This window comes from Pimephales promelas, chromosome 3, assembly GCF_988280905.1.
Source record: "Pimephales promelas chromosome 3, fPimPro1.hap1.1, whole genome shotgun sequence".
NCBI lineage: Eukaryota > Metazoa > Chordata > Actinopteri > Cypriniformes > Leuciscidae > Pimephales > Pimephales promelas.
In genome coordinates, this window is record NC_142771.1 from 36,559,441 (window position 1) to 36,847,798 (window position 288,358).

The 288,358-nt window shown below is 39.4% G+C and overlaps 2 protein-coding genes and 2 long non-coding RNA genes across 6 annotated transcripts; 2 read left to right on the forward strand and 2 right to left on the reverse strand.

Annotated features, from left to right (window-relative positions):
• Positions 1–1,446: 1,446 nt before the first annotated feature.
• On the reverse strand, positions 1,447–80,351 carry helz (helicase with zinc finger). 3 transcript variants are annotated; one of them, XM_089128832.1, is made up of 31 exons: positions 80,243–80,351; positions 75,186–75,392; positions 73,479–73,515; positions 72,989–73,113; positions 71,624–71,680; positions 71,374–71,422; positions 71,166–71,241; positions 69,998–70,196; positions 67,718–67,825; positions 66,496–66,796; positions 63,529–63,796; positions 61,563–61,902; positions 58,778–58,908; positions 55,238–55,417; positions 53,845–53,946; positions 51,193–51,371; positions 48,509–48,627; positions 44,853–44,998; positions 43,433–43,580; positions 43,098–43,281; positions 36,643–36,871; positions 20,858–21,062; positions 14,076–14,127; positions 10,705–10,883; positions 10,355–10,562; positions 10,183–10,265; positions 9,083–9,548; positions 7,703–7,937; positions 5,428–5,938; positions 4,587–4,815; positions 1,447–2,459 (listed from the first exon to the last, which is right to left on the reverse strand). In XM_089128832.1, the coding sequence occupies exons 2-31, from the start codon at positions 75,372–75,374 to the stop codon at positions 2,098–2,100; spliced, it is 5,697 nt and encodes a 1,898-aa protein (XP_088984958.1). In that variant the 5' UTR covers positions 75,375–75,392; positions 80,243–80,351; the 3' UTR covers positions 1,447–2,097. The 3 variants fall into 3 exon arrangements, with proteins under 3 accessions (XP_088984958.1, XP_088984957.1, XP_088984956.1); XM_089128831.1 differs by having other exon boundaries at positions 55,238–55,522; XM_089128830.1 differs by having other exon boundaries at positions 55,238–55,525.
• A 2,525-nt stretch (positions 80,352–82,876) lies between these two features.
• pitpnc1a (phosphatidylinositol transfer protein cytoplasmic 1a) lies at positions 82,877–199,087 on the forward strand. The gene is made up of 9 exons (XM_039686900.2): positions 82,877–83,540; positions 154,215–154,363; positions 164,563–164,651; positions 168,282–168,289; positions 177,248–177,319; positions 189,087–189,182; positions 193,984–194,139; positions 194,505–194,568; positions 197,733–199,087. Exons 1-9 carry the CDS (start codon positions 83,493–83,495, stop codon positions 198,044–198,046), a joined length of 996 nt encoding a protein of 331 aa, XP_039542834.1. The 5' UTR covers positions 82,877–83,492; the 3' UTR covers positions 198,047–199,087.
• Positions 139,048–141,493, reverse strand: LOC120470127 (uncharacterized). The gene is made up of 6 exons (XR_016155195.1): positions 141,278–141,493; positions 140,724–140,778; positions 140,570–140,621; positions 140,424–140,467; positions 140,235–140,295; positions 139,048–140,133 (listed from the first exon to the last, which is right to left on the reverse strand). It is a non-coding gene; the product is annotated as an uncharacterized LOC120470127 (long non-coding RNA).
• A 3,127-nt stretch (positions 199,088–202,214) lies between the features above and the next one.
• On the forward strand, positions 202,215–208,348 carry LOC120489792 (uncharacterized). Its single transcript, XR_005624809.2, has 2 exons — positions 202,215–202,495; positions 207,765–208,348. It is a non-coding gene; the product is annotated as an uncharacterized LOC120489792 (long non-coding RNA).
• Positions 208,349–288,358: the final 80,010 nt, after the last annotated feature.

Here is a 288,358-nt window from a genome sequence, read left to right on the forward strand (position 1 = left end):
CAAGTATTACACTATTGATGCTGATAAATTTCACTCAGAAAATCGAAGATACATCCACACCAACAAGTTGCGTTTCACTGGAAGTTTTACAGCAAGCCTGAATGTAATCAGTTCATAAAGCGGTCGAGTTTAAAAAGAAAATTTTTAAACCGCTCAATTCATACGATCTTGTTTGATATTCATCAAAAAATATCTTAATTTGTGTTCTAAAGATGAAAGAAAGTCTGAGGGGTTTGGATGGAACGACATGAGGGAATGAATAGAATTAGGCCTAACATTTTTTTGGCTGAACTAACCCTTTAATAGCTTGAAAATGACCAGTTTGTTTGATTTCTACATTTTTCAACCAGTTTATTTGCTTACCATTATAATGATTAATTAGTTTAAATATCCTGATCAGGTGAGCAGAAAAAAATTCTCTTTGTTTCTTAAAGTAGTTCACTTAAAAAAAAAAAACTTTTGCTGATAATTTACTCACCCCCATGTCATCCAAGACGTCCATGTCTTTCTTTCTTCAGTCGAAAAGAAATTAAGGATTTTGATGAAAACATTCCAGGATTTTTCTCCATATAATGGACTATAGTGGGAACCAAACGGTTCAAGGTCCAAAAGACAGTTTCAGTGCAAACTGTTCAAAGGGCTTTAAACGATTCCAGACGATGAATAACATCTTTTCAAGCGAAACGATCGCTCATTAAAAAAAATTAAAATAACAAAGTTTAAGTTTTATAAGCTCAAATGCTCACCTTGCTGTTCTGTGATGCGCGCTCATGACTCTCCTGTTCGAACTTTTTTCGAGTCATTTGGTTCATTCAACGAACGAAATGAACGAATTGACTCGTTTCGTCAAATGATTCGTTCATTTTGATGAACGAGTTCGAACAGAAGAGTCAGACAGAACAGAGCAAGGTGACCTTTTGAGCTTATAAAACTTAAACTTTGTTATTTTTTTTTTTTTAATGAGCGATCATTTCGCTTGATAAGACTCTTATTCATCGTCTGGAAACATTTAAAGCCCTTTGAAAAATTTGCACTGAAACTGTCTTTTGGACCTTGAACCGTTTGGTTCCCATTGAAGTCCATTATATGGAGAATAATCCTTGAATGTTTTCATCAAAAACCTTGATTTATTTTAAATAAACTCAAGAAAGAAAGAAATTGACATCTTGTTTGACATGGGGTTGAGTAAATTATCAGCAAAAGTTTTTTTTTTTTTTTTTTTTTAAGTGAACTACTATAATAAAATGAGCATTTTGATTTCCATTGCATCATCCAATAACAAGCAGACTTCTCGAGAAATCAACTTTCTGCTCATTTGGCATCTTTCCTCATATTTGGAGACTTAATAAAAATAAAAGTTCTGATGTCCAATTTTATTTGACAATCAAAAGGTTTGATATCTGATATTTTTTTGTGGATGTGGTGATAAAATAATAAAGCACACAGTTGTCATCTCATGTATTCATTTATTCATATGTACAGGTTTGAGAAAAGTTTGTCTACATCTATACAACTTTTAATAATATTTTTTTATTTTTTTTTAATCTGAGTCAGTTCACCACTCAGCTGCAAGCACAAGAAAACACACCAAGAAACTGAACATCATAAAAAAATGCCAGCTGGGAAAAAAATCACTTCAACAAGTTTTACTTCTGGGAGTGGATGCAAAGAGAGCGGACATAATTACAGGAAAGACAGGCAGCTGAGTGGTCAGCCAATTCATGGTGTTTTTAAAAATCTTTTTTTTCAATAAATCTTTTTTTCTTTTTTTTGTTACTGATTTTTTTTTTTTTTTTTCCCAAATGTTTTGGTGTTTCATGACATATATATATATATATATATATATATATATATATATATATATATATATATATATATATATATATATATATATGCTGATTCGGTTTGTAAAATCACAGATGCCAAACTGTAAAAGAACCAACTAGTACTAAAGCAAGTAAAAAATAATAAAACGCAAAATGTCTAACTATCCCACAAAATCAAAAGACATTTTTATATAATTTTTTTAAGATTGTTATTCTATTTTTTTCAACCGTTTTCCTTTTTAACAGGTGTATATAGTTCATATATATTGACTTACTTAAAATACGTGTAATAGCCATTGCTACTGTTTGAACTGCCTATGCTAAGCTCCTGTAACAGAGAGATGGGGTCACTGTTCTTCTTGACCTGCTCAGGCAGCGGGCGGGGCTTTGGAGGGGCTCGGAGGGCGCTGGCGTAGGACATGGTCGGGGGCTTGGAGTTGCCGGGCCCCTGGGGGCCCCCTGGGCTGGTGTTGCCCCCTCCTCCTCCTCCCGGGTCTGGTGGGGTTTGCTTGCTGGGCATGAGGGGTGGGAACTGTCCGTGATGCTGGAGAGACGTGGTGCTAGCGGGGTGAGGAGACTGCTGGAGACACTCGGCCTTGACGTGCTCATCCGCCGCGCTCATCGCCTTTGAAACTGAGGAACAATTCGTGAAAGTCGTTATTACTTCAACACCACAAGGTCAAGACTCAAGTGTCAATTATAACACTTATTAAGTCCCCCTGTGGTATAAATCAAGCTTTTAAATGTTATTTATGTGTCTATGTAGTGTTTTTAATATGCTTTAAGACACACCATGTGTAAATTCATAAGTCGACAGCATTGCTGAGTATTTTCTGCTTAAAACTGCAGTGAACCAAAGAAAGTCTCATAAACACGGTTTGAAATCGCTGGTGTTTCTGACGTCACAAATGACCTTGTGACCAATCAGATCAATGTGTGATCATCAACCAGTGGATCTCTGAGCTGAGGGAGTGAGCACTACATGGGTACTCGTTACATTCAAGCTATTTTAAGCCATGAAGAACTTTTTTCTCCAAGGACAAATTTAAATATGTAACTTTGGTGAGGAGTTTAAAGGGATAAAATGATTAATTACAGGGGGACTTTAAAACATAAATGCTCATTATTATACATGTTTTCATGCATTTTGTTTGGTATAGACATTTCTCAAGTGACTAAATGTTTTGAAAGTCTGAAAAGCTAAATAAACTGAAAAAGCAAAGGACACTGAAAGCTTCCACGCATTCAAGTTACAAATGGCCGAGTTAAAGGAGCTGTATGTAAGAAATGTATTTCAAATAATCATAAAATGGCCCTGATATGTCACTAGACATAAGGAAATCATGTTCATTTCAAATACTTATATTTCAAATACTATATTAGCTCTGGTTACCACAGCTGCAGATATAAGCTTGTCGGATAACAAAATGTTGGATCTGGATAGTAACTCGTGGCCTCAAGATAGTAACTCGTGGCCTCAAAATAGTAACTCGTGGCCTCAAGATAGTAACTCGTGGCCTCAAGATAGTAAATCGTGGCCTCAAGATAATATCTCGTGGCCTCAAGATAGTAAATCGTGGCCTCAAGATACTATCTCGTGGCCTCAAGATAGTAAATCGTGGCCTCAAGATAGTAACTCGTGGCCTCAAGATAGTAACTCGTGGCCTCAAGATAGTAACTCGTGGCCTCAAGATAGTAACTCGTGGCCTCAAGATAGTAACTCGTGGCCTCAAGATAGTAACTCCTGGCCTCAAGATAGTAACTCCTGGCCTCAAGATACTATCTCGTGGCCTCAAGATAGTAACTCGTGGCCTCAAGATAGTAACTCGTGGCCTCAAGATAGTAACTCGTGGCCTCAAGATACTATCTCGTGGCCTCAAGATAGTAACTCGTGGCCTCAAGATACTAACTCGTGGCCTCAAGATACTAACTCGTTGCCTCAAGTTACTAACTCGTGGCCTCAAGATACTAACTCGTGGCCTCAAGATACTAACTCGTGGCCTCAAGATACTAACTCGTGGCCTCAAGATAGTAAATCGTGGCCTCAAGATAGTAACTCGTGGCCTCAAGATAGTAACTCGTGGCCTCAAGATAGTAACTCGTGGCCTCAAGATACTATCTCGTGGCCTCAAGATACTATCTCGTGGCCTCAAGATACTATCTCGTGGCCTCAAGATACTATCTCGTGGCCTCAAGATACTATCTCGTGGCCTCAAGATACTATCTCGTGGCCTCAAGATACTATCTCGTGGCCTCAAGATACTATCTCGTGGCCTCAAGATACTATCTCGTGGCCTCAAGATACTATCTCGTGGCCTCAAGATACTATCTCGTGGCCTCAAGATACTATCTCGTGGCCTCAAGATACTATCTCGTGGCCTCAAGATACTATCTCGTGGCCTCAAGATACTATCTCGTGGCCTCAAGATACTATCTCGTGGCCTCAAGATACTATCTCGTGGCCTCAAGATACTATCTCGTGGCCTCAAGATACTATCTCGTGGCCTCAAGATACTATCTCGTGGCCTCAAGATACTATCTCGTGGCCTCAAGATATCTTGACTATCTTGAGGCCACGAGATAGTATCTTGAGGCCACAAGATGGTTATAATTATTATTTTTTTGCCAAAGTGTGACTGGGGGGGCTCCGTAGTTTTGTCCACAATCTTATATACGGCTCCTTTAAAAATAAGGATGATGAGAATTTCTTAACACATCACACAAATCTATCCTACACATGCAAAGGTCAATGAAACGCACCTAAAACCTCCCTGTGAGGGACAAGGTGGCTCGCTCCGTTACATGGAATGTTGTGGAGAGGAGCGGGGCTCGGGCCAGGCCCGCCGCTGCCTAGCCATAGGTCTGCCGAGGGGTATCTGTAGGAGGGGGTGGGGTGGTCTTGAGGATCCAGGCTGTCCGGATACGGCTGGGGGGAGCTGGAGGAGATCCTCCTCTGGTACAAAGGCCGCCCAGGGCCCCGTGGTTCATACTGAGAGACAGAAATGAGCGTGAGAATAGGCAGAGACTAATGCAGATTCTCATTTGGATGCATTTCTGTCCAACCCTTTGATTGAAACATCACAAGTACACTTGAATGCCGAGATTTGAATTTTTGCATTTGTTATTCTTTATTCAGCCTATATTTATATGCCAAATCACACAAGTTGCATAAGTCCTAACAAGTCTACCAAAAATGCCAAGGGTAATCAGTAATTTTAAAGCAATATTCTGGGCTTTAATAGCCGACATTATGCATTCATGCTGTGCAATGCATTTCCATGTGTCCTTCAGTGTGTATAAATAGAGCTGCACGGGTCTGGATACATTGAGAATCATGATTCATGAACTAAACACAATAACATGTAATGTACTACAGGTTCTGACAAAATGTTAAATGCTGAAGTATACTTCAAATGACTTAAAATGAACGCATCTTTCCCCCCCCCCCCCCCCCCCCGAGTCAATTCGTTCATTTTGTTCGCGGAATCAACCAAATGACCAGGAGAGCAGGAGAGTCACGAACAGAGTATGTGCCAATGCGAGTATACACACCCAAACAGCAGTGAATGAAGTGCAAGAACAGACCAAAGGCAGCCCTTACCTCTTCTACGCTGTGCAGGGTGCTCTGCGGGGCCTGGAGCTGCTGTTTCTGCTGCTGGTGCTGCAGCTGCGTGAGGGGGCCTTGCTCTTGCCTGTGCGCCATCGCCTGCAGGCCAAAGGGCATGCCGTGGCCCAGCACGTGGCTCTGGGGTAGGCCAGGGTGGGGCCAGTGGGCCTCCTGGAGGAGGTACTTGACCGGAAGAGGCCCCGCTGTGTGCTCGGGTGGCAGGGAGTAGGAGGCCTGACTGAAGGCTTGGTGCTGCTGGAAGGGCTGACCGCCCATGGGCATCTCTCGGCTGGTGTCGGGGTAGGAGGGCGGAACCGGAGCTGGGAAAGGATTGGGCCCGGAAGTGTGATTTGAAGTAGAGGAAGAGGGAGATGGCAGGTCTCCGGGGCTTCTGGGCTGGACTTGACGGTACTGAAGGAGGCGAGACTGAGGAGGAGGCATTTCGGCGGGTTCCCGCTGCTCATACTGCTCTTGAGGGAGCATTTCACGCAACAGACCAGGATATCTGGGTGGAGAGGGAAGAAAAAAACTCATATATTCAGAAAGGAGAACTAGCTTACTACTTACTGCACAGTATATCCTGTCTACTTCCTAATATATTATGAAAAAAGCAAAGAAAATGTCGGAATAGTACGTAATGGTAAACCTTTTAAAACAGAAGAATGCTATTTTGTGAAATGACTTAAGCTAGCTTTAAAATCATCACGCTAAAGTTTCCCATTCCCCTGAGAAAGTGTATTCACTCGTAAAACTTATTTAATAACTCACAAAACTTTGGCCTACAACCAAGAAACCCTGTGTTCATTCACAAACATTTGGCATTCTCTTAAGAAATCTAACGTTCGCTGGTTAAACATTTGTTTTATTGCGAGAAACCTTACGTCCACTAGCAAAACGTTTGTTTGCTCACAAATCTTCTAAAACTCCATCAGGTGACCCAATGGTGTCCTAAAACTCCATCAGGTGACCCAATGGTGTTCTAAAACTCCATCAGGTGACCCAATGGTGTCCTAAAACTCCATCAGGTGACCCAATGGTGTCCTAAAACTCCATCAGGTGACCCAATGGTGTCCTAAAACTCCATCAGGTGACCCAATGGTGTCCTAAAACTCCATCAGGTGATCCAATGGTGTCCTAAAACTCCATCAGGTGACCCAACGGTGTCCTAAAACTCCATCAGGTGACCCAATGGTGTCCTAAAACTCCATCAGGTGACCCAACGGTGTCCTAAAACTCCATCAGGTGACCCAATGGTGTCCTAAAACTCCATCAGGTGACCCAACGGTGTCCTAAAACTCCATCAGGTGACCCAATGGTGTCCTAAAACTCCATCCGGTGACCCAATGGTGTCCTAAAACTCCATCAGGTGACCCAATGGTGTCCTAAAACTCCATCAGGTGACCCAACGGTGTCCTAAAACTCCATCAGGTGACCCAATGGTGTCCTAAAACTCCATCAAGTGACCCAACGGTGTCCTAAAACTCCATCAGGTGACCCAATGGTGTCCTAAAACTCCATCAGGTGACCCAACGGTGTCCTAAAACTCCATCAGGTGACCCAATGGTGTCCTAAAACTCCATCCGGTGACCCAATGGTGTCCTAAAACTCCATCAGGTGACCCAATGGTGTCCTAAAAACTCCATCCGGTGACCCAATGGTGTCTTAAAACTCCATCAGGTGACACAATGGAGAAAAAAAAACCTTGGGAGAACCCAGGCTCAGTCGGGGGCCAGTTCTCTGGTGTTTATGAACTAGACGCCGGATTTACAGTAGCTGTAAGGTAAAATTGTATATGAATGTCTCTAAACAGACTTTAAAGACGAACCTGTGATAAACGCTGATGGCGTTCACATGCGCATTAAGAATTGATTCTATAGTTATGTGCGTTTAAATATATGTACACAGGTATGTAATTCCCTACAAAACCACGCCTGAACAAACTACTTGTCTTGCCTATAAATTTGATACAGAACTTTGTTTTATTTGATCACTTCGGGGTAGGTACGCGAAACGAATTCACAACGCTTTATCTGTAGATTGGGAAATGGATCCTCCATAGGGAGAGGCTAGTTAATACAAAAGCACTGTCAATTTTATCAACGTTGCTACATTTTTCCTCCCATCTCAAATTCTTTTCCATCATTGTGTCCCTTTAGGGGCTTCGAAGCATCCAGTTATCAGTATATATTATGAAATTTTACAGAGTACTGAAACCTAGTTTCGTCTGACTCTTAAAACAACTAAACAGCAGGACAAAGAGTCTTCTAACCTGGGCATGGCAGGCCTGGGATCCTCCTCTGCTGCAGGGCCTAGGCCCCATCCGGCTCGGAGGAGCTGCTGTGGGAGCCGCAGACCCGGCTGCCCGAGATGTGCCAACTGCTGCGCCAGGGGGAAGGGGGCCACACCGGTCTGCAAGAAGGGAGTATGTTCACCCCACTGACCCACACGAGCCTGCTGCTGCTGCTGTTGGCCCAGAGCATCCAGCCCTGAGGAAGCCTGACCATCTGTGACAACACAACAGAGAAAGCCCAGTGACAAGCTGGAAAAACACAAAAGGTCTGTTCACCAAATCTCACCACGACCTTTTCAGCTGAAGTTTTCCAAGGGATTCTGATGACCCAAACCATTAAAGTGGCAAGTCTAAACAACACAAAGTTTAAAATATTTCCAAATATTTTCGATGGAAGGATGGCAGATCTCTATTGGCGCTTTTCCACTACACAGTACCAGCTCGACTCGGCTCGGCTCGCCTTTGTTTGGTTTTCCACTGTGTAAAAGTTGTACCTGTCCCTGCTTTTGGGTACTTTTTTTTTGTACCACCTCCGGCGAGGTTCTGAGTAAGCTAAGGCGAGCTGAGCCGGTATTAAAATGTGACGTGAAAACAATGCCGACTGCTGATTGGTCAGAGAGAATCGTCACCAATCACAGCGTCAACATTAAACACGCCAGATGGAGTATCCAGAATAACCCCGCCATTTTTAAATAGTTTGGCCAGAGATAGTTACTAAACTAAATACTATTATTATGGCAACTCTGAAGAATACGCCGTGGTCAAACGAGGAGGTGCAGACTTTCCTTTGTTTGGTTGCAGAAGAGAGGATCCAGCAAGAGCTTGATGGGGCAACGAGGAACGAAAGGCGTCGCTATGACGACCGGGTACTATTTGTGGCGGTACTGTCTGCTCAACTCGCTTTTCGCTCCGTTTTCCATTGCAGAGTTGAGTTGGTACTGGTAATGGAAAAGCACCATTAGTTGTTGGTCTATGGCTGCCATGACGTCAAGACTGTTTTTATCATGTTGCTGTGGGTTTGAAGGTGTTCTGGGGATTGGTAGGACATTTCTATGTGGTTGATAATGTGTTCAGAGTAGTTCTGAGTGGGTTGCTATTGTGTGCTTCAGACTCTGTTGAAGGAGCTCAGATGGACTAGTTTCTCTTCAAAAAAATTTTGTGAAAAGGCTTTTTACTTGGTAAATTCAAACTCTTGGGGACAGTAATGTGGAAATTATGAGAAGCCTGAAGATGGGAACATGGCTTAACCTTGGCAGAGCAAATTCAAAACTTTCACACAGAAAGCAGTCGGAAAGGACAGTAAAGCACATCAAATCAAAGACCATAATCAAAGGCCTTTTGAAGCATGCTTACACATACCCAAAGTATCGCCCAACAGAGAGTCCAAACTCTCTTCTCCAAAGCTGTTGAGGCGTAGGGGCTGCTGGTGCATCTGTGGGGGCAGGCCTCTCACCACACCCTTCATATCCTCAGCCACCCCACCTGGAACTGCTCCCATCGAGCCGTCCCCACCCTCCATCCCCTCCAGGACTGGAGACTGCAGTCCGCGGTGTGTCATTGGAGGCCCACTGAAGAACGAAGGGGGGAAGGAGGAGGCCTGAGGGTGGATGGGGGCCTGCATTCGGAGGGGCGGTCGGGGGAGCCCGTACTGTTGAGGAAATTGGCTGTTTCCGTGGTGAGGGGGGAAGTTGGGATGTGGGGGGGCCAGGTGGAAGTTGAGGGCCCTCTGTGCCTGGGGGTCTTTGCGAATGAGGCGGCTGCTGGGGAAGCCCCCCATGTTGGACTGGGGCTCTGGACTCTTGTTATGCGCTGATTCTGGGTCCCCCTGTAGAGAGTACATTTACATTTATTCTTTTATCCAAAGCAACTTACAGTTGCTATATATGTCAGAGGTCGCACGCCTCTGGAGCAACTACACTCTTAGAAGAAATGGTTCTATTTAGAACCAGAAATGGTTCCATCCCCCGCTTCATATATGGAACTCCAAAATGGTTCAATATAGAACCATTTTTTTTTTTGGTAAAAGGTTCTATTGGCCAAGTATGGAACCCCAGGGTTCTATATAGAATGCAGAGGAACCCTTTTTTTTAAGAGTGTATAGAACATTTTAGGGGTTCCAAATATGTAGCACTGATAGAACCTTTTAAGGTTCTATATAGAACCTTTTCTTCAAAGAGTGTATGGGTTGAGTGTGTCAGTGTGTTGAGGGTGGGTCTCTCACACCAAAGGCATGTGTCTTATCCACTGCACCACCACCACATGGTGTATAGTCATTACCAATGTGTGACTCCAATAGAGTAGGAGAAGTGAAGTGTTTTGCACATGTAGGGGTTGGGTGAAGATAGACAGTCCATGTTTCAAGTGTTCTTGTGGGAAGGCATAGTGGGTGGCTCTTTGATTTATTTCAGATTAAACTGGGAACGACGTTTGATAAATACGAAAAGGGAACGGGCGGGTACCTGTTTTTCCTTCAGATCGGGGGCTTTCCTCTCAGGCGTCAGCAGCCTACAATGCTCCGTTTTTCCATTAATGTCGATTTTCCCTAAAGAATGGCAACAAATCAGCACAATACAACCATATATGGCATGCATCAATACTGTTAAACTGAAAGACTAGTGTTGTGAGTTTTACCATTCCCACTGGGCTCTTGAAGTAGATCTTTCTCAGAGGTGGGCTGCTGGTTCAGGCCCAAAGGAGAGGGATGACCAAACCCATACAGCACAGGTGAGGCACGACTGGCTGGCGGCCGCAGGTTGAGGTTGTACGCGGCCATGGCAGCCGGGTGACTCATGATCCGAGGATCCACAGCGAAACGACTCTGATAGCCAGGCCAGGGCAACTGGTGAAGAGAAGTTGAGGTTGATACAAGCGTACAGGATGTTCAGTGAGACACATTTACAGCGGATCGATTGAGGACCTTTAAATTCCAACCAATTGTATAAAGAACTAGATCATGGGCTGAAATGTCTGGCAGAACGTACCGGAAGAGGCATGGGCATTACCATATTGCCCCCATAGACAGCGGGCACATAAAGGATGCTGGCCCCGGGGTCGATTCTTTGAACAGGGCTTGGTGATTTCCCGGAGGCCGGGGCTCCCGCTCCAGGTGGAGTAAAGGCCTGAATCGGGTTCCCCATCAACACAGCAGTGCTGGGCTGAACTAAAGATACAAACATCAACCAAAAATGAGACTAAAGGACTCAAAAGCTAAATCATACTTTACAACATTACACTGACACTCTTGGATGGCAAGTCCAACTCATCTCCAACACCACTTTTAACTGATCTATTCTATTGTAACATGATGCAGTTTGTGAACTGGAAACACATCCTAAGCAACCTGGAGACAACTAATGATAAAAATTCTAATGATTTTTCCTCCAATTCACACATTTGCTAAACCCTAAACCCATATTGTAGTGTCACATTCACATTTACCGCTGTTAACAAGCAAGAAAAGTAAAAACCAATTGAGAAAATGGTGATTTTGGTTATGGTTGTTTATCTGTTATCCGAACCAAATTTCTTGGCAAAAAATACTTGTAAATGTGTGCCAACACTGATCAATAATTCTAGCAAAATACATCTCCAAAATGTCATTAGTTCAGTAACAATCTTAGCACTCATTTTTGATACCAGATGAATGTACAGCATTTCCATAAAACATGTATTTTGTGCACTTCCAGAATAGTACGTTTGTAAAGGAATTCTATCCCAGCTATTGGTGAATCACATGAAATTAGTCAAGAACAAGTCCAGGTCAAATTTCACCCCAAAATAAGAAACCAGAGCGGGAGAGGAAAAGAAAAACGAAAAATTAACCTAGTTTTTAGGACAATTTTTAAAAGGCTCCAGGAACACTGTGACCCTACATAGGACAAATGGTTTGAAGAATGGGTGGATGTTCTTGACATGTTTTGTGGAGATTAACCCAACAATGATTTGAGGTCTGATCTAAAATCTCTAGTGTGAAACTTTACGCCCTGATACACCCTAACTGTACCAATTTCAGGGTCATCCCTGCTTCAGATTGAACCAGTGTGTTAAAAGCCCAACTCCTCCAGAATCATTATGCTACAACCACCCCCGAAATTTCCCCATGAGTGATCTGGCTTAAGTCATTTGCCCAGACACACTGCAATCCAAGGGAGTAATTCAGAGAGAATTGGCGCTGCTGCCACACATTATCGATGGGATCGTGTTTTGATTGGGCAAGAAGCGAGGCTGGAAGGAAGCTGGATCCACTTCACTGATCTCGTCTCTCTCCGACGACTCTATTCTCTCTCTCTTGGTCTTCTCTTTCTGCCTCAACAATCACTCAAGCGGCACTCTACAAACTAATAACTTCGATTCATACTGACAACGCTGTCACATCACACCAATAATATCCTCAAACTCTCCAATCAGAGGTCAAAAACCGTGAAAATATTTCCTTCACGAGGGGCCGAAAGCTGATGACCTCTCCATCACATTCTCTAGGAAACTATTACTCAATGTGAATGTTAAAAGGGTAAACTACAGTGGCTTTTACGGTCTCAGAATAATCTTGAGTGGCTACTAATACACTATAGTATGTTAAAAGGCTGTGTAAAAGTAATCCATATGAATTGAGCGGTTTAAACCAAGTCCAAATGAATTTAAGAATGAAAATTATTCTTTATGCTCCCTCCTAAACATTCTTTCTCAGTATAAGTCTGATGAATCTTTATATTGTTATCCTGGAATATGGCCATGATGTGTCTTCCTGCATGGTTGTAGGGCTGGACCCGAATATTCGAATACTCGTTCGGTGGGTTGGTATTCGATTTGAAAATATGACATTAGAATATTAACACTATAAAATCTGGTGAAATATAATGCTTAACATATAACTTCGTTATAACTACTTGACAAATAAATTTTGCTTCTTGGACTACTAAAAGTGTTCCTGCAACGGGAGTATGAAATTTTACTGGGATGTCGCGTCAAAATTGAGTTTCTTTAAATTTCGTTTTTCTATATTTAAGTTATTCGTTTTTTTATCGTTTAAATTTCATTTTTATTAATTTAAATTTCACTTTTTTGTTTCATTTATTTAAATTTCGTTTTAATTTATTTAAATTTCGTTGCCATGTTTTATTTATTTAAGTTTCGTTTTTAATTTAAATTTAGTTTTTATTTATTTAAATTTTGTTTTTATTTATTTAAATTTCAGTTTTTATTTATTTAAATCTACCCAACTTTGTCAGTGAGAAGACTATACCTTATTAAAAATATTGCTTAAGTTAAAAGACCTGTGTGTGTGTGTGTGTGTTTTATATCACTAGAGCAGTGTCTATTCTCGGAGCATATAGCACCTATATACACCAAACTTTCCAGTCTTGTACCTAGTTATATTATGAAGACATTTACCGAGGGATTTGTAAATATATTATTCCTAGCCTGATTTATACACATTTTATTTAAAAAAAACATGCCGTAAATCATTTTTTAAGGCAATTGGCAGTATATTCTGATTTACAGGATAACAAAAGTAGATATCCATAAATCCCTCTGTAATTTTTTTCTCATCTAATATGTGAACACAATGAAAAAAGAATTTTGAACCTGGCTTTATCCAATACTCACATTTAGTTTTTTTTTTTTTAAATGTATGCAAATTAGTGCATATTTAATTAGACAATGCCTCATTTGCATATTTAAACATTAAATTACAGAAAACTTGTAATAGATTTTTTTTCTCAGCGTAATGTAGGTAATCAACTGGGAAAGTTTCATGGTGATATCTGCTAGTTAAACAAATTACCCTATTCACCTGTAGTGTCTCGCCTTGAGAAAAGAAAAGCTACACACTCCATCAATTAGTGTTAGAAAAAGTGTTGCCAAACATAATAAACGCTGCATTAATGATCCAATCATTTGACTCTTGAGCATTTACCAATTTAGATCCAAACAGCAACTTTTTTTAGGCCAGGCAGTGTATATACAAACTCAATTATTATTTTTAAACTAATTAATACTCTAATACTCACTACAACTATTTTATTATAATCGTAACTATTGTATTGAATAGTTGAATAATGTAATTGAGTAGAATCTATCATCTAACAGCACATGTATTATCTTGATAGTTTTTATGTAAAAATGTAGAACAATGCTTGCTTTGTCTCTTTGGCACTGGTTTATTTGTTACCAATAATAAATGTGTTTGCAAAAACAGATTGACGTGTATTGACATGATTATGGTATTGCTGTAGCACTTTAGAGCTAGAGAACATGTAATGGGAACACATTCACCCAATTAAGCAGTGCCTTGAAAATGTGTGAAAATGTTCAAACCTTTAATAACAAGAGCTCAAAGAGAGAGACTTACCAAAGCCTTCAGGGGGGAAGGGTTCGGTGTGATTGGCCAGCTGTCCTTTTGCCTGTGGAGAAGAGGAAGAGGAGGGTTTGAGTTTGACTGTGGGGAAAGTGAGGGGGGAAGAGGTCTTTTCCCATGTGCTTACAGGTCACAGGGTCAGGGGGTCGTCCTTCCCCTTTTGTGCCAACCGTCACCTTGCACACGAGCATCGTCGTGAGGCAGCACTGATTTGCCAAAACGCTTAAAATGGTTTACTTCCACATGGTCAGGGAAATCTCGTCTGAGATGAGTCGGGGGGGAGTTGGCTCTACGTGGGTAGAGTTTCAGTAAAATGAGGGCAGAGGGCGGTTTGAGGGGGCGGATGTTTTCCAAGAAAAACGGCACTAACTGAAAATATAATCAGCGAATGGAGTGGAACGAACTCTTGTTCTTGGTGCCTGAATAACAGCACTGCAATGTACAAGAAAAAAACATTGCTTGTCATTTTTTTTGTGCTGCCAACGACTTCCGAATCAGAGTCCATTGGTGCGATTCGTTGGGAAAGCAAGGCTTTTCAAAGCAGATCAATGTTGTTGAGTGCACACAGACGGCATCAATGGGCGATTCAGACGTTCTGTAGGGCCGAATCATGGCAGCTCTCGGGGTCAGCACGTTAGCAGGAACCGCAAATCACGCTAGTTATCACAATAGCATGTGATGAGCTACTCTCTGTACAAAGCCTGTGAAATTACTGCACAGAAATGGGGACGCACCTGTCAAGAGACTGACGAAATCAATGGCGATGTCTATAATTCAGGGATGCAAACACATGTATGGTCAAAAAAAGAGAGAGGTAATCGAAGCCCTCGCACCGCGGCAAATATTCAGATACGGTTAATTATTTACATTGCCACCAAACCCTGCCTTCTCCGACCCACCCATATCCACAAGTTTCCTACGCCCCATGAGGCCTTGCGTCAAAAGTGGGAGCGACTTCCGGTTGGAAGTAAACAAAGCGCGACTTGACATGCTTGATACTCGTTCATTCAACAGTTGACAGTCATTCAAGTTATAACGATCCAAACTAGCTAACGATGTGGGAACACAACCTCAATGAAATTCAAAAGGGTGAAATAACAGTGCCTTTACCCTCCGCAGTAGTTGATTGGGAGTATTATAATAACATTATTAATAATCAATACTCATCAAGGCATGGTGACAGACAGTTGTGTGAGCTGACAAACAATTAAAATAAAAAAATACACACTTAGTCATTGTGCTTTGGAGTTTATTCAAAATTATAAATGAATGTGCTGCTTGAATACATTAACTGGCACATTTGGTATTCTGTCAACACAGGCTTAGATCCTGAGTTTAGGTGTAACGTCAGTAGCGAACAGCCAATCACATGCTAATAGAGTTTATAGAATATTAAGAATTTAAACAAATGTACACAGGAAGATTCGTCGTCTTTTGGGAGGTGATGGAAACTACAGTCGTTGGCAGGATCAGAAACGGGCTCTGAGAGGATCACTCTGATTTCGTTTTCAGCTTATATTTAAAACAATCCCGTTTAAGCCACTGAACTAGTTTAGTCCGGTTATACATACAACCGCCAACAGCACATGTTGTCCATGAGCTCCGTAACGACATCTCTCATAAAGATTGGCGTCTTTAAATAGTAAAATAATTCTCCGAAAAACAGCTAGCCTCTTCGCTAACTAACACACAAAATACCATTGGAATGCTACTTCCACCGCCTCACCGGAAGTTTCACCCACTTTATTTTTTACATGAGCGCCCCTCGGAAACTTGTGGATAGGCACAGAGAGTAAAATGAAATTCAAATAAAGTGTTGACAAAAAAAAAGGTTTTATAAAAAGATAAACCTCACAAATTTCAGCCTTTAAATCATTTTTATAAAAAGAATGAGTTAAAGATAAATGACTGACATTTACAATCCACATTAGGTCCGATTTTCCTGTGGCGTCTTCGTTGCTAAGCAACCGCGCACTGCGGTCTCCACAACAACAACGAAGTTATACAGTAGCTAATGGACCACCGAAACGCCTTTGCTGTAGATCTGCTACGATATTTATTAACGGATAAGAGAAAAACACCCGGGTGTTTGGGTTGCAGACCCATCCTTCACGTTGGCTGAGCTCTAAATGTTACGAAACGGTGAAGCTGATTGGTTGGTTTGTCACATGACCTGCGGTTGCGCCATTCTGAAAAGTCGAGGGCTGCGTCCGAAATCGCGTACTATGCGAGTAGGTACTATATTTAAATAAGAACGTACTTTGCGACCGTTAAAAAAGTACGTTCTATATAGTATGAATACGGTTAGTATGAATGAGTCCCGACGTACTACATGCGCCTTGTTGTTGTCGCGTGACATACGCCGTCACAACAGTGCGAAAATTTAAAGAGCCCATTCCACTGACTGCACCAACAACTAGTTCTGCTTTCCGTTTTCATCTGCGTTTTTACGTCAGCTGCTCGCAGATCACGTCTTTTGCGGAATTTCTCAAATAACATTTATTTACATAATAAATTGTACCTCATAAAACACCCACAAACCCCTATGAACAATGACAGATGTAGATTTTTGGCAAGAAAAAAGCCATTTATTTGTTTGTGATATTACCATCGATAAATAAACATGAATTAATTAATAGAGATACGGATGTGTGTGTGTTTATCCCCTAACGTTACAGCCGCGTCTCCGGTTTCCGCCACTTTCAAATATAACGACATCTACTCCTCTCCCGTGGCATCATGGGATAGTAAAGTCTCCATTGAATGCGCACTTCATAATCTCGCAGCATGTAGTAGGTCATCCGGGTACTTTTCGCCTACTGTTTTTCGAATTTTATGATTTCAGACATACTATTCTGCTCGCGTACTGTTTTTCGCATACTATATAGTAGGGAAGTTTTCGATTTCAGACGCAGCCGAGGTGTTTTCATCTCGCTCCGCCTGGAAAAAATTAGCGCATCGTTTCAATGATGAGCCCGCTTGCCGCGCGTCTACATTTGAAATAATGAACTTGAGCGTGTAAACGACATGATATGTGAACAGGCCCTTGACGAGCTGCCTCCAATCAGGCCACGAGCGACGTGTTGTAGTAAAAGATATGCAGCAAGAAGAAAAACTAGTGCTTCACGCATGCATTCTGCTGTTATGGTGCGCAGTGTTCCGATTTGCTATTTGCTTGTTTGATGGCGGCAATCCACAATTATTGTTGTTGAAATTATAATCAGACCCCATAAGTCATCCAAACTGACGTGAGAAAAGCAGGAGGCGCTGAAAAGCACGTTGTTTGCATCAAAATGAAAAAATCTTTTTCCGACTCAATTCGTTCATTTCGTTTGTTGAATGAACCAAATGACACGAAAAAAGATTCGTTCATTTTGAGGAATGAGTTTGAACAGGAGAGTCAAAAATGTGGATCACAGAACAGAGCAAGGAACGCATTTAATCTTATAAAACTTAAACTTTGTTTTTTTTTTTATGAGCAATCGCTTGATAAGGCCCTTATTCATCGTCTGGAATCGTTTAAAGCACTTTGAATCTGCACTGAAACTGTCTTTTGGACCTTGAACCGTTTGGTTACCAGTAAAGTCCATTATATGGAGAAAAATCCTGAAATGTTTTCATCAAAAAAAATAATTTCTTTTCGACTGAGGAAAGAAAGACATGGACATCTTGGATGACATGGGGGTGAGGAAATTATCAGCAAAAGTTTTTTTTTTAAAAGTGAACTACTCCTTTAAGTCTCCACCAGCACATCCCAAAGACTTTCAATGAATTTAAAGTCTGGACGATTTAAATGTGCAAATGATTCTTCATGATTCCCAACCATTATTTCACAATTTGAGCCTGATGAATCTTGACATTGGCATCCTGGAATATAGTTATGATGTAGCCTCCTCAGAAAAGGACTCGCTATACACGTAAAATGTAATGAAAATAATAATTAACAGAAATGTATTAATTGTCTTGAAAACTGCTTCATATTCTTTATCCATCCTTTTAATTTTGGGGTTAAATATATCTCATGTTTCGTGAGATTCACCAATTGGACACTTGCGCTTTGAAGCCACCAAGTCGAGCAGCCAATACTCCTCTATAACTAGTCAGGATGACGGAGCAAATGAAATGAAGGGAGTGAGGAGAACCAGATACAAATTTGAGCTACAGAGAGAAAAAAAGGGGGAAGAGGAAGTCTCCTCAATCATCTATTCTGGCATGTTTACCTTCCTTCCCTTGGAGCTGGGGATTGATTGGCATATTATTCGTTTTGAGGGTGCCAGAGCTCACTTGCATTTAGACGGATGCTCTCTGCCGCTCGCCTTTTCTCAAAACCTTTTATTAATGCCAGCGGGGGAGAGTGTGCATGTCTCCACAACACAGCACGTCATATCAAACCCTCCGCAGTGGACGGCACTAGGCCTGTCGCGATAGTCAATAAATCAATTAATCACACGACCAATTTCCATTTGCATGCTTGCTTGTTTGTTCTCTCCCTCTTGTGAACTACAGCTTAGATTCTCTGCCAAACTTGACCTGTCACCTGACCCAACCCACGGGCCGATATTTCCTGACACTATCCTCAGGGCGGGCCCTTGATCTAGAGACGTGCACTCCCAACGCAGTAAGAGTGCGGCGCAGCACTAGATTTGATGGCCGAGCGCAGGCGGTAACACACTCACTATGTGTGTGTGGGTTGCGGGACAAAAAAAATGATTCGCGGGACTCCCCCAAACTAGAAATATCTATGGATAAAACATTTAAAACTAATATATTTTTATTCATCTGTTGCAGAAAAGCAACAAGAACAACTAAAACAAAAGATAGAAATGATTTACAGGCCAGAGTTTCAATTCAAAACATGTTTGCAGCGTTGAGCCATGTAGCCAATCACAGATATATGTGTTGATTTCTTGAACACAATGGCCAATCAGAATCATTTACGATAGACTCCCCTCACTGCTCACCGTCGGGTCGGGTTTTGTTTTCATCCATTTCTTTTCATTGTTTTTGTTATTTATATAAGTGCATTTTTTGTTAACAGAGACATTGCTTTTATTGTTTTTGGTTGTTTTGTTCATTTATTTTGGATATTTAACCCTCTGGGGAACAATGTGTTTTTGGGGTTCTTGAGATGTTTTGATATGCTGTGACATTTGTACTTTTTTCAGTTGCTTTTAAACATTAATGGCACAGGTGAAATTACACTATATTTAGCACAAACAGGGCTACCGTAATATGTGAGCAACATGTATGTACATGTTTGTATTTTTGAGAGAATATTGTTTATGCGTGGTTATTGAAAAAACTAAAAATGAAAGTTTCTGAAATAAGGCCACAAAACACATACAAAATATGCGTCCACAAGACTTTTGACTAATGGATGTTGTGGCCTAGGTTTTTTTCTTCACAATGATCTGAAAATCATCCTCCTAATTGCTCACATAAAAATGTGAATTGGGTTATATTGTGAAAAACATTGTTTGCCAAGGCAATATGCGAATGGGCGTGAACAGGCCAGCCCTCATCATGTATAATTAGGTGATTCTCACCTGAGAGACACAAAGACACGTATAATAATGAGCCTTTCATTCAGGTGAGTCAAACAAGAAAAAATTGAAAGGACAACATACATACATATTTACATTTATATATATATATATATATATATATATATATATATATATATATATATATATAATCAAAATATACATGAAAACAAATCCAGGTCAAATAGGTTATATGGGCCATTGTGTAGAATTGGTTCAAAGTTGGAAACATCTTAAAAATAAAATTATTTTTCCATATAAAGTATTATTTTTAAAGTAGGCCAATACGGTTTATACATATTTCCAAGTTAAGGATTCATTATTTTGATATGTGCATTGCATTAGCTTGCATTGAATAACAGTCGATATATATTTAACTTAACTTATTTGATGTCTATTTTATAGTAAAAACTTTATAATCTATTTCGTCTGCAACAGTAGGCTATGCATCTGTGCGTTCATCCGTTCACACGCCCGATTCATATTTAAACAGTCTTTTTGGTTTTATAGATCAGTACAGAACAATTCTCTGTATAGTCTTACTAATGTAGGAGCATCTGTCTGTCCACGCATTTAATATTTGAAGCTGAAAGCGCACCCTGTTTATTTTATTTATTCTACCAAAACACAAGGTTTTGACATTAATAAGAATGTACACAAAAAAGAAGACCCTTTATAGTTTATAACCATGTATTGATTTTATTTATATGACCATTAATGGTGGAGTATTTTAAGTCTATGTTGCAGCTATGTGGAAAAAACGATCAAAATGCAGGGACGTGTTTTTGGTCCCCAGGGGGTTAAAAAGTTTTCCATTTTCAGTGTTAAATGGTCTTTAGAAATAAAAGTGTATTGATCTTTGAAAATGTGCACCTGTATTATTATGCCAATGGATGTAAACGGTCTCAAAACGACAATATTATCGTTTTTCGCAAAAATTTCTCAGAAAATGTCGTCTAGATTTTTTTTTTTTATGACAGGCCTAGACGGAACGGACCATATCCGAGCAGACGTTGTGACCGTCACATCCTTTTTTTAGTGCACAAGAGAATGGCCCATTTGGCAGGAATTTCTTGTATTGTGAGGAGGCCTGAAATAGCCTTTAAAAGCCCAATTGTGACATCCATTGTGTGAAATTGGAAGAGGAACGAAATAAAATCAAAAGGCAAAACAGCTATGGTTACAAAATGTTAGAATATTTTTTTTCTCGTGAGAGCCTGGATTGTCCCGTACCTTGGGTGGGGAGTGCTGGTGCTTGCCGGGACCCTGGGGATGTTGCGGGCGCAGGGCCCGAGGGATGAATTCTGGGGCCAGCGGGTTGAGCACATAGGTCTTTTTCAGCTCCAGGGCCTCCAGCTGGATCTTAATCTGTTCAAAGGTGATGCCGTGGAGACTGTGGTTCTCATGACAGATGGAGATGAAGGTCTCCCAGAACTTTCTGTGAAGGACCAAACAGATGCAGAGATTTTGAGTGAAGTCAGCACTGCAGCACAAAAAAAATACAGTAAAATGTCATACAATGGCATAAAAGGTCACCTAAAAAATGTAGGGATGCACCGAATATTCGGCCGCCGAAAATTTTCGGCCGAAAATGGCCCAAAAGTGCATTTTCGGTTTTCGGCCGAAAGACTTTTATCACCGAAACAATACGGCCGAAATGTTGTGATGACGCAAACAGAAACCGCGACCTGCACGTGCTTGTCTGAAGCAACATGTTTGCGGTGCGGACGTATTTCAGTGTATCTGAACCTGCGAGGAGACGGAAGCCTTGTTTATCCACCTATATCTGCTCTAAACAACGCGCGCCGCCATGACGACGATTCCGGTTGCGAGCGGGTCAAGAGCGGTGCGCGCGCTGTCTGTGGAGTCGAGTCTCCACAGACAGCGCGCGCACCGCTCCAAACGGTCGAGGCGTTTATACTTGACGCGCTCTTCGTTTTACTATTCCTTGAAACGACAGGGGACGACTCAAGTAACTGTCCTCTAACCATCAGGAATCGGTGAGAAGAAGAAAGATAAACGCATGGCAATGCTTATTTTTTAGTAGGGTATTCCACCACCAATACAAAAATAATCATGTAAAACCCAGTAAACCCTGAGATTATTACTTGTGACATTACAATAAATATGTATATGGGATTGGGAACTATGTATATCTATATGTATGTATAGAACTAAATTAATGCTCTCTTAAATATTTAAATACATTCACTAAACATGTTTCATTAAGTTTCATGTACATTTGTATTAAACATGGACCATTGTTCATTTAAAAAGGCTTTTTATGCTATTGTATGCCAAATTTTTAAAATGTAACTAATTTAGACGTGCAAACTGGGTGCTGGTTTGATGAGAAGTTTGCGCTCGGCTTTGTTTTTGAGAGAACATTTCATTTTAAAATCTTTCTGCAGGCCAGTAGATTATTATTTAATGTACACATGAGTGGGGTCAAGTTAAACATTTTAGTTTGAATTTTATTTTATACTGTGCATTGTGCTAAATAAATATTTGCATAATTTGTCTTTTTTTTTTCTTTGAAAATGTGATATTAATTTATGCAATTGCAATGCCTTGATTTTAGTAAAGTTTGTACACAGTCATAGCCATAAATGCAATGATACTAATAATTCTTTCGGTGTTTCGGTTTTCGGCCTTGGTTTCCTCTTTTTCGGTTTTCGGTTTCGGCCAAGAATTTTCATTTCGGTGCATCCCTAAAAAAATGTATACAAGGTTTATATATTTCATTTTATAAAATAAAGAATATTTTGTTGACCAACGTGAAGGAACATTTAATTTCCACTAATACATTGCCAGTGTTAAACATATTATGTACAAGGCCAATATATTATCTGCACACTGAATTGTGATTGGTAATTTTTTTCACTATTTACCAAATAACTGCATTTACTTAAAGCTAGGGTATACGATTTCAAAGATTGTTCATTATTAATATCCTCGTTTAGATGCTGTTTATGGTTATATAGTATAATCCTAACAATATAAATAGAAAAAAGAACGAAAAAAATCCATTCACTCTATTGGCTGTAAAGCCACATAAAAGTTGACCAATGGAAGCTTTGCGAGCGCAAAGCTACATTGGTCAACTGCTCTCATCCAATCACCAGCTACATTTGAAACTCCGCCTGGAGCTCGCGTCTCCACCCCGACCGCGCCCAACCACGCCCGACCGCGCCCCCCTTCTGCGTCATGAGAATCGCGCACGTTAGCAGGTGACCGCACATGGTAGCTAGCTAAGTAGCACATCAGACAGCAATGGATAACAACGAAAAATACATCAGCAAGCGTCCCCTGCTTGCCCCTACAAGAAAGTTAGGACGGAAGAGAAAGTCGTTTGAGGAAAAAGCAGAGACGAAAAGAAAATGTGAAGAACGCCGAAAGTTGAGTAGGATAAATATAGGGTTCACCATTGACCGATGGAGGAAACTTCAGCGAGATCTGGGACTGAATACCGATGCTGACACTGCTGACTTTTTGTTGAGCAGGTAAACATTTATTTGTACTCTTATATGGTGTGACGTGTTACATAAATAGCTTTTTATCAGTCTGAAAACTTGCTAATGCTGCCGGTCGGCATTGGAATGTTAGCTGTTTAGCATCACCTGTATCACGGTTCAAAGTAAATATATTTCTTGAAGTGCTTGAATATATTGCAGTATGCCTAGCGGGTTTCTGTTCGAGCCGATCGGAATTTCAAAAAGATGCGCTGTATGCTGCTATAACAATTACTCAAAACCTTAGCAATACTATTGATATCATACTTATGGTGGTGGGTAGTGTAGAACATTTCATGTGTTGCTAATCTTGCGTTGGCGTGATCTCAAACGTGTCATTCCGATGATGACAACTTGATTGAGTGACGTTGTTCAATTCGTTTCCCTGTGGGAGGGATCAGGTAGCAGAGGGGAGGGGGGTGTGTGTGGAGAGGCGGGATGAGTTCGACCGATTTGAGTTCGACCGATTTTCAACATCGTATACTACAGCTTTAATGAAGACTGTATTACTTCGTGTTGATTCCCGTGCAAATTAGAGCTGCTCGATATATAGTTACATACTGATCACAAGTCTTGTCAAAAGATCAAAAGTCTTGTGGACGCATATTTCGTATGTGTTTTGTGGCCTTATTTCAGAAACTTTCATTTTTAGTTTTTTCAATAACCACGCATAAACAATATTCTCTCAAAAATACAAACATGTACATACATGTAGCTCATATATTATGGTAGCCCTGTTTGTGCTAAATATAGTGTAATTTCACTATATTTAAGAAACTTAAAGCACAAATGTCAGGGCATGTCGGAACATTTCAAGGATCCCAAATACACTTTGGTCCGCAGGGGGTTAAACATCCAAAGGGATTTTAAACCATTCAAGCACAAGACGACGTGAAAGAAGACAATTCAGACCTTGTGCACTGTTTTCCATACACACACACACACACAGCAACACGAACACTAAATTCCATTCTCACCCGCATCTACAGTATTTGTGCTTGAACGGACACATACACACAAAATGATGTTAAAAATGCCTGTCTAGGCGAGTATTCTCATAAACAGTTGCTTACGTGAACTTAATTGAAAAAGAAAACGGGTGTGTATCATTATATTGGATCTGTGCATTCTGTCTCAAAGTGACAACAGCCTAATATTCCTGCTGCTGTTCGTGTCAATGATAATAAAACAATATACAAAGAGATTTTATGTTTCAGTGTTACTTTACATTTGATTATTCAATTTCTGGGCCAGAACACTTTTCTGAAAAGCACAAAGCACTGTTTATTTCATTCGCATCTTTGTTCTATTGTATTTACCTATGTTTGTGTAATGTTTTTGCCACAAAATCAACCCAATCGTTCTAGAATGATTCATTCTTTCCAAATAGAGCTATTAAAAAGTCACCAGGTGAAATTGTTCTCGTATACACAGTAGATCACAGAAAAACAAAATATCAGTTGTCAGTTTTTTTCCGCAATATCGTGCAAATATAAAAAGAAGATGTGCTAAGTGTCATGACAACGGCAGATCTGCTCCGCTTCTGCATAACCTTTCCACATTATTCGTGACTACTTAGTATAGCACAATAAAAATCTAAATGAAGCCCCATTCACGCTCCAAAACAATACGGCCTGTGACAAATACAGTGAATCAGAAACACTCTTCATGAACATACTACACTTTCTAACACCGACACAGCTGCCCATAACTACATTAGTTATCCTCAATGGTTGAAATGATTATATGAAGTGGGACGGAGAGCAAGAGGGGAAACATGGATATTTTCAGTGGGTTTAATTACAGCATTACCCAAGAGTTTGAGACACTACAAGCTACTCATCATTTAAAGTGATTAAACTGTAGTTTAAAAGTAGTTATCTATACTACAAGCAAAAGTAGTTTGTTACATTGAAGCCATTTAAGAAGGCAATATCTTATGATATAATATATCATTTAATGATTTGTTTTCTAGCAATGAATGAACATCTCAACTAGGGCTGTGAAACGATTAATCGTGATTAATCGCATCCAAAATAAAAGTTTGTGTTTACATGATATATGTGTCTGTAGTGTGTATAATTATTTTGTATATATAAAACACACATATGCATGTATATATTTAAGAAAAATGTGTTATTTATACATCAAATATTTATATTTATATATAATATTAATTTTGTATAAATACATCTAAAGTATATAGATGCAAATATTTCTTATATATATACACATATGAATGCATGTGTGTGTGTATTAATATATACAGAATAATTATACACACTACACACATATATTATGTAAACACAAACTTTTATTTTGGATGCGATTAATCACGATTATAAACCAGGGCCGATTATATCCTGTCAATCAGAAGATAGTGGGTGAAAATGTGTCAGACTGCAAATCATACTGTGTGTGAAGAAAATGTGAGGGTGTCGAATTTAACGCGTCATTAACGTATGAACATTTTAAAAAATAACAATAATTGTATAGTTAAAAGAGACTCTTTGACCCTATGAATCAATCGTAGTTCAAGTCAGGGTTGCCAGGTCCATGGTTTTTCAATACACCAAACATTACTTATAGCGCCTCCCTCCAATAATTGCAAAGAGATTTGTGCTTGTTATCTCTGACAAGAAACAAAGTCGCAGTTCATTTTACAATTTCACCTGCCTTACGTTGCCTATTAGGGACAAGGAAATTGATTATTTGTCAAATTCGAATGACGTTTTAATAATTTGTGACGGTATGAGTGAGTTTAATTTGTTGATTGATCGATCGTTAATCTAGTAAATGATTTAATCCACTGAACACTGCTGTGGTAATATAAAAACACTCTCCCAACAGCATACGGTTTCTTTTTAGCCTTAAAAGTCATTTATTCCAAGTTAAATTAAAATGATTTAGTTGTATATATAACTTGCGATGGTATTTTGTATAGATATGGCCAGATGTGCAGTCTCCCAATAACATTAGAGTGACAGCACTACACACCCACAAGCGACTTCACAGTACAGAGCCGAGCGACAAAGTCGCGGGCGGTGTGAACGGGGCTTCAGCTTTCAAATTCCTACCATTTTATCATAAAACCCAAACAAAAAATACCATTTTCACATTTAGATGTCTCATGTAATCGCTCGATCAGTGTTTCAACCACAGAAAGACGTCAATAGAGAAGGTTGTCAGCTTATGTTCCTTAAAGGAGTAGTTCACTTTAAAAAAAATCTTTTGCTGACAATTTACTCGCCCCCATGTCATCCAAGATGTCCATGTCTTTCTTTCTTCAGTCGAAAAGAAGGTTTTTGATGAGAACATTCCAGGATTTTTCTCCATATAATGGACTTCAATGGTAACCAAACGTTCAAGGTACAAAAGACAGTTCCAGTGCAAACTGTTTGAAGGTCTTTAATCGATTCAAGACGATGAATAAGGGTCTTATCAAGCGAAACGATCACTCATTTAAAAAAAACAAATAACAAAGTTTAAGTTTTATAAGCTCAAATGCTCGCCTTGCTCTGTTCTGTGTGACTCATCAAAATGAACAAATCTTTTCCTGAGTCAATTTGTTAATTTCGTTTGTTGAATGAACCAAATGACTCTGAAAAAAAGATTAGTTCGTTTTGATAAACGAGTTCGAATAGGAGAGTCACGAACGCGCATCACAGAACAGAGCAAGGCGAGCATTTGAGCTTATAAAACTTTTTTTTTTTTTTAAATGAGTGATCGTTTTGCTTGATAAGACCCTTATTCATCATCTGGAATCGTTTCAAGTCCTTTAAACAGTTTGCAGTTTGTACTGAAACTGTCTTTTGGACCTTGAACCATTTGGTTACCATTGAAATCCATTATATGGAGAAAAATCCAGGAATTTTTTCATCAAAAAACTTAATTACTCCTTTAAGAAAAATCAAACTATCAATATCTGCGGAGAAATTTAGTATAAGTGCGTCTCTACTACTAGTAACTCTCTAGTACAGATTTCCGTCCAATCGGAGAGTCGATTCATTATTGATACAGTATGTAAAACCAGGCACACAACTGGAACCCTTGGAAAAACAAAATGAGACATTCACGTTCAGACTGGAGAGTAAGTGACTCGGTCAAGAGTGAAAACAATAGAGTTTGTGCACCACTGCACATCAACTTATTGAGTTACAAATGAATCAAAATCACACAAGCAGGGTAACACACAATGCAAGAAACCAAATCTGATCTCACGGGTGACTGGTAAAGCCACACTGACACATGGAAGGCAGAAATATGACTGATTCTCTCTCTAATAGCCATATTTCAACATCGCTCCAGCTCAGACGGGAGAATTCACAATCCTGACTCCAGCAACATCAAGCTCAAGCAATCTCAGACCTCCACTGTGACTCAGAGCTGAAGAAACTCACCGTGTAATTTAGCGGCTCTGAAAGAGGCAGATGAGGGATGTTGTAACATTTTAAGCTGTAAGAATTTGGTCAGTTTAAGGTTGAAAAGAGATGCTTGGAGATGGTATGCTTGTGTCATGGTAAAGACAGAAAGCGGAGGACCAATTTAAGTTTAAGGCCAAGGTAATTCTAGTATTTATTAAGAGGGAGCTGTGAGCTGTGAATATGATTGAACGTCTAAAATGTGCGTCACGTTTAAGAAAGACGAGGTGGCAAACTTATAAAGCAACTCACCTTCAGGTCTATCTAAACACCATTGGATTTAGCTCTTTCTTCTTTCTTCAGTTGAAAAGAAATTAAGGTTTTTGATGAAAAAATTCTAGGATTTTTCTCCATATAATGGACTTCAATGGGAACCAAACGGTTCAAGGTCCAAAAGACAGTTTCAGTGCAAACTGTTTAAAGGTCTTTAATCAATTCCAGACGATGAATAAGGGTCTTATCAAACGAAACGATCGCTCATTTAATAAAAATAAATAAATAACAAAGTTTCAGTTTTATAAGCTCAAATGCTCGCCTTGCTCTGTTCTGTGATGAGCGTTCGTGACTCTCCTGTTCGAACTCGTTTATCAAAACGAACGAATCTTTTTTCGTGTCATTTGGTTGATTCAACGAACAAAATGAACGAATTGACTCGGAAAGAGATTTGTTCATTTTGATGAACGAGTTTGAACAGGAGAGTCACGAATGCGCATCCCAGAACAGAGCAAGGCGAGCATTTGAGCTTATAAAACTTAAACTTTGTTATTTTATTAAATGAGCGATCGTTTCGCTTGATAAGACCCTTTTTCATCGTCTGGTGTCGTTTAAAGCCCTTTGAACAGTTTGCACAGAAACTGTCTTTTGGACCTTGAACCGTTTGGTTCCCATTGAAGTCCATTATATGGAGAAAAATCCTGGAATGTTTTCATCAAAAACCTTAATTTCTTTTCGACTGAAGAAAGAAAGACATGGACATCTTGGATGACATGGGGGTGAGTAAATTATCAGCAAAAGTTTTTTTTTAAAGTGAACTACTCTTTTAATGACTTTAGAACGATTACAAGGGGAACTAACGATGTCAATCTGCTGACCAATTCCAATATCACAAAAGAGCAATATACTAGCATATTAACAAGCCTAGTCCACTAATCAGATTATTAACAGCAAGCCAAATTTTGAACTCAATACGGCAAATTGAGGAGATTATCTACACTCGACACAATGAATTGGGTCTCGTACGGTCGATGAAGATGAACACGGCTCTGTTTTGTGCTTGGTAAAGAAATCAAAGTAGTAATTCACCAGGTCTGTAGATACTAAGTTGATTAAGATTATTTTACATAATTAAGATTAGCAGTAGGTGTGGGCGATATGGAAAAAAAATTTTTTTTTCAAGGAAAATCTCGATTCACGATTTTATCAATTCTTTTTTTCACGTTAATTTTCCTATTTTATACAGTTGTTCCGCTTCTGATACTAGTATCGGAAATGCCGCAGATACCAATAAAAATTCAGGCATCGGTATCGGCAAGTACTTCTACCCGCGTACCGTTCTTATACCATTTTTTCTAAACAATATCTAGTTATGCACGTTAGCTTTGCGTAACGCTGCAAATCGGAGGTCAATTCTACTGTAGGCTACTGTCGCTTTAAGACGGCACGCATCTAATACATTTTCAAATGTTTGCTTTCTCTTTAGACACAACCAACTGTGTTTATGTAACCCTTGTGTGTATTTGACAGTATAAGACTTGAAAGATAACTTAGTCCAGTAACCAGGCACTGTTTGACAGGCTTTTAGCAACACGATAATATGACATTTCTTCAAAAGCAGATCAAAAATCATATCTCACACCCCTAATTAGCAGGATAACAAACAAAAGCATCATAAACCTGATGACAACCCCGCGTTGGGCGCCACATTTGGTACATTACCTCATCTTTAGGCATTGATGACTAGCATTAATTTGGTATAAAGTTTAACGGTTGATGAATTTGACAAATCTGCTGTCAGTTAATTGCACAAAATCCAAACATAGATGTGTTAGTCCGAATATACTTCATCCCTGAGGTGATCTCAGCACTGCTACACATTTTCACACCTTCCAATGGCAATATCAGCAAAAGCGGAGTTGGTGTTTGCAGTACGTGTCAACTCTGCAAGCAATAGTTAGTGCCCCCGCCTCCACAGAGAGCAGAACTCATTTCAGATCTGATGATGAGGCCTTGAGGAAGCAGAACTGATTGAACTAATCAGAGCTTGATGAGGAGTTGACAAGTTGAACTTACAGTGACAGACTGAATTAGATCCGAATAAGCTTGTAGACAGTGGATTTGTTATACGACTGCGGCAAACACACATTTATCTGACAGGTGTATCAGGGAAACTGTCAAGAAAATGTTTGGGTCCGAAAAAAAAAAGAAGAAGAGGAAACTATACAGTTTTAATAAAAAAAATGCTTTAAAAATCGTCCAATTGTGACATTAAGTATATTTGAATGCTAAATTCTTATTATCGCAAAACATTTCAGAGAAGAAATTGTTTGTTTACAAAAATACTTCTCGTCGCTCCATAACATTAAGGTTGAACCACTTTTTTAACAATGTTTTAACAATGTCTTTACTACATTCCTGGACCTTGAAAGTTGCAATGACGTTGATGCCTATGGCTGTTTCAGAAAGCTCTCGCATTTGACGGGGTGATGAACTGAGAAATCAAATTTTCTAAGAGGTCATCATATTATACGAATATCCTGCAAGTTTCAGAACTAAAAATATCCTTATTAGTCCAATAAAAGCTTTTATTGACACCAGGCTCAGCAAACGACTCGTTTTTCAACGTGGGCAACTGTGACGTCAAAGAGGATAAAACACCACACCCGCAGAAGAAGATCAACGCGGACGGTTTAGCCCCGCCCACCGATTCGCACATTCACGCATCCGGATCCAGCTACCGAGCAATACAAAATATTGTGCAGTGCCTGTTTGTGGAAGAAGACAGTCGCTGCATAAGCTTCCTCTGGATTCCAATAGGACTGCATTGATAAACTTTATTTTTAATGAGGTAAAACATCGTCCGTCTGTTCGCTTCATTTCACTGAGGATTGTTTTGTAAACAAGACTGGATTTGCAGTCCGATTAAGAGTAAAGAACGGTGCTGTGCCGTCTATATTGGATCTGACAGGAATTGTACAACACACGGACTCTGGGTCGAACATGTATGGGCGAATCATTTCGGTTGCCATTTTACAACATTGGACGTTTTCAAAACAATTTCCTTCAAGTGCATCGACGGGTGAGTCGAAACTCATTATAATATGCAAAACTGTTATCCACTCACAGCAGTGGGCGTTTACTTCCAAGTCTTCAGTGCGAAACGCCCGTAAAAACCCAACGTTTTTCAGCTAGGCTCAAAACTAGGGTACAAAATATCCTATTAATTATTCATTTTGATGTTTTTGAATGCAAAAACCAAGCGAACGTCATAAGTTGACCTCAGACAACAATACAATACAATTTAAAAAGACAGTTCATGACCCCTTTAAAGGGATACTCCACTTTTTTTTGGAAATAGGCTCATTTTACAACTCCCTCAGAGTTAAACAGTTGGGTTTTACCGTTTTCGAATCCATTCAGCCGATTTTCTGATATTTAGAAGAATATCAGTAACCAGACAGTTTCTGGTCCCTTTGACTGTTGAACTCTGGGGGAGTTGTAAAATGAGCCTATTTCCTTTTAAGGAAAAATATCTGCATTTGTGTTCTGAAGACAAATGAAAGTCTAACGGGATTAGAACGACACGAAGGGTCGTATACACCAGAACGAATATCGGCGCGTTTTTTGTGTTCACACCCAAGCGATTTCCGCTGACGATGAAGTGAACATGCAAATTCGTTCCCTGACATTAGATGCCGCCCATTTGCTCTGCATTGCAATACCACTCCATATAAGTTCTCTTTTATCGAGATGTTTGTACTTCGCTGTCGCGTTCGTCATGTAGTTATTTATGTTCTAGCACCAGTGAAACCAGCAGCTCTACATTCATCTTACCTCGCATCTTCCTCGTCTTATTTCTTCCTGGCTGTGTCGACGGCGACGCTACTTGGCGTATATCTTCTTTTCCGTTACGCATGTGTGCTCGGCAGGACCGTTTTGTGTTTGAGCGCCCCCAAGTTGTGTTTTACTGTAACTTCAGAGGCTCCAGACACGTGAGCAAAAGCGGCAATCTCATTGGTCGGATAGTTTTTGACGCAGCGGAAATAAGAACCAGAGGCGTTTTAAAAAAAAATTACGTTTTACGCATGGAGTTTTCCACACACTCACATTGGCACCCTTTGTTTAGTCACGAGGCGTTAAACGTTGGCGAATATCGTGTGTGAATCGTGTATCGTGTTTGGCAGGGTGAACTATCCCTTTAACACTGGTTGTATTTTGTAATGCTGATTTTAACTTACAAAAATCCAGTATAATCTGAAAACTATAATTTGATTGTTTTATTGATTCTGGGATAAACATCAACATGTTCTCATGAGATATACTGCACCCATATATTGATCAATGAAAATAAACATTACCAAATAAGGATTCTTTGAAACGATCACAGCACTTTGACCAATCACTGGACTGGTCACCAGAGGTCATGTGACGCTTCGATTATTGAAGTCTGTTAAGTTGTGCTCGGAGCTTGTTGAATGGACAGCACCGAATCTTCCCCACACAGACACACATTTAATTGCTAGGCCCTTCGGCTTGACATTTACTGTGGCCGGTCTCTACCGATTGGTTGATGCGAGTCTGTCTCCATAGCGACAGTGGAGCTGCAACTAGGGAGGATAGAGAGGGTTGCCAGCGAAGTGACAGACAGCTCTCTGAGGGAGTGTCAACACACCCATATAAACACACACCCTGCCTGACAGCAATACACACTGTCATATTCATGTCACAAGAGCCAAAACACAAGAGGTCAGAGGTCAAAGGCACAGGGGATTGTTAAATTCCCACAAGATATATAACATCATTCACTGCTCTCTTGTATTTGTACCTTTGATATTAGGGTTAGGTTTAATAAATGTAATAAAAAATAATAAAAAGCATTTTTGATTAAAGGGATAGTACACATTGATGGACTAAGACACGAAACGAGCGGTTTGTGTGAGAAAACGAACAGTATTTATATCATTTTTTACCCTTTAGTAACCAAGTAAACGCAAGGTTTTTACCCTTTAGTAACGCAAGGTAAAAAACGATATAAATACTGTTGGTTTTCTCACACAAACCGCTCGTTTCGTGTCTTAGGCCATCAATGTGTACTTACATTTGCGAGTCATTAAATCATGTTTAATTTGGACTTCTATATACATGCTCTTTAAGGTGGTGACCATAGACCTTCATTATATGACTGACAGACAAGAACGGTTTGACCTAAAAATATCAAAATTGAAAATACTGCGAAAACAAAGACACATACATCTTGGATGCCCTTGAGGTAAGATAAAACATACCAAACATTAATTTCAAAGTGAACTTTCCCTTTAAGTGTGCTCTTTGATTGGGCAATCTTATACGGATCCCACTATATAAGACTGACCGTTTAATCAATAGCTAGGAAAAAACGAGCATTCTGCACAGCATCCTGCCAACGGGTTTATTAAAGTGGCCATATTATGCTTTTTCAGACATTACCTGTCATGTAGTGTGTAATGTGAATATAAAAAGTCTGCAAGGTTTCAAAAATATCAAGTTATCAGCCCCTTTCACACATGCAGTCTTTACTGGTGTAATACCAGTAAGAGATCATGTGTGAACAGGACCTTTTCAAAAACACAAATAAATTGGTTCCGGCAATTCACCAGTAAGGGAAGTTGTAACATTACCAGTAAATTACCGGTAATGTGCTCTGTGTGAACACTTATGAAGATTACGTACGAGGTCAGAGCGCGCTGACGTAAGAAGTCTGCTTTGGGCCAATCATAAAGTTCTTATGAGATGATGTGATTACTAAATAAGCTTTTAATAGTTTTTCTATGTAAATATGCACAAGATGTTTATCTTTGACCGCTTCGCGGCTTTTTCGAGACCCGGCTTTCTCTTAATTTCTGTGCACGCAGACATAATTAATTGACAATCGAATTCGTTGTTGATTATTATTGATTAATAATCAATAATATTTCAAGTGATCCGGACGGTAAACAGTGCATTAGCTTCACACCGTCCTCCTGAAGAGAGGTGCCAAAAGATTTGATATCCCTTCTGTAGACGCTATGTCTGAAGCGTACGTGCGTGACGAGCGTATTAGTCCAAGCTGACAGCGGTGAAGTGCATGATGGGAAGGCAGAGGGACAGCTCTTCCTCTGACTACACAGGTACTCACCAAAACCAGACAGCAGTGAGCCACTGTCTGCCCTGCTTACACATTCTATTCTATTCTATTCTATTCTATTCTATTCTATTCTATTCTATGATTCTTTCCACCCCCAAAGGTTAGATCGATTAATTTATTGTAGAAAGAAACCCCATCGACAACTCACAAAATGCGCTACTGGTCAAAAGTTTGGAATAATTACTGTTATGAAGTCTCCTAAGCTCACCAAGATTGAACGTATACAATAATAACTGCAATATTGTAAAATATTATTATGAATTAAAATAACTGTTTTCTGTTTTAATATAGCTTAACATTTATTTTATTCCTGTGATCAAAGCTGTATTTTCAGCATCATTACTCCAGTCTTCAGTGTCACATGATCCTTCAGAAATCACTCTAATATGATGATTTGATGTTTAACAAACATTTATGATTATCATCAGTGCCGAAAACAGTTTCTTCAGAAGAAACTTAGTGTTAATTCTTTTATACAGAGAGGAGAGGCTGCATTAAACGGGTCAAAAGTGACAGTGGAGACATTTATAATGTAAAGAAATATTTATATTTTAAATTAATTTCGTTGTTTTGTACTTACTATACATCAAAGCATGAAACAAAATTATTTCCACAAAAATATTGTAACAAGAACCATAATTTTTAATTAAGTAAATCAGTTTATATGAATGATTTCTGAAGGATCATGTGACACTTGAGACTGGAGTCAGACTAGTGATCATAAAACACTTATTTCAAAATTTCAAAAACATAAAAAAAAACAAAAACCGTTCTTGTCTGTCAGTCATATAATGGAGGTCTATGGTCACCACCCCAAAGAGCATGCACAGAGAAGTCCAAATTAAACATGATTTAATGACTCATAAATGTAAGTACACATTGATGGCCTAAGACACGAAACGAGCGGTTTGTGTGAGAAAACCAACAGTATTTATATTGTTTTTACCTCTTGTAACCACAGCCACGTCCAACTGATCTGAAGGCACGAGTGCTTTGTGGCTGTGGTTACAAGAGGTAAAAACTAGGGATGAGCGAGTACAGCATTATCTGTATCTGTATCTGTATAACCATATGAATTATCTGTATCTGTATCTGTACTCGGACTGGGCGGGGCCTAAACCCGGAAGTGGGTCGGGTAGTCTTGAAATGGGCGGGGCTTTAACCGGTATGTTATTTTAAGCATGCAATTGATATGGGTTGATCTGAAATTGTTATATTTATTGCTGATAAGAAAACTATTTACATGACAGCATCAGCATTGAGCTTCAGATCAATGGTTTTGATCACGATAACAACGAACTACAGAACAAGTTTTGCAACAATGAATACAACACATGTGGTTGCAAATATGAAGTAAAATGTAACGAACAAGAGTTTTCATCTGAACTAGGGCTGGGTGATATGGACCAATAGTCATATCCCAATATATTTAGGCTGAATTTCAATATACAAAATATATCCCGATATTTTTTCTGCAAAGTGAGAGCAAATGTTCAGTCAAAGCCAAATATGACATGTCACAAGTAGTTTTATTGAAACATGAACATTTGCAAAATCAAATGAATAAATAATTGACAGGTTTCTTCACCTTAGGGCTGCATGATTATGACAAAAATCTTAATTGCAGATTATTCCCTTGGAATTGTAATTGTGATTTATTAATTGGTTTATTTATTTTGTCAATACAACGTTGGTATGAGCCATTACATTCATTTAAAAAAAATATAAAAAATAACACAAAGAAAAATAGGGGCATTAAGGGGTTAATATAGACATGACAGTTACCTTGGTGAATAGACAATACTGTTAATGAAACAATGAAACTGCTCCTGGTGAATAGAATTAAAATCATACCTGCTTTGTTTTTATTTCGTGTTATTTACAACGCAACAGTGTTGCATGCTCGTTGTTTCTTTTGCACTTTATATACAGTGAGGCGATCCAGCGCGCGCCGCCGCATTTGCGCGTGCAATTGAGTGTGCGCTACGACTAACGTTACAGTATAACGGCTGACAGGACAAAGTCCGTTTTGCTGAGGTGAAAGACTTTATTTCATGTTATAATATAACATGCTTTAATCAAGCACGCAAAGTGGAAAAGGAGTGACTGGGGCGCGGGGAGCAGTGCAGAGAGCTCTGGGTCAGCACTAAGCAGCTTGCTTGGAGCAAGGCGTGCAGCGCAAACTCTAATTACATATCACATTTAAAATATATATTCTTTATATTGATATATCGCTCAGCCCTAATTTCAACATTACTTTTTTTTTTCTTTTTTTTATCCGAGCACAGATATTGACTCGTATTACTCGTATAATATTTGTTTTTGACAAAAGTGCTTTATCCGTACCGGATACTCGTTTCAGCCGAGTATCCGGCTCAACTCTAGTAAAAACGATATAAAAACTGTTCGTTTTCTCACACAAACCGCTCGTTTCGTGTCTTAGGCCATCAATGTGTACTTACATTTACGAGTCATTAAATCATGTTTAATTTAGACTTCTCTGTGCATGCTCTTTGAGGTGGTGACCATAGACCTCCATTATACGACTGACAGACAAGAACGGTTTGACCTAAAAATATCAAAATTGAAAATACTGTGGAAACAAAGACACCTACATCTTGGATGCCCTTGAGGTAAGATAAAACATACCAAAAATTAATTTCAAAGTGAACTATCCCTTTAAGCCATTTAAAAGTGTCCGGTTACCTGCAGCGTCCCACTGAGCAGAGAGCGATGGGGTCTCCCACCACGGCCACCAGGGACTGCGCCCGAGTGATGGCGGTGTTCAGCAGCTTGTAGTTGGAGAGGAAGCCGTAGTCCAGGTCTTCAGTTGAGTCCTCCACCAGCTGCTCCTTCCTCTTGATGGCCGTCTGCTTGTGTTTGCAGGTGTGACGGGTGCGGACGGTGCTCAGGAACAGCACCCGGAACTGCTTACCTGTGGACAGCAGGAGATACGTGTGCTTTAACTGCTGCAGAGACCGTGCTGACACTAGACATTCAATAAAACGTCAACATGGCACCAGTTTTACTTCCATGAATTTACAAGTCATTTTATTCCTTGTTTTTGCTGGATTTCACCACAGCTTCTGTGTGGCTAACTTTTTTGTCATTGATTGTTGTATTGTTCATGTATTGTAATGTGTACGATTTGTCCTTTGTTTAATATTGTATTGTATTGTATATTAGGACCCCTTCGAAAACGAGATGGTTCATCTCAAGGGGTTTATCCTATTCAATAAACTTGAGAGTTGATGTTTCATCATAAATGTTAAATTTTACATTTACTAAATATTTCAAGTCAAAAGTCGTATCTGTTAACATTAGATATGGCACTGTGAATTAACACTGTGTGCATTAATTGTAACATTAACAAAAGCTAAAAAAAAAATGCTGTAAAATATATTACTGAGTGAGTTCGTGATGCATTTAAGTATATGTTACTCACTCTATGTAAGAATAACCACATGTTAATAGTTTTTTATTGCCAGCCTGTGAACTGCGTGAAACGAAGCAGCCCCCGATTGACTTCCTAGGTTGTCTATGCAAACTTGCCGTCTGATTTGTTCGACTTTTTCAAGTATTCCGAACTACTTTTTACTTCTATAAGCGAAGAACGAAAAAAATAACTTCACCGTGAATATAAAACCAGGACTTGGATTCACGTTCAGTCTCGCACGTTTTGTGTGCACAAGTACAAGCAATAAGTTGCTGGCTGCAGTTCACATAACTGCCACCGGTGTCGCTAATAGCAAGAGTTTCTGAATTCTACATAAAGCCTAATCTTAACTAGTGTTAAGAAATTAATAAGACCTTATTTGAACATTGTACTTTTAGAAAAGGACTGTAAAATAAATTAATATTTGATGATTATAATAATAATAATGTTTAAACTAATTTAACCCTAAAACCGTATTCTGGACAAATGTGGGCAAAATAGTTGATTTATTTTTAAAAATTACTTCCCTTGATCTGAGCGGTATAAGACTTGGCTACTTTTTCTAAGTTTGCCTCCTGAACACACACAATTTTTTGACTCAATTCTACAATGTTAAGTGGGTGAAAAATAAACTCCTTAAAGGACAACTCCGGCGCGAAATGAACCTTTGGTCTAATTACACATTGCTACCTAGTCAACCGTTATCTGAGATTTGTTTTCATGATTGCCGAATGTAAATAGTTTTATCTCTAAAAACAGTTTAGCCTATAACGCTAGTATAATGCTAGTATATAGGGCATAGAGTAATGACAAATAAAAATCGCTTGTTATTACCACTAAAAAGGCTCAAAATAGCCCCACACTAACACGACAGCATAATAAGAGTCCCTAAATTCAAACCGAAGCATTGAGAACTTTGTCAGTGTCCAAACAGTTTAATAAGCAGATATTTATACACACAGTAAATTTCGTGAATACAGGAAGAAGCCATCTTGGAAAAATAGTCTCTACCAGTCGATCTACGAACGCTGATCCATGTGCGCTGGTGAGATGTGAATAAGGTGATAATGTGAGCGCGAACAGTAGGCTACGTGTACATATTGAAGAGAAGAAAACGGTTCGTGTTTGTGTTTCTTCTGGAAACAACGGATCATATGAGATTCTGCACAGTTCAGCGCACTTGGATCGGCGTTCGTAGATCGACTGGTAGAGACTATTTTTCAAAGATGGCTTCTTCCTGTATTCGCGAAGTTGACTGTGTGTATACAATATCTTCTTATTAAACTGTATGGACACTGACAAAGTTCTCAATGCTTCGGTTTGTATGTAGGGACCCTTATTATGCTGTCGTGTTAGTGTGGGGCTATTTTGAGCCTTGTTAGTGGTAATAACAAGCGATTTTTATTTGTCATTACTCTATGCCCTATATACTAGCATTATACTAGCGTTATAGGCTAAACTGTTTTTAGAGATAAAACTATTTACATTCGGCAATCATGAAAACAAATCTCAGATAACGGTTGACTAGGTAACAATGTGTAATTAGACCAAAGGTTCATTTTGCGCCGGAGTTGTCCTTTAATCTTGTATTTAGGTCAAAAATGGGCACCCATTGAAATGAATGGGAAAAACTGTAATTTAGAGCATTCTAAAATAAGCCGCAAAGTCACTTCATCTTTAGGTTTTAGCTCTATGAATTTATTGGAATGATATTTTAATGTAGTTAAAAAAATAAATAAATAAATAAAACTACATAGTAATTAATTTACATAGAAATAATTTACATATAAAATACTGTACTTTTTTAAGTAAATAAATTCAAAAATACCCCCAAAATTAAAAAAATAAATAAATGGATAGACAAAACTTTATCGAAGACAGTGCTATAACATTTACAATAAATAAAAATTAGGATCACACCTGAGTCCCCTGTGCCCGCATTAGTCCACAATTACAGGATTAAGGGCTATAAAGTGAATATGGTTTGAGGGATAAAGTTATTTCTGTTCTAAATTATCACTTTCAAATCTTGAGCTTTACACAAAAAATCATCTTTGAGCTTTAATTTGGGCAGAATACTCCTCAAATGCTGCAAACTTCTGTCCACAAAAAAGTTGGAAATTATGTGAATGTGTAAACCTGGTGCGTATTGCGTTCCCAAATAGAGTTTGCTGCATTTACGGTGAACGAAGCATCTCCGAGCCGCTGAATAAAGCAGATTACGTCACAATTACGGTGCAGTTTTACATGACTAACGAATAGCTTTTCATCAACTCACAAACCCCCAGCAATCAGTGTTGCACAAAAAGTCACAATGTCGCTAGATGCGTCAACTGTTCACATCCGTTTTCTCTCCCAATCTGGACACGTACTGTATTTTAATATAATTTATCGCCAAATTGTCCAATAAAGCTGTTCTCATTTCTATATTTTCTTTTAGCGAGTATGATATAGTGAGCGACTACATGACAACCAGCAATTCAAAAAGTCACTAAATTTGTCGCTAGTTGTTTTTTTGGCTAGTCATGAACCCCCATTTGGAAACCCTTTTGTACACCAATAAACAACTTCACAGTAAGACTTGGAAGGTGCTTTCATAAAACAGGGTTTCATGTTGAACATGGAAAGCCATAAACATGTAATGAATGTGACTGTAATAACAGAAGATCTCTCTATGAATTGCGACAAAAGCAGAGCTGACAGTGACTGGGTGCCCAGCTAAAGATTGGCAGCCAGACTGAACATGCCTCGGGTAATGACCACTTAAGATGAATCCCTGGGCCAAACAAGCACCTGAGCTACAGGGATTTCTCTTCCCATTAAAAAGGTGATTTCAATGCAACAGGCTGAACCAAACGCCATCAATTATGCACAAACCAATCTGGCTTTTCAAATGAAACCGGCTCTCCACCAAACACACATTTGGCAGGCCAAATTGCCGTCTTGTAAACTTTCTCTCTCTCTGCCGCCCGTCTGGGGTGACACATGGGGTCTGGTTTAAAACCCAGTCGCATTCACAACACAAATGATGTTCCAATAGTTAGGCATCTTAGGCCCCGTCCACACGGAGACGCGTTTAGCTGTATACGTACAAATTTTTCCTTCACGAGGCTTATGCTTGTACTGCGACTACATCAATGAGCAAACCTTCTTAGGTGACAAACTGTAATAAATCCAAACATGAATCTCGACTATATTGTTTGCGATTGCTAAATAAATCTCTGCATGACAAGTCCATGTAATGATGTTTTGCCCTTGCATTCTTTTGCTCTTCAACATAAATGAAACTCTTCCTGGCCTGACAACTAGGGCTGGGTATTGACACAAACTTCACAATTCGATTTGATTTCGATTCACAAGCTTGCAATTCAATTCGATTTCGATTTGATTCAATATTGATTATTTTGGATATCAGTTACAATAAATGGCAAATTTTCTCAAGGAAATCAAATCTCTTAACTAATGCTGTAAACTATGGGAGTCTAGTTGTAGCCTACTAGGCTTCATTAGCCATTAACTGTTTTGTAGCTATACAAACACTTGAATTACACTTTATTTATTTTTAGAATAAGAAGATTATTTGAAATATAAACATTTAAATGGTGCTGTCATAAAAACTTGCCAGATTTATTCAAATATGCATTAAATATTGAAGAACATTAAGATTATAATGCATATGTAATATGGTGTATATATTTAGCAAAATGCTCCTCTCTAGAGTTATTTTTTCTAGCTGACTACGAGTTTATGTGGTTTTTCTGAGGTAAATATGACGATTGATTACAAGCTGTTTAACTGACGTCTTTCCACGGTTGAAACGCTGATTGAGCGAATCAATGTGACATGATACGGATTTCGATAAGTTGTACTCTATCTTTAACACACTTTCAGATGATCATTCATGTTTATTTGGCGCTGTGACTGGTATTATTAAGCCGGAAGAGAGATCAGCGCTGCTGCTTCTCCAGAGCGATCTCACGCCACAGCGACAAAACACTATTTATGTTTTTGAATTTCTAAAGAAAATGGACGTAATTTGAAAATTGAGACTTTGTTTCATATCAATAGTATCAAAGGACAAAGATTATTGTGATTTTTTGGATGCGATACAATGTCCCATTCATTCAAATGAAACAGGATGACTAATCGATTCTTGAGATTTAAGAATCGATATCGGTTCGTAAAAATGAGAATCGATTAATATCGAGAAATCGATATTTATTACCCAGCCCTACTTACAACTGCTTTTTGTTTGAGGGTGAGCATCAATGTCACAGAGATAACTACCGGTCAACAAACCAGGCGTTTAAGGAAAGTGTTTTCTGTTGGAAAGATCAGCTCTATTTGTGTGAACTTTGAGCTTTATAACTTTGCAGATCGTTTACATGCGCAGAATTATTAATTAAATTAAATAAAAAAAAAAAAACAGAATAGGTGCCCTTTACCAATTCTCATAATGCCCTATCACCCTATAAACTATTAAAGGGTTAGTTCACCCAAAAATGAAAATTAAGTCATTAATTACTCACCCCCATGCTGTACCAACCCCGTAAGACCTTCGTTCGTCTTCGGAGCACAAATGAAGATATTTTTGATTAAATTTGAGAGCTGTATAACTACCACATTGGCTCCTAAGGGACTGGCTCTTGACGGCCCAGAAAGTCAATGAAGAAAATGTTTAAATATCCCAAGTTACTACCGTGGCTCAACTATATGTTTATCAAGCGACGAGAATACTTTTTGTGCGAAAAAACAAACAAAAATAACGTTTTTATTCGACTATTTCTTTTCTTCCTTGTTGGCCTGAAACGAGACTTCCTTAGATTTCCATGACGCATGCGCGAGAATTGCGATCTGCTTACACTACTTCAGTTCAGTTCTCGCGCATGCGTCGTGAAAATCGTATGGAAGTCTCGTTTCAGGCCAACAAGGAAGAAAAGGAATAGTCGAATAAAAACGTTATTTTTGTTTGTTTTTTCGCACAAAAAGTATTCGCGTCGCTTGATAAACTTATAGTTGAGCCGCTGTAGTCACATGGAATATTTAAACATTTTCTTCATTGACTTTCTGGGCCGTCAAGAGCCAGTCCCTTAGGAGCCAATGTGGTAGTTATACAGCTCTCAAATTTAATCAAAAATATCTTCATTTGTGTTCCGAAGACGAACGAAGGTCTTACGGGGTTGGTACAGCATGGGGGTGAGTAATTAATGACTTTATTTTCATTTTTGGGTGAACTAACCCTTTAACACAACATGGAATGGGCTCTATGCACGGCGGTATTTCCGGTGAAGGTGTAAGGATGCTCGATAACTTCCGCCGATCGTAGAGTCCAATGCAATGAATTTTATACTCCATGGTTATACTAAAGAAACGTTAGTCACAAAAACAGATAAAACAGACACCCCTCGTTGTGTTTATGCTTCTTTTTAAAATTATATTAAATAAACATAACTATACATAAAATTACATCTAAACGTATGAAAGTTTCGTTTCAAAGACGGGTGAACAGCAAATTTTGAAGACTCTGCCATAATCCCGTTTTCCTCGGTTTTCCTCCGCTTTAATCTCCCCAACCGTAAACTGACGAGCATCCTTGCGTCAAACGCGGAACTTATGCGTTAGCTAGTTTTAATTTTGCATGATTTTCTGCAAAAAAATATCTAATTTGGGCCATTTGTGCATATTAAAGTACACTTTAGAATTGGTAATAGCTTTTTTCACTCACCCTGGACATTGAGCACTCTCTCCACGCTGACCTCCGGCATCCTCTTTTTGCGGAGTTCGGCTCTGATTCGGAAAACCTGGTCGGCGTATGGCGAGACCACACCGATGCTCCCCTCGTCCAGCTTCCCCCAGGCCACCGGCCACTTCTTCCTCATCTCCTCCACCCGCTCAACTATCTCAAACACCTGACAGAGCATTCCCAATGGGTTCTCAAAGATAACGGTCCAATACACCCATACATCCATTCAATCGGATATCAGGCCTGTTCGCACCAAATCTAGTGCACTAAAAACTAAGTGTAACCGATGAACTTGTGAATGGTAGTGTTGGGGTTACCTCAGCGTTGTTGTAGTAAGCGGTGCTGTTCTTCTCTTGAACGTCTTCTCCGCGGGCAGTGAAGAAGGTCAGAGGGTAGAAGTCCTTATGGGGCGGCTGCTTCCCGCTGGCCATCAGTTTGCCCTCGTAGAAGAGCTCAGACGTATAGCTGCGGTCAGCCAGAACACACAGTCAGCACTGACAACCTTAAAATAACCATTCAGCTCCACTATCAAGACCTCGAAAACAATAGAAGAGATTTCTAACGCTGCCAAATGTATTTATCAACGCAAACACTTTTTGTTTACATTCCACATCGGGTCAATTGGATATTACTCACTCAAACGTTCAATGTATGCAGATTATATGCAAAATGATTCGGGGGGAGAAAAAAATACACTTTTTGAAGACACTCATATCCATTTTAATTAACAATTTCACGCCAACGCCGTCCAATCAAGGACGTTTTAGTCATTATTTCTGACTTCTCAAAAGTGGAGAGCACTGGGAGGCATCGGGAAGAGGCTATGAGCGAATGCCTGAACACATCCGAAACAGACTGCCACTTCATTTTCAAAGAATGAAGGGCTCAAAGAAATTTTGCTGATAATTTACTCACCCCCATGTCATCCAAGATGTCCATGTCTTTCTTTCTTCAGTCGAAAAGAAATTAAGGTTTTTGATGAAAACATTCCAGCATTTTTCTCCATATAATGGACTTCAATGGGAACCAAACGGTTCAAGTCCAAAAGACAGTTTCAGTGCCGCTTTAAAGTGCTTTAAATGACACCAGACGATGAATAAGGGTCTCATCAAGCGAAACGATCGCTCATTAAAAAAAAATTAAAATAACAAAGTTTAAGTTTTATAAGCACAAATGCTTGCCTTCCTCTGTTGTGTGATGTGCGTTTGTGAAGTCACGTAATAACCTTAAAAAAGGTCTCACAGAACAGAACAATGCGAGCATTTCTGCTTATAAAATGTAAACTCTTTCTCATTCATCGTCTGGAATCATTTAAAGCCCTTTGAACAGTTTGCACTGAAACTGTCTTTTGGACCTTGAACCGTTTGGTTCCCATTGAAGTCCATTATATGGAGAAAAATCCTGGAATGTTTATCAAAAACCTTAATGTCTTTTCGACCGAAGAAAGAAAGACATGGACCATTTCGGACGACGGTTTGTTTGCTTTTTATATGAATTTAGCATTTCTTTATACCTGCAGTACATGTACACATATAACCTATTTACACAGAAACCAACGGAGATAGACAGAAGCAGAAATGGAGAAACGGACAGGAAGGAGAGAGACGTAACAGTGAGAGAGAGAGTATGTTGACAGACGTGTGTAATTATGTCGGCAACAACACAGCCCTAGTGTTTTGTGTGTTTGCATGTTGGGTCTCTCCTCAGGAAGAGTGGTGTGAAAAAGTTCACACCTACTTGATGATTGCCTCATGGGAGCGGTAGTTTTCGCACAGCATGATCCTGCAGGGGTACTCGGATGGGTAATGCTCGTACAGCCGGTCCAGAAGAGACACGTGCAGATTCCTCTCCCGCGCAAACTCGCTGTACACAAACGGACTGAGCTGCAAGGGGACAGGAGACCTCCGAGTCACAATTACATGCGTTACACCACACACACACACACACACAATGATGAGTGTAAGAGCAGTAATTGTTTACATACTATTTTATAGTTTGTTTTAAATTATTAAACTTTTTATAATTTCAGTTTTTTGTTTTAATTATATTTTAAGTTTTAGTAATTGTATGTGCTTAGAACTAGAGTTGTCCTTTTAAAAACTTTTTCTTGTTTTAAATACTGCTAAATGGCTTTAATTAAAAATAATTTAATGTAACAAAATATTAAATTTATTAAATAAAATTAAATTAATAAATTAATAAATTAATTTGTTAAATTAAATTAAATAAAGTTTTTTTTAAGTGTTTTCCTTTAATATTTATATTTTATTTTCTACTTTTTGTATTTTTTACATTTTATATTTTTTTACTTCAGCTTTATTTCAATTACTGAAAAATGATTTTTAATAGCTTTAGCTAACAATAACAACACTGCCAATATATTTCTGTTTTTTATTTTTCAAATAGGTTTACATTTAAAAAAAAAACTTTTTCTGTTTTGGTAATCACTAATCAGTCACCATGTTCTCTAGATATCAGCAACACTTATGCTGCGTTTACATGCTCTGGAAAATAGGATATTTTCCACTTGTGAACTGGTGTTTACCAGTGTGTTGCGTTCAAGTGCTTTTGTTGTCGTAATGTGGTAAAAAGAATGAGATCCACACCTTTTATTTAGCTAAAAATATTTTAGATTGCTTAAGTCATCTGCAACAGCAAGAAAATGATTTATCAAAACTCAAAAGGTAAATAATATGCTGTATATTTTCTAGATCATATATATATATTACCATTCACGACTCTCGCGGTGCTCTCCGCCATTTTGAAAAGATCAAAGGTTATCTCATCTCGGCAACTCGTCCATCAAAATATTCTACGAGTTGCCCAGTGGAAAATACCACATGAGGGGGTGTTCTTGTGCATTTTCCACGTCGGCTTTTGGTATTTACCATAGCACATGAACGCAGCATTACTCAGTCCCTCCAGGATTTCACGATTTTTTTTTTGTGATTTTTGCGATCAAAATGACTGATTTTGTGGAGGTAATTTCCAAAAATTTGTGAAAAAATTTGCGATTTATATATAACATTTACCATAATAGTATTCAGTCCTTCCAGAAAAACTCAGAGTTTTTTTGTGATTGTTGCGGGCAAAAATTTTTTTTGATTGATTATGCGGCCCGTTTTCTTTAAAAATGATATGGAATATGCGGGATATTTATGCAATTTTATGCGATGAAATTGCAGGAATTTGCAAAAATTGCGGTTTGATGAAAAAGAGAAAAAAAGTGATTCCCCCAACATCCTGTTCTCACTCGGCTAATGTAAGAGTCATTTCTTATTACTTCCTTTGATAAGCAAGCATACTACATCATAGAAAGTGCTGGGAATGTTTAATTTCTCATCTTGTTTTATTTCAGACTGTAACGAGTGTAAATAAGGCGTGGCCCCTTTAAGAGCTGTGCGCTCCTTGTTGAACTCTCTGCAGTGTTATATGTGCGCCTCGAACGCCCCATGTGTGCTACTTCTTTTATCTTATGTTGTTTATTAAGTAACGATGTGACGGTAGAACGTGTGACGGACAGTTATACGAGTTCGATTTGTGAGATGTCGATCGCCTCCGTGAGTCTGTCTGGCGTCGCGTAATTGCGTCACTTCATAACGTTCCCATGGAAACAGAGGGAAATGGCTGCTATTATGTGAAGCAAACGCAACATTTTTCAACTTTCCGCTAAGATAAATGTGACTTTTTTGCAACGAAAATGCGAGGATTATGAAATTATGCAAACCCCGCATATTTTGCACGGAAATCGGCAATTTATGCGGCGAAAGTGAGGCGTATTTGAAAAAATGCGGCCCCCGCATAAATATGCGGACTTTGGCTGATTTTGCATTGAATTCAGCGATCGCATAATCGCGTTTTTCTGGAGGGACTGATTACTGGTCAACAACTTCTAAAGAAATGATTGTCCATCCCTAAATGATAGATTTGAGGCCCATCTCCACATGAGAGGAAGTACAGGTAGGGCGTGAGATGAATTTTTAATGCAGCAGGAAATGAGTGTAGCTGATGAGGTTTCTATCTAAATGGCACTTAATTAGAAGCCCATTGGTTCCACTGGGTTCTCCACGGCGGAGACGAACTCTGGAGAGAGCGGAGCACAGAGAGACCTGATCTTTTCAGCTTATTCAAAAGCCTTCTTATGCACAAAGACGGCACTCTCAAACTATTTATAAATGGGAGAAAGTGCAACACAACATGGCGGAATAAATCCTGCCTTCTAAATAAATGGTAAAGCCACGGCATCACCGCAGGAAGAAACAGTTCGTGTTTTCAAATGCATTTTTTTGTCATGACTTTGCTTTTAGAAACAAAATTTATGAGACAGTTGATGCCAGATTTCATTGGTGAATTTATTTAATTGTTTGAGAATTTAGAATTTGATGTTTCCCCATTCACTGCATTTGCATGCCTGAATTAGTTGGCCAAAGAGTGACTTGCCTTGAAGGGACTTTGGCTCAGCGTTAATTAGCAGAAATATTTTAATCTAGGCCAAGTTTTTGTGTTGTAGTTACTTTAGTTCAAGTTTTACATTTGTTAATCCTCACTTTTAAGCAAACAAAAGGAAGCAAATGAGTCCAAAATCCTACAGTCTGTTTGGTAAATATAGGGTCCCTAGACTCTTTTGACTTTACGGGTCAAACAGGGGCCATTTTAATTCAATATAGACTTTATTAAAAGGGATAGAAATTAATTTTTGGTATGTTTTATCTTACCTCAAGCGCATCCAAGATGTAGTTGTCTTTGTTTCCACAGTATTTTCAATTTTGATATTTTTAGGTCAAACCGTTCTTGTTTGTCAATCATATAATGCAGGTATATGGTCACCACCTCAAAGAGCATGCACAGAGAAGTCCAGATTAAACATGATTTAATGACTCGTAAATGTAAGTACACATTGATGGCCTAAGACACGAAACGAGCGGTTTGTGTGAGAAAACGAACAGTATTTATATAGTTTTTACCTCTTTTAACCACAGCCATGTCCAAGTGATCTGAGGGCGCGGTCGCTTTGTGGCTGTGATTACAAGAGGTAAAAACGATATAAATATCGTTTTCTCACACAAACCGCTCGTTTCGTGTCTTAGACCATCAATGTGTACTTACGTTACATGTCATTAAATCATGTTTAATTTGGACTTCTCTGTGCATGCTCTTTGAGGTGGTGACCATAGACCTCCATTATATGACTGACAGACAAGAACGGTTTGAACTTAAAATATCAAAATTGAAACTACTGCAGAAACAAAGACACCTACATCTTGGATGCCCTTGAGGTAAGATAAAACATATCAAAGTGAACTATCCCTTTAAACCCAATTCTCTGGTTTCCTGTTTTTAAATCACTTGGCAATCTTGTCATTCCCCGTGAGCTGATGTCATCGCTCAGGTACCTGCATATGGTCTCCGGCCAGCACGACTCGGGTGCTATTAGCGGCCAACGCCAATGGCATGATGGTCTCGCACTCCATGGCTTGGGCGGCCTCGTCCAACAGGATGTGTGTGAAGATCCCTTTGGAAACACGAATACATGGAAATGAAATATTAATTACATGGAGCTTCACAGGAGAAGGCATTAATAATAGATAACACGCATCAGCAGCCATTAACACAACAGAGTCTAGCATCCAGCAGAGGTTGTGAGACGGAGAACTCTCAGATCTGTCGGGATGATGCGTCAAACCTTTACTCTATATTCTTCACGACGATATTAATGCAACTTTTTGGCCATAGTGAGAGTAAATGGGAGTCATCTCTGAAGGACGAACAAACAATGTTTTGGTCATCACATTCAAATATATATTTATTTATATAAAATTTGAGTTTTGAAGTGCTGGGAAACGTACTTGAAAGCATTTCCTTAACTTCCTTGAGGTTATTTAATGGAAAATTAGTAGTTTGAAGTCATTTCGAATCTAACTGGCCTAGTGTTGTCACGGTAACAAAATTTCAGTTTTCGGTACCAATACCAGTTAAAATTCACGGTTCTCGGTACCAATTTCGGTACCAAAGCTTAGTTTAAATTTACATATATTTAAGTGTTTATCACGGTTACAAGTATGGAAACTGTACATTTGTATTAGAAAAAGATTAGATAAAATGACCTAAAAATAAACAATAGTATACACTAACACATTTTTAAAGTTGTTTGTAAAGTTTTAATCCATTATTTATTTAATGCACAATGAATGAAGTGAACAAACATGAACAATCAAGTGCTTGTATTAAATAACATTTACAAACATTAATTAATGTTGTAAAAATATATTGTTCACTCAATGTGTTGATGTGAAGTAGCTAATGTTGATAAATGGTATCTTATTGTAGCATTACCAAACTATAGGCTACAGGAGAAAAAACATGTTTTATTTGATTTGACTGTACTTTTATTTAATCTAAAACTGCATTCATATTTAATTTTAAAAAGGCTTTTTAAACCTGCTGAGTTATAAAGGCAAGAATACGCCTAGAACTGGCACTGACATTAAATGACATAAATAGGGATGCATCGATACTAATACCAGTACTCTGGTGTCGGTTGGATACTACTGTGCTCATGTACTCGTAAAACTACCCCGAAAGCACTTTAGAGGCCGTTCACATGTCGCGTGGTTTTTTTTAATTATATTTTTGCGCTTGCTTATTCTTTCCAAAGCGCTTGCTCTCACGCGTCGTCTGTCGTTGCTATGCAACGAGTTTTTATTATGAGCGCGCTTGCCTCGCGCCTATATTTGAAATTGCGAATTTGCATGTAATCGGCCTCTTATGGCGACGTGACATTAGCCTAATCCAAAATATTTCCATATGTGGCTCTTTCCTCCTTTCGTGTCAAGTGGATTCAGAGAGAGAGAGACATATCAGCGTTATAAAGAGGACGCGACTGTGCACGTTTCAGACAAGCGCGTCTAGAACTGGATTAACCTGGTACTCGGTACCTAGAAAAGCTGGTACCTTAATCTTTTTTATTTTTTAAGTACCAACTTGGTACCGAAGTACCGAGTTTTTTGACCAGTGTTGTAGTCGAGACCACCTCACTCGAGTCCGAGTTGACACCGAGACCAGAGACGGTCGAGTCCGAGTCGAGACTGAGACCAGTGAGGGTTGATTACCTAATTTACTTTTATTTACTTAGAGAAATCCTTTTTTTTTTTTCTCTTAAGAGTTTAAAAAATATGATCAGTTTAGGGTAAAAAGGCCACATAGTAGGTGGTGTTAAAAGTAATTTTATTACAATTTGTCATGCGCAGTTGCGCACTAGAAAATCACCAATCACTGGGCGTGTCAATCAATTTAAAGAAGAATTTTATTAACATACATTAATAATCATGAAAAATATTTTGAATTGAACTCGAATGGACTCGGGAATAAGTCCGAGTCCTAAAAAAAAAATGTTGGAGTACGAGTCAATTCCGAGTCCAAATGGACACGAGTCCATGACAAGACCAAGACCATTAAAATATGGTCTCGAGACCGAGTCCGAGACGAGTCCGAGTCTCGAGTACTACAACACTGTTTCTGACAACACTAAACTGGCCTCAATGGCTGAAATTATGGTTCTCCTCTGAAATCAATCTCCCTATTAAGTCAAACATATACATAGGCTTATTATTAGGACTCTAATATATCCAAACCCAAAATGTTTGTCACTGGAGGGAATAAACTTCAACCTCTCAAAACACATTAGCACAATGCCAGAAATCAGCAGTATGACTTCAAAATGAACAGATAAGAGGAGAGGCTCGAAGAAACAGAAAAAAAAAAGACGACAGCATCGGGTGTTAATGATGCTGAGTGTGTCAGACAGGCGAGTCAGGTCTCTTAGCAACAGATGATCCTGTGCGCCGACACATAGGAGGAAATTAGCCTCTCCTAATAAACTGTTGCGGTCCCCGCTGCCTCGCTCCTGCAGGAGGGCTTTAATGCGGCCACGTCCAGCGGTGACGCACTTCTGTCACGTCTTTCTCTTTTAATCGGATGTGTGCAGATATGAGAACTCGCTGCAAGCAACGTCTTTAGCGTGTCGAGAGTATTAGAGATGAGATTTACAGTGTGTGTGTGTGTGTGTGTGTGTTCAGACCTGGCTCCAGGTCAAGCTGGCAGAGGTACTGGGATGTGCTGAGTGTGACCACAACCACACGGTGGCGCTCTACGTCCTGTCGCGTGGGCATCTGGAAGGTGAAGTACGCTCCGGAGATCAGGCAGTACTGCTGCACCAACGGGTGGACCGTCTTCACCCAGCGGTTCCTGAAGTAAACCCTGAATAAACACAAAGTCCAACATTAAAGAGGCCATTTTATGCTTTTTTTTCTGTTGTAAAGCCTTGCTTCTGTTTCTGGGGCCTTCTAGAATAGGTTTACTCACTCAACAAGGTCCCGCCCCTTTACTTTGCGTATGCCTTGGGCGGGAATTATTCAAATGTGGAATATTGTGACGTTCCCAGACTACAATGGAGGCGTTTCAGGGAGTTTAGAAACAGTGACACTGATATAGAGTAACTCTCGCTGATGGGACTTTGCGGACCTTTTTCATACTCAAAACGCAACGTTACACACTAAAGACAGCTGAACATTCAAAAAGGCAGGATAGGTCCTTTTGAAAAGGGAAAGTTCACCCCAAAATGAACAATTGGTCCATTGAGAGATTTCGGTCCTTACATAGAAAGTCCATTCTACCTAAACTTTCTTGAAAAAGTTCATAAAGAATTCTTTAAGATTAAGATGTGAATCTTAATATTCACATACACGCACATACATAGAGCACGCCAAACGGAAGCTCAAAAAGGGACGCTGGCAACAACCCAAAACACCATAGCAACTGCATAGCAATGCCCTGGCAACCACCCACACAATTTATATGTCCTTTATCAAATTTAAACATCTAGCTGTTGATATTTCCTAACCATGACCATGCAGACCTGCTTACTTCAGCGAAAACAAAAGTTGTTACAGAGGCGAAGATATTACATTTTGATGAAAGATAAAGACATATTTTTATTAAAAAGAAGTATGCACTGAACTGATAAACTGTGCACAATAAGACCAGGGTGATTCATCAACAAATTCATATCTTTTTGTCCATGCAGGCCAACATGCAAGATCCTCAAATCAGAGTCAACGGAGTAACAGACTCGTGTGGGTGGCGTGCCAAAGGAACCTTGAACTGTGAGAAAAACAGCGGATTTTAAAATAATCTGGATGACTAACATCCTCAAAATTGCATAACAAATTTCCTTCGATGACGTGCAGTTTTTTAATCTTTCAAATGAAACCTACATGTGTTGCATTTGTCAAAAAACATAAGTCATAAATAAATGTATCAATAACAATGGATTTTCCTCGTTATTTTAAGTATTTATTAATTTTTTGTATTTGTATTTCTTTAGTTAATTTATTAACCTAAACTAAATAATTTATTTATATATCTTTAATCTAATAAAGATAATTTACCTTTATTAGTTTAATTTATTTATGTTATATGCTTTTTATCATTAAAAAACTATTTTTCTTTATTTTTATTTCAGTTTAAGTAATTTTAGCAAAAAAAAAAAAAAAAAAAAAAAACACTAATATCTATATTTCAGCTTTATTTTAATTAATGGAAAGTTTTGAAAGTTTTATGAAAAATTTTAATATCAGAAACGCGCAACAAAACATTAACAGATTTCCCTAACATTGTAGTTATTTATGAGTTTTAACTAAAATAATATGATGATGCATTTTAAAAAAGCAACTCGATTCTTTTATTGTCACAATAGAAGAACATCAAAATATATTAAAGTTCTGATATTAGTCCCTACATTGCCTTATCAGCGGGTTGCAGGATATGTGGCGCGTTATACACGAGTGTTGCCAACAGGGACGGTGTAGAGCGCCCTCTGGTGGACAAACTATACAACTCCAACACTCATGACATGGTTCAAGCGTGTTTCATCCGATTTTTTATTTTATTTTTGAAATATTCATTTATCGGCCATTATAACTGCCGATACCGATATTTTGGAAAATGCCTAATATCGGCCGATAATACCGGTCTGGCTCTAATTTTCACAAGATATAATACAAGTTTCTGATGTTCCGAGAATATGTCCCACGGATCGTTGATTTTAGCTGGTCAAATTCGCCACTTTTCGGATGAGCGGAACAGTTTTTGTGTGTCCCTTTAAATGCAAATGAGCTGCTACTCCGCCCCCTTTCCAGAAGAGGGCATAGCCTTTACAGCTCGAGCTTTGGCTACTCAAGAGCAGCAAAACTGGAGAATACCACCCAGGCAGAAGCGGTGTTCAGCCTCACATGTTCACCGAACACTGATGGAGAGACTCGCGAAGAAGTTTCTGAATGGCAAGTGGATACATTTATGTAGTTATGTAGTGGAGTTAAGTAGATTCAACTCATTGACTAGCATGTACCGTCATGCTAATCTAAAATGTTTTGACTTTTGCGCAAATCCAGATCGAACTGACCCTCTTTTCTGAAGCAGCCCAGCGTTAAATTATTTGTGTAAATATTTAACACTGAGGCACATTTCCTTCATAAATGAAATACAACCACGGTGTCCTCAACTGCTCAGAGACACTCTTGGTGCATCCAATAACAGAACATTTGAGCCCGAAATAGTGGTGTGTGGCTATTATGAAAATTACACTCTTCAGAAAGACACATTTCAACTATACATAAAATGAGAAGTGGGTATTGTGATAACCTTGCACTACTCCAGATGTGGCCAGTGTTACCTGAGAGGTCGTGCGTGTGGATTCCCAGCCTCCACGTATGGATGAAGGTAATCTTTAATGTACAGATCTGCGGCGCTGTTTGAATGTGTGCAGATCAGGACTCTGGAAGAAAGAGAAAACCACCATCATTAGCCCCTCTTTGAGACACAGAAGCTTTTATCAATACAAAAACCAGCTCAAACCAGTCTTAAGCTCAATTCCCTCGGTGCTACCAGACCATTTTCTCATAATCAGCAAGGAATGTTTCAGGATCAATGCAAGTTAACGCCTATTGACAACATCTGTGTGGTGCAGTTTTCACCACGGGAAATTTCGATTCGTCACTCAAAACACACACAAATGTTTTCCACTTACAATAAAAACCTATGGGGCAAGACATTCTGGAGGAAAGTCGAAAAAGTCCACAGACAAGTTAAAGGAGTAGTTCACTTTTCAAAAAACTTTTGCTCATAATTTACTCACCCCCATGTCATCCAAGACGTCCATGTCTTTCTTTCTTCAGTCGAAAAGAAATTAAGGATTTTGATGAAAACATTCCAGGATTTTTCTCCATATAATCCGAAGTGCATTGGGAACCAAACGGTTCAAGGTCCAAAAGACCGTTTCAGTACAAACTGCAAACTGTTCAAAGGGCTTTAAACGATTCCAGACGATGAATAAGGGTCTTATCAAGCGAAACGATCTCTCATTTAATAAAAATAATAACAAAGTTTAATTTTTATAAGCTCAAATGCTCACCTTGCTCTTTTCTGTGTGACTCTCCTGTTCAAACTCGTTCATCAAAATGAATGAATCTTTTTCCGATTCAATTCGTTTGTTTCGTTCGTTGAATGAACCGAATGACTTGGAAAAAGATTTGTTCATTTTGATAAACGAGTTCGAACAGGAGAGTCACAAACGTGCGTCACTGAACAGAGCAAGGCGACCATTTGAGCTTATAAAACTTAAACTTTGTTGTTTATTAATTAAATGAGCGATCGTTTCGCTTGATAGGACCCTTATTCATCATCTGGAATCGTTTAAAGTCCTTTAAACAGTTTGCATTGAAACTGTCTTTTGGAACTTGACCCGTTTGGTTCCCATTGAAGTCCATTATATGGAGAAAAATCCTGGAATGTTTTCATCAAAAACCTTAATTTCTTTGCGACTGAAGAAAGAATGACATGGACATCTTGGATGACATTGGGGTGAGTAAATTATCAGCAAAAGTTTTTTCAAAAGTGAACTACTCCTTTCAGCAATCAAATCTATCACACCAGACTCAAAGTTTAAGCCTAGTGGCGATAGTTTTTTAAATAATTGTGTTTTTTAAAGTTTATCATGGTGTAATGCCTATGGTTTTGTTGCGGTGTATTTACTAAGGTATCAGGTGAAAGTGTTTAAGGCTGCTCACCGTGTGTCAGGCTGCTTGAGTATGTGTTTGACAGCCTGGGCCAGCGTGAAGGTCTTGCCCGTGCCGTAGGGTCCGATGATGAGCACCGGCGGCAGGTTGATGGAGAGGGGGGTGGTGATGGCCAGTATAGCCTCCTTCTGCTTGGCATTCAGACGGGGATCCAGCTGCTCATCCCACTGCCTGTGGCACCGGAGGAAGAACTTACACGGGCTACAAACGCACGAATGCGTCCTGCCAACGCAGCTGCCACTCACAGAGATAGAGACGTCTGTGAGTGAGCTAGAGCTGCTGGACAAGCAGATATTATTCATGTCCTGTGTCATTTTAGGAACAGAAGACTTTATCTCACAACTCTCTAGCAAATTCTGACAAATGCAACATTTAAACTCACAACTTTAAAATGTTAACAAGAAATTAACTAAATTAATTTCTGAGTTAATTAGTTAATTAAGAAATTAACTCAGAATTGCAAGAAATTAACTCAGAATTTCAAAATGTTAACACGCTATTGCAAAAAAAATCAAGTCAATTTTAAAATGTTAACACACTTTTGCAAAAAACAAACTCAGAACTTCAAAAGTTAACATGCTCAAAAGAAGAAATAAACCCAGAATTCCAAGATCTTATCTGGCCATTGTGAGAAATAAACTCAGAAACGGGAGAAATATCCCCAGAATTCTGGAAAAAAAATTGAATTGGAAAAAATATACGCAGAATTGCAAGAAATAAACTCAGAATTGCGAAATGTTAACTTGCTATGTAAGATATCATCTCAGACTTGGGAAAAACAAAAACTCTGAGAAAAAAGGTTTTCAGAGAAAACGGTTAGAATTGTGAGAAATAAACTCGGAATTACAAGATATAAACTTGGAATTACGAGATACAGACGGAATTAAAAGATATAGACTCAGAAATACAAGATATAGACTCAGAATTATGAGATAAAGACTCAGAATTACGAGATATAAACTCAGAATTACGAGATATAGACTCAGTATTTCAAGAAATAAACTCAGAAATATGAGATATAGACTTGGAATTGTGAGATAAGATGTAGACTTGGAATTACGAGATATAGACTCAAAATTACAAGATATAGACTTGGAATTACGAGATATAGACTCAAAATTACGAGATATAGTCTCAGATATACGAGATATAGTCTCAGAATTACGAGATAGATTTAGAATTACGAGGTATAGACTCAGAATTACGAGGTATAGACTCAGAATTATGAGGTATAGACTCAAAATTACGAGATATAGACTCAGAATTACGAGATATAGACTCAGAATTACGAATTACGAGATATGGACTCAGAATTACGAGATATAGACTCAGTATTTCAAGAAATAAACTCAGAAATATGAGATATAGACTTGGAATTGTGAGATAAGATGTAGACTTGGAATTACGAGATATAGACTCAAAATTACAAGATATAGACTTGGAATTACGAGATATAGACTGAGAATTACGAGATTTAGACTCAAAATTACAAGATATAGTCTCAGAATTACGAGATAGATTTAGAATTACGAGGTATAGACTCAGAATTACGAGGTATAGACTCAGAATTATGAGGTATAGACTCAAAATTACGAGATATAGACTCAGAATTACGAGATATAGACTCAGAATTACGAATTACGAGATATGGACTCAGAATTACGAGATATAGACTCAGTATTTCAAGAAATAAACTCAGAAATATGAGATATAGACTTGGAATTGTGAGATAAGATGTAGACTTGGAATTACGAGATATAGACTCAAAATTACAAGATATAGACTTGGAATTACGAGATATAGACTGAGAATTACGAGATTTAGACTAAAAATTACAAGATATAGTCTCAGAATTACGAGATAGATTTAGAATTACGAGGTATAGACTCAGAATTACGAGGTATAGACTCAGAATTATGAGGTATAGACTCAAAATTACGAGATATAGACTCAGAATTACGAGATATAGACTCAGAATTACGAATTACGAGATATGGACTCAGAATTACGAGATATAGACTCAGTATTTCAAGAAATAAACTCAGAAATATGAGATATAGACTTGGAATTATGAGATAAAGACTCAGAATTACGAGATATAAACTCAGAATTACGAGATATAGACTCAGTATTTCAAGAAATAAACTCAGAAATATGAGATATAGACTTGGAATTGTGAGATAAGATGTAGACTTGGAATTACGAGATATAGACTCAAAATTACAAGATATAGACTTGGAATTACGAGATATAGACTGAGAATTACGAGATTTAGACTCAAAATTACAAGATATAGTCTCAGAATTACGAGGTATAGACTCAGAATTACGAGGTATAGACTCAGAATTATGAGGTATAGACTCAAAATTACGAGATATAGACTCAGAATTACGAGATATAGACTCAGAATTACGAATTACGAGATATGGACTCAGAATTACGAGATATAGACTCAGTATTTCAAGAAATAAACTCAGAAATATGAGATATAGACTTGGAATTGTGAGATAAGATGTAGACTTGGAATTACGAGATATAGACTCAAAATTACAAGATATAGACTTGGAATTACGAGATATAGACTGAGAATTACGAGATTTAGACTAAAAATTACAAGATATAGTCTCAGAATTACGAGATAGATTTAGAATTACGAGGTATAGACTCAGAATTACGAGGTATAGACTCAGAATTATGAGGTATAGACTCAAAATTACGAGATATAGACTCAGAATTACGAGATATAGACTCAGAATTACGAATTACGAGATATGGACTCAGAATTACGAGATATAGACTCAGTATTTCAAGAAATAAACTCAGAAATATGAGATATAGACTTGGAATTATGAGATAAAGACTCAGAATTACGAGATATAAACTCAGAATTACGAGATATAGACTCAGTATTTCAAGAAATAAACTCAGAAATATGAGATATAGACTTGGAATTGTGAGATAAGATGTAGACTTGGAATTACGAGATATAGACTCAAAATTACAAGATATAGACTTGGAATTACGAGATATAGACTGAGAATTACGAGATTTAGACTCAAAATTACAAGATATAGTCTCAGAATTACGAGATAGATTTAGAATTACGAGGTATAGACTCAGAATTACGAGATATAGACTCAGAATTACGAATTACGAGATATGGACTCAGAATTACGAGATATACAAGAATTCTAGGGAAAAAAAATGATTGAGATATAATATCAGAATAAATGGAGCAGATTCAATAGGGTCCTCACACCCTCTGTGCTCGGGCCCTAATTATGGGTAAGAAGTCAGAAATGCAAGAAATAAACTCAGAATTATGAGATAATCAAAATTGCGAGATGTAATATAAGAATGGCAAGATGTGGGAAATAAACTCAGAATTGTGAGATATAAAATGAGGAAAAAAGTCAGAATCGCAAGACGTCAACTCAGAACTACTGAAATGAGACCTCAAGGTGTGTGTGTGTGTGTGTGTGTGTGTGTGTGTGTAAAGTCACTCTTTCTGGTCTTTGCGAGTGCGCGTACCTGTTGGGACTCCAGGGTATTGTGGGAGTGAGGCTGAGATCTGGAAACAGGATGCTGTTATCTCTGATGCGATCCAGAGCGTAGTGCATCTCACACAGAGGAAGTCTGTTCAACTGAAACTGCAGCTCCACCTAGCATCCAAACACACACAAACACACCTGCTGTTCAAACACACACCGCCGAGACTTCACTATTTATTTGAACACTTATTTTTTAGCAGCGCCTGCAATGTGCTAAAGACAACACCAACAGAAATGAACAATCTCTCTAAGATAAAGACAATTTATAGGACTTTATGGCCCATTTACATGTAGAGCAATTAGGATTAATCTATTGTCAACCCACTTGGGTTGTTTCAAAATCCATGTAATGTTCTGGGACAATTTTGCAATCGTTTAAGAAACAGTGTAATATGATCATACATGGCAACAAAAGCCCAGCCCACACAGGGATTCCACCAGACAAAAGGATTCAAGACTAAATACAGTGAGAGAGTGTGTTATGCTGGGGGGGCACCGTGATAAATACAATCCGTCTATCACATGATAACTGACACTAGGGGTGTGCAATACCGACAAAAAAATGATATCTTGACATTTCCTGTGATTTTGTCGATAACGAAAATTAGATGATATTTTGCCGAGTGTGTTTATTGTGTTGGTTCCTTGGCAGGTTTAGGCCTGACGCCTAATGTTTTTTTTATATTTTTTATATTATGTGGTCAGTTCGTTGCATTTCAACCACTGAAAAAAAAATTTTAATCGCAATTAATTGTATGCATCATCTTTTTGTGTCAAATTCTTACATTTAATCAATAAATTGCAAGGGAGTTCTGGCTGGTTGCTAGGCTAGGGTAAATCCAGTTGGTTAATAAGAATTGACAGAGCGTTTTTTTTTCCACTGGTCACTAGGGCGTTGCTAGGTTTGGTGTTATGGCTTGTTGCTAGGCTAGGGTATTCCAGTCGGTTTGTAAGAGTTGATAGAGGTTACTAGGTTGTTTAACTGGTCACTAGGGTGTTGCTAGGTTGAGATGGTCTGGTTGGTTGCTAGGGTGTTCTGGATATTTTTAAAGAGTAGATAGAAGTTGCTAGGGTGTTCTGGCTGGTTGCTAGGCTAGGGTAATTTCAGTCGGTTTGTAATAGTTGATAGAGATTACTAAGGATCTTTTTAACTGGTCACTAGGGCGTTGCTAGGTTGGGATGGTCTGGCTGGTTGCTAGGGTGTTCTGGATATTTTATAAGAGTATAGAAGTTGCTAGGGTGTTCTGGCTGGCTGCTAGGCTAGGGTAATTCCCAACGGTTTGTAATAGTTGATAGGGATTACTAGCAATATTTTAAACTGGTCACTACAGCATTTCTAGGTTGGGATGGTCTGGGTGGTTGCTAGGGGGTTCTGGATATTTTATAAGAGTAGATATTAGTTGCTAGGGTGTTCTGGCTGGTTGCTAGGCTAGGGCAATTCCCATCGGTTTGTAATAGTTGATCGAGATTACTAGGGATCTTTTTAAGTGGTCACTAGGGCGTTGCTAGGTTGGGATGGTCTGGCTGGTTGCTAGGGTGTTCTGGATATTTTATAAGAGTAGATATTAGTTGCTAGGGTGTTCTGGCTGGTTGCTAGGCTAGGCTAATTCCAGTTCGGTTTGTAATAGTTGATAAAGATTACTAAGGATCTTTTTAACTGGTCACTACAACATTTCTAGGTTGGGATGGTCTGGCTGGTTGCTAGGGTGTTCTGGATATTCTATAAGAGTAGATATTAGTTGCTAGGGTGTTCTGGCTGGTTGCTAGGCTAGGCTAATTCCAGTTCGGTTTGTAATAGTTGATAAAGATTACTAAGGATCTTTTTAACTGGTCACTACAACATTTCTAGGTTGGGATGGTCTGGCTGGTTGCTAGGGTGTTCTGGATATTTTATAAGAGTAGATATTAGTTGCTAGGGTGTTCTGGCTGGTTGCTAGGCTAGGCTAATTCCAGTTCGGTTTGTAATAGTTGATAAAGATTACTAAGGATCTTTTTAACTGGTCACTACAACATTTCTAGGTTGGGATGGTCTGACTGGTTGCTAGGGTGTTCTGGGTATTCTATAAGAGTAGATATTAGTTGCTAGGGTGTTCTGGCTGGTTGCTAGGCTAGGCTAATTCCAGTTCAGTTTGTAATAGTTGATAAAGATTACTAAGGATCTTTTTAACTGGTCACTACAACATTTCTAGGTTGGGATGGTCTGGCTGGTTGCTAGGGTGTTCTGGATATTCTATAAGAGTAGATAGAAGTTGCTAGGGTGTTCTGGCTGGTTGCTAGGCAAGGGTAATTCCAGTCGGTTTATTATAAGAGTTGATAGAGATTATTTGTTTGTATATCAACATTTGTAAATGAGTAATTATATATTTCTCATTCGATTATGCTGTTTGCAATGCTTCGTGGGATTGTAGTTCTATCCCTCACTAAAGCTGTTCAGTACACAGTCGTGTACCTTTTTCTTTTGGTCCGATTTTGCATCAAATCAAAGTTTTTTATGTTATGATTCACCTCCTATCTGGTTGGTTTGGTTCACGGCTTATAACGCTTTAACCAAGACTACTTTGAAATGAATGGGAAAAACACCCCCGGAACCAACGCTGCTGGAAAAGTGTGTGGGCACTAATGGACTCTGCTAGTTTTTATGGTGTACTGGCAATTTTAAAGGACTAGATAGAAGTTGCTAGGGTGTTCTGGTTGGTTACCAGGCTTTTCTGGCAAGCCAACACAATTAGCGTATGAGGGTCTAATGGACTGATGTCATAACATACCTGTAGCTCCTGATCCGCCACCAGCCCCAGCTCATCACAGCAGTTCTTACAGACCCGCAGGAAGATGTAGTCTTTCGTCTTTTCCTCGATCAAGGCTTCGTACACGCGCTCCTTGGCTCCAGATGTCTGGTTCTGACCCATCCGCTCCTTGAAGAGGGGCAGCAGCAGCACAGAGTTGACCTTTGTCATGACTAGCCGCCCAGCCAGCGTATCCTCAGACAGCGTCTCGGTCAGCTTGAAGCGAGCAAACAGCTGTCCGTTCTGAGCGTACTTAGCGCCGCCAGAAATGCCAGTCAACATAAAGCTTGTCACCAGCTGCAGGTTAACCTTGATGTTGAACCTATGAAGAAAAACAACAACAACATCGTAACTTGGGATAACGGTTCTCCAGCTACTGTGTATCACTAATAGAGAACATTGTGTAGAAGAATAATTAATCAATAATGATCACAATATTTAAAAGGGTGGCTTAATATACTCCCTTTTACAAACAACTCTCACTTGCTTTTCCAAATAAGACCACCAATGACCTCTAGTGGTAACAACCTGGAATTATTATGAAGACCATTGAATAACATTTCAGAATTCTGCCTTAAAGAAACAATAATGCAATTTGATGCATAATGACCCGAGTTTTACGTAATTACCCAGGAATCAGAGTGCAACGCTTTTATCACCCCTTCAGGAAACAAAGCATTTCCAAATGACAAATGCACTTCTTAACTAGAAAGATCTGAAGGTTTCAGAGGTTTGTTGCATGAAATCTTTAAAATCAAACTATTTTGAATGTGTTAGTATCATGTAAACAAGTTGCCCTTCAGAAGAACTGCATCTACCAATAATTTTCATTACATATCTGGTACTTTTGTGTCTATTCATGTCAAACCACAAAGATGCATGCTGGGCTTTCGCACCGGAGGATCCCTTTCATGGTTTCTAGAACTAAAGGGGGCCTTTCGCACCAAGAAAACATTCCTGGCTAAACAAAAAATAACCTTAAAAAAAATACTAATCCGAGTTTCATTTAATAACTGGTACTTTTGGATGTTTTTGTATCCATGTCAAACCACAAGGACGCATGCTGCTCTATTATTGTGCCATCTTATCAACTTCGTATTTACTAGGGCTGCAACTAACGATTATTTTGATAATCGATTAATCGGACGATTATTTTTTCGAATAATCGGATTAAAAAAAAATTCTATTAAATTTTTTTGTTTATTATAACTAAATAAAACCCTAAATCAGGGTTAGAGATGCGAGGTGCGTCTCACGCCACCGGCCTCGCCACAAGGGTATTTATGTGTAAATGTGTGCTTTAAAAAGTGCAAAAGCCACACATTGAGTTTTACTAATTTCAATGTTTGCATTGTTTTTAATGATAATTGCTGATGGCAAGTTGACAACCATGATTAATGTAAAAAAAAGGAAAAAAAAAGATATCCAACATATTATGTTTCAACACAATTTTTGTTAAAACAAATTTAGACAGCCATGTTTGTTCAGATGTGAAGATATAAACTAAAAACATGTCAAATATATAATTCATTAAATTTTTATTTCAAATTAATCTAATCATAAGGATAAATTGATAAAATAAATCTAGAAAGCGTTTGAACGTAGAGTTGCAGTAGAAGCTTTTGAAACCGTTTTAATTTAACCTATTCCTGCAGGTGGCGCTATTTTAATCCATCACTTATGTTGCGAGCGAACTGATTGCGCAACCTGACGCATTTCAGACAGAGAGCATCATGATAGGCCTGTTTCAACCAATCACCACTAAACAATCCACGTGACGTAATCAGACCAACTAATCGACAATGACATTCATTGACAACGATTTTCATAATCGATTATAATTGATTTTATCGATTAGTTGTTGCAGCCCAACATTTCTCATTATAAATGCGAACTATGACTGGTTGATGTTGACTTTCAGGCGGCTCAGACTAGATGGCCTACTCACTTGCTGACTTCTTTGTATTGAGCGATCTCCTCGATGTAGAGCAGGTCGTGCAGGCGGGGCTGGTAATTGTCTCTGGTGAGGGTTTTGTCCAGCACGGACTGGGTGAACAGCTGGTCGGCGGAGAGGGGGATCTGGTAGCGGGTCAGTAGACTGCGCTCTAGATCCATGTTTTCATTGGGGACAAACTCCATGATGGTTTTACACGACGAGTCCCAGCGCTTCGCCGTCATCAAGAGCTGCTGTCGAGCCTGCATCAGGTGCTCTAGATCTGTGGGATTATAGGTAGTTGATTATGATAAACAGCTGATCTAGGGCCTAACATGACAATATATTGATATGTATGAGGTTAGGATCTTTAGGAAGATGTAAAATTATAAATAAATGTCTACACTGAAGATCAAAAAGTTTGGAGTATAGGAATATTTTGGTTGGTTAGTTAGAAAGCATGAGATGCATTTGTTCAGGAGTCGTCATTTCTTTGCTGTAAAAGGAAGATTTCTGCCTGATATTTTAAAAGAGTAGATATTAGTTGCTAGGGTGTTATGGCTTGTTGCTAGGGTATTCCAGTCGATTTGTAATAGTTGATAGAGGTTACTAGGTTGTTTAACTGGTCACAAGGGCGTTGCTAGGTTGGGATGGTCTGGTTGGTTGCTAGGGTGTTCTGGATATTTTAAAAGAGTAGATATTAGTTGCTAGGGTGTTCTGGTTGGTTGCTAGGCAAGGGTAATTCCCATCGGTTTGTAATAGTTGATAGAGATTGCTAGCAATTTTTTTAACTGGTCACTACAGCGTTACTAGGTTGGGATGGTCTGACTGGTTGCTAGGGTTTTCTGGATATTTTAAAAGAGTAGATAGAAGTTGCTAGGGTGTTCTGGCTGGTTGCTAGGCTAGGGTATTCCAGTCGGTTCGTAATAGTTTATAGAGATTACTAGGGATATTTTTAACTGGTCACTAGGGCGTTGCTAGGTTGGGATGGTCTGGCTGGTTGCTAGGGTGTTCTGGATATTTTATAATTCCAGTCGGTTTATTATAGAGTTGATGGAGATTACTAGGGATCTTTTTAACTGGTCACTACACCATTGCTAAGTTGGGATGGTCTGGCTGGTTGCTAGGGTGTTCTGGATATTCTATAAGAGTAGATAGAAGTTGATGGGGTGTTCTGTCTGGTTGCTAGGCTAGGGCATTCCAGTCGGTTTGTAATAGTTGATAGAGATTACTAGGTTTTTTAACTGGTCACTAGGGCGTTGCTAGGTTGGGATGGTCTGGCTGGTTGCTAGGGTGTTCTGGATATTTTATAAGAGTAGATAGATGTTGCTAGGGTGTTCTGGCTGGTTGCTAGGCTAGGGTATTTCCAGTCGGTATGTAATAGTTGATAGAGATTACAAGGTTTTTTAACTGGTCACTAGGGCGTTGCTTGGTAGGGATGGTCTGGCTGGTTGCTAGGGTGTTCTGGTTATTTTATAAGAGTAGATATTAGTTGCTAAGGTGTTCTATCTGGTTGCTAGGCTAGGGTAATTCCAGTCGGTTTGTAATAGTTGATAGAGATTTTTAAGGATCTTTTTAACTGGTCACTAGGGCGTTGCTAGGATGGGATGGTCTGGCTGGTTGCTAGGGTTTTCTGGATATTTTAAAAAGAGTAGATAGAAGTTGCTAGGGTGTTCTGGCTGGTTGCTAGGCTAGGGTATTCCAGTCGGTTCGTAATAGTTGATAGAGATTACTAGGGATATTTTTAACTGGTCACTAGGGCGTTGCTAGGTTGGGATGGTCTGGCTGGTTGCTAGGGTGTTCTGGATATTTTATAATTCCAGTCGGTTTATTATAGAGTTGATGGAGATTACTAGGGATCTTTTTAACTGGTCACTACAGCATTGCTAAGTTGGGATGGTCTGGCTGGTTGCTAGGGTGTTCTGGATATTCTATAAGAGTAGATAGAAGTTGATGGGGTGTTCTGTCTGGTTGCTAGGCTAGGGCATTCCAGTCGGTTTGTAATAGTTGATAGAGATTACTAGGTTTTTTAACTGGTCACTAGGGCGTTGCTAGGTTGGGATGGTCTGGCTGGTTGCTAGGGTGTTCTGGATATTTTATAAGAGTAGATAGATGTTGCTAGGGTGTTCTGGCTGGTTGCTAGGCTAGGGTATTTCCAGTCGGTATGTAATAGTTGATAGAGATTACAAGGTTTTTTAACTGGTCACTAGGGCGTTGCTTGGTAGGGATGGTCTGGCTGGTTGCTAGGGTGTTCTGGTTATTTTATAAGAGTAGATATTAGTTGCTAAGGTGTTCTATCTCGTTGCTAGGCTAGGGTAATTCCAGTCGGTTTGTAATAGTTGATAGAGATTTTTAAGGATCTTTTTAACTGGTCACTACAACATTTCTAGGTTGGGATGGTCTGGCTGGTTGCTAGAGTGTTCTGGATATTTTATAAGAGTAGATAGAAGTTGCTAGGGTGTTCTGGCTGGTTGCTAGGCAAGGGTAATTCCAGTCGGTTTATTATAGAGTTGATAGAGATTACTAGACAATTAACTTACAATATATTGTTTGTATATCAACATTTGTAAATGAGTAATTATATATTTCTCATTCGATTATGCTGTTTGCAATGCTTCATGTGATTGTAGTTCTATCCCTCACTAAAGCTGTTAAGTACACAGTCGTGTACCTTTTTCTTTTGGTCCGATTTTGCATCAAATAAAAGTTTTTTATGTTATGATTCACCTCGAAGCTGGTTGGTTTGGGTCACGGCTTATAACGCTTTAACCAAGACTACTTTGAAATGGTGTTTTTTTGGGGGGTTATTTTTGAACCACGGCACTAACTTTCACTTATGTAAAAACAAACATCTAAAATCTCTCTCAAACTTCCTTTTGTTTCCACCGTAAAGTCCTACACGCGTGGAACCACATGAGATTACAGTAAAACCATTTCCAATTCTTAAACAAGTCATTTTGAAGCATTTTCCCACTGTCATACCTTCGATGGAGGCGGCGTCCACCATCACTCGCTGCATGAGCACGGGCTCGGAGCCAAAATCAAAAACCACAGTTTGTCTGAAGGTCCCGAAGATCTCCGTACTAAAGGAGACCACCACAGTGTAAAGGCAGTGGTCCATGCCGTTCTGCACCAGGCCGGTTGTGCTCCACTCCTGGCAGCCGCCCTCACACACCTCCTGAGGGACCTGGGCCGACGCGTCCCCGGCCGAGACCGCCGTGACCGAGAAATGTGGCCGGTTGGCATCGTAAAGCAGAGCGATTCGGTGTAGCGTGCGGGCCGGCTGTTTGGGACAAAACAAAGTCAAAACAAAGAGATTCAAATCCTTTTTCAAGAACACTCACCCATTTTGAGGCATTAAATGCATCTGTTTTAATGACATATGCAGGAAATTCCACAACAAAGGAAAAATAGTGGAACAATAACACTATTTAGTAACATTGTTTGCCATTATCAGGGTATCTGCAGGGTTTTTTGTTAACATAACAAAAAATTGATACCAAATGTGTGTGTGGGGTGGGATATGTGTAGTTCAATGTTCATGATAACACCCCAAACCATAAAATGACTAAAATTATTTAAACATGAAAAACTCAAATATATTTAAAGACCTCCTGTTGTGAAAATCAAGTTTTTAATGTTGTTTATGTGTTTATGTGGTGTTTTTAATATGCTTTAAGACACACCATGTGTAAATTCATAAGTCGACAGCATTGCTGAGTATTTTCTGCATAAAACTGCAGTGAACCAAAGACAGTCTCAAAAACACGGTTTGAAATCGCTGGTGTTTCTGACGTCACAAACGACCAATCAGATCAACATGTGATCGTCAACCAGTGGATCTCTGAGCTGAGCGAGTGAGTAGGGGCGGGGCTCATTTGCATATTCATAGAACCATGCACTACATGAGTACTCAAGTTATATTCAAGCTATTTTAAGCCATGGAGAACTTTTGGTGATCAAAGATGAGTTTTAAGGGATTCAATTATTGAATACAGGGGGACTTTAAATGATAGCCTTTCCATATCATGATTCCTGGTTTTCCTTTTGAAATGATAAGACTATTATTACACCACTGATATTTAAGATTTTTACGACCTTAAATTTGAAACCTTTATAACATTAACAAGCATTTTTAAACATTATCAGATATGCATACTAATTTGACTCTTCACACTCTGTGAAAGCGCTTGATTGTCCAAACCTTGCAGAAGAGCGTGAATGTCCAGGAGTGAGAGGATTTCTTGCTGTTGACGGTAATCAAGAGATCCGAGTTGTGCTCCAGCGTAACACCCTCCACACAGTCATTCATCTGCACAACAACACAAACCAGCAAATCAACAGACAAGCAGGAACATCAGGGCTTGTGACTGTATAGGGCAACTGTTCTACAAATATAAACTACGCTCCAGCGTCGTGGAAGGGACTTCTGTAACTTCTGAGCAGTGATACGCCAAAATAATTTTTTTTTTTTTACAAAAACAACAAAACCGGAATGCAAGTTATTTACCAAGAGCCGAAAGCAAAAATACATTTTATTTAATAATAAATGAATTAAATTAGGGGTGGGCGATATGGAAAAAATATCATATCACATTTTTTTTTAGGAAAATCACAATCACGATTTTTTTTATCACGATTCTTTTTCAAGTTGGTTTTAATATTTTGCAAGTGGCTGTTCATTACAGCCAAACTGATGTTAAAAACAAATCCTTAGGTAACAAAAGAAAAAAGAAAGGCATACATTTAGGCCAGTGGCGAAGATAAAAATCTTTGTCATCATTTTCTTTGTTATTAAAAAAATAAGACAAGATAAACATTACACAAATTAATATTCAAATTAAATAAATAGTGCTTTATTTTTTCAGATGCAGTAGGTGTATTTAGCAGCAGTAGCATTGAAGAAAGTAATTAAATTAACAAATATGAAATTAAAACACTACATAGACTTCACTGAATAAATTATTGATTCTTATTAAAGCTACTATTAAAGTTCTCAGTCAGTGAGTGATTTTCTCCTTGTGTTTTTTGGTTTTATTAACACTAAATGGATAGTTCCCTCAAAAATGAAAATGGTCTTAATTTACTCTCTCGAGATGTTTTAAACCCGAATAAGTTTATTTCTTCTGTTGAAAATAAAAGTTATTTTGAATAATGTGGGTAACCGAACAGTTGTTGGTCCCCCTATAGTTTTTTATAGGTTCTCTCCTGGAAGTTAATGGGGACCAGCAACTGTTTGGTTACCCACATTAAAAAAAAAATGTCTTTTGTGTTCAGCACAAGAAAGAAATTAATACAGGTTTGGAACAACATTAAAGTGAGTAAATAATGACAGACTTTTTTTTTTTTTTTGTGAACTATCCCTTTAAGGACAAGCGGCAGTAGGCTACTATTTACTCCCGTTGCTTTAAGACCAGCACGCGACGCGTTTAATATAGACACATATTACACCAGATATTCTCTCAAATGTTTGCTTTCACTTTAGACATAGCCTGTTTATGTAAATATTGTGTGTATTTAACAGTATTAGCATAATAAGACTCGAAAGATAACTTTGTTTTGACAGGCTTCTAGTGCCTGTGAGTGTCGTGGGTATGCGGTCAGGAAAGCGCACGTTAGAACAGCGCATCAGCGCGTGAATTAAATGTTTAACCGGCAAGGCTTATGCAAATAATGAACTTTTGTGAATTGCAGTGTCCCGTGTTATGGGACACTCATTAACGTGTGATCATGTGTAGGCTACGTCGCGTTGTACAGTTGAGAGACGGAGGAGCCAGAACTGAACTAATAGAATGCACTGTAACACAATACTATGATATTTCTTCAAAAGCAGATCGTGGAGACATTTTAATCGTCCACGGTCAAAAATCGTCATATCGCACACCCCTAAATCAAATCACAGCAACTTTTTAATGATATTTGATGACGATCACGACAGATTTATTCAAACATACTCGAAATAAAGTAGACAACAGGCCAAGTAAAACGGAATATGTAATATAGTGCATTTATAGAGTAAAATGCACCTCTTTATAGTTATTTTCTAGCTGACTACTGAGTTTATGGACATTGAATGGCTTTCCAGAGGTAAACGTGATGCGTGTAACAACGTAATGAAAGTTAATGTAACATGACATTGTTTACAAGCTGTTTTTGGACGTCTTTCTACGGTTGAAACCTTGATTACATGAGATATAATACATTTCAGTCATACTTGTGATTACTGGATGTTATGAAAAACGTTTACTCAAGTTCTGTTCAGGCATCAACAGAAAACATAGACCGAGAGATTTTGATTCATCTATGAAAAAAATAACACACTGACGGTCATCGGAGGACCGATAATTAACCGTCACAGTTTCAGTCAATGATTTCAGCTCCTCAAACCTTCATTCAAATATTCATGTGCATCACTACTTCAGAGTACTGGTTTACTAAAGGGAAACAAGCGAACTGTTAAGATAATGGGTCACGAGGACCGTACCACTCTCTCCGGCGTGAGGGAGTTGATCCATTTCTCGATGAGCGCCTCCATGTAGTTCTCGGTGAAGTGTTTGCCTTCCTGCTGCTGCTTGAGGCGGATGAGTCGCGAGGCGTAGCGCTGTTGCCATTCTGTCAGCTCCTCCTGAGAGTGAGCCGAGGTGCACTGAGCTCCGTACCGACACAGACCCTGCTCTAAAAACCTGAGCAAACACAGACAATGATTAGAATCAGGCCTCCAAATTAACTTGGTTCACTCACCGGACAATTTGGCTACTACTTTTTTTTAAGTTAACGGCTATTCAGAACTTCCACTCGCTAAAAAAAATAATAATTTAAACAGATAAATATATAATATATTTACATTATAAAATTTAGATTTCATACATTCATTCCTTATTCACACAATACCCTGTCATTAAGCATCTCCTCCCTTCCTCTTTCATCCTCATCACCAAAAACACGTTTTATGTTGGAAAATAACTTTTCTGTTCACCAAATGCTTTGTAATCGTCGCTATTGCTTTAATGCAAATGAACAAGTGTGCTGTTATTTGTTGCATAGTGACGTGTATGTTCAAGCAAGCCAGATATGCGCAGATTCATGATCATGATGACTCACGAGTTGAGTATTAGCGCAGATTTGGCTTACACGAACTTCTTCACCAAAGTTTTGTTTTCGTTTTTATTAGGATCCCCATTAGCGGCCCATTTAATGGCAGCTAATCTTCCTGGGGTCCTCTTTAAAATATTCACAACATATAATTATACAAAGCAATAACAACAAAAATTACAATAATAAAAAAAAAAAAAAAAAAAAAAAAATCAAACATCGCTATTAAAAAATATTACAAGGAAAAAGAACATGCCACTTTCCAACTTTCAAAGTGAGTAAACATAATAAGTAACCCGCCATATTGGCTGGTGATTTGACAGCGTTACACGCCACAGGTGAGTTTTCAGGGTTTTTAATTTCAAACCCTGATTATAATCAATAATAGAGAACAACAACACATGATCTGATCACCTGGACAAGGAAGCGGTGTAGAAAATCTAAAGTTTTGACAAAGTGACATACAATAAATCACACAAATTATGCTAGTATTACAATTCGGTTTTTTTGGGTGTCATCCACACTAAAATCAGTACTATTTGCTGACAGGACTAGCGTACCTTTTACACAATGTATATTCCTCACTACTAGTGACCCCACGAGGAGGAGGACGGAACTGCCAGCCTTCCTGAACATCTGTCCGGAGAACGAAAGAGAGCAAAAGAAAGAGAGAAAGCATGTCAGTGCAAACACCAAGCTCACAGAAGAGCTCGAACATCAGAGGTGAAAAAGGATCCCGATGCATTGTGAAGAGGAAGAGCAACTCACCCTCCTCATTGTCTTCAACCACCTCTGACGATACTTTAGTCCTCACAGCCTGCAATCGAGACAAAGCTTGTGGTTCATGCGCAAAAACACACACCATCGACTAACACGCCTCTTAGACACGCACAAAAGCTGTGGTAAGAGGAACTAGTTCTTTCAAGGGTGAGCCATGTGCTTTTCACAGAGAAACTGCACATCATTTCTTTCATATGGGAAATATAAGACAATCATAGCAACAAAAAAAACAACTGACCTCTATTTCTGAGAGGAGCCTCTTCAGTCTTGTCATGTCTTTCGTCATGATCCCATTCTGTGACAACCAAAATGGTTTAGTAAATTTTAGCCATTTAAAAGTAAAACGTTTACAATCAACTGTAAAACTTCAAGCCGACAGAGCTCTTAAGTTTAGAGAGGAAATTGAAGTTTACGGTGCAACTGTACATATTAGAGCAAAACTGTACATCTTTACAGAGTACCAAAAGGGAGACCAAAGTTGAAGTTTACAGTGCACTTGTAAACTTTATAAAGCAACTGTAAAGTTGAGAGCAACATTGTGAATGATTACAGTACAAGACTGTAAAGTTCACAGAACACCTAAAATTGAAAACAAAATTTTAGTTCATAGCAAAATAGTGAAGATTATATTTGTAAAGTCTGACTATAACTGTCAAAATTGAAGTTTACAGTGCAACTGTAAATTTTAGAGCAAACCTTTAAAAGTTACAGAGCACCTAAAGTTGAGCAAAATTGTAGTTTACAGTGCAATTGTTAAGTTTACAACTGTAAAATTGAGAGCTACATTGTGAATGTTTACAGTGCGATTGTACAAGACTGTAAAGTTCACAGAACACCTAAAATTGAGAACAAAATTTTAGTTTATAGCAAAATAGTGACGTTTATATTTGTAAAGTTTGACTATAACTGTCAAAATTGAAGTTTACAGTGCAACTGTACATTATAGAGCAAACCTGTAAAGGTTACAGAACACCTAAAGTTGAGCAAAATTGTAGTTTACAGTGCAATTGTAAAGTTTACAACTGTAAAGTTGAGAGCTACATTGTGAATGTTTACAGTTCGATTGTACAAGACTGTAAAGTTCACAGAACCTAAAGTTGAGCAAAATTGTAGTTTACAGTGCAATTGTTAAGTTTACAACTGTAAAATTGAGAGCTACATTGTGAATGTTTACAGTGTGATTGTACAAGACTGTAAAGTTCACAGAACACCTAAAACTGAGAACAAAATTTTAGTTTATAGCAAAACAGTGAAGTTTATATTTGTAAAGTCTGACTATAACTGTCAAAATTGAAGTTTACAGTGCAACTGTACATTTTAGAGCAAACCTGTAAAGTTTACAGAGCACCTAAAGTTGAGCAAAATTGACGTTTACAGTGCAATTGTAAAGTTTACAACTGTAAAGTTGAGAGCAAAATTGTGAATTTCACAGTGCAGTTTACAAATAAATATTTTTTACAATTCCACACATTCGAATTAACTCATGTCCAAAGATTAAAGACAATACAAGCATGATTTAAATCTGAAATAAATTTCACTACGTCAATTTGCAGCACAATACTTTAAGCCGACTCATTTGGAGAGGAATTCTGGGTTAGTTTACCAGTGGTTCTCCATAGAGGGCTTTAGAGAGAACGCCACACACTTCCTGTAAGCTCCCGTCCAATAGCATACTCTGAAGCCCTGCCATGAAACTGCCGTCTCCCTTCCCCAGTTCCTCAGCAAACACTGCGTGAACAAACACACTCGAATCATCAGACCAGCTCACACACAAACCAGGCGTCCCATAATCCTGAGCGCTCTGGTGAGAGGAATGGTTCAACATCAAATTGCACAGGTACCATAATTTTGATACTAAATATTATTTTATGGTTTTGTATTGTTTTTTTTTTTTAAATACATTATTTACACTTCTACAACAAGGCAAAATACAGTAGTCGACATATGAAGTGGATCAAAACCTTCCATCAAAGTTATACATAAATTTTTAACAATACCCGTTCTTGTCTGAACTGTTTTGATCCACTTCAAATGTCGACTTCAAACTGTAGTTCAATACGTTTTTAGAGAAGAGCTCTTTTTTGGTATCTTACTGTTCTTGCAGTCTTCATCAGCCTGATCGTAGTCTTTCTGTTGGATTAAATCACACACAAATGCCAATCAAAACATGCTAAAAACTAATATAAACGAAAATAAGAAATTATAGTGAAAATATGGGTACTGTGAGAGCTCCGCATTAACTTATACAACTTTTAAAAGTTTTGAAATTAGCAGATAAAATCAATAGACATGGACGATTTTCTTGAACTAACTTGTGTAATGACAATTTTACAGATGATTTGAGTATGTAGATCTTAGTTTAAAACACACTAAATGTCAAACTGAAACATTCATCACACACCCGTTTTATAGTTGTTGGACACTTGAGTCTAGTTGTTGACAGACTAAAAACGGTGTTCGCACTCAAGTCGAGCTAATCTTAAAAAGACGGGGTTATCTTTTCAGAAACATTGCAGGTCAAAGATACAGGGCAGGATATCAACACACATCACCAGCCAAACAGGGATAAATCTAAAGTAGAGCCCGACCGATAAAGGATTTTGAAGGCCGATACCGATACAAATATTTGTTGGTTTTAAAATCCAATATTCCGATATATCAGCCGATATTTCTCAGAAACGCGAAACAAAACATTAACAGATTTCCCTAACATAGTTATTTGTGGTTATTTATGAGTTTTAACTAAAATAATATGATAAAGCATTTTAACAAGAAACTTGTTTCTTTTCTCACAACAGAACAGAGGAACATCAAAATATATTAAAGTTCTGATAAATAAATTAATAATTAGTCCCTACATGGCCTTATAAGCTACCTTATAATTACAATGTCAGCTTGCTTATCCCTTTACCTGCACTTTTTAAATTTATTCCATCAAGCTTCATCAAACCATTTTCAATCATCAGTTGCTGCCTGCCTTCTAAAACCTACTATTTATCAATTCTAAATCCATTATAGATGGACAGTATGCAACGCACACTTGGAGTCGTTGGATTTCACATACACGTGTAAAAGAAAAGCTGACTTTTCTGCACAAGATACGTTTGATACTTTTTCTCTATGCCTAAATGTTCACTCCTCGCAAGTATAACTTACGTTTTACAATGCAGGGACTGTAACTAGAGATATGCTAGTTATAAATACAGTAATCATTACTTTATTTAGGCAGACAAAGTTCATTGTGGTTTCCAAGCTCATTAATGTTAACGTTAGCGGTCTTCCACTGATGATAGTGGCATTAGCTAGCTTTGTGGTTAGCTAGTCTATGATGAGCCATAATTTAGCAATGATAACGTTTTATTTTATTTTTTAAATATTAATTTATCGGCCATTTATAACTGCCGATACCGATAATATCGATACCGATATTATGGAAAATGCCTAATATCGGCCGATAATATCGGTCGGCTGATATATAATCGGTCAGGCTCTAATTTAAAGTGTGTGTTTTTGTTGTTGTAAAGTAATAATGATGCAAGATGGATGTCTGTTTTGGTGGTATGTCCTGATCTTCAGTGCTGCTATGTCACTTACACACTCTGCCTTAAAACATACAAAGGTAGGATTTTTTCCCCTTAGTTTTGTTTCTAACACGTCAGTATATGTTATACAGTGTATATGCCAGTATAGATCCAAACCAAATTCAAAAAATGATAAATAACACATTCCCATACAAAGCTGAGCCCATTGTCATAAAGACACATTCGAAAACAACATGCTTGTGTGTGGCGCGGTCTCACCAGCTGGAGGCGTGCTGCTATACGGTAGAGCAGGGCACGCTTTCGGAGGAGGGCCGTGTTGGGGGTCGGGGTTCGGGGCCCCATGGCCAGCAGGGCCTCTGTGCTGTGGGCCACTGCCGCCTCATACTCCTGCCTCACTAATGATCCAATGGCCTCGTCACATGACTTCTGTGGCCTCCTGTCCTCCATGACTCTGGGACAGAGTTTCTGTCATGGGAGATACAAGGGGTTAAACACTTCAAAATTGCCTGGACATTTGCTTAAATTGCAGTTATACAAAGAGCAGTCATACTTAAGACATTATGCTCTTATTTTTTAGGGAATATTGCAGTGATTTATACATCCTGAATCAATCTCAATCAATTAATTAATCTAAATATCTTCCCTCCCTCTTGCAGCTCTTCTCTTCTCTGATGATGCGTTTACTGGCGTGAGAACCTGTCACTCACATGAGATCAGCCAATAGCAAACCACAACCATCCAATCAATTGACCTATGGATAAGCCACGCCCCCTCCACTCACTCGGACACATTCAACATTCAGGGACAGGCGCTATGGCAGCCGTCACAGTAGGAGACATTTCACAGGAGGAAATTGGTGATTTTGGAGATTATGCATCATCTTGAAGTCCCCTAAAGGGCATTAACTGTGCATTGGAGGGTTATATTAATAATTTTATTGTTGAGAAGGCCGATGAAAAGCTTCAGCTCCAGGCAAAAATGTACAGGTCACAGTGAAAACGTGATAACCCGCATATCGTTGCCATCACCGTTTGCTACTACAGTATTTACATGAACCATTCATTGTTAACGTTTGTTATCTCGGTTATTTACAGATACGTTAATGAAGCTAAGTGACATGTTGTACAGCGTAGAGCAGCTAACTTTAATGTTTTCTAATGTTAGGCTAACGTTACGTTAGAGATTTTAAAGATAACGTTCAAATACGTTGTTGACTTAACCTCAGATCAGATGTAGACATTGTTTAATTTATCCACGTTTAGTTGGTGTTGTGGTCTACCCTACCGCATAACTTAATCCAGAGCAGACACTTATCTCGGTTGAGATGTGGCTTGGGAAAGGGGAAAAAAATACACACCGTCGGGAAACTAGTGTCGGAGTTGCATGTACCCCATGCACACCATTTGACCATTTCAAACTCAAAATGACAAGAAAAAACGAATGAAAACTGACTAACTGCAATGCATTTCAATGGAAGTGGAAGCAGAGAATGTCCGAGTGTATTGGGTTAGCTGCGCACTGTGATTGGCTCATCGTGTTTCAGGGCGTGGCTTAGCCATAGTTCAATTCCACATGGACAAAATCAAGCCCCGCCCTACATCTATTCTTGTTTGAGAAGCCGTTTCACGCTGATATACGTCATAATAGGGAAGAAAAGACATTAAAACTGTCTAAATCTGCATTTTTAGTTCACTTGGAAGTTCACTTGGAACTTTTGGTGATAAATACTGGATGTATGAAGTTCACACAGGCGTAGAAAAGCACATTCCCACAAATCAACAACATGATCCAATAACGCTTGACAACCACAAAGTTTCACAGCGTTTTAGCGCTTGACAACCACAAAGTTTTAGATTGATCAGTTGAGATTTTCAAAGTTATGATTACTACTAGCCTATTCAAGGCAGAAACGACTATAAAAACAGTTGAACGTCTATCTGAAAAACTGAAACCTGAGGAATGTACCGACTCGAGACAGACACAATTGCACTCAAATACACATTTTCACACCGGTTGCGCTGGTTTGTGCAAATACTATTGTAGTGTGTGTAGTCATTTTTCCTTTTCTGTAATATTTGGGTCACAGCTGTAACGTCCATCTGGGCTGAGTTAGCAGAGGCTGCTGGGAATGCTTTTTCCATATTGTTTTTTGTTTTTTTTATATATTTTTCAAAAAAGTATATTCTAAGCAACTCATGAAGCGACACATGTCCTGGATCAACTGATGACCATCATCTGAGCAGACGCCAGCAATAGATCAGCCACAACAATACTTTGGTAAATACAATAAAGGTACTAGTGCCTTAGTATTTTGAACATTTCCTGTTTTCCCTTATATGTACAACGGTAGGATCTTTGAATCATTCAAATATAAAGTGTACCAGTGGAAATGATTTCATAATCAATCTGCACCATAGTATTTATCAAAGTACAATAAGCACTACCATCTGATAGCATCATTGTACAACGATGCCAGATAAGGGTGCTCCGATCCCTGGACGTAGCATTAGCCGAAATGATCGCTGAAATAAATTAACAATAAATTAAGTTAATTTTTTTATACACAGCTACGAAAAGATTTACAGTAAGTGCAAGAATCGGGCTTCAGTCAATGGGGTCGCTCTGTCCATTTGTTTTACTGTCTATGGTACGACCCTGCAATTGATACAGCCCTAAAATGGCCGACTCCCTGATGAGTGCCCTGACTAGTGAACATAAAGCTGATTGAGACAGACCCGAGGTCTGTTTTAGCGCGCCACACATACATATTTAATGTGCACTTTCGTAAAACAAATTACTGGAAAGTTATTTATTTTCTGTTTATTTTTATCTGCCGTCATTTACATTTATTCATTTAGCTGCTGACGTTTTTATCCAAGGCGACTTACAATTGCTATACATGTCAGAGGTCGCACGCCCCTGGAGCAACTAGGGGTTAAGCGTCTTGCTCAGGGACACATTGGTGTCTCACAGTGGATTCGAACCCGGGTCTCTCACACCAAAGGCGTGTGTCTTATCCACTGCGCCATCACCACCCCAATATCCAATATCTTTATTACTTGCTCGGACTTTACTGACAAGTAAAATACAAGAAGTTTATAAAATAAGAAGTTTATATCAGCAGTCACATTATCTTATTCTTAATTGTGACGTGACCATACAGTCCGTTTACAACTTCTACCATTGTGACTGATTTTTACACATACAAATGTCTTTACACAGTGCCTGTGTGAGTGTATATAGACAGATAGATAGATAGATAGATAGATAGATAGATAGATAGATAGATAGATAATCATATCAGAGTGATTTCTAAAGGATCATGTGACACTGAAGACTGGAGTAATGATGCTGAAAACAGCTTTTGATCACAGGAATAAATTACATTTTATATTATATTAAAATAGAAAACCTTTATTAAAAAATTTTAATTAATTTTTACAATATTACTGTTTTTCTGTGTTTTGATCAAATAAATGCAGGCTTGATGAGCAGAAGATACTTTAAAAATGGTCATGTTTCCAAACTTTCCTGTATATCCTAGGCATATAAATGTTACTGTAATTGTTAAATAGGAATTGATGTCAGATGGCACTTTTTTTCTCTTTTTGGATTGATTTTAATAACTTTAATGTACCTGAATTGTGTACCAAACAACACAAAATGCAAGTATCGGATCGGGGCTCGGTATCGACAGATACTCAATATCCAGTTCAACTCTGACTGAAGGCACAAAAAACTTGATCAGGACATCCCTAGTGACAAACATTATTTATTATGAGTATATCATATCCTGTAATAGTGTACACTGTACAGTACACTAAAATAACTAATGTCACCTCACCCGCTGCTTTGCAAATCTATTATTGAAACTATAGTCTCCAACAAAATATCATAGTTATTGTTATATTGTCTAATTACACACACACACACACATTTATATATATATATATATATATATATATATATATATATATATATATATATATATATATGTGTGTGTAAAATGTGGCCTGGGGACTCAAGAATGTGTAATAAACACAGGACTTAAATTGTATATATTTAACCATGATAATATATAATATATGCTATATAAAAAATAATGAAATCACTTATATGTTATACATTATATAATTTATTTTTAAAATATTTTATGTAGCGTAAATGTCTTCAAAAGTCATGGGATCCTGCAAGTTGTAAATAAAGTTTGTGGGAATGTCAAAAATATTAATAATGTTCAATATAACATGATATACTGCACTGTTGTTGATATTTGAATAACGTAAAATGTTAATGTAGAACACACCTCGTCCGTGCTGACAGAGTCGTCCACTACTACACACACACACTCACATTATGGGACTGTCAGATATCACACATAATAACACACAGTCTTAGCAAACCAACATCTAATTAACCACGAGCGCACCAAACAAGGCAACAGAGCCTCAGTAAAATATATAAACACTCTATATTTGGATTCCGGGTCAGTTAATAATAGATGTCCCGTCTGAGTGTGAGTGTGTGGCCGCGTCTCAAAAGCCATCGCGCTGCCTACCAAGACAACATTATTGAGGAGACACCGTCACAGACACGTTCCGCACGTAAAGTTCCACCGTTCGACTCGTACGTTTCACCCGGTTCATTAGAACGCGCCATTCGAACGTTCAAAACCCGGTTCCGAACTCTAAAACGTGATGTCTAGGAAGGCAGCCCGCTAGGTTTTGAAACACAGCCCCTGTGTCCGTTCAGAAAGAACAACAACAACTGCGTGTGTTCCGCCACATCAACGCGAATACTCACAATCAGCCGAAGCGTGCAGCGATATTTAAAATGCGATTATATGACGTCGACGATAATTATCGATCACTTCTATATAAAAGAGAAAGATCATAAAACGCGTATGCCTTCTGCGATGTTCGCTGCTCTCATGGCCTTGAGTCCCAGCCGCCCCCGGACACAGACATTAAAATCATCCTGCAACATTTACAAAACTATCTTTCCTGAATCTCACTCATATACACTCTGACTCCTCACTGATGTGTGTGTCCATGTGATGATCAACGCGGATGTATAGTGAATATCGCAGTTACACGCGAGCATCTTTAGCTGCTAGTCAGAGTAGCGCAGCTGCGATCAGGCCTTTTCATCATCACATTAGCTACTCGTGCTAACGCGCGCCGCGATACCTCGCGTTCCGACGCGCGTGTTACACGAGCTGACAGCCGCGTGTTGATGGCGGGATCGACGGAGGAGAGAGCCGAGGAGGGCGAACGGCGCGCGGCAGGAAGGTGTTGGAGGAAGTCTGCACTTACCTAGCTTTACTTTCTACGCCATCTTGGATCCACTTGTCAGCTGTCGCAGTGCATTATGGGTCAAATATTTCTGCGCACCGCTTCCTGCCAGCACTCGCTCAGAACCAACACACACACACACACACACACACACACTGCAGAAGCTTCGTTCTGTAGACCAGATTCACTTCTTAACTGCTATTTTGTATTCACAAAAACTTTTCCTTTTAAGTTCTTATCTTTTTATGGTCGTTCTAAGGCAAAATGATTTGGTTACACTTTATAAGGTAACTTTATTTTACAGTGTCCTTGTTACATATGTCACATGTAGGCTACTTGCCATAGTAATAGCACTATTGTGCTTCATTACATGATGTGAGTGATTGTGATAATTTACTGTTATGGTAAGTATGCAACTAACCATCAACCAAACCCTAACCATAACTCTATAGTAAATACGTGCTTCATATTAGTCAGTCAGTCAGTACTTAAATATATTACACTGTAACAATGACACCTTAAAATAAAGTGTAACCCATTGTTACTCTAATAAGTACTGAGTAATTTAATTAAAATGTTACGGTTCAGGTTTGGTTTAGTTACTTGTAATTTACTGTTAAGCACGTTACCACATCACCTTAAAATATAGTGTTACCCAAAAGTTAACAATAATTCATATTCCAGAAAATAATCTTCTTAAAAATCATCGTAAATAACTTCAGGATAACCTCCAACCGGTCTTAAATCCCCAAAGGAACATTCTCACTAACTTTACTTTAAAGTTGGAATTTACCTACGAATTTTCTCAACCTCTTTCTTGAGAAGATTTGAGTGAATCCGGCCCTATAGGGGGTTCCAACGTTTTTATACCGAGGACCCGATACGATGATTATGATTCTTTCTTTTTTTTTTATTGTTAAAAATATTTATGTTATGTACATTTGTATGATTCTAAGGTCATTTTACAGGGAAAAGTATGTACTTTAACACTCAGCAGATCTATCTATCCATCCATCCATCCACACTAAAAAATATTTTCATGATTTGTAATCACAACATTTTTTCTTTTGTCTAATCAACTTAGATAATTGATGTAGTTCAGATAACATAATATTTTGGGTTTCTGATGATTAAATCAACCTCCTTCATTGTATCAACTCAATTTTTCCATTTCAATAAACTTAAAATTTTAAGGCAACCAGGTTACTTATTTTTAAAGTTAAACCAATAATATTGTAAATCTATCTATCTATCTATCTATCTATCTATCTGTCTGTCTGTCTGTCTGTCTGTCTGTCTGTCTGTCTGTCTGTCTGTCAGTCAGTCAGTCTGTCAGTCCGTCCGTCCGTCCGTCCGTCCGTCCGTGTCTATCTATCAAATTGGGATAAATAAAATAATTCGCAGAGATCTACAGATTTAAATGTTTATACTATTATCAGAAGCAAGGCATACATTTTCAGAACTCTTAGTGCTAATAAACATTTCAGCCCGTTTCAGTACAATACACAAAATCACAAAGTATGTTTTTCACAACACAAAATAACGGTTTCATACAGTCACTTCATTCACAGTAGGCTAACACATGCCTTCCATAATTACTTTCAAAATTTGAGTAGCACCTCTTCACGTTCAGTTTAATGCATTTTTCTATTATTTAATCCATTAATTTATAATTTTGTTCATCTGTAGATTTAGATATTGATTCTATATTTTTTGGTTTTTTCCCCTGATATGTATAACCAATAGTAATTAATTTGTTTCACGTAGGCACGTAGGCTAAGTGATTAAAAGATTATTACTACCACTATGCACGCATGTGTATGTGTGTGTGTGTGAGACAGATACATTGCCATTTGTGAACAGAGCATGCAGGATTCAGATTGATCAGAGATTCATCAGTAGAAGGGAGAAAGATGTCATCAAATACACCATTTTACATAACACTGTGTGTGTGTGATACTGTAAACAGATTACCATGATAGAGACTGACTGTAACTACTGTAACTCACCCTACAGGATAAGTTTCAGTCATATGTGAGGACATGTAGCCTACTGTGTTGACAGCAAACTCATGACAGTTTCAGATAATGTCATCACACCTTTTGATGACATATGTAGCCTATAACGTTATGAGTTAGGTAATGTGTGTGTGTGTTTTCTAAACTGTAGCCTGTTACTGTAATTATTTCGGAAAAAGGCTGATTCGAAACATGTTTCTTGCATTGTTTACTGTTGAATGAAAAGTACTAAACCGAAATAAGATAACACTTTTTTTTCGTTTTTTTCTGTGATTAAACCAATATAAATACAATAATCCTGTGTTTGAAACAATTATTGTGTGGACTGAAATGTGAAAGAGGTCAGGGTTAGATTTGTGCACTAAGAGTTTAGAAAATGCACAGCTTGTTCAAAAATACCAAAGCGAATAAAAAAAACATTTTGTATTACTAAATACTGATATTCATTTTATTTAATGTATTTGTCACAGTATCTTGCATGTTATATCACCAGACTCAGATTGTTCAGATTGTTAGACTCAGATAACCATCCACAAACTTAAACGCAAGCAAACAAAACAAACCAACTCTTTTTCGCAGTGTTTATTGCAGCAGCTGGTGTGTGGCGTTTACAGTCACTAGCGCCGCCTGTCGGTTCAAGGCGTTATTGACCGATGAAAACATTGTGATGCGTTGCGCCACACACACTCCCACATTGAGTGTGTCTTTCTCCTTGCAAACTTACCATCCCGCGTTAACGCAGCGGAGTAAACGACAGCTGCACAATATCTCTCACTAGATTAGAAGAGGAAAACAATGCAATAACTCCAGGTGCGCCGTTTTTACTTTGACATTCACGCAGATCAACGCTATCGTCTGTGTGGAGCGGGACGGGACAGGTGCACGGGAAGCAGCGGCACATTAAAGAAGACGAGAGCACACATCCGCTTCATTTTAAAGTAGAAAATCAGCATAAACACCGGGACGCGTTGACAATCGTCTTCTCAGCTGGATTTGTGGCGTGTTTCCCCGCGCGTAAAAACGCACGAGCATCTGCAAATTCCAAGAGTGAATTCATTACAACATCACAAACAGCGCGCGCGCGCGCGTTCACCACCGCAAACACAAACGGCGAAAGCGTTTTCCACAGAAGTGCACTGATATTTTCCATTTTTCTATGTGACAACTCGTGATTGCATGCATCACCAGATGGCTCGATTGATTTAGATGATCACTGGCACCCGATCTAGCGTGGGAATCGTAAGGAGAGGACGATGTTGGTGAAGGAGTACCGAATATGTATGCCACTAACTGTGGAAGAGGTAAGTGCACTAAGTTTATAGCTATTTAATTGATCACTGTTATGGTGAAATGGTGAAATCTTGAAACAGTTAATTCAATATATCCAGTGACTCATTGGTAAATGCACCCCTATGACCTTTATTGTGATTAATTTGTCTCAAAATGGTATTGTCGTTTATTTGACGGCAGTTTACACCAGTTTTTCTTGTTTGCAACTTTTCCCTCTCTCCCGGAGACACAGTGCGGCGATTCATAGTTCTCCACATGGTGGCGCTGTGGAGCTTTCCATCGCCATCACTCTTTGTCCGGGATTGGAGTTGTTGTTGCTCATTTAGCGTGGTTTTGACATTGTTTCGATGTACTTTTTAATTGGAAAACAAGATGATTACTTTGATAAACTGTCATTTGAGTGGTTGCGTTTTTTATAACGAGTCATTTACACAGTCACAGACCAGTATCATTTCTGAAATTGAAAACCCTGCAGCTGACTGACTTTTATTTTATAACGTAAATGAACGATTTGGACTGCATTACATTGTTTTTTTGGGGAGGCATCCACGGTAGCTGTATCCTAATGCATCATAACCATTAACGACTTGTATTTTTCTACACAATCAATCAATCAATTTGAAATTGGACTTTGGGAATGGCTGAAATAACAAATTAAATCAAACGTAGAGCTTTGTGTTATTAGTCTGTTAAAACTGAGGTCATATGCTAGTGACCTCCTAAAAGTTGACGGTTAACTAACTGGCAATAAAAAAGCCATTTCCCAGATAGCACAAGTCTGATGTGATTTACATCTGGAAGACGTATTTTTAAGAGTGTTTGCTCATCTGGAATACGTCTATAGGACTAGACGTTTAGAAGATGTCTTTAAGATGTAATGATTTAGAATGTATGTTAAACTGACATCTTATAAACGTCTATTTGACATCTGACAGGAAACATCCTATAGACGTATTGCAGATGAGCTAACACTCTTAAAAATACGTCTTCCAGATGTAAACATCACATCAAATACACTTGTGCTATCTGGGTTGACATGTCTAAACCCCCTGATAGCACACGTACATCACAGAGATGTGTGTTTACATCTAGTAGACATATTTTTTAGAGTGTTTGCTCGTCTGCAATTTACGTCTATAAGACGTTTCCTGTCAGATGTCGAATAAACCTTTAGGAGATGTCTTTAAGATGTAATGATTAGAATGTGTGTTAATCAGATGTTAGTAAACAGCAGATGCTTTCCAGATGAAGTGATCTTTAACGGACATCTTGCAGACGTACGTGTGCTATCTGGGTCCTGTTTCAGTAGGATATACGTAAACTGAAAGTCCCCATGAAATCAAAATGTATGGCTTTTAGTATGTTAGCCTTATAGCTAAGCTAGTTTGCTCCAAAACAATGACAAAGTTCGTATTCAGAAGTTCAGCGTTCAAAACTTATAGTCACTTCCGCCAATATGGATCAGACATCACTCCCCAGATAGCACAAGTCTATTTGATGTGATGTTTACATCTAGAAGACGTATTTTTAAGAGTGTTTGCTCATCTACAATACGTCTATAAGATGTTTCCTGTCAGATGTCAAATAGATGTTTAGAAGATGTCTTTAAGATGTAATGATTTAGAATACATGTTAAACTGACATCTTCTAAACGTCTATTAAACGTCATCATATCTGTCCAATTAAATGCTTTCTCTGAAGCTCCGCCTCCTACACTATAAATAGATGCCGAAGCTGCGTTGAAATTGGTCATTTGTTTGCATATTTTTCTACATGGTGAATGTCACATAGTGTGCACTATATAGGGGATAGGGAATGATTCAGACATGTTTTCCATTGGGGAGAATGAAGTCTGGTTTCATGTTTATGTCACACAAACAGCGCAGCGTGAACACAGTCCAGAGACACGATACACAGAGCGGATTGTATGATCGAGTCACACAATTGATCCTTTGCTAAGCCCCGCCCTCCCTAGTTACTGTTGCTATGCCTGTCAAGCTTTCGCGGCTGGCTCATCTATTACAGTGTGTATGACATTCCCAATGAGATAATTAGTAATTTTTGGCGAACATGTGAAATATCTGAGAGAGCAAGACAAAAGGGACTGCATCATTTCTCCCCGCGGCTTTTAGATTTTCGTGAAGGAAAAAAAATCCACTTCCCCGTCCAAACTTTTAGGATACCGGGTATCAGATTTGCACAATGCTTCAGCATGTTTCCCTCGCTCGAAAGCTTACCAGACCTCCCGCTCCTAGTTACGGTCGCTAAGACACGATTGGCCAGTGGCGGTTTTCAGGCGTGGCTTAGCGAAGGGTCAATTAATTCTACACAGAATGCTATATTTTAAAGCGATATGGAGAGTAAAACTGCGCTTTACAGAGTTTAGATGTGCTGTAAACGGAACGCTATTGGCTATTTTAAAAAAGGGGGAGGAGCTTTTCAATATGTCACTTGGTTTTTACATTCAAAAACATCAAAATGAATAAGTAATAGGATATTTTGTACCCTAGTTTTGAGCCTAGCTCAAAAACGCTGGGTTTTTATGGGCGTCTCGCACTGAAGACTTGGAAGTAAACGCCCACTGCTGTGAGTGGATAACAGTTTTGCATGTTATAATGAGTTTCGACTCACCCGTCGATGCACTTGGGGGAAATTGTTTTGAAAACGTCCAATGTTGTAAATTGGCAACCGAAATGATTTGTCCATACATGTTCGACCCAGAGTCCGTGTGTTGCACAATTCCTGTCAGATCCAATATAGACGGCACAGCACCGTTCTTTACTCTTAATCGGTCTGCAAATCCAGTCTTGTTTACAAAACAATCCTCAGTGAAATGAAGCGAACAGATGGACAATGTTTTACCTCATCAGCTGGAACGTCATTAGCTCCATCTGGTTTGTCATCACGAGGTAGGCATGTATGTTATTTAGCTATGCGTGTAATACGTAAATCGGTGGGCGGGGCTAAACCGTCCGCGTTGATCTTCTTCTGCGGGGGTGGTGTTTTATCCTCTTTGACGTCATAGTTCTCCACTTTGAAAAACGAGTCGTTTGCTGAGCCTGGTGTCAATAAAAGCTTTTATTGGACTAACAAGGACGTTTTCAGTTCTGAAACTTACAGGATATTCTTATAATATGATGACCTCTTAGATGCCAAAAGCTCAAGGAAAATTTTGAATAATTAAATAATTCTGCGAATTTAATGAAGTAAATCTTCTTATACCATGGTCTGGGTGAATACTCGATTCTGATTGGCTGCAGGGTGTCCGTTAAAAAGTGATAGAGGACACCTAGTAAAGTAGTTCTGGTAAAACTGCCTGTTTACCATTCGAAATGAAGAAATAAATGCGCTGCCCACAACTGCTGTGAGTAACCATAGCAACAGGCAGTCAAAGTATCCGTTAACAATTTGCTCTATCAAAACAAACATCTAACGTTAGTTAGATACATAGCCTACTAATACAACAATGAGCGGCGACTTCGTTATTTCTTTTAACATTTATGGAGAATATGACAACTTTGACGACTGGGATGCTGCTGAAGAAAGAAAAAATGTAAATAAAACGGAGAAACGTCGCAAAGAAAATTACAACTCTGCTGCTCTGAATGAGACCCTGCGGGAGTTTTACGCAGCAGTGCGGACAACCAAGGCAGGAGAGTACAGCGTTTCAAGAAGCCTGTTTGATTAATTGTTTTATGTGTAATTTAAAAAAAAAATAACTATGCCCACCTTTGTGTTTCATGAAAAAAAAATGCATTTTTGAACCTGAAGGGATCTACAAGCTGAGCGGACTATAAATATCTCCGGTTGCTAAATAAACCAGGCGAGTTATTATTTGTAAAAACTAGATTTAGCCTAATTAAAATATAAAATAGCAGCTAATGTTTTAAAAATGTGTTATTTGGCAAGTGACCATGGTATAAGCGGGTTAATGCTCTTCGAGGTGTCCATTGTCAGGTTTTAATGGACTTCGGCGGAGGCAACCGTCCTCCGCTGCGCGTTGGCCGGTTCACGCCTCGCCGTCGTCCATTAAAACCTGACAATGGACACCTCGTCGGGCATTAACCCTTACATAAACTATATCCTGAAATTTTCGCCCTTGATTTGTTTAGATAATAGAAAACATCATTAGCTCAGTCAGTACAAACATCTCCACCGTGAACGGTGCGTATTAAAGTGTGCGTCATCATGGGGAAATATTAGAAGCATGATCTCAATGATTGCAGTGTGATCTAAGCATTTCAGAACTAATATCAAGACAATTTCTGTTCCCGCTGACTATAGCAGCCAATAAAGCAGATGCTTATGCGCATAAATCTGCATCTCAAACGGACGGACGGACTGAATGTAACTGAATGAGCAGAGGATATCTGCACTGGATGTGGCGTTGTGCTTTTGCAGGCCATCTGCTGACTGACACCACAGATGTGTGTTGTGTTCATGTTAAACATCATCATTAATATCAGCGCTTAATAAATCGAGGTCCTTTTGCATATCGTAAACAGAGTAAGCTAAACCCCAAATGATATCCCTGAGGGTGAGGTATAATATAATTTAAAAACAATTTGATGTGTGTGTGTGTGTGTGTTCATAAGAGGGAAAGTCATCTGCAAGCGTTATGGATGATTGATTTACATGGCAACGGCTGAGACCGCTATAGTTAAAATCTGTTTGATCAATTAAACGTCTTCTGAGGGGTTATTGAGCGGAGAGCATGATCACAGGTCAAATGACTCTTACATCATCACATTTTCTTGGCTCTTGGAAACAAGAGTGAGTCGTATTATTAATGTATGCGTGCAGAGAGCGAACATTTAGAGGTCCTTGAGCGATAAAAACCTCGAAGTCAGACTTGATTAATTATTGATATATAATCATTTCTGGTGGCATGTGGGAAAAATGACTTGCATGAGTGAATCCCAGTGTTAAATTTGATCATCCTAGCTCTTTATATACTTTTTTCATATACTAAGTTTTTAGTTGAAAATAATACATCCATTTGTAAATGACTTTTCATGCTATTAATTTAATTTGAAAGTGGATTTCTTCAAAAAGTATGAAGTGTGTGAGGTAAAATGAAATAATGAGATGAATGATATTATGAAATAAAAATGGTAACATCTTAATTAGGTGAGAAATTGAGCCGTGACCAGCTGAAGCCCAGGAGCTTTTCATAGGTGAAGGCAAACACGCTTATTCTTCGCATTAATTGGATATTTTCAGCTGAATCTCAAGGCCGTCTTGATAATGGATTGTTTCACCAGAGACCCTGAACAGATGAATCTTTACTTATCTAAGGCATAAAAGGAACTTAAAGGTTTGACTTTACTTGGGAAAAGGTTGTCTATGTTGTATCTCGTGGTACTCATGTGATTTTTCACATGAAATAAAAATCAACCCATCCATAAATGCGTATCATTGATCTTATGGTGACCTAATCATCCATCCACATGTTTGTAATTTTCTTATTTGTCAGATTTTCCTGTGAAAATGACAAGTCTTTCTCGGGTGACGGATACAGGACCTCTCCAATCATTTTGCCTGCTTAAAGTCGTCAATCATTTCATGCCTTAAAGGGATAGTTCATTTTTGATATGTTTTAACTTACCTCAAGGGATATGTTTTAACTTACCTCATTTTTCGGTCAAACCGTTCTTGTCTGTCAGTCATATAATGGTAGTCAAAAACGCAGACCGAAGCGCCCGGGCCCTCAGATCAGTTGGACGTGGCTGTGGTTACAAGAGGTAAAAACGATATAAATGCTGTTCGTTTTCTCACACAAACCGCTCGTTTCGTGTCTTAGGCCATCAATGTGTACTTACATTTGCGAGTCATTAAATCATGTTTAATTTGGACTTCTCTGTGCATGCTCTTTGAGGTGGACCCCCTAAACCTGCATTATATGACTGACTGACAAGAACGGTTTGACCTTAAAATATCAAAATTGAAAATACTGAAAATACTCAAAGTGAACTATCCCTTTAAAACTCTTCTTTGACCACCAAAATGACATATTTCAACCTTTAATGCCTTAAAACAGCTTGAATGTAACTCGACACCCTGCGTTTCTATATGAATACGCAAATGAGCCCCGCCTCCACTCACTCACTCAGCTTAGAGATTCACTGGTTGACGATCTGATTGGTTACAGGGTAGTTTGTGACGTCAGAAACACCAGCGATTTCAAACTGTGTTTTTGAGACGGGTTTTCTTTGGTTTTAAAATACTCAGCAATGCTGTCGACTTATGAATTCACACATGGCTTGTCTTCAGTCACACATTCACTTATCCAATCAACAACTGACGCATAGAATCAAGTCCCCAACCAAAACTTTAAAGCCTCTATAGATATAATTTTTGATTGAGAAGGCTTGTAAACGTTTAGGGCAAAATCAAAAGGTAAACAAAATGGGACATGGTGTCTGTGTTTAGTATTTTCTGTATTTTTGGTGGGTTTTAGTTAGTGTGTCAAGTAAATCTGCCAGTGTTCTCCTGGAAATGTACACAGTTCTCTTTGGAAAAGATTGGATATAACTCAAAGATTGGATATAACTTACTTTTCTTCAGTGGAACACAAAAGGAGAAATTGATTCATGTATGTGATCAAAATAAAGTCACGCAGGTTTGGAACGTCACGACAGAGAGGAAATATGGATTTGTTTTGGTAAATCCACTTCAGCAGCATTTTATTTGTGCACTTATTCTTGGCCACAAGCGTCTGTCTGGCTGTCAGCGATGTTGCTTCTTCCTGCGTTACTCGAGTCTTATGAAGTCTTCTGAGCTGCATTGCTAGTCACCAGCATGTGTTGTGTTGGAAACCAGCTTAGGATACTAATGCCACCAATAAGCTAAACTCCCGCCAGTGTTTTAAAAAAAAGTTGCCAATCATTTCCAGTCTTTATTATGTAATTCTGAGATAAGATCCACAAATATATGTTAGGAGGTTAGTAGAGCCCGACCGATAAAGGATTTTGAAGGCCGATACCGATACAAATATTTTTTTTGGTTTTAAAATCCGATATTCCGATATATCGGCCGATATTTTTTAAATTTTTTTATTTCAGAAAGGCGCAACAAAACATTAACCGATTTCCCTAACATTAGTTATTTGTAGTTATTTATGAGTTTTAACCAAAATAATATGATAATGCATTTTAAAAAGAAACTTTCTAAAAGTTTCCTTTATTGTCACAACAGAACAGACTGATGATAGTGGCATTAGCTAGCTTCATGGTTAGCTAGTCTATGATGAACCATAATTTAGCAATGGATTACGTCATACTGCTAATTGTAAAACATACGTTTTCAATATAACTGGCCAAGGAAACTTCTGCCGGCCACAAATTTTGTCATGCTTATTTGAGTTAAGAGAACTGATGGGGATGTTCTTTTAATTGTTATTCAACAATGTATGTGTCGTGACCAACTCAACGAGTGTTGCCAACAGGGACGGTGTAGAGTGCCCTCTGGTGGACAAACTATACAACTCCAACACTCATGACATGGTTCAAGTGATACAAATATTTACAAATATTTTACCGATACAAATATTTTTTTGATTTTAAAATCCGATATTCCGATATATCGGCCGATAATTTTTTAATTTTTAATTTCACAAACTACACAACACTCATGACATGGTTCAAGTGTGTTTCGTCCGTTTTTATTTTATTTTTGAAATATTCATTTATCGGCCATTATAACTGCCGATACCGATAGTTTGGAAAATGCCTTATATCGACCGATGATATCGGTCTGACGATATATCGGTCTGGCTCTAGAGGTTAGCAAAAGTTAATTACGTTCACCAGTAAATAAAATGAGATCTGCCAATTAACAAAAAATGTCATAAACACAAGTGATTTGTGAATCACTTCACCTCATTTTGAAACATTTCTGGCGGTGAGATGCGAGACTCCACCCACCGTCTACTCGAGCCAATTAGATAACAGGTTGTGGAGATTAATCGCGTTCTTTCTCCAACCAATCACGTTGAATCAGTTTTGTGAAACCCCTACGATATATTTGTGGATCTCATTCTGTCCATTTCGTGAATCTCTACATTTGGTCTGTGTATCGTATTTGGACAAATGAAACATTTCTAATCCTATATTAAAATACTTCTTTTGTGTTCAGGTTCTTTTCATTGAAACGTCTTTTCCAGAATATGTTCTTTTGTAGCGTATCACAGCTTCAGCTCACAGTAAATGTATTATAGCTCAGAGGTCGAGCCGGAAACATCTAAAGTGATTACTCTGGTCTAAATCCATTACTGCAAGTTCAAAGAAGACACTTTTCTGTACTCACTGTGTGTGAAGATATGTTAATGTTGTGTTGAACACGTGTAATGGACTGCTCTTGTCAGATGTAAGAGGATGGACTGAAAGGGTTAGATGGCTCCCCTTTTCATGGCTTGTTAAAAATCTGTGTAAAAATGGCAACTGTGGTTGCCAGAACTTTACAGTAAAAAATATATCGTAGGAACCTTTTAAGTTTTACAGACTGAAGCTAAATTTACACTATTTCAATTACTGATATAATTGTAGTATATCACATTACTAAAAACAAAGAGACAAAAAGGTGGATATGAAAATGTGAAATGAACAGACGGAGAACTTTATCTTATTAGATCAAATATATGTGGACAAACCTTTCCTTTGGAGACTTTTGCTGTTGAAAAAAGGCAATCCTCGCAATATTAAAATTCAAAAATTGCAATAATGTAGTATCGTAGCTTAAGTATTGTGATAATTAGAGCTGGGCCGTTTGACCAAAAATGTATAATACTTTTTTTTTCTCTCGGTTTTTCGCTTTATGATGTTTTTTTTTTCATGCATAATCAGTTGTTCAAAGCGTTTAATAAAATGTAAATTTCTTAACATTCGATTAACATTCTTCGAACCAGGAAATAACGTTAAAATCCAACGTTTATATAACGGGAGAATTGAACGTTCTAATGACGTTTGAATGATGTTCTTATTATAGCCAAGCAAGAACATTAATACAACGTTTATATAACGTTCTTATAATGTTATGAAAACGTTTTTATAACCTAAAATTGGTATCTGGGGAAGAGGAGAGATTACCGATTGCACTGAACACATGTGCTGGATTGTGTCTGAGAGTGCGCGTGGCACATTATATTCTGCGCGCGAGCAGAGAGATTTGCGCTCGCGCATTATATTAAAGGGTTAGTTCACCCAAAAATGAAAATTCTGTCAGTATTTACTCGCCCTCATGTTGTTGCAACCTCGTAAGACCTTCGTTCATCTTCGCAACACAAATTAAGATATTTAAGATATAAAGATCACTCCTGCATACTAGTCCGTAGGCTTCTTGAGGGAATGACTTGCTGTCCTCAAAAAGTCATTAAAGACATCGTTAAAATAGTCCAAGTGACTACAGTGGCTCAATTTTAACTTTATCAAATGACGAAAATACTTTTTGTGCGCAAAAAAACAACAAAAATAACGACTTTATTTCAACTATTCGTTTATTTCTCTCTCTGCCTCGAGTCAGGTTACTAGTTTAATAGCGTAAGCTTCTGTTATTGTTCGTCACACGCATCACACACACATGACCAGCGTCGGCCAATAGTGAGCCTACGTGTGACGTAGCTCTACGCAATCACACTACGTTAACTGACTACAGGCCCATGGAGAAGGAAGTGAATAGTTGAAATAAAGTCGTTATTTTTGTTTGTTTTTGCGCACAAAAGTGTTCTCGTCGTTTGATAAACTTAAGATTGAGCCCCTGTAGTCACTTGGACTATTTTAACGATGTCTTTGATGACTTTTCGATGCCAGCAAGAGTCATTCCCTCAAGAAGCCTATGGACTAGTATGCAGGAGCGATTTTAATATCTTAAATATCTTAATTCGTGTTCCGAAGATGAACGAAGGTCTTACGGGGTTGGAACAACATGAGGGTGAGTAAATACTGACAGAATTTTCATTTTTGGGTGAACTAACTCTCTAATGTACTTTCACGTTACAATAGTGCGCTCTCGACATTTGACAGGAAAATAACGCCACCTTCCCTGTACCGTAACACCAGAGCACTGCTGTTTACCCTCGGCCTCGCAGTCGCTGCTTTGAAGTGCTACATTGTAAAGGGTCTGTCTGAAACCGTATCGCACAGCGAATGAAATACATCGGTATGGCTGTATATTAAAAATTAATATCATAACAAAAATATACACTGGTTTTTGGTATGGACCGGTATACCGCCCAGCCCCACTAGTGATGATGTATTTTGGGGCCCAACCCTACTGACAATTGTAAGATACTTAAAGGGTTAGTTCACCCAAAAATGAAAATTCTGTCAGTATTTACTCACCCTCATGTTGTTCCAAACCTCTATGTGTTTATTTGTTCAAAGGAAGTTATTTGGAAGAATGTTTTAATCAAACAGATCTCATTCCCCATTGACTATCATTGTCAATGGGGAATGAGATCTGTTTGATTAAAACATTCTTCCAAATATCTTCCTTTGTGTTCAGCAGAACAAATAAACACATAGAGGTTTGGAACAACTTGAGGGTGAGTAAATACTGACAGAATTTTAATTTTTGGCTGAACTAACCCTTTAAGTATCTTAAAAACACAGGTGGTAAAGAGAAAGCCACACGATGACTCAAAGTTCATCACAATTATGACTTGACTAGATGCTAATATATAGAAATGAACTACTAAATATACAGAAGGTGCACTGTGTCATATACAAATAACATTGTGGTAACACACAGGACAGTAAAATAATGCAATAAACATTAAAAGACACGCTCTTTAACCTTTGACCCTCTAGTGGTTAAAGAAAATGAAGAACTTCGTTTTAGTTGTGCTTCAGCTCTGCGTGACTGTGGATGAATAGAGCGAGAGAGAGATTATCCCACTGCTTATAAATCACTAGGGATTACCGTAGTTCATTTTTGACTGTTTACAATCCATATTTAGGATTTATCTATATGACCCCAGCCTAAAAATAAGGGTCTTCTCTTGCGAAACACTGGTTACAAGAGGTAAAAACGATATAAATACTGTTAGTTTTCTCACACAAACTGCTCGTTTCGTGTCAGGGTGATCCAGTCCAATGTTGCTTTGAAAAACATAAAGTGACGGATTACATAATCCTGGATAGGAAAAAATGTGATTTCCAAATAGGGATCATTTTGATCCAGATTAAATGTTTTGAACAACTGGTCCGTAATGTTTTCCTTTTAAAACCAAAATTTGTCTTCGGCCGAAGAAAGAAAGTAGATACATCTTGGAAAGTAGGTAAATAATCAGGAAATTTTCATTTTTGAACTATTCCTTTAATAAATTGTGTTTTCACTTTTTTATTTGCGGCATTTGCTCTTTATTAGAATTAAGCGAATCGGGAAAGTATTGAGAGATGGGGTTAATTGAGGAAATGGCACCAGATTTAAATCACCATCTTCCGAACTGATTTGACCTTTTTACCTAACTGTATCTATATTATTTGTTTTGAACTGGCCGTGGCCCTTGAGCCTGCTGTAAATTGAAGGTCAGAGAGGTAGACAGCTGGCTTTTGTTGTATTATGAAAGAGCTCTTGCAGACCTTAGTGTTGAGGCTTTTTTGAGGTCCCACAAACCTTGCTGGTGATCACGTGGCTAATGGATCGGATCACAGTCCAGCGTTTCATGTTCGTCCCCATACGTCACGTTCTTTCAACAGTAAAGTTTCCATCGGTTGGCAAGCCAAGATCATTTCTCAGTGGTTTTCTCAAAGTATTTGACCCTAAAGCCCGTTTGAGGTCTGCCCACTGGCACCCTGACAGGAGCACAAAGGTTACAGATGAAAGTGGGAAACATTAGTGGCAGTGCAAAGGCAAATATAGCCTGGCACACAGGGCATGTGGAGAAGAAAGCGTATGAACAATCCCTGATGCTTAAAACACGATTGTACTTCAACAACGCATAGATAACATTCACCTGACAACACCAAAGATAGCAAGCAGGCAGATGATCATGTACTGTGTTTTATACAGAGCATAAAAACATCATGTCGTGATGTTTAGCAATAAAAGGTTGTCTACTTGCCAATATTTCAACTTGTTTGTCAATTTCGCACATTTTAGTTTGGCAGTAGTTCAACTAGTCAAATGTTTGTGTAACAATAGCATGTTACCTTGCTCAGAAATCCCAGACAGCCACATGGTGGCCACATCTAGTACAAGTGGACTCGACGCGTGCCGGATCTGGGCCGGGATCATGCTGCTGTCTGGGATTATATCCTCCGCTGGATCAGTCGCGTTCTTCTTCTGAGGTAAATTAAAGGCTTATTCCTCACAGCGTCGTCTTCCAAACTCGATGAAAAGTAGATGAACCTGACCAAGCTTGATGCTTTGTTCAAAGCTTTGAATGGTCTTGCTCCACAATATTTGTTTGACCTACTCCACCCTTACCGTCCGACACGGTCTCTCAGATCAGCTGAACTTGGTTTACTGTCCGCTACCTCTTACACTACGTAATACCTCATCTGTGGCAACATGACATCATGACTTTTGCGAAAACATGCGCGCCACTTTCGAGTCAAGTGGCGTGTTATCTCTACGCATTTTGAGCTATCCGCGTGTATCCACGTGTATGCGTGTTTGTCTACGCCATTAACGTCCGAGTGATTCCGCGTGTCTGTACATGCCGTCAAATGTCCGCGCGAAACGGGGGTTTAGGGATGGGGTTGAGGTAACTCATATATTTATATATACAGCAATAACGTTAAGTTCATAAACACGCTGAAAAGCGATTATGCGTCTTGATAGCACGCCAAAAATGGAAATACGAATTGGCGTGTCATACACTCGCTACTTCATGAGATCAGTCTGTCTGTGGCTACATTCAAGACCCAGTTAAAAACATATCTTTTTAATATGCGTTTTGGATAATGTGACTGTACATACATGTACATTTAGACACCCACATATACATTACAATGTAAAGCGAACTTGAGCTTCTGGAAAGGCGCTATAAACAAAACTTCTTCTGCTTATCGAGGTGTTAGGGGTAGGGGTCGACCGATTATCGGCGCCGATATTAAGCATTTTTATGGTTATCGGTATCGGCCATTTTCAAAACCGATTTGCAGATAAAATAATTTTATTTTGAAATGCGCCCTTTGTTATTCTTAATTTTGACTTTAATTTACAGTTTTACACCAGACATAGGCTATTATATATATATATATATATATATATATAGCTTCAAAATATCGGTTATCTGTCTATTTGATCTGTAATAATAATCGGTATCGGCATCGGCCCTGAAAATCACATATCGGTCGACACCTAGTTTGGGGTTTTACACACTTTTAAAGAGACATATCATGCCAAATCCACTTTTTTAGCCCTTAAATGCATTTTGTTGTATATTTGGAGTGTTTATAAGTACAGAAAAGATGAAATTATTCTCTTCGGGTGCTTCGTTTATATCTTTATTTTCTGTTTTGGTCATATTTTTCAACCTGTTCAGATTTTTCTGTTCTCTATGACATATTTTGAACACGTCACAGTATTTGCAGCGTAACTGACAAATACGGACATTGACTACCGGCCCAACACTTCGAGCAATCCGCCATTATTATTTCTCGCTCCGATTTTGTAGTCCGAGCTCAATGATGCAGAAATTACGAGAGGGCAAATTAAAAATGTTCGGTTGTTGGATGTACGTTAGTGACCTGAAGGTTCTGCAGGTTCGTCGTCGTCTTTTTCAACTCGCTCGTTCTGGCTCGAACATGTAAGGCTTGATAGACAAATCTTCCATTGTTGACATTTTGTTAACGTGTGAATACAAATGTTCTTTGACGCTATATAATCATATATCTCTAATCAAACTACAAAAATGGCCGAACGTGGTGGAGTTGAACTGAGTGTGAACTCGGCGACCTGGAGAGCGGGCGGGTTATGACACATCACCTTTTTATTTAAAGGGGCCGCTTCAAAACGAGTTGCTCACAGACGCACATCAGAAAAGGGGTAGAAAAGGGGCCTGTGGAGCTATAATAATGAGGAATTCAGACCCAAACATTGCAGTTTCGCTTTATATAGACCACAAATGTAAAAAGGAATGATTTAAAAGCATGATATGTACCCTTTAAAGTAGACACTTAAAGCTTTCTAAAGAAGGTATTTTTAATTATTTTTGCCGTTATCAGGATTTTTTTTCTTTTTAATTCTGGCTCACTTTCAATGTTCCCAATTTTAAGACCCTATTCAGATGTAATCGCTGCATGTATTCAGATATATTGACGGCCTCTGTGAACTCACATTTTCCAAGAAGATTCCTTCACCATCTGCCATGGATTCAGATTCGCGTCACAAACCAGAGCTGGAGCTGAGATTGGACACTAGCAGCCTGAGGCGCAGACTGAATTTATGAGGTGTGAAGGATTGAGGGCCAAACTGATGTCATTGGCAGTGATAGAAAAGCACCATTGAGGGCTTGAAGATGATGCTTGTGTAAAGAATGGCACTGGTAATGAGGTGCTGTTTGTTTAATGGAGAAACGCCTACAGCACAGAATACAAAGCATTTGTAACGCGTGTATGGTTTGCCACAAAACTTTGCGTGCTACTGCTAATGCAGTTCAAAATATAGGGACGCAATATTGGAGGTCATATCAATGAAACAAACGCCGTTCATCTTTTTTTAGTATTTGATTGGAAAGGATCCTCTGTCCTTGGCTATGGTCAGAGTACTACCGCAATACTTCGGCTGTATGCAGTATGTTTTAGAAATCCATTTTCTGCATAAATGGAATTCATTTTCTGTTTGGATGACTTGCCACCTCTACCGAATTGAGCAAAATACAAAATCGCACAATGCAGTGCAGTCGACTTGACCTTTTAATTTCCATTGTGATGAAAAAAATTAGCCGTACTTCATATTGTAACTGTTGAACTGGTCAACCAATCAAATATTTAGTTGACTATACGTTTTTGCTTGTGAAATGCTACTTATTATTATCCCAAAAGTTTTATGATCGTATTTTTATCGCTAACTATTAAAGGTTTTTACCTTTTGAAACCCCGCTAGCGGTCAAAACGTTCAAGAACATTGCCTGCTAACCACATTATATTTCAGCATGGCTTTGCATATTTTCAAATCGTTCTCTGATGTAAATGAAGACCAGGATGGAGAAGTATTCCCTTGTCTCTTGGCCTTTCACTGAACCTGAACTCTTTACCGTATTTTAGCGGAAACGCTGTCAAATGACAGTCGCTGTTTCCGAAACACAAAGGTTGTATCGAGGTGTTTGTGAGCATGCAGCTGAAGGTTATCACCCAGGTTTAAGATGTTGGCTGTAGCTGGTGAGTCAGCCGGCACTCAATCGCTTGTGTTCTCCTACACACGGCCAGCTAATGAAGTCATCCAATCAGGAAGCCCCCGGACTCTAGGACACACTCCTCAAATCAAAGCCGGTCTATCTGCTAGAGAGCTTGCCTTTGTGATTGGCTCTCTTGCCACCACTTTAATGTGTTGTTAAGAGTGGCCGACTCCCTTCAAGGGGATTCCTGGTGTCTGCCGGCTGATGCCACCTTCATTTAAGGCTTTAATTAGGACAAGACTGATTAAGGGCATGACAACAGTACGCTTAAAGGATTAGTTCACTTTAAAAAAAAAAAAAAACTTTTGCTGATAATTTACTCACCCCCTTGTCATCCAAGATGTCCATGTCTTTCTTTCTTCAGTCGAAAAGAAATTAAGGTTTTTGATGAAAACATTCCAGGATTTTTCTCTATATAATGGACTTCAATGGGGTCCAAACATTAATTTCTTTTCGACTGAAGAAAGAAAGACATGGACATCTTGGATTCGATGGGGGTGAGTAAATTATCAGCAAAAGTTTTTTTTTAAAAGTGAACTACTCCTTTAAAACAGAAAACCTACACTTAAGTTAAAACACTTGTAACGTTTTTCCTTTTGAGTTTTCCATGTACAGACGACACCATTGTCAAAACGATCCACATTCACATGGTTCCACGAAAACGCCTAAAAACCCTGTATTCTGCTGCCAGGCCATTAGATGGCGATGATACACTGTAGTCTGAACACGTAATACGCATGGCTTCATCAGAGATTTGCGTTTTTATTGTTTACAAAGAAACGGTTTTCAAAAACTTGCACCGCTTTCTTGAAACCTGTTTCCGAAGTTTGTGTTTTCAGGCACCCAAAACGCTGTTGTCGTGATAACGGAAGGCAGAAGTCTTACGTTTTTTAGTTGAAAATGGTGTTTTGTAAAGGAGGCAGGAACCAGTGAAAGTTCAACAGAACTGTAATTACAAAATAAACGTAAACTGCAAAACGAAAGTAAAGCAGCAGCCCCTAATGGACAAATTCTGCATGAAATAAAATAAAACAAAACAATAAAATAAAAAAATTCTCGTCCTTCACTGTCATCCTTCCTTCTTTTATCCTTCCGGAGAGAGACTCGAGACCGGTGTTACTCGCAGGTTTTGCTCTTTAACACTAAGGGCTGAAATACAAATAATGTTAATCAGAGCAACATGGAAACAGGTGAAACTAAATCAGAAACCATGGAAACGAACGACAAACTAGAACTCGGGCAAAACAGCAACGGGAAAAAAACATGACAGCAACTACTTTTACCTAAAACAAGTATTAAAAAAAAATCTTAATCTAAATGGAAACAAGATTATTTTTCTTACCCCATGTGCAGATAATTTGCAAAATAAGAAAAAATGCTCTTAAATTAGTTTTCACGTAAATGTGGTTGGATGCATTGACTTGCCCATCATCGCTCCTTCCGAAAATGAAAGCGATTACTGTATGGAGTTAAAGGACGCGAGATGGAAGGATAGTCCGAGATATATGACGTAAGCACCACCACAGATGTTAAATAAACACAAATAACCTTTTCCTGTTGGATTTACATTTTCTTCCAATAATTGGTGCAGGTCCTCCCCCTATTTTCTTGCTGTCGGCCGAGTTGAAGTCAAATATTGATGTCATTACCCTAATTAAGAAATGACATTTGGATTTGAGGACGTTTAATTATGTGAAAAGAGCATAAGACTGTGGAAAATGCTGCTGCACATTGAAATAGACTCTAAATGATATTTATTTAATATGTCAAATGTTAGTAAAGTCATGTATCCTGCACCCATTACCCTTTCATGCTCAAAGCTTTAGGCTTCCTGATTTAATTGTTTTTCAAACTGATCTCATGAAGTAGCGTGTGTATGACACGCCAATTCGTATTTCCATTTTTGGCGTGCTATCAACACGCATAATCGCTTTTCAGCGTGTTTATGAACGCCGTTGACTTAACGTTATATAAATATATGACTTACCTCAACCCCGTCCCTAAACCTAACTGTCACTGGGGTTAATGGGATTTATGACTGTTCCCTTACCATCCTAGGAAAGAAAAAGATCGCTCCCCAGATGTAGATGTACATTTTGCTTCGTTTCGCGCGGACATTTGACGGCGTGTACAGACACGCGGAATCACTCGGACGTTAATGGCGTAGACGTACACGCATACACGTGGATACACGCGGATAGCTCAAAATGCGTAGAGATGACACGCCACTTGACTCGAAAGTGGCGTGTATGTTTACGCCAAAGTCATGATGTCATGTTGGTTTTTAGCTTCTTTCACGTTCTTTAACAGTAACAGGGAAAACTAAACAGAATAAGACATGCTTGTGACCACATATAATATTGAGACTCACAACAACATTGGGTCTCATTCGCTAAGCATGCGTACACACAAATGTGCCCGTGAACGATTTTAAGAACAAACCACGACTCGCCAAAAATTTCTTAATAAAATGTATTGAAGAACTGAAACCACACGTATTCAAAAAGCAGTTACTCTGTACAGTCGTTAAAGGAGAACTCCGGCGAACAATGAACCTTTGGTCTAATAAAACATCGGTACACAGTCAACCGTTCTCTGAGATTTGTTTTCATGATAATCGAATGTAAAGAGTTTTATCTCTAAAACTGTTTAGCGTATAGTGCTAGTAATGGGGGCATTGACGAAGTAAAAAGAAATCGCTAGTTTATACCACTAACAAGGCTCAAAATAGCTCCACACTAACGCAGTAACATAATGAGGCTCCATACATGCAAAACGAAGCATTGAGAACTTTGTAAGTGTACAGACCGTTTAATAAGAAGATACTTTATGAAGACAGTTTACTTCGTGTATACAGACAGGAGCCATCTTAAAACATAGTCTCGATAAGTCAAACCACGAACGTCGTGCTGAGTGATCTGAACTCTATGAAGTTCAGCGAACTTCTGACGGCGTTCGTGGATCGACTTATCGAGACTATTTTTTAAGATGGCTCCTGTCTGTATACACGAAGTGAACTGTCTTTATAAAGTATCTTCTTATTAAACGGTCTGGACACTTACAAAGTTCTCAATGCTTCGTTTTGCATGTAGGGACCCTCATTATGTTACTGTGTTAGTGTGGGGCTATTTTGAGCCTTGTTAGTGGTATAAACTAGTGATTTCTTTTTACTTACTCAATGCCCCCATTACTAGCATTATACGCTAAACAGTTTTTAGAGATAAAACTCTTTACATTCGATTATCATGAAAACAAATCTCAGAGAACGATTGACTAGGTACCGATGTTTTATTAGACCAAAGGTTCATTGTTCGCCAGAGTTCTCCTTTAAGATTGTAAAAATATCGAATAAAGTAAAATTTAATTTACGAAATTTTAAACAAATTGCACCCATTACCAATTTTAAACAAATAAATTGTCGAGTTCACGTGCGCAATCATTGGTAACTAGATAACTAAGGATCGCGCACGCAAACTCGATAATTGACTACTGGGGACTTTGACCAGAAACAGGAAGAAAATGGACAAAAACTGCGATAAAACCTGCTGGAAAGCATATTTTGCAGCAATTTTTGTGTGATCATATCAGTGAACACCCCAGACCACTCGGTGAGTTTTACGTCTTTGTAAACTAAAGTTTTATGCGTTTTTATGAATGATTGTTCGAGTGCACCTATGCTAACACAGAATCCAAAAATTCTCGTGACAGGAGCATCTGTCTAAAAAACAATCTTAACCATTCTATTTTATCAGGGACGATCTTAAAACAGGGCTTTAATTGTAAAATACCGAACTTGTCCTTTAACCCCATTCCTGTCAGGGAATGTTCCACATTTCCTATATTCAAAACCAGACTCAAAGTGTGGCTTATAGCAAACCAGTCTTGTGAACACTAAGTGTTTTCTGTGTTTTTTGTTGTTGATTCTGCTTGTAATTTTTATTCGGTTTTTATGTTTATTTTGTTTTTGTTGTTATTTTGTTTGTTGTAATCTTTGTATTTTTTGTTATTTGTCTAGGGACTACGGATGTAAATTAGCCCTGTGGCTATAATCCGGCATGTTTACGTCTGTTTTGTTGTCTCAATTCAGAAGTTCATGAATGTGCATTGTCCCTATCAAATAAATAAATAAATTGTATTATCCAATTATATAAAATAATGAAAATACATACATTTCAGAAAGGAGATTCCTCATTCTTGTGAGTTTTTGGCTTCAGACTAACTGAAAATGGTAACTTGTATTTCTTTAAAGGGACCATCTGCGAAAGTTCTTCCAATTTTAAGTCCTTGTTTCTTAAGAAAGAACCCAAACGAAGATCATACATCTTTTGTATGTGTGATGTACTCAATCTAAGTCTTCTGAAAAGACATAATCACTTTTTATGATGAACGGATTCCTTTTATGCTTTTCACATATAAACATTAATCAACATGCACATCTCAAGCATCAAGCACTCGCATTCACATTTGAGCTTGCATATTTGATTCATATGGATTAGCCTACTTTTATGTCGTCTTAGAAGCACAGACTTTAACGAGAGACTATTCGAAATCTCTTCATTCGTGTACCAAAGAAGAACAAAAGACGTATGGATTTGGAGCGGGTAATGCCATACTCGGAACAACCATTTACAGGATTTATTCCAGCAAATAAATGTGCTTTTCATTCCCGGCCCTTTGCAGTGTACACAAGGCCTTTTGTTTACTCGCCAAATGGGTCATTAAAACGCATTACCGTCTCGGGCTAACTTCAGTTGAAAAGGCAGTTCATGGAAATGCGGTTTGTTTGTTTATTCGAGCGCTGTTTTGACCCGAAGTCGCTCGCAGAGCTCCATCAGTCCGGTAGGTCTCTCAGCACAAGGTCAAATAGGCACTTCATTTATTGCAGTTTTGTCAGTATTGGCAGAGCTTACCCGTGGACAAAAGCAGCAGATGTCAGAGCAGGCAGGGTTGTGGTGACAACGCCATGCTGACAGCACCACCTGTGCGAGGCCTGTCCTTCAGGAGTCAGTGGGAATGTTGAGTCAGGCCTGAGCCATCAGTCCAACAGCTCAGATGGGAGGCAGCACGCCAAATACAACAGTGTTTTGCAAGCCTAGCGTTCACACAACTTAAATATCTTGGTAAGGGTGTGTTCACGCTAGTTCGGTTTTCTTGGTTCTTTTGGTCTGGACCTAAAACAAATATGATGCATTTAGTCCTGGTACACTAGCCGTGTTTTCAATACCCTTAAAGGAGAGCTCCGGTCAATTTTAACATTGAGCTCATTTTTTTGTACATTTGGAGTCAGTACAGACAAACCATTATCGTCTTTTTAAAATTGGCACCCTTTTGACTTCAATGGGGCATGTTCTAATCCTGCTTTTAGCCTCTTAACCAGTGGTGGAGGAAGTACTGAATCTAGGTACTTAAAGGGGTAGTTAACTTTTGAAAAAACTTTTGCTGATAAATTACTCACCCCCATGTCATCCAAGATGTCCATGTCTTTCTTTCCTCAGTCGAAAAGCAATTAAGGTTTTTGATGAAAACATTCCAGGATTTTTCTCCTTATAATGGACTTACATGGGAACCAGGTCCAACCGAGGTCCAAACGACAGTTATAACAGTTACAGATGCAGCTTCAAATGTCTTTAAACGACACCAGACGATGAATAAGGGTCTTATCATGCGAAACGATCGGTTATTTCAAAGCTTATTCCAAAAATGTAACTTTTCTAAGGACAAATGCTAGCCTTGCTCTATTCTGTGAGGCGCGTTTGCAACGTCACGTAATACGTAATTACGTTCAAAAGGTCACGGGCGACGTAGCCAGAAGTACAGAGTCAGAGTGTTTACAAGTTGAACGCATAGGTTGAACGTGAAAACAAACTCAAACGCCGTTTACAAAAAAGGAATTAAAAGGTAAAACAACGATGTCGGACGATTTTGATTCTGTACTTCCGGCTACGTCGCCCGTGACCTTTTGAGCATAATTACATATTACGTGACGTTACAAACGCGCCTTTTCAACGTTTTTTCAAAAGTGAACTAATCCTTTAAGTAAAAGTACAAATAACCAGATAAATATTTACTTTAGTAAAAGTAGAAGTAACACAATGACAACCATACTTAAGTAAAAAGTAAAAAGTACCTGATTTTAAATGTACTTTAAGTATTAAAAGTAAAAGTACTTGCATAACAATTGATTCTCTTAATGTCTATTTTCTAATGATTAATAAAACATTTAATTCTAACTCATTCAACCTAATACTCCAATAATGATGGAAAAAAATAGTTGTCACCATTTCTGAAACAAGCTTGCAATTAGGCAACATACACATCATACTTATCCTTACTATATGTTAATAACTATGGCAGTAAACGCAATTAATTTATGGTGTAATTCTGAACCTCTTGGCTTGCCATAATCCTAACCAAACGTATATTACACACGGTGCGTTTTCTATGCACGTAAAAACTAATTTTCGCGTATAAATTGCACGATAAACGCACTGCGTGCGAGACGCATTTAGTGTGATATATTTATGGCACCCAAACGTCACTGGTGAGACAAACGTGCAGCGGACGGACGGTCAGATTACGTTTTGGCAGGGGAAAAACTGATCAATGTAATGAAAATGTAAAAGAAAATGTAGAAATGTAGTGGAGTAGAAAGTATAATAATTGCTGAAAAATGTAACGAAGTAAAAGTAAAAAGTAGGCACTATTTATTCTACTTAAGTAAAGTAAAGATACGTGAAAAATGTACTTAAGTAAAGTAACAAAGTATTTGTACTTCGTTACATTTCACCACTGCTCTTAACAATCTTGATTTGTCATTACGAGTGCACAGCCATGTGAGTGGTGTTATTATATTAAGAGTAACCACGGTCAATCTGACTGCAGAAGATGTGAAAGATATTAATAAAATTGGTGTTAATTCAGCCAGCGCACATACCTGTATTTGCTTCCTGTTTTCGGTCGAAGCCCACAGTAGTCGATTGTCGAGTTCACGCGCGCGATCATTAGTGAATATCATCTCTGTCACTGTGTGGTGTTCTCAGAATATCACCTCAAATGGATAGTTCATCCGTGGTTACACAAGGTAAAAACGATATAAATACTGTTCGTTTTCACACACAAACCGCTCGTTTCGTGTCTTAGGCCATCAATGTGTACTTACGTTTACAAGTCATTAAATCATGTTTAATCTGGACTTCTCTGTGCATGCTCTTTGAGGTGGTGACCATAGACCTCCATTATATGACTGACAGAGAAGAACGGTTTGACCTAAAAATATCAAAATTGAAAATACTGCGGAAACAAAGACACCTACATCTTGGATGCCCTTGAGGTAAGATAAAACATATCAAAAATTAATTATCCCTTTGGCAGTGTCTATAAAAACCTAGTGAATTGACGAATGACATGGAAACTTTGGTGTACCTTGGAACCTCCCGAGAACCGAAATACCGGTTATTCACAAGCTTCCGACCTTTGACCGTTTGTTTATTTTAGCTAATTTGACTGCTACCAGGAAAAGAGCAGTACTTTGTAGACATGCATTTTCTGTAAAGCTGCTCTGAAACGATATGTATTGTGAAAATTCATGTATATAGAAATAAATGTGTGTACAATTTTTATTTTTTTAAATGCTCAATTTCTACCTCACATAACTTGGCATAACTATTAAAAAAATCATAAAATGTATAAAAAAAATAGGTTTTAAGTAATTTACATGACATTCCCAGATCTAGAGATCACACTTTTATAATAGTAAGAATATATATATATATATATATATATATATATATATCTTTAAATATATATCTTTTAATAGTCTTTATTTTAAGGCATTGAAAACCAAGAACCAGCTTGTTCAAATCAATCTAATTTGAATTAAAATGAGCAGTATGTAGAAAGCAAGAGCACAGATGCCCAGCAACCCCCTGCCATTGAACAACGCTGGTGGTCAATACTGGAGCCGTTCGACACTTCATCTGTTATACAGCGGTGTGGTGTGATGATGTGTGACGAGGAGATAATTGAAATGGATTCATCGGTTGTTCAGAGGCTGTAACTCTGCCGACAGGCTACAGACATTCCTATCAGAGCACTTGTGTCAGTCAAGGGTAGAGGAGCCGCCGCACAATCCGTGACCCGCTGCACCAATTCCTTTGTGTAGCAGATCAGTAAGGCATTGCTTTCCTTTCTGAAGTGTTTTTCACACTCATGTATATTGGTGACAAAAAAAAAAAAAACATGCAAGTTTCGTTCAAGGCTTTTCTTTTCACTGTATTTGTATATTATGTGGCCTTGGTTATTCAAAAGTAACTGCACTGAAAAACATCTGAGCTGTGTCCCAATTCATAGGCTGCATCCTTCGGACTGAACATCGTTAAATGCATAGCTTTTGTTACATTTTTGTATTGTTAGATATTTGGGATGAATTTGAAACCCAAATTACCCAATACTTACATTCAGGGCTTGACATGATCTTTTTTTGTGGTTTTCCAAAGTTACTAGCCACTCTGCATTTTCACTGGACACCATTTTGACATTGATACCATGGGGAAAAATGTATCATATAGATATTTGTAATAATATCTCATAATTTGGCAGCAGGTTTATTAGGCTGCTGTCACTTTAAGATCTGACGCACATATCCATTACATTGTTACATATGCGTTTTCCTTCTCAACTGTTTACGTTCACTTAAAACAACTGACTCCGTTTACATGATTACTCGCCAAGACCGGCATTTTGACATTTTATGCGTATTTGACAACAAGCAGCGAAAAATAACACTATTTTACAAAAGCACAAAATCTGCGTGGATGAGTAATTATGTGCAATACACACAATCCCACACTGAGTTTCTTACTTACAATCAACAATATTCATCCGGAGCAAATGAAACGAGTGAGTGAGGAGAGGCGGGTTTGTGTGTAACTCTCTGTCGGAGAGATGGTATCGTGTGTCTATTCTCCGGAAAATTAGTAATGGAAGCGTTTTAGATATTTCAGTATCTCTATTGAAAAATCTGAAATTCTGGTAACGCTTTAGATTACAGCCCGGAAAGAAAGGTGATGACATCTTTGTTTCACAAAATATACGGATTGGCCGTACGCACGAAAATGCAAGGGTGTCGTTTTCAGATTTATCCACCCTGGGACCTGGTTTCAAAAAATAGAGGTTTCAGGCCACGTTTACACAAAGCCGGGTATTTAGCGAAACGAATAATTTCCCTCTCTACGTTTTCAAAAATAACATCGTTCACACACCCGTATAAATACGCCGTCGAACGCCATCATAACTATGCCAAACCTATTGGCGGCAGTGTAGGGGTTAAGGATAAAGCCATGCAAGCCAATCAGAATCCTCAGAATTGACAAGAGAGAACCCTAAAACGCCGTTTCTCCCAGTTCACACGACAACACATAACCGGCGTCTTCAGAAATCTCCTTTTGGCCGGAATTTTTAGAAATAATCGTTTTCTGTGATTAAAAACGGCGTTTTCGTGTAAACGAGAGGCCAAACCACAGGGACATATCTGCCTTTTCCCTTCGTGTAAACGGGGCCTCGCTCTCCCAAAACGCAGGATCCGTCTGGACGAAACGCCAATACGATACAAAATTTATACGTATACAGCGAAACGCGTAAATTTACGTTTTTTTTTTATATAAATCAACCCACAAAAGTGACTGCGTTACATGCCACTGCTGAAATATTCCTGCATTTGGCAAGTTGGGCGGGTGTCGATGTCATGCCGTGCTTATATTAAAGTGTAATCGCTTATTTTCTCTCAGAAAGATCCAGTCGTCACTGGCACACAATGAGACTTGCGATAGGCTAGGCTGCGGAGGATCCATCTGTTGTACTCTTCATTGCCCAAGAAGTGAAGGACGCTTTTTTAGACCGCATTCGAAGGAGCCTTCAAATTAGGACAGCCTTTGTCATTCTGCTGTGACACATCTGGCCTTCAAAAGAAAGCAGCCTCTGAACTGGGACGAGAAACAATTTCCCTTCACATTGCTAGTAAATTTCTCAAACAATTACAAAGAAATGGCAAGTAACACAATGAATGAAATGTGAAAAGTAGAAAAACAACTTGACTCATTTTCAAGTAATTTTTTTTAACGTTGTAAACTGATGCAATCTCAGTTTGTTCAAAACGGGTATGCATCTTATTTTCTTTTACAATGTAAAAAAATATTTTTAAGATTTATTATCACAACATATTATTTTCTTTTGTCAAATCAACTTAAATAATTAATTTAGTTGAGTTAACTTATTATTTTGAGTTTCTGATGGTTAAATTAATCTCCTTTTCACTTTTTCCAGTTCAATCAACTTAAAATTTTAAGTCAACCAGGTTACTTACTTTTTTAAGTTAAACCAACAATATTTTTACAGTGTAGTATTTTTCTTGTTTTCCAGCACAATTATCTTTCTTACTTTCTTAACTTTTTAACTTTCTTAAACCAAGATATGTTTACTTAAGCAAAATTACATATTAAGTCTTGTTTTCTTAAAAAATGAAGTGAATATGCTTTAGAAAATCTGCCAATGCTGTAAGAAAAATAATAATCCCACTTTCCCTTTGATTTAAAGTTTTTCAGAAATCAAGACTTAATATCTTTTGCTATATGTCACTTTTATGACGCATTTTCTCATAAAATAGTCCTGTGACAAATATAACACCAATAGCATTTCACATTTCAATCTCATAGTCTTAATTATTTCAAAATTGTTCTGCTTTAATGTTAAATGTTAAAAGTAAATGTCAAACACCCACATTCAAGCTCAGTGGTATCCTTCCAAGCCATATCAATGACATATTTTTACATTTTTAAAGACATTCAGTGAGTCTGCCCACATGGAAACTCGGATGATAAACAGCTCTCTGAAGGATACCAATTTAAGATGCGTTTCGTGTTGATTTCTCTATTTAGCTTAAAGCATATTTTATTTGAGCTTTTTCTGAAATGTAGGCCTAAGTGGTACAAATAACCACCACCACAATGCTATGTTATTGTATATGGTTGCCAGGGTGTTACTGCATGTGTGAATGTTGTTGCTAGGGTATTTTGGTTGTTGCTAGGTGGTTGCGTACTGGCATAAGTTAGAAGTTTAGAAACTCTTTTTCGGCACATTAGAAACAAAATCATGCTTCAGTAAGTCAAAATGATTTCATTCTAAGTCACAATTATGTGATTAAAAATGAAATTATGGCAAACATTATAACTTTTAATGTCATAATTTTGACTCCTCTCTATTTTGAATCACCAAAATCAATGTAGCTGCTAAATCTGAACAGATTTTAACCATTGTAAATGGTTACAAAGACAAACTGAGAATGTGATATGGCATCAAATTGCAACGGTTGTAATGTAATTCTAGGCTTATGCGCTGCATGTTTCAGAGTAAAGCACAGCACTGTTCATTTACAGTTTCGATTCGCAGTAAATGCTACTCTGCAAGTGCTCTATGTGTGTTTAAATCGCTTATAATTTGGATTTGGGAATGCAACAAGTGCCAATCGTCTTCTCAAACTTGTAATGGGAATCTGTTGTCAACAAAGAGTAGCGTTAAGGTCTTCCTGTGGTTTCCCGCCAAAATAGAAGTTTAATGTTTGAAAGCAAAGGCATTAAGAAAACCTTGCAAGTTTAATATTGTAATTTTACTCTTACTCTGTAAAATAAAATAGATTGGCTCTGACTTCACACAACAGATTTTTGCACCAATTTGCAGTCTGGATGAGTCTAGTTGCTGAATGTAATCCAGCTTTCACAGAGAATTAGATGTTGATATCAGCTGGTATATAGACTGATAGATTTGACGAGAAAAAATGATATTACTACTGCTTAATTCGACTGAATATGAAATGTAAAGTGGTAAATTAGTTTGGGTGGAGAGCTGAGCATCTACTTTGTTCAGTGATGCTTCATGTCACACTGTATTTGTGAGGCTTCAGGGGAAGATTTGTCACTTAACCGCATCTACATTCACATTCACCGCTCGGTAACACCACAAAATGACTGTTCGGATTAGTGTTGAGTGGCTACCAGAGCACATACAAAATTATTCTGTGATTTGTTAACCGCCCCAATATGCGTGTGCGTAGTCAGTGTGAGACAAAGGGCTCGTTGAAACTTTCACATTAACCAGCTTGTCATTTACATCTAAATTATCTGACATCATAATAATTGAATATATTTTCAACACTATGAGTGAAAAGAAAATGGTTTAGTGGAATAACAATAAAAATGTGATTTGTCCCAAAAACTGAAGCTAAATTCTTACTGTTATTGTGGAGTACAGAATGATTTATTATTGTTTTTTCAAACTAGGCTGGATGGTCTGATTTAGTATATTAGACTGACTTCTGATTATCATTGTGTTCTTTGAAAGGAACCAGCCATTTTGGGCCAATCCCAATTCTACCCCTTACCCCTTTCCTTTCCCCTAGCCCTACCCCTTCGCCTTCCCCTTGACCCTTCAAACAGAGTGGCAATGCGTAGGGGTGAAAATATTCCCCTAAGAAATGGGACACCACTACGCCTCCGTTAAACGTCATTATAAGTCGTCGCTAGCGCCTACGTCACAGGATATGCGCCGATGTTTATCACAACTTCCAAGATCCCGTCGACAGCTGCAGTTATCTGTCGCGTGGGTTACAGCTATTTTCTTGCATCTTGTGAAGTTTGCAGGAAACAACGGAGACGACGAAAATATGTTGCGGGACTATCGTTAGCAAACTACAGTTATTTTAGCGATTTTTTACAAACGTTTCTGTGAAGAAACTGACCGTAAATATGAACACAATATTGAATGTAACATAAAGCAAATCATTATTTGTCGTTATAATACTTATTAAAGCCACAAATACTTAAATTTATGGGTCTCCTTTGTCGCTTGGGCAGCCAGGCTGGGTTAGCAGTGACGCTTCTCATACCCCTTCGTTTGAAGTGTGCTCCCGAAAAATCTTCGTTTGAAGGGCTATCTGGCCCTTCACCCTAGCCCTCCCCCTCCAACCAAAAGAGAATTGGGACAGCCCTACCCCTTCATGTGGACGCGCAAAACGGAGGGGAAGGGGAAAGTGAAGGGGTAAGGGGTAGAATTGGGATTGGCCCTTAGTCAGAAAGAGGGTGTTTGATTGACATGTGAAACAACCAACCACAGTTCGCTTTTGGCATTTGACATTTGGGGGCGGGTAAGTCTGAATAAATGACACCACTGTAATAAACCAGTATACTGAAAATAATCGTGCAGCTGTCTATGTGAAGCCTCAAACAAAATATGAATATATTGAAGATATTTCAAAGATTCTATACCATGAGCTACGCAAACCTTGCCAATTTGGCTTCGTGTTTGACATGGACTACAAAACGATGAACGACGTGTCTCCACTTCCTTCCACTGTAGAAAAATTAAGCCAAAATATCCACCAATTACGCAGTTCGGAGCCACGGGATCAAGGTCCCGCACATACTCGTGCTCTTAAGCTGTTAATCATGACGTTACACCCTGTTTTTAGAACATCAAGTAACTAACGAACACCAAACCTATTGGAAAGATGTACCTGTGCGTGAAAAGAACTACTAAAAATGACAAACATGTTTGGAGAAAAATTATTTGAAGTGCATTTGGATTTTTTTTAGTTTGGCTCACGTCGCATTTGATTACATGGAGAGGGCGGGGCTTATGAGCTATACTGCAGCCAGCCACTAGGGGCTGATTTAATATTTTGGCTCCACCTTTCAGGACGTTTGCGGCACACTTGGTGTGTCATCATAAGCAGATAGACACTGGTATGTATGGAAGTTTGTTTCTGCCACAGTATAAAAAATGCTAATTGCGACTATTTATCTCACAATTACGACTTTTTTTTCTCGCAATCGTGAGTTTACATCTCACAATTCCGACTTTTTCCTCAGACTGCGTAATGTAAACTTGCAATTGTGAGTTAAATAGTCAGAATTGCAGGATATAAGCTCTCAATTGAGGGTTAATAGACAGATTTGCAAGATATAAACTCGCAATTGTGAGGCAAAAGTCAGAATTGTGAGTCACAATTACATCATTTTAAATCGTTTTTTTTTTTTCCGTGGCGGAAACGGCCCTCCATAGGTTTGTGATGTTGGGCCCTAACGATCTAAGTGCGTGGTCTAAAGCGCAGGGTGCAAGTCAGAATCCACTTTTGCTTGTTTAAAAACGAGAAAATGATAATTGCGTCGGGCTGAAACGATCAAAAAAACTCTTGCATTGCGTTTGGCGCTGTATTGCGCCGGGTTGAAGTTAAAAAAAATATTAAAAAAGAAAAAATCCTGAAAATACAATACAATGCAATCTAAAACTATTTACTACCATTTCACATTAGCCTGATGATTATTTCACATGGGGAAATTAAAACCAAAATGCAAAACAAAGTTCGAAAACTATAATAAACTACAATCATGTAGGGGTAAGAATCATTTCTTACTTTACTCAGTATATCCAGTATTTTCGAGAACACTTCTGTCAAATACATCTGCAAGGATTTCAGTAATGCGGACAGGGATGAATGGGCATATTGTCCCATATGAATGGGACATACATTGACAGAGCGATTTGTTCCGTAAGGGCTGGGGCCAGATGAAGGTCGTCACCAAAAGAAAGTGGGTCAAAGCAGACCCAAAATAGCTAATCCAAATATTTCATACAGTCACACGCTGATAATGCCCCATTGGAGGAATGAAAATGACCCTTATGGCTTACGGGCCTCTCTTAGTGACGTTTGCTCTGGGTTCATGGCTTAAGTTAGATCAGATCGATTGAGAAGCAGAGGACACTTTTGTGGCTGCTGTTACACCAGTAATGGATTTGCTTCAGGAAGCTTACCGATTAACAGTAGACGAGTGTAATGGATTCAGAACCGGCTGTCGGTTACAATAGAAAAGAAATGCAACTCTGTATTTGTCCAAATAAAAAAGCCAAAAAAGAGATAGTGAGTTTACTGTAATTACATATTTAAACGTTTTTTTTTCCTTTAAAAATGTCTTCATGTCTTAAAATAGCTAGCTTGAATGCAACTTTACACCCTTGCCTCATTTATTATACACAGTTCTATATGAATATGCAAATGAGCCCCGCCTCTACTCACTCACACCTGCTCCACTGGTTGACTGGTTGATCTGATTGGTTACAAGGTCGTTTGTGACGTCAGAAACACCAGCGATTTCTTTGGTTCACTGCAGTTTTAAGCAGAAAATACTCTGTCGACTTACTGTATGAATTTACACGTGGTGTGTCTTAAAGCATATTAAAAACACCACATAGACAAACAACATTTAAAAGCTTGATTTTCACCACAGGGGGACTTTAAATAAACTCTGCCTATATTGTCCTTTTAGTGGTGGGTCATCCACACTGTACGTGGTCCATAGCGTGCCGTACACTCAAAAAGCAAAGTATGTCTTGTGGTTGTACTTGAGAGATTATTTAAAATGATTGTCTGTGGTAATGCCGAACATATTGTCAATAGAGCTTGAAGGGATAGTTCACTTTGAAATTAATTTTTGGTATGTTTTATCTTACCTCAAGGGCATCCAAGATGTAAGTGTCTTTGTTTCCACAGTAGTTTAAATTTTGATATTTTTAGGTCAAACCGTTCGTGTCTATCAGTCATATAATGGAGGTCTATGGTCACCACCTCAAAGAGCATGCACAGAGAAGTCCAGATTAAACATGATTTAATGACTCGTAAATGTAAGTACACATTGATGGCCTAAGACACGAAATGAGCAGTTTGTGTGAGAAAACGAACAGTATTTATATCGTTTTTACCTCTTGTAATCACAGCCACGTCCAAGTGATCTGAGGTCGCGGGCGCTTCAGTCTGCACAAGCGCCGGAAGTGATCTCTCGCACGTGTACGTCACTCATTGTTTACACAGAGATTTCGGAAGTGTTACCTTTCGCTATGAAGATCTAAACATTTTTAGAGATACAGGAAATCACAACGGAAGACGATTTCGATATATCAACAGACAGCGTTGTTTTTTTTCGCAACCACACGAGAGATCACTTCCGGTGTTTGCGCAGACCGATGCGCCTGTGCCCTCAGATCACTTGGGCGTGGCTGTGGTTACAAAAGGTAAAACGATATAAATACTGTTCGTTTTCACACACAAACCGCTCGTTTCGTGTCTTAGGCCATCAATGTTACATTAGTCATGAGTCATGCTCTTTGAGGTGGTGACCATAGACCTCCATTATATGACTGACAGACAAGAACGGTTTGACCTAAAAATATCAAAATTGAAAATACTGCGGAAACAAAGACACCTACATCTTGGATGCCCTTGAGGTAAGATAAAATATACCAAAAACCCAAACATTCCTTGTAAAGACTGCGTCGCTAGTGTTAGCATGTGAATAGGTCGCTAACATGACTATAAAACAGACGAGGGACTTCCCCTTTCCACAGTGACGCATCCTTCCCGTATGATTCCTTTGCCATCCGCTGTTCCTCACCTGTCTCTGGGTTTTCCACACATAGTTTCCATCAGGAGCAAGCAGCTTCCATTGTTTCGCTAAATCGAGCTGGAATGTGTAACGGGTGAAGGTGACATGAAGAAATAAGGCGGTCCGTTCACCTCTCACTCCCGCCAGAAACAAAATGGAAACGATGCTTGTTATAGCGACCCAGAGCTATATATACACTGTCCCACTGGCTTCCTGACCCGCATGCCAATCTGTCACAGTTTGTGGTTGCTTGGTTATTAAATATATTGATGGGTTGACAGTGCCATTCAGAATAAAAGCACATGCTCGTGTATGTGTGTGTTTGTGTGGGGTCAGCTGTAATCTTTTCTAATGCAGCTCAGATCATTATAGCATCAGCTTTTCACCACATTACTTCCCCACATCTCTTTCATCTCTCCGTCACTCATCGTCACGCTCGGAGATTTTCTCGACTCGCCCGGTCGGATTATTTTTTCCCGTGTGAAGGAAACTGAACATGTTGACAGAGAAATCTTTTGCTCTGAACCAGGGATCAATATAAATAGCTGCTCCCTCAGGAGCCTGTCATAAACACAGGCTTAAAGATTTACATAGGCAACTGACACACTGTTCTTTAAATTATGTTTGCAGTTGACATGATTAATGGCCAATTATAACATTAAAACATTAAAACTTATAAATATGAATATCTGAATTATCGCAATTTTAAATTATGCTTTACTATTATGACTTTATATCTCAGTTACGACTCAACTTCATATGTTGCATGTATATATTTATATCTCATAATCGGAAAGTGGTTTTGTTTTTCAAAATTGCTACATAATTACAATGTGACATTACACGGTATCTCGCAATTTTTTTTTTTTTTTTTTTTTTACAATTTTTACTATATCATTCAATTGTGATTCTGTTTTTCATAAAAGTGACTATTTTAAAAGTAGTAGTTCACTTTAAAAAAAAAAAAACTTTTGCTGAAAATTTACTCACCCCCATGTCATCCGAGATGTCCATGTCTTTCTTTCTTCAGTCGAAAATAAATTAAGGTTTTTGATGAAAACATTCCAGGATTTTTCTCCATATAATGGACTTCAATGGGAACCAAACGGTTCAAGGTCCAAAAGACAGTTTCAGTGCAAACTGTTCAAAGGGCTTTAAATGATTTCAGACGATGAATAAAAACAAATCTTTTCCCGAGTCAACTCGTTCATTTCGTTCGTTGAATGAATCAAATGACATGAAAAAAGATTCGTTCATTTTGATAAACGAGTTCGAACAGGAGAGTCACGAACGCGCATCACAAAACAGAGCAAGGCGAGCATTTAAGCTTATAAATTTTTATTTTTTTTTATTAAATGAGCGATCGTTTCGCTTGATAAGACCCTTATTCATCGTCTGGAATCGTTTAAAGTCTTTTGAACAGTTTGCATTGAAACTATCTTTTGGACCTCAAACCGTTTGGTTCCCATTGAAGTCCATTATATGGAGAAAAATCCTGGAATGTTTTCATCAAAAACCTTAATTTGTTTTCGACTGAATAAAGAAAGACATGGACATCCTTTAATACGCTTTAAGACACACCATGTGCATAAGTCGACAGCATTGCTGAGTATTTTCTCGTTAAAACTGAACAAAAACACGGTTTGAAATCGCTGGTGTTTCTGACGTCACAAACGACCTTGTGACCAATCAGATCAACATGTGATCGTCAACCAGTGGATCTCTGAGCTGATATTCATAGAACCGCGTATAAATGACGCAGTTACATTCAAGCTATTTTAAGGCATTTAAATGTAATTTTAGTGAATGGTGATCAAAGATAAATTAGTTTTAAGTTATTAAATGATTGACTACAGGGGAACTTTAAACAATTCACATTCACAACATCTTGGCTTAACCGTTGCTACGTTAATAACAAAATGTCGCACCGGGATTATGAAACGGACCGTCCAAATGAATCGATTTACTAAAACGTATTCGATTTCCCAACACTGCTTAGTGACGCATGATATCAGCCATGTTCTCTGCATCGACTATTTCTAAGCACTCGAATCAGTTGGCTGTTAATTGACAGCAAGATTACTGAAGCCAAGCTGCAGACTTTTTAATTTGTGTGAATGCCAACACAACCACAATCTCTTGAAAGAATGCAGCTCTACACTGCTGGGAAGTTTATCTCACCCTGTGCAGCAATGAAGAATCTCCATTGGCCATGAGAGTTCATCTGGCACGGCTTATTAACTCACACAGGAAGGGGTTTATGGGAGAGACAAGACTCCGTAGACCAGGGTTTTAACTTTGGATATCACTCTCTCTCTCTCACACACACACTCTTTCATGATTTATTCAGAGGAAACATCTCCTCTTGAGTCTCTAGTGGACTAGACTGGTCTCCATCTCTCCATCACTGAAGGAGTGCAACAGCCACACGGATGCAAGAATTGTGTGGAACGAACGATACCCGGTGATAACTTTGAGTTTGGCATTGCAAACCTAAATGAAATGAGTAGACGACGCTGTAATGGGTGCGATTGCATCATTGAGAGTCTCACATTTCAGCTCGAGTCATCCCTGTAAACACCTTTATTTAAGCACAGTGACATTTCCCAGCAGGCACCAGTCCACATTTAGCACATGCATCAAGCTCTGGCTGATGGGGGTGAGGGGTGACGCATGAGCTCGGGCCAGGGGTCATGGGTCATGTGTAAATGGAGGTTTGGTATGCCTGCTCGTTTTTAGTTAGACATCAGTAAAACAATTTTCCCTCACCCCTGGGACTGTTATTCGTTCGCAAACAATTTTTAATTTATCCACAATAACGAATGCAGTTTTAACCTTATATGCCACGTTTATGACGTTATAGATCACGATTAACAGAGCGTCAAAAAAAATTGCACATTTATATCTTAAAGTGTGATGTATTTTGTGATAATTGCAACATGACTATATTTCGTAATATCCTGCAAATTGCGAGTTAAAACTTTCAATGTGAAAATTGCTTCTCTGTCTAATAATTGCTAATTCATATCATACAATATGACTTTGACATGTTTTGTGATTGCAATTGCCACTATACATTGCAATTGCAAGTCAGTTTTTTATAATTGCAAATTCATATCTTACAATGTGAGACATGTCGCATGATGTTGTTTCTCATAATTGCCACAATTACAACATTTATATTTCATAATATTCCACGACTATGATTTAGTTTCTTGCAATTTCATATGGCAAATCTTGCTCTGTTTCTCAATCTTACAATATGATTTTATCCCACATGGTGTTTTCTTATAATTGCATTTTACATATTTCTTAATCTCGCAATTATGACTTAATGTCTCATAAATGCGAGTTAAATCTTGCACCGTAACTTTATATCTTGCAATTGCGACTCAGTTTTTCACAATTGCATCTTCATATTTTACAATATGACATCTCACATGATGTTGTTTCTCAGAAGTGCAAAACAATTTCAATTTTACTATATATATTTATATCCCAATTATCACTTCTTATGTTTAAAACTTTTGGACCTGTGACTTAGGCCGCGTGTCCACCAAAGCGTTTTTAGCCAGCTGAAAACGCCAGACGCCGTGCTTTGGGCGCTTGAGAGCGTTTTGGCATCGCAGTGTTTTTTCCGTTGAGGCGTTTCGTTGCTATGATACTGAATATTCGCTGCAGTTTGAATGTTGTGACAGTTGGTCGGTGTGGTATTAGTCCCGCCCCTCCTCCTCTGTGATTGGACGGCTGGGTAAAAAGTGACAGTGATGAGCGCTGCGTTTTATCCAAAGTTGAACATTTTTCAACTCCCAGCGCCAGTGTCCAGTAAAAATGCTGGGCGCTCTGCGCTTCAGCGTGAAAAAAAAACAAAAAACGCTCATGTCGTTTAAAAAACGCGGCGCTCCCATCGTAAACAATTGAAAACATACGCCAGGCGCGTGGAAAAACGCTTTGGTGGACACACGGCCTTAGTTTCTCATAATTGTGATTTTTAAATTAGCATTGTGACTAGAGCCAGACCGACAGGGGCGGCTCGCCTATAGAGGGCGCTGGGGCGCCGCCCTCCCTCCGACCTGTCTGTCTGTTTTTTTAATATATATTATAATTTATCATTTTGAAAAATAATCTGTGTTAATTATATGCTAATAATGGTTTTACTTTGAAAAGTGTTTTGAACTCACCAGAATGATATTTGCATTCACTTTCGTTACTTTTATCATGTTGGTGTAGTAGTATAGCCAATAGGCTGTCTTCTCAGGGCGCCAGTTCGCTCAGCCCCACAGTGCTGGAATTTAAGCCAATGGTTCCCCGGTTGCTATGCAAAAAAGTTTATATTTCGCCAATCAGCGTCGTCAAATTTTATGGTTTGGGGGCGCTGAAAATATCGCCCACAGTATCAGATTAGGGGAGTGCACCGTGCACGCGCACCACGGGACATTTTTTTACCTCAGATGAGAGAAGAATGGCAGCGCCAGTGACGTCGAGTGGAAATAATGTAAAGTTAGTCGTGGGAATTGACCTGTCTGTCTCTGTCACTCACACACACATAAACACTGTTTCACACACGTTTGATAATAAAATAGTTATAGGAATATTAATACCTGTGTGTTTGCTTTGTTTTTTGATGTTTTTAAGTTCTGAGCTAGATTACTTTGTTTCATACTAGTTAAAATCAACTTTCTTCTCATACTTGGGTGTCACCCTCAAGAATGTTGTCCCATCCTCTCTTTCAGAGCCTTTTCTCTCTCTCTTTCTCTAGTATCAACACATTGTTATCCATTATCCAATTGTCAATTTGTCAAAAATATGTAATCTACAGCTGGGGATTGATTAAACTAGATTGTTGTATTACCTATTATTTTTTGTATTACCTATATTATAATTTATCAATATTAAGCGTTTGCACTTTTTCTGTCAGCACACAGAGCATAATAAACATGCAACTTGTTCATTATCATTAAGTGTCAACCTGTTATTATTATTATTGTATTATTTGACCATTGTTATTGAGTGGTTTAAGTTATTTTATTGGTATAGGTAAGGGCATGGCCTAAGGCCTAAAATGCACCAGAATGCAGGAAATCACATCTACTAAATTCAAAATTTTCTGGCGGGGGACCCCCAGACCCCCCTGTTATTCAGCCCCCCCTCCAATATTTTTCACCAGCCGCCACTGCAGACCGATATATCGGCAGGCCGATATTATCGGCCGATATTAGCCATTTTCCAAACTATCGGTATTGGCAGTTATAATGGCAGATAAATTAATATTTCAAAAATAAAATAAAAACAGACGAAACAGGCTTGAACCATGTCATGAATGTTGGAGTCCACCAGAGGGCACTCTACACCGTCCATGTTGGCAACACTCGTTGAGTTGGTCACGAGACGTATGTTGCTTGAATAACAATTAAAAGAACATCTCCATCAGTTCTCTTAACTCAAATAAGCATGACAAAATTTGTGACTATTATGTCCAGTTTTACTGTTGTTAAATAAGCCGAGAGTGAGGCGGAATTAGCTAGTAATAATTAAGTTACGTTGTTACAGTGTAGTTGACTGACTGTCCATTAAAACTTTTGACAATGTGACTGAAGTATTTCTTTAATAGCGCGTGACAGTTATAGCAATGAGACGCATCATCTCTCCTGTTATATTGAAAATGTATGTTTTACAATTTGCAGTATGACATTATCCATTCCTAAATTATGGCTCATCATAGACTAGCTAACCACAAAGCTTGTGACTAAAAGAGACAAGTTTCTTTTTTAAAATGCTTTATCATATTATTTTACTTAAAGCTCATAAATAACTACAAATAACTATTGTTAGGGAAATCAGTTAATGTTTTGATGTGCGTTTCTGAAAAAAAAAATATATCGGCCGATATATCGGATTTTAAAACCAACAAATATTTGTATCGTTACCGGCCTACAAAATCCTTTATCGATCGGGCTCTAATTGTGACTCTATATTTTGTGATTGTAACTCAGTTTCTTGTAATTCCAAATTCTTGAAATGTGACGTTATATCTCAAGTGATGTTGTTTCTCATAATTGTGACGAATACAATGCCACTTTACGTTCGTGACTCTGGTTCTTAAAATGGTTACTTTATATCTTACAATGTCACTTTGAATCTCACGTGAATTTATATCTCACAGTGTGACTTTTCTTTTTATTTACAACTTCATCTAACAATTTTGAGGCGGAACAGATGAGCAGATTAAGCCAATTAAGGGGGTCAACTGGCTTTTTAAAAAATTGTATATTGTTGTCTGAGGTCAACTTATGACATTCGCTTGCTGTTTACATTAAAAAATATCCAAAATGAATAAGTAATAGGCTATTTTCTACCCTAGTTTTGAGCCTAGCTCAAAAACGCTTGGATTTTATGGGCGTCTCGCACTGAAGACCTGGAAGTAAACGCCCACTGCTGTGAGTGGATAACAGTTTTGCATATTATAATGAGTTTCACTCTTGATCCGGTTTGTCATCACGAGGTAGGCATCTATGTTATTTAGCTGTGCGTGTAATGCGCGAATCAGTGGGCGGGGCTAAATCGGCCGTGTTGAAGTAGGCGTTGATCTTCTTCTGCGGGGGTGGTGTTTTATCCTCTATGACATCATAGTTTCCCACTTTGAAAAAAACGAGTCGTTTGCTGAGTCTGGTGTCAATAAAAGCTTTTATTGGACTAACAAGGACGTTTTCACTTCTGAAACTTACAGGATATTCTTATAATATGATGACCTCCTTAAGGCCTGTTCACATTGGGACGAATTTCGTGCACGTTATTTGCAGACGGTTAACGCCTCATGAATAAACAAAAGGCGCCAATGTGAGTGTGCACACCACGTGTAAAAGCGTTTAGTGGCATTGCTTCACTGCTATGTTAATCCCTGCTTTGTAATGCAAGCTCAAGCCCTAAAGATGACCAGCCTGGATGATTTTTAACAGGTACTGATCATTTGGCTATCAGGGTGGTTGAACTGGTTTAGCTGTTCTGGGTTATTTGGGGTTTAGTGAAAATTCATATACATTCAGTGCAAAAAAAACAAAAAACAAACCCACACTCATTCATTCACTCCAGGGGTTTCTATCAAAGAGCCATCATCCACCCACACTAGCCTTTCATAGTCACACATTCTGCTGTTTATCTGTCCTGTCTTTCTGTCTCAGTTTTTCTCATCCATTTAATGAGCCAATTTTGAATCAAATTAGCCTCGCAAAGGAGGTCTATACCCCAAGTACAACTAATGGACTGAATGCATGTATGAAATATGTGCGTCAAGTAGCACACATGAATTTGCTCAATGCGGAGAGGGAGAGAGTTATGGCGAGGCTACATTAGTGAGCGTTCAGTTATTTTACCCCTGCTGAAGTCAGAGTATTTTTGAGGGCTTTTTTCGAAGCAGGGGTTGTGTAATTCAGTGTAATGCAGTACATTAGGTGCCCCCCCCCACCACCACCACCCTCCACCTTGCTCATACGCTTGGCTTAGTTCATTGAGCTGTGTGATTGAATAAGGTTATGATATGTGGAAAATGGATGTCGGTAGAGGGTAATTCCTTCCTCAGAATCTATCATTGGTATATTTGAGCTCACGGATTATATTTAGGTTCAAACCGTACTTGCTTGACGCGTGAGAACAAAGAGTGAGAGAAAGTGGTTCTTGTTGAAGATCAAACGTGTAATATCTTTCAGGGTTAACCTTTGCAAGAAGAAAACAAATGTGGTGCATAATACACGTCATGTTTAAGCTTTTCCCCCAGGAATAACATGCGCTGGTGGTGGCTATGAATCTCTCTATCTCTGAACCCTATTAAAGGTGTGAGAGTGTAGGACCCTCCTAAGTGCTCCTGGCTGTGAGAGTCCAGAGGGAGAGCAGCGACGAGCACCTTCACTGCCTGTCTGTCACAGCTGATAGTCCTGAGTCTGACTGATGTTTTGTGTCTGACAACAGTCGCAACGACACTTTTCGAAACCTCAATGGCTCTTAAAGGAATAGTTCACCCAAAAATGAAAATTAGCTCATGATTTACTCACCCTCAAGTCATCCTAGGTGTATATGACATTCTTCTTTCAGATGAATACAGTCTGTGTTTTATTCAAATGTCCTGGCTCTTCCAAGCTTTATAATGACAGTGAATGGCCGTTTCTGTTTTGAAGTCTATTAAAGTGCATCTATCCATTATAAAAGTGCATCTATCCACGATAAAAGTCCATCTATCCATGAAAAAATGCATCTATCCATGAAAAAGTGCTTCTATCCACGATAAAAGTGCATCTCTCCATGATAAAAGTGCATCTATCCATGATAAAAGTGCATCTCTCCATGATAAAAGTGCATCTATCCATGATAAAAGTCAATCTATCCACGATAAAAGTCTGTCTATCCATGAAAAAATGCATCTATCCATGAAAAAGTGCATCTATCCACGATAAAAGTGCATCTCTCCATGATAAAAGTGCATCTATCCATGATGAAAGTCCATCTATCCACGATAAAAGTATGTCTATCCACGATAAAAGTCCATCTATCCATGAAAAAATGCATCTATCCATGATAAAGTGCATCTCTCCATGATAAAAGTGCATCTATCCATGATAAAGTGCATCTCTCCATGATAAAAGTGCATCTATCCATGATAAAGTGCATCTATCCACGATAAAAGTGCATCTATCCATGATAAAAGTGCATCTATCCATGATAAAAGTCCATCTATCCACGATAAAAGTCTGTCTATCCACGATAAAAGTCCATCTATCCATGAAAAAATGCATCTATCCATGATAAAGTGCATCTCTCCATGATAAAAGTGCATCTAGCCATGATAAAGTGCATCTATCCACGATAAAAGTGCATCTCTCCATGATAAAAGTGCATCCATCCATGATAAAAGTCCATCTATCCACGATAAAAGTCCGTCTATCCACGATAAAAGTCCATCTATCCATGAAAAAATGCTTCTATCCATGATTAAATTCCATCTATCCATGATAAAAGTCCATCTATCCATGATAAAGTGCATCTATCCACGATAAAAGTCCATCTCTCCATGATAAAAGTGCATCTATCCATGATCAAAGTCCATCTATCCACGATAAAAGTCCATCTATCTATGATAAAAGTCCATCTATCCACGATAAAAGTCCGTCTATCCACGATAAAAGTCCACGATAAAAGTCCGTCTATCCACAATAAAAGTCCATCTATCCACGATAAAAGTCCATCTATCCATGAAAAAATGCATCTATCCATGATTAAATTCCATCTATCCACGATAAAAGTGCGTCTATCCACGATAAAAGTCCGTCTATCCACGATAAAAGTGCATCTATCCACGATAAAAGTCCATCTATCCACAATAAAAGTCTATCTATCCACGATAAAAGTCCGTCTATCCACAATAAAAGTCCATCTATCCATGAAAAAATGCATCTATCCATGATTAAATTCCATCTATCCACGATAAAAGTGCGTCTATCCACGATAAAAGTCCGTCTATCCACGGTAAAAGTCCGTCTATCCACGATAAAAGTCCGTCTATCCACGATAAAAGTCCGTCTATCGACAATAAAAGTCCGTCTATCCACGATAAAAGTCCATCTATCCATGAAAAAAATGCATCTATCCATGATTAAATTCCATCTATCCACGATAAAAGTCCATCTATCCATAATAAAGTGCATCTATCCACGATAAAAGTCCATCTATCCATGAAAAAATGCATCTATCCATGATTAAATTCCATCTATCCACGATAAAAGTCCATCTATCCATAATAAAGTGCATCTATCCACGATAAAAGTCCATCTATCCATAATAAAGTGCATCTATCCACGATAAAAGTGCATCTATCCACGATAAAAGTCCATCTATCCACGATTAAAGTCCGTCTATCCACGATAAAAGTCCGTCTATCCACGATAAAAGTCCGTCTATCCACGATAAAAGTCCATCTATCCATGATAAAGTGCATCTATCCACGATTAAAGTCCGTCTATCCATGAGTATATCCCTTTAATCCATAAATGTTTTAGACATAAAAGCACTTGTACAAGAGCAACAAGAGTATCACGACAGACTTTCACCGTGGCTTTGAGCCATTGGCCACCTTTATGGTTGAGCCCTGGTTGCAACTTTTCTTACACTGTAAACTTACTATCAATGCTTGTCATTTAAAGGTCATTTGAGACCCTCCATGTAGAAGTTTTTGGACTAATGTAATAGAAAACAGTCATTTCTCATTTCATTCCCACACCCGTGGAGAGTAGTGGATTACAGTGAAATTACGGCAATCTAAGTGGTGTTTTCCGCCGAGAGTGAAAGTCAATGAATTCAATCTGACGTTTTAAAATAAACATGCTCCCCGCTGGGCGACGGGCTGATTCGAGTGCGTTGGGCATGCATGCTGTTTGCTGTCGGAGTTAATGACTTCATTAAAGTCTGTGTGCAGGGCCACTGAGAGCAGAGGGCGACCCCTCGATCTCTGAACCACTACTAAAACATCATCTGAATGCATGTGCGTTGCAGTGGAGATCCCTGTTTTTGAATGCTTTACTTCACACAATTATGTGAACACAAACCCTTCAAGCTACACAAACTCGGTGTATCACAGTGTAATTCATAAGGTAACGCATGCATGCATTGTATTCTCAGTGTGGCTGTCAACCATCTTCTTCGTTGCTCATTTTTGTCTTTCGTGTAATGATCTTTCACTGATAATATTCCCCTCCACTGAGCTGTTAACAGTTGCGCTTGAATCATTAACTGATGTGGTTCTCAAATCAATAAGCGGTTTATGATTTATGAACGGTTTATGCAAGAACTGCTTGATTGAATCCTTAATTTGTCAATTCGTTTGCCCTTTTTGTTCTGTTTTTTTCTAAAGACCCGGATAAGTAATAATAATTGCCGAAAACATTCATGCATTTAAGGATTAACAAGGATACAAAAAATGTATTAAAGGACACAATAAAGACAAATAATGTTACAAAATCTTTCTATTTAAATAAGTGGTTTGAAATATTTTTGAAGACACTGAAGCCTGGATTAATGATGCTGAAAATTCAGCTTTGCCATTGCAGGAATAAATTACATATTATAATTAGGGCTGTCAAACGATTAATCGCTTCCAAAATAAAAGTTTGTGTTTACATAATATATGTGGGTGCACTGTGCATAATTATTTTATATATATATAAATACACATACATGCTTTTATATATTTAAGAAATATTTTCATGTATAAACTGTATATAGATTTATATTAGTGCTGTCAAACGATTAAAATATTTAATCGTGATTAATCGCATTAATGTCACAGTTAACTCGCGGTTAATCGCACATTTTTATCTATTCTAAATGTCTTGATTTCTTTTTGTTACATTATTTTTTTCTCATTTTAATGTTCTTATCAACATGGAAAAGTGGATTGGCTTGTTTAGTGCAAATGTTTTTTTTTATTATTATTAGGCCTATTGAAAGTAACATTGGAATAGTGCTCAATTTCACAGTAACATAAATAAATAATCTCTCACACAATGTAACACTGTCTATCAATAAAAGGGTGAAAGAAATACTGACGAGGTCCTGATATTGATGAGGGGGCGGAGAATTTGCATCATCTGTGTGTGTGTGTGTGTGTGTGTTTGCTTGGCCATCATCAAGTGGTGTTTCAGACTGGACGTGCTGCGATGATGATAGCTCAGTTCACAGCGACAAAACACACAAATCAACTTTTAAAAAGTAAACTGTCCATTCAGAATCTTAGGGCATCCATTTCGGCGTCTCGCGCTCGTCATCCACTCAAAACGTAATGTTACTATTTGGCCGGCTCGCAAGCCGAAACAAGTGTGTGTGGCACAAAACGTCCTCGCGATGCGCTGAAACCCTTTCATTTCAATGGCTTGCGCTGCGCGAGGACGTTTTGTTGCTTCTTCGACCAAAGCGCAAGCGGATCTAGACCATAAACAAAACAACAGGCAAACACACGTTTCGGCTTGCGAGCCGACTTTGAGTGGATGACGAGCGCGAGACGCCGAAATGGATCAGGACGCATGCCGCGTCCTGTTGCAAAAGCATGTGAAAAAACTACAAAGTTTGCTAGGACAAAAAGACCGTTAATCGCGCGATAAAAAAATTAATGGCGTACAATATATTCAAATACAAAAAAAAGGTTCTTTTAAATTGTAGTAATATTTCACAATATTGCAATTTTTACTGTATTTTTTTTTTAATATTGCCGTCTTGGTGAGCAGAAGAGAAATGAATAAAAACATCTTACCGACTTTTGAACAATAGTGTATTTCAAAAATACATTTTCCAGTTCACATCTGCTTAAAACAGTGAAATTATTAAAGTCCCCCCTGTGGTGAAAATCAAGTTTTTATTGTTGTTTATGTGTCTATGTGGTGTTTTTAATATGCTTTAAGACACACCATGTGTAAATTCATAAGTCGACAGCATTGCTGAGTATTTTCTGCTTAAAACTGCAGTGAACCAAAGACAGTCTCATAAACACGGTTTGAAATCGCTGGTGTTTCTGACGTCACAAACAACCTTGTAACCAATCAAATCAACGTGTGATCATCAACCAGTGGATCTCTGAGCTCAGTAAGTGAGTGGAGGTGGGGCTCATTTGCATATTAACATAATGCAAAGTGTAATTAAAATTACAGCTAAAACACTTCAAGTCTCCAATAAGGAAATTCTTTCATATTAACACTGTACACCGACCGAATGTACGGCTTAGTGTTGAATGATCCACCTTATGTAACACACTCCTGTCAGATTCAGAGGCTGTAATGTACGAGGCGTCTTGCGCACTCATTGATATGCATAAATGTGCGCGTGTCAGAGGGGGAATGAAAGGAAAGCATGTCTGTCGTTTTTGTTCTGTGACGCTGACAGACTCTTCTGCAGCGCAAACCTCACACACTCCCTCGTCGTTTCACTGAGATGAGAGCAGATACGAGACGACTCTCTTTTAAACAGACAGCAGCAGACGATCACGTACTCATACATCTACTGCATGCCCTGTAGGGTTGGGTATCGTTTGAATTTGAACGATTCTGATTCCGATTCCTTGTTTCGATTCCGGTTCCTAACGATTCTCGATTCCGATTCTTTTAAGAGGCAGGGTCAAAAAAGTTTAGCTAACCTTGCTAACCAACAGTCTTTCTGAAGGAAATACTCCTTCTGTCACAAATACTCCTTTAGTCACAAATTTTGCATTTTGCCGAGATTTCGTTATTTTTAGAAAAGTGAAGCCACACTTTGGACCGCCGACGTAAGCTACTCATGTTCGACTCGCGCGGTTATGCCAACACTTCCGGTAGACGCTTCTTCGTTGGTGTTGTTCAGCGGTTTCTTCTTCCGGTCGGCGGACTGTGAATATTGAAACTAGGAATCGAAATTTTATCTTTTGAACGATTCCGGGAAAAACGAAAAGTTAGTCCCGGTTCCAATCGATACTCGATTCTCGATACCCAACCCTAATGCCCTGCCAACAGAGAATCTGCACCTGGATCAGTGCTCCTCCATATTCAGCACAAATCATGCAAATCAATAATACATAATCATTACCGATTTGTCGGCTGTTTACGTTCATTATCGATTTAGTGAAAACTAGTGCTGTCAAACGATTAAAATATTTAATCGCAATTAATCGCATTAATGTCACAATTAACTCGCGATTAATCACAATTAATCGCACATTTTTATCTATTCTAAATTTCTCTTGATTTCTTTTTGTCCCATTATTATTATTTTTTCCTCATTTTAATGCTCTTATCAATATGGAAAAGTGGATCGGCTTGCTTTGTGCAAATGTTTTTTTTATTGAAAACAGCATTGCCATATACTGTGTTCAATTTCACACTAACACTCTCACTTGGAGCAAATAATCTCTCACACAATGTAACACTGTCCATCAATAAAAGGGTGAAAGAAATACTGACGAGGTCCTGATATCGACGAGGGGGCGGAGAATTCGCATCAGCTGCGTGTGTGTGTGTGCTTGGCCATCATCAAGTGGTGTTTCAGACTGGACGTGCTGCGATGATGATAGCTCAGTTCACAACGACAAAACACACACCATTCAGAATCTTATTGGCATCCATTTCGACGTCTCGCGCTCGTCATCCACTCAAAACGTAACGTTAACCAACTATTTGGCCAGCTCGCAAGCCCAAACAAGTGTCTGTGGTGTGCCTGTTGTTTTGTTTCCGGTCTAGCTAGATCCACTTGCGCTTTGGTCGACGAAGCAACAAAATGTCATCAAAAAGCCATCGAAATGACTGGGTTTAATAGCGCAGCGCCGCGCATGCCGTGTCTTGTTGCAAAGCATGTGAAAAAACTACACAATTTTCTAGCCCAAAAAAAACAAACTGTTAATCGCGCGATAAAAAATTGACTCTGTTAAAATGGGTTTGCCTTAAAGGAGTAGTTCACTTTTAAAAGAACTTTTGCTGATAATGTCATCCAAGATGTCCATGTTTTTCTTTCTTCAGTCGAAAAGAAATTACGTTTTTTGATGAAAAAATTCCAGGATTTTGTCCATATAATGGACTTTACTGGTAACCAAAAGGTTCAAGGTCCAAAAGACAGTTTCAGTGCAAACTGTTCAAAGGGCTTTAAACGATTCCAGATGACAAATAAGCATCTTATCAAGCGAAACGATCGTTCATTTAAAAATAAACAAAATTTTATTTTATAAGCTCAAATGGTCGCCTTGCTCTTGTTCTGTGATGTATGTTCCTGTTCAAACTCGTTCATCAAAATGAATGAATCTTTTTCCGAGTCAATTCGTTCATTTCGTTCGTTGAATGAAAAACGAGTTCAAACAGGAGAGTCATGAACGCGCATCCCAGAACAGAGCAAGGCGAGCATTTGAGCTTATAAAACTTAAACTTTGTTGTTATTTTTTTTTAAATGAGCGATCGTTTCGCTTGATAAGACCCTTATTCATCGTCTGGAATCATTTAAAGCCCTTTGAACAGTTTGGGGGCCAGTAAAAAGTGCATTATGGAGAAAAATCCTGGAATGTTTTCATCAAAAACCTTAATTTCTTTTCGACTGAAGATAGAATGACATTTCTCTCAACCTTTTTGTTTAGCTTTCGATGCCAGCGATACTGGAGCCAGAGCTGTTCTCCTACAGAGAAGTCAGGATAAAATAAAATACTCCCTCAAAAACAAACTCTCAAAAATCCCGGACGAGCCCCCATTTTTATGTTACGGCTGGCTCATATACCACAACATAAAAGAGGCAAACAACAAATGCTTTAACAATAAACCAATTTATTGTCAAACCAAGCAAATTACTAAATAAACAATATATGGCACTAAATTAAATATGGGAAAACAAAGAAATGTGAGCGAGAAGTGAGCGCTCTCACACCAAGTCACAGGTCTTTATACTAAACCCCTATGATGAGTTAATTAGGGATTGAATACACTTGTTGCCCAAATAACGTCTGCACTGTGTAGCAGAGGCAGTAGGGGTACAACAACATTGATAACAATCAGAAATGTTTCTTGGGCAGCAATGATTTCTGAATGATCATGTGACAGTGGAGTAATGATGCTAAAAAATCAGCTTTGTTCACAGGAATAGGAATTTTATTTAGGAATTTCACATGATTGGAGGGTGAATCTGATAACTAGAGAACAAACGAAAACTGCAGGGGAGGTCAAGGATGTGGAAAAGATTGATAAACAAACTGCCTTTTTTCCCATTTTGTCCGCTGATGGTGAGGGCTGATATTATAGAGCTTTCTGGGAAAATAGACGCATAAACGTGTAAAACAAGAATCTGTGTGCTAAGGTCCGCAGTGTGTGAAGTGATCGTACAGATCACATGCTAAACATCCCTCAGAGCGTCTACCTGGGCTCTTGACAGTTGCTATGTATAGTTGCCATGCAACTAGCGTTTAGAATGTAATTGTGCAAGTTATGGTTCTCTTTAGTATTCATCGCAGTCAAAGGATGTTCTATAGCAATATTTCCTGACCCCCCCCCCCCCCCCCCCCATGCTGATAAGAACAGCAGTTGTTTTGGTGCGCTAGCTACTTTATGTGGCATGAAGAGTTCACCCAACAATGAAAATGATATAATCTTCACCCCCAATGTTGTACCAAATCCATATGATGTTCATCTTCTGTAGAACACAAAAGGAGATTTTTAATACAACGACAAAAACAACATGAACATAATCTAAGGATGGTCCAACTGGTAATATGACAAAGCCACATGATAGCTTTGTGTGGGGAAACATGCTGAAATGTATTTAAATCATCACAAACAAAGGTCATGTGACTTCAGAAGACTTATTGTGCGCACTACGTCTGATGCTTTTTTTGTCTATTTTTATTAGAGCGTTACAGGTTGCGTCCCAATTGACTCTCATGGAAAACAGCTGCTAAGCTTCCCCCTTTGTGTTTTTAACAGAAGAACGTAAGTCACGTGTGTATTTTAGCGCAAATCCATCTGTCATTAGGGTGTCAACATGGACAGGTCCTCATCCTTACACAAGCTAATGGCAGATACAACCCAAATGCCATACTGGTTGACCTGCAATGAAGATAAACAGGGTTGTAATTTAGATTTTATGACGCCTAAGTTTATTTTTCTGTTATAATAAGCAAAACCAGTTGAGAACCACTTTGATAGATGGGTTTCTTTGTCTTATGGACACACTGTGGTCATGAAAGCACATGTATGTGAGAAACAAGCATGCTGTTACTTGTGTAATTTTGTCTCGCTCTCAGAAACGTTCATTAACACGTTTGCTTGCGTCACATTCATGTGCGAACACTAATATCTTGTGCGACATTCACACCCTTAGCCTTCCACACACACACACACACACACACACACACACACGGGTCTTGTTTCAGCTTTGGGCACTAATATGTCCCAGGAATTAATTATTTTTTAATTAAAACTAACATATTCACAACTTTTTGTTATGTGAAGGTCACAATAAGATTGTTTTGGAATTTAATTTATTTTTGCTAATTTCAACAACTTTCTTTTATTCATAGATATTGTGCTAGCTTTGTCCCAGACTTTCATTCTTAAAATATGAAAATGTATCATATGAAATATGAATTAAGTAATCGTAAAACATTTCAATATTTATTGTCAAAATTAATTGGGTTACAATATAATATAAATGCAGTAAAATTACTAACCTCTGTTGGTGTGATTTAAGATAAAATATCAGATGGGATGTATAAATAAGTTAAATACTCTGTGAACAGATTGTATTTGTGCATAATGTCTCAATCAATCTGTTGTTTGTTTTTTGCAAAGAGAGTGAAAATATTATTTGATTGTTCAAATTTGTGATGCATAAAATGTCAGCTATGAAATGTGCTTTAAAAGGAAAGTTCACCCAAAAATTGTAATTGTGATTAATTATTCACCATCATGTCATTACAAACCTAAGTCTACAAACCTAAGTCTATTGTTCATATTTGGAACACAAATGAAGATCTTTTTAATATAATATGAGCAATTTCTGTCCCTCCATTGACAGTCTATGCAACTATCACTTCGATGCTTCAAAAAGTTCATAAAGAGATCGGAAAATTATTCCATGTGAATTGAGCGGTTTAGTCCACATTTTCTGAAGAGGCATGTTCACTTTAAACAATAAACAGATTTAATTAGGCTTTTATATAAATATTCATCAACCAATGAGGTTCATTCTTGTGTTACGACGCACTTTTGAGTTTTAGCAAGAGCCAATGAGGTTCATTCTTGTGTTACGATGCACTTTTGAGTTTCAGCAAGAGCCAATGAGGTTCATTCTCGTGTTACGCTACACTTTTGAGTTTCAGCAAGAGCCAATGAGGTTTATTCTCGTGTTACGCTACACTTTTGAGTTTCAGCAAGAGCCAATGAGGTTCATTCTCGTGTTACGCTGCACTTTTGAGTTTTAGCAAGAGCCAATGAGGTTCGTTCTCGTGTTACGCTACACTTTTGAGTTTCAGCAAGAGCCAATGAGGTTTATTCTCGTGTTACGCTACACTTTTGAGCTTTAGCAAGAGCCAATGAGGTTCATTCTCGTGTTACGCTACACTTTTGAGTTTCAGCAAGAGCCAATGAGGTTCATTCTCGTGTTACGCAGCACTTTTGAGTTTCAGCAAGAACCAATGAGGTTCATTCTCGTGTTACGCAGCACTTTTGAGTTTCAGCAAGAACCAATGAGGTTCATTCTCGTGTTACGCAGCACTTTTGAGTTTCAGCAAGAACCAATGAGGTTCATTCTCATGTTACGCTACACTTTTGAGCTTTAGCAAGAGCCAATGAGGTTCATTCTTGGTGTTAACGCTGCACTTTTGAGTTTCAGCAAGAACCAATGAGGTTTGTTCTCGCGCGTCAAAGCAAGTACGTTCAAGCTTCTGTTTATGTTCTCTAATGTCAATGTTTATATGCGAGTAAAAGCTTAAATTCAATCTGTGCCTCATATAAAGTGATCGTCTATTTAAGAAAATCTGGACTAAACTATTTGATTCATATGGATTAGTTTTACGATCACTTTATGAACTTTTTGAAGCATTAAAAGTAGTGGTTGTATAATAGGAAGGGACCGAAATCTCCGAGATATTCATGTGTTCCGAAGATGACTGAAAGTTCCGGAGACGGAAGTTTTTTTCATATAGTCATATTTATATATACAGTAATAACGTTAAGTCAACAGCGTTCATAAACACGCTGAAAAGCAATTATGCATCTTGATAGCACGCCAAAAATGGAAATACGAATTGCCGTGTCATACACACGCTACCTCATGAGATCAGTCTGGAAACGGACGTTTTTTTTCCGGAAAATATTCCCATCACCATTATTTCCGTTACAAAATGCAAATAAACACAATACGTTGATTGAGATGCGCTGTAAATGACATTTTCTGCTTCAGAAAAATGCGACCATATTCTCATGCGATGAATGTATATGTCCACTGGCGGACACATTTAAAAAAAACAGTAAGAGTGGCAAAAGTCTTTTCCTCCCTATTATGACGTATTTCAGCGTGAAACGGCTGCTCAAACAAGAACAGATGTAGGGTGTGGCTTGATTTTGTCCATGTGGAATTGATTGGATGGTTGTGGTTTGCTATTGGCTGATCTCATGTGAGTGACAGGTTCTCGCGCCAGTGAGATGAGGGAAGATATTTTGATTATAGATTACGTTGATTGCATTGTGTCTTTAACAAGTACGTTTTAAACGTTTTCTAAAGTGCCAAGTCCGCAGGGCCGAAAGTGCCCATAGCTGAAGAAACGCCCATAAACACACACTCTCATTCTCCCATATATTCCGCTGACACTCCATTGACCCGTGTTATATGCTGCGCTAGCGCTGAGGCTGCACTCTCTCCAGCAGTGATGGATGAGGTGGAGATAACAGCAGCCGATGTTCGCAGAACCTCCAATCATTTACCTGACAGTCACTCCACTAGTCCTGGAAAAAGGGCACCTTGCCAGGGTCTCCTCTCTCAGCTCCTCCCTTCCCCGTGTTCCTGTATCATCCAGCGTCGTTCTTTCACCCTGCCATCACCACGGACGCTAATGTTGAATAGCGTTAAGAACACATTGCTCACCCCAGGCTCACGGCAACACTATCAATCACACACTTGCAAACAGCGGATGCTGTCTCATAAATACAGCCCCCAATGCTTCCTCTGTCAAACTCCACCGGCGGGCTTGAATTTGATCTAATCAACACTGAGGTGGCTAGGATATCCTAAATAATCACTGCTGTCGAATTCATTATTTTATTTTTTTTACCCAGAATGCTTTGGGCTAACAACACCATTTTAAGTGGTTATTAGACCTTGAAACCTCTTGCTTTGACACTTCTACAGAGATGAGGATTCTTGTAATAAATGAATGGGGATTAAACCCAATTTTCTTTCTTCATACACATTTTCATATTATTTGCCGTTTTTTAAATATGCGTTATGTTTTGAGTGTGTTTTCCTTCTTTGATATCAACTTTAAAACCTTCGGTCTCTTCTGTGGACTTATGGAAGGGTCCTTGGTAAAGGTGTTTATGATGTCCACTTCCTTCAGTGGCTCAAAAACACTGTTTGGAATTTGCCCTTTGTTTCTTCTGTGAAACCGAAAAGAATGTATTTGGAAGAACATATCTACTGTTTATGTTCATTCAATGAAAGTCAATGCGGTCCAAAAGTCAAAATATATTTTGTTCTACTGAAGAAAAAGGTTTGGAACAACATGAGACCGATCGTTTTTTGGTGAACTATCCCTCTAAAGGTCTACCAGAAATATATATATTTATAGGACATTATTGGTTGATGTTATATTATATATATTATTAGGATACAAAACTGTTTTATTCATACGATTCATACGATTTTTAGATCCACCCCTACACCCTCAAAATTAGCAAATTAGATTTTACGAACTCATTTGAATTCGAAAGCAAAACTTAATATAGTTACAAATTTCTACGAGGGTGTGTTTTGAGGCATTACGTCTGTTCAATAGACAACAGATAAGATTTCCATGTTAAAAAAGTACAATGACATTAGGGCTGCAACAAACAATTATGACAATCGATTACTCTAACAATTTTTGGAACGATTAATCGACTAATCGTCGATTATTTTCACCGACTAATCAGAAGGTTTGGAACGATTATGTTTCAATTAGTTAAAACATTGAGTTCTACATATTCTTACTATAATTTAAAAAACTAAAATCAGTTCAGCTTTTGAAATAGTTGTTTTTATAAACTTTGAGCCAACTAAACAAGTCATTCTCTATAAGTTTTCAGATTTCGGTTCAACTCAAATCACACACAAATGCTCTCTGAGCATTGTTTAATAGGACCACTGCTTTTCTTACAACTATAAAAGAAAAAGGGTCATTTAATTCAGGACACAAAGAATGGTAAAATATTAATCTGCAAACCATTATTATAAGTATAAAATTACAATCTTTTTTTAGATGAAAATTGAGCTGGCAGAGACATTCTCATTCACTTTTTGATTTACAGTATGAAAAAGAACAAGTAACTGCCACGATATTCTCCTTTTGTAACTTAAGTCTTCATGATTATGGAACAAAAAATACAGGCAAGTGATAAGACTATACCTAGTAGTGTTACAATATTAAAAACAGCCCTGACTCCTAAGCTCGATCAAGCTTTATTCTATGCAAAATAAATCATCACATTACTCTAATTATATTATTATTGATAATATTGTACTATTATTAGTAGTATTGCATTATCTAATAAAGAGATTTACGTCACCACTAGTTAGTTACACTCAATTCTCACTGGCTCCTCTTTTGCCTGGATGTTTCCTCTTTAAGTGTGTGAAAAGCAAGTTCCTCCTTGCATGTATTGCACACGACAGCATTGTTGGTTTGAAGTTTTGTGAAACTTTCCCAAACCTTGCTAGTTCGGATTCGTTTGCACTCGGTCATAATTCGCGCAGGTATTTTCTTTTACCGCAAAAGCATTTGTAAAGGGCTGCATTACACTCTAGCGCCACAGCGCCGTAGTGGTCACATTGTGATATTGCACGCACTTACATTAGGTCACGTGAGCTCAAACGACTACTCGACAACAAAGATATTTGTCGACAATTTCTTATTGTCTATATGCCCTAAATGGCATCATGAAAATAGCATGTCCCCCCCCCCCCCCAGATATGTAGCATAGTAATAGCATGGTAAAGAACCTTGCGTTGCTATGTACATACCATGTTTAGGGCTACTAAGAAGGGAGGGATGGTGTTAGACTGGAACAATTACACACACTTGCTTACAGTGTCTCTGACCATGGTACAGGAATATGATATTCATTATGTATTCTATATATATCTAATGTCATGGTACCTCTACAGTATAACATAGAACTTATTTTGGCACGTATACAGCATGTACCTTGCGTGGGTTGATAAGAAACTGTTTTGCTCTTTGTTCTGATTGAGCTTTCTAGAAGAACAGTTGCTGTTTGATTAGCCCCCCTTCATCTGATAGAGGCTGCTTAGCATTGTTAAATAAGCGGCTCACATCTCTCTGGGTGGTTAAGTGTGAGGTATTGGTTTAAAATCAAAGTGTTATCTTTCCTCGGAAAGGAGAGCACAATTATCACCCAGGCAGCAATGGCTCTGGTAAACAGTGTTTGTTTCTTCTTTAATAACAGAGCCTGAGGTTTTTTTTTTGTGAAAAGCTTGTCAATGTCAGCTAAACTCTTGGGACTGGTGCTGTCTTAATGAGTAGTTGGCAAAAATGTTACAATTCTGTATTTTTTTCCACCATCGTGTCTCTCCAAACTCACTCTGCTTCGTTTCCATTGAGATGTCAGGCAGAACTTCTAGAGTGCTTTTTTCCTTCATGGGAACTGAGACTGTCATGTTTCCAAAAATACAAAAAAGTAACATGAAAGTGGTCCATACCAGTTATGTACTAAATTTCACATCTTCAGAGAGGAACAGAATCTGGAAAGAATCAAACTTTGGTTGCCCTAAGTGTTATTGCAGCACATGACGGGGAAAAAAATACAGTTTAATGGTTTATCACAGGTTAATGATATAGTGGAGTCTAAGGAGTATTGTGTAGATAATGGCTCCACAGTCATCTGTTATCATTGCTCGCCTACTCTCAACAGCCGGTTGTCCGAGATACAGTCATTCACTTTGTCTTCTCAATAGCACTTTCTTTGACAATACATTAAGGAGGGGGTGGGTGGGGGCTTTTCTAAAGTGTTTGTGTTCAAGTGCCTCTGCACTTTGTCTGTGTTTTCTGGCAATCAGACGGGCAACCAAGAGAAAGTTCTTGTTACTAAGGTTGCAGCTATTCAAACTGTTGTTCTGAAATGACAGTGGTTGACCTAAAAGATAAACCATAGAAAAAATGACTTTGTTGCAATGCTGAGAATACAATGTACACTTGCATTATGAATTGACATATTTCAGAATGGTATAAAAAATGAAATTTATATCTCAAATCATGCAGTATCAAGACATCCAAAGCACCCTTTCAATGCTTTATCAACAAATCTGCATACCCTAACTATGCCTCAGCACCCATACAAATAGGGTTGGGTATCGTTTGAATTTGAACGATTCTGATTCCGATTCCGATTCCTTGTTTCGATTCCAGTTCCTAACGATTCTCGATTCCGATTCTTTTAAGAGGCAGGGTCAAAAAAGTTTAGCTAACCTTGCAAACCAACGGTCTTTCACTGCATGAAAAGTGGGGTTTTCGTCCCCGTAAACTGCCGGAAATCTCCCTAATTTTCGGCAGTTAACGACAATTTACAGACTGTGAACGTCGCGTTCGTCTGTGCCACATATTGACGGAAACGAACCATGACGTATACATGGAGCGCTCGCGGAGGTGTGAATGGCCCTAATTAGCATATGAATAGCAGCACTGCGCGCGCCTTGCCAGAGAATGGCTTGAATTTCCTCACTCAGTATTGGTTGAAATTCACTACATTTAAACAAGAAAATCACTCGTGATTGGTTGGCAGATCTGTTACTATTGGTCAGCCGACATAAAATTATAATAATATATATATATATTCATATGATATGCTATTATGTTGTATATTCATGTCATTGTTATCCTATGGACTAAATTATTATTACCATCAAGGACATGAATTTATTGAGGAAAGGAACATTTGCCACATACTGTTTATTCAAAGAAATAGCTTTATTAGAACAAACACACAACTATGTACAAAGCATAGGAGAACATCTTCAAAGCACAGAAAACATGTCCTCCACCCTCTGGAAACATGGGACAACATACATACAGCACTACAGTTATATAAATAAATCAATAATATATTGCATCTTTATTCAAAAATAAATTGCCCTGAATGGCATCAGAATTGGGCACCAGATATATCAAACACAGAAGGCAGAATTATGAACGAATAATAAGGATGTAATTTAAAGGGATTGTTCACTTTGAAATTAATTTTTGATATGTTTTAGCTTACCTCAAGGGCATCCAAGATGCAGGGGTCTTTGTTTCCACAGTATTTTCAATTTTGATATTTTTAGGTCAAACCGTTGTTGTCTGTCAGTCATATAATGCAGGTCTATGGTCACCACCTCAAAGAGCATGCACAAAGAAGACCAAATTAAACATGATTTAATGACTCATAAATTAAGTACACATTGATGGACTAAGACACGAAATGAGCGTTTTGTGAGAGAAAACAAACAGTATTTATATTGTTATTGTATAAATGTGTATATATATATATTTAGATATACACAAAAATGCAATATATCTTAATATGTTTAGATCTTCACAGTAAAACTTCTGAAATCTGTGTAAACAATGAGTGACGTACCAGTGCAAGATCGCTTCTGGCACTTTCCGCCGCATGCGCAGATCATATATATATATACACACACAAACACACACACTGTTCATTTTCTCACACAAACCGCTCGTCTCATATCTTAAGCCATCAACGTGTACTTACAGTTATGATTCATTAAATCATGTTTAATTTGTACTTCTCTGTGCATGCTCTTTTAAGAGATCCCCATAGACTTCCATTATATGACTGATGCCCTTGATGTAAGCCAAAACATTTCAAAAAAATAATTTCAAGTAAACTATTCCTTTAAAACTCTTAATTCAAGTCCTGTAGGCTTGGCTCATCAGGGCGAAGTGAATCCAAGTCTTTGCGATGCGTGCTTGAGGTTCACCTTGATGTACATACACCTCAGTGGCTGTGGAACCGAATTTCATGACCCCTTCTGCAAAGTTGAAAAAGACAATGATTTAGATGTATGCAAAGGCAATCTGCCCCAAGTCCCCACATTTGTAAGCAAAAATATGTTTCTTCTGCATCCACTACCTGGTTTCCTTCAGGCGATGGCGGATGTCGACCAGTAGTTTCAGGACCTTTTTCTGGAACACTGAAATAAACAAACACATTTGGTGATGTTTACAATACTCTAATTAGAATAACAAAGTTTGCTAGCTCACAAGAGAGAAAGGTGTCTATTAAAAGTGTCTTCTCCACTGCCAATAGATCAATACTTACCACCAGGTTTCAGTCACTGCATCTCCCAGTCTCAGTCACTGCATCTATACCACAAAAAAATGTGTTATAAAGTTATTATCAAATGATGAAACTGAACAGATTTATAAGATATTTAATAACTTGGTCAAACATTTATAACTGAATGCCATGTTCCAGTTCTCTTTGGCGTTTTCACCACTGTCTCACGCTCAAAGTCATCTATAAACACAAACGTAAATACAAATTAGTTTAGTTTTACTTTTTATTTGACTGGGGCCTGTTGAAAAGAAAAGAGGATGAGATCACAACACGTAACGTTACCTTGTTTAGGTTATTTTTCTCCTATCAGCGAAGGACACCTCACTCCTTACAGCCCCTGAGAGACAAAACAAATCACAAACACCTGAAGATTTCACTCCATCATCACACAAAGTGATGCAATTTTACAAACAAGGATAACCTACACTAGAGCATACAAGCACATTACGGGCTTTATGTTTTATGACCCTGGCACTTTTTCATAATTTCTGACGATATTCACAGTAAACGCATTGGGAAAAGCCAATTGAACACTCAGTACGAGTTAGTTTGATTACTAGCAAAGAATGGTAACTTAGCTAGCTTGCAGCCAGATAACAAAGTGCAACCTAACACGTACAGTTTAGTGTCCCAAATTGTTCAAATTGAAACGAAACTAAAAAAGAATTAAGAGCAGCAAGCTAACGCAAAACAAAAAACTGTTCCGTTAGGTTAACACCCTTGGACATTCGCGGCAGTAATCACAGCCGATTTGTGAAGTTTAAGACAAAAACGCTAAACTACCAAACACTATAAGTACACATGGGCATAGAATTCACTAAGTTGGACGAACTTACCTTCAATTTAGAGGAAAAGATGGGTTCACCAGCGATCATGACGGCGAAGCAGGCTGAATATCTGTGCCGTTATTTCTGCTTGAATAACACGCCACATGCCTGGCACGTTGCCTCAGCCAATCAGAGTGGCTGACGTTACAGGTTGGATTATGATGATATGCTGCCTCAGCCAATCAGAGTTACGTTCACTGGTTTTTGACTCAGGTTGAAAGGCTGTCGTCGGCTGTCTTGACTTTTCTGCTGCTGTTCATTTTAAATTAGGAATAAGGTGGATATACCCAAATAGGCTACCATGAAATGTAAAAATACATATATGCATAAATAAATAACTTTATTAGGCTACTTAAAATAAATAAACCAGTAAAAAAAATTGTAAAAAAACAAAAACAAAAAACATCTGTTTATAACTGTGAATTAACATCCAAAGATGTTATCATATATTTTGAAAACTACTTCTGTAAATGTTATGATGAATCTTGTAATTGTATTAGGAAAATTTCATATTCATAAGAGTAAAATGAATATTTCTAAACCTTGTTTGAAGTTTTTTTTTTTTTTTTGAGTCTGATTTTCAGTTTTCAGTATATTGAGTCTCTCAAATGTATCGATAAAAATGTAGTGATACAATTGTATTTGCTAAAGAATATTGAAGCTAATTGAAAAGTGAATTTATGTGTATGCTATTTTCTTTCTTTAAATAGTACAAATTACTGGTTTCTAACTTTCTCTTAAATCATAATATTATACACAATAGAGATAGTCCCTTTCCTGTTTTTATTTCATTTGTTCAATTCTGTCCTAGTTTTATTTGTTTCTTATTTATTGTGAAATTATTATTTGTTGATTGTTATCTTTTTGGATGTCATGTTGCAATGTTAAAAAAAAACGCGGTAATTAGGTTATACTGAGCCTGATCTATTTCTACCAGAGATTGTCTTAGAATGAAGTTCCTTTCAGAAAAATGTTACCTGGGTGAAACTCCCCTACCCTTATTTGCATGTGTATAGCTCACAGCATTTTCATTTACATGTCAAAGCCTCCTCTAGATTTAGGAGAAGGGGGGACAATGGGGGGACAACTGCCAAGCAAGGCCCACGTCAATTTCCGGCAATTCACGGCAGTTTTGAGTGTTACCTGTAAATTGCCGTGTGCAGTCGTAAACCTGAACTTCCACGACAATCTACAGTGCCGCTTACTGACGAAAATCCCACTTTTCATGCAGTGTTTCTGAAGGAAATAATCCTTTCTGAAGGAAATACTCCTTCTGTCACAAATACTCCTTTTGTCACAAATTTTGCATTTTGCCGAGATTTCGTTATTTTTAGAAAAGTGAAGCCACACTTTGGACCGCCGACGTAAGCTACTCATGTTCGACTCGGGCGGTTATGCCAACACTTCCGGTAGACGCTTCTTCGTTGGTGTTGTTCAGCGGGTTCTTCTTCCGCTCAGCGTACTGTGAATATCGAAACTAGGAATCGAAATTTTAACTTTTGAACGATTCCGGGAAAAACTAAAAGTTAGTCCCGATTCCAATCGATACTCGATTCTCGATACCCAACCCTACATACAAATCACCCTATCAATGCCCTTGCAACAGCCCAGAACACCCAATGCGTGGTCAACAACCAGGAACACTCCCGTAACCCTAAGCACCCACTCAAAACACAATACCAGTGCTCTGGCACAGGGATGGACAATGTCGGTCCTAGACAGCTGCTGTCCTGCTGAGTTTTTTCGGGGTTGGAGCTAAACCTTTCAAGACAGTGGCCCTCCAGGACTCCTTAAGCAACAACCAAGAACACGTTAGCAATGCCTTATCAAAAAGCTAGAGTACCCCAGTAATGCCTTAGGACCCACCCAAAACACCCTATCAGTGCCCTATCAACAACCTAGAGTACCCCAGTAATGCCTTAGCACCCACCCAAAACACCCTATGAGTGCTCTATCAACAACCCAGAGTACCCCAGTAATGCCTTAGCACCCACCCAAAACACTAAATGCCCGTGCAACAACCAAGAACACCTTAGCAATGCCTTATCAACAACCTAGTGTACCCCAGTAATGCCTTAGCACCCACCCAAAACACCCTATCAGTGCCCTATCAACAACCCAGAGTACCCCAGTAATGCCTTAGCACCCACCCAAAACACGCAATGCCCGTGCAACAACCAAGAACACCTTAGCAATGCCTTATCAACAACCTAGAGTACCCCAGTAATGCCTTAGGCCCCACCCAAAACACCCTATCAGTGCCCTATCAACAACCCAGAGTGCCCCAGTAATGCCTTAGCACCCACCCAAAACACTCAATGCCCGTGCAACAACCAAGAACACCTTAGCAATGCCTTATCAACAACCCAGAGTACCCCAGTAATGCCTTAGGCCCCACCCAAAACACCCTATCAGTGCCCTATCAACAACCCAGAGTACCCCAGTAATGCTTTAGCACCCACCCAAAACACTCAATGCCCATGCAACAACCAAGAACACCTTAGCAATGCCTTATCAACAACCCAGAGTACCCCAGTAATGCCTTAGCACCCACCCAAAACACGCAATGCCCATGCAACAACCAAGAACACCTTAGCAATGCCTTATCAACAACCTAGAGTACCCCAGTAATGCCTTAGGCCCCACCCAAAACACCCTATCAGTGCCCTATCAACAACCCAGAGTGCCCCAGTAATGCCTTAGCACCCACCCAAAACACTCAATGCCCGTGCAACAACCAAGAACACCTTAGCAATGCCTTATCAACAACCCAGAGTACCCCAGTAATGCCTTAGCACCCACCCAAAACACTCAATGCCCATGCAACAACCAAGAACACCTTAGCAATGCCTCAACAACCCAGGGTACCCCAGTAATGCTTTAGCACCCACCCAAAACACTCAATGCCCATGCAACAACCAAGAAAACCTTAGCAATGCCTTATCAACAACCCAGAGTACCCCAGTAATGCCTTAGGACCCACCCAAAACACTCAATGCCCATGCAACAACCAAGAACACCTTAGCAATGCCTTATCAACAACCCAGGGTACCCCAGTAATGCCTTAGCACCCACCCAAAACACTCAATGCCCATGCAACAACCAACAACACCTTAGCAATGCCTTATCAACAACCCAGAGTGACCCAGTAATGCCTTAGCACCCACCCAAAACACTCAATTCCCATGCAACAACCAACAACACCTTAGCAATGCCTTATCAACAACCCAGAGTACCCCAGTAATGCCTTAGGACCCACCCAAAACACTCAATGCCCGTGCAAAAACCAAGACCACCTTAGCAATGCCTTATCAACAACCCAGAGTACCCCAGTAATGCCTTAGCACCCACCCAAAACACTCAATGCCCATGCAACAACCAAGACCACCTTAGCAATGCCTTATCAACAACCCAGAGTACCCCAGTAATAACTTAGCACCCACCCAAAACACTCAATGCCCATGCAACAACCAAGACCACCTTAGCAATGCCTTATCAACAACCCAGAGTACCCCAGTAATGCCTTAGGACCCACCCAAAACACTCAATACCCGTGCAACAACCAAGACCACCTTAGCAATGCCTTATCAACAACCCAGAGTACCCCAGTAATGCCTTAGCACCCACCCAAAACACTCAATGCCCGTGCAACAACCAAGACCACCTTAGCAATGCCTTATCAACAACCCAGAGTACCCCAGTAATGCCTTAGGACCCACCCAGAACACTCAATGCCCGTGCAACAACCAAGACCACCTTGGCAATGCCTTATCAACAACCCAGAGTACCCCAGTAATGCCTTAGCACCCACCCAAAACACTCAATGTCCATGCAACAACCCAGAACACCTTAGCAATGCCTTATCAACAACCTAGAGTACCCCAGTAATGCCTTAGTACCCACCCAAAACACCTATCAGTGCCCCATCAACAACCCAGAGTACCCCAGTAATGCCTTAGGACCCACCCAAAACACTCAATGCCCATGCAACAACCAAGAACACCTTAGCAATGCCTTATCAACAACCCAGAGTACCCCAGTAATGCCTTAGGACCCACCCAAAACACTCAATACCCGTGCAACAACCAAGACCACCTTGGCAATGCCTTATCAACAACCCAGAGTACCCCAGTAATGCCTTAGCACCCACCCAAAACACTCAATGCCCGTGCAACAACCAAGACCACCTTAGCAATGCCTTATCAACAACCCAGAGTACCCCAGTAATGCATTAGGACCCACCCAGAACACTCAATGACCATGCAACAATCAAGACCACCTTAGCAATGCCTTATCAACAACCCAGAGTACCCCAGTAATGCCTTAGCACCCACCCAAAACACTCAATGCCCGTGCAACAACCAAGACCACCTTAGCAATGCCTTATCAACAACCCAGAGTACCCCAGTAATGCCTTAGCACCCACCCAAAACACTCAATGCCCGTGCAACAACCAAGACCACCTTAGCAATGCCTTATCAACAACCCAGAGTACCCCAGTAATGCCTTAGAACCCACCCAAAACACCCAATGCCCATGCAACAACCAAGAACACCTTAGCAATGCCTTATCAACAACCCAGAGTACCCCAGTAATGCCTTAGCACCCACCCAAAACACTAAATCAATGCCCTGACAACCCAAAACACTCCATGCCCAAGCAACAACCAAGAACATCTAAGAAATGCCCTAACAACCTGTACCCCAGTAATTCCTTAAAACCCACCCAAAACACCCTATCAGTGCCCTATCAACAAACCAGAACACACCAGTAATGTCTGAGCACGCACCCAAAACACTCTTATCAATGCCCTAGCAACAACCCAGAACCACCCAATGCCTGTGTAACTACCAAGAACACATAAACAATGACCTATACAACCCAGAACACCTTAGCAATGCCCTGTCAACAACCCAGAGTACCGCAATAATGCTTTAGCACTTATCCAAAACTATTACAATTAATGCTCTAGCAACAACCCAGAACATCTTAGCAATAGGGCTGGTCCAAATACCATTTTTTGAGCTTCGAAGCTTCAGTAGTAATGAACATCGAATATTCGAAGCTTCGGAATCTCTATATGGTGAAATATAGATAGACAGACGAGACGCGACACGTTCAGAAAACTACAGAACAGCGCGAGCGGCGCGCCTCACACAAGCAGAACGTATGCTCTGAGAACGGACACTGCAAAACACACACACACACATGTCTGTTAACTTATAACTGACTAATAAATAACTAGCAAAGTAGGGTAGATTTAAATATAGAAGCGGTGCTTCTGTTCAATCAATCTGTTCTGTTCAAAATTTTCAAATCGAAGACCAACCCACCGAAAGAATATTCAAATATTCTGGTCCAGCCCTACTTAGCAATGCCCTATCCACAACCATTGGCACTCTATCAACCCCTAATTCACATCACGATCACAACCTAGTATCAAGTTGCTAAAGTGACGACCCTGGTGGGACGTTTTGCATTAAGACACACCACTCAAATTCCTTTCGAACATGCTGTAGTCAGTTCACTACAGCACACAAACCTCTCTGTGCTCGTCTTTCTTCAATGTGCCCGAGAGAGGTTTTTCAGTATTAACAAAACCAGTTTTATCTCCCCAACACAATCAGGGCAGCCCTCAAGAGCTCTCAAAGAGCGGCCTGACTGCACAATCTAATGACTCGCCATTTACTAAACCTATTCCCTTGAAACACAGGCACTCTGCAGGTAACGGAGTGCTGCTGTGGCTGATACTAGTTGCGCTTCAAAAAACAAAAAAAAGACTCAAGTTTGCCATCGAAAACGATCAAGCAGTTGTCTGGGGGATGTGCAAAGCCCCACTTCTCTATCCCTGCCTCATTTATTTATTTTTAAAATGTCATTTCACCACCAACACTTAATGCACTCTCATGCAGCCTGTCCGTCCTCTCATCTCTCCTCACGCCTGTCCGTCACACACAAAGTGAAAGCGGTAGCGATGAATTATTCACCACCACTTGAACTCCTTGTTCCCTCGCTTTTTCTGCAGCTTTAATTGGGTTTCAGTTGAGAACAATGAGGACAATATCTCATTAATCAAACAGAGGGCCATGGTTTTTTAAAAAAGCTCAGATGAATGGAGGTGAAGGTGAGCATGGCATGCTTCAGGGGAGAGAGGAGATTAAACTGATAGTTGTGTGTAGCACACATTAGGCATCGAATTTAAATGTTGTCATTTCTTCTGTAAGCTGGCTGGTCGTGAAATGCTGGGTATCTAGGATAAGAGCAGCTTAAAGGTGAAGTGTCTAATTTGTTATAAAAATGTTCCTAGCTTAGTGTGAAAAGAAAACAAGCAAGCATTTTGTAGATCTATTTCTGTTAAAAAAATCAATGTGGCAAAATCAATAATAGTTTCAAAACATTGCTCTGTTTTTTTTAACCCGTCACAGCAGCATTAGCTCAACCAATGATGTGAGTTTGTAGTGAGACTGTTTAGGAAACTTGTTTGGGAACAGTCATTAATTTCGCAATTCTGTTATCCAGGTAGAATTTACACACTTGGTCTGTATTAGCTTTTTCTATCTATATGTGCACTCACATTAAAGGTACAATATGTAGGATTTTTGCAATAAAATATCCAAAAACCGCTAGGCCAATGTTCTATACTTTGTTTAGTTGATTACTTACAATATCCCAAATGTTTTCAACTATTTATAAATCGTGAGAAAATTTAGATTTTTAACCAAGGAAACGGGGCGTGTGAGCAGGGGTGAGGAGTCGCCAGTCAATGACGTCATATCCGCGTTACCCCCGGTTTCCGCCAGGTTTGACCTCGTACAGTACCGCAATAGTAACCATGGCGACAGACGTGGACAACTGGGTCGGTTATGCCCGTTATGCGAGCTCAACAGCGTGAGCGTCACTAGCAGGGTTTTGTTCAAACATTACGGACCATGGCAAGCAGACTTTGAGGCAAAAAGAGGACTAGAACGAATATCAACATCTTTCGAGATGCTCCACGCGAGTGTTGCATGTTACTTGAGCAAACTGGTGAGCAAATCAATGTATATAAAACTAATCAATGTTATATAGTTCAACATGATGTAAAGTAGGGTTGGGAACCGAGAACCGGTTCTAACCCAGAACCGGTAATGTTTTCGGAAAAATACCGGAACCGTGCAAAATTCCTCAGTTTCGGTTCCGAAAACGGTTCTGGTGCGATATGTGGGCGAAGTGATGGGAGTAGATTATCCTTTACGTCGTCAAGCTCTGTTTGAGTCTGCGCGTCAGTGACGGAAGTGCTAAAAATTGCCAAAAACAGGCTTCACTTGTCTCAATGGAGTTCCAATGAGAACACTCTGTCCACTTCTTATCCACAAGTTTCCGAAGGGAGCTCCTGTAAAAAAATAAAGTGGGTGAAACTTCCGGTGACGCGGCGGAAGTAGCATTCCAATGGTATTTTGTGTGTTAGTTAGCGAAGAGGCTAGCTGTTTTTCGGAGAATTATTTCACTATTTAAAAAAGCAAATCTTTATGAGAGATGTCGTTACGGAGCTCAGGGACAACATGTGCTGTTCGCGGTTGTATGTATAACCGGACTAAACTAGTTCAGTGGCTTAAACGTGATTGTTTTGAACATAAGCTGAAAACGAAATCAGAGTGATCCTGCCAGAGCCCGTCTCTGATCCTGCCAACGACTGTAGTTTCCATCACCTCCCAAAAGACGACGAATCTTCCTGTGTACATTTGTTTAAATTCTTAATATTCTATAAACTCTCTCAGCATGTGTTTGGCTGTTCTCTACTGATGTTACACCTAAACTCAGGATCAAAGAGTAAGTTGACAGAATACCAAATGTGCCAGTTAATGTATTCAAGTAGCACATTCATTTATAATTTTGAATAAACTCCAAAGCACAATGACTAAGTGTGTATTTTTTATTTTAATTGTTTGTCAGCTCGCACAACTGTCTGTCACCATGCCTTGATGAGTATTGATTATTAATAATGTTATTATAATACTCCCAATCAACTACTGCGGAGGGTAAAGGTACTGTTATTTCACCCTTTTGAATTTCGTTGAGGTTGTGTTCCCACATCGTTAGCTAGTTTGGATCGCTATAACTTGGAATGACTGTCAACTGTTGAATGAACGAGTGTCAAGCATGTCAAATCGCGCTTTGTTTACTTCGAACCGGAAGACGTGCCCACTTTTGACGCAAGGCCTCATGGGGCGTAGGAAACTTGTGGATACTGTCTATGATCGCGCCCTGCTTCATACTACAGTCATGTTAAAAACATCACTGTATTCACTCATCCATAAAAAGATCCATCAGCTTGACGACAAGATCCATAATTCCGCTTAAAGTCCCCGTGAAATCAAAATTGAACCTATTTACTTTGTTAGCGCATATTACTACTCTTGTGGTGAACAATTAATCCGTGCAAGTGAATATATATTAAAAAAATGTTTTACCTTAGTAATCTTTAATCAAAATCTGAAAAGTTACTTCCGGTCCGGAACGGTTTCTTTTTCTGATGACGTAGGTTTCACAGTTTGGGTGGGGAAACGCTTAACCACTCCCCTCAAACCGTTAGTTTGCTATGAGCGAGAGATGGAGAGGAGGAGCGCTAGAGCAAAACCCTGCCCTCTGTTCAATATTCCGTTTCACTTGGAAATACGTCACAGCACTGGAGAAAAGTCGTTTGCAACTTCCGGTTCACGGGGACTTTAATGCAGAATATACGTCATTAATATATGCCTTTGTTATTGTAAGAGGTTAGCGACCCCTGGTGGCGAAACAATCTTGCATATTGTACCTTTAACAGAATTGTGTGCAAAAAAACTAATTATTTTCAAATCAAGCCACTTTCTGTTGGTCAACAGATTGAAGGACTTGACGAACTTGTACCTAATGGGAAATCCTTTATTCTTTCAGGAATTTCCTAATTTGGATTCCTATTAAAATGACTGGATTTTTACCCATCCTTTAGTTCTAAATAGGCTTAAGGGTAGGTTCAGGGTTAGTACCTAGTTATTGTAATCACTATAATGAGTGGATAACACTTCCTTTTACAGTCCAGTTACCCATGTAAATACTATGTACTTATTTTAGTAACTACAATTACTGGGTAATAACTAGTACTAACCCTGAACCTACCCCTGTTCCATGTACTTACCTTATATTAGGCAGTACTTTCTAGGTAAGTACACTGCAAGTACTGTACTGTAAAAGGAAGCGTTGAGTGCATAGTAAGTACATGTGGAACAGGATTGTAAAATAAAGTCCGTCCAAATGTCATGATCATGGAAACTTGGATTTTTTAATGTATTAATATAATTAATTTTTGCTATTTTATTTTACAAACTGAGGTTCAAGTTCAAGATGGGCCACAGAAACTGCACAAGTACATGAAGCTGCCGATATTTTGAATGTTCTTTTGATATCAAAGACATTTAAAGCTCCTTTATTTATATATATATATATATATATATATATATATATATAAAATCTAGTACTTGTTAGAGATGTTCACCGGAAACACTTTGCCTACCAAGATCTTTATTTTGACCAAGATTGCAAAGATGTTCATCTTGGTTCGGCACACACACTGACTGTTTTTTAACCCAGCCTGAGGGCTTTAAAATGAGAAATACATCATTTCTGATAATTGACCTATAAATATAACCGCATGAGCCTGAAGGGCTGTGGTCATACTTCGCATGTATGACTGGCTTGATAAGGATCATTGCGTGTCTCCAGTGTGGCAGTAGATGCAGAAAGCTGAACAGATGCCCGAGGCCTGTTCTGTTCACACAGATAAGCAGATGTCACAGCTGTCATACACTCTAAAACTTATGATACTGCTTCCTGTATCAGGCAGAGAATAACCCTCGTGATTGTGAGGCTGCGGTTAACTTACAGCGACTTGTGATATGGCCTGGAATCTGTTCCTGTGCTGGACCGAAGGCTATTTCTAATCTTAATCTAGACCACATTATAGGTTATTTTGGCAATTAACAGTGGGCAATGTTACTTGCAAATAGAGCCCGACCGATAAAGGATTTTGAAGGCCGATACCGATACAAATATTTTTGGGTTTTAAAATCCGATATATCGGCCGATATTTTATTTATTTATTTATTTTTTTTAAACTGGACATGATAGTCGCAAATTTTGTAATGCTTATTTGAGTTAAGAGAACTGATGTGGATGGTCTTTTAATTGTTATTCAAGCAACGTATGTCTCGTGACCAACTCAACGAGTGTTGCCAACAGGAACGGTGTAGAGTGCCCTCTGTTGGACAAACTATACATCTCCAACACTCATGACATGGTTCAAGCGTGTTTCGTTCGTTTTCATTTTATTTTCGAAATATTCATTTATCGGCCATTATAACTGGCGATACCGATAGTTTGGAAAATGCCTAATATCGGCCGATAATATCGGTCTGCCGATATATCGGTCTGGCTCTACTTGCAAATAAAGTGGCCAAAGTTATGTGACATTTAAGAGTGGATGGATCTGAAATCGTATCTATAACTTGATGCAACTTTATAAGTGTCCTTTAACCCCTTAACTACCCCCCCCCTTTTTTTGAGAATGGGGGTTAAATGCTCTATTCACACTTAAATGGTTGTAATTCAAGAATGCCTTGGAATATATATATATACCCAAGTTTGGTCTTGTTTTAAAGAAAACACTCATCAGATTATTGCTGAAGTGAAAACAGTTCAAAAAATGAAAGTATGAAAAAGTTATGGAAGTTTTAATTCACAGTAAATCAAATATACTGTACTATATATTTAGTATTTTATATAAAATATATATTTTACAAAATATTTTTACTCTAAAATTACTATAAAATCAAAGCCATAAATCTAACCAAGTTATGTTCCAAATTTGAAGTTGATATCACAAAAATTGAAGTTCCCATGAGATTTTGTTTAGGCGTAGTCCCAAAAATAGCCACCGGGTGCCATTGAATTCCATTGAATTTAGTTGTACACATTCTGCCTTAACAAATTAATACATTTCTGTCCAAATATCAATTTTGTCAGAAAATTTGGAACCTTGAGACTCAGACCTTTCTGACAATATGTGTTTTGTCAAGATTAGAAAAGGTTTTGATCATAAATTATGAAATATAAGGATGTCCAAAAGGAGAGGAGCCTCATAAAATAAGTACCGTTTCTATGGTAACGCAACGTTCAATTATAAAACGGTGTTCACAGGATGAATTCTGAGTTTATAAGCTTTCAAATGACACCTAATTTATGATAACTACTAAAATATGTGATATAATAAAAAAAGGCGATAAAAAATATTATTATATTTTAGAGGATAATATATACATATGTATTATAATTTTTAGAGGATAATGTTATACTATACTTTTTATTTTTTATTGAAAAATACTAGATTATATGTTTTATTATGAACTTTTAGCATAAAAACAGAAGTTTCAATAATTAAAAGTGGGTGCATCAACTTTTTGTGACAAAGGTCAGACCTCCTGTTATGATGCAGATTTTTTTAGGTGCACTCTTGTCATAAATGCATTAATTACTCTTCCTACATAATTTTTAACACAAAACAGGGGTCGAATATTTAATTAGAAGTCTTAGACCTTTCCAAAAATATACAGTGTTGGGAGTAACGTATTACAAAAGTAATACATTACAGTAACATATTACTTTTTGCTGTAACGCAGTAGTGTAAGGCATTACTAATCAATTTCCAGTAATATTTTACTCGTTACATGTTCAGTGAGGCTTGTATTACAGTTGTATTACAGTGTATTGTATGCTTTTACTTCTTAAAGGCAACAGACTATGTGAAAGTTTTAAAGCAGTCTTTTAGTGCCAGTTCAGAGCGGTCGCGTCTGTAACATTGTTTTTTCCTCATAACTGTGAACACGAAAACTAAAATAAAATGAATATTTTAAGTTCTATGGAGACTGGAGAGCCAACCCTTTCTTCATCCGATTTGCGCAGTGTAATTAACAGAATTACAAAAAATATATTTTGCCTCCTATTTTTTTGTCACGCATGAATGTGCGTCTTTTCCCTAATATTGAAAATAAAACATAGACTGATATTTGTCTAATATCTGGAGTCCTTTAAGGAAGTAGCCTATATACGTTTCAATACATGTATTTTCTGCGAATTTTTATTTCAAGTTTTGACTGCAAATGTCATCATGTCCATAATGCTGGACTTCCCCAATTTTAAATAATTTATCCTCAACTAGTTTTGTGGTGTAGGTCTACGTATTTTATAATGTTAACTTCAAATAATACTAATAGCCTAATTTAAAGATAAGGCAGCATTGGATCTGGATTGTAAGGAGAATAACGCTGGAGTTGGAAGAGGTGTGTCGCGATTCTGTAGGTTCGTGGATCTGAGTCGTGTGGCGAATCGCGATTTCGGTTTCATATTGCATATCGTTACAGCCCAAAAGTTAAGTTCTACTTAGTTATTTTGGTGAAAGTAACGCAAAAGTAATACATGAGTAATGTAACGCATTACAATTCTGGGACAGTAATATTGTAAGGTAATGAATTACTTTTAAATAACAGTAACAAGTAATACCTAATGTATTACAGTTTGGAAGTAACTTGCACAACACTGAAAATATATAATTTGTCTTAATTAGATTAGGATTTAATAGAAATATAGTGAAGTAAAGTTAGGCGTCCCGGTACCAGGACGGTGACAGTTAAGGTTAAGTCTGCAACTACTTAAAGAAAAGTAGGCCTGGTTCACAAGCTGAATAGCTATATAACTAGAAAAAATGTGGGTCGAGACTTGATGTAGTATATTTAGAGTTGAGAAATGTATGATAGTTATTTTACACTCAATGCATAGGCGTAAAAACCATTACTACACTGGGCTTAATTTGTGGTTACAATATGTTGTACTTGACTTGAACGTGGAGGTCCTGACTGTTTTGGGTCTGTGTCTCTAGTACAGGATTGGCCAGCTGTACATGATCAGCAAGCACAGCCACGAGCAGAGCGAGAGAGGAGAGGGAGTGGAGGTGGTGCAGAACGAACCCTACGAGGACCCCACCTACGGCGCCGGACAATTCACTGAGAAGCGCATTTATCTCAACAAGTGAGTAGAAACTGTCGTCCGATACTTGTTAGGCCAAAGCACGAGTAGTTGGTGTATGAGGTCCGTAAACACGTTAAAAAATGTTAAAAAAAGAATGTTCTAGCCAAGGTCCAATATATAAACATACATGTGCAAGGACAAACTGTTGCTAAAGGGTTAATTCTGATAAACTGGCATCCAACAAAGTGGCAGGTCATCCAAATAATTATACTCCTTGGCTTTATATGGTGTCTGCTTTTACCGCATGAACTGGGTGGATGGTCAAGGCTTCTAATGCAAGAGTGATCTCTCTATGAACTGTCTATTAAGTGAGCCAGTGCCGTTAGCTGCATTACATACATCATTCTGCTGCCAGACCAAGTGAGACCAGCGTCAACCCTGCAGTCATGAGATGATGTATGTTATTGTGTGATTTGATTTTTGAAGGTATATTTAACGGAGAAAAGCACCATATCTAATCCACCTTGAATGTAAAATAGGTCTGTAGATTGTACAGGAAATCAAGATGAATCAGTGAAATGGCCCCAAACAGCAGTACACTGCTCTTATTATGCATTATTCATCAGCACATGTTATATCATATAATTTATTCAAATATTTGCATACAATATATTCTAGGGCTGGGTATTGAGACAAATTTCACAATTCGATTCGATTTCGATTCACAAGCTTGCAATTCGATTCGATTTCGATTACGATTCGTTTCAATATCGATTATTTTGGATATCAGTTACAATAAATGGCCATTTTTCTCAAGGGAATCAAATCTCTTAAATGCTGTAAACTATGGGAGTCTAGCTGTAGCCTACTAGGCTCCATTAGCCTAATATGAAGGTAATAATGAACTGTTTTGTAGCTATACAAACGCTTAAATTACACTTTTATTTATTTTTATAATAAGAAGACTATATGAAATATATACTTTTAAATGGTGGCTATCATAAAAACTTGCCATATTTATTCAAATATGTATTAAATATTGAAGAACATTAAGATTATAATGCATATGTAATATGGTGTATATATTTAGCAAAATGCTCCTCTCTAGAGTTATTTTTTTCTAGTTGACTAACGGGTTTATGTGGGTTTTCTGAGGTAAATATGACGATACATTGATTACAAGCTGTTTAACTGACGTCTTTCCACGGTTGAAACGCTGATTGAGGGAATCAATGTGACATGATACAGATTTCGATAAGTTGTACTCTATCTTTTAACAAACTTTCAGATGCTCATTCACGTTTATTTCACGCGGTAACTGGTATTATTAAGCCGGAAGAGAGATCAGCGCTGCTGCTTCTCTAGAGCTGCGTCAGAGCGATCTCACGCCACAGCGCCAAAACGTTATTTATGTTCTTGAATTTCTAAAGGAAATGGACGTAATTTGAAAATTGAGACTTTGTTTCATATCAATAGTAACAAAGGACAAAGATTATTGTGATTTTTTTCGGATGCACGCAGCCGCGATACAATGTCCCATTCATTCAAATGATACAGGATGACTAATCGATTCTTGAGATTTAAGAATCGATATCGGTTCGTAAAAATGAGAATCGATTAATATCGAGAAATTGATATTTATTACCCAGCCCTAATATATTCCATATTTCGCTGTTTTTAAGGCTATGTTTACACGGAAACGATTCTGAAGAGAAAACTCAAAAGTGACATTGCGTCATCTTTTTTTATTCTGCGTTTAGACGAGCGTTTTGTGTGGGAAATCCGCGTGCAAACGTTGACGCAAAAGTGTGTGAAATTCAATGTAGTATGCACTTCAGACGGCTAGGAGTGCATACTACAACAACACCAAGTCCACGCGCCTGCGTACAACTTTCACCGTCAAGCAGACTTTTGCGTTTTTACCGTTTACACGGGAACGCGGCGGTGGACCGTTTTTAAGATTTCCACTCTGGAGGGTGGTTTCACTTTTGTGTTTTTGAGCCTCAAAAACGCCTTTGCCGTGTAAACGAAAGGCACATATGATAAAATATTTTTACGTTTTCACCCGCGAGCGTTCTCGTGTAAACAGGGCCTAAGTATTTAACATTCCCTTTCAGCTGACACTAATGTGTACCAATAGACGAACAATTATTTAGCTTCAATTCAGGATAAAATGGATAAAATCTGGCCCGCCATTTTCATCTACTTTTAATATATTTTGGAAATTTGTCACTGACGTAAAATGAGTTGCAAATCCCTTTTCAGACTCTTCTGAATTAGTCTTATCTACCATTTACTCCTGATCTACTATTCTCTTTTCCCCCTGTTGTCTGCTTTTTTCATTTATTATAGATGTGTTTTACTACATTGGCATTGAGCCTCAGTCGGGGTCAATGCAGTGCACCGGAGATCTTCAGTTCATTCTCACTGAGAGAGCAGTCTCTAAGCGGCCGCTAGTTTAACAAGAATAAGTACGGACATGACTTGGGATCCAAACACTTTCCCAGAAATAGCCAGCAATCGGGTTGACAGGACACAGTCCCCCAGGACACTGGCCATTCTGGGCACTGATAAATCAGTCGCTCATGCAGATGTGTTTTTGGAGAAACTCTTTATTGAGCTGAGACATCAGTTCCCCTGGTACCGGCTTGATTAAATTGTTCCTCTAAGGGTCATGATTGGCCGAGAGGTGGTCATGACATCACTTATAGCCGGTTCAGACCATGGGCAAAAGCTTGGAGGGACTTTGAGCTTCTGTGAAGCTTTAGTGAAGCTCTAAATGCTTTTATCACCTCCACTTTTCATGCTTGGTCATTTTTTTTTCCCTTCCTAAGAAATTAGCTCTATACTCAAAGATTTTGGCTGCTCACAAACCAGAAATATTTGAAGAAAACCCTACCTTGGCCTATATCGTTTGATTTTGGTTCATTTACACCAGTGATTTTCTGGAATCTGTTTTTACTCAGTGTTACTAGGTCCTCATCCCGGGATCGATGCCGGACTTAATCCCGGGATGTGTTTGTGGTTCACACAGAAGGCACTCTGGCAATTTTATGGCAATTGACCCTTCGCTAAGCCCCGCCCTCCCTAGTTACTGTTGCTACACCTGGCACATCTATTATAGTGTGGATGCACCGGTGTCAGACATCTCCCAATGAGATAATTAGTAATTTTTTGTGAACATGTGAAATATCTGAGAGAGCAAGACAAAAGGGACTGCAGTATTCCATTCGAGGGATATATTCACAACATAATATGCAACCGATTAGAGAATAATTTCTTAAAAATTGAAGCTAAAGCCTATAGTCCCAGCGCAAGCAGCAGCCGCCTCATATGCTGCTTGCGCCTCATATTTATTTCTACTTGAATAATTATACATGCTTGAGGTGTTCGGCCAATCACAACACACTAGGTCAGCTGGCCAATCAGAGCACAATGCGCTTTTTGGATGGAGGTGTTGCCTTTGTATAAAACGATGCGCTTTAGAAAGAGTGGGCATACAGTAGTCACAATAATGTACAGTATGTGAAAAATAATATGTTTTTTGAACATGTTAACATTCTGTTACACCCAATATACAAATTAATGATTTAAAATAGCATCATATGGCCCCAGACTGTCTGAAGATCTGCTTTTCTTTTTCGCTATTATGACTGCAGTCACTTTTGCTTGCATGTCCACACTAGTTGTCATAGTAACGAGGCAAACTTGTGTAGGTTCTGCATGCATGAGACTTAAGCAATGCATGTTCCGCCACTGATTGGTTTTCATTATGGCCGTATTGAAATCTGACAAGTGTGCAATGGCGAGTAGTGTACCTTAGTTAAGCAAGAAAGCATTGACTGGTAAGAATATGTCCTTGGGACTTTTCAAAAGGACAGTTATAGCTTTGTAATTTTCTCACGCTGTCTGAAACAGTTCAATAAAGGATTCCAAGAGCCTACTCTACTCTGATTGGTCGGATGACCCAGTCTGTTGTGATTGGTCTACTCTGCTCTGATTGGTCGGATGACCCAGTCTGTTGTGATTGGTCTACTCTGCTCTGATTGGTCAGATGACCCAGTCTGTTGTGATTGGTCTACTCTGCTCTGATTGGTTTAGATGGCTCAGTCTGTTGTGATTGGTCTACTCTGCTCTGATTGGTCAGATGACCCAGTCTGTTGTGATTTGTCTACTCTGCTCTGATTGGTCAAATGACCCAGTCTGTTGTGATTGGTCTACTCTGCTCTGATTGGTCAAATGACCCAGTCTGTTGTGATTGGTCTACTCTGCTCTGATTGGTCAGATGGCCCAGTCTGTTGTGATTGGTCTACTCTGCTCTGATTGGTCAGATGACCGAGTCTGTTGTGATTGGTCTACTCTGCTCTGATTGGTCAGATGACCCAGTCTGTTGTGATTGGTCTACTCTGCTCTGATTGGTCAGATGGCCCAGTCTGTTGTGATTGGTCTACTCTGCTCTGATTGGTCAGATGACCCAGTCTGTTGTGATTGGTCTACTCTGCTCTGATTGGTCAAATGACCCAGTCTGTTGTGATTGGTCTACTCTGCTCTGATTGGTCAGATGACCCAGTCTGTTGTGATTGGTCTACTCTGCTCTGATTGGTCAGATGTCCCAGTCTGTTGTGATTGGTCTACTCTAGTCTGATTGGTCAGATGACCCAGTCTGTTGTGATTGGTCTATTCTGCTCTGATTGGTCAGATGACCCAGTCTGTTGTGATTGGTCTACTCTGCTCTGATTGGTCAGATGACCCAGTCTGTTGTGATTGGTCTATTCTGCTGTGATTGGTCAGACGACCCAGTCTGTTGTGATTGGTCTACTCTGCTCTGATTGGTCGGATGACCCAGTCTGATGTGATTGGTCTAATCTGCTCTGATTGGTCGGATGATCCAGTCTGCTGTGATTGGTCTACTCTGCTCTGATTGGTCAGATGGCCCAGTCTGTTGTAATTGGTATACTCTGCTCTGATTGGTCAAAACAGCGTCTTCTCACCATGTCAACGACACGAACCAAACTGTTCTAGAACTCAGCTGAAACTTCAATGTTTGAGGGTCAATGTAGACATTGTTTGTTGGCAGCCATTAAAGACCATAGGCTGGCATTATGCAAATTTGTTACAAACTTGCTTAGGTTCTGCATGAAATAAGACTGCGGTACTGACCACTCATTTCAGGCGTTTCAGTTTCGGTTCTTTCTTTTGGGAGGCTTTTGCATTCACAAAGCTATATTACACACTACATGAAAGGTCATATCTGAAAAAGTATAATAAGAGCACTTTAAATACACCCAGTGAGGCAGACAGACAAATATTTTTTTGTTCAATGGTGTTTTAATTACACACCAAAACAAGATTCAAGCTTTTGACCCAGTGTTTGAGGCTCAGACTAAATTTAGTTCAAGTGCTTCAGTAGCTCAACATTTGCTTAAGAAAAAAATGATTTTTAGCATTTCAACATTTATTTTAGTGTATAAAAATGTTGGAATAAGAGCTGTCCCTAGTTCAATGGGTTTTATTTTTTATTTTACAAGCCCAAAATATCCTGTTTTACAGTAGGATAACTACAGTAGCAGTTACAACAAACAGATTAAAAATAATTCCCTCTCAAAATCCCATTCATCTCGTGTGATCTCTAGATGATAAACTAAAGACAAACCAAGAGTTAAAGGAGATAAAAGACATGATGAGGAGGAATAATCAAAATGGATCACTCGAGACCAAAAAAGACCGAAGGAAGAGAGAAAATAAGAGCAGGCGTGAGGGGAGGATGAGATTTGCATGGGATGGGAGACGGCTGAGCTCCCGCCTCTACAGCACGTGTATAATTTGAGATTTGTACCTTTCGCCCACAGTCCACCTGGTTTTGCGCTCGTTTGTGCGTGCCATGGCAGTTACACCAGCTGGAGCCGTCGTACAGGAGAATTTTGATTCACTTCAGACTGAAATGTTTATTCATTTTTGAACAGATCCAAACAAATCCTCCAGATACTTGTAATTAAAATGGGTTTTTGTTCAAATGAAGTGGTGTATATGGATATCTGAGAGTTAGTGTAGGCTTGTTTCTTGAATTTTGATTTTCAAAACCCTTTAGGATGAAGCTTCCCTCAGGTTCACATCACAGATGTGCCGAGTCATGCGCCAGCGAAATTTGCAAGGCCTGCATAAAAGCTTCCTTTATTCCCACTGCTCAGGCTTTTAGGACTGGCACCCGTCCCGGTTTTATCCACTCTGCATCTGGTTTATTTAGGACACAACTGCAGAAGGGCATGAGTAGAACTTCATCTTCATTGGCTTATTTCATCAAGATGTAAATACATCATGCTTCCCCAACACAACATTGATTTGATTGGTTTTTACCGTCACATCCAGCAACAATAAGATTAAGTTAAGAATAAAAGTCTGTTATTTACTCACCCTGGATACTATACATGCTTTGGGGGAGGGAAAGGACAAAAGTCAAAACAGACTTAAATTTGACTTAATATGACAAGTACTGCATAACAATCCTTCAATATTTTCTTATTTTGTGTTCCATGGGCAAAATGGCTTATAGATGTGTAATGATATGAGGGTGAGTAGATAATAAGTAAATCACAGGCACTGATTATTGAGATTCCTCTTAAAGGTACAATATGTAGGATTTTTGCAGTAAAATATCCAAAAACCACTAGGCCAATGTTATATATTTTGTTTAGTTGATTACTTATAATATCCCAAATGTTTCCAACTATTTGTAAATCTTGAGAAAATTGCGATTTTTAACCAAGGAAACAGGGCGTGTGAGCAGGGGTGAGGAGGCGCCAGTCAATGACGTCATATCCGCGTTACCCCCTGTTTCCGCCAGGTTTGACCTCGTACTGCAACAGTAACCATGGTGACAGACCTGGACAACTGGGTCGGTTATGCCCGTTATGCGTGCTCAACAGCGTGAGGGTCTCTAGCAGGGTTTTGTTCAAACATTACGGACCATGGCAAGCAGACTTTGAGACAAAAAGAGGACTAGAACGAATATCAACATCTTTCGAGATGCCGAGAGCTCCATGTCTGCGACTAACCTCGACTTGACAGAGACGCGAGTGTTGCATGTTACATGAGCAAACAGGTGAGCAAATCAATGTATATAAAACTAATCAATGTTATTTAATTCAGCATGATGAAAAGTTAGAATATGATCTGTATGTTATTCTCTAACGGTAATCTAGCTTAGTCTCATACAGCCAACGCAAAACCTAACTAACAACATTCAACACACACAAATGCCGTTTAGTGTGATTGTGAAACTGTTAGAACAAGTGAAACAGCGCTGCGTTCCCTCAAGTTAACTGACCTGTGTGAGTAATTCAGCGTGTAGTTCGGTAGAATTAGGCCGGATTCACATATAGCGCCTAAAAACGTGTAGAAAACGCCACATTCTCCATTTTCCAAAGCGCCAGGGCGGTTGCGCTTCAGTTGGTTCTTGTCACATGACCTATTGTGTGCGTATGGTGCGCTTGCGGTATTCTGAAAAGTTGAGATGTTTTTATCTCGACGCGACGCATGGAAAAAACGAGCGTGTCGCACCGCGACCGCATCGCTTCCATTATGAGCGCCTACATTGGAAATAACGAACTTGAGCGCGCAAAAGACGGGATATGTGAACCGGCCGCCAAATGTCTCGCGGACTCGCGTTGTGTGTGGCGCTGGTTTCCGTCTAGCAGTCGCGCCCTGCTTCATATTACAGTCATGCTAAAAACATCAATGTATTCACTTATCCATAAAAGATCCATGGGCTTGACGACAAGATCCATAATTTCGCTTAATGCGAAATATACGTCGTTATTACACGCCTTCGTTATTGTAAGAGGTTAGTGACCCCTGGTGGCGAAACTATCTTGCATATTGTACCTTTAAGTTTAAAAACAGCAAGTTTATACAGAAATACTCTTGACAGACATTTGCTGTTTTATCTTTTTAGCAGATTTTAATGGGACAAGCACATTAGGTCCTGTAACCCTCTTTTTGTGTGTTTTTTTTTTTTATATATATACATAAAAGTGTCTTGGCGTCAGATACTGTAATGTGCAGAGCCATAATCAAATGATCCCAAATATCACCCACTACTGAGGCAACAATTGTACAGTCTATTAAAATAACATTGCTATTATAAATTCATACTTTTTTTCTTGTATCTCATGGGAACCTTATGGAATTGATTAAAACCCTTGAGTTTTGCCAAATCTCGACGAAGGGTTTCCTTTTTTTTTTTTTACTATATTATATCAGTGTAACTTTGAGAACAGGTGGTGTTATAGCCTAAATCTTTTATTTGAATATATAGTTGTTCACATGAATATTGATTGAGTTCAATCAACAATATTGATGAGTCATGATGTACTTCCGACTTGAAATAAAACATCTTGCTAGCTTCCAATGTTTACAATGTGCTGTTGTTCCTGAAACTTATTTTAAAATGAGTGTTTGGAAGAAGATTTTACAGTCTTTTGAAAGTTTCACACCACATCAGGCAATGCCAGGCTGTTTTTGCGCGTCGGCTGGCTCTTAGTTTTTCGTGATTGTTCTGCACCGTTAGCACTAGTCGACGCCGTCTGGGTTTTTTGGGTCAATTCAGCATGTTGAATCGGCATCAGGCCGTCTGTGAGAGAAAGAGAACTGTGATTGGCTGTTCAGCTTAGCGAACTACAATAAAAGTGATGAAAGCGAGCAAAGAAGTCCGGCAGTTGTTGGAATGCATCTTTATGTATTCTCAGTTCATTCTCTAAGTAGAAGCTTTGACTCTTCAGTAGGGCTGAGTAATAAATATCGATTTCTCGATATTAATCGATTCTCATTTTTACGAACCGATATCGATTCTTAAATCTCTAGAATCGATTAGTCATCCTGTTTCATTTGAATGAATGGGACATTGTATCGCGGCTGCGCGCATCCAAGAAAAACGCAATAATCTTTGTCCTTTGTTACTATTGATATGAAAAAAAAGGCTCAATTTTCAAGTTACGTCCATTTTTTGAAATTCAAAAACATAAATAGCGTTTTGGCGCTGTGGCGTGAGATCGCTCTGGAGAAGCAGCAGCGCTGATCTCTCTTCCGGCTTAATAATACCAGTCACAGTGCGAAATAAACATGAATGAGCATCTGAAAGTGTGTTAAAGATAGAGTACAACTTATCGAAATCCGTATCACGTCACATTGATTCCCTCAACCAGCGTTTCGACCGTGGAAAGACGTCAATTAAACAGCTTGTAATCAATCGTCATGTATCGTCATATTTACCTCAGAAAAACCACATAAACTCGTTAGTCAACTAGAAAAAATAACTCTAGAGAGGAGCATTTTGCTAAATATATACATCATATTACTGTACATATGTATTATAATCTTAATGTTCTTCAATATTTAATGCATATTTGAATAAATCTGGCAAGTTTTTGACGGCCACCATTTAAATGTTTATATTTCATATGATCTTATTATAAAAATAAAGAAAAGTGTAATTTAAGTGTTTGTATAGCTACAAAACAGTTCATTATTACCTTTATTTTAGGCTAATGAAGCCTATTGGCTACAACTAGACTCCCATAGTTTACAGCATTAGTTAAGAGATTTGATTTCCTTGAGAAAATGTGCCATTTATTGTAACTGATATCCAAAATAATCAATCGAATCGAAATCGAATCGAATTGCAAGCTTGTGAATCGAAATCAAATCGAATTGTGAAATTTGTGTCAATACCCAGCCCTACTCTTCAGCATACATAATAAATATCTGACATGGATAAGCTGGCTCAGATAGTATGATAGCAAGTGTGTGAAAATGGAAGCAGCTGGTTGACTATCTGAACTGGTTTGACCGATTTAATCCAAAACTAACCATGTGTTGCACTACTTTACCTGGTCTTGTCCCGTATCGAGAATCATTGAGGATTTCAGATCTGTCCAGTGACTGATATGCTGTCTGTTTATCAGTCAGACTCACCACCATTCACATTCACAGTCGTCTATTAGGACTGAGTGACTGATTGAAGACCGTTTTTGCAGCTGCTCTTAAGGAGATTTTGGCAGCGATTAAGGAAACCTGATATCAGACAGAATGAAAGTGCATCTTCGTCCCTGGGCGTCCATCAGCGCTTCCTCACTGCTGCTATTAGTCTGTCATTACCTCTGTTATTGCAGCGGGGGGGACGGGCCGTTTGGCACTGGCGCAGTGAGCTGGCACTCTCTAGTTTCTTCTCAATACTTATCCTTCCTGTTTTTGTCTCTTTTCAGCAAGCTGCCCAGCTGGGCCAGAGCTGTGGTGCCCAAAATCTTCTATGTGACGGAGAAAGCTTGGAATTACTATCCCTACACCATCACCGGTAACTACAGCTGCTTGCTCTCAGACATACTCTCCTGTTGTAATTGCCTGACATCTTATGAAACTGGGGCAGTAACACACTTTAAAGGGGTCCTATTGTGCTTTTACACTTTTTCAACTTTCGTTAGTGCGTAATGTTGCTGTTTGAAGGCCACTCCAAAGGGAAGATATTTTATTTGACCGAATCCAACGAATCTTATTAAAGGGTTAGTTCATCCAAAAATGAAAATTAAGTCATTAATTACTCACCCCCATGCTGTACAAACCCCGTAAGACCTTCGTTCATCTTCGGAACACAAATGAAGATATTTTTGATTAAATTTGAGAGCTGTCTCACTACCACATAGACTGCCTAAGGGACTGGCTCTTGACGGCCCAGAAAGTCATTAAAGAAAATGTTTAAATATTCCATGTGACTACCGTGGCTCAACTATAAGTTTATCAAGCGACGAGAATACTTTTTGTGCAAAAAAATAAATAAACAAAAGTAACAAAAATAAAATGACAAACAAAAATAACGTTTTTATTCGACTATTCCTTTTCTTCCTTGTTGGCCTGAAACGAGACTTCCATACGATTTTTGCAACGCATGCGCGAGAACTGAACTGAAGTAGTGTAAGGAGATTGCAATTCTTGTGCATGCGTCGTGGAAATCTCTTGAAGTCTCGTTTCAGGCCAACAAGGAAGAAAAGGAATAGTTGAATAAAGTCGTTATTTTTGTTTGTTTTTTCACACAAAAAGTAGTCACGTCGCTTGATAAACTTATAATTGAGCCGCTGTAGTCACATGGAATATTTAAACATTTTCTTCATTGACTTTCTGGGCCGTCGAGGGCCAGTCCCTTAGGCAGTCTATGTAGGACTGATCCAGCTCTCAAATTTAATCAAAAATATCTTCATTTGTGCTCCAAAGATGAACGAAGGTTTTACGGGGTTGGTACAGCATGGGGGTGAGTAATTAATGACTTAATTTTCATTTTTGGGTGAACTAACCCTTTAAGTCACTATGTTACTCATCTCCAAAATCATCTCCATCCCACGCGCAAAGAGACGTTGTTTTTCCCTCAGCTTTTCCAAAACTCGTTTGTTTGACCCTCGTAATGGTGCTTTCAAACTGGACGCGAATAGCACATCAGGCGCGAGTGAATTCAATGTTAAGTGTAAAAATTTCTGCGGCGTGAATGAGGCGTAGAGCGCGGCAGTCACGAATACGCCTCATTCGCGCATCAAGTTCGTGCGAATGGCGCGAATTGGGCGTCTGGCACGTTAAGCGCGAAACGCGCAAATGATTTAGCTAGTGCGATTTGTGCATTAATGCGTTTAACGCGAATTCACGTCTGCCGCCCGAGTTCAAAAATCTTAACTTTGGCGTCAATTCGCGCAGCGTTAACCAATCAGGAGCCTTGCTGTTGTCACGTGGTGAAGAGTCTGGATCAATAAATTATTTTATAATTAATTAAAAAATTAATTATCGGAAGTACCGCTGACAGCGGCCATCATCCAGGCGCAGCTCTTGGAGTGAGGAAATTGTAAAACTCGCAAAACGGTTTGCCTCCGAAGGGTCCAGTGGACACAAATACGGCGACGATGATCCCCACGCCGCTGATATACAGAGCGGTGACTCTCTCGATGAATGCTCGGTCAACATAAAAAAGATGGCCGCCATGGTTATGGAGGGGTGGGACATTTCCTTAACACGCGCTAAGAGCTGCTAACCAATCACGGCACATTTTATGTTTCAGAAGGACTTAGTTGAAATCGGCGTGTTCATGGTTTTAATTTTGGAAAATTAAGAATGAAAACATTCTAATGCACCCCAAAATCTAAATCAAGACTTCGTAAATAGACATAATAGGACCCCTTTAACCAACTTTATCGAGATTCTGTTCATACTGTTGCTCTGTCATTACATTGGCCATAGAAGACGACTTTTCATTTGTAATTTTACATGAGCAAGCGTGAGTACTTAAACTGAGGGTTCAGTGTGGTATAATAGATACCCGAGGGTTCTTGACCCTTTATGTTAAAAAGTATCAGTATAAGGAGACATTTCTTAAATTATTGTGTAATACTTTGATGTTTAATGGGTTGTTTCAATTATTTTCTTCTATGTGTACGGGCGGTTTAATTCTTTTAATTTCAATAACAATAAAAATGAGTTCAAGCTAAAAAATTTGAAATAAATCCATTTAATTATCCCAAGATGGCAAACCCTAAAAGGTTCTAGATATGAAGCCCCTGACATAACCTTTAAGGTTTTATATTAAATCTTTTCTTCTAAGATTGAGCTGAAGGGCTGAATATACAATGCAAGTATATTGCATTTATACAGCAGTTCATATTTTACAACAGTTAATATTGAGAAGCTAACACTTCAGACTACATTTTGGCCAGTTTGTATAAAATTGTGTGGTAAAAACATGGGACACGTTTAAAGAAAAATATTACTACTGTGAATTTAAATGATTAATTATAATTAAATATTATAAATATAATTAAATAAATATAAATATAATTTAAAAATAAATATAATTCAATATAATTTCCGTAGATTGTCAAATTATTGAATACAGTCAAGAAAAGTGGGACAGAATTGCAATTTGAGGAGGGAGATTTAAAACTGCCTTTATATGTTCATTTTTAATAGATAGAGTTTATCTAATAGTTCTCAGTATAAATATCATCTGATTTGTCTCAAATGCTTAAAGTAAACCTGTATGTAAAGTGCTACCGTGAACAGGTTTTCAAAAGGAGTTATTCTTTATAAAATGTTAATACTAATTTAATCATGGTAACTCTCTGAATAGTTTTAGCATTTAAATCAACTTGGCAATGTCCGTGTATTTGGAACAAGATATTTATTTCACAGTCAAACCCATATAAACCTTAAATATTTGTATAACCTTCTTCTTCAATGGTCGGACTAACCTCACTCATGCACACGTAAATGTTTGATGCACTGAATGTCTGTGAATAAAAGTAATTACTGACAAGATTTGAATAAATAGGTCTATTATTCCTTTAGGTGTCTTATTTTGTATACAAGCATCTGTTAAATGTTTTTAAAAAAGCAGATATACACATAGTCTAAATGTTAAACGTGACATGCAATTCCTGAATGCCATTTTAAGCTTCGTCAAGGGCATTTCTTTGACATAATGTATACACTCTCAGAAAAAAAGGTACAAAAGCTCTCACTGGGGCGGTACCTTTTCAAAAGGTACACTTTTGTACCTAAAGGGTGCATATTGGTACCTTAATGGTACATATTAGCACCTAAAATGTACCATTAAGGTACCAATATGCACCCTTTAGGTACAAAAGTGTACCTTTTGAAAAGGTACAGTGACAGCTTTTGTACCTTTTTTTCGGAGAGTGTTGGAGCAATTATTGAGCAAAAGCTTTAGAAACGACACCAAATAAAAAGGAGCATAACACTGACATATCAGAGATGAATGTGTGCACACAGCTTAATTTCCCCTGAAGAACTGCAGCTCTTTCTGTGATTGAATGTTTGATGACTGTCATGTTCTTTGGCTGGACCATGGCCTTTAACATGAAGTCTCTCTCTCTCTTTCTCTGTGTGTGTGTCTCTCTCCCGGTCTCTTTCCTCCCCCACCACTGGCCCTCAGAGTATACAGTGAGTATGACAACTACTACTTTTATGTGTGAAAATGCTGTTGAACACACTAATTTGTTCTAAAAAAAATGGTTTTATGCATTTTATGATTAACAGTGTTGGGCATGTTACTTTAAAAAAGTAATTAGTTATAGTTACTAGTTACTTTTCACAAATAGTAACTAAATTAAATCATTATAAAAGTAAATAATTAATTAGTAACCCTCCTGAGGTTGACGAACTTAGTGGTAAAAAATTTATTTTAAACACCGTTCCTGAACATTATAACCTTAACGTTTATCTCTGCAGCTTACAGCTTGATTTATGTTGCTTTTGTAAGACTGTTTATCGCTCCTTAGGATGGTTTTGTAATCGATTACTGTTTGTATTACCTTAGTTTCCCCCCCAAATATCACTATTAAATGGTGGATAATCATAATAATTGCAAAGGCTTTGTTTGTGCGAAATCCGTTCTGGACAATCCACTTGTTCGTTAACATAGTCAGGGTCTGAATCGAGCTCGAATTAGTTGGATATTGGCACCATCCTTATTTCTATTTACTCTAGTTTACTCTAACCTATGTCAAATAACTTGGATGCACCCAATATTAAATGTGTTAAATTAATGAAATGGACACTTTGTAATAAATTATTATTATAAAATAATGTACACTAATCTACGCTATCGTAATATTGCTGTGGGACAATGTGAGAGACACCCAATAAAATTCAATATATTATTTTAAATATTATCATTAGATAATAGGTTTAGGTTTAGAAATTGTAATATTTCATATTGCACAGACCACAACTGGCCAACAAATACGTCGAAAAATGAAGTATGCTTAAATGTACCAAAAATGAATAAATAAAAATATTAGGGCTGTGCAGAAATTAATTGCGATTAATTGCATTCAAAATAAAAGTCTGTGTTTACATAATATATTTGTGTGTGCTGTATATAATTATTTTGTATATATAAATACCTATGCATGCATGTATATATTTAAGAATTATTTGCGCTTAAATTCTGTATATATATATATAAATACATAATCTATATTTTATAAATATAAATATTTTATATATGAATAACACATTTTCTTAAATATATACATGCATGTGTGTGTATTTATATATACAAAATAATTCTATACAGCACACACAAATATATGATGTAAACACAGACTTTTATTTTGGATGCGATTAATCGCAATTAATTTTTGCACAGCCCTAAAAAATATACATACACTCTTTGTAGTGAAAATTAAAGGCATCCCTGCAGGTTATTTTTTTAGATTATATTTGCAAATTATATTTAGTAAATTAATTAACTTTGCAGATGTTACCAATAGGCTACAGAGATTATACTAATGCTGAAATTTGTAATTTATTTATAAACAAACTATATAACGCTCGCGCAGTCGAGCACGCTCTCGGACACAAACGCGCATTGTCGAGTGCGCTCGCTGCGTTCGCTTCGCTTTAGTCCAGTTCGGCGCCTCATAAACACACACACACACACACACACCAGAGGAAAAACTTTGCAGGTCCAATGAGAGCCTACTCGGATGGAAACCGCTTCAGTGAGCTCAATTAGGCTATAGTAACGCCACATTTTATTGTCATTAACGGTAACGGCATTGTAACGGGGGAAACAGTAATTTGTTTGATTGATCGTTACTGAGGAAGATAACGCCACTAGTAACGCCGCTATTCCCATCACTGATGATTAATACGAGTACACTGTAAAAAAATATTGTTGGTTTAACTTAAAAAAGTAAGTAACCTGGGTTGCCTTAAAATTTTAAGTTGATTGAACTGTAAAAAGTGAGTTAATACAATGAAGGAAATTAATTTAACCATCAGAAACTCAAAATAATAAGTTATCTCAACTAAATAAATTATTTAAGTTGATTTGACAAAAGAAAAAAATGTTGTGATTACAAATCTTGAAAATATGTTTTTTTACAGTGTAAATGATGTTTGCGTCGAGCCAGATTCCATTGTGGTCGATGCCACAATCACTTCTATTTCCGGTTGTGTTTCAATCATCTTGTCTACGTAGGCAGCATACATAAATCTCGCTAGGTTTTGGAACAGAGGCTGATTCCACTTTGCCATCAACCATGTTGTTATGCTATCCCACAATGCACCTCTCTCGTTTTCTGTTGCTGTGCTGTAATATAATTAGAGTGTATTGGAAAACCTTGCAGACCAGGTGTCTTCAAGCTCCTTGGAGACCATATTAGGTTTCATGGAAAACCTTGTGCTTATTCGAAAGAGCAATATATACATTTTAACAACTCACGACTCCTCTGAGCCTTATGAATGTTTAAAGGTTTTGGGATCTTTGGGGTCAGTCACACAGAATGTTGTTTTTTTTTTTTTTTTTTTTTTTTTGGATTTAAAAAAAGCAGAGCAGTGAAATATGGAGCTAGGAATAATCTGAGAGAAAAAAAAAAGTTTGAAAGAAAAAGTTTTCATACCAATAGCAGAAAATAACAATATTTGAGACTAAAAAAGTTTTTAGAGAAAGTATTTTCTCATAGAACATAAAAATATATAAATTTGAATTTTTTAAAAATGATTTCTTAGAAAACAAAATCTCTCAAAATACTTAAATATATATTTTTTGCTTTCAAAAAATTTCTCTAAAAAATTGTTTCTCTCAAAATGCTTTTCTTTGCTCTCGATGCAATTTCTTGCTCTCGAGTCAGGATTTTGCTTTCTCTGTGAAAATTGTGTCATGGGCGGGGCCACGTTCCTATTGGCCGAGCATCGTCTTGTCGTGGGAGTTGAACAATAATACAATAATATCTTAGAAAAGACCTTAAGTAATATTGACAAACTATATATCATTTGAAAGCTTACAATGTCTAGTTTCCATATTTGGTGACTGATTTTCAAAATAATTTACGCAGGAGCCGTAATTTATCAATTTGCAATTTGCATTTTCAATGCCAAGAGTTCAAAAGATTGCATCCATTCAATTATTTTAGAAAAAAAGGTCTGAAAATGTTTTAAATATTATGAAAAAAAAGAATAAATTCACCATTTGTGTTTTGGCAATAAGCTATAACGCGCATGCATGTTCTTTGTATGTGATTCGTAGAGGTTGAATTCATATCAAAGTCTTCCAAACTTCCCATACTACTTCTGAATAAGATTTCTACTTCATGAATTGTGTGAAATTTGTGAAAATAATGGTTCAGATCACTCAAAACACATATGGAAATGGAGGCGCCCTTATATGGGCTGTAATGGAGTCTGGTTGTGCCCTAGTGAAAAAGTTTGGTACTGCGCTCAAACAAAATCTCACTGAAAGCTCATTTTTTGAGATATCAACCTAACATTTGAAACACAACTTGTTCAGATTTTTGGCTTTGATTTTTCTGCAGTTTTAGAGTAGCCCAGGTTTTGAAAATATATATTTTATTTAAAATATGAACTATTTTTTTTACATTGTACATTTCCATAAACTCAAACTTCTATAACTTTTTTTTCTGTTTCACTTTCTTAATTTATTTCACTTCGAGAAAAATCTGCCAAATGTCTTCTTTAAAACGAGACCAATCTTAAGTCTATGGGAGGGAAAGATGAAGGTTAAAATGTAAAATGAGCGTTCTGTGTGAACAACTCCATACACTTTCATAACATGTTTTGTAAAAAGGGCTTTTCCTTGTAGACCGAAGGAAAGCTGTTGCTACAATAATCCAATTGGTGTTTCCATCTCCATACACTCAAAAAATATAACACGACGGGCTGGTTTAAATGAGCGGTGGAGATGTGTGGAGGATTAAGGCTTAACTTAAAATGGATGACAGTCTGAATCTCGGAGTGTCTCCGCACGTTGCATCCGTACCTAGAGATGAATGAGGGAGCTCTTCATCAGAATACCATTATCATAATCAACCATATGCCAGGAACAACAGGATACAAACCGCTCAAATGAGAACAGTGGAAGTCCAGAAAGGCCCAAAGGATGTAAAAATGAGCACAAAATGGAAACAGACTACAGTCACTTTTTCCACATTAGCTTTGAAATGCACTCATTGGCTGTGATTATGGAGAGAGAAATACATTTACATTTTCCCCTCGACATCTTGGATGAGGTCTTGGATCTATGTCGCTGTGCTAACACCAAAGTTTTAATCTTTAATTTTATCCGTTGTTGCTAATTTAATAGAGTGCAACGGTAGAGAAGTACGGTTTCATTTTCGTCATAGAGATATTGATTTTTAGCAGTAACATAAACCTTTCGAGACAGACCAGCCGTGAGCTCAGAGGTTGTTAATTCATGGTATATGAAGCCATGAGTAAGCACAATTTTAACAATAAAACAAATGACACAATTCCCTGTGAAGAACTACACTACCCATAATCCTGTGGAGAGATTCACCAATAAAACAATTGACACAATTCCCAGTGAAGAACTACACTACCCATAATCCTGTGGAGAGATTCACCAAAAAAACAAGTGACACCAGTGTTGTAGTACTCGAGACTCGGACTCGTCTCGGACTCGGTCTCGAGACCATATTTTAATGGTGTTGGTCTTGTCATGGACTCGTGTGCATTTGGACTCGGAATTGACTCGTACTCGAACATTTTTTTTTTTTTAGGACTCGGACTTATTCCCGAGTCCACTCGAGTTCAATTAAAAATATTTTTCATGATTATTAATGTATGTTAATAAAATATTTCTTTAAATTGATTGACACGCCCAGTGATTGGTGATTTTCTAGTGCGCAACTGCACATGACAAATTGTAATAAAATTACTTTTAACACCACCTACTATGTGGCCGTTTTACCCTAAACTGATCATATTTTTTAAACTCTAAGTAAATTCAGTAAAAAAAAAAAAAAAAAAGGATTTCTCTAAGTAAATAAAAGTAAATTAGGTAATCAACCCTCACTGGACTCGGACTCGATCGTCTCTGGTCTCGGACTCGACTCTCTATGGACTCGGTCTTGACTCGGACTCGACTCTCTCTGGTCTCGGTGTCGACTCGGACTCGAGTGAGGTGGTCTCGACTACAACACTGAGTGACACAATTCCCAGTGAAGAACTACACTACCCATAATCCTGTGGAGAGATTCACCAATCAGAGAACTCACTGTATGTGATCAAGTTGTACACTTTACTTTGCAATAAACGGCTATAGTTCAGTAGTTCCTTCAGTTATGTCACTATATTTCCAAAACCTTTTTCTTTAGATCAAACTTTGTAATGTTTTATTTGAGCTGGTTGGTTTGGCTCATGTCTTTACTGGTGACAAGAGAAACTTTAATGGAGAATCGTTTCAAATCTCCTTGGGGAAAATAAATGGCGCAAAAATACTGCTGGCACCCAGGCTGCAGAAAACATGGCCAAAAAAAGACACTTGCTAGATATTCCCTTTACACTCGTTTCATTTTATCAGGATACATTCGGTGAACCATCATTATTAGAATCTCTATGATGTCTTTTAATGTAGTGCGTGCTGAGGATACAGTGGATTCAAGTATAAAACAGATCAAACTATTTAAAAATGCACTTTCAAATTTAGCTTTTTAAATACATTAAAAAGGACCAATTCTGCTTTTTTTTAACATGTTTAGTGTATAAAGTTGCTGTTTGGGTATGAAAAAGGTCTGCAAAGTCCCTCCAGCGGGAGTTATTCTCTATATCAGTGACACTGTTTCTGAACTCCCTGAAACTCCTCCATTGTAGTCTTGAACGAACACGTCACAAAGTAAAGGGGCGGAGCCTGGTTGAGTTAGTTAGTAGTGTGTTAAAACTGGTTATGTTAAGGTGCGGGACATTTCCCAAACACTCTGGAAGCAGTTGACCAATCACAACACACTGATCCAACCGACCAATTAGAGCACAGTGTTTTGAGAAGGAGGGGCTTCATAGAGACAGGAACTAAACAGAGCGTTACTGACAGACTGGGGGAAGAGGAGCTGCAACAATGGAGAATATGAGAAATATAATGTTTTATTGAACATTCAACCTTGAAAACCTGTTCTAGAACCCACATTTAATTAGTCAACACATTTAAAGATTGTTAAAATACTTGTCAAATTAAAGGAGTAGTTCACTTTAAAAAATATTTTTTTCTGATAATTTACTCACCCCCATGTCATCCAAGATGTCCACGTCTTTCTTTCTTTAGTCGAAAAGAAATCCAGGATTTTCTCCATATAATGGACTTCAATAGGAACCAAACGGTTCAAGGTCCAAATGAGAGTTTCAGTGCAGCTTCAAAGGGTTTCAAACGACACCAGGCGATGAATAAGGGTTTTATCTAGGACCCTTCGATTCATGACTCGAAAAAAGATTTGTTCATTTTGATGAATGAGTTTGAACAGGAGAGTCACAAACGCTCATCCCAGAACAGAGCAAGGCGACCATTTGAGCTTATAAAACTTCAACTTTTTTATTTATTTTTTAAATGAGCGATCGTTTCGCTTGATAAGACCCTTATTCATCGTCTGGAATCGTTTAAAGCCCTTTGAACCTGCACTGAAACTCTCATTTGGACCTTGAACCGTTTGATTCCCAATGAAGTCCATTATATTATATCTCTATCTAACACTGATGGATGCCACGACATTATAAAACTCCTCATATTTTAATAACAATTAAACCTATAAAATAATTAAATAAACGAAATTGTGTTACCCTTCGGAGCTTGTAAGGGTTCAGTTTGAGCAGATGTTTTACACCATCATCCCTGTCCTCGTCAGAGCTCATTTCAGTACATTTGAATATTCATCTGGCTCATATTCGCCATCTCAAAAATATCATTTCCAAAATCAATATTTTGATCGCTTTACAGTTTCTTCATCAGATCCACCATCAGGTGACCGTGACACTGATATTTGATAATGTTCAGTTCTTGCTCTACAGTAAATCATTTCAAGTTTTGCTGATGATACTTCCTATTCTTTTGTTTTCTGCCTGCGGTAACTATGAGTGAAACGTCACTTCATCGTTGTGTATCAGACATCGCCACCTTGAGAAATTGCACTTAAGTTATTATTGCGCAGAAATAAATATACTTACACTATTACATTCCTTGGGTCATTAGTGACCCTTTACACTTTTTACAAAAATGAAGAAAAAAACAGACACTCTTTATAATTTTTAGGGTTATTAACGGCGTTAACGCAAACCCATTTTAACGGCGATTATTTTTTAATCGCGCGATTAACAGTCTTTTTGTCCTAGCAAACTTTGTAGTTTTTTCACATGCTTTTGCAACAGGACGCGGCATGCGTCCTGATCCATTTCGGCATCTCGCGCTCGTCATCCACTCAAAGCCGGCTCACAAGCCGAAACGTGTGTTTGCAGCGTGCCTGTTGTTTTGTTTATGGTCTTGATCCGCTTGCGCTTTGGTCGAAGAAGCAAGAAAACGTCCTCGTGCGGCGCAAGTCATTGAAATCAATAGGTTTCAGGGCGCAGCGCGAGGATGTTTTGTTGGCACACACTCGTTTCGGCTTGCGAGCCGGCCAAATAGTAACGTTACTTTTGAATGGATGACGAGCGCGAGACGCCGAAATGGATGCCCTAAGATTCTGAATGTACAGTTTACTTTTAAAAAGTTGCCAAATTGTCCCATTGACAAGACCAAGTGATCTTGTGTTTTGTCGTTGTGAACTGAGCTATCGTCATCGCAGCACGGCCAGTCTGAAATACCACTTGATGATGGCCAAGCAAACACACACACACACACACACACACACACACAGATGATGCGAATTCTCCGCCCCCTCGCCAATATTAGGGCTTCGTCAGTATTTCTTTCACCCTTTTATTGATAGACAGTGTTACATTGTGTGAGATTATTTATAGGCTATATGTTAGTGTGAAATTGAACACTATTCCAATGTTATTTTCAATAATAATTTTTCCACTTTTCCATGTTGATAAGAGCATTAAAATGAGAAAAAAATAATGTGACAAAAAGAAATCAAGAGACATTTAGAATAGATAAAAATGTGCGATTAATCGCAAGTTAACTATGACATTAATGCGATTAATCGCGATTAAACATTTTAATCGTTTGACAGCACTAATAATTTTATTTTCTTATGTTGGTCGATTGAGAAATACTAAGAAGGTTGATGTCTAACTTTAAAGAATGAATGAGGGGGAGGGTAGTGAATGACGTAGGAATGCGTTTTAGGGTTAGTCGCGTGAAATGTAGCTAACTACTTTTTCAAAAGAGATACTTGAAATGATACGTACGGTATCTTGTAGTTCATGTTGCTTGTCCAGGAGCATTAGTATGTAGACAGTAGTAGGCGTGCTAGGCCGTAACTCTAACATTGCTTTGCGGGTTTACACCCAAAGGTCTTCAGGCGCTTCATCTCTTCTCCTCGACCGTTCGCCCTTCCCCCGCTGCAACAGCACTTCCTCAGCGTTACGTAACTCAGCCTCTATTGATCTCCATAGCGATTGCGGGAGCAATGCTTAATCTAATCAGGCAGCAGTGTGTTGGGTCTCAGAGGAGCTCGTGTGGGGAGGAGGAGGAGGACGGGGAGGCTGTAACTCCAGCGAGGCAGAAAAGAGCTCATCATTACAGCACAACGCCAGGCTCATAAAACACACTCGTACTGAAGCGTGCAGGAACCGTACACCAGATCTACTGAGAGAAAGCTTGCAAGCGTGTTCATGATCGTGGTTTTCTCGTGATCGATGTCGACTAACTAGAATTAACAGTTGCATGTCATTTTCCTGCTTAGATGTATTTATAAATTGTTTGTGTTTGTATTCCCGCCTACAGTGGAAATAAAGTATGCACACTTAAAGGGATAGTTCACCCAAAAAAAAGAATCGTTGTAAAGTAAACATACCCTAAAAATCACAAGAACACCAGCTGATTCAAAGACAATAAGTGAAGTTAGTGAAGAGAAACGCTTGTTTTGCGTTTTGAGTACAGGTGACACTTGATTTGACTCATCTAACTCGTTTTCTCTTCTTCAGTGCTCTTTCCTGCCAAAGTTCTCCATCCACGTTGAGACAAAGTATGAAGACAACAAAGGCATCAATGACAATGTATGTATACTGCATGTAGTGTGTATGTGTTTGTGTATGGTTTCATCTTTTCTGTTCAAATTTCATCTTTAAATCTTTTCTGTAGTGAGAACGGTTGATTGTTAAAGGTGTAGTTCACTTTTAAAAAAAACTTTTGCTGATAATTTACTCACCCCCATGTCATCCAAGATGTCCACGTCTTTCTTTCTTCAGTTGAAAAGAAATGAAGGTTTTTGATGAAAACATTCCAGGATTTTTCTCCATATAATGGACTTCAATGGGAACCAAACGGTTCAAGGTCCAAAAGAGAGTTTCAGTGCAAACTGCAAACTGTTCAAAGCGCTTTAAACGATTCCAGACGATGAATAAGGGTCTTATCAAGCGAAACGATCACTCATTTAAAAAATAAATAACAAAGTTGAAGTTTTATAAGCTCAAATGCTCGCCTTGCTCTGTTCTGCGATGCGCGTTCGTGACTCTCCTGTTCAAACTCGTTCATCAAAATGAACGAATCTTTTCCCGAGTCAATTCGTTGAATGAACCAAATGACACGAAAAAAGATTCGTTCATTTTGATAAACGAGTTTAAAACGAATATTCTGTCATCAGTTACTCACCATCTTAACAAATCACACAAATCTCTTATGCATATTCACACATTGTTTATACCTCTGCATAAAAGTTGATATTGTGGCTTTATTTGGACCAAATACAATGTTTGGATGAATATTTTTTGGCCCTTAGATTTCCACAAAATATACATGTACATGTTTTAGACCCCCTCTATCATTAATTGCTCTCAGAATGGTAAGAGAGTTTCAACCAGTATAGCAACAAGTTTTCATTGGTTAAACATTTGCAGAACCCACAGACAGATGTAAAGGGGGGCCAATAGTAACATTTTACGGAGATACAAGGTTTCCGCCCAACATCGACGATACTTTTCACTGTGTTGAAAAGAGCAGGTTGAACATCTGTCAAGAAACCCGTACAGGTTTTAAACACTTCTGTTACTGGAATACACACAAGCCAACAGTCACTGGTGATTTCAGATGGGATTTGTGTTCTGTGTGAGTTTTGGAAGAAATGCTGGCCTGCGAATCTGTTACTGTCCGTCCGACTGCACACACTCGCTTAGCTACACTTTCTCTTCGTTGTCTTCCTTTGCTCTTGGCATCGAGTGACACTTTTATCCGAGAGCTTTTAAATCGCTCACAGGTGGATAGTTCACCCTCTCCTGTGATCGGTGCGTTTGAAGATCTAACATTTGCAAATGATTAAATGTGCTGCCGACGGGGTTTTCTGTGTGTTTTACTGAGTGATGGGATGGCAAAACATTGTTCTCCAGTTTTGCACAACCGAGAATACAGCAAGTTCTGCACTGAAAAACAAATGAAAAGGAGACTAATGATCGAAAGCAGACGCAATGATTGGATGAGAGACGGCACTGTGAAGAGATAACACTCTTTCTCCGTCCGTGATGAGATCCCAACACTTCTTCAGTAACCGCGGCTGATGAGCAGGGATTTGATTGGCCTTTGCCATGGTGCTGAAATCAACACACGAGGGTCAAACCGATGCCGAATGACAATAACAATTTTTTATTTCAGCATCATTAATGAAAGCTATCCCCAGAGCATCCGTCTTTATCTGTGTTTCATGCCTCATTTCTCTGTATCTTGCACCATTAATCCTTCTACTTTAACAAGATGCCCGGTGTTCTGTCGATTTTTGCTGCCTTGTCGAAAAATGCTACCGTAGCGCGAATTGATCACAGAATGCCGATTAAAGTCGTATGAAATACAATTCTAATACAATTCTAAGTTATGAGTAGCTACTGTATACTGTAGACCAGTGTTGTAGTCGAGACCACCTCACTCGAGTCCGAGTCGACACCGAGACCAGAGAGTCGAGTCCGAGTCAAGATCGAGTCCATAGAGAGTCGAGTCGAGTCCGAGACCAGAGACGGTCGAGTCCGAGACCAGAGAGAGTCGAGTCCGAGTCGACACCGAGACCAGAGAGAGTCGAGTCCGAGTCAAGACCGAGTCCATAGAGAGTCGAGTCCGAGTCGAGTCCGAGACCAGAGACGGTCGAGTCCGAGTCGAGACCGAGACCAGAGAGAGTCGAGTCCGAGTCGAGTCCGAGACCAGAGACGGTCGAGTCCGAGTCGAGACCGAGACCAGAGAGAGTCGAGTCCGAGTCAAGACCGAGTCCATAGAGAGTCGAGTCCGAGACCAGAGACGGTCGAGTCCGAGACCAGAGAGAGTCGAGTCCGAGTCGAGACCGAGACCAGAGACGGTCGAGTCCGAGTCGAGTCCGAGACCAGAGAGAGTCGAGTCCGAGACCAGAGACGGTCGAGTCCGAGACCAGAGAGAGTCGAGTCCGAGTCGAGACCGAGACCAGAGACGGTCGAGTCCGAGTCGAGTCCGAGACCAGAGAGAGTCGAGTCCGAGTCGAGACCGAGACCAGAGAGAGTCGAGTCCGAGTCAAGACCGAGTCCATAGAGAGTCGAGTCCGAGTCGAGACCGAGACCAGAGACGGTCAAATCCGAGACCAGAGAGAGTCGAGTCCGAGTCGAGACCGAGACCAGAGACGGTCGAGTCCGAGTCGAGTCCGAGACCAGAGAGAGTCGAGTCCGAGTCGAGACCGAGACCAGAGAGAGTCGAGTCCGAGTCAAGACCGAGACCAGAGAGAGTCGAGTCCGAGTCGAGACCGAGACCAGAGAGAGTCGAGTCCGAGTCAAGACCGAGTCCATAGAGAGTCGAGTCCGAGTCGAGTCCGAGACCAGAGACGGTCGAGTCCGAGACCAGAGAGAGTCGAGTCCGAGTCGAGACCGAGACCAGAGACGGTCGAGTCCGAGTCGAGTCCGAGACCAGAGAGAGTCGAGTCCGAGTCGAGACCGAGACCAGAGAGAGTCGAGTCCGAGTCAAGACCAAGTCCATAGAGAGTCGAGTCCGAGTCGAGTCCGAGACCAGAGACGGTCGAGTCCGAGACCAGAGAGAGTCAAGTCCGAGTCAAGACCGAGACCAGAGAGAGTCGAGTCCGAGTCGAGACCGAGACCAGTGAAGGTTGATTACCTAATTTACTTTTATTTACTTAGAGAAATCCTTTTTTTTTACTGAATTTACTTAGAGTTTAAAAATATGATCAGTTTAGGGTAAAAAGGCCACATAGTAGGTGGTGTTAAAAGTAATTTTATTACAATGTTTCGTGCGGAGTTGCGCTCTAGAAAATCACCAATCACTGGGCGTGTCAATCAATTTAAAGAAATATTTTATTAACATATATTAATAATCATGAAAAATATTTTGAATTGAACTCGAGTGGACTCGGGAATAATTCCGAGTCCTAAAAAAAAAAAAATGTTCGAGTACGAGTCAATTCCGAGTCCAAATGGACACGAGTCCATGACAAGACCAGCACCATTAAAATATGGTCTCGAGTCCGAGACGAGTCCGAGTCTCGAGTACTACAACACTGCTGTAGACTACTGTTTTTATTTTTAAAACGGTGTGAAAAGTAAAAATTATCATAAAATATTCATCTTTGACTTGTCAAAGTACACCTTTTCTTATAGTAACTGAAACTTTCAGTTATTCTTTTTCAGCTGGCTGACCGTACAAATATTCATATGGTAGTAAGCATTTTTTAAAGGGAAATGATACATTATAACAGGAAAATGTACCTTTTGTAAAAAAAAAACAATAAAAAAAAACTGTGAGTCTGCACATGCGCATAACCGGTAAGTAGGAAATCTCGATGGGTAGCATGAATTGTCAGAACACCGGTTCCCGCTGTTTCTGAGGTGTGGGCAGTGTTAGAACGGCTCCATGTCACTAAAAGCCTTTCAGTTTCATCTGACCATCACAGATGGATCACCATTATGCATTTTGACCTGAGACTATTGTGCTTTTTTACATGAAGTAATTGCTTCTGTTGAGCCTCCTGTCCTGTGCAGGTGAAGAAAGGAACATTTATTGTTGCATTTTGATGAGATTCTGAATTTTTTTTCATTTATTTGGATTAATTTGCACCTGTATAGTATTGCGCACAATCAAAACCAGGAACAAAGTAAATAGAGTTTTAATATAATGCCGTGAGAGTTCTTGGGAAAGTTCACTTTCTACGTGAACTAGTTCAAAGTTCAGTTCACACATTTTAAAATGAACTAGTTCAGTTCATAGTTCATACTTCAAAAAATGAACTAGTTCATTCATAGTTCTTTTTTCCATATGTTGCGAGCTTTTTATTATTATTATTATTATTGCCACAGCCCATATACAACCACAGACAACTATTATTTTATCGACGGACAGTTTGCGCAGAAATGTACGATTTTTCTAATCCTCACCGGCCTCGTCATAAAACGCGTTTAAATGATCATACGACTCCTCGCTCGCTGCTTTGTCGACGGCGACTGCGGCACGGTGGCTGGTGTTGCCAGATTGGGTGTTTTTTCGTTACATTTTAAGTTTTTTTTACTTGTGTTTTAAGTAGGGATGTAACGATTCACTCAAATCACGACGCGATACGATTCACGATACCGGTTTCACGATACGATTTTTTTTAACAAATGAGATTTAAGACAAATTATAAATGAAAGTGTCTATTTTATTATTTCTCTGACGAAATGCTGCACATTTATGTTTCATTTTGAAATATATTTGTCAAATAATAAAACTACATTGAAAAAAATATTCCCTTCAAGGTTGTTTCTGTCTGTCTGGTCAAGAGGCTGGACACTGGTACCTTCACACACTCAGTAAAAGACTGTAAAATTAGTAGGCCTACCACATCGACAGGCGTTTTACATTGCAATAAAGGAAAGATATTTTTTCATAACTTGTATCACTAGAAAGAGTTAAAAAAACAGAACATATGCCATAACCATCAACAAATTATTTAAAAAATAAATAAATCCATGTACACATTTAGAGAAAGAGATTTACCCATTGTTGCCATGGAAACACTGACGCACCTTGTGATCTCCGTAGCTTTCACACACTTGTCGTATTAATGACTTTTATGTGAAAACGGAGGTGATGGTGATTATTATTAGTCTACGAAGAGTCAAAATGCCGCCACAGCTCCGATTTGAATGAGTCAACATCTACGCTGTTTGACAGCGCGTGCACAAAGTCCATGGCCCACACGCGGCGCGAGCGGAGCAAACCAAGCGTTTTCAGTTCATTAACCCTTATGCTGCATTAGGGACATTTTTGGTCTTTTGCAGTTTAATTTCTTTGACCATTTTGGCTGTTTTAATGCAAATGGTATGAAATTTGGCAAAATTGTGACTTTTTGGATACATGTAAAAAATGTGATCCCATTTTGCAAAATATGTATAACACACACTGTGTAGATCAAATAGTAACACTCAGCACCATAAAGACCAAAAATGGCCCATTGAAACCCAAACGTTGTTTAAATCGGAGGCTGTCAGTAATACATGAAACATGATTTTTGCACAAACATCCTTTCATTTTGAAGCAAAAGCATTATATTTGCATCATATAGTGTATTCCACCAGATGACGTCACTACACATTTATTCCCTATGGGTGGAAATGCACCTTATTTTAGGCAATAGGCAATGTTTAATAGGTGGCCATTTTTGGTCTCTAACGCGCTAAGTGGGATTTTTTGCAAAGTGGGACTGTGATAATCCAAATCTAAAGTTTTCTCTTTGCATTTAGTTTATTGAAAATAATTGAATTGTTGTGTTTTTTCCTCTTATACAAATCGATGGTTTCGCAAACAAAACTGGTAATTAAAGGGTTAAAATCCTGAAATTGAATACATTTTTGGTAGTTATGATGAGGACTGATGCTGGTTAAAAGATTTAACTTGGTAAAAGTGGAAAATAATAATAATATATAATATTTTAGGCAATGTTTAATATGTGGCCATTTTTGGTCCTTAATGCACTCAACGGTGTTAAAAATCTAATGCAGCACAAGGGTTAATATGAGTGCTGCTCACGCAAGCTCAACTTCCTTAGGAATGAAGTGAAAACACTCGCTAGGTTCGCGCCAGTGTGTGCTCGCTGCTATTGTGCCTATAAAGCGAGGTTCCTAGCCTCACGTCCCAGATAGCAAACTGACATTGAATCAACGTGGAAATATGACATCGAAACAACGTTGATCTGACATTGTTTTGCTCATCGAATTAACGTTGAACCAACGTCAGACGCGTCATTCATCAAAACTAACGGAAAATCAACTTGAAATCAACGCGTTGTTTCAACGTTATGAAAGCAAACCAATTTTCGATTTTCATTTAGCTTTGAAGAATGCCGCGTCTGACGTTGGTTTAACGTTAATTCGATGAGCAAAATCAACGTTGTTTCAATGTCATGAGAGACGTCGTTTCCACGTTGATTCAATGTCAGTTTGCTGTCTGGGGTAGGCTATCACAGTAAAATGTGAATCGCGATTCGTATAACATTTCAACTTGAATCGTCACACATTTTTATCGATTTTCAACCGGTTGCGAGTCAATTGTTACATCCCTAGTTTTAAGCCAAGTTCACACTAAGCTACATGATTTAAGCCCGATTTGCAAATAGTTGAGCTCGCCGACAGGTCAGAGTGTTATCGCGTGCAAATCGCGGGGGATTAGCGGACGATGAACGCTTGCCAATCTGTTAGTATTAAAGAGCCAACAACGCATCAAAGATGTGTCGCAAAGCTCAGAAAAATATCTAGCATGCTAGATATCCAGAGCCGTCGCACGACTCAACCTCAGTGATGTCATGAGCTACAGCCAATCAGAGCAAGGCATGGGTTGAGGTCACCGGGTAAATCTTATTTATTTATTTTTTTTGCATTTTTTTTTTCTCAGAGCAAATCATTGCGTAAACCGTTTGAAGCGCTAGTTTCTGTCTGACGTCCATATTCGCGTGTTGAGTTCTCCTGTTCTTTGCTGAGTTTTGACGCACGTGCTGTTTCAGCTCGTTTTATTTCGTGACAAAACGTGGTTTGTAGACGAGGTAGAATAGTTGGGTGACAGAGTTGTTGTCAACTACATTTTTAATGATTACAGTAGTTAAAACAGCTGAACTTCAACCTTTTAGCTGTAAAATGCCACATGCAGTAGCTAATATTAAGAAATATGTTGTGCTTTTAAAAATGTTGGTAATGTTACAGTTAATGCTTAAAAACTTTGAAGATTTTGAATACAGAGGTTACATTTGTAATGGTGTAGCCTATGTTCATTTGGATGTGGTATTATTTTTTGTGCAGTAACTTAGATTAATTATTGCATAAATTAAGATTATTAAGTAATACATTCATTCTAAGACAGCATGGAATTGATTGTATAATATGCGGTTAGCTATAATTTGGATGGTATAGTATCATAAGCCACAGTTAAAGGAGTAGTTCACTTTTAATAAACAGTTTTGCTGATAATTTACTCACCCCCGTGTCATCCAAGATGTCCATGTCTTTCTTTCTTCAGTCGAAAAGAAATTAAGGTTTTTGATGAAAACATTCCAGGATTTTTCTCCATATAATGGACTTCAATGGGAACCAAACGGTTCAAGGTCCAAATGAGAGTTTCATGAGGGCTTTAAACGACACCAGACGATGAATAAGGGTCTTATCTAGGACTCTTCGAGTCATGACTTGAAAAAAGATTCGTTCATTTTGATGAACGAGTTTAAACAGGAGAGTCACGAACAGAGCAAGGCGAACACATTTTTTTATTTATTTATTAAATGAGCGATCGTTTCGCTTGATAAGACCCTTATTCATCGTCTGGAATCGTTTAAAGCCCTTTGAACAGTTTGCACTGAAACTGTCTTTTGGACCTTGAACCATTTGGTTCCCATTGAAGTCCATTATATGTAGAAAATCCAGGAATGTTTTCATCAAAAACCTTAATTTCTTTTCGACTGAAGAAAGAAAGACATGGACATCTTGGATGACATGGGGGCGAGTAAATTATCAGCAAAAGTTTTTTTTAAAAGTGAACTACTCCTTTAAAGTCTTGTAACACTCATGCCAGAAAGACGGCAGGCGTTATTGATGTTGTTGTCGAGTTTCTGCACGCCGATTGCTTTGGGCCGGGCCAAGTCAAAGTCCAGGGCCGTTTTTTAGTCCCAGTCCGTCCCAGGTGTGGACTTGGTGTAAGTTCGACCACAACAGACTCCATAAATCATTTCTTTATGGACCTTGCTTTTTCTTAACCGACCATGGTCATGAGGCAGTCTTCAGTGAGGAGATTTTGATTTGTCTCTTGTCGTTTTGCACCTGCAGAACTCTAAGCGGAGAAAACTCAAATTGATCTGTATTCCGCCTCTTCATTGGCGTGAGAGGCTATTTCTGATTTCCCCCCCCCGTACATTTGAGCCATGTTGGCTTCTTTGAAGTTTAAAGCGTGCACTCCAGCATGCATTAGTCTTTGTTGAAGCAGGGGTCTACTTTAATGTTGCTTATCGCGACCATTGGGAAGTCTTTTAGAGTTAGTTGTAGATTCGGCTTCGATAAACAAGCTTGTCCGAGTTTCGTGCTCATAAATTAAGGTTGCTGCTATTTATTAGAGCCATCATTCAAGTCCTTTTCAAATTTCCCCATCTCTCTTGATACGGTCCACCATTACTTGTTTTTGTAAAATACTCAGCTACTCTGTCATGTCACCCCTTCTTTTATTCTTTATTTTTGTTTTTGTTTTCAATTTCGGGACATCATTGCTTTCTCTCACGGTTAGTGCACTTTGCTTGTGTCTACATTTTAAAATAAAGAGGTTTTATACATTTCTCTCCATGTCATCCCTGAAGCTTATGTCACTTGGATATGAAAGGAATAAGAATTACAATGTAATTGGCATAGCCACACAAGAGACAGACAACAGGAGAGCCGTTCTCTCACCTGAACGCACCTGATCCTTTGAAGCGAAGCGCTCTCGCCCATTAGAGTCTTTGTTCGACTGGTGCTCTGGGATGAGTGGCAGCCCATGCTGTGAATGCACTCGCTGACAGCGGCTCGCGTGCAGACCGAGAGCTCCTTCCTGTGGACGGCTTCGAGTCTGCAGCTGTCCAGTCTGAAGTGTTGGAGTCTGCTGAGGATTCTTGGGTCTCTCCACAACACAGAGACTTATAGTTATATATCCTGGGGACAAACGGACAAGCTGGTTTTCGCACTGCAGCAAAGCAACCGGACGTCTTTCACTGTCCGTAAGAATCAAAGACTTGTGATGTGGCAGAGTTGAGCATACACCATTGCTTTTAAAATCTTAATACATTTTAAAACGACACACATCGGATCATTTCCATTATAATGACCAACGCAATCTAGCAGGTAGCGTCTGGTTTAAGACGTGCTTTTTTGGGGCGGTAAATAATGGAGCAAACACCAGTACATTGACAAGCAAACCTTAAAGGAGTAGTTCACTTTTAATAAACACTTTTGCTGATAATTTACTCACCCCCGTGTCATCCAAGATGTCCATGTCTTTCTTTCTTCAGTTGAAAAGAAATGAAGGTTTTTGATGAAAACATTCCAGGATTTTTCTCCATATAATGGACTTCAATGGGAACCAAACGGTTCAAGGTCCAAAAGACAGTAGTTTCAATGCAAACTGTTCAAAGGGCTTTAAACGATTCCAGACGATGAATAAGGGTCTTATCAAGCGAAACGATCGCTCATTTAAAAATATATAACAAAGTTTAAGTTTTATAAGCTCAAATGGTCGCCTTGCTCTGTTGTGACGCGCGTTCGTGACTCTCCTGTACGAACTCGTTTATCAAAATGAATGAATCTTTTTTTGTGTCATTTCGTTGTTTCAACGAACGAATTGACTCGGGAAAATATTCGTTCATTTTGATAAACGAGTTCGAACAGGAGAGTCACGAACGCGCATCACAGAACAGAGCAAGGCGAGCATTTGAGCTTATAAAATGACGTAAGTGAACTACTCCTTTAAGCCTAGTTTACAATACACGATTTTAAGCCCGATTTGCAAATCGTCGAGGTCGCCGACAGGTTAGGGTGTTATCGCAAGCAAATCGCGGGGATTAGCGGGCGATGAGCTCTTTCCAATCTGTTAGTATTAAAGAGCCAACAACGCATCAAAGACGCGTCGCCGTGCCCAGAAAAAATTTAACATGCTAGTTATCCAGAGCTGTCGCACAACTCAACCTCAGTGATGTCATGAGCTACAGCCAATCAGAGTAAGGCATGGGTTGAGGTCACCGGGTAAATCTTATTTTTTCTCTTTTTTTTTTGCATAGCAAATCATCGCGCAAACAGTTTGCAGCGCTAGTTTCTGTCTGACGTTCATATTTGCGTGTTGTGTTCTTCGTCTTCTTCGCTGGGTATTGGCGCACGTGCTGTTTCGCGTCATTTCCGGTCGTTTTATCGCGTGATTTTTCGTGACAAAGCGTGGTTTGTAGACGAGATAGAATGTAGTGCGTTACCTCCTGTTGTGGATCAATCGCGTTGTGTCGTGTGGTGTGAACAGCTCAACAACTTGAACACGCCTGATTTCACAGAGTTCAGCCCGACGTTTTAAAATCATGTAGCGTGAACTAGGCTTTAGTAAATCTGGCCCTAGACGTCATATTATTTAACTGTATTATACGCTAAATCACTGAGGATATCATCACACACATTACCAGGCTAGGAATTTCTGAAAACCGCAAACCCAATCAGAAATAGGCACCTCGCATGATAAATAAAAACAGTATGTGCTCTAAAATCACGTTTGGATATCCTCCAAATGCATGCAAATGGATCTGCTCATCCCAAAATCTGCAGACTCCCTCTGACTTTTGGCATGTAAGCGTCCACTCCTCCAGACTGTAGATCAGGGACAAATCTGGCCCAAAGTGTAGTGTATTCCAGTCTTGATGCTCAGTATGCTAATGTGTGGTGATGCATAGATACTGAACTAAGCAGGGTTGAGCCAGGTCATATAAATGCTATTAACTATTATTATTATTGTTATGATTGACACTAATAGTATTAGTATGGGAACTTCTTAACCTGACTTTCTTTCTTGGGAGACATGTGGAATAACCGTATCCCTTAATTTCTTCATGTCTTAAAATATCTTGAATGTAACTCGACACCCTTGCCTCATTTATTATTCGCGGTTCTATGAATATGCAAATGAGCCCCGCCTCCTAAACGTACTGAGGTAAACGCTGCACACTGGTCTTTACAACGTCGGACAAACAACGGTAATTAATATGATTAGCCTGTTGCTTGACTGTGTTATCAAACAGCTAATAATCTGTTGCTAATGTTAATGTCTGATTGATTGGTTACAAGGTCGTGTGTGTGACGTCAGAAACACCAGCCATTTCAAACCGTGTGTTTGAGACTGTCTTTGGTTCACTGCAGTTTTAAGGAGGAAATACTCAGCAATGCTGTCGACTTACTGTATGAATTTACTCATGGTTTGCCTTAAAGCATATTAGAAACACCACATAGACACAAACAACAATAAAAGCTGGATTTATACCACTGTAAATGTTTTATTTGCAACATGCATCAGACTCCCGGACTGTGGGTGAGACGTCTGAGACTGACTAGCAACCAATAATACAGCAACTTTCCGACCTTCGGTTAATCTGTTCATCTATAACACGTGAATGCTATGAGCCACAACGACAAGATGTTTTATTGCTTGTTTGGTTTCTAATTTCGCTCACAGTGAAATGTCATCCGTTCCTGTATTTCACACACAAATATTGTTATGAGTGCTGCATCTGACATCATAGTTGCTTTCAGTGTGGACAGATGAAGGAAACTTAATCTGGTTACCCCTTTCATTGTGCTCTAGATCTTTGATGCGGAGCTCAGAGAGGAAGAAACGGAGGTGTGTTTTATTGACATCGCCTACGATGAGATACCAGAGCGCTACTACAAGGAGTCTGAGGTGAGATATTTCTTTAAAGGGATAGTTCATTTTGAAATTAATTTTTGGTATGTTTTATCTTACCTCAAGGGCATCCAAGATGTAGGTGTCTTTGTTTCCACAGTAGTTTCAATTTTGATATTTTTAGGTCAAACTGTTCTTGTCTGTCAGTCATATAATGAAGGTCTATGGTCACCACCTCAAAGAGCATGCACAGAGAAGTCCAAATTAAACATGATTTAATGACTCGTAAATGTAAGTACACATTGATGGCCTAAGACACGAAACGAGCGGTTTGTGTGAGAAAACGAACAGTATTTATATTGTTTTTACTTCTTGTAAGCACAGCCACGTACAACTGATCTGAGGGCGCGGGCGCTTCGGTCTGCACAAGCGCCGGAAGTGATCTCTTGCACGTGTACATCACTCAGAGATTTCGGAAGTTTTACCTTTCACTGTGAAGATCCAAACATCGAAATTGTCTTCCATTGCGATTTCCTGTACATCTAAATATATTTAAGGTAAAACTTCCGAAATCTCAATGTTTACACGAGGTAAAAACAATATAAATACTGTTCGTTTTCTCACACAAACCGCTCGTTTCGTGTCTTAGGCCATCAATGTGTACTTACATTTACGAGTCATTAAATCATGTTTAATTTGGACTTCTCTGTGCATGCTCTTTGAGGTGGTGACCATAGACCTCCATTATATGACTGATAGACACGAACGGTTTGACCTAAAAATATCAAAATTGAAACTACTGTGGAAACAAAGACACCTACATCTTGGATGCCCTTGAGGTAAGATAAAACATACCAAACATTAATTGCAAAATGAACTATCCCTTTAATAATACGCATAAATGTAAAATAATTAAAGAAGATTTATAAGCAATACAAACATACAATGTACATATTTACCTCTAAAGTACAGTATGCGCTCATATTCACCTCCATATTTCATATTCACATCCAATATTTTCCTCACTGACCTTTCATTTATGATTTATTCATTTGAGCTCGGTTGATATGGTATTTAGTGCTGATGGGATTTTGTTTTGAAGAAACAGGGGAGTGCTTCTCCCACATGGAAGAAAACAAAGGAGTATGGGTTATTTTTAAGCCAATCCTGAATTATTAAAGAGGCCCTGTTGAGATCTCTACTGGATACACCTCTCCACTGTACCGCTGCAGTAATTCACTTTCACAATCTGTCCCTCTCCTCCTGCAGAGGTAAGCTTAGACAGATGCGGTGTTATCTTTCTCTGGCAGGAGCTTGCTGCTATCTGAGGATCCAGGCCAGCGGCGCTTCTGTGTGAGGAGTAAAAAAAAGCAGTGGAATTAGATGTGGAAGGGGAAAGAACTGGGACTGACGAGTGTGATCAATCTAGTCCTCATTTAGACAATCACTTGTGTCACGGAAAACAACCTATGTCCTGATGTGGCACTGTGCAAAAAAAAAAAGATTTGAATGGAATATGACGAGAAAAAAAAATAACATTGCAAAATATCAACAGCGCACTAAAAAAGCTTTAGATAATTGTCATAAATTAGTTTTTAACGGAGTGTGACTAAAGGTGTATTTTAGGGGGATAATAAATGCCCCCCACCATGATTCTCCCAGCAGTCCTGCAGAGATCTCAACAGTCCTGTGTTGCTGAACAGCCTTTTTTGTGGATCTGAGTAAAAGACAGCAAAGCTCCCACTCTGGGGAAGTTCCAGCTGGCTTTTTTTGTGCCCTTCAAGGACACTGCGGGAAGGGGACATTAGTTGTTGGGTTGTTCCAAACAAATGTGGGCAACCGCATCCTTTCACAAAGGTCCTGTTCCCTCCTCTGTATGCCCAAAGTATACTTCGTTTTTTTTTTAAACGTAGGCTACGTTATGCGTATAGTGCAAGTGATGCACATTTCACCAACCGCATGTGTATGTAAATATGTATGAAATAGTTTATATCTCACAATTCTGACTTCATAACACCCAATTGTGAGTTTGTCATCTTTTCTCAGAATTGTGAGAAGGAAAAAAGCTTTATATCTCAGAATTGCGAATTTATATCTCACAATTCTGACTTTCTAACAGGCAATTGCGTGTTAAAAACTCAGAATTGTGATAAAGTTGCTATTGCGTGTTACAAAGTCCGAATTGTGATATAAAGTTGCTATTGCGTGTTAAAGTCGGAATTGTGATATAAAGTTGCTATTGTGTGTTACAAAGTCGGAATTGTGATATAAAGTTGCTATTGTGTGTTACAAAGTCGGAATTGTGATATAAAGTTGCTATTGTGTGTTACAAAGTCGGAATTGTGATATAAAGTTGCTATTGTGTGTTACAAAGTCGGAATTGTGATATAAAGTTGCTATTGTGTGTTACAAAGTCGGAATTGTGATATAAAGTTGCTATTGTGTGTTACAAAGTCGGAATTGTGATATGAAGTTGCTATTGTGTGTTACAAAGTCGGAATTGTGATATAAAGTTGCTATTGCATGTTATAAAGTCAGAACTGTGATATAAAGTTGCTATTGTGTGTTACAAAGTCGGAATTGTGCTATAAAGTTGTTATTACGTTGTTATAAATCAGAATTGTGATATAAAGTTCCTATTGCATGTTAAAGTCCGAATTGTGATATAAAGTTGCTATTGCGTGTTAAGTCAGAATTGTGATATAAAGTTGCTATTGTGTGTTACAAAGTCGGAATTGTGATATAAAGTTGTTATTGCGTGTTAAGTCAGATTTGTGATATAAAGTTGCTATTGCATGTTATAAAGTCAGATTTGTGATAAAGTAGCGGTCCCACTTTATATTAAGTGGCTTTAAGTACTATGTAATTACATAGAAATTAATAATTTGATACAATGGACTTATTGTGTACATACATGTTTTTACATTGTACTTACATTTTAAAATTCCAGCATGTAATTACAGCTATAACTACTTTATGTAATTACATGTGTAATTACACAGTTGACCCTCCCCTCACACCTTAACCTACCCTTAAACAGACCCATACCCCCACACATGTCCCTAACCTTACCCGTATCACACCTCAATATCAGCAAAAGTGTTTTACAACACAACAGGAACACAATAATACATTGTACTTATTGTTCAATGTAAGTACATAGTACTTAAAGCCACTTAATATAAAGTGGGACCAAAGTAGCTATTGTGTTTTAAAGTCAGAATCGTGATATAAAGTTGCTATTGCGTGTCATAAAGTCAGAATTGTGATATTAAGTTGCTATTACGTTGTTATAAATCAGAATTGTGATATAAAGTTCCTATTGTGTGTTAAAAAGTTGGAATTGTGATATAAAGTTGCTATTGCGTGTTACAAAGTCAGAATTGTGATATAAAGTTGCTATTGTGTGTTAAAAAGTCGGAATTGTAATATAAAGTTGCTATTGCGTGTTATAAAGTCAGAATTGTGATATAAAGTTGCTATTGTGTGTTACAAAGTCACAATTGTGATATAAAGTTGTTATTGCGTGTTAAGTCAGAATTGTGAGACATAAACTCGAAATCGTGAGAAAAAGTCAGAATTGTGAGATGAAAAGTTGCTGTATTCTGTGGCGGAAACCATCTTCCATACTAATTAGTTTGTCCACAAGGTGGCAACCTTAACCCGGCCCGTTGTTTCACAGTCGAAAAAGAAACAGAAAATAGCAACAAACTACTGGAAAATGCAACGCCAATGTTGACCTGCTGCGTTTGTGTGAGGGGCTTAAGTCATACCCACAACCTTACTGTAAACGAGTAGAAAGACATTTATCAGTCATAACTTCTGGAGAGAAGTAGTGCAGACACTGAACAGGAATGAAACTGTCTAGTGCTATCGAAAGGAGTTTACTGTGAAAGGCTACACATTTGGCTATACGCATACACTAGCATTCACATCCAAACTGAAGTATACTTGAGGCTAACGTGCATTATTCATGGTCAGTTAAAGGAATTATTTTAGCCGTTTATGCTGGGGCAATCGTTTTTGACTGTTTTATTGATTGTTCCACATTAGTCACATGACATTAACAGCTCAGTTCATAGTGGCAAAAACAATTGTGTCCAATGAGCAAAGATGAAATAATATTTCAAAACTGCCATTGTGCAAGATTGAAAAATTTTGTTGGTCTTGGCAGGGTTGGTAGGATGATCAACAGCTCGGTTTTCAACGAGTTAATTTATTCAGGCAGAAATGTTTGCCAAAAATGCAACAATGCCAGATAATAATTGGTTATCAAAGGGTGAAAGGAAAATAAATTATTTGATTATCATGTGCATAAGAATGATAGGGAAAGCTCTGAGAGGTGATCATTTTGCAAATTGATTTGGTGAAAAGGGGGAGTATAAATGGGCCATGTACTGACACAACTAGTTGGTGTGTAGAGTACTCGCGTCAAGTGCTCTGCCCTCTAGAGTGGGTAGAGCAAAGCAATGTTCACTTTTAAATGGAGTTCGCTCTCTAATTCTGTGCATGTTTACAGAGATGCTTTCAGGTGTAACATCAGCTAGAAATGGATGGCAGATACAGGCATTAAACGCAATAATTCTTGGTAGAATTTTTTTTTAAATACAGAAAGAAACTAATACAATGACATCTTTGCAGTAAAACGACATCTAAAAGCAGTAATTTAAGTGTATAATGGGATATCCAATTGTCAGAGCCTTGGTTTGGTTTTTTGCATTAGTCATTTCCCGATCTGGGTCCCACCTTTTCTTTCCATCATCTCCGGTCTCCTTGTGTTACATTCAGATGTTACATTCTAGTATATTGTATTTAAAATTGGCTCTGTGACCATTTTCAATTTGAATTTCCACTTCAGGACCCAAGACACTTTAAATCCGAGAAGACAGCCCGGGGCTCGCTGCAGGAGGGATGGCGAGACACGCAGGACCCCGTCATGTGCTCCTATAAGCTAGTGACCGTGAAGTTCGAGGTGTGGGGACTTCAGACCCGTGTGGAACAGTTTGTGCACAAGGTCACTTCCTCCCTTCCACATGCATTTCCCAGACGAGCCCCCAAATATCCCAACCTTGCAGTTGCTCTCACTGCAGATCCCTCGGATCTATAGATAGACCTGTCCATCTGGCTGTGCTTACCATAATATTGCATGGGCAAATTCCTGAATCATCATCTTTTTCGCTGTTTTGGAACGACATAGGATTAGTCATCTCTCCGCTGGAGCTAGGGCTTTAACTACATCACTGTTAACCTTTCATTATTGTTAGAATTGGGGTTAGGGATGAATTGGTTGATTTTGGCAGAATGAATTCTCCAGGAACTTGTCCTACTTTGCATAATACGTAGCACAATCACCATCAATTTGAACCTGTCTTTTTCTAGGTGGTGAGGGATGTGCTGTTGCTGGGCCATAGACAGGCTTTCGCCTGGGTTGACGAGTGGATTGGTAAGTTTGGCATCGACTAATCAGGCTGGCTATTTATTCATCTCTTTTCCTTGTGTTGACTGTCCCGGAGTCATGACTAACAAACCTCACAGATGCAGAAGGATGTCGTGATCCAAAGCTCACAACCGTGTTTAGTCATGCATGAGTCACTTCAAGAACAAATGGGCGGTGAAGAGATTCAGCTGTCTGAAGATGTCCATGTTCTCATCAAAGACCTTGACCAAACTGATTAGATGACAAATTCAGTCAGTGTTCAGATTACAAGACATAGAAAGCAGCTTTACGTTCTCTCCACAAAAAAGGAGACGGCGAGAGGGAGGGAGGCAGCGTTTCTTTTGTCTCTTTCGAGCTTATTGCGTTCTCAGTGAGCTCCTAAAGTGGCAGTGTGTGTCATGGATAGGGTTGGGTATCGTTTGAATTTGAACGATTCTGATTCCGATTCCGATTCCTTGTTTCGATTCCGGTTCCTAACGATTCTCGATTTCGATTCTTTTAAGAGGCAGGGTCAAAAAAGTTTAGCTAACCTTGCTAACCAACGGTCTTTCTGAAGGAAATACTCCTTCTGTCACAAATTTTGCATTTTGCCGAGATTTCGTTAATTTTTAGAAAAGTGAAGCCACACTTTGGACCGCCGACGTAAACTACTCATGTCATGTCGCTCATGTCGCGGTTATGTCAACACTTCCGGTAGACGCTTCTTCGTTGGTGTTGTCCAGCGGTTTCTTCTTCCGCTCGGCGGACTGTGAATATCGAAACTAGGAATTGAAATTTTAACTTTTGAACGATTCCGGGAAAAACGAAAAGTTAGTCCCGGTTCCAATCGATACTCGATTCTCGATACCCAACCCTAGTCATGGAGATCACTGCGGGTAGTTCGTTGGTTGAATTAGAGTAGAGGTGACCATTAACCAATCCTGCTTTTGGAGGGCCACCTTTCTGCCGAGGTTAGCTTTAGCCCTAATTAAGCACATGAACCTCAATCAGATCGATCAAGGTCTTCAGCCATAAAAAATGTGCCATAAATATGCCATAAAAATAAAGATATAGTTGCAACGATATACATCTGTTCATTCATGTTGCCAAGGTTACCCGCCGAATTGACAACACACAGACGTCAGACAGACGTCCATTTTCTAAACCAATCAATGTCAAGATGCATCCCACATAGATGATGACGACAGGACGCAAGTATGTCGCGTAAAGTTCTTTAGTGCACTTGCATAATTGCAGTGTGAAACCAAACCAAAACTTTCTGAAAGTATAAAATGTAAAGGCTGGTTCACACGGGACGATTTTAAAATTGTCGGCCGATTTTCCAAACCTGAGAGACCCCACCCACGGCGATAAACAGTTTTGGTCGTACAGTGTGTGGTGCGCAGCCACAAGGCAAAATCAACACATCACACACGAACCGATTTGACTCCCGAGCATTCCCAGGTCAGACGGAATATCTCGCAAAATCCCTCGAGATCAAACGTGACTTCAGAGTAAACAATCATGGCGGACGAAGAGGATGCAGTGGCGATAGTGTAGTTTGTTTTTAACAGAAAAAAAAACGTCCACCGGATATTCTGGTGCGCTATACCGCCGGTCGCCGGCTGTTTTGATTTTGTTTCCCGCCGGTGCTTCCTCTACGCCTCGTCACCTCGCTTTATGATTGGCTACATGCCACAGTTCACAGGCTGCGTGCTCGTTCGTCCCCGGGAGACACCTCACACGAGGATAAATCGGGCCAAAACAGTCCAACATGTTGGATATCCCCGATTTGAGATCGGAGCGGTCCCGGCATCCTTCCGAGCAGACGAGAGCAGTTTTAACACACTGCAGGAATATCTGATCAGATTATTGTACGATAATCGGAGCATCCTTAAAGCCACACTGCGGAACTTTTTGGCCACTAGATGGTGTCGACATGTAATTTTCACGTCCAACGTCCCTAGAGGCCACAAGCTCCGCAGCACTGTCGCAAATTAAAGTCAACAAACAGTCAACCGGTCAGCCTCCCGTGTCTTTAGATTGTGTGTGCTTGTGCTTTTACTGTCTATGGTGCTTGCAATGTATGAGGCGGGCCGGGCAGTCTGCTGACAGAGCGAGAGGGGTGATCCCCGTGGGGATTATCATGTCTGTGAGTGAATGTGGGCGCGGGACAGCGCGGACACATTCACTGCACTGAAAACACCGTCGGCCAGAGCTGACTGTAACGTTATGTGTGTTGGTTTATTTTTACAGAAACCGTGGGACATGTGGTGTGTAATGTTAGTGTTTGTGGGTACTGCTGAGTCGCGGGCACGTTCACGTTGACAAGAGCCGATTTTATTAGTGCGAGCCCTGCACTGAGGCGGGCTGTGTCTGTAGAAATGAACACTGATCTGTGGGCAGTTTATTACACTCATAACACCATCGGCTGTGGCCGGAATACTAGAAAATACTACACTGCTTATATGAATTTATCTGGGTTACCTTAGAAACGGCATTTGTGTGCAGGCAAGCGTCCGCATCGGTCGAGCACCCCTCCTCCTTTAGCTCACGCCAGCGAGCCAAGCGAAAGCTGGACCAATATGTTAATCCTCGTCCTGGCTTTTAATTTGTCACTCTCCCCATTTCTTTTTTAGTTTCCTCTGATAAAACCGTTGCCTTCTTCCTTGTAGCTGTTGTTCGGCATGACGAAAACATACGGACGGCAATCAAACGCGAGTTGAGCACTAACGTTAGATTCTGAGGAAGTTGTGGGTGGTGGGGGAAGTGACGTATGCCGTAAAGCGGTCAAATTTTGTAGTTCTTTTTGTGCTCGGGTTCCTACCCGAAACTCGAAGTTACAAAGTGCAAGTAAAAGTGATACAGACACCTCCAGGAGACGGCAGACACGTCATTCAACCTATTGTAAGTCGATCTACCATCTCAATGGGTTTTGGTAATATATTATAAAGGTTGAAGAGTTCCACGGTGTGGCTTTAAGACTGTCGGAAGGGGTGAATCGGGGCTAAAATCGGGCTAATAATCCTGCCGTGTGAACCAGCCTTAACGTGAACTTTGGTTCGGACCTTGGTGCGGACTTTCAGGTGTGAAAACGCCCTTAGCAGTTAAGGATTGAGGAGACTTTGCCTCCATGTTTAAGATGTCCACTATACACCACTAATATAACTTTCTTTCCTTGGTGTTTAAAGACATGACAATGGAGGAAGTGAGAGAATATGAGCGAGCCACCCAGGAGGCGACCAATAAGAAGCTGGGCACCTTTCCCCCAGCTATCTCCATCAGCCAGACCCCCCTGCCGGCCTGCGCTCGCAGTGGGCCATCCAGCGCTCCCTCTACGCCCCTCTCCACTGAAGCCCCAGACTTCCTATCTGTGCCCAAGGACAGACCAAGGAAGAAGTCCGCTCCGGAGACCCTGACTCTTCCCGACCCAGCACGAAGAGACTCTGCCTTCCGCCTTCCCAGTCTCTTTTCCTGGGGTTCCAGTCACCCGCAACCTCAGTAAACCACAGTTCTGGCCTTAGCTTATGAAAACACACCCCAGTAATGTGTTTGTTTGACACAATGTGAATCAATCTCTCTTTAAACACTTAAGGTTTCCCAAACACACAAACATATGCACAGAGTGGCTTTTTAACCAGTGCAACCTCATATTTTACACTGAGAGTTCATTTCCAATAGGCCAAAAAGTGCATTCTGATTTACAAAAACTACAGATCACTGTTAAAATATCTCAGGAGTTGTCCCATTGATAGACAGAGCTGAATCTTTTACTTTTTATTCAGTTTCCCACCTGCTGAGCCATTTTCTTTCCCTAGATATGTTGAATATGGAGAGGATTTGTAGCCACTGTTGTTTTTGCTGTAGTGGTGTATTCAATGGTATATTATGCTCGGTTAATATTTCAGTTGTGATCTTACGTTAACTTGACTTTTTATCCTCAGGCTTCAGGATTTCTCACTCAAATTAATATGTGTTTGACATGTACTGTAAATATCTCATTTATAAGAATGTAGGGGTCAATTTGATAGTGGTTTCACTATGCTCTTGTCTTTAACTTTGATCTGTCCCATTCCCATGGACTCAGAAAAACCAAGTGATGCCAACGTTACTGACCTAGTCCTTTCGCCTGGTCCGTTGTTTAACAATACGAACTGGAACTCGTCTGTACATACTGATATATTTGTTAGATTGAGGAGCATCTGCCATGTAACTGAGTATCCTGTTCTACATTATACTGTATGCTATTGGTTTGGATTTCTGTGATGCATTAGCCATGAATATGAATGAAAACGAAGTCCTCAGAGAATGCTTGATAACTAGTTTGTTGTATAATCTTTGAGCTCTAAGGAATGTTTGCTGCTGCTGGCCAATGTATACTTTGTAAATTGGAAAGCTCTTGTACTCTTGCTGGTTCCCGCATATCTGTTCTTTTAAACTTAAAACACTCTTTTCTAAAGGATTCAGAAATGCATTTGCCAAAATCTTGGGAAATCATGCTTTTGATGTCAACTGCCAATGTGAAATTAAAGCATTTGCTACAGTATCTGTTGGGAATTCTACTTCATTACAGTTTCATGATGTCTTTGCTGTGTGTGGATAAGTTACAACCCTTATGAGTGGAAGAAAGTGCAAAATGGCGGAATAAATGTCAAGAGCCAATTGCTGATTGTTCAGTGTTCTGCATTAGCTGAAAAAAAAAAGCTTTTTAACGATATTTGAGCATAAGAACCACATTTATGAGACAGCATTGAAGAATTTGGAGTTTCCCCATTTAAAAAGATACACTGTTAGAAATTTCTTGTAATTTTACAGGAAATTCCTGGCTAATAGTTGCCGTAAATTTACTGTAAACAGTATACAGGACTGCTATTGTAAAATAACTACAACAAGATACTGTAATTTTACAGGATAGAATACTGTAAATTTTACAGCAAAATTTTATATTTACGGCAACTCAGTAGCCAGGAATTTCCTGTAATTTTAGGTATTTTCTGTAATTTCATAGGACAGCATATTGTAAATATTACAATTAAATATTGTAACTTGGATAAATGTCCTCTTTCAGACTTCTGCAAAGAAAAACAAAACACTTTTTTTTTAAATATATATTTTTATTTTCTCTTAAAACGAATGAGAAAACGAGTCCACAATGCACATTTTGGACGTTTTTTTCTCTGCCTGCCGATCTGGGGATGCTGCAAAAGGCTCTGAAAACAGGGAGGGAAACACACTTATCAGATAACATTTAAGACTGAAATGACATGGTCATTACCATGACATGAAACATTACAGGGATAGTTCACTTTGATATACATTTTTGGTATGTTTTAGCTTACCTCAAGGGTATACAAGATGTAGGTGTCTTTGTTTCCACAGTATTTTCAATTTTGATATTTGTCTGTCAGTCATATAATGGAGGTCTATGGTCACCACCTCAAAGAGCATGCACAGAGAAGTCCAAATTAAACATGATTTAATGACTCGTAAATGTAAGTAAACATTGATGGCCTAAGACACGAAACGAGCGGTTTGTGTGAGAAAACGAACAGTATTTATATCGTTTTTACCTCATGTAGCCACAGCCACAAAGCGCCCGTGCCCTTAGATCACTTGAACGTGGCTGTGATTACAAGAGGTAAAAACAACATAAATACTGTTCGTTTTCGTCATTACTAATGGAGGTATATTTGATTCAAATCAACTGAACGCCTGTGACAGTGTGATTTGTAGTTATAGACAAAAGCCATGCACGTGTATCAGTAAATTTGAAGCCAAAGAGAGAAATATTTTAAGAGTTGCAAACTTGTAAACATTTTTTCTCTCCCAAATTACACCATCTCAAATTCCTTTTGTATGTTTTATCTTACCTCAAGGGCATCCAAGATGTAGGTGTCTTTGTTTCCACAGTATTTTCAATGTTGATATTTTTAGGACAAACCGTCGTTGTCTATGCATCATATAATGGAGATTTATGGGGCCCACCCCAAAGAGCATGCACAGAGAAGTCCAAATAAACATGATTTAATGATTCGTAAATGTAAGTACACATTGATGGCCTAAGACACGAAACGAGCGGTTTGTGAGAGAAAACAAACGGTATTAATATCGTTTTTACCTTGTGTAATCGCAGTGACGTCCAAGTACTCTGAGGGCGAGGGCGAGGCCACTTCTATCTGCGCAAGCGCGCCAGAAAGCCCCGGAAGTGATCTCTCGCGCATGTGCGTCACTCATTGTTTACACAGATTTCGGAAGTTTTACCTTTCACTGTGAAGATCTAAATATCGAAATCGTCTTCCATTGCGATTTCCTGTACATCTAAATATGTTTAGATCTTCACAGTGAAAAGTTAAACTTCTAAAATCTGTGTAAACAATCAATGTGTGTACATGCACAAGAGATCACTTCCGGGGCTTGTGCAGACCAAAGCGCCCGTGCCGTCAGATCAGTTGGATACGGCTGTGGTTACAAGAGGTAAAAACGATATAAATACTGTTCGTTTTCTCACACAAACCGCTCGTTTCGTGTCTTAGGCCATCAATGTGTACTTACATTTACGAGTCATTGAATCTAGTTTAATTTGGACTTCTCTGTGCATGCTCTTTGAAGTGGTGACCATACACCTCCATTATATGACTGACAGACAGGAACGGTTTGACCTAAAAATATATCAAAATGGAAAATACTGTGGAAACAAAGACACCTACATCTTGGATGCCCTTGAGGTAAGCTAAAACATATCAAAAATTAATTTCAAAGGGAACTATCCCTTTAATGAACTTGTACGCTCACATTTTTGATACAGTTGCTGCAGTGATTTGGTGTGAAACGCATTTATACACCAACATCAAGAAATGTGAAGTCGTGGAGAAATTTATGAACAACTGTAAATCAGTATGTGAATTCATCCAATGAGAGTTGCAACCTTGAAGAATATTTCTTGTATATGTCTTGTATATGTATACTGCTCATTTTAGACACAATCATTTCTCAGCAAGTTTAATGGATTATTTAAAAAAGAAAAAGAAAAATGTAGTTTCAGCGTGAACTTAAAATACAATTGTGCATTTCATTTCATAAACGTATATGAACTTTATGAAATGATGCACAATTGTATTTTAAGTTCGCTTAAAATGATTTGGGTAAATTCACATACTGATTTGAGCATGTGCAAAATTTCTCCACAACTTCACATTTCTTGATGTGTGTGTGTGTGTGTGTGTGTAATGTGTGGATTTTCTCTACAACTACAAATCGCACTGTCACAGGCATTAAGTTGATTTAAATCAAATATACCTCCATAATTGCTATAATCATTTTCATGACAGTGTCATGTTTAAACTCACCTCTGAAGGAATTCAAGTGTGCTTGCGACTTCTGCTGGATATTGCAAGTTAAAGACAAAGTAGGCAGCGAAGACTGCTGCCAGTTCATGCAGGAGGTTAGCCTACTGTGGGGCCCCATCACACATGCTCCTTCCACGGAGATATTCCATGTGTCTGCGCCACGAAGTATCTCTTCTAAAACATTATGATAACAATATGATATGAAACATTAACAATATGATAACTAAAAGCTGCACAACACACTATTGCCACCTAGACCCCGAAGCCGCCGCCAGGCGCCGCCATTTGCGCCATTTAGAATATCAGCCGCCGCCAGCCAATAATCTCGTAAACCAAATTGAGCCGCCAGCTGATAAAGTTTGGCTGAGCCGGCTAAAATTATTTGCATCAAATAATATTTCTATCACATATAGACACACGAAATATATTTTCCCACTGGATTCACAACAGCACAGTCTTGTGCTCGTTAATTGCTACGATACGCAGACAGACTCAGACTCAGTGTGAATTGACGACCAATTAAAATTGCTAATTTTCCATACAGAAGCTATGTTTTTTTTCCCCTCGCACTTGAAGTTGAGGTGAAATGGCGGAACGAAGCACGAAAGGTAATTTAGATCGCACTTCTCAGTTCTCACATACTTTCCGGTTGCACTTAACACCTGAATCAAAGATTGATGTTATGAAATAAATATTCTGGAACGGAGAGATTTATAGCACTGAACGTGATATTACTGCAGTAACAACCCCGTTTCCACATTTCTAATTCACGATGCATGCTTAAGTGTACATTGAAGTGTGCACTTTGTCCAAAATAATACGGCAGGCAAAAACATATATATATATATATATTTTTTTTACTGGTCAATTTTGAGATTTTAGGGTTTTTGTCTTCGGGTCCTTTCAGAATTGTGGTAAAAAAAAATCCGAAATATACATTTAGGTATTTATTTTACTACACTTCGCCTGTTTGCGTCTGTAGAAATCTCCACTTCAGTAGATCTAGTTATTTTATGAAGACATTTAAAGAGGGATTTGTAAATATATTTGTAGCCTGATATGTATAACATTTTATTCCAAAAATCATGGCGAAAATCATTATATTCTGATTTACAGGATAACAAAAGTAGATATCCATAAATCCCTCTGTAATTTTCCCCCATCTAATATGTGAACACAATGAAATTTTTTTTTTAACCTGGCTTTATCCAAGACTCAGATTTCGTTTTTTAAAATGTATGCAAAAATTGGCACATATTATATATTGCCTAATTTGCATATTTAAACATAAAATTTAAGAAAACTTGTGATATATTTTCTTTTTCTCATCTTAATATAAGTAATCAACTGGGAAAGTTTCATGGTGATATCTGCTAGTTAAAAATTTTACCCTATTCATCCGTATTGTCTCAGCTTAACTATAAAGTTGAACAGCGAATTACTGTACATGTCATAAATATATGCATAACGTTAATTACTCCGTGAAGTTTGACAAGTGTGCATTCTTACACAGCAGCAGGGACATTAGTCACTAACGTTACAGTGGCTATTGAATCCGCCTAGCACTATAGCTAATATTACCAAATAGCTCAAATAGGCTAGTTCTAAATCTTCACTTTAGGTGTTTTGTGCAACCATTCTTATAAGTAATTGTATTGCATTTCTTTATTACATTGTATTGCATTTTGTAAGAATGTAGTGTAAGCCATGCATTGCTTGAAAATATTGAGATCTAGTAAATCAGTATAACATCTGTAACATGACATATGTAGACATGAAGTGGCAGCTTCAGCCGTTTGCAGCTATGAAAAGTTTGGCGGCTGCAGCAGCCATTTAGGTTTTTTTTTTTTTTTTTAATGCCAAGGTATCAAAAATACAATTAAATTACAACAATATACAAATTGCACATAGGAGAAATAATGAAAACAATACAGCACATATGCATACAGCCACATAATATACATACAAAAAATAAAATAAAAATAAAAATAAATAAAACAGAACAGAATGCATTAATAAATTAAATTAAAAAGTTCAAACAAGTTTATGGTCTTAAGAGCTTTAAGATTCTTGGATGATGAGATACTTTGGATGTATTGCTGAACCTCTCTACTAAAAACAATGAATAAGGGATTCTGCTGCGTAAATTTACTACGGTGAATGTGAAATTTTGCAAGGAATAATAACAAATTAATAATATAATACTCATTAAATTGAGCTTTTTCTATATTAAAGAAGCCAAACAGTACATCCTGAAAGAGCAAGGAAAAACCCGGAAGCACATTGTGTTTAATGAAATTAGAAAATTCAACCCAAAATAACTGAGTATGAGGACAGTCCCAGAATATATGGAGAGCAGTCTCATCAGGTGCGCCACAAAAAGAACACTTAGTGTCTAGATCTGACTTAAATCTTTTCAAAAAGGCTTTAGCAGGGTAACACTTGTGTAATAATTTAAATGAAATTTCTCTAATCTTGTTAGTTATTATATATTTCAAAGGCAAAGTCCATACTTTTTTCCAATCAATATGATCAAATAAATTCATCCAATTTGAAGCCACATATGGAATTGTTACAAGCTCTTTTTGAAAGAGTGATCTAATTCTAATATTAAGTGATGATTTATTTGACAGAAAGCATAATTTTCCTATTGGGTGTTCAAATGGGTCTAACTGAGGAAAAGTGTCAGATGATCTAACAAAGTCCTTTAGAAGCATAACAACTCCATTAGGAATCGCGTCCATTACAATGGAAAATTCCTTGGGAGTTACTGGGAAATTGAATTTACATAAAAACTCTTCATAATTTAAAATATATCCTTCAGAATTCAGTAACTGGGAAACAGTCAACACATTTTTCTCAAACCAATTACTAAAAAACAAAGATTTCTTCTTATATACAATATTTTGATTGTTCCAAATGAAGTAACGGTGAGGGGAAAAATGGTGTTTAAAGATTAAAGACCATGCAAGTAATGCTTGCTTGTGGAACTTTGATAAGTTGTAAGGGACTCTAGCAATATTATAATTGCACACCAATAAGAAAGGGAGACCACCTAATTTCGAAAAATAGTAATTAGGGATAAAGTTCCAGATTGAATTTGGATTACATAAAAAATGTCTAAGCCAGTTAATTTTAAAAGTGTTGTTCAGAGATGAGAAATCCAAAAAATTTAAGCCGCCTTTATCATACGTATTCATGATTACTGACTTCTTAACATAATGTATTTTGTTCTTCCAAATGAAATTGAAGAGAATTTTATCAACTGACCTACACATTTTGTTGTCCACATTTAGAGAGAGTGCAGGGTATGTTAACCTGGAAATGTCCTCCGCCTTAGCAAGCAGTGCTCTGCCTCTCAAGGTCAAGTCTCTCTGCAACCATAGATTAAATCTTCTTTGGGTTTTAACTATAACAGGGTCAAAATTCAAGGTACATCTGTTAACTTGATCTTTAGTGATCACAATGCCTAAATAAGTAACTACAGATTTAACTGGAATATTATAAAAGGAGGGTGTTGTGCAATCTTTAATAGACATTAACTCACATTTACTTAAGTTTAGATTAAGTCCTGAAGCTTTAGAGAATAGATTTATACAATTAATTGCCAATGGGATTTGGGAAGCATCTCTTAAAAATAAGGTGGTGTCATCCGCTAATTGACTGATAAAAACTTCTCTATCTGCTATATGGATACCCTGAATACCGCTTTCACAGATGAATGTTGAGAGTAGCTGCACACAAATTAAAAATGAATAGGGGGAAATGGGGCATCCTTGTCTGACTCCTCTAGACAAACTAAACCTTGGGGATGTGCCACTCTTTAATTTAATCGAACAGCTTCCATTATTGTAAAGAGTTTTAATTACTTTGCAAAATTTCTCCCCAAAACCAAATCTATGTAATGACTTAATAATGAATTGGTGCTGTAAAGAATCGAACGCCTTATAAAAATCTAAAAAAAGAATAAAGCTGTCCTCCTGTATCAATTCTGAATAATCTAAAAGATCAAGAACTAACCTTATATCATTAACAATATGTCTATTAGTCATGAAACCAGAGTGCGTCTCATCTGACTATTACAGAATCCAAAACAGATTTTAATCTTTTAGCAAACAAAAGAGCTAAACCATTTAGGTTTTGGCTGAGCCGGCTAGCCAGCCAATAACGTCATCAGCCAGCCATTATTCTCAAAACAAATGGCTTCGGGGTCTATTGCCACCTAGATGAATTCAGTAATGTTCAAGTGGAGAAAGACTTCCACACCACCACTTGAACATTATTATCTCCTTTGACCCGTACACCCTTCATCAACAACTCAAATAAATTATTTTTTTATGTGCAACAGTCCTCCGTCAAACACATGAATTCAATAAAGAATTAACTTTTACAAAATAAGGGAAGATTATACCTGGGACAACTAATCGAGGTGTGCTTGGCAGGGTGACAGCTCTCTCAATATCAGCAGCCATGGCAGAGGGAAAAAAAAACAAAAAAAACATTAACATTAACAAAGTTAACCATGGGTAAGTTGAGTAAAAGACAAAGAAAATTTGCCCCAAAAGCTGGAATGTTCTATTCAACACCAAGGGGGAAATCAGTTTCGATTTATGGTGCCAAATGTAGAAACAGCTGCATATGGCAAATCTTTTTTTATATATATGGATGCCACATCAATCAGGCATGTGATTGGCTAAGGACAAAAAAGCAGGAAAATATAGTATTTTATATAGTATATGTAGTATATGGTTTTATAGTATTTAAATATAGTAATTTTCCATAGTAAATTTTTCCCTATGGATGTCAATGGGGACCAGCAACTGTCTGGTTACCCACATTCTTCAAAATATCTTTTTTGTTCAGCACAAGAAATAAATTAAAACAGGTTTGGAACAACATTACAGTGAATAAACAATGACAGAATTTTTATTTTGGGGTCAACTATCCCTTTAAGAACAAGCGGCTGCATGTTTATTATTAGGGCTACTGTCACTTTAAGACCTATGCGCGACGCGTCTAATATACACGGAGCATTTGACAAGCAGATTTCTCTCAATTTTCTCGGTTTGCTTTGAGTTTAGACATAACCAAATGTTTTTATGTAAACCTTGTGTGTATTTGAGAGTAATAGCGAAATAATACTCCAAAGATAACTTAGTCCAGCAACCAGGCGCTGTTAGACAAGCTTTTAGTACATGTGCACGTCGGGTGTTCGCGCTTAGAACACTGCGGTCAAGTGGGCCGCGCGTGGAAAATACACGGTCAAGCTAGCCGCACATTTTTTTTTTTTTTTTTTTTTTTTTTTTGCATGCACGTCAAATCCTGCACGGTATGGGTGCTGAAAGACGCCAAAATTGATTTTAAGACTCATTTGCCTGATATTTTCCATCGTATTAGGACACAAATAATACAATTTCATGATCTTTTCCTAACACATGACTTTTAATAATTGTTTGTTTGTTGTTATTGTAATGTTTCTAGGCTAAAATATTAATTATACCAATTATAATGTATTCATGTTCATATTATTAAACATTATCATACATTTTTATTGTTAATATTTACGTTTTTTTAGACACTACTTTCTGCTATTTTCCATCTTATTCTGAGACAAAAAACATATATTTTTTTAAAAAAAACATGACTTTTTCATTTTTCATTATTATTTTAATGTTTGTAGGCCTATATATATGATTTACATTAATTTAAATTGTATTTTTAAAGATTTAATTTATTCATGCTCGTGTTAATGTTAATTATCATACATCATTTTTTTATTTATTTAATTGTTAATTTGAATGTTTATATTGTTACGGTTGTGATGTAATGCAGCTATGTTGGTTCTGCTGTTGTTGCTGCTGTCTCCTTCTCCTTTAGGATTGGTCCTGGATCTAACAACACGCTGATTGTGATTGGATCAGAGGAGAGGCCTGGACCATAAATTCCCTGGAATACCACTAGAGGGGGCGCTCTGCCATTGATTGCAACTGGGGTTGTACTGTGTGTTTGCTCTCTGTGAAAATGTAGCACAATCGTGTGATTAATGTGCTCTTGTATGGTTTCTTTGATCCTGAGTGATTTGTGTTAAAACGCCAGTGTTGATGATCTCATCTGTATGTGTATGATTATTTGAGAAGCCGTAGGGGGTGAGTACCTTGTTTCTTTTGTAGGCTGAAAGGCCTTTGTTTTTCTCCTGTTTATTGGTAGTTAAGGAGGTAGGGTATTTCATTGTATGGTTTGTTTTCTTTTATTTTAATTCATAGGTAAGGTAGTTTCTTTGGGGAAAGTTAGTTCTGTTTGGTTTATTATTTTGGCATTAGCTCACCCTGAAGATCTTGCTTTTAATCTTTTTCCTGTTTGTTTTCTTTGTTAATTTATTTTCCAGATATTGTTTTGGTGAATGATAAGAAATGCTGCTTTTGAAACAAATCCAGAATGATAATAAATTCAAGCTAACTGAAGGAATTGGTGTTAGTGTTTATGTTACTGTCTGACCTAGACCAGGGACCGCAACAATATATATATAAACATATATATATATATATATATATATATATATATATATATATATATATATATATATATATAATTTGATTTTTTATTATACATTATTATTGCCTACTTTATTAATGTAAATTAAATTGAATATTAATAATCGATAAATTTATTTAGCATTTTTTTTGTTGAATTTAATGTTTGTATATGTATACACTCATTATTAATATATGTAATGATGATTATTTACTTATGTAATTATTTTACTTTTTTATGTTAATGTAAATGACAAATATGATACAACAGGCTTTTAGTGGCTTTTAATCTTTCAATTATCATATATATAATATATATATATATATATATATATATATATATGATAATTGAAAGATTAAAAGCCACTAAACATATATTATATATATGATAATTGAAAGATTAAAAGCCACTAAACATCCATCCATCCATCCATCGCGGGAGACGACGGCTTCGCGGCGCCTTGTGCTGTGGCCGGGGGACAAAATAAAATATTTCTTAAGCCTGGTATGTTTTAAATAAGTTTTTATTTTAATTTTTTTTATAAGTAAAGGCATAATATAACCAGTTTAATTGTAGTGCATTGACAATAGTTTTATATAATTAGTTTAGTAATTAAATTAACTTGGTCCATAAACTTGATCTGAAAATTTGGTCCATAAATCAAACACACTTGCATGTAATAATATGAAACTCGGTACACTTATAGATCACATCAAGCCAAACAACTTTCGTGCTCTAAGTTTTACGACAGTTCAAATGGAAGTCGGAAATTATGGGTTGTTTGAATAAATCTCCTAGGAGAAATACATCAAATTACAACGCATGTGTCTACCAATCACCACCAAACTCGGTGTGCATGAAGTCAAGACATTGAGGGTGCTCAATTCCGGACAGATTTTTGATATCTCGAACGGTTTGGCCGTGGTGAGGAAATGAATTTTATGACTAAAAAAGGACATAAAATGTGTTATAACTTTGCTCGTTTTACCTACAGTTACAAAACTTGCCACGTATATTGTTCTTGTCAAGCCAATCAACTTTCTAATTAACAGTAAGAAACTCAGACCAAAAGAAAGTCAGATATTGTAGTTTGGATTTGTATCTTGTCTCTATCAGTGTCTGTGGGGGAGGAGGAGGAGGAGGGGGGGGGGTTTGCTGGTGTCTGTGTTTGTGGGTGTCTGTGTGTGTGTGTGTGTGGCTGACTGTAGATTTTTCCTGTAGGTCCTTATTTTTTTGCATAACAATTTTGTATTTTTTTAAATGACAAAATATGCATATAACCCTAATCTTTTAAATGTATAGTTTGCTTTAAATAAAAGTAAGATAAATTGGTAAACTACAAATTGGTAATTGAAGCTGAATGAATTTAAAATCCATGTGCTATATTTCAATATTTGCTTTCCTTAAAATTGTAAAACACTAACCTCATTCTCATCTGAATTACAAACATTTTTTTTCTGTATACAATAATACTGTGATTAAAAAAGAAACATCAAACATGTTTTTAGTCAATGTAGAATGTGTAACTTAAAAATAAACAGATTAGTGCTTTGTTTGAGGACAATAATATTCTCTGTCTTTATATATATGTGTGTGTGTGTGTGTGTGTGTGTGTGTGTGTGTGTGTGTGTGTGTGTGTGTGTTTGTATGTATATATAATTTGCAGAGCCCTCATTGATGCAAGCTCTTCAGCACACTTCTCTTCAACAGTCAAAGCGGGGCTTAAGTTTTGCACGTCGTGCAGAATAACCCTCTTTATGTGTATTATTATTATTATCGTAAGAGACTTTGTTAGATATTACATGACATAATCCAAGAAAGTCTGTTACTATAATACCGTTAATGATGTTTTGGCACTCGTTGTATGTGTGTATGCAATGTATTTTTCCCCTCGGGTCTTGCCGTAGATGGGTCGTGTGCAGACTGCGCACTTGGTAGGCTACTGGAGTGTCGCGGGTTTTTGGAGGTCTGTGTGGTATAATAAAGTGGAGTTCAAACTGCTATGTTTATTATTTATTCAAACAGTTACACTTACACCTTGAAGGTTATGTTCCCCTGCGGGCTGTTTTCTCCAATACCGATACCGTGACTAGGCGCAGTTGCGCACAAATTGTCTATGCACGCGCGAGGTGTCTAGAGGATTATGCGCAAAGTGCGCATGACTGAAACGCTGGCAGACACAGCAGCAGCAGTTGTAACTTGTAGGCAGGTGTATTGATCATTAAATCAGAGTTTTGTTGTCTTGAATGATTCATTCAGTCATATTCATTCATTCATTGATTTATGTCACTTGTTTAAGTAATCCAAAAAAAGAAAAAATAACCCCGATTAGGGGGCCCCCTGGTGGCCCCTAAGCGGCCGCTTAGTTCGCTTATGCCTCGGGCCGGCTCTGGTGTGTGTTCAGAGCCTCATTGGTCTGTCACCGCTAGTCAATGTCAGAATATTTGAGATGGCCAATCAAATCAAAGTAGGCGGGCTTTATGTTCACAGACGCTGAGCTGCTTCAGTGTACGGTCAAGTGCGAGATAAGATGTAAGCAGTGTTGGGGAAGCTACTCTGAAACTGTAGTTTGACAAGCTACTCGTACGTTAAAGTAGTTAAACTACAGTCAAGTTACCCTTTTGGAAAAGTAGCTAGCTACACTACAAGTTACTATCAAAAAATAGCTAGCTACGTTGAAACTACTTTTGCTTTTTGAACAACATATTATAAATATTATATTACATATTATTATTATAACATGCTATAAATTATATATTATAAATAACTGAATAAGTGTCTGATGAATGTTTTAATTAAAATATTTAGTGTTTAAAAACAATGCAATACAATTATGATTTCATATTGTTTTATTACACACAACACTCAAATATCGCAGACTGTTTGCCAAAAGTGCAAAATTGCAACAAATAGCCTACAACATTGCAAGAACTAAATATACATTCAACATAAATTGCATTTAGAACATTTTCTCAAAAATACCGATTGAACTTGGACAAATAAGGCCATGGGTAATTAACTTTAGTTGTTTCTCCATCATCCAAATCTGCCGTCACCTCTGGCTCCATCATAATCATAATATGGGTGTGTCACTGTCAATCCACTTCTTTACGTCAGTGAACCGTTAGCCGCAAGACGCGTGATTAAACAACAGGTGGCGGTAATGGCAAAAAATGAGTTTGTAATCTAACAAGATGAAGAATATCCTTGCATCGGGCTGATTCGCGCAGGCTCGACAAACGCAATGTAGCTTTTGCTCGCGCTACACCGCTACTTGCTGCAAAAAGTAGTTAGCTACTGGAAAAGCTACACTGTTTAAAAAGCAACTGAGCTACAGCGAAGCTACTGAAAAATGTAGTTAAGTTAGTAGTGTCGCTACTTGTAGTAAACTACTCCCCAACACTGGATGTAAGTATATATTTGACAGTTTTTTTGGTCATAAATGTTAAACGAATGACAAAAAATAATTAGGCAAGCTAATATAGTTTTGTCTAATTTGGCCATTTTGAACTGAAATACCTATGTAACATGTAGCCAATTGTGAGGGGACAAGCAACATGAACAAAGCCTTTTTCATCATGTTAGGCACAGGATAATGAATGTGTGTGTACATATTGAGAATAAAATACAAATTGTTGCCTTTAGTAAATTAAAAAAATAATTTAATTATTAATTTTTTAGGGGGGGGGGGGGCATCATAAAGGAATTATGATAAATGGCAAGCAGCGGCACTGCACGTAGTTAACTGATTTTTTTTAATGAAGGCAGTTTTTTTCTCTTCATGCATTTGCGTAGAGGCGCCACTGCACATTAGCGCCCACCACTCATTACAGCCGCGCAATTTGGACCCATGCAACCTTTTATTCAAATAAACAAGCAAAAATGTTTTAGATTGGCCTACAAGTGACATTTTTGATACAACAGCAATACTAGGCCTAATAAGACTTAACTATAGTCTGAATATAAAGTCAAAGTGTTATTAAAGGAGAGTAATAAAATAAGAACGAATAAACGTAATTACAAGCAATGGCCAAAAGCTAATTTAATAGAACAAATATGAAACAGATTAAATTGTTAAATTAATATGAAACAGATTAAATTAAAGCTTTAATATTTTCAGGTCAAGATTAAGATCAAATGTAAAATAACAGTTATTTATTCCGGGAGGATTTTTGCTGTTATAAATATAGTTTATTCTGAGGCAATTTTAAAAGCTTGAGGCAATCAGCTTTTACATAGGCTAAAATCTGCATATTTGTGATAATTACCCCCAGGGCGTAATTTACCTTTATAAAGGCCAATTTTTTAAACGTATTAAATGTATGCATCGTCTTTCAGGTCCGATTCTTACATTTATATTGTGTGAGGAGGAATTGATCGTTGGAGAGGAATCCTGAAGGACAGTGAAGGACAGTGTGGGGATCATGCAGGAATCCTGCAGGACAGAATGAAAATCCTACAGGACAGGATTTGTTGTATACCTGCAGGAGTCTTGAAGAATTCCTACAAAAGTCCCACAGGAAAATGACCACAAAAATCGCAAAAATGCAATGATTTTTTTTACACATGAAACTAAACCACCAATATGTTGCCGCAAGTGACCATCTTAATGAGTGAGTCATTGAGTCATTTATTCAAACGATTCTTTCAAAATGCTGAATCATAATCTTCAGTAAACAAAAGACAGCGCTGATTATTGTTTTCCTTTGGAACTATTTTCATCGGTGAAATAGAGTTCTAAAACAGCCAATAATGTGTCTATAATGTAAGTGACTTAATATTAAATAGGCTACTTGTTAATTGAACTATAAAATAAATTTTACATTTGCAATCATGATTATATTCAGCAAAACTGTTTCCTTTTATGTGTTATGTTAAAGCTACAATGTGTAAAACTTTTAGTTTATTCTTAGCTAAAAACAGTTCTTTCAAAAATATATAGCTCATTAATGTATATTTACTTCGTTCAAGTAATAAAGTATTCTCGTGGGTGTTTAATATGCCATTGAAAATACACACGGGTAAGGGGTTCTAATGTCGGTCGCCATGTTGTCCCTCCATCTTGAAAGTACATTAGCCAAAGAGGGACATACCCGTTAATTCAAGCTTTGCCTTTCGCGTTTACGTTTGATTTAACACTCAAGGACAAGGTCAAACTGGAAGCCATGTTAATCTTGGACTACATTGGCCACCATAGGAGTTAAAACGAAATCGGAATTGAGAGGAACATAAACTAATATTCACTGGATGGTCATATACCTTTTAACCGATAGATGGGGGTAAAAATCACAAAGTGTAGCTTTAAATAACTAGCTATATCATGTTATAAATAAAAAAACTCAACATTTAGATTTTTTACCTCAGTATGTTCCTTCTGTGAGTTTCTTGTGTGCTGTTACGCTCATCTGTTTTTACTTCTCCATGAAAGAAAGTGTCAGCAGCGCGACCTTGTTACCAGAAACTTCTCAGGAAACTAGGATTATAGTCGTAACCTGAGACGTTTTGTTTTTATGAAGGGGAAAAGTGAAAGAGAATTTAACTTGCCCAACTGGACAAATAGCTTAAATCACTTGAGTCAACTAGTTTAACGGCGAGAGTGATCGTCACGGGCGGATGACGTCACGACCAAGAAAGGATAAAAGCACCGGCGTCAGCTTCGAATTAGCCGAAGCAAGTCGATCACAGGGATGCAGGGATTATGTCAAAGTGATGCAGTGTCTCGTTCCCTTCTCAGGGAACTAGGGTTACAGTCGTAATCTGAGAAGTTACCCTTTGTGGGAACTCGCTCTGCGTCGATGGGAACACTTTGGGAATGAGAATGCCCAAACTTCATTTGAACAAAAGCCTGTCCGTGTGACTACTGAGAGGACTGGGGCAGAGCCCTGGTCAACGTTGTAAAGCCATACAAATGTGAGTGGAGAGGACCAGCCTGCCACATACCACACCCTGCAGGGATACCTCCTTATATAATAATACTTTCAAGCCGTCATACACCTCCTGGCCTAAAAGCACCACAGAGGAAACCACCCAAAGGGACATGGTAGGCAGTTTACGCCACCACGTACACCTTCAGAGTGGAAGGGGATAACCCTGCAGAAAAACAAACCTGCAGTAACTCCAGCACTGTAATTGGGCAGTTAACTGGACCCCACTGTCAAGATCGGCACTATGAAGTGAAAACCCATCACTTAAGTACATACAGTTTCCTCGTGGAGGTAGCTCTGGAGAGAAGTATGGTCTACACTTCCGCAGTTGAGAGACCAAACTCTGTGAGTTGGGCCCTCTCCAAGGCCAAACCCACAGGTTCCATATCTCTGGGCTGGGGTGAAGGGTCACCCCTCTCACTGGAGAATGAAAGTGCCTCCGGATCGGACTCTCAGAGGGAAAGCCGTCGAGGAGGGACACCAGGTCCGAGAACCAGTCAGCTTGGCCAGTACGGTTCTACTAGTAGTAGATTTATTCTGTCCCAGCAGACCTCCTGGGAGCAGAGTGATCAGGGAAAAAAGTACAGACGTAGCCTCGGCCATGTCTATACCACAACGTCCAGGGCCAAGGGAGCTGGTGCATGAGGGAGAACCAAAGTGGACAGTGCATTGTATCCTGAGACGCAAAAGATCCACTTCTGCTTGGCCGAAATACCTCCCATATATTATTCAGCACCTCCGGGTGAAGTTTCCATTCCCCGGGCCTCAGCCCCTGCCTCAACAGGATGTCTGCCCCTAAGTTTCTGTACCCTGGAACCTATACTGCTCTCAGGGTCTGGTGTGCCAGTTTGCATAGCTGGCATGGACATAGACCTCCTGATGCTTTTTATAAGAGACCAACGATGTGTTGTCTGTGAGAACAAGCATATGATGGCCTCAGGTCTGGAAGCAAATGCTTCAATGTTGTGAAGACAGCCATCATTTCCAGGCAGTTCATGTGCCACAAAAGATGATGACTCCTCCAGAGACTCAGAGCTAACGGACTTCCATTACCTCAGAGACACCGCTGTGTGAACATGATCATACGAAGTGGGTTCCCCCTCGGGGACCCCTTGGTCTTGAGGCACCACTGCAGGGCCCTCATGTACAGCAGGCCAAACGGTATAATGTTGGACGCGGCTGGCATCAGGCCCAACAGTCTCTGAAACTGTTCTACTGTGAGTGACTGGCCTAGCTTTATCTCTTTTGCGACTGAGAGGATCATGGCGACCAGAGCAGGCGAAAGCACAGCCCTCATTGTCACTGAATCCCATATAACACCAAAAAAGGTGGTCCTCTTTGCTGGAGAATTCACACTTTTCTTGGCATTCATTCTTAGCCCCACCTTTTTATATGATTGAGAACGACATTTCGATGCCAAACCGCCAACTGTTCTGACTTTGCTAGGATAAGCCAGTTGTCAATGTAGTTGATAATGCGTATGCCCTGCAGCCTGAGCGAGGCCAGAGCCGCATCTATGCATTCAATAAACATGCAGGGGGATAGAGCTAGACTAACAGAAGAACCCGATACTGGTATTTTTTACTCCCGAAAGCGAACCTAAGGAGCTTCCTCTGTTGTGGAATGATGGAAACAAGGAAGTTTGCATCTTTCTGATCTATCGTGACAAACCAGTCCTCGGATCTGATTTAAGTCACGATCTGCTTCAATGTTAGCATCTTGAACTTGAGTTTCTTGACCGAACGATTCGGAAGGCAGAGACCCCATTCTGTTTTGGAAATACCGGCTGTAAAACCCTGAGTCTCTGTTGGCCTGGGGGAACCAGTTCTATAGCTTCTTTTGCTAAGAGTGCTTCCACTTTTTGTTCCATCACCAGAGCCTGCTCTGGATGTACTACTCTAGACCCTTCCGGAGCTGAGATATTCAGATCCCACGTAGCATTTATGCCATTGTAAAACTCTCAATACCTCAGCTCTGGAAGGGTCTAGAGCCTCAATTTTGGCACTCAGGTCTAAGTCCCATGGCCCTCTATCAGAATCCAGAGTTTTAAGAATGGAGGCTCTTTTTTTTTCAGGTCGAATTTTTGAGTTTTGATATCTCAGCTCTGGAAGGGGCTAGAGCCTCCATTTTTGCACTCAGGTCTAAGTCTCATGGCCCTCTATCGGAATCCAGAGTTTTGAGAACATTGGAGAAACTTAATTTTTCGCCTAAAAAAACCCGAAAGGGTACCACTGTCGTTTTTTTTTTCGGGTCGAATTTTTGAGTTTCGATATCTCAGCTCTTGAAGTGTCTAGAGCCTCCATTTTTGCACTCAGGTCTAAGTCTCATGGCACTCTATCAGATCAGAATCCAGAGTTTTGAGAACATTGGAGAAACTTAATTTTTTGCCCAAAAAACTAAAACGAAAGGGGTACCACTGTCGTTTTTTTTCGGGTCGAATTTTTGAGTTTCGATATCTCAGCTCTGGAAGGGTTTAGAGCCTCCATTTTTGCACTCAGGTCTATGTCTCATGGCCTTCTATCAGAATCCAGAGTTTTGAGAAGATTGGAGAAACTTAATTTTTCGCCTGAAAAAAAAAAACACGAAAGGGGTATGTACTAGGGGTGCAACGGTACAGATAGCCCACGGTACGGTCCGTACCTCGGTTTTTGGGCCACGGTCTCGGTTCGGTTTCGGTACATGTTTTGTGCAGAAAGAGACTGCTATTTCATCCCAAAAATATGTTTTATTTTTCTTATGAGCATAAACAGAATGTCACAGTAGGAAGAACATCAATGTGTATGGAATAAATTAACACTCTAGTCTGTACTGAACAACACTAAGCAATACAACCTCTTCAAATACCACTTATGATATACAAAATGTAAACGAGCACACTTTAAAATATTCAAGTGGATCCCAATTCCAAACCTTGATAACTGGTAAATAAGGTGATCAATGTGAAAGAAAATGTGCACTTTTACCTTTAACAAAAATTAGCTTGTGGTTTGAATAAAAAGAGCAGAGCAAAATAATATAATAAAAAAAAATACTGCATTCAGGATACAAAGTGCAATGTTACTAATCCACTTTTGAGAGATTCATGTGCAAAAATATACTGCAGTCAAACATTTGACTGGGTTTGCGTTATGCATCCACTATGTGCTGGGAATGTAGAGAGTAGGCTACGGAGCCGGAGGTGAGGCGTTTATTTAGTAAGCGTGAGCGCGCTGGGGCGGGCACGTAACTTACATTCGCAGCCTGACTCATATTATTCAATGTGCGGCGGCTCACTAACAACAGTTGGCTGTTTTGAATGAGACGACCCGTGTGAACGGGGAGCGCTTTATGAACATCTATGACGCGTGAGTAGCGCCGGTCTGTTCGTGTGTCTGTTAGAGTGAGCGCTCGTGAGCGACACACACATAACCTGATTTATACGAGGTTGAACTGGCCGTGTGACAAAGCGGGCATAAGCTGGACACGAGCGCGAGTTCGCGGGCGAATTTAATCCATATATGATATGGATCTAATATAAGGCACTGTTGTTTTTTGAGAAGATTAAAGGCTTTTAAGTGCGCCTTTTATAGTGCGGAAAATACGGTTAAAGGATCAGCACGAACTCTATGGCAGAACCGAAGTCCCGCGGGACACGAGGTTAGATTGTCCCGTGCAGGGCTGACCGAACGGTCCGGGATTTTACCGTGTACCGTTGCATCCCTAGTACGTACCACTGTCGTTTTTTTTTTTTCAGGTCGAATTTTTGAGTTTCGATATCTCAGCTCTGGAAGGGTCTAGAGCCTCCATTTTTGCACTCAGGTCTAAGTCTCATGGCCCTCTATCAGAATTTGGGAAGATTGGAGAAACTTAATTTTTCGCCCAAAAAAAAAACGTAAGGGGTACCACTGTCGTTTTTTTTTCGGGACGAATTTTTGAGTTTCGATATCTCAGCTCTGAAAGGGGCTAGAGCCTCCATTTTTGCACTCAGGTCTAAGTCTCATGGCCCTCTATCAGAATTTGGGAAGATTGGAGAAACTTAATTTTTCGCCCCAAAAAAAAACCGTAAGGGGTACCACTGTCGTTTTTTTTTTTCGGGCCAAATTTTTGAGTTTCGATATCTCAGCTCTGGAAGGGGCTAGAGCCTCCATTTTTGCACTCAGGTCTAAGCCTCATGGCCCTCTATCAGAATTTGGAAAGATTGGAGAAACTTAATTTTTCGCCCAAAAAAAAAACATAAGGGGTACCACTGTCGTTTTTTTTCGGGCCGAATTTTTAAGTTTCGATATCTCAGCTCTGGAAGGGGCTAGAGCCTCCATTTTTGCACTCAGGTCTAAGTCTCATGGCCCTCTATCAGAATTTGGGAAGATTGGAGAAACTTAATTTTTCGCCCAAAAAAAAAAACGTAAGGGGTACCACTGTCGTTTTTTTTTCGGGCCGAATTTTTGAGTTTCGATATCTCAGCTCTGGAAGGGGCTAGAGCCTCCATTTTTGCACTCAGGTCTAAGTCTCATGGCCCTCTATCAGAATTTGGGAAGATTGGAGAAACTTAATTTTTCGCCCAAAAAAAAAACGTAAGGGGTACCACTGTCGTTTTTTTTCGGGCCGAATTTTTGAGTTTCGATATCTCAGCTCTGGAAGGGGCTAGAGCCTCCATTTTTGCACTCAGGTCTAAGTCTCATGGCCCTCTATCAGAATTTGGGAAGATTGGAGAAACTTAATTTTTCGCCCAAAAAAAAAACGTAAGGGGTACCACTGTCGTTTTTTTTTCGGGCCGAATTTTTGAGTTTCGATATCTCAGCTCTGGAAGGGGCTAGAGCCTCCATTTTTGCACTCAGGTCTAAGTCTCATGGCCCTCTATCAGAATTTGGGAAGATTGGAAAAACTTATTTTTTCGCCCAAAAAAAAAACGTAAGGGGTACCACTGTCGTTTTTTTTCGGGCCGAATTTTTGAGTTTCGATATCTCAGCTCTGGAAGGGGCTAGAGCCTCCATTTTTACACTCAGGTCTAAGTCTCATGGCCCTCTATCAGAATTTGGGAAGATTGGAGAAACTTAATTTTTCGCCCAAAAAAAAAAAAGTAAGGGGTACCACTGTCGTTTTTTTTTTCGGGCCGAATTTTTGAGTTTCGATATCTCAGCTCTGGAAGGGGCTAAAGCCTCCATTTTTGCACTCAGGTCTAAGTCTCATGGCCCTCTATCAGAATTTGGGAAGATTGGAGAAACTTAATTTTTCGCCCAAAAAAAAAAAACTTAAGGGGTACCACTGTCGTTTTTTTTTCGGGCCGAATTTTTGAGTTTCGATATCTCAGCTCTGGAAGGGGCTATAGCCTCCATTTTTGCACTCAGGTCTAAGTCTCATGGCCCTCTATCAGAATTTGGGAAGATTGGAGAAACTTAATTTTTCGCCCAAAAAACAAAAACGTAAGGGGTACCACTGTTGTTTTTTTTTTCGGGCCGAATTTTTGAGTTTCGATATCTCAGCTCTGGAAGGGGCTAGAGCCTCCATTTTTGCACTCAGGTCTAAGTCTCATGGCCCTCTATCAGAATTTGAGAAGATTGGAGAAACTTAATTTTTCGCCCAAAAAAAAAACGTAAGGGGTACCACTGTCGTTTTTTTTCGGGCCGAATTTTTGAGTTTCGATATCTCAGCTCTGGAAGGGGCTAGAGCCTCCATTCTTTAACTCAGGTCTAAGTCTCATGGCCCTCTATCAGAATTTGGGAAGATTGGAGAAACTTAATTTTTCGCCCCCCAAAAAAAACGTAAGGGGTACCACTGTGGTTTTTTTTCCGGGCCGAATTTTTGAGTTTCGATATCTCAGCTCTGGAAGGGGCTAGAGCCTCCATTTTTACACTCAGGTCTAAGTCTCATGGCCCTCTATCAGAATTTGGGAAGATTGGAGAAACTTAATTTTTCGCCCAAAAAAAAAACGTAAGGGGTACCACTGTCGTTTTTTTTTTCGGGACGAATTTTTGAGTTTCGATATCTCAGCTCTGGAAGGGGCTAGAGCCTCCATTTTTGCACTCAGGTCTAAGTCTCATGGCCCTCTATCAGAATTTGGGAAGATTGGAGAAACTTAATTTTTCGCCCCAAAAAAAAACCGTAAGGGGTACCACTGTCGTTTTTTTTTTTCGGGCCGAATTTTTGAGTTTCGATATCTCAGCTCTGGAAGGGGCTAGAGCCTCCATTTTTGCACTCAGGTCTAAGCCTCATGGCCCTCTATCAGAATTTGGAAAGATTGGAGAAACTTAATTTTTCGCCCAAAAAAAAAACATAAGGGGTACCACTGTCGTTTTTTTTCGGGCCGAATTTTTAAGTTTCGATATCTCAGCTCTGGAAGGGGCTAGAGCCTCCATTTTTGCACTCAGGTCTAAGTCTCATGGCCCTCTATCAGAATTTGGGAAGATTGGAGAAACTTAATTTTTCGCCCAAAAAAAAAAACGTAAGGGGTACCACTGTCGTTTTTTTTCCGGGCTGAATTTTTGAGTTTCGATATCTCAGCTCTGGAAGGGGCTAGAGCCTCCATTTTTGCACTCAGGTCTAAGTCTCATGGCCCTCTATCAGAATTTGGGAAGATTGGAGAAACTTAATTTTTCGCCCAAAAAAAAAAACGTAAGGGGTACCACTGTCGTTTTTTTTTCGGGCCGAATTTTTGAGTTTCGATATCTCAGCTCTGGAAGGGGCTAGAGCCTCCATTTTTGCACTCAGGTCTAAGTCTCATGGCCCTCTATCAGAATTTGGGAAGATTGGAGAAACTTAATTTTTCGCCCAAAAAAAAAACGTAAGGGGTACCACTGTCGTTTTTTTTTTCGGGCCGAATTTTTGAGTTTCGATATCTCAGCTCTGGAAGGGGCTAGAGCCTCCATTTTTGCACTCAGGTCTAAGTCTCATGGCCCTCTATCAGAATTTGGGAAGATTGGAGAAACTTAATTTTTCGCCCAAAAAAAAAAACGTAAGGGGTACCACTGTCGTTTTTTTTTTTCGGGCCGAATTTTTGAGTTTGGATATCTCAGCTCTGGAAGGGGCTAGAGCCTCCATTTTTGCACTCAGGTCTAAGTCTCATGGCCCTCTATCAGAATTTGGGAAGATTGGAGAAACTTAACTTTTCGCCCAAAAAAAAAACGTAAGGGGTACCACTGTCGTTTTTTTTCGGGACGAATTTTTGAGTTTCGATATCTCAGCTCTGGAAGGGGCTAGAGCCTCCATTTTTGCACTCAGGTCTAAGTCTCATGGCCCTCTATCAGACTTTGGGAAGATTGGAGAAACTTAATTTTTCGCCCAAAAAAAAAAACGTAAGGGGTACCACTGTCGTTTTTTTTCGGGCCGAATTTTTGAGTTTCGATATCTCAGCTCTGGAAGGGGCTAGAGCCTCCATTTTTTTAACTCAGGTCTAAGTCTCATGGCCCTCTATCAGAATTTGGGAAGATTGGAGAAACTTAATTTTTCGCCCCCCAAAAAAAACGTAAGGGGTACCACTGTGGTTTTTTTTCCGGGCCGAATTTTTGAGTTTCGATATCTCAGCTCTGGAAGGGGCTAGAGCCTCCATTTTTACACTCAGGTCTAAGTCTCATGGCCCTCTATCAGAATTTGGGAAGATTGGAGAAACTTAATTTTTCGCCCAAAAAAAAAAAAAGTAAGGGGTACCACTGCTTTTTTTTTTTTCGGGCCGAATTTTTGAGTTTCGATATCTCAGCTCTGGAAGGGGCTAGAGCCTCCATTTTTGCACTCAGGTCTAAGTCTCATGGCCCTCTATCAGAATTTGGGAAGATTGGAGAAACTTAATTTTTCGCCCAAAAAAAAAAAAACGTATGGGGTACCACTGTCGTTTTTTTTTCGGGCCGAATTTTTGAGTTTCGATATCTCAGCTCTGGAAGGGGCTATAGCCTCCATTTTTGCACTCAGGTCTAAGTCTCATGGCCCTCTATCAGAATTTGGGAAGATTGGAGAAACTTAATTTTTCGCCCAAAAAACAAAAACGTAAGGGGTACCACTGTTGTTTTTTTTCGGGCCGAATTTTTGAGTTTCGATATCTCAGCTCTTGAAGGGGCTAGAGCCTCCATTTTTGCACTCAGGTCTAAGTCTCATGGCCCTCTATCAGAATTTGAGAAGATTGGAGAAACTTAATTTTTCACCCAAAAAAAAAACGTAAGGGGTACCACTGTCGTTTTTTTTCGGGCCGAATTTTTGAGTTTCGATATCTCAGCTCTGGAAGGGGCTAGAGCCTCCATTTTTTAACTCAGGTCTAAGTCTCATGGCCCTCTATCAGAATTTGGGAAGATTGGAGAAACTTAATTTTTCGCCCCCCAAAAAAAACGTAAGGGGTACCACTGTGGTTTTTTTTCCGGGCCGAATTTTTGAGTTTCGATATCTCAGCTCTGGAAGGGGCTAGAGCCTCCATTTTTACACTCAGGTCTAAGTCTCATGGCCCTCTATCAGAATTTGGGAAGATTGGAGAAACTTAATTTTTCGCCCAAAAAAAAAAAAAAAGTAAGGGGTACCACTGTCGTTTTTTTTTCGGGCCGAATTTTTGAGTTTCGATATCTCAGCTCTGGAAGGGGCTATAGCCTCCATTTTTGCACTCAGGTCTAAGTCTCATGGCCCTCTATCAGAATTTGGGAAGATTGGAGAAACTTAATTTTTCGCCCAAAAAAAAAAAACGTAAAGGGTACCACTGTCGTTTTTTTTTCGGGCCGAATTTTTGAGTTTCGATATCTCAGCTCTGGAAGGGGCTATAGCCTCCATTTTTGCACTCAGGTCTAAGTCTCATGGCCCTCTATCAGAATTTGGGAAGATTGGAGAAACTTAATTTTTCGCCCAAAAAACAAAAACGTAAGGGGTACCACTGTCGTTTTTTTTCGGGCCGAATTCTTGAATTTCGATATCTCAGCTCTGGAAGGGGCTAGAGCCTCCATTTTTTAACTCAGGTCTAAGTCTCATGGCCCTCTATCAGAATTTGGGAAGATTGGAGAAACTTAATTTTTCGCCCCCCAAAAAAAACGTAAGGGGTACCACTGTGGTTTTTTTTCCGGGCCGAATTTTTGAGTTTCGATATCTCAGCTCTGGAAGGGGCTAGAGCCTCCATTTTTACACTCAGGTCTAAGTCTCATGGCCCTCTATCAGAATTTGGGAAGATTGGAGAAACTTAATTTTTCGCCCAAAAAAAAAACGTAAGGGGTACCACTGTCGTTTTTTTTTTCGGGACGAATTTTTGAGTTTCGATATCTCAGCTCTGGAAGGGGCTAGAGCCTCCATTTTTGCACTCAGGTCTAAGTCTCATGGCCCTCTATCAGAATTTGGGAAGATTGGAGAAACTTAATTTTTCGCCCAAAAAAAAAAACGTAAGGGGTACCACTGTCGTTTTTTTCGGGCCGAATTTTTGAGTTTCGATATCTCAGCTCTGGAAGGGGCTAGAGCCTCCATTTTTGCACTCAGGTCTAAGTCTCATGGCCCTCTATCAGAATTTGGGAAGATTGGAGAAACTTAATTTTTCGCCCAAAAAAAAAACGTAAGGGGTACCACTGTCGTTTTTTTTCCGGGCCGAATTTTTGAGTTTCGATATCTCAGCTCTGGAAGGGGCTAGAGCCTCCATTTTTGCACTCAGGTCTAAGTCTCTTGGCCCTCTATCAGAATTTGGGAAGATTGGAGAAACTTAATTTTTCGCCCAAAAAAAAAAAAACGTAAGGGGTACCACTGTCGTTTTTTTTTTCGGGCCGAATTTTTGAGTTTCGATATCTCAGCTCTGGAAGGGGCTAGAGCCTCCATTTTTGCACTCAGGTCTAAGTCTCATGGCCCTCTATCAGAATTTGGGAATATTGGAGAAACTTAATTTTTCGCCCAAAAAAAAAAACGTAAGGGATACCACTGTTGTTTTTTTTTCGGGCCGAATTTTTGAGTTTCGATATCTAAGCTCTGGAAGGGGCTAGAGCCTCCATTTTTTAACTCAGGTCTAAGTCTCATGGCCCTCTATCAGAATTTGGGAAGATTGGAGAAACTTAATTTTTCGCCCCCCAAAAAAAACGTAAGGGGTACCACTGTGGTTTTTTTTCCGGGCCGAATTTTTGAGTTTCGATATCTCAGCTCTGGAAGGGGCTAGAGCCTCCATTTTTTAACTCAGGTCTAAGTCTCATGGCCCTCTATCAGAATTTGGGAAGATTGGAGAAACTTAATTTTTCGCCCAAAAAAAAAACGTAAGGGGTACCACTGTCGTTTTTTTTTTCGGGACGAATTTTTGAGTTTCGATATCTCAGCTCTGGAAGGGGCTAGAGCCTCCATTTTTGCACTCAGGTCTAAGTCTCATGGCCCTCTATCAGAATTTGGGAAGATTGGAGAAACTTAATTTTTCGCCCAAAAAAAAAAACGTAAGGGGTACCACTGTCGTTTTTTTCGGGCCGAATTTTTGAGTTTCGATATCTCAGCTCTGGAAGGGGCTAGAGCCTCCATTTTTGCACTCAGGTCTAAGTCTCATGGCCCTCTATCAGAATTTGGGAAGATTGGAGAAACTTAATTTTTCGCCCAAAAAAAAAACGTAAGGGGTACCACTGTCGTTTTTTTTCCGGGCCGAATTTTTGAGTTTCGATATCTCAGCTCTGGAAGGGGCTAGAGCCTCCATTTTTGCACTCAGGTCTAAGTCTCTTGGCCCTCTATCAGAATTTGGGAAGATTGGAGAAACTTAATTTTTCGCCCAAAAAAAAAAAACGTAAGGGGTACCACTGTCGTTTTTTTTTTCGGGCCGAATTTTTGAGTTTCGATATCTCAGCTCTGGAAGGGGCTAGAGCCTCCATTTTTGCACTCAGGTCTAAGTCTCATGGCCCTCTATCAGAATTTGGGAATATTGGAGAAACTTAATTTTTCGCCCAAAAAAAAAAACGTAAGGGGTACCACTGTTGTTTTTTTTTCGGGCCGAATTTTTGAGTTTCGATATCTAAGCTCTGGAAGGGGCTAGAGCCTCCATTTTTGCACTCAGGTCTAAGTCTCATGGCCCTCTATCAGAATTTGGGAAGATTGGAGAAACTTAATTTTTCGCCCAAAAAAAAAAACGTAAGGGGTACCACTGTCGTTTTTTTTTTCGGGCCGAATTATTGAGTTTCGATATCTCAGCTCTGGAAGGGGCTAGAGCCTCCATTTTTGCACTCAGGTCTAAGTCTCATGGCCCTCTATCAGAATTTGGGAAGATTGGAGAAACTTAATTTTTCGCCCAAAAAAAAAACGTAAGGGGTACCACTGTCGTTTTTTTTTTCGGGCTGAATTTTTGAGTTTCGATATCTCAGCTCTGGAAGGGGCTAGAGCCTCCATTTTTGCACTCAGGTCTAAGTCTCATGGCCCTCTATCAGAATTTGGGAAGATTGGAGAAACTTAATTTTTCGCCCAAAAAAAAAAACGTAAGGGGTACCACTGTTGTTGTTTTTTCAGGCCGAATTTTTGAGTTTCGATATCTCAGCTCTGGAAGGGGCTAGAGCCTCCATTTTTGCACTCAGGTCTAAGTCTCATGGCCCTCTATCAGAATTTGGGAAGATTGGAGAAACTTAATTTTTTGCCCAAAAAAAAACGTAAGGGGTACCACTGTCGTTTTTTTTTCGGGCCGAATTTTTGAGTTTCGATATCTCAGCTCTGGAAGGGGCTAGAGCCTCCATTTTTGCACTCAGGTCTAAGTCTCATGGCCCTCTATCAGAATTTGGGAAGATTGGAGAAACTTAATTTTTCGCCCAAAAAAAAAACGTAAGGGGTACCACTGTCGTTTTTTTTTTCGGGCCGAATTTTTGAGTTTCGATATCTCAGCTCTGGAAGGGGCTAGAGCCTTCATTTGTGCACTCAGGTCTAAGTCTCATGGCCCTCTATCAGAATTTGGGAAGATTGGAGAAACTTAATTTTTCACCCAAAAAAAAAAACGTAAGGGGTACCACTGTCGTTTTTTTTTCGGGCCGAATTTTTGAGTTTCGATATCTCAGCTCTGGAAGGGGCTAGAGCCTCTATTTTTGCACTCAGGTCTAAGTCTCATGGCCCTCTATCAGAATTTGGGAAGATTGGAGAAACTTAATTTTTCGCCCAAAAAAAAAAACGTAAGGGGTACCACTGTCGTTTTTTTTTCGGGCCGAATTTTTGAGTTTCGATATCTCAGCTCTGGAAGGGGCTAGAGCCTCCATTTTTGCACTCAGGTCTAAGTCTCATGGCCCTCTATCAGAATTTGGGAAGATTGGAGAAACTTAATTTTTCGCCCAAAAAAAAAAAACGTAAGGGGTACCACTGTCGTTTTTTTTTCGGGCCGAATTTTTGAGTTTCGATATCTCAGCTCTGGAAGGGGCTAGAGCCTCCATTTTTGCACTCAGGTCTAAGTCTCATGGCCCTCTATCAGAATTTGGGAAGATTGGAGAAACTTAATTTTTTGCCCAAAAAAAAAACGTAAGGGGTACCACTGTCGTTTTTTTTTCGGGCCGAATTTTTGAGTTTCGATATCTCAGCTCTGGAAGGGGCTAGAGCCTCCATTTTTGCACTCAGGTCTAAGTCTCATGGCCCTCTATCAGAATTTGGGAAGATTGGAGAAACTTAATTTTTCGCCCAAAAAAAAAAACGTAAGGGGTACCACTGTCGTTTTTTTTTTTCGGGCCGAATTTTTGAGTTTCGATATCTCAGCTCTGGAAGGGGCTAGAGCCTTCATTTGTGCACTCAGGTCTAAGTCTCATGGCCCTCTATCAGAATTTGGGAAGATTGGAGAAACTTAATTTTTCACCCAAAAAAAAAAACGTAAGGGGTACCACTGTCGTTTTTTTTCGGGCCGAATTTTTGAGTTTCGATATCTCAGCTCTGGAAGGGGCTAGAGCCTCCATTTTTTTAACTCAGGTCTAAGTCTCATGGCCCTCTATCAGAATTTGGGAAGATTGGAGAAACCTAATTTTTCGCCCCCCAAAAAAAACGTAAGGGGTACCACTGTGTTTTTTTTTCCGGGCCGAATTTTTGAGTTTCGATATCTCAGCTCTGGAAGGGGCTAGAGCCTCCATTTTTACACTCAGGTCTAAGTCTCATGGCCCTCTATCAGAATTTGGGAAGATTGGAGAAACTTAATTTTTCGCCCAAAAAAAAAAAAAAAGTAAGGGGTACCACTGCTTTTTTTTTTTCGGGCCGAATTTTTGAGTTTCGATATCTCAGCTCTGGAAGGGGCTAGAGCCTCCATTTTTGCACTCAGGTCTAAGTCTCATGGCCCTCTATCAGAATTTGGGAAGATTGGAGAAACTTAATTTTTTGCCCAAAAAAAAAACGTAAGGGGTACCACTGTCGTTTTTTTTTCGGGCCGAATTTTTGAGTTTCGATATCTCAGCTCTGGAAGGGGCTAGAGCCTCCATTTTTACACTCAGGTCTAAGTCTCATGGCCCTCTATCAGAATTTGGGAAGATTGGAGAAACTTAATTTTTCGCCCAAAAAAAAAAAAAAAAGTAAGGGGTACCACTGTCGTTTTTTTTTCGGGCCGAATTTTTGAGTTTCGATATCTCAGCTCTGGAAGGGGCTAGAGCCTCCATTTTTGCACTCAGGTCTAAGTCTCATGGCCCTCTATCAGAATTTGGGAAGATTGGAGAAACTTAATTTTTCGCCCAAAAAAAAAAACGTAAGGGGTACCACTGTCGTTTTTTTTTTTCGGGCCGAATTTTTGAGTTTCGATATCTCAGCTCTGGAAGGGGCTAGAGCCTTCATTTGTGCACTCAGGTCTAAGTCTCATGGCCCTCTATCAGAATTTGGGAAGATTGGAGAAACTTAATTTTTCACCCAAAAAAAAAAACGTAAGGGGTACCACTGTCGTTTTTTTTCGGGCCGAATTTTTGAGTTTCGATATCTCAGCTCTGGAAGGGGCTAGAGCCTCCATTTTTTTAACTCAGGTCTAAGTCTCATGGCCCTCTATCAGAATTTGGGAAGATTGGAGAAACCTAATTTTTCGCCCCCCAAAAAAAACGTAAGGGGTACCACTGTGTTTTTTTTTTCCGGGCCGAATTTTTGAGTTTCGATATCTCAGCTCTGGAAGGGGCTAGAGCCTCCATTTTTACACTCAGGTCTAAGTCTCATGGCCCTCTATCAGAATTTGGGAAGATTGGAGAAACTTAATTTTTCGCCCAAAAAAAAAAAAAAAGTAAGGGGTACCACTGCTTTTTTTTTTTTCGGGCCGAATTTTTGAGTTTCGATATCTCAGCTCTGGAAGGGGCTAGAGCCTCCATTTTTGCACTCAGGTCTAAGTCTCATGGCCCTCTATCAGAATTTGGGAAGATTGGAGAAACTTAATTTTTCGCCCAAAAAAAAAAAAACGTATGGGGTACCACTGTCGTTTTTTTTTCGGGCCGAATTTTTGAGTTTCGATATCTCAGCTCTGGAAGGGGCTATAGCCTCCATTTTTGCACTCAGGTCTAAGTCTCATGGCCCTCTATCAGAATTTGGGAAGATTGGAGAAACTTAATTTTTCGCCCAAAAAACAAAAACGTAAGGGGTACCACTGTTGTTTTTTTTCGGGCCGAATTTTTGAGTTTCGATATCTCAGCTCTTGAAGGGGCTAGAGCCTCCATTTTTGCACTCAGGTCTAAGTCTCATGGCCCTCTATCAGAATTTGGGAAGATTGGAGAAACTTAATTTTTCACCCAAAAAAAAAACGTAAGGGGTACCACTGTCGTTTTTTTTCGGGCCGAATTTTTGAGTTTCGATATCTTAGCTCTGGAAGGGGCTAGAGCCTCCATTTTTTAACTCAGGTCTAAGTCTCATGGCCCTCTATCAGAATTTGGGAAGATTGGAGAAACTTAATTTTTCGCCCCCCAAAAAAAACGTAAGGGGTACCACTGTGGTTTTTTTTCCGGGCCGAATTTTTGAGTTTCGATATCTCAGCTCTGGAAGGGGCTAGAGCCTCCATTTTTATATCAGGTCTAAGTCTCATGGCCCTCTATCAGAATTTGGGAAGATTGGAGAAACTTAATTTTTCGCCCAAAAAAAAAAAACGTAAGGGGTACCACTGTCGTTTTTTTTCGGGCCGAATTTTTGAGTTTCGATATCTCAGCTCTGGAAGGGGCTAGAGCCTCCATTTTTGCACTCAGGTCTAAGTCTCATGGCCCTCTATCAGAATTTGGGAAGATTGGAGAAACTTAATTTTTCGCCCAAAAAAAAAAACGTAAGGGGTACCACTGTCGTTTTTTTTTCGGGCCGAATTTTTGAGTTTCGATATCTCAGCTCTGGAAGGGGCTAGAGCCTCCATTTTTGCACTCAGGTCTAAGTCTCATGGCCCTCTATCAGAATTTGGGAAGATTGGAGAAACTTAATTTTTCGCCCAAAAAAAAAAAAAAGTAAGGGGTACCACTGTCGTTTTTTTTTCGGGCCGAATTTTTGAGTTTCGATATCTCAGCTCTGGAAGGGGCTAGAGCCTCCATTTTTGCACTCAGGTCTAAGTCTCATGGCCCTCTATCAGAATTTGGGAAGATTGGAGAAACTTAATTTTTCGCCCAAAAAAAAAAACGTAAGGGGTACCACTGTCGTTTTTTTTTTTCGGGCCGAATTTTTGAGTTTCGATATCTCAGCTCTGGAAGGGGCTAGAGCCTTCATTTGTGCACTCAGGTCTAAGTCTCATGGCCCTCTATCAGAATTTGGGAAGATTGGAGAAACTTAATTTTTCACCCAAAAAAAAAAACGTAAGGGGTACCACTGTCGTTTTTTTTCGGGCCGAATTTTTGAGTTTCGATATCTCAGCTCTGGAAGGGGCTAGAGCCTCCATTTTTTTAACTCAGGTCTAAGTCTCATGGCCCTCTATCAGAATTTGGGAAGATTGGAGAAACCTAATTTTTCGCCCCCCCAAAAAAACGTAAGGGGTACCACTGTGTTTTTTTTTTCCGGGCCGAATTTTTGAGTTTCGATATCTCAGCTCTTGAAGGGGCTAGAGCCTCCATTTTTGCACTCAGGTCTAAGTCTCATGGCCCTCTATCAGAATTTGGGAAGATTGGAGAAACTTAATTTTTCACCCAAAAAAAAAACGTAAGGGGTACCACTGTCGTTTTTTTTCGGGCCGAATTTTTGAGTTTCGATATCTTAGCTCTGGAAGGGGCTAGAGCCTCCATTTTTTAACTCAGGTCTAAGTCTCATGGCCCTCTATCAGAATTTGGGAAGATTGGAGAAACTTAATTTTTCGCCCCCCAAAAAAAACGTAAGGGGTACCACTGTGGTTTTTTTTCCGGGCCGAATTTTTGAGTTTCGATATCTCAGCTCTGGAAGGGGCTAGAGCCTCCATTTTTATATCAGGTCTAAGTCTCATGGCCCTCTATCAGAATTTGGGAAGATTGGAGAAACTTAATTTTTCGCCCAAAAAAAAAAAAACGTAAGGGGTACCACTGTCGTTTTTTTTCGGGCCGAATTTTTGAGTTTCGATATCTCAGCTCTGGAAGGGGCTAGAGCCTCCATTTTTGCACTCAGGTCTAAGTCTCATGGCCCTCTATCAGAATTTGGGAAGATTGGAGAAACTTAATTTTTCGCCCAAAAAAAAAAACGTAAGGGGTACCACTGTCGTTTTTTTTTCGGGCCGAATTTTTGAGTTTCGATATCTCAGCTCTGGAAGGGGCTAGAGCCTCCATTTTTGCACTCAGGTCTAAGTCTCATGGCCCTCTATCAGAATTTGGGAAGATTGGAGAAACTTAATTTTTCGCCCAAAAAAAAAAACGTAAGGGGTACCACTGTCGTTTTTTTTTCGGGCCGAATTTTTGAGTTTCGATATCTCAGCTCTGGAAGGGGCTAGAGCCTCCATTTTTGCACTCAGGTCTAAGTCTCATGGCCCTCTATCAGAATTTGGGAAGATTGGAGAAACTTAATTTTTTGCCCAAAAAAAAACGTAAGGGGTACCACTGTCGTTTTTTTTTCGGGCCGAATTTTTGAGTTTCGATATCTCAGCTCTGGAAGGGGCTAGAGCCTCCATTTTTGCACTCAGGTCTAAGTCTCATGGCCCTCTATCAGAATTTGGGAAGATTGGAGAAACTTAATTTTTCGCCCAAAAAAAAAAAAAAAGTAAGGGGTACCACTGTCGTTTTTTTTTCGGGCCGAATTTTTGAGTTTCGATATCTCAGCTCTGGAAGGGGCTAGAGCCTCTATTTTTGCACTCAGGTCTAAGTCTCATGGCCCTCTATCAGAATTTGGGAAGATTGGAGAAACTTAATTTTTCACCCAAAAAAAAAAACGTAAGGGGTACCACTGTCGTTTTTTTTTCGGGCCGAATTTTTGAGTTTCGATATCTCAGCTCTGGAAGGGGCTAGAGCCTCTATTTTTGCACTCAGGTCTAAGTCTCATGGCCCTCTATCAGAATTTGGGAAGATTGGAGAAACTTAATTTTTCGCCCAAAAAAAAAAACGTAAGGGGTACCACTGTCGTTTTTTTTTCGGGCCGAATTTTTGAGTTTCGATATCTCAGCTCTGGAAGGGGCTAGAGCCTCCATTTTTGCACTCAGGTCTAAGTCTCATGGCCCTCTATCAGAATTTGGGAAGATTGGAGAAACTTAATTTTTCGCCCAAAAAAAAAAAACGTAAGGGGTACCACTGTCGTTTTTTTTTCGGGCCGAATTTTTGAGTTTCGATATCTCAGCTCTGGAAGGGGCTAGAGCCTCCATTTTTGCACTCAGGTCTAAGTCTCATGGCCCTCTATCAGAATTTGGGAAGATTGGAGAAACTTAATTTTTTGCCCAAAAAAAAAACGTAAGGGGTACCACTGTCGTTTTTTTTTCGGGCCGAATTTTTGAGTTTCGATATCTCAGCTCTGGAAGGGGCTAGAGCCTCCATTTTTGCACTCAGGTCTAAGTCTCATGGCCCTCTATCAGAATTTGGGAAGATTGGAGAAACTTAATTTTTCGCCCAAAAAAAAAAAAAAAGTAAGGGGTACCACTGTCGTTTTTTTTTCGGGCCGAATTTTTGAGTTTCGATATCTCAGCTCTGGAAGGGGCTAGAGCCTCCATTTTTGCACTCAGGTCTAAGTCTCATGGCCCTCTATCAGAATTTGGGAAGATTGGAGAAACTTAATTTTTCGCCCAAAAAAAAAAACGTAAGGGGTACCACTGTCGTTTTTTTTTTTCGGGCCGAATTTTTGAGTTTCGATATCTCAGCTCTGGAAGGGGCTAGAGCCTTCATTTGTGCACTCAGGTCTAAGTCTCATGGCCCTCTATCAGAATTTGGGAAGATTGGAGAAACTTAATTTTTCACCCAAAAAAAAAAACGTAAGGGGTACCACTGTCGTTTTTTTTCGGGCCGAATTTTTGAGTTTCGATATCTCAGCTCTGGAAGGGGCTAGAGCCTCCATTTTTTTAACTCAGGTCTAAGTCTCATGGCCCTCTATCAGAATTTGGGAAGATTGGAGAAACCTAATTTTTCGCCCCCCCAAAAAAACGTAAGGGGTACCACTGTGTTTTTTTTTTCCGGGCCGAATTTTTGAGTTTCGATATCTCAGCTCTTGAAGGGGCTAGAGCCTCCATTTTTGCACTCAGGTCTAAGTCTCATGGCCCTCTATCAGAATTTGGGAAGATTGGAGAAACTTAATTTTTCACCCAAAAAAAAAACGTAAGGGGTACCACTGTCGTTTTTTTTCGGGCCGAATTTTTGAGTTTCGATATCTTAGCTCTGGAAGGGGCTAGAGCCTCCATTTTTTAACTCAGGTCTAAGTCTCATGGCCCTCTATCAGAATTTGGGAAGATTGGAGAAACTTAATTTTTCGCCCCCCAAAAAAAACGTAAGGGGTACCACTGTGGTTTTTTTTCCGGGCCGAATTTTTGAGTTTCGATATCTCAGCTCTGGAAGGGGCTAGAGCCTCCATTTTTATATCAGGTCTAAGTCTCATGGCCCTCTATCAGAATTTGGGAAGATTGGAGAAACTTAATTTTTCGCCCAAAAAAAAAAAACGTAAGGGGTACCACTGTCGTTTTTTTTCGGGCCGAATTTTTGAGTTTCGATATCTCAGCTCTGGAAGGGGCTAGAGCCTCCATTTTTGCACTCAGGTCTAAGTCTCATGGCCCTCTATCAGAATTTGGGAAGATTGGAGAAACTTAATTTTTCGCCCAAAAAAAAAAACGTAAGGGGTACCACTGTCGTTTTTTTTTCGGGCCGAATTTTTGAGTTTCGATATCTCAGCTCTGGAAGGGGCTAGAGCCTCCATTTTTGCACTCAGGTCTAAGTCTCATGGCCCTCTATCAGAATTTGGGAAGATTGGAGAAACTTAATTTTTCGCCCAAAAAAAAAAACGTAAGGGGTACCACTGTCGTTTTTTTTTCGGGCCGAATTTTTGAGTTTCGATATCTCAGCTCTGGAAGGGGCTAGAGCCTCCATTTTTGCACTCAGGTCTAAGTCTCATGGCCCTCTATCAGAATTTGGGAAGATTGGAGAAACTTAATTTTTTGCCCAAAAAAAAACGTAAGGGGTACCACTGTCGTTTTTTTTTCGGGCCGAATTTTTGAGTTTCGATATCTCAGCTCTGGAAGGGGCTAGAGCCTCCATTTTTGCACTCAGGTCTAAGTCTCATGGCCCTCTATCAGAATTTGGGAAGATTGGAGAAACTTAATTTTTCGCCCAAAAAAAAAAAAAAAGTAAGGGGTACCACTGTCGTTTTTTTTTCGGGCCGAATTTTTGAGTTTCGATATCTCAGCTCTGGAAGGGGCTAGAGCCTCCATTTTTGCACTCAGGTCTAAGTCTCATGGCCCTCTATCAGAATTTGGGAAGATTGGAGAAACTTAATTTTTCGCCCAAAAAAAAAAACGTAAGGGGTACCACTGTCGTTTTTTTTTTCGGGCCGAATTTTTGAGTTTCGATATCTCAGCTCTGGAAGGGGCTAGAGCCTCCATTTTTGCACTCAGGTCTAAGTCTCATGGCCCTCTATCAGAATTTGGGAAGATTGGAGAAACTTAATTTTTTGCCCAAAAAAAAAACGTAAGGGGTACCACTGTCGTTTTTTTTTCGGGCCGAATTTTTGAGTTTCGATATCTCAGCTCTGGAAGGGGCTAGAGCCTCCATTTTTGCACTCAGGTCTAAGTCTCATGACCCTCTATCAGAATTTGGGAAGATTGGAGAAACTTAATTTTTCGCCCAAAAAAAAAAAAAAAGTAAGGGGTACCACTGTCGTTTTTTTTTCGGGCCGAATTTTTGAGTTTCGATATCTCAGCTCTGGAAGGGGCTAGAGCCTCCATTTTTGCACTCAGGTCTAAGTCTCATGGCCCTCTATCAGAATTTGGGAAGATTGGAGAAACTTAATTTTTCGCCCAAAAAAAAAAACGTAAGGGGTACCACTGTCGTTTTTTTTTTTCGGGCCGAATTTTTGAGTTTCGATATCTCAGCTCTGGAAGGGGCTAGAGCCTTCATTTGTGCACTCAGGTCTAAGTCTCATGGCCCTCTATCAGAATTTGGGAAGATTGGAGAAACTTAATTTTTCACCCAAAAAAAAAAACGTAAGGGGTACCACTGTCGTTTTTTTTCGGGCCGAATTTTTGAGTTTCGATATCTCAGCTCTGGAAGGGGCTAGAGCCTCCATTTTTTTAACTCAGGTCTAAGTCTCATGGCCCTCTATCAGAATTTGGGAAGATTGGAGAAACCTAATTTTTCGCCCCCCAAAAAAAACGTAAGGGGTACCACTGTGTTTTTTTTTTCCGGGCCGAATTTTTGAGTTTCGATATCTCAGCTCTGGAAGGGGCTAGAGCCTCCATTTTTACACTCAGGTCTAAGTCTCATGGCCCTCTATCAGAATTTGGGAAGATTGGAGAAACTTAATTTTTCGCCCAAAAAAAAAAAAAAAGTAAGGGGTACCACTGCTTTTTTTTTTTCGGGCCGAATTTTTGAGTTTCGATATCTCAGCTCTGGAAGGGGCTAGAGCCTCCATTTTTGCACTCAGGTCTAAGTCTCATGGCCCTCTATCAGAATTTGGGAAGATTGGAGAAACTTAATTTTTTGCCCAAAAAAAAAACGTAAGGGGTACCACTGTCGTTTTTTTTTCGGGCCGAATTTTTGAGTTTCGATATCTCAGCTCTGGAAGGGGCTAGAGCCTCCATTTTTAAACTCAGGTCTAAGTCTCATGGCCCTCTATCAGAATTTGGGAAGATTGGAGAAACTTAATTTTTCGCCCAAAAAAAAAAAAAAAGTAAGGGGTACCACTGTCGTTTTTTTTTTCGGGCCGAATTTTTGAGTTTCGATATCTCAGCTCTGGAAGGGGCTAGAGCCTCCATTTTTGCACTCAGGTCTAAGTCTCATGGCCCTCTATCAGAATTTGGGAAGATTGGAGAAACTTAATTTTTCGCCCAAAAAAAAAAACGTAAGGGGTACCACTGTCGTTTTTTTTTTTCGGGCCGAATTTTTGAGTTTCGATATCTCAGCTCTGGAAGGGGCTAGAGCCTTCATTTGTGCACTCAGGTCTAAGTCTCATGGCCCTCTATCAGAATTTGGGAAGATTGGAGAAACTTAATTTTTCACCCAAAAAAAAAAACGTAAGGGGTACCACTGTCGTTTTTTTTCGGGCCGAATTTTTGAGTTTCGATATCTCAGCTCTGGAAGGGGCTAGAGCCTCCATTTTTTTAACTCAGGTCTAAGTCTCATGGCCCTCTATCAGAATTTGGGAAGATTGGAGAAACCTAATTTTTCGCCCCCCAAAAAAAACGTAAGGGGTACCACTGTGTTTTTTTTTTCCGGGCCGAATTTTTGAGTTTCGATATCTCAGCTCTGGAAGGGGCTAGAGCCTCCATTTTTACACTCAGGTCTAAGTCTCATGGCCCTCTATCAGAATTTGGGAAGATTGGAGAAACTTAATTTTTCGCCCAAAAAAAAAAAAAAAGTAAGGGGTACCACTGCTTTTTTTTTTTTCGGGCCGAATTTTTGAGTTTCGATATCTCAGCTCTGGAAGGGGCTAGAGCCTCCATTTTTGCACTCAGGTCTAAGTCTCATGGCCCTCTATCAGAATTTGGGAAGATTGGAGAAACTTAATTTTTCGCCCAAAAAAAAAAAACGTATGGGGTACCACTGTCGTTTTTTTTTCGGGCCGAATTTTTGAGTTTCGATATCTCAGCTCTGGAAGGGGCTATAGCCTCCATTTTTGCACTCAGGTCTAAGTCTCATGGCCCTCTATCAGAATTTGGGAAGATTGGAGAAACTTAATTTTTCGCCCAAAAAACAAAAACGTAAGGGGTACCACTGTTGTTTTTTTTCGGGCCGAATTTTTGAGTTTCGATATCTCAGCTCTTGAAGGGGCTAGAGCCTCCATTTTTGCACTCAGGTCTAAGTCTCATGGCCCTCTATCAGAATTTGGGAAGATTGGAGAAACTTAATTTTTCACCCAAAAAAAAAACGTAAGGGGTACCACTGTCGTTTTTTTTCGGGCCGAATTTTTGAGTTTCGATATCTTAGCTCTGGAAGGGGCTAGAGCCTCCATTTTTTAACTCAGGTCTAAGTCTCATGGCCCTCTATCAGAATTTGGGAAGATTGGAGAAACTTAATTTTTCGCCCCCCAAAAAAAACGTAAGGGGTACCACTGTGGTTTTTTTTCCGGGCCGAATTTTTGAGTTTCGATATCTCAGCTCTGGAAGGGGCTAGAGCCTCCATTTTTATATCAGGTCTAAGTCTCATGGCCCTCTATCAGAATTTGGGAAGATTGGAGAAACTTAATTTTTCGCCCAAAAAAAAAAAACGTAAGGGGTACCACTGTCGTTTTTTTTCGGGCCGAATTTTTGAGTTTCGATATCTCAGCTCTGGAAGGGGCTAGAGCCTCCATTTTTGCACTCAGGTCTAAGTCTCATGGCCCTCTATCAGAATTTGGGAAGATTGGAGAAACTTAATTTTTCGCCCAAAAAAAAAAAACGTAAAGGGTACCACTGTCGTTTTTTTTTTCGGGCCGAATTTTTGAGTTTCGATATCTCAGCTCTGGAAGGGGCTATAGCCTCCATTTTTGCACTCAGGTCTAAGTCTCATGGCCCTCTATCAGAATTTGGGAAGATTGGAGAAACTTAATTTTTCGCCCAAAAAAAAAACGTAAGGGGTACCACTGTCGTTTTTTTTCGGGCTGAATTTTTGAATTTCGATATCTCAGCTCTGGAAGGGGCTAGAGCCTCCATTTTTTAACTCAGGTCTAAGTCTCATGGCCCTCTATCAGAATTTGGGAAGATTGGAGAAACTTAATTTTTCGCCCCCCAAAAAAAACGTAAGGGGTACCACTGTGGTTTTTTTTCCGGGCCGAATTTTTGAGTTTCGATATCTCAGCTCTGGAAGGGGCTAGAGCCTCCATTTTTACACTCAGGTCTAAGTCTCATGGCCCTCTATCAGAATTTGGGAAGATTGGAGAAACTTAATTTTTCGCCCAAAAAAAAAACGTAAGGGGTACCACTGTCGTTTTTTTTTCGGGACGAATTTTTGAGTTTCGATATCTCAGCTCTGGAAGGGGCTAGAGCCTCCATTTTTGCACTCAGGTCTAAGTCTCATGGCCCTCTATCAGAATTTGGGAAGATTTGAGAAACTTAATTTTTCGCCCAAAAAAAAAAACGTAAGGGGTACCACTGTCGTTTTTTTCGGGCCGAATTTTTGAGTTTCGATATCTCAGCTCTGGAAGGGGCTAGAGCCTCCATTTTTGCACTCAGGTCTAAGTCTCATGGCCCTCTATCAGAATTTGGGAAGATTGGAGAAACTTAATTTTTCGCCCAAAAAAAAAACGTAAGGGGTACCACTGTCGTTTTTTTTCCGGGCCGAATTTTTGAGTTTCGATATCTCAGCTCTGGAAGGGGCTAGAGCCTCCATTTTTGCACTCAGGTCTAAGTCTCATGGCCCTCTATCAGAATTTGGGAAGATTGGAGAAACTTAATTTTTCGCCCAAAAAAAAAAAACGTAAGGGGTACCACTGTCGTTTTTTTTTTTCGGGCCGAATTTTTGAGTTTCGATATCTCAGCTCTGGAAGGGGCTAGAGCCTCCATTTTTGCACTCAGGTCTAAGTCTCATGGCCCTCTATCAGAATTTGAGAAGATTGGAGAAACTTAATTTTTCGCCCAAAAAAAAAACGTAAGGGGTACCACTGTCGTTTTTTTTCGGGCCGAATTTTTGAGTTTCGATATCTCAGCTCTGGAAGGGGCTAGAGCCTCCATTTTTTAACTCAGGTCTAAGTCTCATGGCCCTCTATCAGAATTTGGGAAGATTGGAGAAACTTAATTTTTCGCCCCCCAAAAAAAACGAAAGGGGTACCACTGTGGTTTTTTTTCCGGGCCGAATTTTTGAGTTTCGATATCTCAGCTCTGGAAGGGGCTAGAGCCTCCATTTTTACACTCAGGTCTAAGTCTCATGGCCCTCTATCAGAATTTGGGAAGATTGGAGAAACTTAATTTTTCGCCCAAAAAAAAAACGTAAGGGGTACCACTGTCGTTTTTTTTTTCGGGACGAATTTTTGAGTTTCGATATCTCAGCTCTGGAAGGGGCTAGAGCCTCCATTTTTGCACTCAGGTCTAAGTCTCATGGCCCTCTATCAGAATTTGGGAAGATTGGAGAAACTTAATTTTTCGCCCAAAAAAAAAAACGTAAGGGGTACCACTGTCGTTTTTTTCGGGCCGAATTTTTGAGTTTCGATATCTCAGCTCTGGAAGGGGCTAGAGCCTCCATTTTTGCACTCAGGTCTAAGTCTCATGGCCCTCTATCAGAATTTGGGAAGATTGGAGAAACTTAATTTTTCGCCCAAAAAAAAAACGTAAGGGGTACCACTGTCGTTTTTTTTCCGGGCCGAATTTTTGAGTTTCGATATCTCAGCTCTGGAAGGGGCTAGAGCCTCCATTTTTGCACTCAGGTCTAAGTCTCTTGGCCCTCTATCAGAATTTGGGAAGATTGGAGAAACTTAATTTTTCGCCCAAAAAAAAAAAACGTAAGGGGTACCACTGTCGTTTTTTTTTTCGGGCCGAATTTTTGAGTTTCGATATCTCAGCTCTGGAAGGGGCTAGAGCCTCCATTTTTGCACTCAGGTCTAAGTCTCATGGCCCTCTATCAGAATTTGGGAATATTGGAGAAACTTAATTTTTCGCCCAAAAAAAAAACCGTAAGGGGTACCACTGTTGTTTTTTTTTCGGGCCGAATTTTTGAGTTTCGATATCTAAGCTCTGGAAGGGGCTAGAGCCTCCATTTTTGCACTCAGGTCTAAGTCTCATGGCCCTCTATCAGAATTTGGGAAGATTGGAGAAACTTAATTTTTCGCCCAAAAAAAAAAACGTAAGGGGTACCACTGTCGTTTTTTTTTTCGGGCCGAATTATTGAGTTTCGATATCTCAGCTCTGGAAGGGGCTAGAGCCTCCATTTTTGCACTCAGGTCTAAGTCTCATGGCCCTCTATCAGAATTTGGGAAGATTGGAGAAACTTAATTTTTCGCCCAAAAAAAAAACGTAAGGGGTACCACTGTCGTTTTTTTTTTCGGGCTGAATTTTTGAGTTTCGATATCTCAGCTCTGGAAGGGGCTAGAGCCTCCATTTTTGCACTCAGGTCTAAGTCTCATGGCCCTCTATCAGAATTTGGGAAGATTGGAGAAACTTAATTTTTCGCCCAAAAAAAAAAACGTAAGGGGTACCACTGTTGTTGTTTTTTCAGGCCGAATTTTTGAGTTTCGATATCTCAGCTCTGGAAGGGGCTAGAGCCTCCATTTTTGCACTCAGGTCTAAGTCTCATGGCCCTCTATCAGAATTTGGGAAGATTGGAGAAACTTAATTTTTTGCCCCAAAAAAAACGTAAGGGGTACCACTGTCGTTTTTTTTTCGGGCCGAATTTTTGAGTTTCGATATCTCAGCTCTGGAAGGGGCTAGAGCCTCCATTTTTGCACTCAGGTCTAAGTCTCATGGCCCTCTATCAGAATTTGGGAAGATTGGAGAAACTTAATTTTTCGCCCAAAAAAAAAACGTAAGGGGTACCACTGTCGTTTTTTTTTTCGGGCCGAATTTTTGAGTTTCGATATCTCAGCTCTGGAAGGGGCTAGAGCCTTCATTTGTGCACTCAGGTCTAAGTCTCATGGCCCTCTATCAGAATTTGGGAAGATTGGAGAAACTTAATTTTTCACCCAAAAAAAAAAACGTAAGGGGTACCACTGTCGTTTTTTTTTCGGGCCGAATTTTTGAGTTTCGATATCTCAGCTCTGGAAGGGGCTAGAGCCTCTATTTTTGCACTCAGGTCTAAGTCTCATGGCCCTCTATCAGAATTTGGGAAGATTGGAGAAACTTAATTTTTCGCCCAAAAAAAAAAACGTAAGGGGTACCACTGTCGTTTTTTTTTCGGGCCGAATTTTTGAGTTTCGATATCTCAGCTCTGGAAGGGGCTAGAGCCTCCATTTTTGCACTCAGGTCTAAGTCTCATTGCCCTCTATCAGAATTTGGGAAGATTGGAGAAACTTAATTTTTCGCCCAAAAAAAAAAACGTAAGGGGTACCACTGTCGTTTTTTTTTCGGGCCGAATTTTTGAGTTTCGATATCTCAGCTCTGGAAGGGGCTAGAGCCTCCATTTTTACACTCAGGTCTAAGTCTCATGGCCCTCTATCAGAATTTGGGAAGATTGGAGAAACTTAATTTTTTGCCCAAAAAAAAAACGTAAGGGGTACCACTGTCGTTTTTTTTTCGGGCCGAATTTTTGAGTTTCGATATCTCAGCTCTGGAAGGGGCTAGAGCCTCCATTTTTGCACTCAGGTCTAAGTCTCATGGCCCTCTATCAGAATTTGGGAAGATTGGAGAAACTTAATTTTTCGCCCAAAAAAAAAAAAAAAGTAAGGGGTACCACTGTCGTTTTTTTTTCGGGCCGAATTTTTGAGTTTCGATATCTCAGCTCTGGAAGGGGCTAGAGCCTCCATTTTTGCACTCAGGTCTAAGTCTCATGGCCCTCTATCAGAATTTGGGAAGATTGGAGAAACTTAATTTTTCGCCCAAAAAAAAAAACGTAAGGGGTACCACTGTCGTTTTTTTTTTCGGGCCGAATTTTTGAGTTTCGATATCTCAGCTCTGGAAGGGGCTAGAGCCTTCATTTGTGCACTCAGGTCTAAGTCTCATGGCCCTCTATCAGAATTTGGGAAGATTGGAGAAACTTAATTTTTCACCCAAAAAAAAAAACGTAAGGGGTACCACTGTCGTTTTTTTTCGGGCCGAATTTTTGAGTTTCGATATCTCAGCTCTGGAAGGGGCTAGAGCCTCCATTTTTTTAACTCAGGTCTAAGTCTCATGGCTCTCTATCAGAATTTGGGAAGATTGGAGAAACCTAATTTTTCGCCCCCCAAAAAAAACGTAAGGGGTACCACTGTGTTTTTTTTTTCCGGGCCGAATTTTTGAGTTTCGATATCTCAGCTCTGGAAGGGGCTAGAGCCTCCATTTTTACACTCAGGTCTAAGTCTCATGGCCCTCTATCAGAATTTGGGAAGATTGGAGAAACTTAATTTTTCGCCCAAAAAAAAAAAAAAGTAAGGGGTACCACTGCTTTTTTTTTTTTCGGGCCGAATTTTTGAGTTTCGATATCTCAGCTCTGGAAGGGGCTAGAGCCTCCATTTTTGCACTCAGGTCTAAGTCTCATGGCCCTCTATCAGAATTTGGGAAGATTGGAGAAACTTAATTTTTTGCCCAAAAAAAAAACGTAAGGGGTACCACTGTCGTTTTTTTTTCGGGCCGAATTTTTGAGTTTCGATATCTCAGCTCTGGAAGGGGCTAGAGCCTCCATTTTTACACTCAGGTCTAAGTCTCATGGCCCTCTATCAGAATTTGGGAAGATTGGAGAAACTTAATTTTTCGCCCAAAAAAAAAAAAAAAGTAAGGGGTACCACTGTCGTTTTTTTTTCGGGCCGAATTTTTGAGTTTCGATATCTCAGCTCTGGAAGGGGCTAGAGCCTCCATTTTTGCACTCAGGTCTAAGTCTCATGGCCCTCTATCAGAATTTGGGAAGATTGGAGAAACTTAATTTTTCGCCCAAAAAAAAAAACGTAAGGGGTACCACTGTCGTTTTTTTTTTTCGGGCCGAATTTTTGAGTTTCGATATCTCAGCTCTGGAAGGGGCTAGAGCCTTCATTTGTGCACTCAGGTCTAAGTCTCATGGCCCTCTATCAGAATTTGGGAAGATTGGAGAAACTTAATTTTTCACCCAAAAAAAAAAACGTAAGGGGTACCACTGTCGTTTTTTTTCGGGCCGAATTTTTGAGTTTCGATATCTCAGCTCTGGAAGGGGCTAGAGCCTCCATTTTTTTAACTCAGGTCTAAGTCTCATGGCCCTCTATCAGAATTTGGGAAGATTGGAGAAACCTAATTTTTCGCCCCCCAAAAAAAACGTAAGGGGTACCACTGTGTTTTTTTTTTCCGGGCCGAATTTTTGAGTTTCGATATCTCAGCTCTGGAAGGGGCTAGAGCCTCCATTTTTACACTCAGGTCTAAGTCTCATGGCCCTCTATCAGAATTTGGGAAGATTGGAGAAACTTAATTTTTCGCCCAAAAAAAAAAAAAAAGTAAGGGGTACCACTGCTTTTTTTTTTTCGGGCCGAATTTTTGAGTTTCGATATCTCAGCTCTGGAAGGGGCTAGAGCCTCCATTTTTGCACTCAGGTCTAAGTCTCATGGCCCTCTATCAGAATTTGGGAAGATTGGAGAAACTTAATTTTTCGCCCAAAAAAAAAAAAACGTATGGGGTACCACTGTCGTTTTTTTTTCGGGCCGAATTTTTGAGTTTCGATATCTCAGCTCTGGAAGGGGCTATAGCCTCCATTTTTGCACTCAGGTCTAAGTCTCATGGCCCTCTATCAGAATTTGGGAAGATTGGAGAAACTTAATTTTTCGCCCAAAAAACAAAAACGTAAGGGGTACCACTGTTGTTTTTTTTCGGGCCGAATTTTTGAGTTTCGATATCTCAGCTCTTGAAGGGGCTAGAGCCTCCATTTTTGCACTCAGGTCTAAGTCTCATGGCCCTCTATCAGAATTTGGGAAGATTGGAGAAACTTAATTTTTCACCCAAAAAAAAAACGTAAGGGGTACCACTGTCGTTTTTTTTCGGGCCGAATTTTTGAGTTTCGATATCTTAGCTCTGGAAGGGGCTAGAGCCTCCATTTTTTAACTCAGGTCTAAGTCTCATGGCCCTCTATCAGAATTTGGGAAGATTGGAGAAACTTAATTTTTCGCCCCCCAAAAAAAACGTAAGGGGTACCACTGTGGTTTTTTTTCCGGGCCGAATTTTTGAGTTTCGATATCTCAGCTCTGGAAGGGGCTAGAGCCTCCATTTTTATATCAGGTCTAAGTCTCATGGCCCTCTATCAGAATTTGGGAAGATTGGAGAAACTTAATTTTTCGCCCAAAAAAAAAAAACGTAAGGGGTACCACTGTCGTTTTTTTTCGGGCAGAATTTTTGAGTTTCGATATCTCAGCTCTGGAAGGGGCTAGAGCCTCCATTTTTGCACTCAGGTCTAAGTCTCATGGCCCTCTATCAGAATTTGGGAAGATTGGAGAAACTTAATTTTTCGCCCAAAAAAAAAAACGTAAGGGGTACCACTGTCGTTTTTTTTTCGGGCCGAATTTTTGAGTTTCGATATCTCAGCTCTGGAAGGGGCTAGAGCCTCCATTTTTGCACTCAGGTCTAAGTCTCATGGCCCTCTATCAGAATTTGGGAAGATTGGAGAAACTTAATTTTTCGCCCAAAAAAAAAAACGTAAGGGGTACCACTGTCGTTTTTTTTTCGGGCCGAATTTTTGAGTTTCGATATCTCAGCTCTGGAAGGGGCTAGAGCCTCCATTTTTGCACTCAGGTCTAAGTCTCATGGCCCTCTATCAGAATTTGGGAAGATTGGAGAAACTTAATTTTTTGCCCCAAAAAAAAACGTAAGGGGTACCACTGTCGTTTTTTTTTCGGGCCGAATTTTTGAGTTTCGATATCTCAGCTCTGGAAGGGGCTAGAGCCTCCATTTTTGCACTCAGGTCTAAGTCTCATGGCCCTCTATCAGAATTTGGGAAGATTGGAGAAACTTAATTTTTCGCCCAAAAAAAAAAAAAAAGTAAGGGGTACCACTGTCGTTTTTTTTTCGGGCCGAATTTTTGAGTTTCGATATCTCAGCTCTGGAAGGGGCTAGAGCCTCCATTTTTGCACTCAGGTCTAAGTCTCATGGCCCTCTATCAGAATTTGGGAAGATTGGAGAAACTTAATTTTTCGCCCAAAAAAAAAAACGTAAGGGGTACCACTGTCGTTTTTTTTTTTCGGGCCGAATTTTTGAGTTTCGATATCTCAGCTCTGGAAGGGGCTAGAGCCTTCATTTGTGCACTCAGGTCTAAGTCTCATGGCCCTCTATCAGAATTTGGGAAGATTGGAGAAACTTAATTTTTCACCCAAAAAAAAAAACGTAAGGGGTACCACTGTCGTTTTTTTTCGGGCCGAATTTTTGAGTTTCGATATCTCAGCTCTGGAAGGGGCTAGAGCCTCCATTTTTTAAACTCAGGTCTAAGTCTCATGGCCCTCTATCAGAATTTGGGAAGATTGGAGAAACCTAATTTTTCGCCCCCCAAAAAAAACGTAAGGGGTACCACTGTGTTTTTTTTTTCCGGGCCGAATTTTTGAGTTTCGATATCTCAGCTCTGGAAGGGGCTAGAGCCTCCATTTTTACACTCAGGTCTAAGTCTCATGGCCCTCTATCAGAATTTGGGAAGATTGGAGAAACTTAATTTTTCGCCCAAAAAAAAAAAAAAAGTAAGGGGTACCACTGCTTTTTTTTTTTTCGGGCCGAATTTTTGAGTTTCGATATCTCAGCTCTGGAAGGGGCTAGAGCCTCCATTTTTGCACTCAGGTCTAAGTCTCATGGCCCTCTATCAGAATTTGGGAAGATTGGAGAAACTTAATTTTTTGCCCAAAAAAAAAACGTAAGGGGTACCACTGTCGTTTTTTTTTCGGGCCGAATTTTTGAGTTTCGATATCTCAGCTCTGGAAGGGGCTAGAGCCTCCATTTTTACACTCAGGTCTAAGTCTCATGGCCCTCTATCAGAATTTGGGAAGATTGGAGAAACTTAATTTTTCGCCCAAAAAAAAAAAAAAAGTAAGGGGTACCACTGTCGTTTTTTTTTTCGGGCCGAATTTTTGAGTTTCGATATCTCAGCTCTGGAAGGGGCTAGAGCCTCCATTTTTGCACTCAGGTCTAAGTCTCATGGCCCTCTATCAGAATTTGGGAAGATTGGAGAAACTTAATTTTTCGCCCAAAAAAAAAAACGTAAGGGGTACCACTGTCGTTTTTTTTTTTCGGGCCGAATTTTTGAGTTTCGATATCTCAGCTCTGGAAGGGGCTAGAGCCTTCATTTGTGCACTCAGGTCTAAGTCTCATGGCCCTCTATCAGAATTTGGGAAGATTGGAGAAACTTAATTTTTCACCCAAAAAAAAAAACGTAAGGGGTACCACTGTCGTTTTTTTTCGGGCCGAATTTTTGAGTTTCGATATCTCAGCTCTGGAAGGGGCTAGAGCCTCCATTTTTTTAACTCAGGTCTAAGTCTCATGGCCCTCTATCAGAATTTGGGAAGATTGGAGAAACCTAATTTTTCGCCCCCCAAAAAAAACGTAAGGGGTACCACTGTGTTTTTTTTTTCCGGGCCGAATTTTTGAGTTTCGATATCTCAGCTCTGGAAGGGGCTAGAGCCTCCATTTTTACACTCAGGTCTAAGTCTCATGGCCCTCTATCAGAATTTGGGAAGATTGGAGAAACTTAATTTTTCGCCCAAAAAAAAAAAAAAAAGTAAGGGGTACCACTGCTTTTTTTTTTTCGGGCCGAATTTTTGAGTTTCGATATCTCAGCTCTGGAAGGGGCTAGAGCCTCCATTTTTGCACTCAGGTCTAAGTCTCATGGCCCTCTATCAGAATTTGGGAAGATTGGAGAAACTTAATTTTTCGCCCAAAAAAAAAAACGTAAGGGGTACCACTGTCGTTTTTTTTTTTCGGGCCGAATTTTTGAGTTTCGATATCTCAGCTCTGGAAGGGGCTAGAGCCTCCATTTTTGCACTCAGGTCTAAGTCTCATGGCCCTCTATCAGAATTTGGGAAGATTGGAGAAACTTAATTTTTCGCCCAAAAAAAAAAAAAAGTAAGGGGTACCACTGTCGTTTTTTTTTCGGGCCGAATTTTTGAGTTTCGATATCTCAGCTCTGGAAGGGGCTAGAGCCTCCATTTTTGCACTCAGGTCTAAGTCTCATGGCCCTCTATCAGAATTTGGGAAGATTGGAGAAACTTAATTTTTCGCCCAAAAAAAAAAACGTAAGGGGTACCACTGTCGTTTTTTTTTTTCGGGCCGAATTTTTGAGTTTCGATATCTCAGCTCTGGAAGGGGCTAGAGCCTTCATTTGTGCACTCAGGTCTAAGTCTCATGGCCCTCTATCAGAATTTGGGAAGATTGGAGAAACTTAATTTTTCACCCAAAAAAAAAAACGTAAGGGGTACCACTGTCGTTTTTTTTCGGGCCGAATTTTTGAGTTTCGATATCTCAGCTCTGGAAGGGGCTAGAGCCTCCATTTTTTTAACTCAGGTCTAAGTCTCATGGCCCTCTATCAGAATTTGGGAAGATTGGAGAAACCTAATTTTTCGCCCCCCAAAAAAAACGTAAGGGGTACCACTGTGTTTTTTTTTTCCGGGCCGAATTTTTGAGTTTCGATATCTCAGCTCTGGAAGGGGCTAGAGCCTCCATTTTTACACTCAGGTCTAAGTCTCATGGCCCTCTATCAGAATTTGGGAAGATTGGAGAAACTTAATTTTTCGCCCAAAAAAAAAAAAAAAGTAAGGGGTACCACTGCTTTTTTTTTTTTCGGGCCGAATTTTTGAGTTTCGATATCTCAGCTCTGGAAGGGGCTAGAGCCTCCATTTTTGCACTCAGGTCTAAGTCTCATGGCCCTCTATCAGAATTTGGGAAGATTGGAGAAACTTAATTTTTTGCCCAAAAAAAAAACGTAAGGGGTACCACTGTCGTTTTTTTTTCGGGCCGAATTTTTGAGTTTCGATATCTCAGCTCTGGAAGGGGCTAGAGCCTCCATTTTTACACTCAGGTCTAAGTCTCATGGCCCTCTATCAGAATTTGGGAAGATTGGAGAAACTTAATTTTTCGCCCAAAAAAAAAAAAAAAGTAAGGGGTACCACTGTCGTTTTTTTTTTCGGGCCGAATTTTTGAGTTTCGATATCTCAGCTCTGGAAGGGGCTAGAGCCTCCATTTTTTTAACTCAGGTCTAAGTCTCATGGCCCTCTATCAGAATTTGGGAAGATTGGAGAAACCTAATTTTTCGCCCCCCAAAAAAAACGTAAGGGGTACCACTGTGTTTTTTTTTTCCGGGCCGAATTTTTGAGTTTCGATATCTCAGCTCTGGAAGGGGCTAGAGCCTCCATTTTTACACTCAGGTCTAAGTCTCATGGCCCTCTATCAGAATTTGGGAAGATTGGAGAAACTTAATTTTTCGCCCAAAAAAAAAAAAAAAGTAAGGGGTACCACTGCTTTTTTTTTTTTCGGGCCGAATTTTTGAGTTTCGATATCTCAGCTCTGGAAGGGGCTAGAGCCTCCATTTTTGCACTCAGGTCTAAGTCTCATGGCCCTCTATCAGAATTTGGGAAGATTGGAGAAACTTAATTTTTCGCCCAAAAAAAAAAAACGTATGGGGTACCACTGTCGTTTTTTTTTCGGGCCGAATTTTTGAGTTTCGATATCTCAGCTCTGGAAGGGGCTATAGCCTCCATTTTTGCACTCAGGTCTAAGTCTCATGGCCCTCTATCAGAATTTGGGAAGATTGGAGAAACTTAATTTTTCGCCCAAAAAACAAAAACGTAAGGGGTACCACTGTTGTTTTTTTTCGGGCCGAATTTTTGAGTTTCGATATCTCAGCTCTTGAAGGGGCTAGAGCCTCCATTTTTGCACTCAGGTCTAAGTCTCATGGCCCTCTATCAGAATTTGGGAAGATTGGAGAAACTTAATTTTTCACCCAAAAAAAAAACGTAAGGGGTACCACTGTCGTTTTTTTTCGGGCCGAATTTTTGAGTTTCGATATCTTAGCTCTGGAAGGGGCTAGAGCCTCCATTTTTTAACTCAGGTCTAAGTCTCATGGCCCTCTATCAGAATTTGGGAAGATTGGAGAAACTTAATTTTTCGCCCCCCAAAAAAAACGTAAGGGGTACCACTGTGGTTTTTTTTCCGGGCCGAATTTTTGAGTTTCGATATCTCAGCTCTGGAAGGGGCTAGAGCCTCCATTTTTATATCAGGTCTAAGTCTCATGGCCCTCTATCAGAATTTGGGAAGATTGGAGAAACTTAATTTTTCGCCCAAAAAAAAAAAACGTAAGGGGTACCACTGTCGTTTTTTTTCGGGCCGAATTTTTGAGTTTCGATATCTCAGCTCTGGAAGGGGCTAGAGCCTCCATTTTTGCACTCAGGTCTAAGTCTCATGGCCCTCTATCAGAATTTGGGAAGATTGGAGAAACTTAATTTTTCGCCCAAAAAAAAAAAACGTAAAGGGTACCACTGTCGTTTTTTTTTTCGGGCCGAATTTTTGAGTTTCGATATCTCAGCTCTGGAAGGGGCTATAGCCTCCATTTTTGCACTCAGGTCTAAGTCTCATGGCCCTCTATCAGAATTTGGGAAGATTGGAGAAACTTAATTTTTCGCCCAAAAAAAAAACGTAAGGGGTACCACTGTCGTTTTTTTTCGGGCTGAATTTTTGAATTTCGATATCTCAGCTCTGGAAGGGGCTAGAGCCTCCATTTTTTAACTCAGGTCTAAGTCTCATGGCCCTCTATCAGAATTTGGGAAGATTGGAGAAACTTAATTTTTCGCCCCCCAAAAAAAACGTAAGGGGTACCACTGTGGTTTTTTTTCCGGGCCGAATTTTTGAGTTTCGATATCTCAGCTCTGGAAGGGGCTAGAGCCTCCATTTTTACACTCAGGTCTAAGTCTCATGGCCCTCTATCAGAATTTGGGAAGATTGGAGAAACTTAATTTTTCGCCCAAAAAAAAAACGTAAGGGGTACCACTGTCGTTTTTTTTTCGGGACGAATTTTTGAGTTTCGATATCTCAGCTCTGGAAGGGGCTAGAGCCTCCATTTTTGCACTCAGGTCTAAGTCTCATGGCCCTCTATCAGAATTTGGGAAGATTGGAGAAACTTAATTTTTCGCCCAAAAAAAAAAACGTAAGGGGTACCACTGTCGTTTTTTTCGGGCCGAATTTTTGAGTTTCGATATCTCAGCTCTGGAAGGGGCTAGAGCCTCCATTTTTGCACTCAGGTCTAAGTCTCATGGCCCTCTATCAGAATTTGGGAAGATTGGAGAAACTTAATTTTTCGCCCAAAAAAAAAACGTAAGGGGTACCACTGTCGTTTTTTTTCCGGGCCGAATTTTTGAGTTTCGATATCTCAGCTCTGGAAGGGGCTAGAGCCTCCATTTTTGCACTCAGGTCTAAGTCTCATGGCCCTCTATCAGAATTTGGGAAGATTGGAGAAACTTAATTTTTCGCCCAAAAAAAAAAAACGTAAGGGGTACCACTGTCGTTTTTTTTTTCGGGCCGAATTTTTGAGTTTCGATATCTCAGCTCTGGAAGGGGCTAGAGCCTCCATTTTTGCACTCAGGTCTAAGTCTCATGGCCCTCTATCAGAATTTGAGAAGATTGGAGAAACTTAATTTTTCGCCCAAAAAAAAAACGTAAGGGGTACCACTGTCGTTTTTTTTCGGGCCGAATTTTTGAGTTTCGATATCTCAGCTCTGGAAGGGGCTAGAGCCTCCATTTTTTAACTCAGGTCTAAGTCTCATGGCCCTCTATCAGAATTTGGGAAGATTGGAGAAACTTAATTTTTCGCCCCCCAAAAAAAACGAAAGGGGTACCACTGTGGTTTTTTTTCCGGGCCGAATTTTTGAGTTTCGATATCTCAGCTCTGGAAGGGGCTAGAGCCTCCATTTTTACACTCAGGTCTAAGTCTCATGGCCCTCTATCAGAATTTGGGAAGATTGGAGAAACTTAATTTTTCGCCCAAAAAAAAAACGTAAGGGGTACCACTGTCGTTTTTTTTTTCGGGACGAATTTTTGAGTTTCGATATCTCAGCTCTGGAAGGGGCTAGAGCCTCCATTTTTGCACTCAGGTCTAAGTCTCATGGCCCTCTATCAGAATTTGGGAAGATTGGAGAAACTTAATTTTTCGCCCAAAAAAAAAAACGTAAGGGGTACCACTGTCGTTTTTTTCGGGCCGAATTTTTGAGTTTCGATATCTCAGCTCTGGAAGGGGCTAGAGCCTCCATTTTTGCACTCAGGTCTAAGTCTCATGGCCCTCTATCAGAATTTGGGAAGATTGGAGAAACTTAATTTTTCGCCCAAAAAAAAAACGTAAGGGGTACCACTGTCGTTTTTTTTCCGGGCCGAATTTTTGAGTTTCGATATCTCAGCTCTGGAAGGGGCTAGAGCCTCCATTTTTGCACTCAGGTCTAAGTCTCTTGGCCCTCTATCAGAATTTGGGAAGATTGGAGAAACTTAATTTTTCGCCCAAAAAAAAAAAACGTAAGGGGTACCACTGTCGTTTTTTTTTTCGGGCCGAATTTTTGAGTTTCGATATCTCAGCTCTGGAAGGGGCTAGAGCCTCCATTTTTGCACTCAGGTCTAAGTCTCATGGCCCTCTATCAGAATTTGGGAATATTGGAGAAACTTAATTTTTCGCCCAAAAAAAAAAACGTAAGGGGTACCACTGTTGTTTTTTTTTCGGGCCGAATTTTTGAGTTTCGATATCTAAGCTCTGGAAGGGGCTAGAGCCTCCATTTTTGCACTCAGGTCTAAGTCTCATGGCCCTCTATCAGAATTTTGGAAGATTGGAGAAACTTAATTTTTCGCCCAAAAAAAAAAACGTAAGGGGTACCACTGTCGTTTTTTTTTTCGGGCCGAATTATTGAGTTTCGATATCTCAGCTCTGGAAGGGGCTAGAGCCTCCATTTTTGCACTCAGGTCTAAGTCTCATGGCCCTCTATCAGAATTTGGGAAGATTGGAGAAACTTAATTTTTCGCCCAAAAAAAAAACGTAAGGGGTACCACTGTCGTTTTTTTTTTCGGGCCGAATTTTTGAATTTCGATATCTCAGCTCTGGAAGGGAATAGAGCCTCCATTTTTGCACTCAGGTCTAAGTCTCATGGCCCTCTATCAGAATTTGGGAAGATTGGAGAAACTTAATTTTTCGCCCAAAAAAAAAAACGTAAGGGGTACCACTGTTGTTGTTTTTTCAGGCCGAATTTTTGAGTTTCGATATCTCAGCTCTGGAAGGGGCTAGAGCCTCCATTTTTGCACTCAGGTCTAAGTCTCATGGCCCTCTATCAGAATTTGGGAAGATTGGAGAAACTTAATTTTTTGCCCAAAAAAAAACGTAAGGGGTACCACTGTCGTTTTTTTTTCGGGACGAATTTTTGAGTTTCGATATCTCAGCTCTGGAAGGGGCTAGAGCCTCCATTTTTGCACTCAGGTCTAAGTCTCATGGCCCTCTATCAGAATTTGGGAAGATTGGAGAAACTTAATTTTTCGCCCAAAAAAAAAACGTAAGGGGTACCACTGTCGTTTTTTTTTTCGGGCCGAATTTTTGAGTTTCGATATCTCAGCTCTGGAAGGGGCTAGAGCCTTCATTTGTGCACTCAGGTCTAAGTCTCATGGCCCTCTATCAGAATTTGGGAAGATTGGAGAAACTTAATTTTTCACCCAAAAAAAAAAACGTAAGGGGTACCACTGTCGTTTTTTTTTCGGGCCGAATTTTTGAGTTTCAATATCTCAGCTCTGGAAGGGGCTAGAGCCTCTATTTTTGCACTCAGGTCTAAGTCTCATGGCCCTCTATCAGAATTTGGGAAGATTGGAGAAACTTAATTTTTCGCCCAAAAAAAAAAACGTAAGGGGTACCACTGTCGTTTTTTTTTCGGGCCGAATTTTTGAGTTTCGATATCTCAGCTCTGGAAGGGGCTAGAGCCTCCATTTTTGCACTCAGGTCTAAGTCTCATGGCCCTCTATCAGAATTTGGGAAGATTGGAGAAACTTAATTTTTCGCCCAAAAAAAAAACGTAAGGGGTACCACTGTCGTTTTTTTTCCGGGCCGAATTTTTGAGTTTCGATATCTCAGCTCTGGAAGGGGCTAGAGCCTCCATTTTTGCACTCAGGTCTAAGTCTCATGGCCCTCTATCAGAATTTGGGAAGATTGGAGAAACTTAATTTTTCGCCCAAAAAAAAAAAACGTAAGGGGTACCACTGTCGTTTTTTTTTTCGGGCCGAATTTTTGAGTTTCGATATCTCAGCTCTGGAAGGGGCTAGAGCCTCCATTTTTGCACTCAGGTCTAAGTCTCATGGCCCTCTATCAGAATTTGAGAAGATTGGAGAAACTTAATTTTTCGCCCAAAAAAAAAACGTAAGGGGTACCACTGTCGTTTTTTTTCGGGCCGAATTTTTGAGTTTCGATATCTCAGCTCTGGAAGGGGCTAGAGCCTCCATTTTTTAACTCAGGTCTAAGTCTCATGGCCCTCTATCAGAATTTGGGAAGATTGGAGAAACTTAATTTTTCGCCCCCCAAAAAAAACGAAAGGGGTACCACTGTGGTTTTTTTTCCGGGCCGAATTTTTGAGTTTCGATATCTCAGCTCTGGAAGGGGCTAGAGCCTCCATTTTTACACTCAGGTCTAAGTCTCATGGCCCTCTATCAGAATTTGGGAAGATTGGAGAAACTTAATTTTTCGCCCAAAAAAAAAACGTAAGGGGTACCACTGTCGTTTTTTTTTTCGGGACGAATTTTTGAGTTTCGATATCTCAGCTCTGGAAGGGGCTAGAGCCTCCATTTTTGCACTCAGGTCTAAGTCTCATGGCCCTCTATCAGAATTTGGGAAGATTGGAGAAACTTAATTTTTCGCCCAAAAAAAAAAACGTAAGGGGTACCACTGTCGTTTTTTTCGGGCCGAATTTTTGAGTTTCGATATCTCAGCTCTGGAAGGGGCTAGAGCCTCCATTTTTGCACTCAGGTCTAAGTCTCATGGCCCTCTATCAGAATTTGGGAAGATTGGAGAAACTTAATTTTTCGCCCAAAAAAAAAACGTAAGGGGTACCACTGTCGTTTTTTTTCCGGGCCGAATTTTTGAGTTTCGATATCTCAGCTCTGGAAGGGGCTAGAGCCTCCATTTTTGCACTCAGGTCTAAGTCTCTTGGCCCTCTATCAGAATTTGGGAAGATTGGAGAAACTTAATTTTTCGCCCAAAAAAAAAAAACGTAAGGGGTACCACTGTCGTTTTTTTTTTCGGGCCGAATTTTTGAGTTTCGATATCTCAGCTCTGGAAGGGGCTAGAGCCTCCATTTTTGCACTCAGGTCTAAGTCTCATGGCCCTCTATCAGAATTTGGGAATATTGGAGAAACTTAATTTTTCGCCCAAAAAAAAAAACGTAAGGGGTACCACTGTTGTTTTTTTTTCGGGCCGAATTTTTGAGTTTCGATATCTAAGCTCTGGAAGGGGCTAGAGCCTCCATTTTTGCACTCAGGTCTAAGTCTCATGGCCCTCTATCAGAATTTTGGAAGATTGGAGAAACTTAATTTTTCGCCCAAAAAAAAAAACGTAAGGGGTACCACTGTCGTTTTTTTTTTCGGGCCGAATTATTGAGTTTCGATATCTCAGCTCTGGAAGGGGCTAGAGCCTCCATTTTTGCACTCAGGTCTAAGTCTCATGGCCCTCTATCAGAATTTGGGAAGATTGGAGAAACTTAATTTTTCGCCCAAAAAAAAAACGTAAGGGGTACCACTGTCGTTTTTTTTTTCGGGCCGAATTTTTGAATTTCGATATCTCAGCTCTGGAAGGGGCTAGAGCCTCCATTTTTGCACTCAGGTCTAAGTCTCATGGCCCTCTATCAGAATTTGGGAAGATTGGAGAAACTTAATTTTTCGCCCAAAAAAAAAAACGTAAGGGGTACCACTGTTGTTGTTTTTTCAGGCCGAATTTTTGAGTTTCGATATCTCAGCTCTGGAAGGGGCTAGAGCCTCCATTTTTGCACTCAGGTCTAAGTCTCATGGCCCTCTATCAGAATTTGGGAAGATTGGAGAAACTTAATTTTTTGCCCAAAAAAAAACGTAAGGGGTACCACTGTCGTTTTTTTTTCGGGACGAATTTTTGAGTTTCGATATCTCAGCTCTGGAAGGGGCTAGAGCCTCCATTTTTGCACTCAGGTCTAAGTCTCATGGCCCTCTATCAGAATTTGGGAAGATTGGAGAAACTTAATTTTTCGCCCAAAAAAAAAACGTAAGGGGTACCACTGTCGTTTTTTTTTTCGGGCCGAATTTTTGAGTTTCGATATCTCAGCTCTGGAAGGGGCTAGAGCCTTCATTTGTGCACTCAGGTCTAAGTCTCATGGCCCTCTATCAGAATTTGGGAAGATTGGAGAAACTTAATTTTTCACCCAAAAAAAAAAACGTAAGGGGTACCACTGTCGTTTTTTTTTCGGGCCGAATTTTTGAGTTTCAATATCTCAGCTCTGGAAGGGGCTAGAGCCTCTATTTTTGCACTCAGGTCTAAGTCTCATGGCCCTCTATCAGAATTTGGGAAGATTGGAGAAACTTAATTTTTCGCCCAAAAAAAAAAACGTAAGGGGTACCACTGTCGTTTTTTTTTCGGGCCGAATTTTTGAGTTTCGATATCTCAGCTCTGGAAGGGGCTAGAGCCTCCATTTTTGCACTCAGGTCTAAGTCTCATTGCCCTCTATCAGAATTTGGGAAGATTGGAGAAACTTAATTTTTCGCCCAAAAAAAAAAACGTAAGGGGTACCACTGTCGTTTTTTTTTCGGGCCGAATTTTTGAGTTTCGATATCTCAGCTCTGGAAGGGGCTAGAGCCTCCATTTTTGCACTCAGGTCTAAGTCTCATGGCCCTCTATCAGAATTTGGGAAGATTGGAGAAACTTAATTTTTTGCCCAAAAAAAAAACGTAAGGGGTACCACTGTCGTTTTTTTTTCGGGCCGAATTTTTGAGTTTCGATATCTCAGCTCTGGAAGGGGCTAGAGCCTCCATTTTTGCACTCAGGTCTAAGTCTCATGGCCCTCTATCAGAATTTGGGAAGATTGGAGAAACTTAATTTTTCGCCCAAAAAAAAAAAAAAAGTAAGGGGTACCACTGTCGTTTTTTTTTCGGGCCGAATTTTTGAGTTTCGATATCTCAGCTCTGGAAGGGGCTAGAGCCTCCATTTTTGCACTCAGGTCTAAGTCTCATGGCCCTCTATCAGAATTTGGGAAGATTGGAGAAACTTAATTTTTCGCCCAAAAAAAAAAACGTAAGGGGTACCACTGTCGTTTTTTTTTTTCGGGCCGAATTTTTGAGTTTCGATATCTCAGCTCTGGAAGGGGCTAGAGCCTTCATTTGTGCACTCAGGTCTAAGTCTCATGGCCCTCTATCAGAATTTGGGAAGATTGGAGAAACTTAATTTTTCACCCAAAAAAAAAAACGTAAGGGGTACCACTGTCGTTTTTTTTCGGGCCGAATTTTTGAGTTTCGATATCTCAGCTCTGGAAGGGGCTAGAGCCTCCATTTTTTTAACTCAGGTCTAAGTCTCATGGCCCTCTATCAGAATTTGGGAAGATTGGAGAAACCTAATTTTTCGCCCCCCAAAAAAAACGTAAGGGGTACCACTGTGTTTTTTTTTTCCGGGCCGAATTTTTGAGTTTCGATATCTCAGCTCTGGAAGGGGCTAGAGCCTCCATTTTTACACTCAGGTCTAAGTCTCATGGCCCTCTATCAGAATTTGGGAAGATTGGAGAAACTTAATTTTTCGCCCAAAAAAAAAAAAAAGTAAGGGGTACCACTGCTTTTTTTTTTTTCGGGCCGAATTTTTGAGTTTCGATATCTCAGCTCTGGAAGGGGCTAGAGCCTCCATTTTTGCACTCAGGTCTAAGTCTCATGGCCCTCTATCAGAATTTGGGAAGATTGGAGAAACTTAATTTTTTGCCCAAAAAAAAAACGTAAGGGGTACCACTGTCGTTTTTTTTTCGGGCCGAATTTTTGAGTTTCGATATCTCAGCTCTGGAAGGGGCTAGAGCCTCCATTTTTACACTCAGGTCTAAGTCTCATGGCCCTCTATCAGAATTTGGGAAGATTGGAGAAACTTAATTTTTCGCCCAAAAAAAAAAAAAAAGTAAGGGGTACCACTGTCGTTTTTTTTTCGGGCCGAATTTTTGAGTTTCGATATCTCAGCTCTGGAAGGGGCTAGAGCCTCCATTTTTGCACTCAGGTCTAAGTCTCATGGCCCTCTATCAGAATTTGGGAAGATTGGAGAAACTTAATTTTTCGCCCAAAAAAAAAAACGTAAGGGGTACCACTGTCGTTTTTTTTTTTCGGGCCGAATTTTTGAGTTTCGATATCTCAGCTCTGGAAGGGGCTAGAGCCTTCATTTGTGCACTCAGGTCTAAGTCTCATGGCCCTCTATCAGAATTTGGGAAGATTGGAGAAACTTAATTTTTCACCCAAAAAAAAAAACGTAAGGGGTACCACTGTCGTTTTTTTTCGGGCCGAATTTTTGAGTTTCGATATCTCAGCTCTGGAAGGGGCTAGAGCCTCCATTTTTTTAACTCAGGTCTAAGTCTCATGGCCCTCTATCAGAATTTGGGAAGATTGGAGAAACCTAATTTTTCGCCCCCCAAAAAAAACGTAAGGGGTACCACTGTGTTTTTTTTTTCCGGGCCGAATTTTTGAGTTTCGATATCTCAGCTCTGGAAGGGGCTAGAGCCTCCATTTTTACACTCAGGTCTAAGTCTCATGGCCCTCTATCAGAATTTGGGAAGATTGGAGAAACTTAATTTTTCGCCCAAAAAAAAAAAAAAAGTAAGGGGTACCACTGCTTTTTTTTTTTTCGGGCCGAATTTTTGAGTTTCGATATCTCAGCTCTGGAAGGGGCTAGAGCCTCCATTTTTGCACTCAGGTCTAAGTCTCATGGCCCTCTATCAGAATTTGGGAAGATTGGAGAAACTTAATTTTTCGCCCAAAAAAAAAAAAACGTATGGGGTACCACTGTCGTTTTTTTTTCGGGCCGAATTTTTGAGTTTCGATATCTCAGCTCTGGAAGGGGCTATAGCCTCCATTTTTGCACTCAGGTCTAAGTCTCATGGCCCTCTATCAGAATTTGGGAAGATTGGAGAAACTTAATTTTTCGCCCAAAAAACAAAAACGTAAGGGGTACCACTGTTGTTTTTTTTCGGGCCGAATTTTTGAGTTTCGATATCTCAGCTCTTGAAGGGGCTAGAGCCTCCATTTTTGCACTCAGGTCTAAGTCTCATGGCCCTCTATCAGAATTTGGGAAGATTGGAGAAACTTAATTTTTCACCCAAAAAAAAAACGTAAGGGGTACCACTGTCGTTTTTTTTCGGGCCGAATTTTTGAGTTTCGATATCTTAGCTCTGGAAGGGGCTAGAGCCTCCATTTTTTAACTCAGGTCTAAGTCTCATGGCCCTCTATCAGAATTTGGGAAGATTGGAGAAACTTAATTTTTCGCCCCCCAAAAAAAACGTAAGGGGTACCACTGTGGTTTTTTTTCCGGGCCGAATTTTTGAGTTTCGATATCTCAGCTCTGGAAGGGGCTACAGCCTCCATTTTTATATCAGGTCTAAGTCTCATGGCCCTCTATCAGAATTTGGGAAGATTGGAGAAACTTAATTTTTCGCCCAAAAAAAAAAAACGTAAGGGGTACCACTGTCGTTTTTTTTCGGGCAGAATTTTTGAGTTTCGATATCTCAGCTCTGGAAGGGGCTAGAGCCTCCATTTTTGCACTCAGGTCTAAGTCTCATGGCCCTCTATCAGAATTTGGGAAGATTGGAGAAACTTAATTTTTCGCCCAAAAAAAAAAACGTAAGGGGTACCACTGTCGTTTTTTTTTCGGGCCGAATTTTTGAGTTTCGATATCTCAGCTCTGGAAGGGGCTAGAGCCTCCATTTTTGCACTCAGGTCTAAGTCTCATGGCCCTCTATCAGAATTTGGGAAGATTGGAGAAACTTAATTTTTCGCCCAAAAAAAAAAACGTAAGGGGTACCACTGTCGTTTTTTTTTCGGGCCGAATTTTTGAGTTTCGATATCTCAGCTCTGGAAGGGGCTAGAGCCTCCATTTTTGCACTCAGGTCTAAGTCTCATGGCCCTCTATCAGAATTTGGGAAGATTGGAGAAACTTAATTTTTTGCCCCAAAAAAAAACGTAAGGGGTACCACTGTCGTTTTTTTTTCGGGCCGAATTTTTGAGTTTCGATATCTCAGCTCTGGAAGGGGCTAGAGCCTCCATTTTTGCACTCAGGTCTAAGTCTCATGGCCCTCTATCAGAATTTGGGAAGATTGGAGAAACTTAATTTTTCGCCCAAAAAAAAAAAAAAAGTAAGGGGTACCACTGTCGTTTTTTTTTCGGGCCGAATTTTTGAGTTTCGATATCTCAGCTCTGGAAGGGGCTAGAGCCTCCATTTTTGCACTCAGGTCTAAGTCTCATGGCCCTCTATCAGAATTTGGGAAGATTGGAGAAACTTAATTTTTCGCCCAAAAAAAAAAACGTAAGGGGTACCACTGTCGTTTTTTTTTTTCGGGCCGAATTTTTGAGTTTCGATATCTCAGCTCTGGAAGGGGCTAGAGCCTTCATTTGTGCACTCAGGTCTAAGTCTCATGGCCCTCTATCAGAATTTGGGAAGATTGGAGAAACTTAATTTTTCACCCAAAAAAAAAAACGTAAGGGGTACCACTGTCGTTTTTTTTCGGGCCGAATTTTTGAGTTTCGATATCTCAGCTCTGGAAGGGGCTAGAGCCTCCATTTTTTTAACTCAGGTCTAAGTCTCATGGCCCTCTATCAGAATTTGGGAAGATTGGAGAAACCTAATTTTTCGCCCCCCAAAAAAAACGTAAGGGGTACCACTGTGTTTTTTTTTTCCGGGCCGAATTTTTGAGTTTCGATATCTCAGCTCTGGAAGGGGCTAGAGCCTCCATTTTTACACTCAGGTCTAAGTCTCATGGCCCTCTATCAGAATTTGGGAAGATTGGAGAAACTTAATTTTTCGCCCAAAAAAAAAAAAAAAGTAAGGGGTACCACTGCTTTTTTTTTTTTCGGGCCGAATTTTTGAGTTTCGATATCTCAGCTCTGGAAGGGGCTAGAGCCTCCATTTTTGCACTCAGGTCTAAGTCTCATGGCCCTCTATCAGAATTTGGGAAGATTGGAGAAACTTAATTTTTTGCCCAAAAAAAAAACGTAAGGGGTACCACTGTCGTTTTTTTTTCGGGCCGAATTTTTGAGTTTCGATATCTCAGCTCTGGAAGGGGCTAGAGCCTCCATTTTTACACTCAGGTCTAAGTCTCATGGCCCTCTATCAGAATTTGGGAAGATTGGAGAAACTTAATTTTTCGCCCAAAAAAAAAAAAAAAGTAAGGGGTACCACTGTCGTTTTTTTTTTTCGGGCCGAATTTTTGAGTTTCGATATCTCAGCTCTGGAAGGGGCTAGAGCCTCCATTTTTGCACTCAGGTCTAAGTCTCATGGCCCTCTATCAGAATTTGGGAAGATTGGAGAAACTTAATTTTTCGCCCAAAAAAAAAAACGTAAGGGGTACCACTGTCGTTTTTTTTTTTCGGGCCGAATTTTTGAGTTTCGATATCTCAGCTCTGGAAGGGGCTAGAGCCTTCATTTGTGCACTCAGGTCTAAGTCTCATGGCCCTCTATCAGAATTTGGGAAGATTGGAGAAACTTAATTTTTCACCCAAAAAAAAAAACGTAAGGGGTACCACTGTCGTTTTTTTTCGGGCCGAATTTTTGAGTTTCGATATCTCAGCTCTGGAAGGGGCTAGAGCCTCCATTTTTTTAACTCAGGTCTAAGTCTCATGGCCCTCTATCAGAATTTGGGAAGATTGGAGAAACCTAATTTTTCGCCCCCCAAAAAAAACGTAAGGGGTACCACTGTGTTTTTTTTTTCCGGGCCGAATTTTTGAGTTTCGATATCTCAGCTCTGGAAGGGGCTAGAGCCTCCATTTTTACACTCAGGTCTAAGTCTCATGGCCCTCTATCAGAATTTGGGAAGATTGGAGAAACTTAATTTTTCGCCCAAAAAAAAAAAAAAAGTAAGGGGTACCACTGCTTTTTTTTTTTTCGGGCCGAATTTTTGAGTTTCGATATCTCAGCTCTGGAAGGGGCTAGAGCCTCCATTTTTGCACTCAGGTCTAAGTCTCATGGCCCTCTATCAGAATTTGGGAAGATTGGAGAAACTTAATTTTTCGCCCAAAAAAAAAAAAACGTAAGGGGTACCACTGTCGTTTTTTTTTTTCGGGCCGAATTTTTGAGTTTCGATATCTCAGCTCTGGAAGGGGCTAGAGCCTTCATTTGTGCACTCAGGTCTAAGTCTCATGGCCCTCTATCAGAATTTGGGAAGATTGGAGAAACTTAATTTTTCACCCAAAAAAAAAAACGTAAGGGGTACCACTGTCGTTTTTTTTCGGGCCGAATTTTTGAGTTTCGATATCTCAGCTCTGGAAGGGGCTAGAGCCTCCATTTTTTTAACTCAGGTCTAAGTCTCATGGCCCTCTATCAGAATTTGGGAAGATTGGAGAAACCTAATTTTTCGCCCCCCAAAAAAAACGTAAGGGGTACCACTGTGTTTTTTTTTTTCCGGGCCGAATTTTTGAGTTTCGATATCTCAGCTCTGGAAGGGGCTAGAGCTTCCATTTTTACACTCAGGTCTAAGTCTCATGGCCCTCTATCAGAATTTGGGAAGATTGGAGAAACTTAATTTTTCGCCCAAAAAAAAAAAAAAAGTAAGGGGTACCACTGCTTTTTTTTTTTTCGGGCCGAATTTTTGAGTTTCGATATCTCAGCTCTGGAAGGGGCTAGAGCCTCCATTTTTGCACTCAGGTCTAAGTCTCATGGCCCTCTATCAGAATTTGGGAAGATTGGAGAAACTTAATTTTTCGCCCAAAAAAAAAAAACGTATGGGGTACCACTGTCGTTTTTTTTTCGGGCCGAATTTTTGAGTTTCGATATCTCAGCTCTGGAAGGGGCTATAGCCTCCATTTTTGCACTCAGGTCTAAGTCTCATGGCCCTCTATCAGAATTTGGGAAGATTGGAGAAACTTAATTTTTCGCCCAAAAAACAAAAACGTAAGGGGTACCACTGTTGTTTTTTTTCGGGCCAAATTTTTGAGTTTCGATATCTCAGCTCTTGAAGGGGCTAGAGCCTCCATTTTTGCACTCAGGTCTAAGTCTCATGGCCCTCTATCAGAATTTGGGAAGATTGGAGAAACTTAATTTTTCACCCAAAAAAAAAACGTAAGGGGTACCACTGTCGTTTTTTTTCGGGCCGAATTTTTGAGTTTCGATATCTTAGCTCTGGAAGGGGCTAGAGCCTCCATTTTTTAACTCAGGTCTAAGTCTCATGGCCCTCTATCAGAATTTGGGAAGATTGGAGAAACTTAATTTTTCGCCCCCCAAAAAAAACGTAAGGGGTACCACTGTGGTTTTTTTTCCGGGCCGAATTTTTGAGTTTCGATATCTCAGCTCTGGAAGGGGCTAGAGCCTCCATTTTTATATCAGGTCTAAGTCTCATGGCCCTCTATCAGAATTTGGGAAGATTGGAGAAACTTAATTTTTCGCCCAAAAAAAAAAAACGTAAGGGGTACCACTGTCGTTTTTTTTCGGGCCGAATTTTTGAGTTTCGATATCTCAGCTCTGGAAGGGGCTAGAGCCTCCATTTTTGCACTCAGGTCTAAGTCTCATGGCCCTCTATCAGAATTTGGGAAGATTGGAGAAACTTAATTTTTCGCCCAAAAAAAAAAAACGTAAAGGGTACCACTGTCGTTTTTTTTTTCGGGCCGAATTTTTGAGTTTCGATATCTCAGCTCTGGAAGGGGCTATAGCCTCCATTTTTGCACTCAGGTCTAAGTCTCATGGCCCTCTATCAGAATTTGGGAAGATTGGAGAAACTTAATTTTTCGCCCAAAAAAAAAACGTAAGGGGTACCACTGTCGTTTTTTTTCGGGCTGAATTTTTGAATTTCGATATCTCAGCTCTGGAAGGGGCTAGAGCCTCCATTTTTTAACTCAGGTCTAAGTCTCATGGCCCTCTATCAGAATTTGGGAAGATTGGAGAAACTTAATTTTTCGCCCCCCAAAAAAAACGTATGGGGTACCACTGTGGTTTTTTTTCCGGGCCGAATTTTTGAGTTTCGATATCTCAGCTCTGGAAGGGGCTAGAGCCTCCATTTTTACACTCAGGTCTAAGTCTCATGGCCCTCTATCAGAATTTGGGAAGATTGGAGAAACTTAATTTTTCGCCCAAAAAAAAAACGTAAGGGGTACCACTGTCGTTTTTTTTTCGGGACGAATTTTTGAGTTTCGATATCTCAGCTCTGGAAGGGGCTAGAGCCTCCATTTTTGCACTCAGGTCTAAGTCTCATGGCCCTCTATCAGAATTTGGGAAGATTGGAGAAACTTAATTTTTCGCCCAAAAAAAAAAACGTAAGGGGTACCACTGTCGTTTTTTTCGGGCCGAATTTTTGAGTTTCGATATCTCAGCTCTGGAAGGGGCTAGAGCCTCCATTTTTGCACTCAGGTCTAAGTCTCATGGCCCTCTATCAGAATTTGGGAAGATTGGAGAAACTTAATTTTTCGCCCAAAAAAAAAACGTAAGGGGTACCACTGTCGTTTTTTTTCCGGGCCGAATTTTTGAGTTTCGATATCTCAGCTCTGGAAGGGGCTAGAGCCTCCATTTTTGCACTCAGGTCTAAGTCTCATGGCCCTCTATCAGAATTTGGGAAGATTGGAGAAACTTAATTTTTCGCCCAAAAAAAAAAAACGTAAGGGGTACCACTGTCGTTTTTTTTTTCGGGCCGAATTTTTGAGTTTCGATATCTCAGCTCTGGAAGGGGCTAGAGCCTCCATTTTTGCACTCAGGTCTAAGTCTCATGGCCCTCTATCAGAATTTGAGAAGATTGGAGAAACTTAATTTTTCGCCCAAAAAAAAAACGTAAGGGGTACCACTGTCGTTTTTTTTCGGGCCGAATTTTTGAGTTTCGATATCTCAGCTCTGGAAGGGGCTAGAGCCTCCATTTTTTAACTCAGGTCTAAGTCTCATGGCCCTCTATCAGAATTTGGGAAGATTGGAGAAACTTAATTTTTCGCCCCCCAAAAAAAACGAAAGGGGTACCACTGTGGTTTTTTTTCCGGGCCGAATTTTTGAGTTTCGATATCTCAGCTCTGGAAGGGGCTAGAGCCTCCATTTTTACACTCAGGTCTAAGTCTCATGGCCCTCTATCAGAATTTGGGAAGATTGGAGAAACTTAATTTTTCGCCCGAAAAAAAAAAAAAGTAAGGGGTACCACTGTCGTTTTTTTTTCGGGCCGAATTTTTGAGTTTCGATATCTCAGCTCTGGAAGGGGCTAGAGCCTCCATTTTTGCACTCAGGTCTAAGTCTCATGGCCCTCTATCAGAATTTGGGAAGATTGGAGAAACTTAATTTTTCGCCCAAAAAAAAAAACGTAAAGGGTACCACTGTCGTTTTTTTTTTCGGGCCGAATTTTTGAGTTTCGATATCTCAGCTCTGGAAGGGGCTATAGCCTCCATTTTTGCACTCAGGTCTAAGTCTCATGGCCCTCTATCAGAATTTGGGAAGATTGGAGAAACTTAATTTTTCGCCCAAAAAAAAAAAAAGTAAGGGGTACCACTGTCGTTTTTTTTTCGGGCCGAATTTTTGAGTTTCGATATCTCAGCTCTGGAAGGGGCTAGAGCCTCCATTTTTGCACTCAGGTCTAAGTCTCATGGCCCTCTATCAGAATTTGGGAAGATTGGAGAAACTTAATTTTTCGCCCAAAAAAAAAAACGTAAAGGGTACCACTGTCGTTTTTTTTTTCGGGCCGAAATTTTGAGTTTCGATATCTCAGCTCTGGAAGGGGCTATAGCCTCCATTTTTGCACTCAGGTCTAAGTCTCATGGCCCTCTATCAGAATTTGGGAAGATTGGAGAAACTTAATTTTTCGCCCAAAAAACACAAACGTAAGTGGTACCACAGTTGTTGTTTTTTCGGGCCGAATTTTTGAGTTTCGATATCTCAGCTCTGGAAGGGGCTAGAGCCTCCATTTTTGCACTCAGGTCTAAGTCTCATGGCCCTCTATCAGAATTTGAGAAGATTGGAGAAACTTAATTTTTCGCCCAAAAAAAAAAACGTAAGGGGTACCACTGTCGTTTTTTTTCGGGCCGAATTTTTGAATTTCGATATCTCAGCTCTGGAAGGGGCTAGAGCCTCCATTTTTTAACTCAGGTCTAAGTCTCATGGCCCTCTATCAGAATTTGGGAAGATTGGAGAAACTTAATTTTTCGCCCCCCAAAAAAAAACGTAAGGGGTACCACTGTGGTTTTTTTTCCGGGCCGAATTTTTGAGTTTCGATATCTCAGCTCTGGAAGGGGCTAGAGCCTCCATTTTTACACTCAGGTCTAAGTCTCATGGCCCTCTATCAGAATTTGGGAAGATTGGAGAAACTTAATTTTTCGCCCAAAAAAAAAAACGTAAGGGGTACCACTGTCGTTTTTTTTTCGGGCCGAATTTTTGAGTTTCGATATCTCAGCTCTGGAAGGGGCTAGAGCCTCCATTTTTGCACTCAGGTCTAAGTCTCATGGCCCTCTATCAGAATTTGGGAAGATTGGAGAAACTTAATTTTTCGCCCAAAAAAAAAACGTAAGGGGTACCACTGTCGTTTTTTTTTTCGGGACGAATTTTTGAGTTTCGATATCTCAGCTCTGGAAGGGGCTAGAGCCTCCATTTTTGCACTCAGGTCTAAGTCTCATGGCCCTCTATCAGAATTTGGGAAGATTGGAGAAACTTAATTTTTCGCCCAAAAAAAAAAACGTAAGGGGTACCACTGTCGTTTTTTTCGGGCCGAATTTTTGAGTTTCGATATCTCAGCTCTGGAAGGGGCTAGAGCCTCCATTTTTGCACTCAGGTCTAAGTCTCATTGCCCTCTATCAGAATTTGGGAAGATTGGAGAAACTTAATTTTTCGCCCAAAAAAAAAACGTAAGGGGTACCACTGTCGTTTTTTTTCCGGGCCGAATTTTTGAGTTTCGATATCTCAGCTCTGGAAGGGGCTAGAGCCTCCATTTTTGCACTCAGGTCTAAGTCTCATGGCCCTCTATCAGAATTTGGGAAGATTGGAGAAACTTAATTTTTCGCCCAAAAAAAAAAAACGTAAGGGGTACCACTGTCGTTTTTTTTTTCGGGCCGAATTTTTGAGTTTCGATATCTCAGCTCTGGAAGGGGCTAGAGCCTCCATTTTTGCACTCAGGTCTAAGTCTCATGGCCCTCTATCAGAATTTGAGAAGATTGGAGAAACTTAATTTTTCGCCCAAAAAAAAAACGTAAGGGGTACCACTGTCGTTTTTTTTCGGGCCGAATTTTTGAGTTTCGATATCTCAGCTCTGGAAGGGGCTAGAGCCTCCATTTTTTAACTCAGGTCTAAGTCTCATGGCCCTCTATCAGAATTTGGGAAGATTGGAGAAACTTAATTTTTCGCCCCCCAAAAAAAACGAAAGGGGTACCACTGTGGTTTTTTTTCCGGGCCGAATTTTTGAGTTTCGATATCTCAGCTCTGGAAGGGGCTAGAGCCTCCATTTTTACACTCAGGTCTAAGTCTCATGGCCCTCTATCAGAATTTGGGAAGATTGGAGAAACTTAATTTTTCGCCCGAAAAAAAAAAAAAAAGTAAGGGGTACCACTGTCGTTTTTTTTTCGGGCCGAATTTTTGAGTTTCGATATCTCAGCTCTGGAAGGGGCTAGAGCCTCCATTTTTGCACTCAGGTCTAAGTCTCATGGCCCTCTATCAGAATTTGGGAAGATTGGAGAAACTTAATATTTCGCCCAAAAAAAAAAACGTAAAGGGTACCACTGTCGTTTTTTTTTTCGGGCCGAATTTTTGAGTTTCGATATCTCAGCTCTGGAAGGGGCTATAGCCTCCATTTTTGCACTCAGGTCTAAGTCTCATGGCCCTCTATCAGAATTTGGGAAGATTGGAGAAACTTAATTTTTCGCCCAAAAAAAAAAAAAAGTAAGGGGTACCACTGTCGTTTTTTTTTCGGGCCGAATTTTTGAGTTTCGATATCTCAGCTCTGGAAGGGGCTAGAGCCTCCATTTTTGCACTCAGGTCTAAGTCTCATGGCCCTCTATCAGAATTTGGGAAGATTGGAGAAACTTAATTTTTCGCCCAAAAAAAAAAACGTAAAGGGTACCACTGTCGTTTTTTTTTTCGGGCCGAATTTTTGAGTTTCGATATCTCAGCTCTGGAAGGGGCTATAGCCTCCATTTTTGCACTCAGGTCTAAGTCTCATGGCCCTCTATCAGAATTTGGGAAGATTGGAGAAACTTAATTTTTCGCCCAAAAAACACAAACGTAAGTGGTACCACAGTTGTTGTTTTTTCGGGCCGAATTTTTGAGTTTCGATATCTCAGCTCTGGAAGGGCTAGAGCCTCCATTTTTGCACTCAGGTCTAAGTCTCATGGCCCTCTATCAGAATTTGAGAAGATTGGAGAAACTTAATTTTTCGCCCAAAAAAAAAACGTAAGGGGTACCACTGTCGTTTTTTTTCGGGCCGAATTTTTGAATTTCGATATCTCAGCTCTGGAAGGGGCTAGAGCCTCCATTTTTTAACTCAGGTCTAAGTCTCATGGCCCTCTATCAGAATTTGGGAAGATTGGAGAAACTTAATTTTTCGCCCCCCAAAAAAAACGTAAGGGGTACCACTGTGGTTTTTTTTCCGGGCCGAATTTTTGAGTTTCGATATCTCAGCTCTGGAAGGGGCTAGAGCCTCCATTTTTACACTCAGGTCTAAGTCTCATGGCCCTCTATCAGAATTTGGGAAGATTGGAGAAACTTAATTTTTCGCCCAAAAAAAAAAACGTAAGGGGTACCACTGTCGTTTTTTTTTCGGGACGAATTTTTGAGTTTCGATATCTCAGCTCTGGAAGGGGCTAGAGCCTCCATTTTTGCTCTCAGGTCTAAGTCTCATGGCCCTCTATCAGAATTTGGGAAGATTGGAGAAACTTAATTTTTCGCTCAAAAAAAAAACGTAAGGGGTACCACTGTCGTTTTTTTCGGGCCGAATTTTTGAGTTTCGATATCTCAGCTCTGGAAGGGGCTAGAGCCTCCATTTTTGCACTCAGGTCTAAGTCTCATGGCCCTCTATCAGAATTTGGGAAGATTGGAGAAACTTAACTTTTCGCCCAAAAAAAAAACGTAAGGGGTACCACTGTCGTTTTTTTTCGGGCCGAATTTTTGAGTTTCGATATCTCAGCTCTGGAAGGGGCTAGAGCCTCCATTTTTTAACTCAGGTCTAAGTCTCATGGCCCTCTATCAGAATTTGGGAAGATTGGAGAAACTTAATTTTTCGCCCCCCAAAAAAAACGTAAGGGGTACCACTGTGGTTTTTTTTCCGGGCCGAATTTTTGAGTTTCGATATCTCAGCTCTGGAAGGGGCTAGAGCCTCCATTTTTACACTCAGGTCTAAGTCTCATGGCCCTCTATCAGAATTTGGGAAGATTGGAGAAACTTAATTTTTCGCCCAAAAAAAAAAAAAAGTAAGGGGTACCACTGTCGTTTTTTTTTCGGGCCGAATTTTTGAGTTTCGATATCTCAGCTCTGGAAGGGGCTATAGCCTCCATTTTTGCACTCAGGTCTAAGTCTCATGGCCCTCTATCAGAATTTGGGAAGATTGGAGAAACTTAATTTTTCGCCCAAAAAAAAAAAACGTAAAGGGTACCACTGTCGTTTTTTTTTCGGGCCGAATTTTTGAGTTTCGATATCTCAGCTCTGGAAGGGGCTATAGCCTCCATTTTTGCACTCAGGTCTAAGTCTCATGGCCCTCTATCAGAATTTGGGAAGATTGGAGAAACTTAATTTTTCGCCCAAAAAACAAAAACGTAAGGGGTACCACTGTCGTTTTTTTTCGGGCCGAATTTTTGAATTTCGATATCTCAGCTCTGGAAGGGGCTAGAGCCTCCATTTTTTAACTCAGGTCTAAGTCTCATGGCCCTCTATCAGAATTTGGGAAGATTGGAGAAACTTAATTTTTCGCCCCCCAAAAAAAACGTAAGGGGTACAACTGTGGTTTTTTTTCCGGGCCGAATTTTTGAGTTTCGATATCTCAGCTCTGGAAGGGGCTAGAGCCTCCATTTTTACACTCAGGTCTAAGTCTCATGGCCCTCTATCAGAATTTGGGAAGATTGGAGAAACTTAATTTTTCGCCCAAAAAAAAAACGTAAGGGGTACCACTGTCGTTTTTTTTTTCGGGACGAATTTTTGAGTTTCGATATCTCAGCTCTGGAAGGGGCTAGAGCCTCCATTTTTGCACTCAGGTCTAAGTCTCATGGCCCTCTATCAGAATTTGGGAAGATTGGAGAAACTTAATTTTTCGCCCAAAAAAAAAAACGTAAGGGGTACCACTGTCGTTTTTTTCGGGCCGAATTTTTGAGTTTCGATATCTCAGCTCTGGAAGGGGCTAGAGCCTCCATTTTTGCACTCAGGTCTAAGTCTCATGGCCCTCTATCAGAATTTGGGAAGATTGGAGAAACTTAATTTTTCGCCCAAAAAAAAAACGTAAGGGGTACCACTGTCGTTTTTTTTCCGGGCCGAATTTTTGAGTTTCGATATCTCAGCTCTGGAAGGGGCTAGAGCCTCCATTTTTGCACTCAGGTCTAAGTCTCTTGGCCCTCTATCAGAATTTGGGAAGATTGGAGAAACTTAATTTTTCGCCCAAAAAAAAAAAACGTAAGGGGTACCACTGTCGTTTTTTTTTTCGGGCCGAATTTTTGAGTTTCGATATCTCAGCTCTGGAAGGGGCTAGAGCCTCCATTTTTGCACTCAGGTCTAAGTCTCATGGCCCTCTATCAGAATTTGGGAATATTGGAGAAACTTAATTTTTCGCCCAAAAAAAAAAACGTAAGGGGTACCACTGTTGTTTTTTTTTCGGGCCGAATTTTTGAGTTTCGATATCTAAGCTCTGGAAGGGGCTAGAGCCTCCATTTTTGCACTCAGGTCTAAGTCTCATGGCCCTCTATCAGAATTTGGGAAGATTGGAGAAACTTAATTTTTCGCCCAAAAAAAAAAACGTAAGGGGTACCACTGTCGGTTTTTTTTTCGGGCCGAATTATTGAGTTTCGATATCTCAGCTCTGGAAGGGGCTAGAGCCTCCATTTTTGCACTCAGGTCTAAGTCTCATGGCCCTCTATCAGAATTTGGGAAGATTGGAGAAACTTAATTTTTCGCCCAAAAAAAAAACGTAAGGGGTACCACTGTCGTTTTTTTTTTCGGGTTGAATTTTTGAGTTTCGATATCTCAGCTCTGGAAGGGGCTAGAGCCTCCATTTTTGCACTCAGGTCTAAGTCTCATAGCCCTCTATCAGAATTTGGGAAGATTGGAGAAACTTAATTTTTCGCCCAAAAAAAAAAACGTAAGGGGTACCACTGTTGTTTTTTTTTCAGGCCGAATTTTTGAGTTTCGATATCTCAGCTCTGGAAGGGGCTAGAGCCTCCATTTTTGCACTCAGGTCTAAGTCTCATGGCCCTCTATCAGAATTTGGGAAGATTGGAGAAACTTAATTTTTTGCCCAAAAAAAAACGTAAGGGGTACCACTGTCGTTTTTTTTTCGGGCCGAATTTTTGAGTTTCGATATCTCAGCTCTGGAAGGGGCTAGAGCCTCCATTTTTGCACTCAGGTCTAAGTCTCATGGCCCTCTATCAGAATTTGGGAAGATTGGAGAAACTTAATTTTTCGCCCAAAAAAAAAACGTAAGGGGTACCACTGTCGTTTTTTTTTTCGGGCCGAATTTTTGAGTTTCGATATCTCAGCTCTGGAAGGGGCTAGAGCCTTCATTTGTGCACTCAGGTCTAAGTCTCATGGCCCTCTATCAGAATTTGGGAAGATTGGAGAAACTTAATTTTTCACCCAAAAAAAAAAACGTAAGGGGTACCACTGTCGTTTTTTTTTCGGGCCGAATTTTTGAGTTTCGATATCTCAGCTCTGGAAGGGGCTAGAGCCTCTATTTTTGCACTCAGGTCTAAGTCTCATGGCCCTCTATCAGAATTTGGGAAGATTGGAGAAACTTAATTTTTCGCCCAAAAAAAAAAAACGTAAGGGGTACCACTGTCGTTTTTTTTTCGGGCCGAATTTTTGAGTTTCGATATCTCAGCTCTGGAAGGGGCTAGAGCCTCCATTTTTGCACTCAGGTCTAAGTCTCATGGCCCTCTATCAGAATTTGGGAAGATTGGAGAAACTTAATTTTTCGCCCAAAAAAAAAAACGTAAGGGGTACCACTGTCGTTTTTTTTTCGGGCCGAATTTTTGAGTTTCGATATCTCAGCTCTGGAAGGGGCTAGAGCCTCCATTTTTGCACTCAGGTCTAAGTCTCATGGCCCTCTATCAGAATTTGGGAAGATTGGAGAAACTTAATTTTTTGCCCAAAAAAAAAACGTAAGGGGTACCACTGTCGTTTTTTTTTCGGGCCGAATTTTTGAGTTTCGATATCTCAGCTCTGGAAGGGGCTAGAGCCTCCATTTTTGCACTCAGGTCTAAGTGTCATGGCCCTCTATCAGAATTTGGGAAGATTGGAGAAACTTAATTTTTCGCCCAAAAAAAAAAAAAAGTAAGGGGTACCACTGTCGTTTTTTTTTCGGGCCGAATTTTTGAGTTTCGATATCTCAGCTCTGGAAGGGGCTAGAGCCTCCATTTTTGCACTCAGGTCTAAGTCTCATGGCCCTCTATCAGAATTTGGGAAGATTGGAGAAACTTAATTTTTCGCCCAAAAAAAAAAACGTAAGGGGTACCACTGTCGTTTTTTTTTTTCGGGCCGAATTTTTGAGTTTCGATATCTCAGCTCTGGAAGGGGCTAGAGCCTTCATTTGTGCACTCAGGTCTAAGTCTCATGGCCCTCTATCAGAATTTGGGAAGATTGGAGAAACTTAATTTTTCACCCAAAAAAAAAAACGTAAGGGGTACCACTGTCGTTTTTTTTCGGGCCGAATTTTTGAGTTTCGATATCTCAGCTCTGGAAGGGGCTAGAGCCTCCATTTTTTTAACTCAGGTCTTAGTCTCATGGCCCTCTATCAGAATTTGGGAAGATTGGAGAAACCTAATTTTTCGCCCCCCAAAAAAAACGTAAGGGGTACCACTGTGTTTTTTTTTTCCGGGCCGAATTTTTGAGTTTCGATATCTCAGCTCTGGAAGGGGCTAGAGCCTCCATTTTTACACTCAGGTCTAAGTCTCATGGCCCTCTATCAGAATTTGGGAAGATTGGAGAAACTTAATTTTTCGCCCAAAAAAAAAAAAAAGTAAGGGGTACCACTGCTTTTTTTTTTTTCGGGCCGAATTTTTGAGTTTCGATATCTCAGCTCTGGAAGGGGCTAGAGCCTCCATTTTTGCACTCAGGTCTAAGTCTCATGGCCCTCTATCAGAATTTGGGAAGATTGGAGAAACTTAATTTTTCGCCCAAAAAAAAAAAAACGTATGGGGTACCACTGTCGTTTTTTTTTCGGGCCGAATTTTTGAGTTTCGATATCTCAGCTCTGGAAGGGGCTATAGCCTCCATTTTTGCACTCAGGTCTAAGTCTCATGGCCCTCTATCAGAATTTGGGAAGATTGAAGAAACTTAATTTTTCGCCCAAAAAACAAAAACGTAAGGGGTACCACTGTTGTTTTTTTTCGGGCCGAATTTTTGAGTTTCGATATCTCAGCTCTTGAAGGGGCTAGAGCCTCCATTTTTGCACTCAGGTCTAAGTCTCATGGCCCTCTATCAGAATTTGGGAAGATTGGAGAAACTTAATTTTTCACCCAAAAAAAAAACGTAAGGGGTACCACTGTCGTTTTTTTTCGGGCCGAATTTTTGAGTTTCGATATCTTAGCTCTGGAAGGGGCTAGAGCCTCCATTTTTTAACTCAGGTCTAAGTCTCATGGCCCTCTATCAGAATTTGGGAAGATTGGAGAAACTTAATTTTTCGCCCCCCAAAAAAAACGTAAGGGGTACCACTGTGGTTTTTTTTCCGGGCCGAATTTTTGAGTTTCGATATCTCAGCTCTGGAAGGGGCTAGAGCCTCCATTTTTATATCAGGTCTAAGTCTCATGGCCCTCTATCAGAATTTGGGAAGATTGGAGAAACTTAATTTTTCGCCCAAAAAAAAAAAACGTAAGGGGTACCACTGTCGTTTTTTTTCGGGCCGAATTTTTGAGTTTCGATATCTCAGCTCTGGAAGGGGCTAGAGCCTCCATTTTTGCACTCAGGTCTAAGTCTCATGGCCCTCTATCAGAATTTGGGAAGATTGGAGAAACTTAATTTTTCGCCCAAAAAAAAAAAACGTAAAGGGTACCACTGTCGTTTTTTTTTTCGGGCCGAATTTTTGAGTTTCGATATCTCAGCTCTGGAAGGGGCTATAGCCTCCATTTTTGCACTCAGGTCTAAGTCTCATGGCCCTCTATCAGAATTTGGGAAGATTGGAGAAACTTAATTTTTCGCCCAAAAAAAAAACGTAAGGGGTACCACTGTCGTTTTTTTTCGGGCTGAATTTTTGAATTTCGATATCTCAGCTCTGGAAGGGGCTAGAGCCTCCATTTTTTAACTCAGGTCTAAGTCTCATGGCCCTCTATCAGAATTTGGGAAGATTGGAGAAACTTAATTTTTCGCCCCCCAAAAAAAACGTAAGGGGTACCACTGTGGTTTTTTTTTCCGGGCCGAATTTTTGAGTTTCGATATCTCAGCTCTGGAAGGGGCTAGAGCCTCCATTTTTACACTCAGGTCTAAGTCTCATGGCCCTCTATCAGAATTTGGGAAGATTGGAGAAACTTAATTTTTCGCCCAAAAAAAAAACGTAAGGGGTACCACTGTCGTTTTTTTTTCGGGACGAATTTTTGAGTTTCGATATCTCAGCTCTGGAAGGGGCTAGAGCCTCCATTTTTGCACTCAGGTCTAAGTCTCATGGCCCTCTATCAGAATTTGGGAAGATTGGAGAAACTTAATTTTTCGCCCAAAAAAAAAACGTAAGGGGTACCACTGTCGTTTTTTTTCCGGGCCGAATTTTTGAGTTTCGATATCTCAGCTCTGGAAGGGGCTAGAGCCTCCATTTTTGCACTCAGGTCTAAGTCTCTTGGCCCTCTATCAGAATTTGGGAAGATTGGAGAAACTTAATTTTTCGCCCAAAAAAAAAAAACGTAAGGGGTACCACTGTTGTTTTTTTTTCAGGCCGAATTTTTGAGTTTCGATATCTCAGCTCTGGAAGGGGCTAGAGCCTCCATTTTTGCACTCAGGTCTAAGTCTCATGGCCCTCTATCAGAATTTGGGAAGATTGGAGAAACTTAATTTTTTGCCCAAAAAAAAACGTAAGGGGTACCACTGTCGTTTTTTTTTCGGGCCGAATTTTTGAGTTTCGATATCTCAGCTCTGGAAGGGGCTAGAGCCTCCATTTTTGCACTCAGGTCTAAGTCTCATGGCCCTCTATCAGAATTTGGGAAGATTGGAGAAACTTAATTTTTCGCCCAAAAAAAAAACGTAAGGGGTACCACTGTCGTTTTTTTTTTCGGGCCGAATTTTTGAGTTTCGATATCTCAGCTCTGGAAGGGGCTAGAGCCTTCATTTGTGCACTCAGGTCTAAGTCTCATGGCCCTCTATCAGAATTTGGGAAGATTGGAGAAACTTAATTTTTCACCCAAAAAAAAAAACGTAAGGGGTACCACTGTCGTTTTTTTTTCGGGCCGAATTTTTGAGTTTCGATATCTCAGCTCTGGAAGGGGCTAGAGCCTCTATTTTTGCACTCAGGTCTAAGTCTCATGGCCCTCTATCAGAATTTGGGGAGATTGGAGAAACTTAATTTTTCGCCCAAAAAAAAAAACGTAAGGGGTACCACTGTCGTTTTTTTTTCGGGCCGAATTTTTGAGTTTCGATATCTCAGCTCTGGAAGGGGCTAGAGCCTCCATTTTTGCACTCAGGTCTAAGTCTCATGGCCCTCTATCAGAATTTGGGAAGATTGGAGAAACTTAATTTTTCGCCCAAAAAAAAAAACGTAAGGGGTACCACTGTCGTTTTTTTTTCGGGCCGAATTTTTGAGTTTCGATATCTCAGCTCTGGAAGGGGCTAGAGCCTCCATTTTTGCACTCAGGTCTAAGTCTCATGGCCCTCTATCAGAATTTGGGAAGATTGGAGAAACTTAATTTTTTGCCCAAAAAAAAAACGTAAGGGGTACCACTGTCGTTTTTTTTTCGGGCCGAATTTTTGAGTTTCGATATCTCAGCTCTGGAAGGGGCTAGAGCCTCCATTTTTGCACTCAGGTCTAAGTCTCATGGCCCTCTATCAGAATTTGGGAAGATTGGAGAAACTTAATTTTTCGCCCAAAAAAAAAAAAAAAGTAAGGGGTACCACTGTCGTTTTTTTTTCGGGCCGAATTTTTGAGTTTCGATATCTCAGCTCTGGAAGGGGCTAGAGCCTCCATTTTTGCACTCAGGTCTAAGTCTCATGGCCCTCTATCAGAATTTGGGAAGATTGGAGAAACTTAATTTTTCGCCCAAAAAAAAAAAACGTAAGGGGTACCACTGTCGTTTTTTTTTTTCGGGCCGAATTTTTGAGTTTCGATATCTCAGCTCTGGAAGGGGCTAGAGCCTTCATTTGTGCACTCAGGTCTAAGTCTCATGGCCCTCTATCAGAATTTGGGAAGATTGGAGAAACTTAATTTTTCGCCCAAAAAAAAAAACGTAAGGGGTACCACTGTCGTTTTTTTTCGGGCCGAATTTTTGAGTTTCGATATCTCAGCTCTGGAAGGGGCTAGAGCCTCCATTTTTTTAACTCAGGTCTAAGTCTCATGGCCCTCTATCAGAATTTGGGAAGATTGGAGAAACCTAATTTTTCGCCCCCCAAAAAAAACGTAAGGGGTACCACTGTGTTTTTTTTTTCCGGGCCGAATTTTTGAGTTTCGATATCTCAGCTCTGGAAGGGGCTAGAGCCTCCATTTTTACACTCAGGTCTAAGTCTCATGGCCCTCTATCAGAATTTGGGAAGATTGGAGAAACTTAATTTTTCGCCCAAAAAAAAAAAAAAAGTAAGGGGTACCACTGCTTTTTTTTTTTCGGGCCGAATTTTTGAGTTTCGATATCTCAGCTCTGGAAGGGGCTAGAGCCTCCATTTTTGCACTCAGGTCTAAGTCTCATGGCCCTCTATCAGAATTTGGGAAGATTGGAGAAACTTAATTTTTCGCCCAAAAAAAAAAAACGTATGGGGTACCACTGTCGTTTTTTTTTCGGGCCGAATTTTTGAGTTTCGATATCTCAGCTCTGGAAGGGGCTATAGCCTCCATTTTTGCACTCAGGTCTAAGTCTCATGGCCCTCTATCAGAATTTGGGAAGATTGGAGAAACTTAATTTTTCGCCCAAAAAACAAAAACGTAAGGGGTACCACTGTTGTTTTTTTTCGGGCCGAATTTTTGAGTTTCGATATCTCAGCTCTTGAAGGGGCTAGAGCCTCAATTTTTGCACTCAGGTCTAAGTCTCATGGCCCTCTATCAGAATTTGGGAAGATTGGAGAAACTTAATTTTTCACCCAAAAAAAAAACGTAAGGGGTACCACTGTCGTTTTTTTTCGGGCCGAATTTTTGAGTTTCGATATCTTAGCTCTGGAAGGGGCTAGAGCCTCCATTTTTTAACTCAGGTCTAAGTCTCATGGCCCTCTATCAGAATTTGGGAAGATTGGAGAAACTTAATTTTTCGCCCCCCAAAAAAAACGTAAGGGGTACCACTGTGGTTTTTTTTCCGGGCCGAATTTTTGAGTTTCGATATCTCAGCTCTGGAAGGGGCTAGAGCCTCCATTTTTATATCAGGTCTAAGTCTCATGGCCCTCTATCAGAATTTGGGAAGATTGGAGAAACTTAATTTTTCGCCCAAAAAAAAAAACGTAAGGGGTACCACTGTCGTTTTTTTTCGGGCCGAATTTTTGAGTTTCGATATCTCAGCTCTGGAAGGGGCTAGAGCCTCCATTTTTGCACTCAGGTCTAAGTCTCATGGCCCTCTATCAGAATTTGGGAAGATTGGAGAAACTTAATTTTTCGCCCAAAAAAAAAAAAACGTAAAGGGTACCACTGTCGTTTTTTTTTTCGGGCCGAATTTTTGAGTTTCGATATCTCAGCTCTGGAAGGGGCTATAGCCTCCATTTTTGCACTCAGGTCTAAGTCTCATGGCCCTCTATCAGAATTTGGGAAGATTGGAGAAACTTAATTTTTCGCCCAAAAAAAAAACGTAAGGGGTACCACTGTCGTTTTTTTTCGGGCTGAATTTTTGAATTTCGATATCTCAGCTCTGGAAGGGGCTAGAGCCTCCATTTTTTAACTCAGGTCTAAGTCTCATGGCCCTCTATCAGAATTTGGGAAGATTGGAGAAACTTAATTTTTTGCCCCCCAAAAAAAACGTAAGGGGTACCACTGTGGTTTTTTTTTCCGGGCCGAATTTTTGAGTTTCGATATCTCAGCTCTGGAAGGGGCTAGAGCCTCCATTTTTACACTCAGGTCTAAGTCTCATGGCCCTCTATCAGAATTTGGGAAGATTGGAGAAACTTAATTTTTCGCCCAAAAAAAAAACGTAAGGGGTACCACTGTCGTTTTTTTTTCGGGACGAATTTTTGAGTTTCGATATCTCAGCTCTGGAAGGGGCTAGAGCCTCCATTTTTGCACTCAGGTCTAAGTCTCATGGCCCTCTATCAGAATTTGGGAAGATTGGAGAAACTTAATTTTTCGCCCAAAAAAAAAAACGTAAGGGGTACCACTGTCGTTTTTTTCGGGCCGAATTTTTGAGTTTCGATATCTCAGCTCTGGAAGGGGCTAGAGCCTCCATTTTTGCACTCAGGTCTAAGTCTCATGGCCCTCTATCAGAATTTGGGAAGATTGGAGAAACTTAATTTTTCGCCCCAAAAAAAAACGTAAGGGGTACCACTGTCGTTTTTTTTCCGGGCCGAATTTTTGAGTTTCGATATCTCAGCTCTGGAAGGGGCTAGAGCCTCCATTTTTGCACTCAGGTCTAAGTCTCATGGCCCTCTATCAGAATTTGGGAAGATTGGAGAAACTTAATTTTTCGCCCAAAAAAAAAAACCGTAAGGGGTACCACTGTCGTTTTTTTTTTCGGGCCGAATTTTTGAGTTTCGATATCTCAGCTCTGGAAGGGGCTAGAGCCTCCATTTTTGCACTCAGGTCTAAGTCTCATGGCCCTCTATCAGAATTTGAGAAGATTGGAGAAACTTAATTTTTCGCCCAAAAAAAAAACGTAAGGGGTACCACTGTCGTTTTTTTTCGGGCCGAATTTTTGAGTTTCGATATCTCAGCTCTGGAAGGGGCTAGAGCCTCCATTTTTTAACTCAGGTCTAAGTCTCATGGCCCTCTATCAGAATTTGGGAAGATTGGAGAAACTTAATTTTTCGCCCCCCAAAAAAAACGTAAGGGGTACCACTGTGGTTTTTTTTCCGGGCCGAATTTTTGAGTTTCGATATCTCAGCTCTGGAAGGGGCTAGAGCCTCCATTTTTACACTCAGGTCTAAGTCTCATGGCCCTCTATCAGAATTTGGGAAGATTGGAGAAACTTAATTTTTCGCCCAAAAAAAAAAAAAAGTAAGGGGTACCACTGTCGTTTTTTTTTCGGGCCGAATTTTTGAGTTTCGATATCTCAGCTCTGGAAGGGGCTAGAGCCTCCATTTTTGCACTCAGGTCTAAGTCTCATGGCCCTCTATCAGAATTTGGGAAGATTGGAGAAACTTAATTTTTCGCCCAAAAAAAAAAACGTAAAGGGTACCACTGTCGTTTTTTTTTTCGGGCCGAATTTTTGAGTTTCGATATCTCAGCTCTGGAAGGGGCTATAGCCTCCATTTTTGCACTCAGGTCTAAGTCTCATGGCCCTCTATCAGAATTTGGGAAGATTGGAGAAACTTAATTTTTCGCCCAAAAAAAAAAAAAAGTAAGGGGTACCACTGTCGTTTTTTTTTCGGGCCGAATTTTTGAGTTTCGATATCTCAGCTCTGGAAGGGGCTAGAGCCTCCATTTTTGCACTCAGGTCTAAGTCTCATGGCCCTCTATCAGAATTTGGGAAGATTGGAGAAACTTAATTTTTCGCCCAAAAAAAAAAACGTAAAGGGTACCACTGTCGTTTTTTTTTTCGGGCCGAATTTTTGAGTTTCGATATCTCAGCTCTGGAAGGGGCTATAGCCTCCATTTTTGCACTCAGGTCTAAGTCTCATGGCCCTCTATCAGAATTTGGGAAGATTGGAGAAACTTAATTTTTCGCCCAAAAAACACAAACGTAAGTGGTACCACAGTTGTTGTTTTTTCGGGCCGAATTTTTGAGTTTCGATATCTCAGCTCTGGAAGGGGCTAGAGCCTCCATTTTTGCACTCAGGTCTAAGTCTCATGGCCCTCTATCAGAATTTGAGAAGATTGGAGAAACTTAATTTTTCGCCCAAAAAAAAAACGTAAGGGGTACCACTGTCGTTTTTTTTCGGGCCGAATTTTTGAATTTCGATATCTCAGCTCTGGAAGGGGCTAGAGCCTCCATTTTTTAACTCAGGTCTAAGTCTCATGGCCCTCTATCAGAATTTGGGAAGATTGGAGAAACTTAATTTTTCGCCCCCCAAAAAAAACGTAAGGGGTACCACTGTGGTTTTTTTTCCGGGCCGAATTTTTGAGTTTCGATATCTCAGCTCTGGAAGGGGCTAGAGCCTCCATTTTTACACTCAGGTCTAAGTCTCATGGCCCTCTATCAGAATTTGGGAAGATTGGAGAAACTTAATTTTTCGCCCAAAAAAAAAAACGTAAGGGGTACCACTGTCGTTTTTTTTTCGGGACGAATTTTTGAGTTTCGATATCTCAGCTCTGGAAGGGGCTAGAGCCTCCATTTTTGCTCTCAGGTCTAAGTCTCATGGCCCTCTATCAGAATTTGGGAAGATTGGAGAAACTTAATTTTTCGCCCAAAAAAAAAACGTAAGGGGTACCACTGTCGTTTTTTTCGGGCCGAATTTTTGAGTTTCGATATCTCAGCTCTGGAAGGGGCTAGAGCCTCCATTTTTGCACTCAGGTCTAAGTCTCATGGCCCTCTATCAGAATTTGGGAAGATTGGAGAAACTTAATTTTTCGCCCAAAAAAAAACGTAAGGGGTACCACTGTCGTTTTTTTTTTCGGGCCGAATTTTTGAGTTTCGATATCTCAGCTCTGGAAGGGGCTAGAGCCTCCATTTTTGCACTCAGGTCTAAGTCTCATGGCCCTCTATCAGAATTTGGGAAGATTGGAGAAACTTAATTTTTCGCCCAAAAAAAAAAACGTAAGGGGTACCACTGTCGTTTTTTTTTCGGGCCGAATTTTTGAGTTTCGATATCTAAGCTCTGGAAGGGGCTAGAGCCTCCATTTTTGCACTCAGGTCTAAGTCTCATGGCCCTCTATCAGAATTTGGGAAGATTGGAGAAACTTAATTTTTCGCCCAAAAAAAAAAAACGTAAGGGGTACCACTGTCGTTTTTTTTTTCGGGCCGAATTATTGAGTTTCGATATCTCAGCTCTGGAAGGGGCTAGAGCCTCCATTTTTGCACTCAGGTCTAAGTCTCATGGCCCTCTATCAGAATTTGGGAAGATTGGAGAAACTTAATTTTTCGCCCAAAAAAAAAAACGTAAGGGGTACCACTGTCGTTTTTTTTTTCGGGCCGAATTTTTGAGTTTCGATATCTCAGCTCTGGAAGGGGCTAGAGCCTCCATTTTTGCACTCAGGTCTAAGTCTCATGGCCCTCTATCAGAATTTGGGAAGATTGGAGAAACTTAATTTTTCGCCCAAAAAAAAAAAAAAAAGTAAGGGGTACCACTGTCGTTTTTTTTTCGGGCCGAATTTTTGAGTTTCGATATCTCAGCTCTGGAATAGCCTCCATTTTTGCACTCAGGTCTAAGTCTCATGGCCCTCTATCAGAATTTGGGAAGATTGGAGAAACTTAATTTTTTGCCCAAAAAAAAAACGTAAGGGGTACCACTGTCGTTTTTTTTTCGGGCCGAATTTTTGAGTTTCGATATCTCAGCTCTGGAAGGGGCTAGAGCCTCCATTTTTGCACTCAGGTCTAAGTCTCATGGCCCTCTATCAGAATTTGGGAAGATTGGAGAAACTTAATTTTTCGCCCAAAAAAAAAAAAAAGTAAGGGGTACCACTGTCGTTTTTTTTTCGGGCCGAATTTTTGAGTTTCGATATCTCAGCTCTGGAAGGGGCTAGAGCCTCCATTTTTGCACTCAGGTCTAAGTCTCATGGCCCTCTATCAGAATTTGGGAAGATTGGAGAAACTTAATTTTTCGCCCAAAAAAAAAAACGTAAGGGGTACCACTGTCGTTTTTTTTTTCGGGCCGAATTTTTGAGTTTCGATATCTCAGCTCTGGAAGGGGCTAGAGCCTCCATTTTTGCACTCAGGTCTAAGTCTCATGGCCCTCTATCAGAATTTGGGGAGATTGGAGAAACTTAATTTTTCGCCCCCAAAAAAAAACGTAAGGGGTACCACTGTCGTTTTTTTTTTCGGGCCGAATTTTTGAGTTTCGATATCTCAGCTCTGGAAGGGGCTAGAGCCTCCATTTTTGCACTCAGGTCTAAGTCTCATGGCCCTCTATCAGAATTTGGGAAGATTGGAGAAACTTAATTTTTCGCCCAAAAAAAAACGTAAGGGGTACCACTGTCGTTTTTTTTTCGGGCCGAATTTTTGAGTTTCGATATCTCAGCTCTGGAAGGGGCTAGAGCCTCCATTTTTGCACTCAGGTCTAAGTCTCATGGCCCTCTATCAGAATTTGGGAAGATTGGAGAAACTTAATTTTTCGCCCAAAAAAAAAAACGTAAGGGGTACCACTGTCGTTTTTTTTTCGGGCCGAATTTTTGAGTTTCGATATCTCAGCTCTGGAAGGGGCTAGAGCCTCCATTTTTGCACTCAGGTCTAAGTCTCATGGCCCTCTATCAGAATTTGGGAAGATTGGAGAAACTTAATTTTTTGCCCAAAAAAAACGTAAGGGGTACCACTGTCGTTTTTTTTTCGGGACGAATTTTTGAGTTTCGATATCTCAGCTCTGGAAGGGGCTAGAGCCTTCATTTGTGCACTCAGGTCTAAGTCTCATGGCCCTCTATCAGAATTTGGGAAGATTGGAGAAACTTAATTTTTCGCCCAAAAAAAAAAACGTAAGGGGTACCACTGTCGTTTTTTTTTCGGGCCGAATTTTTGAGTTTCGATATCTCAGCTCTGGAAGGGGCTAGAGCCTCCATTTTTGCACTCAGGTCTAAGTCTCATGGCCCTCTATCAGAATTTGGGAAGATTGGAGAAACTTAATTTTTTGCCCAAAAAAAAAACGTAAGGGGTACCACTGTCGTTTTTTTTTTCGGGCCGAATTTTTGAGTTTCGATATCTCAGCTCTGGAAGGGGCTAGAGCCTCCATTTTTGCACTCAGGTCTAAGTCTCATGGCCCTCTATCAGAATTTGGGAAGATTGGAGAAACTTAATTTTTCGCCCAAAAAAAAAAAAAAGTAAGGGGTACCACTGTCGTTTTTTTTTCGGGCCGAATTTTTGAGTTTCGATATCTCAGCTCTGGAAGGGGCTAGAGCCTCCATTTTTGCACTCAGGTCTAAGTCTCATGGCCCTCTATCAGAATTTGGGAAGATTGGAGAAACTTAATTTTTCGCCCAAAACAAAAACGTAAGGGGTACCACTGTCGTTTTTTTTTCGGGCCGAATTTTTGAGTTTCGATATCTCAGCTCTGGAAGGGGCTAGAGCCTTCATTTGTGCACTCAGGTCTAAGTCTCATGGCCCTCTATCAGAATTTGGGACGATTGGAGAAACTTAATTTTTCACCCAAAAAAAAAAAACGTAAGGGGTACCACTGTCGTTTTTTTTTCGGGCCGAATTTTTGAGTTTCGATATCTCAGCTCTGGAAGGGGCTAGAGCCTCTATTTTTGCACTCAGGTCTAAGTCTCATGGCCCTCTATCAGAATTTGGGAAGATTGGAGAAACTTAATTTTTCGCCCAAAAAAAAAAAACGTAAGGGGTACCACTGTCGTTTTTTTTTCGGGCCGAATTTTTGAGTTTCGATATCTCAGCTCTGGAAGGGGCTAGAGCCTCCATTTTTGCACTCAGGTCTAAGTCTCATGGCCCTCTATCAGAATTTGGGGAGATTGGAGAAACTTAATTTTTCGCCCCAAAAAAAAAACGTAAGGGGTACCACTGTCTTTTTTTTTCGGGCCGAATTTTTGAGTTTCGATATCTCAGCTCTGGAAGGGGCTAGAGCCTCCATTTTTGCACTCAGGTCTAAGTCTCATGGCCCTCTATCAGAATTTGAGAAGATTGGAGAAACTTAATTTTTCGCCCAAAAAAAAAAACGTAAGGGGTACCACTGTGGTTTTTTTTCCGGGCCGAATTTTTGAATTTCGATATCTCAGCTCTGGAAGGGGCTAGAGCCTCCATTTTTACACTCAGGTCTAAGTCTCATGGCCCTCTATCAGAATTTGGGAAGATTGGAGAAACTTAATTTTTCGCCCAAAAAAAAAAACGTAAGGGGTACCACTGTCGTTTTTTTTTCGGGACGAATTTTTGAGTTTCGATATCTCAGCTCTGGAAGGGGCTAGAGCCTCCATTTTTGCTCTCAGGTCTAAGTCTCATGGCCCTCTATCAGAATTTGGGAAGATTGGAGAAACTTAATTTTTCGCCCAAAAAAAAACGTAAGGGGTACCACTGTCGTTTTTTTTTCGGGCCGAATTTTTGAGTTTCGATATCTCAGCTCTGGAAGGGGCTAGAGCCTCCATTTTTGCACTCAGGTCTAAGTCTCATGGCCCTCTATCAGAATTTGGGAAGATTGGAGAAACTTAATTTTTCGCCCAAAAAAAAAAACGTAAGGGGTACCACTGTCGTTTTTTTTTCGGGCCGAATTTTTGAGTTTCGATATCTCAGCTCTGGAAGGGGCTAGAGCCTCCATTTTTGCACTCAGGTCTAAGTCTCATGGCCCTCTATCAGAATTTGGGAAGATTGGAGAAACTTAATTTTTTGCCCAAAAAAAACGTAAGGGGTACCACTGTCGTTTTTTTTTCGGGACGAATTTTTGAGTTTCGATATCTCAGCTCTGGAAGGGGCTAGAGCCTTCATTTGTGCACTCAGGTCTAAGTCTCATGGCCCTCTATCAGAATTTGGGAAGATTGGAGAAACTTAATTTTTCGCCCAAAAAAAAAAACGTAAGGGGTACCACTGTCGTTTTTTTTTCGGGCCGAATTTTTGAGTTTCGATATCTCAGCTCTGGAAGGGGCTAGAGCCTCCATTTTTGCACTCAGGTCTAAGTCTCATGGCCCTCTATCAGAATTTGGGAAGATTGGAGAAACTTAATTTTTTGCCCAAAAAAAAAACGTAAGGGGTACCACTGTCGTTTTTTTTTTCGGGCCGAATTTTTGAGTTTCGATATCTCAGCTCTGGAAGGGGCTAGAGCCTCCATTTTTGCACTCAGGTCTAAGTCTCATGGCCCTCTATCAGAATTTGGGAAGATTGGAGAAACTTAATTTTTCGCCCAAAAAAAAAAAACGTAAGGGGTACCACTGTCGTTTTTTTTTCGGGCCGAATTTTTGAGTTTCGATATCTCAGCTCTGGAAGGGGCTAGAGCCTCCATTTTTGCACTCAGGTCTAAGTCTCATGGCCCTCTATCAGAATTTGGGGAGATTGGAGAAACTTAATTTTTCGCCCCAAAAAAAAAACGTAAGGGGTACCACTGTCTTTTTTTTTCGGGCCGAATTTTTGAGTTTCGATATCTCAGCTCTGGAAGGGGCTAGAGCCTCCATTTTTGCACTCAGGTCTAAGTCTCATGGCCCTCTATCAGAATTTGAGAAGATTGGAGAAACTTAATTTTTCGCCCAAAAAAAAAAACGTAAGGGGTACCACTGTCGTTTTTTTTCGGGCCGAATTTTTGAATTTCGATATCTCAGCTCTGGAAGGGGCTAGAGCCTCCATTTTTTAACTCAGGTCTAAGTCTCATGGCCCTCTATCAGAATTTGGGAAGATTGGAGAAACTTAATTTTTCGCCCCCCAAAAAAAACGTAAGGGGTACCACTGTGGTTTTTTTTCCGGGCCGAATTTTTGAGTTTCGATATCTCAGCTCTGGAAGGGGCTAGAGCCTCCATTTTTACACTCAGGTCTAAGTCTCATGGCCCTCTATCAGAATTTGGGAAGATTGGAGAAACTTAATTTTTCGCCCAAAAAAAAAAACGTAAGGGGTACCACTGTCGTTTTTTTTTCGGGACGAATTTTTGAGTTTCGATATCTCAGCTCTGGAAGGGGCTAGAGCCTCCATTTTTGCTCTCAGGTCTAAGTCTCATGGCCTTCTATCAGAATTTGGGAAGATTGGAGAAACTTAATTTTTCGCCCAAAAAAAAAACGTAAGGGGTACCACTGTCGTTTTTTTCGGGCCGAATTTTTGAGTTTCGATATCTCAGCTCTGGAAGGGGCTAGAGCCTCCATTTTTGCACTCAGGTCTAAGTCTCATGGCCCTCTATCAGAATTTGGGAAGATTGGAGAAACTTAATTTTTCGCCCAAAAAAAAAACGTAAGGGGTACCACTGTCGTTTTTTTTTTCGGGCCGAATTTTTGAGTTTCGATATCTCAGCTCTGGAAGGGGCTAGAGCCTCCATTTTTGCACTCAGGTCTAAGTCTCATGGCCCTCTATCAGAATTTGGGAAGATTGGAGAAACTTAATTTTTCGCCCAAAAAAAAAAACGTAAGGGGTACCACTGTCGTTTTTTTTTCGGGCCGAATTTTTGAGTTTCGATATCTAAGCTCTGGAAGGGGCTAGAGCCTCCATTTTTGCACTCAGGTCTAAGTCTCATGGCCCTCTATCAGAATTTGGGAAGATTGGAGAAACTTAATTTTTCGCCCAAAAAAAAAACGTAAGGGGTACCACTGTCGTTTTTTTTTTCGGGCCGAATTATTGAGTTTCGATATCTCAGCTCTGGAAGGGGCTAGAGCCTCCATTTTTGCACTCAGGTCTAAGTCTCATGGCCCTCTATCAGAATTTGGGAAGATTGGAGAAACTTAATTTTTCGCCCAAAAAAAAAAACGTAAGGGGTACCACTGTCGTTTTTTTTTTCGGGCCGAATTTTTGAGTTTCGATATCTCAGCTCTGGAAGGGGCTAGAGCCTCCATTTTTGCACTCAGGTCTAAGTCTCATGGCCCTCTATCAGAATTTGGGAAGATTGGAGAAACTTAATTTTTCGCCCAAAAAAAAAAAAAGTAAGGGGTACCACTGTCGTTTTTTTTTCGGGCCGAATTTTTGAGTTTCGATATCTCAGCTCTGGAAGGGGCTAGAGCCTCCATTTTTGCACTCAGGTCTAAGTCTCATTGCCCTCTATCAGAATTTGGGAAGATTGGAGAAACTTAATTTTTTGCCCAAAAAAAAACGTAAGGGGTACCACTGTTGTTTTTTTTTCGGGCCGAATTTTTGAGTTTCGATATCTCAGCTCTGGAAGGGGCTAGAGCCTCCATTTTTGCACTCAGGTCTAAGTCTCATGGCCCTCTATCAGAATTTGGGAAGATTGGAGAAACTTAATTTTTCGCCCAAAAAAAAAAAAAAGTAAGGGGTACCACTGTCGTTTTTTTTTCGGGCCGAATTTTTGAGTTTCGATATCTCAGCTCTGGAAGGGGCTAGAGCCTCCATTTTTGCACTCAGGTCTAAGTCTCATGGCCCTCTATCAGAATTTGGGAAGATTGGAGAAACTTAATTTTTCGCCCAAAAAAAAAACGTAAGGGGTACCACTGTCGTTTTTTTTTTTCGGGCCGAATTTTTGAGTTTCGATATCTCAGCTCTGGAAGGGGCTAGAGCCTCCATTTTTGCACTCAGGTCTAAGTCTCATGGCCCTCTATCAGAATTTGGGAAGATTGGAGAAACTTAATTTTTTGCCCAAAAAAAACGTAACGGGTACCACTGTCGTTTTTTTTTCGGGACGAATTTTTGAGTTTCGATATCTCAGCTCTGGAAGGGGCTAGAGCCTTCATTTGTGCACTCAGGTCTAAGTCTCATGGCCCTCTATCAGAATTTGGGAAGATTGGAGAAACTTAATTTTTCGCCCAAAAAAAAAAACGTAAGGGGTACCACTGTCGTTTTTTTTTCGGGCCGAATTTTTGAGTTTCGATATCTCAGCTCTGGAAGGGGCTAGAGCCTCCATTTTTGCACTCAGGTCTAAGTCTCATGGCCCTCTATCAGAATTTGGGAAGATTGGAGAAACTTAATTTTTTGCCCAAAAAAAAAACGTAAGGGGTACCACTGTCGTTTTTTTTTTCGGGCCGAATTTTTGAGTTTCGATATCTCAGCTCTGGAAGGGGCTAGAGCCTCCATTTTTGCACTCAGGTCTAAGTCTCATGGCCCTCTATCAGAATTTGGGAAGATTGGAGAAACTTAATTTTTCGCCCAAAAAAAAAAAAAAGTAAGGGGTACCACTGTCGTTTTTTTTTCGGGCCGAATTTTTGAGTTTCGATATCTCAGCTCTGGAAGGGGCTAGAGCCTCCATTTTTGCACTCAGGTCTAAGTCTCATGGCCCTCTATCAGAATTTGGGAAGATTGGAGAAACTTAATTTTTCGCCCAAAAAAAAAACGTAAGGGGTACCACTGTCGTTTTTTTTTCGGGCCGAATTTTTGAGTTTCGATATCTCAGCTCTGGAAGGGGCTAGAGCCTTCATTTGTGCACTCAGGTCTAAGTCTCATGGCCCTCTATCAGAATTTGGGACGATTGGAGAAACTTAATTTTTCACCCAAAAAAAAAAACGTAAGGGGTACCACTGTCGTTTTTTTTTCGGGCCGAATTTTTGAGTTTCGATATCTCAGCTCTGGAAGGGGCTAGAGCCTCTATTTTTGCACTCAGGTCTAAGTCTCATGGCCCTCTATCAGAATTTGGGAAGATTGGAGAAACTTAATTTTTCGCCCAAAAAAAAAAAACGTAAGGGGTACCACTGTCGTTTTTTTTTCGGGCCGAATTTTTGAGTTTCGATATCTCAGCTCTGGAAGGGGCTAGAGCCTCCATTTTTGCACTCAGGTCTAAGTCTCATGGCCCTCTATCAGAATTTTGGGAGATTGGAGAAACTTAATTTTTCGCCCCAAAAAAAAAAAACGTAAGGGGTACCACTGTCTTTTTTTTTCGGGCCGAATTTTTGAGTTTCGATATCTCAGCTCTGGAAGGGGCTAGAGCCTCCATTTTTGCACTCAGGTCTAAGTCTCATGGCCCTCTATCAGAATTTGGGAAGATTGGAGAAACTTAATTTTTCGCCCAAAAAAAAAACGTAAGGGGTACCACTGTCGTTTTTTTTTCGGGCCGAATTTTTGAGTTTCGATATCTCAGCTCTGGAAGGGGCTAGAGCCTCCATTTTTGCACTCAGGTCTAAGTCTCATGGCCCTCTATCAGAATTTGGGAAGATTGGAGAAACTTAATTTTTCGCCCAAAAAAAAAAACGTAAGGGGTACCACTGTCGTTTTTTTTTCGGGCCGAATTTTTGAGTTTCGATATCTCAGCTCTGGAAGGGGCTAGAGCCTCCATTTTTGCACTCAGGTCTAAGTCTCATGGCCCTCTATCAGAATTTGGGAAGATTGGAGAAACTTAATTTTTTGCCCAAAAAAAACGTAAGGGGTACCACTGTCGTTTTTTTTTCGGGACGAATTTTTGAGTTTCGATATCTCAGCTCTGGAAGGGGCTAGAGCCTTCATTTGTGCACTCAGGTCTAAGTCTCATGGCCCTCTATCAGAATTTGGGAAGATTGGAGAAACTTAATTTTTCGCCCAAAAAAAAAAACGTAAGGGGTACCACTGTCGTTTTTTTTTTCGGGCCGAATTTTTGAGTTTCGATATCTCAGCTCTGGAAGGGGCTAGAGCCTCCATTTTTGCACTCAGGTCTAAGTCTCATGGCCCTCTATCAGAATTTGAGAAGATTGGAGAAACTTAATTTTTCGCCCAAAAAAAAAAAACGTAAGGGGTACCACTGTCGTTTTTTTTTCGGGCCGAATTTTTGAGTTTCGATATCTCAGCTCTGGAAGGGGCTAGAGCCTCCATTTTTGCACTCAGGTCTAAGTCTCATGGCCCTCTATCAGAATTTGTGAAGATTGGAGAAACTTAATTT

Coding starts and splice junctions, on each gene's coding strand:
- helz (XM_089128830.1), bottom strand. CDS start 75,374: ATGGAGGACAGGAGGCCACAGAAGTCATGTGACGAGGCCATTGGATCA. Junction 73,114..73,478: donor TGATGAAGACTGCAAGAACA/GTAAGATACCAA, acceptor TTGTTCACGCAG/TGTTTGCTGAGGAACTGGGG. Junction 44,999..48,508: donor TGGCCGGAGACCATATGCAG/GTACCTGAGCGA, acceptor GTCCCCTTGCAG/CTCAGTCCGTTTGTGTACAG.
- pitpnc1a (XM_039686900.2), top strand. CDS start 83,493: ATGTTGGTGAAGGAGTACCGAATATGTATGCCACTAACTGTGGAAGAG. Junction 154,364..164,562: donor AAGCGCATTTATCTCAACAA/GTGAGTAGAAAC, acceptor GTCTCTTTTCAG/CAAGCTGCCCAGCTGGGCCA. Junction 194,140..194,504: donor TGGAACAGTTTGTGCACAAG/GTCACTTCCTCC, acceptor GTCTTTTTCTAG/GTGGTGAGGGATGTGCTGTT.